Source organism: Ruditapes philippinarum, unplaced genomic scaffold, assembly GCF_026571515.1.
Source record: "Ruditapes philippinarum isolate M1 unplaced genomic scaffold, ASM2657151v2 ctg494_1_1_1_1, whole genome shotgun sequence".
NCBI lineage: Eukaryota > Metazoa > Mollusca > Bivalvia > Venerida > Veneridae > Ruditapes > Ruditapes philippinarum.
This window is the reverse complement of record NW_026858021.1, coordinates 18,949-307,306: the sequence shown is the minus strand read 5'-3', so window position 1 is coordinate 307,306 and position 288,358 is coordinate 18,949. Positions and strand designations below refer to the sequence as shown.

General features: G+C 30.9%; 6 protein-coding genes across 9 annotated transcripts; 4 read left to right on the top strand and 2 right to left on the bottom strand.

Annotated features, from left to right (window-relative positions):
- Nucleotides 1-82,343: 82,343 nt before the first annotated feature.
- On the bottom strand, nucleotides 82,344-216,813 carry LOC132751842 (large ribosomal subunit protein eL27-like). 2 transcript variants are annotated; one of them, XM_060742052.1, is made up of 5 exons: nucleotides 216,808-216,813; nucleotides 93,563-93,648; nucleotides 84,413-84,582; nucleotides 83,249-83,359; nucleotides 82,344-82,431 (listed from the first exon to the last, which is right to left on the bottom strand). In XM_060742052.1, the coding sequence occupies exons 2-5, from the start codon at nucleotides 93,641-93,643 to the stop codon at nucleotides 82,383-82,385; spliced, it is 411 nt and encodes a 136-aa protein (XP_060598035.1). In that variant the 5' UTR covers nucleotides 93,644-93,648; nucleotides 216,808-216,813; the 3' UTR covers nucleotides 82,344-82,382. The 2 variants fall into 2 exon arrangements, with proteins under 2 accessions (XP_060598035.1, XP_060598036.1); XM_060742053.1 differs by lacking the exon at nucleotides 216,808-216,813 and adding an exon at nucleotides 93,909-93,980 and having other exon boundaries at nucleotides 93,563-93,645.
- Nucleotides 100,378-131,698, top strand: LOC132751841 (ceramide synthase 5-like). 2 transcript variants are annotated; one of them, XM_060742050.1, is made up of 10 exons: nucleotides 100,378-100,650; nucleotides 103,760-103,886; nucleotides 108,990-109,096; nucleotides 111,654-111,711; nucleotides 115,202-115,252; nucleotides 116,709-116,801; nucleotides 118,041-118,169; nucleotides 118,566-118,672; nucleotides 121,352-121,511; nucleotides 130,434-131,698. In XM_060742050.1, exons 1-10 carry the CDS (start codon nucleotides 100,463-100,465, stop codon nucleotides 130,539-130,541), a joined length of 1,128 nt encoding a protein of 375 aa, XP_060598033.1. In that variant the 5' UTR covers nucleotides 100,378-100,462; the 3' UTR covers nucleotides 130,542-131,698. The 2 variants fall into 2 exon arrangements, with proteins under 2 accessions (XP_060598033.1, XP_060598034.1); XM_060742051.1 differs by having other exon boundaries at nucleotides 100,379-100,650; nucleotides 130,437-131,698.
- On the bottom strand, nucleotides 146,458-162,970 carry LOC132751840 (2-amino-3-carboxymuconate-6-semialdehyde decarboxylase-like). Of its 2 annotated transcripts, none has more exons than XM_060742049.1 (9): nucleotides 162,807-162,970; nucleotides 158,945-159,139; nucleotides 158,208-158,367; nucleotides 155,854-155,930; nucleotides 155,295-155,388; nucleotides 154,715-154,810; nucleotides 153,561-153,733; nucleotides 152,855-152,950; nucleotides 146,458-146,954 (listed from the first exon to the last, which is right to left on the bottom strand). In XM_060742049.1, exons 1-9 carry the CDS (start codon nucleotides 162,861-162,863, stop codon nucleotides 146,883-146,885), a joined length of 1,020 nt encoding a protein of 339 aa, XP_060598032.1. In that variant the 5' UTR covers nucleotides 162,864-162,970; the 3' UTR covers nucleotides 146,458-146,882. The 2 variants fall into 2 exon arrangements, with proteins under 2 accessions (XP_060598032.1, XP_060598031.1); XM_060742048.1 differs by lacking the exon at nucleotides 146,458-146,954 and adding an exon at nucleotides 152,018-152,101 and having other exon boundaries at nucleotides 162,807-162,969.
- On the top strand, nucleotides 165,624-174,696 carry LOC132751849 (aristaless homeobox protein-like). Its single transcript, XM_060742060.1, has 5 exons — nucleotides 165,624-165,828; nucleotides 171,870-172,100; nucleotides 173,051-173,217; nucleotides 173,950-174,025; nucleotides 174,467-174,696. Exons 1-5 carry the CDS (start codon nucleotides 165,624-165,626, stop codon nucleotides 174,673-174,675), a joined length of 888 nt encoding a protein of 295 aa, XP_060598043.1. The 3' UTR covers nucleotides 174,676-174,696.
- Nucleotides 181,007-185,892, top strand: LOC132751839 (beta-hexosaminidase-like). The gene has a single exon (XM_060742047.1). The coding sequence runs from the start codon at nucleotides 181,217-181,219 to the stop codon at nucleotides 183,914-183,916; it is 2,700 nt and encodes an 899-aa protein (XP_060598030.1). The 5' UTR covers nucleotides 181,007-181,216; the 3' UTR covers nucleotides 183,917-185,892.
- Nucleotides 216,814-226,148: 9,335 nt separating the features above from the next.
- LOC132751850 (heavy metal-binding protein HIP-like) lies at nucleotides 226,149-229,979 on the top strand. The gene is made up of 2 exons (XM_060742062.1): nucleotides 226,149-226,410; nucleotides 229,738-229,979. The coding sequence occupies exons 1-2, from the start codon at nucleotides 226,215-226,217 to the stop codon at nucleotides 229,962-229,964; spliced, it is 423 nt and encodes a 140-aa protein (XP_060598045.1). The 5' UTR covers nucleotides 226,149-226,214; the 3' UTR covers nucleotides 229,965-229,979.
- Nucleotides 229,980-288,358: the final 58,379 nt, after the last annotated feature.

The following is a 288,358-nucleotide window of genomic DNA, read 5'->3' as shown; positions in this document are numbered from 1 at the left end:
TTTTGAAAAATGATCAGGATAAAATTGAATAAAACTTAAACGTTACAAGTAAATACATATGGATATTTACAGAAATTTCATTGAATCATGAGAGTTATTTACCGTTTTTTGTGAAGTAAATTTTAAAATTAAAAGATATTCTGGCAAAATAGAAACTTATTTTGATTTTCCCTTGTTCACTTACTTTTGATAGGCATTACACACTCGCTTAAACACACAGAATCATTTCCTTTGTAATGAAATTAGGATCGACTGGATATTATGATCCAATTCCCAACAATACAGCTGAACTGATCGTGGGAGGTACTCCTGCGGATATATCATTTAATTTCTAACATGTATTTGCACATTGAAACAAAAACAAAATAATTATTGGGCGCACATAAATGATTATTTGTAACATGTTTTTTATAAAACGAAAGAAATGATATGTGTTTCAAGAAATTTATTACTTATCGATTGGCATCCTGACGCCTTCAAGAAATCAGGCTGGAGTTTTGCATAACATTCGATACTAAGTGGCATTGCAGTTTCTTATTGAATCCAAAATCAATATACAACATCACCATACATAACAGAATCTTTTCAATAACATGCCAATAGTTTTATTGATTGTATTTTTATCGTGTTTTGAGAACAGTTATCTCAGGAAATATTCCGCTTTTCTGAAACATTTGAAGAGCCTCTTCAAACACGAGTCTGGTTTTAATAATTTCAAAAACATCCGAATAAATAAAAATAATAAGACATATTTAAAAAGTAATCAAATATTTAGATAACATTCTGACACATCTACAAACTTAGAATATTTACAGAAGTTAAATGGTTTTGTTTATTTACAAATTATTCAAATCGCATTAAACCAACATGAAGCTTGTGCGATTTGGAGAGTTGTTTAAAGCTACATGCCTCAAGATGAGCCATAATAAATCAGAGCGGGCGCTGTAGTGCAGTGGTAACACCTACTGTCTAAGAATCAAGGGGTCGCGAGTTCGATCCCCCGCTACTCCATACACAGACTGATTATACTTAATGACTGAACAGTACTAACAAAGACTAAACGGACAATAACGTACAAATGATACATACAGACTGAATGCAAAAGCAGAAAATACTAATCGGAAATACAAATACATGGACATTCTGAACACAGAAATGTACATACATGAACACACAATACACATACATGGACAGACTAAACACAAACATGGACAGGCATACACAAACATGTACACATACATACACAAAACTGGACAGACATAAACAAACATGGACACACATACACAAACATTGACAAACAATACACAAACATGGACAGACTATACACAAACAAATATTGACAAACATGGGCATATTATACACAAACATGGACAGACATACACAAACATGAACAGACTACACACAAACATGGACATACATACACAAACATGGACAGACTATATACAACTAGAAATGTGTCCATAGGACACGGATGCCCCCACACGCCACTGTTCTGTCAATGTCAAATATTTTTTGGACTACATGTGCCACAAGTTGAAAACTAAAAATCAACAAAGGGCCATAATTCTGTTAAATTTGGTCGCGGCAAAAATTCCTTCCTTTACTACCATCTACACATTAAGGTTGTTAATCCCTGGAAGTCTAAGCAAAACCTGCCATCCGGTTTAAGAGGAGTTGCGTTCACAAAATTTCTACATAGTATATAATGAAAAAATCAACAAAGGGCCATAATTCTGTTAAATTTGGTTACAGCAAAAATTCCTTCCTTAACTGCCATCTACACATTAAGGTTGTTCATCCCTGGAAGTTTAAGCAAAATCTGCCGTCCGGTTTAAGAGGAGTTGCGATCACAAAATTTCTACATAGTATATAGTGAAAAAATCAACAAAGGACCATAATTCTGTAAAATTTGGTCGCAGCAAAAATTCCTTCCTTTACTACCATCTACACATTCAGGTTGTTCATCCCTGGAAGTTTAAGCAAAATCTGCCATCCGGTTTAAGAGGAGTTGCGTTCACAAAATTTCTACATAGTATATAGTGAAAAAATCAACAAAGGGCCATAATTCTGTTAAATTTGGTCGCAGCAAAAATTCCTTCCTTTACTACCATATACACATTAAGGTTGTTCATCCCTGTAAGTTTAGGCAAAATCTGCCATCCGGTTTAAGAGGAGTTGCGTTCACAAAATTTCTACATAGTATCTAGTGAAAAAATCAACAAAGGGCCATAATTCTGTTAAATTTGGTCGCAGCAAAAATTCCTTCCTTTACTGCCATCTACACATTAAGGTTGTTCATCCCTGTAAGTTTAAGCAAAATCTGCCATCCGGTTTAAGAGGAGTTGCGTTCACAAGATTTCGGGACGTACGGACGGACTGACGGACGGACTGACGGACGGACGGACGGACAAGTGCAACGCTATATGCTCCCACATTGTGGGGGCATAAAAACTGACAGACTATACACACACATTGACAGACATACACAAACATGGACAGACTATACACAAACATTGACAGACATACACAAACATGGACACACTATACACAAACATGGACATACATACACAAACATGGACAGACTATACACAAACATTGACACACTTTACATAAACATGGACAGACATACACAAACATGGACAGACAATACACAAACATGGACAGACTACACACAAATATTGACAGACTATACACAAACATGGACATACATACAAACACACTGACAGACTTTACACAACATGGACAGATTATACACAATTATGGACAGACTATACACAAATATGGACAGACTATACACAAATATTGACAGACTTACTTTTCACCCATACAGCCCTTATCCCTTTAATTCCCTTATGGGCCCGTTAATTATATTTTTTCACATTACATGTCCCACTCTTTTCGCCCTTGTGTCCAATCCAGGTTTTTGTTTGGTGCCTTCTGGGTGTCCTACTTGGGTGTGTCCGGGGGCAGCGTCCTGTGAACGTTGCCTTTGCCTTGTTGATCTTTATTCTTGTTATTTTACACATATGCGGACAGACAATACACATTCATGGACAGACAGTACACATAAATGAGCAGTTTATACACAGAAATACATATACACGAACACACTGTACAAATACATAGAAAGTTTTACGCAAAATTAAACATACATGGACATACTTTACACAGAAATCACTTGGACAAAATGCACAGACATGGACAGAATATATAAAGAAATATACATTCTTGGACAAACATGAAGAGAAATATATACATCCAGAGCCTACACATAACATACACATACATGTATACATATAAACATATATGGAGAGGCTATACACATACATAGACAGGCAATACATATACTTGGACAGTCTATGCACATACATGAATAAACTATACACAGAATTACACATACATGTCTATACACAGAAATAACTTAACGTCATTCTTAAAGTTGAGTACATGCGTATTTCAATTTACTTATGAGTAATAAAAAAGATAAAATTTGTTATGTCGATCATTTGATGTCAAATAAGTTACAGTTCATGTGTCCGTTCAAGCGTTATTACGACCGGGGGAATGTCAGCAAAGCGTAAGAGATATTTGTCGTAAAGTGTACATACGTGTGTACAAGTTACGAAAAATATCCAGACTTTCTCTTTGAAGAAGCTATGTCGTTCAATACATTTCATACATATAGCTTTGGTAGCAAGTTTTTTTGTGAGAAAACCGGAACACTTTTAGAAATTCAAGTAAATATACACATGATAATCATTTCATCCAAAAATCTGGACACAAATCTTACATGACTTACGCGACTGAATAGATTACTTTTTAAGATAAGTAGTATTTTAGCTCTGGTGGCAATCTTGTCCAACAGACCACTTCAGCGATTTAAGTTAAACACTGCCTTATGACCATTACTGTACAGTTTTATCAAAATCTACCATGTGGATGAGGGGTGTCGTTTTATTGTTGTTCTATCAATAGCTCTGATTGTCATCTTTTTTAGCAAAGCCGAAACAATTTAAACAAGAGCGATCAGTAATCACATGTGTCGCCTCATGATGGCCAATTTCATGTTGGGACAAATTTTGTGACAGACGGACAGACAGACGGACAGTGCACAAGTAGACTTGGTACTGATCATTCCTGTAAAGTTTGGATAAAATTGCACCAGTAGTTTATGAGGAGTAGTCCGGACAAGCTTTTGCGTATCTGGCAACACACAGAAAACAAACACCTTTTTATCAAAGGGTCATAACTCAGCCAAAAATCATTGAACCGGAAAACCCGTGCAATATGCGCAAGGACTTGAGCTACAGATCAATCCTGTAAAGTTGCATTGAAATTGCATTAGTGGTATAAGAGAAGTAGTCCGGACAAACTTTAAAAAAAAAAATTATTAAAGGGCCATAACGCAAACAAAAATCATTGAACCGGAAAATGCTGACAATATGCACAACTAGACTTGGTACTGATCATTCCTGTAAAGTTTGGATGAAATTGCACCTGTAGTTTATGAGGAGTAGTCCGGACAAGCTTTTGTGTATCTGGCAACACACAGAAAAAGAAACCTTTTTATTAAAGGGCCATAACTCGACCAAAAATCATTCCACCGAAAAACCCTTGCAATATGCGTAAGGACTTGAGCTACAGATCAATCCTGTAAAGTTTCATTGAAATTGCATTAGTGGTATAAGAGGAGTAGTCCGGACAAACTTTAAAATTAAAAATTATTAAAGGGCCATAACTCTGACAAAAATCATTGAACCGGAAAATGCTGACAATATGCACAACTAGACTTGGTACTGATCATTTCTGTAAAGTTTGGATGAAATTGCACCAGTAGTTTATGAGGAGTAGTCCGGACAAGTTTTGTGACGGACGGACGGACAGACGGACAGACAGACGACGGAGAAGTGATCCCTATATGTCGCCACTACTCCGTAGAGGCGACACAATAAATGAATTTAGAAATTGCCCACCTTAGAATCTTTCCTCCAGTTCAAGTGATTGAGATAGAAATGTCATTTAGAGTTTTTTATTCTATTTTAAGCTGCTCCGGTGTTTAGATTGTGTTTAAGTAAGGATGTTAACGACCGGACATAGGGTGATCACAATAGCTGGTTTTCAGCACTTTATACTTTGATGACCATAAATCCAATGTGAAAAAACGTACTGTATTGCTGAAAATATAGTCCATTGTAGAATACTTTTTAACCATATTCAGATAGGAATTATATTCAACAAATTAGTAAAGGTTAATAAAAAATGCTATAAATATAATTGCATTGCATGTTTTGTAAACATACAATTAAAATAGAGAAAAAATAGTATTCTTAAAGAAAACTCAACACAGCAAAACTGAAAATGTTGCAGGATCTATTTGATACGCTATTGTCCACGCTCCCTAGAACCGGATTAAGCAGAACTCAACATTAATCATGAACTGGTTACATTTTGATTTTTGAAACATTCGCAAATGTTGCATATGCTCATTTGCACAAGTATTACAGTTTTTACATTTTATTTAGACAATTTGCCTACCAGTAGTATAACTTGACTAGTTTATTCACAGCTGTGTCTCTTCTCATAAATGCCAATCCAATTTGTCGTGCAATTAATTGCCTTTACTTGGTAAGGTTTTATTTAATTGACGCACACAGAATATTATTCGGATTAACACACATCAGAGAGTGTGAGTCAATGCAATAATAAAGAATACAGTTTATTGCGGGGACATGAACAGTAGCTTGCATTTTCCAGTACTGTCTATGAAAAGGCTCAATTAAACCGAGTGTGCAACATTTTCTATTTTTGCCGTTTTTTGGATTATGTGTTTTTCTCTATTTTCTTTGTTTTTTGGGGTTTTTTTTTGTTTTTCGTTTTCTTTTTTTTTTTTGGGGGGGGGGGGGGTGAAATGAACAAATTTCGTTTTTGTTAAGGTATAAAATATTAGTCCTGACCGTCATCGTGTTTTTCGAAATAAGGTAACCTTTATAAATATTAGAATTTATTACTGAATTAAGTTCGGGAAAAAAAACAAGCTAAAACAAATTGTGTTTAATATTTCAGATTTACAATAAACACTAATTCAAAACTGAGATGGGTTGTGAATCTATTCAAAGAGTGGCAGTATCACAAAATGGTGTAACAAATGTTAGGGATATTAGTCCTGAAATGGTATTTCTCGTTGATATTACAAATAAGAACTGAATTTTTTTCCAGTTAAAGATTTATGGTGTGGTGAAGAAACGTAATTGCAGCAACTTCCTTTCGAATACCGTTCATTCTCTAGTTGTCTATATTCAACTTTGTATAGATGTCATTAGCAACTAACACAAATTCGTGTCTGATGGATCATTAATACAGATTAAAATGTCTTCGATAATTTAATGAAATCAATGACACGCAATCATATAAACTACATAAAGCGTCAGACCCACAATATTACATTAGAAAAGGGATTTTATGGTTAATTTGTTGTTTTACCGTGTAAGAACCATAACTAGAGTTGCCACGGAAGTTACGAATAACCCACCTGATTTCTATGGCACGGGATAGTATGTAGTGTATTTAACATTGTTTAAAGACTTTAAAATGTTCAGAGTTTGACCTTTAAGGACTTTACTTTTTATGTCTGAAAAATTGAAACAACATTTCTGCATATCGTCTTGTTGGAGTAAACATTGGAACCAAGTGTAAATAAAATCTTTACGGATAATTGGATTTATTAAGCGGACACGAAGGGTGACCTAGACCTTTGGTCTGCACAACAGTCTATTAAGGTAAATATTTGGGTACAGTTGAAGAAAATCTTTCAAATAGTATATGATTTTTAGAGCAGAGACAACATTGTATGGCTTTTGACTTTTACGAATGACCTTCACCTTTAGGCATAGGTATCATCACGCAACATTGTTTGTGCAAAAATGTGAGCTGGGCTTGAAGAAATGCCTTCAAGGGGTTTGAGATTTTTATAGCTGATGTTGGCTACGGACAAACCGACCGATTGACCAATGCAACAAAATGATTCAAGTATAACCAAATTATGTGGTGAGGTTTAATTACAGACAAAACAGTGGTATACATTAAACTTCTTACATACAGTTAGACACATCGCATTGTGATTATAACTTAACCTGCAGTGCATAGAAATCCGGCTAATAAATTTGATTCTTTGCGCGTCTCTCCCCATAAATACCACTTTCATCTGACGTGCGGCAATTAATCTCATTCATTTGATCATTTGATATGGTTACATATGCAATTTACCGACGCACGTAGTGTATGATTAGGATTTATGTCCGATATAATTCTGTAGTTAAGACTTAAGTTTACGACTTCTGTCGAGCACACTTATTTTGCCCTTTTCCTGAAAGAAGTTTTGTTATTTATTTATGTCGTTGGCTTTAAGTTTAATGTTGAGTCTTATTTTCAATTTATTTTCCGAGAGAGGGGTGTGTTTGTTTGTATGTTTCATTTTACGCCTTTTCCTAACAGTATTTCAGTCATATAGGCGGGTAGTTTCCTAACCATCGTTCCTGGAGAGTTACACCAGTACTAGACTACCTTCCTCCGCGCTAAACTACCAAAGCATCTCCCGGGGATCGAACCCACGCCAGAGATGTAACTGGATTAGAAGTCATCGACTCTAACTCCTCGATAATAGGCCCACAAAGGGGAAGGAGACCGGGGGAAGGGGGGGGGGGGCAATCAAAGAAATAAAAACTAGAGGCAATGGGGAAGACACTTACCGTAGACGAGAAAACAACAAGGGACACAAGCAAAAGTGTCACCAAAACAGTATGAAACAACATAGACATACATCTGAGGAACACAGTGGGGCGCCGCCTTGGAACGGTCAGCAGCATAATAATGACTGCTGGGGAGTTTTAAACCGGTTAATGGTGCACCAAACCTCGCTCTTAGCCCCACCATGTTCCTATAAACGAGACAGTGTAAATAAAATGAATCCCCGCCAAGTGAAATTCTAACAGTTGTCATGGTTACAAAAGGTTAAATAAGTAAAACACTAAAATGATCATGTAGAAACATATAAAAGTAAACCCAATGACCATAACAAAAGTACTCAATGTCCTAAAGGAAGACAGAGCAACAAGAAAATCACCTACAAGGGCCCGACGAAGCAAGGCAGAAGACGAACATTAAGACAATTCAATCCCAAAGGGCTTTACGAACTATCCATCATAGAGTCTCCCACTTGGTCCGTCAGATGCAATCAAAAGAGGAAAGCGTAGTGTCCAACTGTAAAAGGGTTGAACACTAAACATGCAGTATGTCTTAAAATAGTAGGGTCATAACCTCTTTTAATAAAACGTTTAATGATTTTAGTAAAACCAGGCTGGCTAATCCCTTGTCGCAGAAGAGTTTTTAAATCACTATTGAATTTAGAAATTAAATCAAAGTTACGATTGTAAAATTTAGTAAAACACTTTTGAAAATTTAATAAAAAATCAAGAACATGGAATCATATAAACGACATAAAGCGCCAGACCCACAATATTACATAAGAAAGGGGATTTTATGGTTAATTTGTTATTTTTACGTGTAGGAACTATAACTAGAGTTGCCACGGAAGTTACGAATAACCCAACTGATCTCTTTGACACAGGATAATATGTAGTGCATTTTACATTGTTTAAAGATTTTAAAATGTTCCGAGTTTGACCTTTAAGAACCTGACTTTTTATGTCTGCAAAATGAAAACAACATTTCTGCACATCGTCTTGTTGGAGTGAACATTGGAACCAAGTGTAAAGAAAATCTTAACTGATTATTGGATTTATTAAGCGGACACGAAATTGTGAAACATGTGACCTACAAGGGTGACCTAGACCTTTGGTCTGCACAACAGTCTATTAAGGTAAATATTTGGGTACAGTTGAAGAAAATCTTTCAAGTAGTATATGATTTTTAGAGCAGAGACAACATTGTATGGCTTTTGACTTTTACGAATGACCTTCACCTTTAGGCATAGGTATCATCACGCAACATTGTTTGTGCAAAAATGTGAAGTGGGCTTGAAGAAATGCCTTCAAGGGGTTTGAGATTTTTATAGCTGATGTTGGCTACGGACAAACCGACCGATTGACCAATGCAACAAAATGATTCAAGTATAACCAAATTATGTGGTGAGGTTTAATTACAGACAAAACAGTGGTATACATTAAACTTCTTACATACAGTTAGACACATCAAATTGTGATTATAACTTAATCTGCAGTGAATGGAAATCCTTCTTATAAAGTTGATTATTTGCGCGTCTCTCCCAATAAATACCACTTTCATCTGACGTGCGGCAATTAATCTCTTTCATTTGATATGGTTACATATGCAATTTACTGACATGCGAAGTGTATAATTAGGATTTATGTCAGATATCAGTTCTGTAGTTAAGACTTAAGTTTACGACTTCTATCGACCACACTTATGTGCCCTTTTCCTGAAAGAACTTTTGTTGTTTATTTATGTCGTTGGCTTTAAGTTTCATGTTGAGTCTTATTTTCAATTTATTTTCCGAGAAAGGGGTGTGTATATACAGGAATCAGACCATGGTGAATTTTGTAGAAAAGGGATACCTAGCATCTACACAATTATATAGGAAACGGAATCTTTAAGAAAACACCCAGGCTCGGTAAAATTCTAGATTACGGGAGTGAAGCATGTCCGTCTGACCATGATCTTGCTTGATTGGGCTGCTCTTTTTATTAATATTTTCAATTTTTCAAATTAAGTGTAGTGTAATTTCTTTTTTAATCATATCTAAAATTTTACATGATTTCTGTCTCAGTGAGCTTATCTAATTTCCTTTATAAATTTCGTATCATATAAGTTCTAATGATCACACTGAAATTGATTTGCGAAGTGAAGCATCAGGATAACAAGTCTGTAGTGTTATATTGATCGTAAAACGTCTGAAAATATTACAATATTGTGCGGCAAAGATTTTAATTCCTGTATTGTTTAGTATAGGTTGCCAGTTACAATAATCACCAAGATTTAAAACAGTTGAAAGTTTTATCATGTTCTTATTTTTGCAAATATCTTTCTGTTCTTTTGTAATTGTTTTTGATATATTGATATATTTTTTAGTTGTTTTGTTTTTTATTTTATTTATTTATTATTATTTTTTTTTTTTTTTTTTTTTTTTTTTTTTTTTTTTTTGACTTTTTTCTTTTTTTTTTTTTTTTGTTGTTATTGTTGTTTTATATGTTTTTTCATTAGTCTGGTATGTTTCTGTTGTTGTTGTTTTATACAGACATTGTATAGATGAAATTGCATGTATACTAATGCTTCTCTTAGGATATCATTAAAAAAAACAATATGATAAAATACTTGCTCCCCCTACAAATTGTATTATACTATAAACCACAGCTACATCCTTATTACAATGCTTTGAGTGTTATTCAGCATTATATTATAGAGCTTAAAAGTCTTTTAATAATATAATAATTTTGTAAAATTTCAACTCGAGCAGAATTTAGATTGGCATAAAAATTTGAGTCATACCAATTATGAGTTTAAGTTTATAGTCATTTTGAAGGGTATAATAAGGTAGAACGAAAGGGCAAGGAAACACGCGTGCTAGGCGACGTAGTACTGTCAATTTACTAAACTTTAATTATATGAAACCCTTTAAAAAGCGTCAGTATGAATCCTTATACGTTAGATGGTCTTGTTCCATGACAATATATTCAACTTTAACTTCACTTTGTCTCTCACTTTAGCCTATATGTCATTATAAGATATTCGAATTTCTATATGTCATCCGTTATATATCATTTTATATAACGAACAAAAATGTAAATATCGTCTACCGAGGGATTTTCTAGGTAGGAACTTAACGCACAAATGTTATTATTTAAAGGGTATAAATCTATATCTTTTGAAATACTTTATTAGATTTATCAACAGTAAAATTATATTGGTTCCATTATTATATGATTTATTTCCTGAAAAAGTAAGACTTAGAATGTCTCTGTTATTTAACACAAATGAATAATGTACGTAAACAGAATAAAATGTTCCCGAACAAAATATCATTTTGCTATTTTAAGTAGAGTTTTATCCGTTAAGCAATAACTTTGTGCCTGCGCCACTCACTTTAAGGCAATTTACTACCACTTATATTTCATGCAAACATTTTGGAAGATTTCCTTTGTACAATCCAAACAATAATATTTGCATCAGATGTATAGCTTTATACACTTTAACAGGTTTTATTTGTACTTATCATGTTAACATTTTCAGTCTTCTTTGAGCGTTCTTTGACATTTAGATTTGAGCACATATATTAAACGAAAAATGCTTTAAATTTTACAGAATATCAGGATGAAAACGAATTGATTTTGACCAAATAAAAAGCAATTTTTCTGTATATTAATTATTGTATTAATTATATTTTTTTATTTCAGTCTAGTTGACTTCTTGAATTTATATTAGCTTAATACGTAATTTATTTTTATTCTGTGTGTACAGTTCTACACAAAAAATGTGCGCAATGTAATCTTAATTTTCTTTTTTACCGCGTTGGGTTACGTGAACGTTGCCCTCCCTTATTAATCTTACCTTTGTCTTATCATTTGAATTTGATTGTACTCTTACATTGATTATAACGTGATCTTCATCGCCGTTGTTCTAAGAGAACATTATGTCTATTATGTACTTCTGAAATCCGAAACTCTCTTAAATAGATTTATTGTGATAGTACACAATAGTTCCACGTTCAATGCCTAATAGTTTTTGACGTACTTTATGCCAGACCAGCCAATATATCACAGTAGATTCTGTTGTTATTCACTTAGATATAATTTGTTCTAGTCTAGATACTGACACTTCCTTGACATGTTGTTTCACGAGGTATCTGGAATTGTAGAAAATATAAATAAAGATTCGCTATGTATCTGAGAATAAAGAGTAATTATAATAATAAATAAAGTGCGAATGTTAATTAATTGTTGAACAATATATTCATTTAACTATTTCGTTCTATCAGAAGTAATAAAAATAACATTGAAATACGAGGCTATCTGATTTGTTGAGTCTTGTTTGTAACACATGAGGTTAGCTTAACGCATCTTGGTGCTACGGGTGTGGACAGTACCTAGCACTTTCCAGTATCGGCAATGAACAGGCTTGGGGTTGCGTTCATTGAACGCCGCCTTTCCTTGTTGATCTTGTTTATCATATTTAAATCAAACCGAGCCTGCAACATTTTTCGCCGTTGTTCTACTGTCTGATTAACTGTCTAAATAATGTAGTAACGTGAGGATACCAGTACAATCTACATTGTATAATGTTTATTATGAATCAGTTCCTAAATGTAACATACAATTTTGGGGAAATCAAATCGACCTTTCGTGATTAGTATCTTATAGAATATTGATGTTGTTATGCCAGCGTATTTTATTTGCAAACACCAATAAATTATGTAAACGTCATCATTAAGTTTGTTCAAATAATGGAGGGCAACAACATTGACCATTGTGTAAAAATATGTAAAATCATTTAAATATTATTATTATTATTATTATTATTATTATTATTTTTATTATTATTATCATTATTATTATTATTATTATATTGTAATTGGTATTATTATTATCATCATCATCATCATCATTATTAATATATATTGTAATTATTATTATTATTATTATTATTATTATTATTATTATTATTATTATTATTGGAGGTAAAAATTATTTACGTCATGGAAAATAAAACAAAATAGTGCGTGTAAGTCAATTGAATATACTGATTTTCATTAATATAACAATATATCTTAAACGATGTTATGATTTGTTTTGCTCTGTGTCTACGAAACCTCATTTGTTACGAAATGATAGCCTTGGGCGCTTTTACTGTGCAATTGTAGCAATTGTAAGTTGCTGTTGTCTTCATTTCAAAAAACATGTATGTCTAAAAGCTGCACAAATCTTAAGTGTGACGGAAAATGTTATTGAAATTTTAAACAGATATGAAAAACAAGATCAAGGAACGGCAGCATTAAATGAAGGCATCCCCCATCAATAGGACCATCGGTGAGGAGTCTAGCAGTACAGGAGAAATAACATACATTTAGTAAACGTGTAATTATTTTGTATATAGAAATAATAAATCATTAGCGCAAACTTCACTGTTTTGATTCTTGTATTGAAAAATTGCTTAGAAAGAAGGAGTATATGATTTGCTATGTAAATTATATTTTCTTATGCATTATAGACTGAATGATGAATGTACATTTTACAGCCTTTAATATTCTGCATTCAGACAAATTAGTTAAGCAGAACCTCGCCCAGACAATGTGCTAATATCACGGAAAGATTATTACCATAATTCAGATTTGTTGAATAACATGAATATAATTGGCAGAAAACAAGCAGATGTGTGCAAAACAGTAATAAATTGTTAGTGATATATTGTTTTGTTCCGTGTATCAACGTGTGCACATTTTTGCACATGTTATATTGCATGTCTGTCTTCATTTACTTTTAAACTGATTTATCAGTAAACCCTTTACAATTGAGGACTAGTTTGTGTTGTTGATGTTCTTTGTTTTTTCTTTGAATACTCATCTTTCCTGTTTTGGCGCCATATGACTTTGTGTTGGTGCGCCGTTAAACCAAACAAACAAACAAAAACGATACGGATAGGATATTAATCTTAAACTGCTAATGAGGCGACGTTCACAAAACTCCCGACACACACAAGCAGGGCACCCAGGGGGCACCAAACCAAAAACGGGAGAGGACAAATTTGCGGCGAAAGGAAAAGAGGGACATGTTGTTAGTGAAATGCTAAGAACTAAAGGCCCGATAATGTCATTTAAACAATCATCTTAGCATTATTGTCATCTCACGGCTTAAACCGAGCCTGCAACATTTTCATTTTTGTTGTTTTGACCTTTCTTCAGGAATTCTTATTTTCTCTATTTGAAGAAATATCTGACATTAAAACGACATTATAAGACAAGTCATGATATCTCTATTATTGTCCCCCTAGTTAAGTACATGATAAAAAGACTAAATAAGATAGATGGACATTTATAACATAATTTACATTTAAGAACCACTTTGCTATAACCAGAATTTCTTACATTACTTTTGGGTGATTTCCGGTATTGTCTGGTCATTTAAATGCTTACAATACAAGAAAAGATTATTTTTATGTCATTAAGTACTTACTTTGTCATTTAGAGAGAGTTCTTAATAATAAGTACTTGTGTTATAAAATTTATTAATGCTCAACACTTACTTAGTTACTTACTTAGTTAGTAAAACACTAAACGATTTTTTTATGTTATTAAAGCTGCATGCCTCCAGATGAGCCAAACAATTTTAAGAAAATGTTAACATGAGAAAAATATTTTAATATCCTAAGAGGATTGATTTTGTAGTAATTATCATAGTTAGGGCCATTTTTGCTTATTTTGACCTCTTTTTGGATTGCAAGTGCTGTTCGCAATATGTAAATTTTATTTTTGTTCACTTGCCGCTATTTTACTTTTTAACACACTTGTTATTGTTACAGAAGGCGAAAAGAAATGGCCTTGTATACATGTACATGTAAAGGTTTATCACTTCAACAGATGTACACAATATCTTCGAATATAGAACTCGACGAGGCAACATAAAAGACGAAAATTAACAGTTCAGAGAAAAGTATGGAAAGAGGAAATACGGTTGATTTTTAGTGGTAAATTTAAAATCTTAATTCAGTTTAGAAAACAATCGATGTCGGAAAAATAATTTTAAAAAATTAGCTTTCATCTCTGTTTTTTATTTTTATTTTCTTATATAAATTTGATAAAAGCAACTTTTTCATTGTAATATTCAATTTAAAATCGAATCATTCAGAATTTCAGATTGTTATGGAAATACTATATTCTTACTGTTTTGAAAACATTTTATATTATATATTGTTAAACGTTAAATTTCTAACTCTAACATGATGATCAAAAACAAAAGAAAGAGAAGTATAAGTTGATGTATATGTCTGTGTTAATCAAATTGATATTTGTATTCCAGCAATGAGGACAATCCATCCACCAGTTATCTTAATATTACAGTTTTGTCGCTAATTCTATTACCGTTATTGTTATATTCACAGACTGTAGAGGACTTTGTCATCATTTCTGTAACAGTTATGTTTTGATAATGAAGATGTTAACAGACCATTTAAGATAAAATGTCAGAAAGCTTTTAGTTTGCAATATAATTTCAATCACAGTGTTATATAATTCTCTAGTTAGAGCAAGCCGATGTTATTCATTTATTTATTTATTCAGTCCTTATTTTTTTTGCATGTATATGCAGGTACGTATATTAATATACGTACCTGGTATATGATATTTTTTTTAAAACTCATTTTCTATTATTTCCTATTATGTATTATTAATGTAAACAACCCGTCCGTGCTTTGCCTTGTGCCCTGTCCTGCTTTTTGTTTGGTGTCCTGTTTGGCTTTTTGCCGGTGGTGCTTGGTTGCTGGACCTTGTGGGGGTTGCGTTCATTGAACGCCGCCCTTTCGTGTTGCTATAATATATTCCATATGGCTATCAAGTGAAATATTTGTTTTTATTTTAACCATGTTGTTTTAATCATTTTTAATATGCATGTGAATCCCGGAATGGACATTGACAAATTGGGGGAAATATTCTGTCAAGTAAAAGATACATCAGGAACCCGCCCATTCCTGAAATAAGTTGTTAAAAAGTTGATACCTTATTGATATTATGTTGATGATAACCTATCTATTTAGCGAATTTGTTCGTTTATATATCAAGTGATTTCCTCCTTTCTGTTGCCTTTAGCTATGTATATATATTCCGAGCATGTAACAGAATAAATTATAATTCTAGGTTTTTATTCCGAAGCAATTAGAAATCAGTTTAGAAAATAAAAACAACGTTACATCAATATTGCAAACTTAACCAGATATTCCTGTGCAATGCCAATTCTGCATTTATAAAATAAACAGAATTTACCAAGAAACAATTCAAGCAGATTTAGTAATCTCTTGCTTAAATACACAGCTATTCTTTGTACAAATTCGTTTTGCTTAATTTACTAAACGGTATATTAATTATAACATGTAACTTCCATAATATTGCACAAATGCTTAAATCTAGCTTCAGACTCCTGAGGTTACTGTTATTGTAAAATATAAAATGGTTTTGATTATGTGTCTAAGCGAAGACAAAATAAAAGTGTTAATCTGTGTTTGGAATATTAAGATATCCAGGGTCAATGGACCCCCGCGGACACTAAGTTCATATCGATAGATGCTACATTTGTGTTACAATGCTGTGACAGACATGTCTATCAACCAGTAATTTTTTTACAAATGTTTCTGTTGGATACATCAAAATAAACTGTCGTTATCTGACCCCAATATAAAAAAGTAATATGTGGTTTTATCAAAATTATATAACTTAAAGGTATTGTTGTTACTAACAATCATGAAAATATGACGATTAACGACCTGAGAAAAAAAGTCAAGTAATTCTAGCTTCTGAATCGTGAATATCTCTAGGGTAAAAGATATAAATTATTCATGTTCAAAGACAAATTCTATCATCGTACGTTCGTTAAAACAAGAATTGTAATGTAAAACAAAGGACTCTTACAATAAACTAATTACGACAACGATTTTCAGGTCAATTAAAGTAGTTGTAAGAATCTTAACAGTAAATGAAACCATTCCTATATTTACGTAAACAATTTGTATACAATATGAAATATTCGTTATTTTCATTTTTCGGCATTTGAAATAATGAATTGTTGAGAACTTATAAACGAAAGTTCGAAAAGTATGTAATGATGTTATTCCACAAATCTGCCATTTCACTGTATAAATCCTTACAAAAATGAAACATGTAATTGTTTAATAGAATGCTCACAATTTAAGCTCCCAAGAAAGTCAGCATTATATTGCGACAAGTACATCAATTAGATAGTGATTTAACCTAAGTCTGTTTCTTTTATAAACACGTTCCATTCTTCTGTTTCTAATTTAAACATTATTAAGTAACAATGGATTCATTATGTCTCAATTATTGTCCGCTTGTTAAGTACATGATATCGACGCTAAGACAAGATAGATGGACATTTATATCATAATTTACATTTAAGAACCACTTTGCTATAACCAGAATTTCTTTTGGGTGATTTCCGGTATTGTCTGGTCATTTAAATGCTTACAGTACAAGAACAGGTTATTCGTTATGTCATTAAGTGCTTACTTTTTCATTTTGTTAGAGAGATATCTAAATAATAAATACTTGTATTATAAAATTTATTAACGCTCAACGCTTTATATAGTTAGTAAAACACTAAATGAATTTATGTCATTAAAGCTGCATCCCTCCAAATGAACCAAAATATTTCAAGAAAATGTTAACTAGAGAAAAATGTACTAAGATCCTAAGAGGACTGATTTTGCAGTAATTATCTTTTGCTTAATATTTTGACCTCATTTTGCAAGTGCTGTTTGCAATATGTAAAGTTTTTTCTTTGTTTACTTCCCGATATTTTACTTTATAACTAACTTGTCACTGTTACAAAAGGCGGAAAGAAATGATTTTGTATACATGTATATATAAAGGTTAATGACTTTAAAGTATGTACATCATAATATCTTCGAATACAAGACAATTACAAGGACTCGACGAAGCAACATTAAAGACGAAAATTAACAGTTCAGAGAAATGAATAGACAGAAGAAATATCCAGCTGTTTTATACTGGTGAATGAAAAAAGATCGATGTCGGAACAATAGTTTTAGAAAAAAATCAATCCCTGGTTTTAATGTTTTATTTTATTATTTAAAAGTTTTCAAAAGCAACTTTTTTATTGTAATATTTAATTAAAAATCAAGTCATTCAGAATTTCAGATTGTTATGGAAATTCTATATTTTTACTGTTTTGAATACATTTTTATTATATTGTTAAACGTTAATTTTTTTATTTTACCATGATGATCAAAAACAAAAAAAAGATAAGTATTAGATGATAAGATGTCTGTAATACGTGTTAATCACAGAAACACTTAAACATTGATATTGGTATTCCAGCAATGAGGACAACCCGTCAGTTATCTTAATATTACAACTTTGTCCCTCATGCTATTACCGTTATTGTTATATTCACAGAAGCGGACTTTATCATCATTTATGTAGCAGTTATGTTTTGATAATGAAGATGTTTACATACCATTTATGATAGAATGTCAGAAAGCTTTTAGTTTGCAATATAATTTCATTACAATAGTATATTCTTATCTGATTAAAGGTGTCGACTGTTATTAATTTGTGGAGCTGTTACTTGTTTGCAATGTTTGCATATGAGACTTTTTAAAAATCGGTTTCTCTTATTTCCTATTATTTATAATAAAGTAAACACCCAGTCCGTGCTTTGCACTTTTGCCCTGTCCTGCTTTTTGTTTGGTGTCCTGCTTGGCTCCTTGCCGGTGGTCCTGGGTTGCCGGGTCGTGGCGGGGTTGCGTTCATTGAACGCCACCCCTCCTTGTTGCACTTGATTTTTCATATAATATATTTCATATGGCTATTAAGTAAAAAATTAGTTTTCATTTAAACAATGGTAATCATTTTCAATATGCATATGAATCCCGGAATGGACATTGAAACATTTGGGGAAATATTCTGTCAAGTAAAAGATCAGGAACCTGCCGATTCTTGAAATAATTTGTTAAAACGTTTATACCTTATTGATATTATGTTGATGGTAAACATATCTCTTTTGTTGCCTTTAGCTATGTAAATATTTTCCGAGCATGTAACAGAATAAATTATAATTCTAGGTTTTAATTTCGAAGCATATATGTCAGTTCAGAAAATAAAAAACAACGTTACATCAACATTGCAAACTTAACAAGTTATCCCTGTGTAATGCCAATTCGGCATTTGTAAAACAAACAGAATTTACCAAGAAACAATTCAATCAGATTTAGTAACCTCTTGCTTAAATACACAGCTATTCCTTGTACAATTTCGTTTTGCTCATTTATAAACGGTATATAAATTATTACATGTAACTTCCATAATATTGCACAAATGCTTAAATCACAGCCACATAAGGTCCATATTATAATTCGAATTTTAAAAAAGTGCATTAACATGGTAAAAAGTGATTTAAACCGATGAGGACAAATTCTACTTAGTTTCATATTTAGAATTTATTTTGCTATAATAACGATGCTGATGTAATTTCCATAAATCACAACCAAAAGTACATTAGCATTATTATAGTGATTTTACAGAATTTCATTTCTACTTAGTTTCTCATTTAGAATTTATTTTGTTATAATGATGCTAATGGAGCAATATCTTGTTTTGGTTCAGATAAAAATGTACTTGCCATTCAGCCACTCAGTATGAACTTGTCTTTTATTAACATAATTACTCAAAAAGCATGTAAACATGTTTTGAAAAGAAATTAGAGATAGCTTTGTAATTAATGAATGAGAGTAAACGTACGAAATGTGTAGTATAATTATAGTTACATTTGAAATAAACATTAAATTTTGCAGTAGTTTTTACATTCTTGATCAAAGACGAGATCGAGTCATTTGAAAGGGTGTTTATAAGAGATAAAAATGCTTGTATGACAAATATGTAACAGTTAATATGTAAAGCAAGCAATTATTCCTACAAAATATTTTATGAATTTTAGTTAAACACAATTTCAGAACAATCCTTGTTTGCGGGAAATGATTTTTCGGTAAACTTTATATAAGTGTTCATGCAACAGATGTATGCATCCACGAGTTAAGCTGGGCTATGTTTACATGTATGCTCTTCCGGACATTATAATACCCAGAAAATAATGTGAAAGATCAAGGAACATGCGAAATCGCAACAGAAAAGAGGTAGATTGTATCAGGAATAAAATTGAAGGTACAATCTACCTCTTTTCTGCTGCGATTTCGCATGTTCCTTGATCTTTCACATATCATGAATTGACAACACGATTTTCCTATGTTTTGAATTTACAATCCATTAAAATAATTTCCATTTGTCTAAGTGATTATATAAATTTATGTTTTCTGATCTCTGAAACTCTTTACAAATGGTTTTATTCAGATTGTGCTCTATTTATGCACAGACAACATCTGAAAGGCTAAGGAGCTCTTAATGTCGGATGGCATAAAACTTTTGTAATACTCAAATAGCCAAATTTGTCGTAGTCTAGCTTCAGACATTTCTTTGAAATTCTGTTATTTAGATTTGTCTCATGGGGTTACTGTTGTTGTAAAAATATATAATGGTTTTGATTATGTGTCTAAGTGATGACAAAATAAAAGTGTTAATCTGTGTTTAGCATATTAAAGTCACCAGAGTCAATGACACCCGAGGGCACTGGGTTCATAGAGATAGATGCCACATTTGTGTTACAATGCTGTGACAGACATGGTCTGCACCAGTAAATATGTGATTTTTTTACAAATGTTTCTGTCGGTTACATAAAAATAAACTGTTGCTATCTCATCCCAAATAAAAAAGTAATTTATGGTTTTATTAAAATTATCTAACTGAAAAGTATTGCTTTCAAACAATCATGAAAACATGACGATTAACAATCTGAGAAAAAAAGTCAAGTTATTCAAACGTATTCTTGAAATCTTCTGGATTTTGAATATCTCTAGGGTAAACGATATAAATTATTCATGTTCAAAGACAGATTCTATCATCGTACGTTCGTTAAAACAAGAATTGTAATGGAAACCAAGGAGTGTTACAATAAACTAATTACGACAACGATTTTCAGGTCAATTTAAATAGTTTTAAGAATAAAACCATTCTCCTTTAATCACATTAACATTTTGTAAACATGTTTTGACATTTTTCGGCATCTAAAATAATGAAGTATGTAGTTCTTATAAAGGGAAGTATATAATGATGTTATTCCGACAAACCTTTGCAACAAATGCTGCCATTTGACTGTAAAAATCAAATCCTTTCAAAAATTGTTTAACAGAATGCTCACAATTAAAGCTTCGAAGACAGTCAGCATTATAGTGCAACAAGTACATCAGTACGATAGTGATTCGCACTAAGTATGTTTCTTTTATAAACACGTTTCATTATTCTGTTTCTTAAGTAAACATTGTTAAGTAACAATGATCTTAATGTAGAAATTTCTTATTTTAGAAGTGCTACAATTACGCCGTCTATCAAGCCGGTCAGTGTGTATTTGTCATTGAATGCCATTATTTAATCAAGGACTTTCTACAGTAAATAAGGTCTAAAAGAAAAACATCTTTATAGATGTACCATTGATATGTGACATAAATGAAGGTTAACAGTAAGTGTAAGTTAATAGTATTTTACTTTCAGTAACAATTAGGCAAAGATATGCATTGATAAATATGTCTATATTTAGAACAACATTCAAGATTGAGTCGCTTGTGATTCGTACATAACACAAATGTGCAAGAGAGTTGTAACAACTGTATATAAATAAAATGATTCTAAATAAAGGTTCTTGGTACAAAATGTAGATGTTTGCCAAAACATGTATTTAGCATTTTCTAAATTAGAGCAAAAGTTGAGATCTAAGGCCAAGCAACAGAATACCATTAAAAAATCGTGGCACGTGTCATTTTGAGTTCTTTTTATTAGCATGTAGTTCCGATCAAACATATACGATATATATAATTACATTTTAAATCATAATATGATATGATATTACGTACTAGTCAGGGGAAAACCTCATATTTATTGTTTGTAATAAGATAAATTTGTGTGAAAATAAATTGTTTTGCAGCATTATATAATGTTTTCATTGTTATCTTCATTTTGTAACAAGTGTTTACATTTCTGCACCCAATCTCTTTAAACAACAACTTGTTTATTTACAACTTCATCATTTGACAAGTAACATTATGTACTTTTATTTAAGAAATTGTCTGCGCATTGCTATTTAATAGCTGTTAAATAATCTTTTTCTCATTTCAAGACAAGAGGCCTTGAAATTGGATTTGCTTTCTATTTTCTTTGTATTTGATAAGTAGCAATATATTTCTAAAAAAACAATTACACTAATGCATATGCATAATAAAAGTGTACTCCAATTATACTTTAATATATCTGTCAGCTAAGTAACTTAGACTTTACCATGCAATGAAGTCTAATGTAAAATTCAAATGTGATTTGAAAAAAAATCAAGCCTTCCTTGCAAATGGATTATATTTTTTTATATTACATTTAATGATTTTTTTTCCAAAGCCAATTCAACTAATGCGTACGTAATATAAAACTGTATAACAATTATATAAGATCTAATGTCTTACTTACTAAGTTGATCATTTAAATGATTGTAAGATTATTTCTTGTACAAAAGTAAATTGTTTTGCATATTTTCCCCGATATCATAATTATTTACAAGTGTTTACATTTTTGCACCCAATCTCTTGAAATAATAGCCTGTTTATTTAGAGGACAAAATTTTAGATCATGCCACATAAGAATTAAAGTTACTACGTGAAAATAAATTTTTTTGCATCATGCACCGTTGTCATAATTATATAACAAGTGTTTCCATTTCTGCACACAATCTCTTAAAACAACAATCTGTTTACTTACAACTTCATCATTTTACAAGTATCATTATATACTTTAATTAAGAAATTGTTTGCGAATTGTATTGTCATTTAATAGGTATTTCCTGTTTTGTGAAATATAATCATAGTTTCATTTCAAGACAAGAGCCTTGAAACTGGATTTATTTTCTTTTTCTTTGTATTTGATAAGCTGCAATTTATTTGTAAAAACAATTAATCTAATGCATATGCATCGTAAAAGTGTTCTACAATTATATCTTCAATATCTCTGTCCGCTTAGTAACTAAGGTTTTTTATATGTAAAGAAGTCTTATATAAAAATAAAGAGTGATAATAAAGATTGAGCCCTGCAAATAGACTTTTTAATTTACTTTAATGAAATGTTTCTCATGCTGTTTTTTATGGGTTTTATTCGAAATCCAATTAAATTAATACGTATGTTACATAAAGCGGTACTAAAGTTAAATTAGACTTCACTTTATATAACAACTGTATATATTAAGATTTATATAGAAACAACCTTAAAATCTGAAGACTGGTTTATTTTTATCGGCAAAGACATTTTTATTTTCTTATTTAATAAAATTTAATGTAACTTTTAATAGTATAATTACGGTGATTTCAATAATTATGAATAATATTTAATAATAATAGACAGATAAAAAATTTAATACACGCCCAATACGGCAAAACTGAAATTGTTTTTTTTTTCTTAGTATTTTTCGTTTGATTATTGTCAATATTTCTTTCAAACCACAATGAACATGTGTCTTTATTATAACAAAAATATTGTTATATATTGTGTTCAATTTTTATACATCTATATTATAATACAATATAACTAACAAATTCCAACTTGTGCAATTTTAATTGTATAAATTCAAGATCCAGAATTCATCAAGCTGAAATATTTAACTCGTGAAGTTGAATTTGTAAAGTTCATAACGTGAAATCGTTTGGTTAAAATTGAAATCTATGTTTATTGTTTTTATATTTACCAATCTTGTTATTAGATTCCGCTTTATCTGCAATACATAATGCTACGTAATTCTCTACCTATTAATGATAGAATCAACCCATTTTTGTGTTGTCCTTAGTCCAATTGGACTGAAATAGTGAAAAACAGAATCCCTAAAGAAAGCCCAGCACGGCTTTCTGAGTCTTTATTCATTTTGCACAGTCAGAATAGTAATACGTCTACGCCTACATGCAATAGAACATTAATCTCGAAAAAAATATTTCCAGTCCCGTCATGCAAAAAAATCATTGGAGTTCCTTTAATTGCTTTTGTGTCATTATTGTTTTTATTATCGCTTTCGTCTTGCATTGTGATTAATCTATTGTTATTTCACTTGTTATATCTATATTTGCAGAATAAGCTCGGTCATTTACCGAATACATTTTTCTTCAAAAACAAGTAGGTCATATATGATGCTTTATTGATGAAAGTAATTTCCTTTACCAGACATTCATTTCATTAAAATTATGAATATAATATCCCTTTACAAGTTAGATTAGAATTTGTTGAGAAGATACATAAATTACAAATCTTGAGTAAGTTAATTTCCCAGTGGTTCTGCATTACTTTCGCTTACTTATATGACTTGTCCTTAGGCAATACGTCATGCCAAATAACGTGATAGAAGACAATAGCTGGTAAAGTTGTGCCATGTAACAAGCCTATGTCTTATATGACCAAAGCAAATACGATTGTTATGCAATATTTGTGTACTCTCTACAAAGTAAGAAGAATAATTCACAATAATTCTGATATTTTAATTTCTAGTAAATTAAACTGCAAATGAGATATATTAGTTAGGTTCAGGTTCCATGTAAGAGTTATTTATATTACACCTTGCCCGAGTATCGAAACTGCGACCGATCCGACGCTTTTCCTGTTGAGCTAAGTGGGAGGGTTTGTAAAAGTATATCGGTTTTCATGTAGAAATCGAAACTATATCATCTAGTAGTCATTTTAAATTAGAAATGATTCTTAAATTTGGATTTTCAAATTCTAGCATTATTCGATTTTAAATTAATAAAACAGTCAGCCTAAAGGAATGACAGCAGACATTTTCGTTTGAAATAAAATTGTGAATCAAATCAATAAATAAATCATTCCAATTTGATTGTTTTCCGAGAACTGCAAATAGAATATGTTTTACGCCTCAAGAACAAGTTTTAAATGAAGCAATATATTTTAAATTGAAATACAATTTCATTGTGACAACATTATTTGTTTATAATCCCAGACACAATGTAAATTGAAAGGTTCTTCGAGTCTTGGGCGAAATAATCATTTTTATTACAACAATAATTGCTTCCTTGTATCAAAATCAAAATATGCAATGATTACACAATCTTGAATTTGGCATTTCAATTATTTAAGACAGTATAAACTTTTTGAGGAATTTCATTTTCTCTATTTTTGTTACATGCACACATATTGTAAGTGGTATCGAATTATTATGTTTGATAATTTCTGTAAATGACGACTTCGTTTGTTTCTTTATAACATGTACATACAGAGAATTACTAGCATTAAATGTCACAATTGGCCATGTTTTCCTTATGTTCAGTCAATAATGTGACAGGGATTGAAACGTTTTGTAGTGATACGTTACTTACATTTGAATGCATGATTCAATGTTATAACTGTATGTAGATTGGTATTTACATAAAGGTTAAAGTATGGGTATGAAAACCTGGAAATTGAAGTTTGATGCATTATTTAAAACATCTTAAACACATGTTTAAAGTGAGTTTTCTAATTTGTTTTCCAATTATTATGCCAATGGACGCTAACTATTAATCTTTAATAACCTTTGATAAACAATGTAATGTCTGCAACAATAGTTTGTATAAACAAGAAATAATCTGTTCCCTAAGAAAAAAGAAAAAATATTTATCAAATTGTCGCCAAAGTACTGAAACACATTAATATGTTGATTCAATTTCAATGCAAAGTTCAAACATCTTTTATTTTATATATTTACCTAATAATAGATAACGTTTGATTTTTTATTATTACACAATTCATTATTTCTTTCCTTGGCAATAACATACAACTTTGCACCTGCTCTTCGAAAAATGATTAATATAATAGTTTGTGAATGTTAATGCGATAATAACATATGAAACTTTAATACCAATAGTTCATATACATGTAATAACTTCTATAAAAGAGGTCAAGACCTTACAGAATACATGTATATTTCAAAAGAGCCATAAACATTATGAAATATTAAATCTCCATTTTGTCAATAATTCAATATATTGCGTTATTTTACAATTCCTTTTAATTTGACTTGAGTTATGTCGTTATTGTCGGATTTAAATCTAGAAAATATATCAAATATGCAAGCTCGTTTCTCGAATTTTTATGTTAACTTAATTGTTGTTGCTTGCAAAGGTGGCTATCACATTGAAAATGCATCCATACTCCTGGGGGGAGCAACCCCAAATCCAACATAATGTTTGAGAAAAATAACAATAATGAATATGTAACGAATATATGTAAGCTAAAGTGTTGTTTTGTTAAGTATATTTTTGACAAAAGAACATTCACTATCCCTTGGTCAAAACATGTTCATATCTGGAAATGATAAACAAGTCGAGAATATTAGCTTTTGAGCGTTTCTTTGACCTTCCTATATTTTCTATAACCTATGGACAAGTTGCAGATACGATAAATTCTTTCTTGTTTTCATCATTGAGAGGCACTAGTTATTTTTAACCATAATTATGTACGCTTATCAGAACCAATTAATGTCAATTTAGTGTCTAGAACAAAGGTACATACAAAGTGTTTCTTAAGTAATATTGAAAGAGACAATAAATCTAAATGTGTTTGTTTTGCATGTCTAGTTTATAGCATAAAGTATAATTAGTTATGATATAACCAAGCTATTAACATATTATAGGTTTCTGATAATTTAGAAACTCATAAATACAATTTTACGCTTTATTGTCTGCCACAAGACAGGATTATTTCATAATGGTCTGCTGTTCTTGTATATCAAAATAGTTTTTTGTTTTCTTTAGCATTGAATCTAACTTATACGTAAAAATCTTGAATAATGTGGTATAATTTACAATATTGTATTTTTTCAATGCTTCATCAACAAATTTTAATGATGACATATATATAATATAATTGTCGATTTCCAGTAAACATTCGAATTAATTTCACTATGTATTGGAAACTATGAAAATTACTGTTAAACAAAAGCAACAAGACATTAATTTAAGAGAATGTTTATCAAAGTTACAACTTTACAATATATAGTATACCAAATCTCGTTTCAAAGTAATTTAAGCTGTTCATCGTGATAGTTGTAATAAAATGTCATGCAAAAACTCCATTATTTTATTTCAGCACTTAAACTTAAAAATAAATCAGAATATCTGTAATTCTATAAAGCGATTAAATGATAAAACATCTTTGATGTAGTAATTCTATTCAAGAAAAATACAATATGATTATGTAATAAAATATCTTTAATGTAGTAATTCTATTCAAGAAAATGCAATGTGACCAATTTGAAAAGTACAAATTGCTACGAAAACGAGTTTTCTTTTTTTATCGTCATTACTAATAGATAGTAATGATAAAATTACTCAGCGAGACTCAACTACCTATAAGGTAGTTTTATGTTCTGTGCATTAAGTATATCGGACGTATGCACAAAATTATAAAATGTTTTGTCCTTAATTACAGCTTTCATTTGTGAAACTAGTGTTATATGATACCAACAAAACATTTAGCACGTAACTGCTCGACATTGACGTTTATCCCAACTTCTTGTAAATTGGTTGATGGACGATTCCAGTAACACATTAACCTCCGATTATCTTTTAATGTAGTAAGAAAATATAATATCATAAACGTTAAATTTTCACTTACTCGAGCAATGAGTTTGAAAAGCATATCTAGTATTTAAACTATTTTTTTTCTCTAACTCACTTCAGCCTTTAAATTTCTATGATATAACATACTTTTAGTAATAATTCTACTTCACATTAAATGATATCAACATAAAATCGGTTATTTAACAGAATATGAGAACAATGTGAATTGTATTTGAATTTTATAGAATCATCGACATTTTATAAGCTATTGAAATCTCATTCTCGCGTGAAAAGTTTTAAAACAAGTTTCACTCTGATTCTTTTTCTTTTTTTCAAAATAACACCTTTTTTTGCCCTGTTTTGATATAAATGATTTTTGTGGAACATATGCCTTGTACCATATTCTCGTAATTTTGTTCAAATCAACCATATCTCTTTAATGATGAATTAGATGGTATGTTGTGTCGTCGATTGTATATTATTGACCTTAATTTGTGTTTTATGGATGAAATACATCACAAGATGTCGTAATCAAAGTTTATTTCATGCGTAATTAAAGATGTGATGAAAGCTTTTTGTCATACTTATTTTCTCATAAAACATGGTGCGAATTAATTTTGCAATAATTTGATCCTTTGCTAAGTTAATTAAAAAGATATAATTTTTTATCTCTGAATAAAAACATAATTTCACATGACTGTGTATTTCATTAGCTCTAGAATCGTACAAGATCTTTGTTGTGTTTGCTTTTAAAGTTATATAACAGCCAGGATATATCAATATCTCAAACAAACATACATTAAACTCCTGATATCTTGTCAATTATTATTTCATTGCAAGGGGTTTCGTTCCCTCTTAGGGCAAAGAAACAGGTCACCCAAAAATATCTGAAAACCTTAAAATTTTTCCTTTTAATTTTCGAGGGGACTTTTTTAAACCCACTAGGGTCTCACAAGGACATTTTATCTTGTTTAAATTTCTTTACAAAAAAACCCCTAATATCTCAAAAGACTGTCAAAAAGGGTTTCTCCGTAAACAATTTAGGAGGCATTCACAGAATTATAGTAAAACAGTTTCAGTGACTTCTGGACTAATCATGCACCACAATGATGTAAGAGGTTTATGCATAAAAGTCTTGTATCTGAAACATTTACTTCCGACGTTGTTGTGTAAAGTTACACAAATTGTAAAATTATAATGCCCACTATCAGAATGTGGTTTAACTGACAAATTCTCAGAAAATTTTCTAATCAAAAGATATTGGATTTCATCCAATTTGAACTGCATTGCGATTGACACGACGCTGTAGTTTTTATGTACATGAAATGTGTGTGAGAGATGGACTTCATTCAATCGATGTATCATTTAAGATTAAATTAGGCATTCGTTGTAACGACATATTAAATTTAAAAATTTTTTTAAAAATTTTTTTTGAACACCTAAATACAGTTTCAATAATATCAAATTTTATATCATTTTTAAAATAAATTTAAAGCTGGAAAAAGCGTAATAAAATTTGGGCAAAGTTTTCACATAAAAAAATTGGGGTTTTTTTGTTTTTTTGTGAACCCTATTTTTGAAGGGTTATCAAAATGGGAATTTAAACCCGAAATTTGGGGGAAACCCCTTTTCATTGGGGAAAAAAAAAATCTTAATTAAAGATGGTCCGTCTTAATATATAATAACTTCAAAAACATGACTTTTTCGTAGAAAAAAAATTTATGTTGGTTCATACAAATAAAAACATTTAATTTTTTCTTTCAGACCTTAACAAATTTTTTCTTACCCTTCCCGAAACAGGAAAAAAAAAGATGGCCCCAGTTTTATACATAATTTTTAATGTGATATGTCTATATTGTTAATCATGTCGACGAACAGACAACAGGAAATTATATTTTAAAGCTGGGTGATATTCAGACAGAAATTGTTTAACATCTTTTAAAATTAGACCATTTGTCGTGTATTCAAATCAATCTAAGAATTTCCTTTGACTTAAGTATTTCCGCATTTGCAAATGGTATTATATTTTTTACAACGCTTACTCCCGATGGGTTTACTTATATACCGGTAAGTACTATTTTTCTTCCTACGTTAAAATAAATTATGTACGTCCTTAAAGAGATTCACCGGAAGTTAGTCTTATAAATACGTCAGGTCAAGAAAACTATATGCTAAGATGTATTTGACTTACAGGATTCACCTGTAACAATTTAAAAGATTTTAATAGTTGATTGAAAAATACTTTAAGATTTGTTGCAGTAAAATGTTTTTTGATTTATTGTAAATGTATACAAATGCTGACTGTCTTAAATGTTTGTCTTCCATATGTAAATGATTAATAACTGTTAACACTTGTTTATGATGGTAGAATGTAAGCAATGGTCATCGTATATTTGAGAACAGTGTGGTATTCTTGTCTGCAATAAGAACCTTTGATGATAAAAATCTTTTTAATTGCCATATGCTTTTAATGAATTATTCAACTTAAATACATATTAGATAGTAAGTATAATATAGTTATAATGTATTCCCTGGATAAAACAAATTGAATCCAATTTGTAGTCGACAATAAAAGAGACGTTTAAATTCGATATATATTTAATTAATACAAGAGCACTGACTGATAAAACAATGTTGTTTCATTCCTAATGATTAATCCTATACTTACAAGAATCTATACAATTGTCAAACACTATAATAATTGTTTCTAATCCGATGAAAATATTGTAGAATATATTCCAATGTAACAGTTGTGGAATTCGTTTCCAATTCGATGAACAACGAAAGGGAGTAATAAAAATAGCTTTCTTAAAACTTTAGTATTTACTGTTGATTAAAGATGAAATTTTACAGTTCTTTTCATTTTCCTAGTACATTAAAACTTCTATACATGAATAATTTTAAAAGTAAATAAAAATTATACTCGAACTAACTTACCAAGGCAAATTGCTGCTTTATATCTTAAGACCTAACAAGCTGGTGATTCAAAATAACGAGAATAACGCAAAAACAAATTTCAGCATACATTTTCACGTCCGATACACACACTGTATAAACAAAAAATATATCACTTTACAGGCTTAACCTTTTCGTCATCTGTTAAATCTCTGACATTGATAAGCTTCAAGACGAAAAGTTAATGTGTTTAAAGCACACGTGTCTGTTCCAATTCTATTGAAAGAGTCATGTTATTAAAACCGTATCGTTCTGTTATTCAGAGGACTTTTCTTACAATTGGATGTGGGATGCTGTCAAGCAATAGTAGCATAATTATATAAAAAAGGACATTTACAGGGTAAGCAAATATTGTCAACTTGTATCGTGACGTTATAGACGTGGATTTTTTGTGTAGACCAAATAAAAAAGCGAGACAATTTAAAATTCAAGGCCATAAAAATAACATTGGCAATGTTACAAAGATTTTAGTTATCAAATATAAACTTCAATCTATTTATTTACTCAGTTCAAGAAATTATTGCTTTTTTTTTACAAATAACTTTATAAATTTTGGTTTGTTTTACTTTAATCACACGGTGCTTTACACACTGGCAATCTTCTTAGTTTGGAGTGTGTTGATTGTACCTTGTAAAGGAAAGTCATACTGTTTTGTGATAGCAAATGTTATTAGATTATTGCTCAAAATATCAATCCATAAACGTTGTCGTTTCTCTTGACAAAGCAACATATAACTGTCAGGGAAATGTGTTGAATGTTTTTTATGTAAGATTTATCAAGAAATTTAATTCAATATATTTCTTTATATTGATTGTATGATTTATTCGACAGTAAACAACATTTTCATTATTCTAAACCAAAACATTAATAACAACCGAGTATACTAATTTTGTAAAATAATATATTTACATGTGACTGGCCCAATATCATAGGAAAATTTCAATAACCATAAACGTCAATTTACTTTGGTATTTTATAAACAATAAAGAATAATATAAAATCTAGAAATTAAATACGACGCGAGAGAAATAAAAAAGTGAGATAAAATTTTAAAGGAACTCCATTGAGGTACAAAAGACTGAAAACATAAAAATTTGAATAATCTTCATAGCTCAACTCGGGCACTTAACAGAAATATATGCAAAAGATTATTAAAAAATATATTCAGATTAAAATGAAAGTTGAATTGTTTGCAGTATTTCCTGAAATTGGGCGAAATGCATTGCAAAATTAATTGTAATTAATCTCTTCTTAGACAGACACTTTAAAAAAACTGAGGCATTGACTGTCAATGAGACGATGACAAATGTGTGGATTTTAACAATATCTGATTTTATACAACTTGGATATAATTTGATATACAAGTGTTAATTGGAAAAGCCGAAATGTTTTCTAAATATATATTTTTTAAAATTTAATTCTATGGCTTAAGATCTGATTTGCATGTTATATAATGGCCCCCTAATGCTATTTACATTTTCCTATTAAATTAGGTATAAAATTTAATCGACCCCGTCCCGGAGTGTTTTGCATTGCGCCCTGTCCGTTTTGTACACTTTAACAAAAAGGTGCATTAAAGCACGATTGATAGTGAAACATTCTTTTTTTAAGTTTCTGCATTTAGAATTTATTTTGTTATAATTTGGGCCCAAAGTAATTTCCCAAATATTGGCAATAAATTTCTTAAATTCACAATTAAAGAAGGTCAGTAATGAAAAGTGCCCAATTTTACAAAAGTAAATTAAACAATAATTATAGTGATTTTAAAGAATTACATTTTACTTAGTTTCTCATTTAAAAATTATTTTGTTATAATGATGCTAATGGAGCAGTTCAAATAAACATGTACTTGCCATTAAGCCACTCAGTATGTACTTGTCTTTTTTTAACATAATTACTCAAAAAGCATGTAAACATGTTTTGAGATTGCCTTGTAATTAATGAATGACAGTAAACATAAAGAATTTTTAGTATAATTATAGTTTCAATATCATTTTGAAAAAAAACCATTACATTTTGACGTGGTTTTATACATTAATTCTGGATCAAAGAAAAGATCAAGTCAAGTGGACGGATATTAATAATAGAAAGACTTGTATAAGAAGTATGTAATAGTCATATAACTGTGATCCATAAAGCAATCAATTACTCTCACAAAAAATGTTACGATTTTTAGTTACACACAATTTCAGAAAAAAAGCTTGTTTGTGGGAAATAAGAGTATTTTACTTCAGAGTTGTTTACGTTTATTTTTCGGCAAACTTTACAGAAGTGTTCATGCAACATATTTATGCATCCACGAGTTAAGGTTAGCAATGTTTACATGTATGCTATTCTGAACATTACAATACCCAGGAAATAATATAAAGAAGCAGGATTCAATTTTAACGTACAATCTGTATCTTTTCTGCTGCTTGTTCACATGTTCATCTTATGAATTGGCAACACGGTGTTATTATTTTTTGAATTTACAATCCATTAACAAAATTTTATTAGTCTAAGTGAGTATACAAATTTACGTTTGTGTTCTCTGAAACTCTTTACAAATCGTTTTATTCTGATTGTGCTCTATTTATGCATAGGCAACATCTGAAAAGCTAAGGAGCTCTTAATGTCTTTTGTAATTCTAAAATAACCAAATTTGTCGTAGTCTAGCTTCAGACATTTCTTTGAAATTTTGTTATTTAGATTTGTCTCATGAGGTTCCTGTTATTGTAAAAATATAATAATGGTTTTGATTTTGTGTCTCAGTGATGACAAAATAAAGTGTTTATCTCTGTTTCTCATGTTAAGGTCACCAGCGTCAATGGCACCCATGCGCACTGAGTTCATAGAGACAGATTCCACAGTTGTGTTAAAATGCTGTGACAGACATGGTCTGCACCAATACTTTTTTTACAAAGGTTTCTGTCGGTTACATTAAAATAAACTATCGCTATCTGATCCCAAATAAAAAAAGACAATCTGTGTTTTTATCAAAATTATCTAACTGAAAGGTATTGTTTCAAACAAACATGAAAACATGACGATTAACAATCTGAGAAAAATGTCAAGTTATTCTAACGTATTCTGGATACCTTCTGAATCTTGAATATTCTTAGGGTAGGAGTTATAAATTATTCATGTTCAAAAACAGATTTTATCATCGTACGTTCGTTAAAACAAGAATTGTATTGTAAACCAAGAAGTGTTACAATTAACTTATTACGATTTTCAGGTCAATTTAGATAGTTTTAAGAATGGAACCATTCGCCTTAAGTTACATTAAAATTTTGTAAACAAGTTTTGACAATTTCGGCATCTAAAATACAGTATGTAATGTAATGAAGTATGAAGTACTTATAAAAGGAAGTATATAAATATGAAATTCCGTTAAATATTTGCAAAAAATGCTGCCATCTGTCTATAAAAATCAAATCCTTTCAAAAATTGTTTAACAAAATGCTCACAATTTAAGCTCCGAAGAAGGTCAGCATTATAGTGCGACAAGTACATCAGTACGATAGTGATTCGCACTAAGTATGTTTCATTTATAAACACGTTCCATTCTTCTGTTTCTTAAGTAAACATTATTAAGTAACAATGATGTTAATGTAGAAATCTCTTATTTCAGAAGTGATACAATTACGCCGTCTATCAAGCCGGTCAGTGTGTACTTGTCTTTGAATACCATCATTTAATCAAGGACTTTCTACATTTAATAAGGTCTAAAAGGAAAACAACTTAATAGATGTACTATTGATATGTGATATAAATGAAGGTTACAAATAAGTGTAAGTTAATAGTATTTTACTTTCAGTAACAAAGATGTATATTGATAAATATGTCTATATTCAGAACAACATTCATTACTGAGTCGCCTGTGATTCGAACATAAAGCAAATGTGCAAGAGAGGTATAACAAGTGTATATAAATACACTTATTCTAAATAAAGGTTCTCGGCATAAAATGTGCATGTCTGCCAAAACATGTATTTAGCATTTTCTAAATGCAAAAGCTGATATCTAAGGCGAGGAAACACAATACCATTTAAAAATTGTGACACGTTTTGAGTTGTTTTTTATTTGCATGTGGAGCCAATCAAACATATACGATATATATTATTAAGTGAAATCGTTTGTTAAAATTGAAATTTATGTTTATTCTTTTTTATATTTACCAATCTTGTTATTAGATTCCGCTTTATCTGCAATACATAATGCATACGTAATTCTCTTCCTATTAATAATAGAATCAACTCATTTTTGTGTTGTCCTTAGTCCAATTGGACTGAAATAGTGAAAAACAAAATCCCTAAAGAAAGCCCAACACGGCTTTCTGAGTCTTTGTTCATTTTGCACAATCAGAATAGTAATTCTGTAAAATGGAGTGAGCAAGAATGGTGTGAAATTTTGCACGTCTACGCCTTCGTGCAATAGAATATTAATCTCGAAAAAATTATTTCCAGTCCCGTCATGCCAAAAAAAATTTATTGGAGTTCCTTTAATTGCTTTTGTGTTATTATTGTTTTTATTATTACTTTCGTCTTGCACGGTGATTTATTTTTCTGTTATTTCACTTTTTATTCTATATTTGCAGAATAAGCTCGGTCCTTTAGCTAAGACATGCTTTCAAAAACAAGTAGGTCATATATGATGCTTTATTGATGAAATCAATTACAAATCTTGAGTAAGTGAATTTCCCAATGGTTCTGCATTACTTTCGCTTACTTATATTGCTTATCGTTAGGCAATACGTCATGGCAAATAACGTGATACAAGATAATAGCTGGTAAATTTATGCCATGTAATAAGCCTACGTCTTATTTTGCCCAAAGCAAATACGATTTTTATGTAATATTTGTGTACTATCTACAACGTAAGAAGAATAATTCACAATAATTATGATAGTTTTATTTCTAGTAAATTAAACTGCAATTAAGATATATTAGTTACGTTCAGGTTCCATAGGAGTGTTATTTATATTACGCCTTGCCCGATGATCGAAACTGCGACCGATCCGACGCCTTTCCTGTTGGTTTTGTAGAAGTATATCGGTTTTTATGTAGAAATCGAAACGATATCATCAAGTAGTCATTTTAAATTAGAAATGATTCTTAAATTTGGATTTTCAAATTCTAGCATTATTCGATTTTAAATTTATAAAACAGTCAGCCTAAAGGAATGACAGCAGACATTTTCGTTTGAAATCAAATTGTGTATCAAATCAATAAATAAATCATTTAAATTTGATTTTTTTTTTCGAGAACTGCAAATACAGTATGTTTTACGCCTCAAGAACAAGTTTTAAATGAAGCAATATGTTTAAAATTGAAATATAATTTCATTGTCACAACATTATTTGTTTATAATCCTAGACACATTGTAAATTGAAAGGTTTGTTCGAGTCTTGGACGAAATAATCATTTTTATTACAACAATAATTGCTTCCTTGTATTAAGATAAAAATATGCAATGATTACACAATCGTGAATTTGGCATTTCAATGATTTAAGGCAGTATAGAACTTTTTTAGTGATTTCATTTTTCTCTATTTTTATTAAATGCACACATATTGTAAGTGGTACAGAATAAATATGTTTGATAATTTCTGTAAATGACGACTTCGTTTGCAAATTTTAAATATTACTTTATAACATGTGCATACAGAGAATTTCTAGCATTAAATGTCACAATTGGCCATGTTTTCCTAATGTTCAGTCAATAATGTGACATGGATTGAAACGTTTTATAGTGATACGTTACTTACATTTGAATGCATGATTCAATGTAATAACTGTATGTAAATTGGTATTTACATAAAGGTTAAAGTATGGTAATGAAAACCTGGAAATTGAAGTTTGAAGTGACAATATTACAGTGTATTAAAACCCTTCAATTATTATTGTAGTGCATTTAGTGCCCACAATTGATGCATTATTTAAAACACCTTAAACACATGTTTAAAGTGTGTTTTCTAATTTGTTTTCCAATTATTATGCCAATGGACGCTAACTATTAATCTTTAATAACCTTTGATAAACAATGTAATGTCTGCAAATATTTTAAATCAAAAGACAGACAGACAGATATCTGTATTCACTCAAGCAAATTTGTTCGTACAATATGAGGATTTTCTAATATAATGAGTATAATATATTAGTTTTCCAGCAGTAAACATACATAATTTTGCACAATACAATTTTTTTTCATAATGTAAACAATATGGTAAATTGTTACAGTGTGTTTTCTGGGGGGGCGGGGGGGGGAATTCGGATATTCTGAATTTTAAATAATTTAACAGTTCATCTTGATAAGAAAACAAGAAATAAAAAAAAAGAAAAAAAAAAGAAAACACACATATATGAAAGAGTGTACCAAGAAATAAACTGTTCCGTAAGATAAAAATAAAAAAATGATGTTCATCAAATTTACGCCAAGGTACTGAAAACACATTAAAATGTTGATTGAATTTAAATGAAAAGTTCAAACATCTTTTATTTTATATATTTACTTAATCACATTTGATTGCTTATTATTCAACACATTATTTCTTTTTTTAGCAATAACATAAAATTTTGCAGCTGCTCTTAGAAAAGTGATTGATATCATAAGTTTGTAAATATTAATGCCAAAATAACATATTGTAATATATATGATACCAATATTTCATATAATAACTTCTAATAAAGAGGGCAAGACCTTACATAATATATAAGAAAATGGCCACAAACATTATGACATATATAGCCCGTTGAATGGCATTCCATGAGTGCAAATAGTTTGATTGAAAAGAAGAGAAGACGAAGAAATAAATTAGGTTACGTGCATTTGTTAGCAAAGTTAAATCTCCATTTCGTCCATAATTCAATATATTGCATTATTTGACATTTCCTTTGAATGAGTTCAATATACAAATGTAATTGGGATTGAGTTGTGTCGTTATTGTCGGATATAAATCTAGCAAAGATGCAAGCTCGTTTTCTCGAATGTATGCTAACTTAATTGGTTGTTGTTTCATAGGTGGATATCACGTTGAAAATGCATCTCTACTCCTACACTCCAAATCCAACATAATGTTTTAGAAAATATAACAATAATGAATATCTAATGCAAATATTAAGCAAAAGTATTGTTTATAAAGTACATTTTTGACAAAGGAACGTTCATTATCCCTTGGTCGAAACATTTTCATAGCTGGAAATGATATACAAGTCAAGAATATTAGCTTTTGAGCGTTTCTTCTTAGACCTTTATATATTTGCTATAACTTATGGGCAAGTTGCAGTTACGATAAATTCTTTCTTGTTTTCATCATTGAAACTACAATTATTATGTACGTTAATCAGAACTAATTAATGTCACAATAGTTTTTTGAACAAAAGTGCAGACACAGTGTTTCTAAAGTAATTTTTAAAGAGACAATAAATCTTACTGAGTTTGTTTTGCATGTCTAGTTTATAGTATAAAGTATAATTAGTTATGATATAACAAAGCTATAAACATATCACATGTTTCTGATAGTTAGGAAATTCATAAGCACAATCCTAAGCTTTATTATCTCGCACAAGACAAGGTTATTACATAATCGTCTGCTCTGATATATCATTATATTTTCTGCATTTCTTTAACATTAAATGTAAATTATACTAAACAATGTAAATAATATGAAATATTTTACAAAATTGTTGTATTGCTTCAACAACAAATTTTAATGATGACATATGTACAATATAACTGTCGTTTCCAATGAACATTCAAATTAATTTTCACTTGGTATTTGAAACTATGAAAATTGCTATAAAACAAGGGCAACAAGACATTAGTTTAAGAGAATAACAACTTTTAAATTAAAATCTGTTACAATGTATATATAGTATACCAAAATCTCGTACACATTAATTTTCAAAGTAATTTAAGCTGTTCATTGTGATAGTTGTAATAAAACGTAATGCAAAAACTCCATAATTTTATTTCAGCATTTAAACTTAAAAATAAATCAGAATATCTGTAATTCTATCAAGCGATTAAATGATAAAACGTCTTTGATGTAGTAAATCTATTAAAAATGCAATGTTATTATGTAATAAAATATCTTTCATGTAGTAATTCTATTCATGAAAATGCAACGTGACTAATTTGAAAAGGGACAAATTGCTCCAAAAATATTTTCATCCTTTATCGTCATAATTAATAGATAGTAATGATAAAATAACTCAGTCAGACAACTACCTATAAAGGAAATTAGTTTTCGTACATTAAATATAGTGCACGTATGCACAAATTTACCAAATGTTTTGTCCTTAATTACAGCTATCATTTGTGAAACAAGTGTTACATGATACCAACACAAGTATTTTCACGTAGTTGCTCGACTTTGAAGTGTTTTCCCTACTACTTTTAAATATTTTGATGGACAATTCCTGTAAGCCATTACTTTTTATATAGTAAAGAAATATAATATCATTAACGTTACATTTTTACCAACTCGGACAATGAGCTTTAAAGCATGTCTATTACTTTTCTCTGATAAACTTCAGCCTTAAGTAGTTTTTGATATAACAGACTCAAAGCTATAATTCTACTTCATCACAGGTGATATCAGCATATAATTGATTGTTTAACAGAATCTGAGAACAAAGTGAATTGTATTTGAATTTTATAGAATCATCGACATTTTATAGGCTATTGAAATCTCATCCTCGCGTGAAAAAAGTTTTAATACAAGTTTCACTGATTTTTTTTTCAAAATCTTTTTTATTATGTTATACGATATGTACCTTAATATTGATCTTTAATTGCCCAAAGTGTTTTTATATAACAAATTTTTGTGAAACACGTGGTGTCTTGTACCATTTTTCCCTTAATTCTGTTCAAATCAACGATATCTCTTTAATGATGAATCAGATATTGAGTGATATTGTATATTATTGACCTTAATTTGAGTTTTATGGAAGAAATACATCAAAAGATAGCATAATCAAGGTTTATGTAATGCGTAATTAAAGATGAGATGAAAGCTTTTTGTAATACTTATTTTTGTCATAAAACTTGATGCGAATTAATTTTGTAATAATTCGATCCTGTGAATGGAAGTGATAGATATAAAAAAATCATTTTAGAATAAAAGTCATTTTGCTTGACTGAGTATTTGACTATCTTAGCATAAAAATTGTACATGTATATATCTTGGTTGTGTTTGTACTAACATTGAAAGACATGCTGTTCAAGTTATATAACACCCAGGATGAATCAATATCTCAAAGATACATACATTACACTCCTGATATCTTGTTAATGATTATTTCATTGAAAACGGTCGTTGCTCTTTATGCTAGGAAACAGGTCATTCAAATATCTTTGACACGTGGAATTCTTCTCCCTTTATATGTTGAGCGAAGTTTTAAAATGCCAATATGTCACACAATGACAGTAATCTTGATAAATTTCATATAAACAAAACCCTAATTTCTCAAGAGACTGCAAAATAGGGTTTCTCCGTAAACAATTTAGAAGGCCTTCACACAAATACAGTAAAAGAGTTTTAGTGAGTTCTGGACTAATCACGCACAATGTTGTAAGAGGTTTTTGCACTAAAGTCTTGTTTTTGAAACATTTACTTCCGACGTATTTAGTTTTGTAAAGTTACACAAATTGTAAAATTATAGTGCCAATTATCAGACTGTGGTTTACTGACAAAGTATTTTTTTAATCAAAATATATTAGATTTTATCCTATTTGCGCGGTATTGCGATTGACACGACGCTGTTATGTTTGTGTAAATGACATTTATGTGAGAAATTACCTTCAAACCAATTAATGCATCTTATTAAATCAAATTGGGCATTCGTTTGTTAACGACTTATCATTCATACGTTTCTAAGTATTTTCTTAAACACCTAAGATACAACTATATCATTTTTCCAGAAAGCTTGAAATTATTCCGTCATAAATTATATGCTTTTGTGACATGATGTAATATGACTATCTGTGTGATAACCTGAAAGGGGAGTCAAATTTACGTTAAATTAAGATGGTCCGTTTTTATATGAATAACTTTAAAGACATATAGAACTTGTTCGTAAAAACAATCGGTGCCTGTTGACTGCCGAATAAAATCATTACTTTTTGTTTTCAGATCTTTAGACAATTCTCTCTTACATTCTGAAAACAGGAAAATGAAAAATGGCACAAGTGTATCACATGTTGTTATGTGATGTGTCTATACTGTTAATCGTTCGATGACAGACAACAGGAAATTAAATTTTATAGCTGGGTGATATTCAGACAGAAATTGTTTAACATCTTCAGACCATTTGTCTTGTATTCGTATTTATTTAAGTATTTCCTTTGACTAATGTGATTCCACTTTACATTTTTACAGCGCCAACACCCGACGGCTATCATTTTTCTTCTTGCATTGCGTCCTGTCCGTTTTGTTTTGTTTGGTGTCCTGCTAGGTTCCTTGCTGGTAGTCCCTTGGTTGCTGGTCGTGTAGGCGTTGTATTCATTGAACGCCGTCTTTCCTTGTTCCTCTTGTGTTTGTTTTTTCATGTTTCACATTCCGTATGGCTTTTAAGTGAATAATTGGTTTTTATTTTAACCATGTTCTTATACTCAATTTCAAAATGCATATAAATTCAGGAATGGACATTTAAAAATTTGGGGCAATATTCTGTCAAGTAAAAGATACATCAAGAACCCGTCCATTCTTGATATAAATTGTTAAATAATTTATACTTTATTGATGTTATATGATGGTAAGTAAATATCTTTAGTGAATTATTTCGTTAATATATCTTGTGATATCATCCTACCTGCTTGCCGTTTGCTATCTTAAATTTTTCCGGGCACGTAACATAATAGATTACAATTATGGGCATTAAATACAAAACAATTCTGTCAGGTTAGAAAATAAAAACAACCTTACATCAACATTGCAAACTTGGCCAGCAATCCGCGTGTAATGCCAATTATAAGCATTCGTAATATTTCTGTATCTATAAAATAATCAGAATTTACAAAGAAAGAATTCAACCAGATTTAGTTTAGTAACCTCTTGTTTAAGTTCAAACTTATTTGTGTACAATTTTGTTTTGCCTAGATTAATGATGCTAATGTAATTTCCATAATTTTGCATAAATGCTTAAAGCACAACCAAAGAAGGTCAAAATGAAAGTGAGAATTTTACAAAAGTACATTTTACATAATTAGAGTGGTTTTACCGAATGACATTCTACTTAGTTTCTCATTTAGAATTTATTTGTTATAATGATGCTAATGGAGCAATATCATGTTTTGGTTTAAGATAAAAATGTACATGCCATTCAGTCACTCAGTATGAACTTGTCTTTTATTGACATAATTACTCAAAAAGCAAGTAAACATATTTTTAAAAAAGAAATAAGAGATAGATTTGTAATTAATGAATGACTGTAAACGTAAGGAATTTGTAGTATATTAATTATAGTTTCGTTAAGATTGTGATTAAAATAAACTATCGCTATCTGATCCCAAATAAGAAAGTATAGTTTATAAAAAAATATTCAACTGACAGGTATTACTGTTACAAACAATCATGAAAACATGACTATTAACAATCTGAAAAAATAAAAAGCCAAGTAATTCTAGCTTCTGAATCTTGAATATCTCTAGGGTAAAAGATATAGATTATTCATGTTCAATAAAAATATTATAGCATCGTTCGTCCATTGAAACACTTATTGTAATGTAAAGCAAGGAGTGTTACAAGAAACTAATTACGACAACGAGTTTCAGGTCAATTTTAATAGTTTTAAGAATTAAACCATTCTCCTTAAATCACATAAACATTTTGTGTACAAGTATTGTCATTTTTTGGCATAGCACATATAACGAGAAGTATATAATGTTTTTATTCCGACAAACACTTGCAACAAATTCTGCCATTTGTCTGTAAAAATCATAACAAAAATGAATCATATCATTGATTAATAGAATACTCACAAGCTCTCAAGAAAGTTAGAGTTGAAGTGTGACGAGTACATCATTACGATAGTGATTCGGCCAAAGTATGTTTCTTTCATTCTTCTGTTTCTTATTTAAACATTATTAAGTGACAATGATATAAATGGCACAATCTCTAATTTTGGAAGCGATACAATTACGCCGTCTATCAAGCCGGTCTGTTTGTTCTTGTCTCTGAATACCATTATTTAATCCAGGACTTTCTACTTATAAGGTCTAAAAGGAAAACATCTTAATAGATGTACAATTGATATGTATATAAATGAAGGTTAAAAGTAAGTGTAAGTTAATAGTATTTTACTTTCAGTAACAATTAGACAAAGATATGTATTGGTAAATATGTCTATATTTAGAGCAACATTCTAGACGCCTGTGATTCGTACATAAAACAACTGTATATAAATAAATGATTCTAAATAAAGGTTCTTGGTATAAAATGTAGATGTTTGCCTAAACATGTATTTAGCATTTTCTTAATTATGGCAAAAGTTGAGATCAAGGCCAAGCAACAGAATACCATTTAAAAAATTTGAGTTGTTTTTATTAGCATGTAGTTCTAATCATACATTTACGATACATATAATTACATTTTCAATCATAAATATGATACAATATTACGTTTTAAAACGTGTTAGAGAAAGTCTCATATTTATTGTTTGTCTAATAACATAAAATTATGTGAAAATCAATTGTTTGACATCGATATTTAATGTTTTTACCGTTATCTTAATTATGGAACAAGTGTTTCCATGTCTGCACCCAATCTCTTCAAACAACAGCTTGTTCATTTACAACTTTATCATTTTACAAGTATCATTATATATTGTAATAAAGAAAATATTTTCGAATGGCATTACTATTTAATAGTTCTTTCCTGTTTTGTTGAAATATAATCATAGTCTCGTTACAAGACAAGAGCCTTGAAACTGGAGTTGTTTTCTTTTTCTTTGTATTTGATAAGCTGCAATATATTTCTTAAAACAATTAAGCTAATGCATATGCATCGTAAAAGTGTTCTACAATTATACTTTACTTCAATATCTCTGTCAGCTAAGTAACTAAGGTGTTTAATAGGTAAAGAAGTCTAATATAAGAATAAAGTGTGATAATAAAATTTAGCCCTGCAAATAGACTTTTTATTTACTATAATTATGAAATGCTTTTCCTGATGTCTTTTTATGGGTTTCATTAGAAAGCCAATTAAGTTAATGCAATGCGTATGTAACATAAAACTGTACTTAACTTAAATTAGACTTTACTTTATCTTACAACAACATTAATTTTGTATAAAAACAACCTTAAAAATCTGCAGACATGGTTATTTTGAATGGCAACGACATCTCAATTTTTTTATTTGATAAAATCTAAGGAATTTAAATTTTAATTTACATCTTTATTACAAAATAATATAACTTACGCATCCCAATTTAAGTCCAATTGGACTGAAATAGTGAAAAACAGAATCCCTAAAGAAAGCCGATTTTATTGTTATTTCACTTGTTTTGTCTATATTTGCAGGGAAAAAAACCGGTAATTTACAAAGTACTTTTTTTTTCAAAAACAAGTAGGTCATATGTAATGCTTTATTGATGAAAGCAATTTCCATTACCAGACATTCATTTCATTAAAATTATGTATATAATATCCCTTTACAAGTTAGATAAGATTGTGTTGACAAGATACATCAATTACAAATTTGAGTCCGTTAATTTCCTAGTGGTTCTGCATTACTTTCGCTTACTTATATTACTTGTCCGTTGGAATACGTCATGGCAAATAACGTGAATATAAGACAATAGCTCCTAATTTTGTGTTATGTAATAAGCCTACGTCTAAGATGGCCCAAAAGCAAATACGATTTTCACCAATATGTGTGTACTGTCTACAACGTAAGAAGAATAATTCACAATAACTCTGATTATTAATTCTAGTGAATTAATGTGAAAATGGGATATATGAAGTTCAATATTGCTATTTAAGTGTTTTTATATTACTGGTTGTCAGAGGATCGAAACTGCGACCAACCCTGCTCTCCTTGTTAAGCTTAGCGGGTGGTCTTTAATGCATATTGGTTTTTAATGTAGAAATCGAAACATTATTTGCGAGTAGTCAATTCAAATTAAAACTGATTCCAAAATTTCAAATTAATGCTTTTAAAGGTATATCGACTTTTAATTAATGTAAAAGTAACAACAAACTTAAAAACCGAAATGTTATCGTCGACTAGTCAATTAAAATAAGAACCGATTTTTTTAATTTCAATTTAAGTTTGTGGCATTATTTCATTTCAAATTTATAAATTTATAATCCTTTTATAGCCTAAAGGAATAACAGCAGACAGCTCCTTTGGATCAAGAATGTGTGAATCAATAAATAATCATTAAAATTCTAACTACAGTATGTTTTACGCCTCAAGTACAAAAGAAGCAATGTGTTGAAAATTGAAATACAATTTCAATCAAACAATGTTATTTGTTTAAAACCCAAGACATATTATAAATTGCAACATTTCTTCAAATTCTGGACGAAATAAACGCTTTGAGTGAAACATTTATTGCTTCACAGTTTTAAAATTTTAAAATTTAGATATGCAAGGATTACACAATCTTGAATTTTGCATTTCAATAATTTAAGGCAATATAAACTTTGTCGTTTCGAGCGTTCTCTTGGGATTCCGTTATTCTCCATTTTGAAAAAGGAACACATAATGTAAGTGGTACAGAATGAATATGTTTGCTTAATTCTGTAACGACGAATTGGTTTAGAATTTTAAAAATAATATTATAGCATGTACATACAGAGAATGACCAGCATTTAATGGTTAATGTCAACTTCAAAGATGAGCAGTTACGTGCAAAATGTTTTGTTGGTGTCGTATAACACTTGTTTCACAAATGATAGTTTGGATAAGGACAAAACATTTTATAATGTTGTGCATACATGCAATATATATCTTTTTTACGAAATCGCATTTCATTTATATGTAGTTGTCTGGCTGAGTTATTCTTTCTTTACTATCTATTAATTATGACGATAAAAGAAGAACATATTTTTGTAGCAATTTGTCCCATTTCAAATTAGTCACATTACATTTTCTTGAATAGAATTACAACATTAAAGATATTTTATTACATTATCACATTGTATATTTTTTACTTTGAAAAGAATTTCTACATCAAAGATGTTTAATTATTTAATTGCTTTATAGAATTACAGATATTCTGATTTATTTTTCAGTTTAAGTGCTGAAATAAGATAATAGAGTTTTTGCATGACGTTTTATTATCTATGAATAGCTATCACAATGAATAGCTTAAATTACTTTGAAAATGTATGAGCACGAGATTTGGTATAATATATATTGTAAAGTTGTAACTTTGGTAAACATTCTCTTAACCTAATGTTTTGTTGCTTTTGTTTGATAGTAATTTTCAAAATTCAATACATAGTAAAACTAATTTGAATGTTCACTGGAAACCGACAGTTATATTATACATATGTCACCATTAAAATTTGTTGATGAAGCATTGAAAAAATACAATATTGTAAATTATACCATATTATACCGTATTATTTAGAATTTTTATATATAAGTTGGATTCAATGCTAAAGAAACAAAACAAAACAATACTGATATAAAAGCAGATCAATAAGAAATAACCCTGTCATGTACCAGATGATAAAGCTTAAGATGGTGTTTATGACGATCCAAGTTATTAGAAACCTGCGATATGTCTATAGCTTGGTTATATCATAACTAGTTATGCTTTATACTATAAACTAGACATGCAAAACAAATACATTTAGATTTATTGTCTCTTTAAATATTACTTAAGAAACACTATGTCTGCACCTTTTTTCCAGAAACTATTGTGACAATAATTGGTTCTGATTAACGCACATATTAATGGTACAAAACAGAAACGGTGTTACAGGACGAATCTATTGTATCTGCAATGTATATAAATCATAGAAAAGGCAAAGATATTCTATCGTCAAACCTTAATTAGATATTCTTATTTCGTATATGTTTTAAATTACCACTTTTGAAAATGTTTTAACCTTCGATTATCTCTTTATGTAGTAAAGTAATATGATATCATAAAAGTTACAATTTTACCAACTCGGACATTGAGTGAACAACATAGCTATTATTTTAAACTATTAATTTTCTCTGATTCACTTCAGCCTTGAGTAGTCTTTCATATAACAGTCTTTCAGCTATAAGTCCTCTTCCCCATAAATGATGTCAATATATATATATATATATATATATATATATAATATATATATATATATATATATATATATATATATAATATATATATATATATATAATCGGTTGTTTAATAAAGTCTGAGAACAACTTGAATTGTAGTTGGAATTTTATAGAATCATCAACATTGTATAAGCTATTGAAATATCATTATCGCGTGAAAAGTTTTTAAACAAGTTTCACTCTGATTTTTATTTCCAAAATAATCTATAAAGTTATCATGACATAAAATATACCTCAGCAATTGCTAATAATTGCTCTGTTTTGATATAAATGATGTTTGTTGAACACATTTCTTGTACCATATTCTCTTAATTATGTTCAAATCAACCTTATCTCATCTCTTTAATGGTCCATCAGATGGCGATATTGTGTCGTCATTTGTATATTGTTGACCATTATTTGTGTTTTATGGAAGAAATACATTACAAGATATCATGATAAATAATAATTTCATGCATAATTGAAGCTTTTTGCCATATTTATTTTTGTCATAAAACTTGATGCGAATTAATTTTTCAATAATTCGATCCTGTAAGTGGAAGTGATAGGTATAAATAATTATTTAAAAAAAATCATTTTACTTCAGTATTTCATCTATAAGAATTGTACGAGATTCGGCATCGACAATGGACAGAAAATTTTTGTTAAACCTGGGTGTTACAATCTTCAAAGCAACAACAGGGCTTAAAACCACACAATTTGCTAGAGCTGAAGGATGCATAGACTCAACCATTAAAGATAACCCCTTAACTAAGCCACAATGGGTTTTTTAGTGGAAGTGACAGGTACAAATAATAATTATTGAATACGAAAGCACATTGCATGACTGAAGATCTGGGTACCTAAGCTAGATAATGCAAACGTCTTTGTTTTGTTTCACTTACAATATACATTAACCAAAAGTTAAAGTTTTATATGACTACCAGGATGAAATAATATCTCAAACCACTCAAAATATTTTGTCAATAATTATTTCCTTGCAAACCGTCGTTGCTCTTTCTGCTAGGAAAGAGGTCATTCAAATATCTGTGACGTGTGGAATTCTTCTCCCTTTATATGCCAAACGATGTTTTTAGGATGCCTATTTGTCACACAAAAACAGTAATCTTGATAAATTTTATATAAACAAAAGTCTAATTTCTCAAGATACTGTCATAAAGGTTTCTCCGTAAACAATTTAGAAGGCATTCACAGAAATATAGTAAAACAGTTTTAGTGGTTTCTGGACTAATCACATACAATGTTGTAAAAGGATTTTGCACTAAAGTCTTGTATTTGAAACATTTACTTCCGAGGTTTTACATCGTTGTGTAAATTTACACGAATTATAAAATTATAGAGCCCACTAAAGGAATGTGGTTTAACTGACAAATGAAATATTTCTTATCAAAGGATATTGGATTTGATCTGAATTGAACTGCATTGTGTTTGCCACGATGCTGTAATTTTTATGTACATGAAATTTGTGTGAGAGATTGACTTAAGATCAATTGATGTATCGTTTAAGATTAAATTAGGCATTCGTTTGTTAACGACTTATCATTCAAACATTTAAAATTATGTTCTTAAAAACCTGAAATACAAGTATATCATTTTATATCATTTTGTCAACATATCAATTAGAAACTGTACTGTTGTAATATGTCGGTAAAGTTTTGTGACATAAATTTATTGCTTTTGAGACATAACCTGAATATGGGCAAAAAACTTTACATTGAAAAACAATTTTAGATTAAGATGGTCCGTTTTAAAAAGACCTATCAACGATTTGTTTGTAGAAATACAAAATACTGGTAAACTGCAAAATAAAATCATTATTTTTTTATTTCAGATCTTGAGACAATTCACAGGCACTTATGGATCACATGTTGTAATGTGATATGTCTATACTGTTAATCATGTAATAATTTGATATGTCTTTATTGTTAATCGAGTCGAAGAACAGACAACAGGAAATTAAATTTTATAGATAGCTGATATTCAGACATAAATTGTTAAACATCTTTAGACCATTCGTCTTATATATGTATCAAATGAAGTATTCTTTGGCTAATGTATTCCCGCATTTGCAACTTGTTTTATATTTTACAGCTCTAACTACTTTAAAATAAATTATAAATGTCCTTAAAGAGTTTTATCAAATGTTAAGATGCATTAAACAGACATTATTTACCTGTAATAATAAAGAAGATTTTATAAGTTTACTGAAAAAAATGCTTAAAGATGTTTGCATTAAAATGTTTCTTATTGAATGTATACAAATGCACACTGTCTTAAATGAATGACGTTTTATATGTAAGTGATGTCATGTTATTAATGCATAAATCCCTACTTGTCTTTTTCTTATTATCAAATAAGTGGATAAAATAAGAATCACAACATATTTGTTACAAAAGAGCACATGTCAATGTTCGTGGTTAAATCTACATGTATTGTTATTCAAAGAAACGGTAAGAGTAGGGATGTATCAAATACACAATTAATGATTAATTATCTGTAAAGTCCTGACCGATATTATATGTTTATACTGGTAGCATTAGCAAATCATTATCTTATATTTGAGAACCAACCTAATGTAATGTTAGTGGTTTTCTATTCTGCAAATAGATTTTTTGATGGATAAAAAAAGGTTTTATTTGCCCTAGGCTTTATATGATTTTTCAACCTTAAATACATTATAACATTTGTGAAAAAGTCAGTCAAAAATATCAATTCTATAAAATATTCCATGAATAAAACAAATGGAATCCGATTTGTAGTGGACAATAAAACATTCTTTTATATCCGACGTATTTTATTAACACAAAAGTATTAGCAAATGAAACTGCTGTTTCATTCCTGAAGATTAATCCAAACTTATTGGAATCTACACAAATGTCGAACACAATTCAATTAGGATGAGATTTATAATCAATGAAATTGGAGAACACAATTTGATGTTGTGTAATCCGTTTATAATCCGATGAGTAATGAAAGTGAGTCATAATAGATACTTACATTAAACTTTAGTATTTAACTAAAAAGATAACAGATTTAATCGTTCCTTTTTTCTTTTGCATAATTACTTCCATAGACAGTTTTATAGTTTGAAAGTAAAGACTGTTTATCTTAACAGCATGCAAACCATGCAATTCAAATAAAGTACGAGTATTTTTGACAAACTATCTGTGGATTGCTGACGTTTTAAAGACATAACATAAATCAAACAGATTTTTACATATAAAATGAATTTACCTTTTCATTATGTAGTCAATTTAATTTCCTACCATTTACTTTAAAACAATGCTTGGGTTTTTTTGCCTGTATTTCTTTGCTTTAATCAGTTTAATATTATGTTTGTTCTTCAATACTGAAAGCAACTACAATTTAAAGTCCAATTTACTAAAATCGGTAATAAACACACTATATACTTTTCTTATGAAAGATTATTGAAATATTATTTGAAATAACATTTCTTTAGAAATGACCTTATGCCAATCCAAATATAAATTATGAGTCAACAGGTAGAAGTAAAATAACTTTTCATTTTGCTATAAATTGTGTTGTTGTTGTTTTTTTGTTTGCTTTGTTTTTTCTTATTCAAAAATAACTCACACAGTGGCCGTTCATAAATATCGTTTTGAATGTATCTGTTTCATGTAAAAAGAACAAGACTTTTGATAATTGGAGTAATTTTCATTTTTTATTCTGAACATTTTTCATTATCAATTATTGGTCAATCATAATTATTATTATAATTGTCAAACACTCAAAATAAATTACTAATTCAACTTAACCTGACACTGAAAAAAAATGACTTTGACATTAACATTAATCTTGGTTACAGTAAATTTGATTTTCAATGACCAAATCATTTGTTATATTAAAGCGAGTTGATCATTTGTATTGTCTTTATGAGTTATCAGCAAAAAGCAAAATATTGGTTTCGAAATTTCCTTCGAAAACGCGCAAATTGAGATCAACTGCTTCTTTACGTGTATCAAGTATAACAAATTTACTTCTTTTCTAATTTTAAGTTAAACCGTGAGATCGGACCTAAATCAATGTTGCTGTAATTATATTGGGTTTCATTGAAAAAACACGTATAATCAATATAAATTAATTGCGCAGTTACGTCTGAAATATATTTCTTAGACTTGAATTTATTCAAAACTAGATAGTCTGATTGCTGTGAAATAGGGCTTTATTCTTTGTTTTGTCATTTAATTCGGTTTTACTGACAAACATATAACATCAATATTAATTTACTGCGTAGTTATTTTTCAAATATATTTGTCAGATTTGAATTTATTTGAACTTACAGTGTCTGATTGTTGTTAAAGTTTGATTCAACTTGATTATTTTTATATTTGAAAAACCAAGGCCATTTGCTGCTTTATATAAGAAATATTAAGCACCTGATTCAAAATAGCGAGAAGAACGCGACAACAATTTGCTCCTTACATTTTCACGTCTGCTACACTCATTGTACAAACACAGAATGTATTACTTTAACAGGCTTAACCTTTTCGTCCTCAGATAAATCCTTGACATTAATACGTTTCAAGACTAAAATTTAATGTAAGGAATGTATATGTATCTTTTCTATTTCTATTTGGAGAGTCATGCTACTGTTACCATGTCGTTCTGTTATTCACAGGACATTTCCTACAATTGAACGTGGGATGCTGTCAAGCAATATAAGCATAAGTAAAGAACATAATCATATAAAATGGAACATTTACCGGTTTAGCAAATGTTGTCATTTTTGATCATGACGTTCTATATCAGACGTGACTTGTATATGCAGGCCAAATAAGCTTCACAATTTGAAATTCAACGCCATAAAATTAACATTTGCATTGTTACAAAGGCTTTAGTTATTAAATATCAATTTCAATCATTATTATTTATTCATTTCAAAGCTTTATTGTTTTGTTTTTTAAAACATATCTTTATAAATTTGGGTTTGTTTTCATCGCACGGTGCTTTACACTCTGGCAATCTTCTTAGTTTGCAGTGATTTGATTGTTACTTTAGAATCACGAATACATTCATTCACAAAGGATAGTCATACTGTTTTGCGATAGCAAATGTAATTAGATTATTGCTCAAAATATAAAACCATTAACGATGCCGAGCGCCGTTTCTCTTGATAAAGAAACATATAACTGTCAGGAAAATGTGTTGAATGTTGTTAATATGTACGATTTATCCAGATATTCAATTCAATATATTTCTTTATTTGACTGTTTTATTTATTAGGCAGTTAACAAAAAATTTATTACTCTAAATTAAAACATTATAAGTATACGAGTTTATAAATTTAGTTAGATAATATAGTTACATGAGAGAGGCTTAATTTCATGGGAACCATAACCATAAACGTCACTTTATAGTGTTTTTTGACATGACGGAACTGGAAACAATTTTTCTAAAAATTATCTAGTAAAGACGTCATATCTCCACATTCCATATAATATTATCTGAGAAATTCACATAATGACAATGTGTAGGTATCATTTCTAAACCCATATTATTTTCGAACAAAATTATAAAAGTTCTTAGAAATTTTTCTATATCTCCATCAAACATAATGCAATTATGTTTTGTTTGCATTCGGTCATTGCTCTTCATGCACGAAAATTGTCACACAAATATCTGAAATAAGATTAGTTCATGTCTAGCGACGATCATAGAAGACGATATCACAAGAATGTGACAATAATTATATATAAAAGAGATATTGTAAAGAATTACCATCAATTTTTCCCAAATAATATAGTTTAGTATGACATAAATATAGCTCATAAATTTTGAAGTTCTAGATAAATATCACGTAACATTATTACTTATAAATATATTTGGCTCAATTGCAATGGAACAGGCGCAATCAAACCAAGCCTTCAACGTTCTTATTGAGTATCACAGTAGTCTGATCACATTTTAAGGTCTAGATAAGTTATATGTATTTATTAATTATGACAAGAATTACTGCTTTACCATACGATACGCGACAATATGAAATATTATCATAATAAATACGATACGATATTTTAAAATATGACAGGTATGTATTCTATATCATACGATATACTAAGATCGATACGATATATATTACATTAATATACGGTATCATATGATATGATACGACATAATTTAATTTATTATATGATAGGAATTAATACTGTTCCATACTATATGCTTCGATACAATACGATATATATTACTATAATAAACGATACGATATTATTTGAATGTTAAAAGTTACAATCGATTATTTGAATGTTAAAAGCTACAACCGATTATTTTGGTGTTTAAAAGTACAGCCGATTATTTGAATGTTTAAAGCTACAATCGATTATTTGAATGTTAGAAGCTACAATCGACTATTTGAATGTTTAAAGCTACAATCGATTATTTGAATGTTTACAGCTACAATCGATATTTGAATGTTTAAAGCTACAATCGATTATTTGAATGTTAAAAGCTACAATCGATTATTTGAATGTTTAAAGCTACAATCGACTATTTGAATGTTTAAAGCTACAACTGATTATTTGAATGTTTAAAGGTGCAATCGATTATTTGCATGTTAAAAGCTACAATCGATTATTTGAATGTTAAAAGCTACAATCGATTATTTGAATGTTTAAAGCTACAATCGATTATTTGAATATTTACAGCTACAATGGATTATTTGAATGTTAAAAGCTACAATCGATTATAAGAATGTTAAAAGCTACAATCGATTATTTGAATGTTTAAAGCTACAACCGACTATTTGAATGTAAAAAGCTACCACCGACTATTTGAATGTTTAAAGCTACAATCGATTATTTTAATGTTTAAAGCTACAACTGATTATTTGAATGTTTTAAGCTACAATCGATTATTTGAATGTTTAAAGCTATACTCGATTATATGAATGTAAGAAGCTACAATCGATTATTTGATGAATGTTAGAAGTTACAATCGATTATTTGAATGTTAGAAGCTACAATCGATTATAAGAATATTTAAAGCTACCATCAATTATTTGAATGTTAGAAGCTACCATCGATTATTTGAATGTTTTAAGCTACAATCGATTATTTGAATGTTTAAAGTTACAATCGATTTTTTAATGTTTAAAGCTACAATCGATTACTTAAATGTTTAAAGCTATAATCGATTATTTGAATGTTTAAAGCTACAATCGATTATTTGAATGTTTAAAGCTACAACCGACTATTTGAATGTTAAAAGCTTCAATCGATTATTTTAATGTTTAAAGCTACAATCGATTACTTGAAAGAGAAAACGTAATTTATATTTGTCATGTTTTTTTACTAGCTTTAATAATATTTCTGAATAAGTACACAGTGCAATCAGTATTCAAAAAAACATTATTGCAAAAATATATGTTATGAATAATCAACTGTGTCTGTGAATTCAGATTCAAATAATAAGTTCTGACATATTAGAAAAACAGGAAAAGTAAAGGCAGCAACATAGTATCAAATAACATCATGTAAAACGTCTGCTAGCTTTTATCTTGTCAATTACCTAATGCTTTATAGCTTGTTTAACAACTGTCTGGAATTCGTTCGTCAACATGAGTTATGTGTTTGTTTCGTTACGGTATCTGATTCAATACATAGATCTACTCGAAGTTAGTTGTCTTATATTAGTGTCAATAAGGTTACAAAAGTTTCTAATGTAAAGTGCAGCATTCTTGGACTTTTTAGTAAGTTAAAATTAAATAGGAACCATAGTATAAATTAACATTTAAAGCAGCATAACTCCAGATCCATGCTTACTTTCATGAACATTTTTCGAAAATGTATTTTGAAAAAGAAAATATTGTGAAGTGAACACAGAATGTAATTTTAACATTGTAAACGGAACTAACGATCCACATAACCGAAAAGAATAGAGAAAAACAGAATCCCTAAAAATAGTTCATTGCAACTAATTTGAAAAGGTTGCAGGCTCGATTTGATTGAGCCTGTTCATGGAAGTCAAATTATGCACAATAAGCTCTAATGCTGTAGGAATTTGGTGATAAATAAATGCTCAATCAGTCTTTTTTAATTGCACGTAGCATGTAAATTCTTTCTTGACCCTTATATAGTTTTACTTTTCTTAAAACATAAGTTTATTTTGTCATGTTTGATTTTCCTTAAATATTTTTGCTCCTCTGCACCTTTAAGTCGGTTTTATTGTACATAGGTGTAATATGTTTTACATGGTAGATATATAAACAATATTCAGTGGCGTTTAATTTTATTTCTAGTAAAGTGTAATTTTATTTGTATATGATTATGAAATACTGTTGTTTCATATCTAGAATGTACATAATATTTTTTTCTAACGCACTTGGATTGTGGCCCATCATGAAGTGACATGCCAGAAGAGAATGTGTCCTTTGACATCTTATCTATAGTCTAGTTATATCGATCAGTTTATTCAGATCTGTTTCTTAAGTTACTTTAACCTGTGCTTCTGGCGAAAAGTAATTCTCTTCCAAACATAGATAAGAAAAGACTAAACACCAGAAGACAATACAATAACAAGAACAAAGATCAACAAGGCATAGGCAACGTTCACAGGACGCCGCCCCCGGACACACCAAAGCAGGACACCCAGTAGGCACCAAACAAGCACCCGGAGTGGACACAAGGGCGAGACATGTAATGTGAAATAATATAAACAAAAACAGGCCCATAAGGGAATTAAAGGGAAAAGGGCTGTACGGCTGTACAAATCTGGTCATTTCTATATTTACAATAACAGATGTACTTTACAAAATAGTTCACGTCATTTTAATATCGTTATTTCGATAAACATGTAAAACAGAATTTTACATATTGCCTTCAGTCATGGTTTTAGAGATTTGTTCCATATTTACAACTTTTGTAAAACAATATGTAAAAGTTATTTATCTCGTCAGCATGCCACAGATACAATTTAGATAACAAATGTCTTACAAAAATTCTTAAATTGTCAAAGTTTGTTAAAGCCATAAATCAAACAAATAAATACAATATGCTGTCCTAATATGGTTGCCCGTTTATTTTTCAAACATTGACATTTTATATGTGCTGTGAAATATTGAGTATAATTTACACACGCAGATCGAGAATATAAAAGACAGCAAGGTAAATTGTTATAAATGGAAAGTTTTAAAGAATAGGAATATAAACATGTTTGTATCACTTCTACAAAGTATTGTAACGATAACGAAAGCAATTATGTAACAAGTTATCATATCTCATAACTTCCTTATCTAAAATGTAAATTCTATGATTGAAAATGAGATTCCTACCATAAATGACTAAAAGATAATAAGTCGTGGCAACAACATTCTAGGTCGTGGCGACGAGATAAAAATACAGCAAATATCATCTCTGCCACCGTATTAGTATGTTCTCCTGTTATCTTAGTAGGCGAGATATAGCTTTTCGTTGTTCAAGTATGAATGTATAAATACAACATCCAAGGGAATTGAAGAGACTAATTACTGTTATTACTATTCCAGACATTCTAAAAAGGAAGCCCCGTTCTAATGACACACTTTTTCATGATGAAATGTTTGGTCCATTTACTTTTTATACAGAATTTGATTTAGTTCGATTTTGTAGGAAGCAATAAGCTTATAGACACACTTTCGACTCCGTTCCTGGAACCAACCAGTACTGGGCAATTAGCATAAAGTTTCTTGCTCAAGGAAACAACGACTTGCCCCTGATGGCATCATTAGATTACTCGTACGGTGCCTTTACATCTCGGCCATACTGCCACGTGAAGTCCATTTAATTCATAGTGTTTAGAAAATAATACTTTTTACTGCAGATCAATACCCACTGTTTCGCCATTAAAATTAAATATGACAATTATTTTGCTAATATTTTTAATATATTGCAATTAAAAATATAACGTGTAAGTATTTTTTTAGGTTCACATAACATGTTGAAGAAATTTTTTCTGAATAACAATATGTTTCAGATGTTAAAGATGAACTTAAAATATTAAATATAATTATTATGTAAGATCCTATTCCTCACGTGTATTACTTAATAATAATTACTGTTACATAACTGTAATATTACAATATACAATAGTATAATTTATCACATAAACCGCGGCACAGGAGTGTAATAAAACCATTGAATTGTAATAAAACCATTTAATAAAAAACAATATTACACTATTGTAATAACACTTGGACGTGATGTCACTTTCGTTAAATATAAATATAGCGTTAAAGCGCGCTAATGTTAGCGTTACACTGCGTTTCAATGAAAAATGACTCGTTTTAACTGTAAATGGTTCTCTTTTTGAATAAGTGAAAAATAGAATATAATATTCGTGTAGATTCAATACTAAAGGAAATTGAAATTTATCGTTGAATAAAACAATATTATGCTCGACAGAGGCTCGCATAATATGAGTTTATTCAACTCGTTCAATAAATTTAGTATTAAACCTACACTCATGCCATATCTTCACATGTATGACAAGAATCAATGCTATAATCTAACGATGTGCAACGATACACTACGATATATATTACTATAATATGCGATACTACAGGATACGATACGACATGAAATAGTATATTGTATGATTACAAGAATCGATATTTACCCATACGATATGCTTCAATATTATATGATATAAATAACTATAATATAATTACGATACAATATTATTGAATGTTTAGGACTTAAATTGGTTACTTGAAGGTGAAAAACGTAACATTATATTAAACAAGATTTTTAACTAGATGTAATGAGTTATCTGAATAAGAAATAAAGTGTCATAAGTAAGTAAAATAAATTTTATTACAAGCACATGTAATGAATAACCGTCTGTGGCTGTGAATCTAAATGAGATTAATGTGAGAATAAAACAAGAAAAATAAAGGCAGCAATTTAGTATCAAATAATGTAATGTAATACGTCTGTTAGGTTTTATTAAGACAATTACCTTATATCGCATTTTAGTTTTATAGCTTGTTTAACAACAGTCTGGAATACGCAAACATGAGTTATGTGTTTGCCTCGTTACAGTATATGTTTCAGTATTTCCCTTGTTTCTAATATAAATCTCTTAAGTCGGTTGTCTTAGATCAGTGTCAATAGGGGTACAAAAATTTGCCTAATGTACATAGCAGCATTCCGGGATTTTTAAGTAACATTAAACGGAAACTATGATACAATTTTGATTAAGAATTAAATTTGATTTATTTCTACGTTACAAAATTGACAAAACGGCGTGCTCCGGGCAGAATATTGTGACCATTTTGTTTTGTGTAGTCATTATTTTTGCTAATATTTTTTATACTCTGTGTTCCTATTTATTAGTTTTATATAGCAGTGACGGCAACTTCTAATTAATTACAGTCGACGTTAATTTGATCATCCCTATTATATGCAAATTGTTCGAAACAGATGTAGAAACAACATTTAGCAGTGTTTGATTGTTTTAGTTCAGTGACATTGTATTTGCATATGTTTATGAAATAGCATTGTTTTTAATCATCAATGTACGTTATATTTTTTTATTTTAGATACACTTGGATTGTGACCCCTCATGAAGTGACAAGCCAAAAGAGAGAATTTGTCCTGTGGTATCTTATCTCTAATCTAGTAATATCGACCAGATTATTCAGATCTGTTACTTATGTTACTGTAAACTGTGCCACTAACGTTATGATATTCTTTTTCAAACATATGAAAAATGAACAACAGAAGACAATACAAATCAGGCCATAAATATATTTTCAATAACAGATGTATTTTACAAAATTGTTCACGTCGTTTTGATATTGTAATCTTGATAAACAGAATTTTACATATTGCCTTTAGTCATGGTTTTAGACATGTGTTCCATATTTACAACTTTTGTCACACAATCTGTAAAAATGCTTTATCTCGCCAGCACGCAACCGATACAATTTATCTAACAAATGTCTGACAAAAAAACTTAAATTGTCAAAGTTTTATATAATCATAAATCAAACAAATAAATACAATTTTAATATTGTCCTAGTATGCCTATCAGTTTATTTTTCAAACATTGACATTCTATATATGCTGTATGAATTACACACGCAAATCGTGAGCAGAAAAGACAGCAAAGGTAATGGTAATAAATGGAATGTTTAAAAGAATTGTAAGGAATATATACACGTTTGCATTATTTCTAAAAAGTATTGTAACGATCACAAATACATTAATAAATATGACATTTTTTTATATCCCGTTACTTCAGCACCTAAAATGTCAATTCTATGTTTGAAAATGAAATTCCTTCCTAAATTAATATGTCAAGTTTACATTTTTCTTCATTCTTTTATTGTGTAAAATACATTATATCTATAAGTACATGTATGTTTTGATTTTCAAACTGTTGTATATGTAAACTTGTTTGTAAGTATATGAAATACAAACAAATCAAACTAAATAAAATGTTTAATCTACGTAGGCATAGAGTTGACATTTGCAGTATATTTTTATCTTGAGGCCACAACATATTATCTTGCGGCATCAAACTATAAACTTGTGGCCATAACTTATTATTTTGAGTCCATGGCTTATTATCTTGTGGCTACGACTTGTTATCCACAAGATAATAAGTCGTGAACACAACAAAATAGGTTGTGGTGACAAGATAAAAATACAGCAAATGTCACCTCTATGCCACCGTATTGATTTGTTCCCAACAAATATGTCATCTGCTATCCTAGTAGACGAGATATAGCTTTTCGCTGATCAAGTGTGAATGTATAGATACAACATCCAAGGCAATTGACGTGATTAATTACTGTTATTACTACTCCAGACATTCTTAATAAAGCACGTCTCGTTCTAATGACACACTTTCTCATGATGAAGGTTTAAGTCCATTTAGTTTATACAGAATTTAGTTCGATTTTGTAGGAAGCTATTAGCTTATAGACACACTTTCGACTCCTTTTCTGGAACCAACCAGTACTGGGCAATCAGTGAAAAGTTTCTTTCTCAAGGAAACAACGACATGCCCCTGATTGCATAATTAGATAACTAGTACAATGCCTCAACCTCTCGGCCATATCTCCACTTAAAGTCCATTTAATTCGTGTGTTTAAAAAATAATCCTTTTTACTGCAGATCAAAACCCTCTGATTCGCCATTAAAATTCAAAACGACAATTATTGTGCTAACTTTTTTAATATATTACAGTGGAAAAAATAACGTGTAAGTCTTTTCTTTTGGTTCACATGATATATTTGTAGAATGTTTTTTCTAAATAACAATATGGTTGAGATGTTAAAGATGACCTTAAAATGTAAAATACAATTATTATGTAACATCCTAATTCTTAGATGTATTACTTAATAATTAATACTGTTACATAACTGTTAAACAAATTACATAAGTTCCAAATGAGAGTCAAAGTCGGAGATAATTTATATCTTTCTTGAAATTCAAATATCGTCTTTCGTGATATATATTAATATTCCACAAACATTGTCGATCCTACATTTTTGATGATGGTCAAAAGAAATTGTAGGACAGAAAGCAAAGCAGTGATTCATTATGATTGTTACATAAATAAGGGCTAATTAAGTTTAAAATTTCCCTAACAATATCAATTGCTGTTTGCTAAATTCTTAATGCGCAGTTTTATAACAATGAAAACTATGTTTGATCATTTTAGGATATCAGCTGCATTTTAAAACATTTTGATCGAAAAGGATCAATCTAAAAGAAGCGCAATGTGCTCCCTGAGTTTAGCAAAAGAAACCTAATTTGTGATCGACAATAAAAAAAAGGCAATAACCCGAAATATTCTATTAACTCGGGACTGCTGACAAGCAAAGCAATATTGTTTTATTTGTTAAGAGCTTAATTCAAATCAATACCACAAAAATTGTGGAGACCATTGTATTTTTGCTGATTTAATGGAAAGTCTTTTTTTAATTTAAATATGAATTTCCGATAAATTTGCGTCAATTGTAAAAATATTGTAAAAGCTGTGATCCCTCCAAATCAGGAAAAGGGTATTATATGAAAATTGCAGACGCAGTTTGATTGAGTGTGTTCATGGTAGATGTGCAGAGCGAGACAATTTGAAATTCCACATCGTAAAATATATCATTTGCATAACTCTAAACATTTAGTTACTCAATAAAAACTCCAATCTATACACTCATTTCAAAGCTTTATTGTTTGATTTTTAAGCATATCTTTATAAATTTGGGTTTGTTTTACTTTAACCACAGTCTTAGTTTGGAGTAATTTGATTGTTCTTTTGAAACACGAATGCATTCATCCAAAGGATAGTCATAATGTTTTGCGAAAGCAAATGTTATTATATTATTGCTCAAAATAAAAAAAAAACATAGACGTCACCGATCGCCGTTTCTCTTGATAAAGTAACATATATCTGTCAGGGAAATGTGTTGAATGTTGTTTTTATGTAAGATTTATCCAGAAATTCAATTCAATATATTTCTTTATTTGATTGTATGATTTATTCGGACAGTAAACAACATATTCATTATTCTAAACCAAAACATTAATAACATAGCAGTATATTATTTTTTAAAGTAATGTATTTACATAGGAGTGGCTCAATGTCAAGAGAAAATTTCAGTAACCATAAAAGTCAATTTAGTGTGGTATTTTATAAACAACAAAGTATAATATAAAATCTAAGAAATACGAAGTGAGAAAAATAAACAAAGTGAAAAATATACCTTAAAGGAACTCTCCTGTGATCCAAAGTACATATGAAAACAAAAAATAACCTTCATAGCTCAGCTGGAGCACTTAGAACAGATAAATATGCAAAAAATGATTAAGGAATATGTTCAGATTACATTGAAAGTTGAATGGTTTGATAGTATTTCCTTAAATTGGAAAAAAGCGTTGCAAAATTAATTGTAATTTATCTATTCTTAGACAGACACAGTAACCTTATTTGATCATTGATGGCAATATATCTTTGAAATGTAAATGATGTGAAATAGAGAAAATAAGAATCCCTAAAGAAAGCCCAAAATGGAAAAATTGAAAAAAATGACTACATTGTACGAACTGATACAGATAATGTTTCCATACCATTTAATCATTTTTAGCATGATTCTAGATCCCACAATGCCAATGACCTTTGTCATTTTCACGACCTTTTACAAAAGCCTTGCATCAATAGGTCGAAACATTGTACATGAGACGGTGATAAATATATTGGTTTAATCTGTATTTGAGTTCTATCTTGCATACAAGACAAGGGGTAAGTAGACAGCTGAAACACGTTTCAAAATGAATGTTCTAATATCTAAGTTCTGATGCTACAGTTTTAAAACCTCATAGTGGGCCCGAAGTATGCTTCTGAATATCTGAGAATTTCCAGTAAAATTCACACAGAAATGACAATCTGTAAGTATCGTTTCTAAAACCTATATTTTTTTTCTAAGTAAATTATTATAAAACTTCCTATAAACTATTTCTATATCGCGCACAAACATAATGTAATTAGTTTTCCTTGCAATAGGACATTGCTCTTCCTGCACGAAAACTGTCATACAAACATCAGAAATACGATCAGTTCGTGTCTAGCGACGGTCTTAGATGACAATATCACAAGAAAGTGACAATAATCATATATCAAACAGAAAATGTAAAGAATTTCTATCAAGTTTTAACAATAATCTAGTTTAGTCTGACAGGAATATAGCCCATAACTTTTGAAGTTCTAGATAAATAACACGTAACATTACTACTTACAAATACAACTGGCTCAATTGCAATGGCAGAGGCTCTATCAAACCAACAAAATTGTAGTTGAGTATGACAACGTGTAGTCCAGCCGCTTTTGAAGTTCTAGATAAGTTATATGTTTTTATTTACTAAGATAACATACTCAAACGAAATTGAACACATTCAACATTTTCAAATTTGCCGTGTTGGTGTTCTTCACAATATGCTTCGATACATTACGTGATATATTACAATATACGATATTATACTATATCACAAGAATCAATGTTATAACCATTCGAAATGTAACAATAAGATTCGATATGTAACAGTAAGATTCGATATATACATATTACTTTATGACAAGAATCAATACTATGCCATACGATATGCTACGATACAATACGATATATATTACTATAATATTCGATACTATAGGATACGATACGACATGAAATAGTATACTATACGACAAAAATCAATATTTTCCGATACGATATGCAACAATATTATATGATATATATAACTATAATAGAATTACGATACGACATCATTTGAATGATGAGAACTTTAATTGATTATTTTAAATTGAAAAACGTAACATTATATTAAGATTTTTAACTAATTGTAACCATTTATCTAAGTAAGTCAAGTAAAATTTATTACAAAAACATTTAATGAATAATCGACTGTGGGAGTTAATTTAAATAAGCATAATGTGGTTTGACATTTAAAAAATTAGAAGGGAAAAAACAGGAAAAATAAAGGCAGCAATTTGGTATCAAATAACGCCTGTTAGGTTTTATCAAGACAATTACCTAATATCGCATTTTAGTTTTATAGCTTGTTTAACAACAGTCTGGAATTCGTCAACATGAGTAATGTGTTTGTCTCGTTACAGTATCTGTTTCAGTATTTCCTTTTCTCTAACATAAATCTTCTCTTAAGTCGGTTGTCTTATATTAGTGTCAATAGGATTACAAAAGTTTGCTTAAATGTAAAGTGCAGCATCCTGGGATTTTTAAGTAACATTTAACAGAAACAATGATACATTTTCTATTTAGAATTAAATCTGATTTATTTCTACGTTACAAAATTGGCGAAACGGCGTGCTCCGTGTAGAATATTGTGACCATTTTGTTTTGTGTGTAGTCATTATTTTTGCTAAAACCTTTTCTCTATGTTATATAATTTGTTTTATATAGCACTTACAACGAAAGTCTACGTTATTTTGATCATCCCTATTATATATAAATTGCTCTACATAGATGTAGAAACAACATTCAGCGATGTTAAATCATTTTTAGTTAAGTGACACTGTATTTATGTATGTTTTATTAAATAGTGGTGTTTTAATCTAAAATGTATGTAATAATTTTATTTCAAATGCACTTTGATTGTAAATTTGTGACCCCCTAATAGAGTGGCAAGCCAAAAGCGAAAAATTATCACGTGACGTCGACGTCTTATCTATAGTCTAGTAATATCGATTATGTTATTTCAGATCTGTTATTTATGTTACTATAAACTGTGCCACAGGCAATATGAAATTATTTTCCAAATACAGGACAAATACATTTCAGGTCATTGCTATTTTGTTAAAACAGATATACTTTACAAAAAAATTCAAGTCATTTCTTAATATCGTAATTTTGATAAACATGTAATTTAAAAACAAAATTTCACCCACTGCCTTCAGTGGTTTTAGACATTTGTTTCATATTTACAGCTTTTGTCACACAATATGTAAAATTACTTGTTCTGGCCAGCACGCAACCTATATATTTTAAATAACAAATATCTAGAAAAAAATACTTAAAATGTCAAAGTCTTATAAAGACATAAATCAAATACATAAATACATATATACAGTGACTTTATATACTTTATACTTCTATCAGTTTATTTTTCAAACATTGACATTTTATCTGTGCTGTAAAATATTGAGTATGATTTACACACGCAAATCGTGAATATAAAAGACGGCAAGGGAAATTGTATATAAAATGTTTAAAAGAATTGTAAGGAATGTACGAGTACGTGTTTGTATTATTTCTTCAAAGTAGTGTCACGATCACAAATGTTATAATAGATATAACACTGTTATTATATCCCGTAACTTCCGTATAAAAAAAGTAAATTCATATTTGAAAATGAAATTCCTACTGAGAATAAATATGTCAAGTTTTACATTATTCTTTATACTTCCATTGTGTAAAATATCTTATTTTTGTTAGTATGTATCATTTTTTAAACTGTTGTACATATAAACTTGTATATTGGTATATGAAATACAACAAACAAACAAAACAAAATAAAATGTTAAATCTACTATGGCATAGTGGTGACATTTGCAGTATATTTTTATCTTGATGCCACAACTTATTATCTTGCGGCCTCAAAATATTATATTGTGGCCATAACGTATTATCTTGAGTCCAAGACTTATTATCTTGTGGCTACGACTTGTTATCCACAAGATAATAAGTTGTTACCACAACATAATAGGTTGTGGTAACAAGATGAAAATACAGGAAATGTCACCTCTATGCCATCGTATTAATATATTCTCAACAAATCTATCATCTGCTATCATATTAGACGAGATATATCTTTTCGCTTTTCAAGTGTGAATGTATAGATACAACAGACAAGGGAATTGACGTGATTAATCAAATTTATAACTACTCCAGACATTTTGAATAAAGCATGTCATGTTCTAATGACACACTTTCTCATGATAAAGGTTTAAGTCCATTTAGTTTATACAGAATTTATTTTAGTTCGATTCTGTAGAAAGCTATTAACTTACAAAACACACTTTCGAATCCGTTCCTGGAACCAATTAGTACTGAGCAATAAGGGTAAAGTTTCTTGCACAAGGAAAAAACGGCTTGCCCCTGATGGAGTTTGAACCCATGCGGCTAACGATCATTAGATTACTAATACGATGCGTTAACAACTTCTCCATGCCCCTAATAAAAGTCCATTTAATTCTTAGTGTTTAAAGAATAACACTTTTACCGCAGAATATGGATCAAAGCTCATCGTTGGAGCAAAAACTTTGCCAATGCTTTACGTATACGGGAATTTTTTATTAACAAGTAAGATATCGCGACTATATAATTTATACTATCTCTGCTTTAATCCATAATTCAAAGTAAGAAATGTTTCCGAATTAGTAGTCTGCATATATTAAATGATGCAATAAAAACATCATATAACAAATGGTGACAAAGTATTCAAACAAACTGCAAAATGTATTTTATCCTTAAATAAAGTTTCCTTTATACGTAGGTGACATTGATATATTGTATGGAATGATAACTAGACACGCACGCACCATGTTAACATCATATCAAAATGCAATGTTCATCACATCAGATCTGTTTAAACTTAAGGTAGCCCATGTTTTATCTCTTCGTTTAAAACTATGTCTCTTTTCTAACTGTAGACCAATCTAATGCACTTTTGTCATAAATCTGAAACAAACAAATGCTTAAGAAACTCAAACGTGCAATTACATAATGTCTATCATAATGAGACCTGAAATAGGTTGGCTTAAGTTTCAGATTGATGTTTTATATCACACCAATAGATATAGAGCGTAAGCGGTCATATCTGCAATGTAATTCCATATATCATTTTGTCGTATCAATAACAATTACTGCAGTCGGCAATTACAGGAAAACATACCCAAAATTATAAAGATAGTGTGTAAGTAAAACTATATATATCACATTTACATGGTTAGCAAAGATCGTCAAATTTTATCATGGTATTAAAGACGTGAATTTTATATGCAGACCAAATCAAAAAGCGAGGCAATTTGAAATTCGTCACCATAAAACATAAAGCAGTATTCAAAATGGTTTAGTATCTGAATCAAAACTTCAATCTGATAAGTCATTTTGAGGATTTATTGCTTTATTTTTGACAAATAACTTTATAAATTTGGGTTTGTTTTACTTTAAGTATACTATGCTTTACCCACTGGCATTCTTCTTAGTTTGGAGTGATTTGATTGTAACTTGTGAAGGATAGTCATACTGTTTCGTGATAGCAAATGTTTTTAGATAATTGCTCAAAATATCAATCCATAAACGTTGCCGAGCGTCGTTTCTCTTGACAAAGAAACATATACCTGTCTGGTAAATGTGTTGAATGTTGTTTTTATGTAAAATTTATCTAGAAAATCATTTCAATATCTTTCTTTATTTGATTATATGATTTTTTTGAAAATAAACAACATATTTATTATTCTTAACCAAAACATTATTAACAGCTGAGTATAATAATTCAGTAAAATAATATATTTACATGAGAGTGGCTTAATTTCATGGGAAAATTTCAATAACCATAAAAGTCAATTAAGTGTGGTATTTTATAATCAATAAAGTATAATATAAAATCTAGGAAATACGAAGTGAGAAAAATAAATAAAGTGAAAAAAACTTTCTTAAAAGGAACTATGCTGTGGTCCAAAGTCCACATGAAAACATAACAATTTAAATAACCTTCATAGCTCAGCTGGGGTACTTAGAACAGATAAATATGCAAAAGATGATTAAGAAATATATTCAGATTACATTGAAAGTTTAATTATTTGATAGTATTTCCTTAAATTGGAAAAAAGCGTTGCAAAATTAATTGAAATTTGACTATTCTTAGACAGGCACAATAGCCTTATTTGATCATTGGTGGCAATATATCTTTGAAATGTATATGATGTGAAATAGAGAAAATAAGAAACCCTAAAGAAAGCCCAAAACGGCAAAATCGAAAAAATGACTATATCTTACGAACTAATACAGATAATGTTACGATACCATTTAATAATTTTCAGTATGATTCTAGATCTCACAACGTCAATGACCTTTGTCAGTTTCACGACCTTTTACAAAAGCCTGGCATTAATAGGTTTAAACATTGTACATGAGACGATGATAAATATATTGGTTCAATCATTATTTGAGTTCTATCTTGCATACATACAATTTTTGACATACAAGGGCTAAGTAGACAACTAAAACACTTTTCAAAATGAATGTTCTAATATATAAGTTCTGATACATTGTATTACAGTTTTAAAACCTCATAATGGTCCCGAAGTATGCTTCCGAATATCTGAGAATTTCCAGTAAAATTCACACAGAAATGACAATATGTAAGTATCATTAGTAACCCTTCAATTTTTTTATAAGTAAGTAAATTATAAAACTTCCTATACATTATTTCTATATCGCGCACAAACATAATGTAATTAGTTTTCTTTGCAATAGGACATTGCTCTTCCTGCACGAAATATGTCATACATATATCTGAAAACGATTAGTTCGTGTCTAGCGACGGTCTTAGATGACTTATCACAAGAAAGTGACAATAATTATATATCAAACAGAAAATGTAAAGAATTTCTATCAAGTTTTAACACTAATCTAGTTAAGTATGACAGGAATATAGCCCATAACTTTTGAAGTTCTAGCTAAATAACACGTAACATTACTACTTACAAAATATAACTGGCTCAATGGCAATGGCATAGGCTCTATCAAACCAAGTCTTCAAACTTGAAGTTGAGTATGACAACGTGTAGTCCAGCCGCTTTTGAAGTACTAAATAAGTTATATGTTTTTATTTACTAAGAGAACATACTCAAACGAAATTGAACACATTCACAATTTTCGGTGTTCTTCACAATATGCTTCGATACATTACGTGATATATTACAATATACGATAGTATACTATGTATGACAAGAATCAATGCTATAACCATACGATATGCAACGATACAATACGATATATATTACTATATGACAAGAATCAATACTATGCTATACGATATGCTACGATACAATACGATATATATTAGTATAATATACGATACTATAGGATACGATACGACATGAGATAGTATACTATATGACAAGAATCAATATTTTCCCATACGATATGCTACAATATTATATGATATAAATGACTATTATAATATAATTACGATACGATATTATTTGAATGTCTTGGACTTAAATTGGTTACTTGAAGGTGAAAAATGTAACAGGATATTAAACAAGATTTTTAACTAGATGTAATGAATTATCTATATAAGATATAAAGTGTAATCAGTTAGTCAAATAAAATTTATTACAAGCACATGTAATGAATAACCGTCTGTGACTGTGAATTTAAATAAGATTAATGTGGTTTGACATTAAAAAAGAAACAACAGGAAAAATAAAGGCAGCAATTTAGTATCAAATAACGTAATGTAAAACGTCTGTTAAGGTTTTATCATGGTAATTACCTAATATCGCATTTTAGTTTTATAGCTTGTTTAGCAACAGTCTGGAATTCGTCAACATGAGTAATGTGTTGGTCTCGTTACAGTATCTGTTTTAGTATTTCCCTTTCTTTCACAAAAATCTTCTTATATCGGTGTCAAGAAGATTACAAAAGTTTGCCTTATGTGAAGTACAGCATTCTGGAATTTTTAAGTAACAATATACAGAAACTATGATACATTTTTGATTTAGAATTAAATCTGATTTATTTCTACGTTACAAAATTGACAAAACGGCGTGCTCCGGGTGGACTATAGAGACCATTTTGTTATTTGTTATTTTTGCTAATACTTTCTCTCTATGTTCTATAATTTGTTTTATATAGCACTTACAACGAAAGTCTACGTTATTTTGATCATCCCTATCATATATAATTTGTTCGAAATAGATGTAGAAACACTATTCAGCGATGTTAAATCATTTTTAATTAAGTGGCACTGTATTTATATATGTGTTATTAAATAGTGTTGTTTTATTCTAAGATATACGTAATATTTTTTTTATTTCAAATGCGCTTAAATTTGAAATTTGTGATCTTATATAGAGTGGCAGAATTATCACGTGACGTCTTATCTATAGTCTAATTATATCGATTATAAGATAAGATAAGATATAGTTTATTATCGTGATATGTGCATAAATGACATGGATTCATAATATACAGATGAAAGAAAGGCACCCGGCCCTTTGAGCATCTATTTCACCGGGAAATCAATGATGTCATTATTTAAATAATTCAACAAAGTTACTTCTTTTATACATAGAATGATCTGAAGTACATGTACAAAATACTGGTAATATAATTTCTTAAGTTATCAAATATCAACAACTAATTAGTTACTATGTAAAGGTACTATTATATTATTTGAGATATGTTATTAATGTTACTATAAACTGTGCCACAGGCAATATGAAATTATTTTCCAAATATAGGACAAATACAATTCAAGTCATTGCTATTTTGTTAATAACAGATGTATTTTACAAAATAGTTCACGTCATTTTGATATCATAATTTTGCAAAAACATGTTTAACAGAATTTCACGCATTTTCTTTAGTAATGGTTTTAGAAATTTGTTCCATATTTACAACTTTTGTCACACAATATGTAAAAGTTTTATCTCGTCAGCACGCAACCGATACAATTTATCTAACAAATGTCTGACAAAAATACTTAAATTGTCAAAGTTTTATATAGTCATAAATCAAACAAATAAATACAATTTATTGTCCTAATATGCCTGTCAGTTTATTTTTCAAACATTGACATTTTATCTGTGCTATGAAATATTGAGTATGATTTACACACGCAAATCGTGAGCAGAAAAGACTGCAAAGGAAATGGTAATAAATGGAATGTTTAAAAGAATTGTAGGGAATATATTCATGTTTGCATTATTTTTTAAAAGTATTGTAACGGTCACAAACACTGTTATTATATCCCGTAACTTCAGTATAAAAAATGTAAATTTATATTTGAAAATAAAATTCCTACCGTTAATAAATATGTCAATTTTTTTTTCTTTATTCTTCCATTGTGTAAAATATCTTATAATTTTTAGTATGTATTATTTATTAAACTGTTGTTCATATAAACTTGTATATTGGTATATGAAATACAACAAACAAAACGAAATTAAATGTTAAATCTACGATGGCATAGAGATGACTTTTGCAGTATATTTTTTATCTTGAGGCCACAACATATTATTTTGCAGCCTCAAAATATTATCTTGTGGCCATAACTTATTATCTTGAGTCCACGACTTATTATCTTGTGGCTACGACTTGTTATCCACAAGATAATAGGTCGTGACCACAACATAATAGGTTGTGGTAACAATATGAAAATACAGAAAATGCCACCTCTATACCACCGTATTAATATGTTCTCAACAAATCTATCATCTGCTATCATAGTAGACGAGATATAGCTTTTCGCTTTTCAAGTGTTAATCGTATTATAGATACAACATCCAAGGGAATTGACGTGATTAATTAGATTTATTACTACTCCAGACATTTTGAATAAAGCATGTCGTGTTCTAATGACACACATTTCCATGACGTAGGTTAAGGTCCATTTATATTATACAGAATTTAGTGTAGGAAGCTGTAAACTTACAATACACACTTTCGAATCCGTTCCTGGAACCTATTATTACTGGGCAATGAGGGTAAAGTTTCTTGCTCAGGGAAACAACGACTTGCCCCTGAACCCATGCGGCTAGCGCTCATTAGATTCTAGTACGATAGGTTAACAACTTGGCCATGCCGCTAATAAAAGTCCATTTAATTCTTTGTGTTTAAAGAATAACAGTTTTCTACCGCAGAGTATGGATCAAAGCTCATCGTTGGAGCAAAAATTTTGCCAATGCTTTACGTAAACGGGAATTTTCATTAACAAGTAAGACTATATGATTTATACTATCTCTGCTTTAATCCATAACTCAAAGAAAGAAATGTTTCTGAATTAGTAGTCTGCATATATCAAATGGTGCAATAAAAAACATCATATAACAAATGGTGATAAAGTATTCAAACAAACTGTAAAATGTATTTTATCCTTAAATTTCTTGTTTCATTTGTTCACATACGTATATGACATTGAACTGGATAGAATGATAACTATACACACACAAACACGATGTTAACATCATACCAAAATGCAATGTTCATCAAATCAGATCTGTTTAAACTTAAGGTATCGCATGTTTTATCTCTTCGTCTTTAACTATGCTTCTATTCTAACTGTAGACCAATCTAATGCACTTTCGTCATAAATCTGCTACTAAAACAAGAACGTGCAATCATATATTGTCTGTGCATAACAAGACCTGAAATAGGTTGGCTTAAGTTTCAGAATGATGTTGTTATCACACCATTGGATATAGAGCGTAAGCGATCATATTTACAATGTGTTTCCATAAAACATTATGTCGTAACAATATATAAATAACACATTGGTTTGTGGGTGACAGTAAAAATATCATCACGAGGAAAATACTGTTACCCGAGGCGGATACTTTACGAATATTTTACTCACAAACCCATGTGTTATTTATTTTATTACCCCGAACAAAAATACTGAGATGATCTGAAATTGTCAACTAAATCTTGAACTTTAACAAAAATAAACCAAGAGTAACAATAACTTAACTGTCCTTTTACCTTTTAAGTTTTAAGTGATATAAGGCCTACTTGAGAAGTTTTCTTTTTCTTTTATTCTTTATGCAAGTGATGATATCTACAAATCATAAACATACAATAAGCTAGGTTTTATTCAGAAAACAAAACACTAACCCATTTACACGGTTATGATCTATGAAATCTGATCCTTCTGTTTCCAGAATATTCTTAGAATGGTTTTTGACAAAGTAACGATGATATCCTATGTCTATCCACCATATCTGTAACGTTTCACTGATTGAAATTGTTAAATAATCCTTTGTGGCATGCTTAAATCGTCTGCATGTTCCAGTATGATATTATTTCCATTGCAAGTACTTCCGTTGAAAACGGATATTCACTTTTTGACTATTCAACAAAAAGATATTTTATACACTAAAAGCACACCAGGGTGCGAACAACTAAATTTTATGGGTGTCATAGTTACTCCAGAGAAGAAATTGATGTCAAATCGGGGTTTAACGTCGTAAATAAGAATGAATCGAGAAAAAAATGGCGGCCATTTTATTTCATTTTATTTAGAAAATAGACCACGTGACCAGATTTTATACTGTTAAAAATACTGTTACCTGTGTAACAGTATAAAATTCTTAGTCACGTGGTACACTTGCCTTAACAGTAAAAATTACTCCCAGAGGCCTATGGGAAATTAGCATTACGAAAAAAGTGAGGGGTAATAATAACAATTACTGCAAATGGCAATACATTTAAAATGGACTATAAAGACTAGACAAAGTTTCAAAATCAAATTGCTTACAATATAAACATCTTGAAAGGGGCGGGTGCTCTTCAAAAATTAATTTCTTACAGTTTAAACATCTTAAGAGGGTAGATCCCTATAAAATCAATGATATAATTTCTTCAGAGAAATAACAACTAAAATCAGGAGATCAATATTGCCAGCTTGATTTATTTGCACTGTTAATTATAGATTATGAAATCACACCTCCTACCCATCTACCATCAATGGATGAAGCTTTATTCAAAACTTCAAAAAGAAATTGGTTTCAATGATCACGGAGGACTATAAAGATCTAACAACATTAAGATGCAAGTGCAAATGCAACAATAATTTTGTAGTTCCCAAACAGCAAATGGAACCTGCCTTTGTGAGTATGAAATATCAATAAAAGAAGAGCCCTCAAGATGAACGAAACCAAAAATTGCGGATTCGGCTTTATCATTATTATCTACGAACTGAAATGAAAGTGTAACATATGTCACGTCTACAGTTCTGGCTTATACAAAATTCAATAAAATATGAGTAATAGTTTGCTAACTTTTAAGTCTGCATACAGAGAGCGAAACGCAACGTTATCAGAAATCGGAATAATTAGAATGTCACTTAACAGTCATGTGACCTAAAAGCATCAAACTTAAATAATTATCAGTCCATTTTTTTATCACGGGTATTAAATTTTCTGCTTTTGGATGGCTTAGAGCACGAGGTGTACGATTAGAAAATGTCACATTTTTCAAGCGTATATGTCGCCGTCTAGAAACGTCGACAATTAGTGTGTCACATGTTTTCACATTCATTGCAATACTAACATAAAATGAAATAATATAATATGACAAATTAAATTATTGCATAATATATATGTATTGTATAAAAACATATTGTTAATGTCGCAACTAAACTACTTATTTCTCTCATTTTGCAGATCTTTATTTATTTCGATGCTTCCTGGCATTTGGAAAACAGGAAAAAGAATGCGTCACTTTTATATCAAGTAACGTTATGCGATATGTCTACAAGGCCTATAATGCAAATTAGTAAATGGGCGATTTAATTTTATGGCTGTTTTCTATGCAGGCTAATTGGTACATAGACGGAATGTTCAAGCATTAATGACTTCGTCTTGTAATTGCATCTTTTTGTCTTTCTACTATTACGTACCTCCACTTGTGAGGGAGATTTTTATTAGTTTTTACCATGGGGAATAGTTTGCAGCTTTTTTTAACAACTTTCCAGTGCACTGGTGTCATATGGAGTAAACTTTGTTCTGACCACAGCAGTGCTAGATCCCTAGGGAAAGAGACAGGCACCTTAAGCTCTTAGTTTATTATTCCAAGAAATTAATTAGTATATGTAATGACCCTTATGCACAATGCTAAAGTTTTGCTCGTATTGTGTATACGCTATTAATCCATTCTTGATATGTATCCGAAATTCTTAACGTTCTTCCAAAAATGTGATCATGGAATTGTAAGCATAACTAAATTAATGTTGTTATTGTTTTTGCTACTGCTGTTGTTGCTGCTATTGTAGTAGTTGCTGTTGTTTATGATTTAATTTTGTTTTGTTTTTGGTATGTTTTATTTTTTCCATACGTTTGGAAAATGATTATGAATTGTTGTTTTTATAACTCTTAGTTATTATTGCATTGTTTAACTTTAAGAGTTGCACACATATAACAAGTTATAAACAAGAAATATTGAAAGAGCATGTTTCCTTGGCATTCAACACCCTTCTTTGTGACAAATGAGTTTCCTTTGTAGATCTATTCAACATCCTTTTCTTTGTGGAGATTTTACAGCCCAAAACTTTTAAAGTAGCATACAAAAATTTATTACCATTAAAACAAAAACTTTATATTATTCTAAATCGCAGCTTTTCGCAGAAAATTGACCTTTTTCTTTGGTTAGCTATTTAGGAATGCCTGATGGCTGTTGCAATTTATCAATGACACTCCTACTTTTACAGAACTCTTTTTTTATAAGATCAGATTTAAAGAACACTAATGTGCAAATGCAGGCTTCAGAAATGTGTTTAATGTGATTTTAGTAAATATCGTGTACCAGAAAAATAGGTATAGTGTTAACAATTATACATATCAAAAATATTTAGCATTGAGCAAATGAACATTTAAAAAAAAAGAATTAGCATATGTTATAAAATGTACACATAATTATTAATTTCCATTCAAAACACTCCATTATAGAAATATTTGCTATTTCCCCCCACCCGTCTGTCCGTCCGTATTTTCTTATAGAATATTGACATTCATATAATGTTACACAATATGCTTATTAGCCAGGAACAATTTAGAAGGTTTGATAAATTAGATATAGCACATTCTTGACAAGATTTTCTTAATTCTATTTGCATAAAGGTCATGGTAATTTTATTAAATTAGTTTTGATGAAAATTATGAAATCGGAAAAGGCGCATATACATTTCCTGAAAGTTGAAACAAATAAATAGAGATATTCTGTTGTTGTTTGGGTTTGTTGTTGTTGTTTTTTTGTGTTGTTTGTTTAGTTTTTTTGTTGTTTTTTTTTTTTCTAATTTTGTTGTTGTTGTTGTTGTTGTTTGGTTTTTGGTTCTTTTCGTTTCTTATTTTGTTGTTTTCTCTATCAATACAAGCTTGGTTCTATTCGTAATCGGCAAGAAAATATTTTGACCATAAAATTAAGATTTCTAAAGTTTAAAAAAGAGGCAGTAGGCCACTAGGTCACAAAGGTTTATTGTATTACTGAAATCCTATATTATTCATCAGCTTTTAGATCATTCGCTTAAATGCATGATGGTGATTGGAATATTGTTACACTCTCATCGGAATTTCATATCGTGACTGAGACTCAAACATTTATTCCAAAAAGGTTAAATCGTTTGTCAAGCGAATACTTTAACATCGACATTTTATAAGAAAAAATATATTTGATATAATACTGTGTTCAGGTAATGTCAGTTGTTATTTGTGGTATGTATCTAAATTCCTCATTTGTTATCCCGATAAATGCTCAGGTTTATCCCAAAGGAGAAATTTAATAGAACATGTAAATCAGGGATGACTTTGAAATGTAACCTTATCGTGATTGTTAGTGATGGGAGTATAACATGTAAGTACGGAAACGTAAAAGGGCCACTAAAAAGTGAGATAATGATGTGTTAAGCCGACTGATATTTTTACTCGTCTTTTAGTTAGACGTTTCTAACACAAATCAATTTATTTTATTGACAAGGATTTTTTTTAAACACACATTTATTTCACCGAACCGATTCTCGATATGCTTGAAGTTTTTGTCTAGGCGAAAAGATATCGTTTCGTCTTTTGTAAAGCATTTGTGTTTTTCGCCTAGACAAAAACAATCTTCAAGCATTTTGAGAAAAGTGATTAAGAATGACAAAAAATTTGTCTAGTCTTTGTGAACTTTGTGAATACAATGAATTGACTTGTGTTGAAACATCTCATCAAATCAAACAAAAATCAGTCGTAAATAGTCGTTTAACATCTCGTGATCGCAATAAATGGAGGCCTTTTAACGTTTCCGTATGTAAGTGTGTTGGTTCACTTTACTCGTTCTCTTGAGGATTGACATTCTAAATGTCTTTTAGAAGGTATCTAAGATATTATAAAACTTAAAAGCAACTTATGCCTCAAAAACAAATATTTGTTTACTTATTTAGAAAGGTCAAACATGAATTGTATAATGTTCAAATAATGGTATTACAGAATGTTAGAGGCTTGTTAACTGACAAAAGTAGCGATTAATGTGAAATAATTTGTCATAAAAAAGGGAAAATGTACATAATGTAGTATTTTGACTTCCATACACAAAACTAATTCTATAATAGTACTAATTGTCCAAAAATCAACATGAAGTAAAGATGATTTGGGTTATTGGTCAATGAGTAACTGCGATGATACTACATTTGTATAAAAGTACACAAAAATTAAAAAGCCTTTGAGAAATGAAAATAAAAGCAATTCTGTGGCATATAATGGGACTTTAACAATATCAGACTAACCTTATTAGTACAAACCAAAATTCGTCTAATACAATGACAATTCTTAGGATAAAAGAGATCGTTTATAGGGTGGCTAATTTGTGCCATTCGTGTTTTCGCCCCGCGACCCCGCCAAACGTAAAGACGCTAATTAGCGGGGGCGCGGGACGAAAACAGGAATGGCACAAATCAGCCACCATACGTTTAATTGTTACATAAGATATAAATTGAAGATTTTTACGATAAATCAATGCAGTGGAGTCATGTTGAAGTAGGGAATTAATTGGAAAATACATTTTGTATTAAGTTATGTTAAACGTAATTAAGCACATCTGACATTAAGTTACTAAAGCTCCAAGTCTCAGATGTATATCTTGTTTCTACAATTAGTTTTGAATAACAGTTACACATGAAGTGACATTAACGTATTGAACATTTATATAACACATTACAGACATTTTAAGGTTGGGTTTTAAGCCGTACTCACACAGTAAAGGTCATCTGACTATTTTCCAGCTTTTAGTGGTGAAGGAAGACCTCAGGGGCCCTTCCGCGCATTATTTCAGGCACGAACGGGCACCTGAATAGAATCAACATTATTCCGTGAGCTAACTGGATAGCTTCGTCACATGAAAGAAATCCAAAGCCCCTGTTGGGGATTCGAACCCACACCGTTGAGTAACAAATGGCTTGAAGCCACCTGTCCACGGACAACACTAACACATTAAAGGCAACGTATCGGCCTAGTAATAAAAATTTAAACATCAGCTACAAAGCAAACGTTATGGAAAAAATGAACTGTCAATTTAAGCAATAACATGTCAGTTATATTTTTTATAAATGGGTAAAATATTGAAATAAAATAAAACTTTTAAGGTCGACGAACACGGCACAATTTTGCAATTGGATGTTTTGCAAGGTCATATTGATTAGGCTTGTTTGTGAACTGCGGTTTGAAATGCAATATACCCCCAATTTACTGGCATGAAATTATATATTTTGACGAAAGCATTTTTGTCTTAAATATATAACGAACAGTTAAATCGTTCACAATTGCGAAAGTGTAGCAGGTATGGCTGACTTTATTCATGACCTAGCATGCATGAATCTAGATCTGGAGGTATGCTGCATTAAATATACTGACATGCCATGCAAATCTTTATTTTTTTATTTAAACCAATACATCTATGTTTTCCGACAAATATTTAACAATGAGTTCACAATGTAGTAAAGTCACGGTATCAATTTATTATGTCCTTAAAGGCCATTATGCCCAAGAAATGTTTTTATTTTCATTTCTCATGGTTTTTTTTGTATATCCTGTTATAGTTTCCAAAAATTAACTTATTGGCCAAATACCTGAACCATCTTTTGCATCTGTTATGTTTTGGCAATAAGTAAATAAAGTGATTTAGTGTTTTAAATGGAAGTTTTTTTTACATTTTGCTACTTTTATGACAGATAATTTTACATTCAGCGGTATTTTCTTCAGGAAATAAACTTCTAATATGCTCTTTTTCAAAGTTTTTAAATGTTGTAAAGCTCATGTTTGCCTTTCCTGAAAACTGAGGCATAATGTACCTTTAAGTTTTATTGAACACCAACTATGTTGACATTTTAAAAGTCGGCAACCTAAATAAGGTTATAACAGTTTTGAGAAGATCATTTATCATCGCCATATTCTAAAGTGTTGTTGTCTGTTGGGAAATTCCCCCAGCTCTCTTTTATTCTCACAAAGAAAATATTGCCCTTATATATGAACACTGTAAATCAAAGAACTTTTAATTCAACAAAGAAAATATTGCTCTTATATGTACTTATTTATACACTGTAGATCAAGGAACTTTTAATTCAAGCACATTTAATTAAAACACCTTAACGTCCTATTAGATTTGAAAAACGTGTTTATGTGTTTGCTATCAGCACCCATGTTTTAAAACAAAACATAAGTTTCCACGCAAGTGACGAACATCTTTTTCTACATTATTTCTGAATCAGAGATAATAATCTTTATTATTAAGTCGGTCGATCAGCTCTTAATAATAGCATAAGATTTAACATCATGTTAATTAATGCTTTCATACCCTGCGGTCTGGAGACCGCAGGGTATTGGTACGCGTTTAACTTTTGAGGCATGGAGGAGCACGTGACCTGTTTCGGTACATGGAGGAGCATGTGATCTGTAAACCGTACATGATTGGTTAATTGACCTTTCCGAAAACCTAGCTAAATACCGTTTGCCGGTACGTTACGGATTTACCTGTAGGGAATTAGTCCGAATTACATCAATTAAGAACAAAAAACTATTACGTGATATTTCTAATTTTCTATAATTATTTTATCGTTTAAGGTGGAAAAACTTGAATGATGTGTTTGAAAATTATCAATGTTTCTTTAATATCTATCTCAAATTTTACAAACAATAAATTGTTTATACTGAAAACCTACAAAATTAAAATATTCGTAGTGGCATCTGCCATAATAAATAGAGATATTTTCTGCGTTAACTTGTGTTACTTTATATATTTTTTGCTCGGAATTGTTCATAAAATGGTAGGCCTATTTAATCGTTTTCTTAAAAAGAAATAATTGTTTTATGTTCGACCTTCTCCGGTCTTCAACGATCACCAGTTTCCAAAGACCTCGTTTATTCAATTGTCAACTATATTCCTGACACAAACGTTTATTTATTCCCCCCATATGATAATGTTGAAAATAGTTAAATGAAATACCTTTATATCATTAAAATGTTCACCGCAGGAAACCATTTTACTTGTTATTTTCTTTGTTTTTCTTTTGTTATTGTTTGTCCGTTGTTGATTTTGTTGTTGTTGCAGTTCTTTTTTTTTGCGTTGTGTTTTTATTTTTAATTTTAGGTTTGTGTGTTGTTGTTGGTTTTTAGTTCTTTTGTTTTGTTGGTTTTTTGTGGTGTTTTTGTTGTTGTTGTTTTATCATTATCATTTTTTGTTATTAGTGGGGTATTTGGTTGTTGTTGCTGCTGCTGCTGCTGCTGCTGTTGTTGTTGATGATGATGTTGTTGTGAAACACTAGTGTGGGTAAAACCGCATGGTGGCAAGGATGAGAGGCATTAATAAGCTTAACAATTGACACACAGGGAATGAAAACCATTATTTTTTCAGAGAAAAGGCTCATAAACGTTGTTGCTTCTTTTAAAAGCCCTCACGATCTCCACTTTATTTGCTTACATAAAGAATTCCTTAACCTTTATCGTAAGCCATCATAAATCAAAACGTAAGTTGGGGAGCTCCCCTAGTTTAAACGGCTTTAAGGTTGGTGACTTTTAACGCTTATCCATATTTTATACCCTTACAAACTCTCTGGCTTTTGTTTCAAGAAAAAAGGCTGTCATGGGGAAAATATAATGTAGTACCTAAGGCCTCAGGGTTTTAAATTCGTTTTTTTATATGTTCATAAATTGCTCGTACATCATTTGTGCTCTATATCTTATCACCATTTTGAAATATAATTCCTGCAGTTTTAATGCATACTTTTAAAGTGCTATAAAACAAGGAAAGTCATTTAAGAGAGGAAAACTTTCAAATGTAAGAATGTGATCTACATTTTAGTTCAACAAGAATACATTCAGGTGTGGTTAAAATACATTTTACTGATTCAAATGACTTGTTTTCGTTATAAATTTTAACCAATTTAATGATTTATACCTTTTTTAATCATCAGGAATCCTGACATAAATGTTGTCTGAAACATTACTTTCAGTAGCCCTACAAGGCTGTATAATTATGAATATTTGGTGGCTAGGTAATTTTCAACAGTACACGATGTATTTATGTTGTTTTTGGACATTAGTGAAAAAAAAAATATCTGAAAATTGGGGGAATCCTTGGAAGCAAAGAAAACATCAAAAGTAACATGAAAAAAGCATAATCGGTTTGTTTGAGCCTGTCTACGGGGGATACTGCTAACACTAACCCATTCAAGATAATAACGTTATTTATTTGCATTTAAATCGGCAATGCGCGTAGAAAGGCGAATAATCTGCAACAGTATATAAGGGACGTAACTCCAAAATGATATATCTCAATATGTAATAGCAGTTTCTTCCCTTTGAAGATGTTATATAATTTCTCGGTTTTGTTGTTTATGATGGGGTTGTTGTTATTTGTTGTGTTAATGTTTGGTTGTTTTGTTTTTTTTTTGGGGGGGGGGGTTCTTGTTGTTGTTTTTTTTTTTTATTGGGGGGGGGGGGGGGTTGGGATGGGGCGTTGTTAACTTCCTAAAAGCTTATGCTTGCGATTCCACGTGTTTTGATTGTACGTCTACCAACTGGCAACTTCAAGGGAAAAACGGGTAGGGGTGGGGGTCATAATAAATCTTACTATAATTTCCTTTTAAACCCATGAAGTCTTAAAACCTTCAAAATAATTTTAAAAACCATTTTTCAGTGCGCTTCTACAAATTTCAAGAAGTTACTCATTGACCATACAGTTGAGCCACCTTCTTATATTAGTACAATTATAGTTATTTAGTATGGATACAAAATACCACTTTTTCACAAATCATTTTATATTCAGTGAGGTTTTATTTTCACCATGTCACATGCACAGAACATTTTTTTTCCTTTGGTGCACCAGCTCAGTATATCATAAGGCAACTTTTTAGCTTTTACTGGTGGAGGAAGACTTCATCATGTCTCCCTCTGTGCATTATTTCAGTCACAATAGGCACCCGAGTAGAACCATCCATGTGTCCCGTGCTGCTGCTGTTACTAGAGGTGTTCCTACACGACGTGACATGACCATATTACATTCTGTTCATGGTGAAACAGCTTCTTTTCCGATGGGCATCAAATTTGGGCGGAGTGTCAATTATGATAAAGTAGAACACGTTAGTGCGATTCTTATGCCGAGAAAGTAGCAAGTCCCTGCCGGGATTCGAACCCACAGTGGTAAGGGGCAAGTGGTTTGAAGAACTCGGCCACGGACGCCCAAAAATTATTTCATTTACAGAGCCATTTTCTTCATATGATATGAACTGTGCAGCACATCACCTTCTAAATCTATTATTACATGTACAATATTATAAGGCATGTTTGCCCTATCTACAGACTTAAAATTTGAATCATTTACAAGCTTTCAGATGGGCAAAAATACTACAAGAAAATTGAACTTAAAAATGTATTATTTAGAAAAGCAGAAATATTCAAAAATTCACTTATTCGAGATTGACCTGTTTTGCAGTATTTATCACCATAGATGTATTTCTACTGCATGATTTACAAAGTGCTATTTATGGGGATAAGGCCTACTTAGATCCTTTTTGGTATAAATTTAGTATAATTTACCCCCCCCCCCCCCCGAGTTTATGTGCTGCTTGCAATGTGTAAAATACTTCCTTTATTTCATCTTTAAATACATTTTCAAAATTTTCTTGAAAATTAACATGAATTTGTTGGCATCTTGCTTCAATGTGCCATTTTTTTCTGGAGGGGTGTGGTGGACGAGTAGTTAAGATGCCCGCATCCCCACCCAGAGATCCTGGGTTCAAGCCCTAATCGGGTCACAACCAAGTTTCTCCATGTGACACCAGTACTGGTTAGTTCCAGAAAACAAACTTCAAAGTGATTCATATAAGTTGCAAGAACTTGTTTCACAATCGAGCTTAAATAAATATGTTTTAAACAAATTATATCTGGTCATCTTTGTATAAAACAACTCTTCTTAGAGGCATTTATTTTTATTTTTTTCTTTGTACATTTAAAAGCGTAATTTCTGGAAAAACCATCTGTTTTTGCCACTCTTATACCTGAAAATAGAAAAAGGTGTAAAATTTAGACAAATGCTCAACCTGCTAATCATGTTCCAGAAAGTATACAAGGTTAAATAGTTGTAATCCGAAACTCGACAAATGTGCGTTTTCCAAAGCTAATCCTTGGATACAAACAAACTTTTACTGTTATAGCTTCACACTGCACTACTGTCAACGTTTTGAATTCATTTTCGAAACTGTTACTGTAAAAGATTGTTTGTATCCACTGATTAGCTGTAAAAACCTAAAGTATTCTTATTTTGGAGTAAGTCTATTCCCTAAGAAGATGGCTATAATTAAGGCAAACTCTTTACTATAATTATTTAGTTTATACAAATTTATTTTAGTTTGTGTTGGAAGCTATAAGCTTATTGAAACACTCTCAAATCCGTTCCTGGAACCAACCATTACTAAGCAATGAATGTAAAGTTTCTTGCTCAAGGAAATTATTTGTCATCCATTGACTTCCGATTCAGTGGTAAGAGACCAATGACCATTACATCAATTGTCACAAAGAAATTTCAACTCGCCCAAAGCAAAGACAAGTGGGAACTGATCTTGCAAGAAATGTTCTAATAACACAAAGGGCTATAATTCCAAGATAAATCAATGCTAGAGCTAAAGATCTTGAATAGTGAAAATTGTGAACCCAAACTCACAACATTTGCTTCACAAGAATATAATACTTTTCAATATACATTCCTGTAGTGTATCGCTTTTGATATTGATATATAACCTAACCCAGTCATTAACAATTTCTTCTCTACATTGTTGTTTATAATTTCATTAAATAATCCAAAATCTTGATTCTCACCTTTCTTCAAATTTTGCTTTTACATCACGTTTTGCTTTACGCTTCTTAGCTGGGTCCTTGAAAGCCTCTTTGTTGACTGCTGCCTTGTCAAATCCAACATCAACTGAATATCTGGGAAAAAAAATATTTTTGCTATATATGTATCACAGTTGCTGTTGAAAGTGCAGTGACAGTGTTTTTTTCCACTTTTTGGGGAAGGGGGTCGGTGCCGTTTGGAGGGGGGAAAATGCAAAAGGAGGGGGACTTTTATTTCTTCACAAATGTAGAAACAAAAACGAATTCAATGCATATTTCAATACATCACTTACCACTGTAAGATTTACTTTTGTTTGACATTGTTTTCTTTCCAGTGAGTAGAAAAGGGGAGCAACACAAGTTTAAAATACGTCGCTTTTTCTTAATATACGGATCTAAAAATATTGACAGCAGAATTGAAAGAGTCGCATATTAAACTTGGGACGCCAGGAGTAGCTCCCCTTACATACCCGGGAACAATTTGTAAACAACTTTGCTTAACAGTAAGTCTTACAGGCTTAATATAAAACATTTTTCGGCAGTTATATGCAAAAAAATGGTATCCATTGCAGGCAAATTTTGGCTGCCATATGAGGGGGAAATTTCGGCTTTGAGAGGGGAAAAAAACATACTATTTTGAGGGGGGAATGGGGCCGAATTTCGCCGAATATTTTGGTGAAAAAAAACACTGAGTGATTTAAACCTTATCTAACAAAGGCATTGGCCTTTTTCCATAAAGTTCCCAATAAAAAAAAAATATCAAGCAGTTTCCCCAAAAAACTTACACAATGTTTTTTACTTACCAAATTAGCAATATTACGATAATTTTTCCCAAAATCGATTTTAAAAGTAAGAAAACCAGTACATCATCTTGTGTGTGAGGTAAAAGCCTGCTGTATGTTCAACATGTAAGTTTGCACAGTTTCTCACTGACAACTGAAGAGGCTCATTTTGACCACAGTTTCTTTTATTTTCAATCCTGACTTTAATACATAAAAGTAACATTTTGGTCATATAATCTTGGAGGGGGAACCACTAAACTGACATTTCTCGATAACTAACCATTAACTTCCTATATCTCTGCAAGTGACCAACTAGTAATTAACTTGAATTTCATAATTTTATGTTAAATGTATCTAGAATAGTTACCTTGTTGGCATAAGATGGTTAAAGTTGTAAACTCTGACAAATGGCTTAACCTTTGACCTCTGCTTCATCTTCTTTTTACCCATCCCTCGGATTACTCGTCTTGGGTATCGTTCAATACCAGCGACCAAAGCATGGCCATATGGTTTCTCTGAGGTTCCATCATCGTAATTCTACAAATTTTAAAGTATCATAACAAATATTTACAATGACACAAAATGTCAAGATTATGCTTTATTAAAATTCGAGGAGCTTTCAATAGTGCTACTTTTGAAAATTCTCTAATTGTTGCATTTTTCAACTATTTACAGTAGATCCTTTTAGTTTATTTTGTTAAAAGATATTTTTTTTATTCATTAATAGCTCGAAATTAATGTATTTATATGCTGACTCACTTTTATATCATTCTGCAACATGCTATGGGTTTAGGAGCAATTACGATACGATGTTCCTTTGACAAGAAGTAAAAATATCTCAAAGCAACATCATAGTGTAGGACTAGTCCAACTAATTGTACTCCGCGACGAGATATTGTGCTATTTTTGTGTCTGGGCAATATCTCGCCTCTACGTACAACATAAAAAGTACCTTTTCTGTGGTGAAATTTGCGCCGGGATTTTGAGCGCAAGCTTTGGACCGTGTAAAATCGTATTAGAATTCATATTTGAATAAATTTGTTACGATACCTTTAAAGATTATTCATTTCTACACCAATTTCATGTTTTATTTGTGAAAATCTTCCTAACATAAAGATTTTGATAGAAAAGTATACACATGCACCATCAAAATAAAGACATCGCCGCTAATGTCACGTGACAAATACACTGTTGATAACTACACTGGTGTGTATGCGGTACTGCCTTACTGAGAAACGACGAAACACTCTCAGTAAAATATCAAGTTTAATGTTATATTTAAGACATTTATTTATGCAAAAATTAATAATTATGATAGGATAAAAATATTATTTTATTGGAGCAGATGCACAACTTATTCGTTATTGTCAGAGCGTTCTTAGAAATATCAAAATCATTATTATCGTTTATAGAAAAGCTATACTCTGTAATTATAAGACATGGGACCTATTGGTATCTCAGTGTTCCCATTCACGCACAAATGTACGTGAATCACGTATAATTTACAAAAATCACGCATGAAATTACAACTAGGTGCGTGCATGCACGTATAAAAATTGAAGTTGAACTGCCAAAACATTATCCGCAAATTCGAATCACAAATCAATATTCTACTCATAAATCTCTGAAATTGTTTACAAGACCGTAAAAATCGATACGACCGTAATTTAATCTGAGGTCATAACTCGGGTTTCCCAGCTGTGCTATTTTTAGCTCATGGACTGGTTCATAATTATAAACGACGCTTAGCGACGCTCTATATTAAACGCAGTAACAAGTCTACATCCGGGCAATACAAATAAGCCGTCTGAAATAATAAATAATCGCTGGAAAAGTTATTAAAAAATGCAACGCAATTTAAATGAATGGTTCCATAAAAGCGATTCCAGCGAAAAATCGCCGACCTTTACTCAATCCTCTAGCGCAAATCAAGAACCAGGCCCTAGTGAAAATAGTGTTGAACCCCCCAAAAAGAAACATTGCAAACGATTTCAGAACTCCTGGTTGTCCGAATTTTCATGGCTTAGATTTGACAAAGACTATGGGAAAATGTTTTGTTTAACATGCGAGATATATGAAAAAAAACACTTAAAACTGTCTGCATGTGTTTAACTGACTTGCTTGTCTAAATTATAGTTTGTACCCCCTTAATATTCTGTGTACCCCCAAAATTATGACCTAGGGGGTACATGTACCCTCAAATTTAAATTCTAGTGGGAACACTGGTATCTATAGAATTTTTTTTCCACGATTATGATGGAAATAGGGATATGATAAGAGCAGAAACATGAGGTTTATATGTTTAAAGAGCAACGTACGGATTCCTAGTGCCTTTGCGACTACGAGAAAACACCATTCTAAGGAATTTAACAGTCTGTTATTTATAATCAGGTTGATTAACTATTAAACGATACTTTCAATGTTCAAAATAATTTTTATCAATAATAAAACGAATAAGCGTCAAACGCGGTGCCTCGACATTAAACATGTATGTGCGAAAACAAAATTCCACGTAAATTTCTTTTTTTAAATCTATTCACGCAGGCCAATAATTCTGGATAGTTTTCTCCAAAAAGCTTTCTGAAGATGTTTTTTAGAAAGAAGCAGACACACACAAACGAAGGTATGAAAATTGTTTTAAAATGACCGGGGTAGCAGAGAAAAAATACTCGGAAATTTATTTCATGAAACAGGTGCCCCGCCTTATTTTGCTGTTGTTATTGTTTTTTGTTTTGTTTTGCAAAAGACTTTCATAATGTTGGTATACAGTAAATATTTATCCCATACAATTGACTTTTATGCTAAGAAATTATTTTTTTTTATAAAATACATGCATGGCGAGGTGAGATTTGAAGAATCAACGCGGTTATTTTACAATGTTACATAAACAAAACGCTGCGCCGCTAATTTCTTTCACAGACACTTTGGGTGTGGAGCTTTAAAATCCAAATAAAATGTGTATATTTGTCAATACCAGCACATGTACTGATCATATATGTATAAAAAACTAAATATAAGCCGTTTTGAAAAAAAAAATATATTTCAACGTCTATAATAATACACAAGATAAAAATGTTCGCCGGAAAATATCCGCACACCTGCCGTCAAAAACACCATGTATTTTATTCTGTTTCCAATATTTTCACAAAATCCTTTGACACAAAAGATATAAATCTTCAAGATGATGGTCAATTTTAAACTTCAACGGTAATATAAACAATGCAACTGGCAAAATAAACATCGAGATTATCGCCGTTTTACTCCATTTACAAAATCTTTCGACAAATTCAAACGTGGCTCCATATACATTTTATTTGGATTTTAAAGGCGTTTTGAGCTTCACACCCAAAGCGTCTGTGATTTCTTTGATTCTTGTCCAATCTTATAAGATTTAAGTGTTATTCAACACTATTACTCATTTTAAACAATAATAGATACAGATTGTTACTGCCCAAATATAAAAGGTGTTGCTTTGGAAAACGAACTTATAAAATCGGTAATAAATCACGGCGCCTCCTCAGTTCTTTTTTCTATATTTTTTTGAGTTTTTGATAAAGAACGAAAATTAAGATTTTAACCTTCCAGTAAATTTAGAAAGAAAAACAGAAAAAAAGTTCCTAATAATTAAATGCCACAACTCAAAACTTAAAAAGTTGGCATATCTTGCGTAAATTCAAAGCGTATTGGTAAGCCGGGAAAATGTACTGAGGAAACTCGGGACCGTAACACATTTAAATTCTTAACATCGTTTAAACAACTTTCATAAATGTATTATAGAAAGAAATTTAAGCATAAAACTATCGTCTTTGAAATAAATCATCAAGTATATTTATAATTATAAATTGAAAAATAAATACATGTAATACAGTCTAAAAATAACTTCTCAATTTGGACCGTACATATTGTATTTACTTTACTTAAGTGTAGCTATGTATATTGTAGATATAGTGTTGAATGTATTATTGTAAATATTAGTTATGAGTAGTCTTAATATTTTCTCTTACAATTGTCGAGGTTTACACGATAGTATCAAGAGAAAAGATGTTTTAGATTTATTTCAGTCAAAAAAAGCTGATATTATCTGCCTACAGGAAACACATTTTATAAAAGAAATTGAAAAGAAAATTTATTCTGAATGGAATGGTTTATGTTTTTACAGCCATGGTAGGTCTAATGCCAAAGGTGTGGCTATTTTATGCAGAAAAGGTTTAGATATAAAAATTAATTCTGTTAAAACTGATGATTCAGGAAATTTCATAATTTTACAAATAATGCTTGATTCTATAAATTTCACATTAGTTAATTTTATGCGCCAAACATAGACAGTCCTAGTTTCTTTAAAAACATTTTGATACTTTAGATTCTTTTGATGATAATGACTCTCTAATTATTTGTGGAGATTACAACCTTGTTCGAAATCCTGACTTAGATTATTATAACTATAAATCAAAAAACAATAATGTAAAGGCAAGAAATTTTTTAATAAGTATTATTGAAGAAAAAGACCTCATTGATCCCTTTAGAGAACTGCATGGTAATATGAAAAAATATACATGGAGACGAACCAACCCTATACAACAAGGTAGACTAGATTTTTTTCTTATATCAAATAGTTTATATCAGTATGTACGAAAATGTGATATTGACATTAGTTATAAATCTGACCATTCAATAATTTATTTAGATTTTTGTTTTAGTTCTGTAAGTCATGGAAAAGGTTTATGGAAATTTAATAATGCTCTGTTATATGACATTGAATTCCTTGATATTATAAATAAAAAAATAGATGAAGTAAAATTACAATATTGTTTACCAGTATACAATATAGACTATGTTTTAGATCCAAAAAACAAAGATGTAAATTTTGTTATAAATGATGAACTTTTTTTAGAAACTCTTTTGATGGAAATAAGAGGTAAAACTATATCTTACAGCTCTTATAAGGTCAAAGAAAGAAATACTTATGAAAAAAAGTTAATTGAAGAAATTAATCTTATAGAGCAAAACCTGACAATTTGAAAATAAAGACAAACTTTTACACTTACAGAATGAATTGACTGAATTAAGAAATAGAAAAATAAGAGGTGCTATGATAAGGTCAAGGTCACAATGGATTGAATCTGGAGAAAAGCCTACTAGTTATTTTTTAAACTTAGAAAAAAACACATTGTTCAGATAAAACTATTCCTTTTCTAGAACTGGATGATGGATCCTTTATATATGATCAAAAAAGATATTCTTACAAAGACATGTAGTTATTATGAAAATTTATATATAAAAATGTTGATATAACTGAAGAATCTAAGATTGATATTGGAATTAGAAAATTGTAATGTTACCAGGTTGTCTCAAAATGAAGCATTGAATCTTGAAGGTCTACTTTCATATGATGAAGTTTTCTTTTACATTAAAAAACATGAAAAATGATAAAAGCCCAGGTGTGACGGATTTACAGCAAATTTTTTTAAAATATTTTGGAATAGAATTGGACATTTTGTTGTAAAAGCTATAAACTTTGCTTATACTGTTAATTCTTTTTTCTAGAAATCAAAAGCTAGGAACAATAACATGCATTCCAAAAGAAAAAAAACCAAAACAATTTTTAAAAATTGGAGACCAATAACTTTATTAAATGTAGTTTATAAATTAGCTTCAGGTTCCATAGCAAATAGACTTAAACTTGTTTTAGATATTCTAGTTTCAAAGGATCAGACAGGATTTGTTAAAAATAGATATATTGGTGAGAACACTCGATTATTGTATGATATTATGAAATATACTGAGGATAATGATATACCAGGTCTAGTAATGATGATAGATTTTGAAAAAGCATTTGATACGTTATCATTTACATTTATAGAGAAATGTCTAGAACTTTTTCAATTTGGTCCTATGTTAAAAAATGGATATCTTTATTTTTATATAATACTGAAACTTGTGTTATTTTAAATGGATATTTATCAAAGTTTTTCAAAGTTAAACGAGGTTGTAGACAAGGCGATCCTATTTCACCTTATATCTTCATTTTATGTGCAGAGATTTTAGCAATAAAAATAAGACAATGTAAAGATGTTAAAGGTATAAATATAGATGGGGAAGAATATAAAATTACACAATTTGCTGATGATACTTCACTTTTGCTAGATGGATCAGAAAATTCCCTTAATACTGTTTTAAAGTTATTAAACACGTTTTCAGAAATTTCAGGATTGAAAGTAAATTTTGATAAAACTAAAGTTATTTGGATAGGCTCTCTTAAATACAGTACAAGATCTATTAAGACAAAATGGAAACTGACATGGGGTGATACACAGTTTAAATTGTTAGGTTTGATATTTTGATGTTGATTTAGAAAAAATGATAGAGTTAAATTTTAATGAAAAACTTCAAAAAGTTAAAAATAGTATAGGATACTGGAAAAAAAAATGTTAACACCTATAGGAAAAATTACTGTTGTTAAGTCATTACTCCTTCCTTTATTCACTCATTGCTTTACAAGTTTACCGACATCTAATTCGGCATTTTTGAAAACACTTAATGACTAATTTTATAAAGTAAAGCAAAGATAAAGCAATCAGTAGTTATTAAAACATATCAGGAAGGTGGTCTAAATATGATTGATATTGATAGTTATATACATTCTGTATAGATAAAATGGTTTAAAAGATATGTTAGTAATAGTAACAGTAAATGTTATAAGCTAGTGATGGCTTTATTCAATATTGATAAAGTGTTTAGCACAGGTAAATTGTTTTGTAAATTGACAATTGATCAAATTAAAAATGCTTTTTGGATAGATGTTTTAAAAACTAATATGATTTTTTACAGATAAACTTTGTATAGACAGTTTAGAACAAGTGTTACAAATGCCATTGTTTTACAATCATAACTTGTTAGCAGGAAATAGATACTTTTATATCAAAATTTTTTATGAAAAAGGAATCAGATTTGTAAATGATATTATTAATCCCCAAGGCGATTTTGTAGATTTAACTTACTTAGAGCAGGTGACACAAAAACAAGTAAATTTTTTACAATATCATAGTTTGAAAAAAGCAATATTATTATATACACAAAAGCTTAACATTTCTATTTGTAAAGATTTTATAAATGTTCAATACCCTATTATGAGTTGTTATATAAAACCTATTTTAATTACACAAAATATCAAAAAGAAATATGTTTATGATATTCTAGTTAAAAATCAAGATGTACCAACATGTCAAGAAAAATGGAACTCATTTTTTACAAATTTTGATATAAATTGGAATTTAATATATAGTTATGTATTTAAATGTACCAAAGATTCCTATATTCAGTGGTTTCAGACAAGAATAATTCATAGAACTTTAGCAACAAACTCACTTTTATTCAAAATGAAAATTGTCAATAGTAAAATGTGTACTTTTTGCAATTGCCAAGAGGAAACTCTGTTGCATTTATTTTGGGAATGTCCAAAAATTCAATTGTTATTTCAATATCTGAAAGACAAGATAGATAATTTGGATGATAATTTTAATTGTAAATCATTTATTTTAGGTTCTGAAGTTAATGATTTTAAATATGATATTTTGTTTTTAGAATTGAAAAGATATATTTATTTGTCAAAGAGAAAAAATCGTGTTACCTACAATACCTGGTTTTAGAAATAGTCTTAAATTGGCGTGGAATATTTACAAAAATACAAATTTGACCAAACATGTAAATGAAGGATGGCAAATTGTAAGAACTTTAATAAACTAATAGGCTACACTAAATCAATTTACCCAAACCAATATTCTTTGTTTGTTTTGAAGCTGTTGCATAATACATTATCATACATAATTGTTATACATATTATATGAAAATTGATTGAATGTTTGAATATAATGTATATTATAATTATATAAAAAAATATTATTATAGATGATGATTTAAATATTATGTATATATCATGTAAGGTATCAGAGGGATGACCCCGACCCTCTCATACCTATTACGGGGTAAATAAACGGGGTTACCCAGTTGGGGCCTCAAAAAAAAAAAAAAAAAAAAAAAAAAAAAAAAAAAAAAAAAAAAAAAAAAAAAAAAAAAAAAAAAAATTTGGACCGTGTCAGCATGGAAATTGTTTAACTGATTCCGGAAAGGAATCACGGCTCGAATTTAAAAAATCAAATTTATTTATTTAAAATTTAATCTTATAAATTTATAGTTGACACAAAGAAATTAAGTAAGGAAGAAACAGGACTGCGCATCAATTATTAATAGTGTCAACATTTCCGAAGTGTATATTGGCCAGCGTACCGGTGTCGGCGTTGTGGAATACATGTAGTTGACACATTTTAAAAATAAATATTAGGTTGAATATATTTTCTATACCGGGACAAAACTTTTCTGCAAAACTTTTCTGGAACATCGCTTAAACAACACGAAATATCCAGGCCATTACGGCATGCTATGATAACAGTCTTTTATTACACGGATAAATGGTACATGTACACAGGTTCTTTCAGATACAGACAAACGAAAAATGGGTGCTCGGAGTAACGAGTTTTATTTTTCTGAAAACAGTTGAGGAATGAAAAATTAACGCAAGAATTTACCATTTGAATTCTTTCATAGCGTAATGCATGTTTGAAAAACAAAACTTTCCTATAGGCAAGGAGTTGCTGTTTTTAATACACAGCAAGTTGTGACTAACATAACTATACTAACATAGATTGATGACAATATACATTTTAATGAAATATAGTATTTTGTTTATCCTTAACCTTTAATAAACATATTTGTAAAAAAGAGGACTAAATTAAAAGTTACCCCGCATCATTTTAAAGATTTCTATCATGAATTACAAAAATATTTAAAGATAATTTCCTGGCGATTTATTTTATTGTGGCAATAAATATAATTAATAATAACATCATTTAAGAAAAATTTCCACTTTTTAATAGTTTTACATATTTTTTTAGCCACGCAAAAAAAATGACAACATTCACGCAAGGTACCGAACAATATCGATTTTTAGCGTACATGTTACATTACTGTAGCAACATCACAATATGGCGGCGTTGTTACACAAATGAGACGGTGAAATGAAACTAACGTGGTTTACTTTATTCTAAGTTGATAGTCTGGCACTTTTTGTGCTGTTAATTCCTTAAAATTGTATTGTTGAATAAAGTCTTAGTTTAAATTGTCTGCATTTTCACATTTACATCGAAATCCACGTTTCACCACAGAAAGGTCTCCTTTTGGTTTTGACGTTAAAGCGAGATTCTGCCCCAAAACGAAAATATCTCAGAATCAAGCTTTGGCACGTCAATATATTTTGACTAAGTGTAGGACTAATGATCGCAATGAAAGTAAAAGAAATTTTATCAACTTATTATGACTTTAATTATGAGCAGTAGCTATTAGACATACGGCTTGACTAAAATAAACTATAACAGGCCTATAACGTATTTGCAGCTTATTACTGTCTAAAATATAGATGCTGATAACACAGATTGACATGCGAAAATTAAATGCACAAATTTACCTTTACAATAACAGCCTTTCTGCCAGCAAATCTGCCTCCAAGTACCAGGACAACCTTCCCTGGTTTCATAAATTTGCCCATGGCTGAAGTAAATAAAAATCATACATCAAAAGTTAGTCTCGATACGCAAGAAAACTTGAATCGTAACTACAGGCCTATATATGTTAATGCAGACATTGATTGTAAACAACATGCAATTAATCAGTGAAAACAGTGTGTTACATCAAAACTATATTCTTTCAGCAGAAGAATAACATATGCAGTATGACTTTAAACAATATTATGGACATAACATCATCTATTAACATCGCTGTTTTGAGATTTAAACACACAGCATTGATTATACCTGCGATAGTATTTGGTCGCAAACCGGAAAAGGAAGTATACAGTAGAGTGCTTGATTATGATAAATCGATCAAAATGTTAAGAAGCGGATTCCAATAATACGCTATCATATGAAAATTTGAGTATCACGAAGACTTGTTTAAACAGGGCAATACTTTAAATATGGTAAATCAAACATTTTATTCTACATGATATTGCACATATTACCAATTGAAAAAAGGCAGGCATTTGACAATTGATCATAATAAGAGGCTCTGTTCCTTATGTCCGTATTAAGCTACATGGTGATGAATTTCACTACAAGTTTATTTAAATGTTAAATTCGTACTTTAATTAATGACATATAAGCCGTAAATCTCTTCTTTCCAGGTTTTATATTCATCCCAATATTTTTAAACTTGACAGATTAATGAATAGTTGTGATAAAAAGATTCTACTAAAATTATTTTTATTTTGTAAAAACATTATGTTAAAAATTAGATAATTAATACTTAATTAATTCTCATTCTCCGTTCCCATTTGTTACAATGTAAAATACTTGTTGTATTGAAGTCAGTACTTGAAGGGAACAATATGATCTCCTTTTTTTTGTTTATTTAGCTAGTCATAATTGTATTCTTTTATTGTGATATAAGTGGTTTTTTTCTGTTATTTTTCTGTTTGTTTGTTTGTTATAACCAGTTGCATAGTATATGCCTTGGTTTAATAAAAACTGAAACTAAAGTTGCATGCCTTCTTTGTGTTGTACACTTCTATTACACACTGTATCTTTATATTGAAATTATCATTTTAGATAAAATAATGAAATTTACAAGCCCACCTTTTAATTAAAAACATTATAATATCGACAATATTATAATGGTATTGAAGCAGTAATTGTTTAAAACAATAAACATTACCAACTATTTAATAACATTGGCATATATTTTAATGATTTTATCACTTTTGCCTGCATGCGAACGTTGAAACGATATGTAATGAAGTGTCAAAATAATATAATATGAAAAAGGCAAAGCCTCAAAGCGAACTCGATGTACTTTTTACGTGATTTCCAATAGTATGAAATAATCTCAAATGCAGTGACGAGTGGGTGTGACGTCACACGTACTCAGCCTGTTAAATATGGCCCCGTCCCTGTCGTGAAACGAATAACGAGTTTTGAAAACGTTGATAAAACTTTGTTTATTTTATTTCACTCTATAATTTTTCAAGCGAAATAAAGATTGTTTTAAGTGAAATAAATGTAAAACTTAAAACGTTTGCGACATTAAAATAGCGTACTTGATTTGTTTGTTTTGCACGCGCTGTTTGGCGCTACATTGTGACGTCACGTAAACAATACTTTAAACGTCTGTACAGCGTTAACGACTGAATAAAAGATATTGGTGTTCGGATTCATTTTCTTAGTTAGACCATTTTCTTTCATTCTAGATAGTTTTCACAACAAAATTCGACAAAAAATTGTTTTTATTTATCAGATTTCAAACAAAATGGCGCCTTCGATTTTCATTTTTTATACACAGCTTCCGTTATTCTGGTTCCCTGTCCAATTATGGTTCCCATAGACGTGCGCGGGTGACCAGTCTACACATCCGTTTTCAGTCAGAATTCCTCAGTTTTTACCGTTATCTTTAAATTCGAAAGGTTGCGATGTGTCCAATTTGGTACTTTGGACGAAAGTTTTCGAAACCATCACTTAGCAGGTACTCGCGTTACCGTAAAGCTCGCTTTGCGAGCAGGCCCTTCGGGCCAGCTCGTCGAGCTCGCTATTAATCAATCCTCATTATGTCCTGCTCTTTATGACTAGCATTAATTTATTATGCCCTTACACACTAAGTTAACAAAATGTTCCAAACAATTGACACATGGTAGAATTAGCTACTACTCATCCTGGCGTAAGTTCGCCAATTTATATATAGTTTAGCTTTAATCAAAACTATATAATTTGTAAATTAAGATGTGCTGTAATGTTTTATCTTTCACATTAACCGGGCCAAGATGGCCGTGCAATTGCAAATGCGGGTAAAACTAACATTATATGCAGTATGCAAAGAAAATGCCATTTTTAAGAAAATGCAAAGTCCATAAAACTTTATTCAAAGTACAAAGGCTCGCACAATATAATTTTATTCAAGTCGTGCAATATTAAATTCAGTATTGAACTTACACTCATTCAATATCCTATTTATCACATACCAAAAATAAAGACCGTTAAAGTGAAATAAGAGTCATTTTTCATCGACGCGCCTATAGTATAACGCTAACATTTAGCGCGTCTTTACACTATGTTTGTATAACGCTAATGACGTCACGTCAAAATATATGCACGGCCGTGCAATACCATATTTACGGAGTCGCAAAATCGGCACGGGTGTGTGATAAAACTATTTATTATATAATCTATAAAAAGCTTTGAAAGGCCTTTCCCTGATTGGCTAACAAGCAACTTTTTGTAAAAAATAACAGGTCAATATCAGAGTATATTCACTGTTTTTTTCCTAAAAATAGATTTTCAGAGTATATTCACCGGTTATTCTTCTAAAAATAGATTTTCTGGAAATCCCTAAAAGACACGAGACTTTGACATGACGTAACACCAAGTTTGTTGTTATTATTCTGAAAAAAATGTTGAGTTGGGTGTACATCAGAGTCAAATTAGTCTATTTTAGTTACCGTTTTTCATTTTTAAGAAAAATAGGGATTAGCATGCCAATGGAAAGGACCAAATTATTGAAACAGTAGACAAGCTGAAAAATAATGATTTCCGTCATATGCAATGGCAGATTTGATAAGCCATATAAAAGCTATTTATAAATTATATAATAAAACAGATATGTACTTTTTAGCTGTTGAATATGATGTGATATGTACTGAAAAAATTAATATTGACCGAGGCGATAGCCGAGGTCAATATTAATTTTTTCAGTACATATCACATCATATTCAACAGCTAAAAAGTCCATATTTGTATAATATCTGCTTCAAAAGTAATTTTAATTTTGAAAACGAATTCTTCCAAAATATCTGTATGAAAGAAATAGGTTGGAATATTTCCTTAATTAAGAGAGAATGGCGCAAAATCATTGTTAAACAGTTAAAAGAAATAAACCCTACTAAAACCATGAACAGCAGAGTTATAATATTTTGTTCCGAAACTCTTTACTTTGTTATATCCCATAACATGTGTGATAAAAACAGAGACAACTCTGCGAAGAATCGATAATAAGATTATCGAAACAATATAATTAAAATTTTGACTATTAATCGATCTGACATGTTGATCAGGCCTTTCATTAGTCATTTACTCCTTGATTTTGGCATTGTGACTTCCAGTTTAAAATGCTTTTCCTTCATTACATATATAATGTGACTTCCACTATCACAGGTTTTGCAGATTCTGACTTCCAAAATTTGAAACTTAATAGAGTATCAAAAAATAAAATGGACAGATAGAGTCAAAATTAATATCAGCAAAACTGGCTTTAGATGAAAGTTTATCACTAATTCCGTCTAGCCTGGGCCACTGCTGAGCTCCCTGCGATATAACTCTCTTAAACAAATCATTGTGCGTTGGAGCAATATGCCGACTTGACGTACATAATATATTCGGGGACATGCAGATGCTTTCACTTCTCACTTCCCTCGGAGCGTGCACGTCGCTGAGAAGGCACAGGGCATCCGCAGAAGATTTACAGCTTGACTGGTAGTAAACTCAACTCAACTAAATAGAAGCCCCCCGTAGGCTGTAACAACGGGATCGCTACTTCGCCAACAACTGCGGACCAGCTTCCGGTGTCCTGACTAATGCCGAGGGGAGTGGCCATACGATGTAGGCTGCTTTATTATTATGAATGCATACAATTGTCCCAAAAAAAGGCACAAACCCTTCAGTAATTGAGATAACAGCTTACAAGCAAAACTTTACCATGAATTTCTAAGTTGAAAAAGGGGAGAAAAATCAGCCTAAATGCAAGATAGAATTATGGATCTTTGTCAGTGACCTACAATTATGACCCTAAATGCATATGTGAAGTTTTAAATAAATATCTTTAATAGTTATTGAGATATGTAAAACTTGCATGTAAACATTAACCAAGAGACTAAGTAGAAAAGGAGATATGAATCAGCCTTAATGCAAGATAGAGTTATGGAACTTGGTCAGTGAAATACAATTATGACCCTCCAATTATGACCCTAAGTGCATGTGTAAAGTTTCAAGTAAATATCTTTGAAGACCTTTAACCTTTAACCAAAATTTCTAAGTTTCAAAGGGGCAAATAATTCTTCAAATTTTGCAGGCAGTTATGCAATTTTGCAAACTGATGTACATTGTTACTATAAAAAAGTATTTTAAATTTCAATTGAATATCTCAAGCAATAATTGAGATATTTGACTTCACAAAAAAACTTTAACCAAAATTTCTAAGTTCCAAAGGGGCATAATTTTGTCAATATTGTAGGCAGAGTTATCCAACTTGTCAATCTGATGTACCTTGTTACTATAAATAAGTATTGTAAGTTTCAATTGAATATCTCAAGCAATAATTGAGATATTTGACTTTACAAAAAACTTTAACCAAAATTTCTAAGTTAAAAAGGGGCATAATTTTGTCAATATTGTAGGCAGAGTTATCTGACTTGTCAATCTGATGTACCTTGTTACTATAAATAAGTATTGTAAGTTTCAATTGAATATCTCAAGTAATTATTGAGATATTTGACTTTACAAAAAACTTTAACCAAAATTTCTAAGTTAAAAAGGGGCATAATTCTGTCAATATTGTAGGCAGAGTTATCCAACTTGTCAATCTGATGTACCTTGTTACTATAAATAAGTATTGTAAGTTTCAATTGAATATCTCAAGTAATGATTGAGATATTTGACTTTGCAAAAAACTTTAACCAACGCAGACGCCGACGCGGACGCGGACGCCGGGGCGACTACAATAGCTCTCATATTCTTCGAATAGTCGAGCTAAAAATCAGAATAATTAACTAATATGCTAAAATAAGTTTTCTAATTTAGTTTATATCAATTGAAAATAGTTACCAATTTATTAAACATGTAAATCCTTCATTAAAGTATTTTTCTCTCTAATTTATATCATTCTATAATAAACTTAGCCTACCCATTAATGATTTATTTAACATTTAAACACTTCAATAACTTCAATGCCGAGGGGAGTGGCCATACGATGTAGGCTGAGACGACGAGGATGGTGTGCTACGGTGCGTGAGCCCCTAGTACAGATAGACGGCTTGTAAGGCTGGCCTTTTGCTGGCACCAACACCAACTACCCTTTCATATTGTCACAGGTTACTGTACATTAAGGTTCTCATTGACCGCCGTACAGTGACCTTCTTTTGGCTCAAAATTCATATATTTGGCTAATACTCCGTGGAAATTGCATGGAGGTAAATTATCACTACTTTGTGCTTCAAAATTAACTCTTTAAGAGCATGACTGGTGACATGTCCGGGGTCCGTACTCGACAGCGAAAGCTGCTTTTTGTGCCCTTACGGGCGGATGGACCCTCATTAAGCATTAACTACAGACAGACAGCAGATGCTTTCAGTTGATAATTCTTCGTCAGTGAAGAGGAAGATCTAAGCATCTACCTACGAAAAAACCTAGTACATCTTCTTGTTAATAAAAACAGTCCCTTAAATCTAAATGTTGAGCTAATGTCTTACTTTTGAACTCTTTTATTTGCATAAAATACGTAAGCATGAATGATGTAACAATTTAACTAATAAGCATTAAAATTTAAGTTCGAAATGTCTTCGGACATATAATAATAATCTGGTTTTCAAAATATATGCACCTGAAAGACAAAGAGCTTTATTTGACGGACAGATTTAAAGTTAATGGGTCCATAATGGGAGATTTGCAATACCTTAAATAATTATGTTGATAGTATTTAGTAGCAGACATAATGTCGACAAACCACGAAAGAATTATATATGGATGTTGTTGTTAAGTGTGTTTTAAATGTTAATATAATTGTCAAGAACAAATTATTAATACTCATTACATGATCGTTCATACTAAAATAAAAACACTTATAACATTTTTTCAGGAATTGTTTTATGAGAATATCCTAATAATGTATTGTTTTAATCAATATTTGAAAATACTTGAAATAAATGAAAAATGTGGACATTCTCCATTGAGGTTGGTCACCAAAGATATTTATTTTTTATAGGATAAGGGTTAAAACTTATTCCCTAAATGCACGTTAATTTATAGAGATTAATATAACAGATCTGGCACCATGCCACTACTTAACGTTGTATCCGGTTTGAAAAAAAAAAACCCTGCCCTGTGACCAAATGCCCAGTGCGAAATGACCTGGAGTCGGATCAGTCACAACAATTACTCGATTAAGCGTCAACGGGTTCACATATAATGCAAATAAATAAATCAAGTATATATCATTCAGATATCTTCGGCTTTTATCCTCTACATTATATTGGTACCCGGCGCGATAAATATGTTAATGAAGCTGAAAACCAAGTGAACATTCGATCTCGCGTCGGATTATTTACAGCAAAATGGTTTGGCTATTTCAAAAGCTGTATTCTATATTCTGGAGTGAATGGTTTTGGTTACCTAAAAATACTACATGGGAAATACTCAAAAATAAGCCAGGGAGTGGTAAATACTTCCCGGAGACCAAAGACTTGTTAGTTGCCATCGGGGTAGCTCTAGCACTCTACGTGTTTCGGCTGCTGTATGAAAAGTAGGTCATACGGTCACATCACATGTTTTCATCACCCCACCACATGAACTTCATTCTGATATTTCAGTTGTGTTGAGAATACTCAAAATGTTATTTACCTGCATTGCAGGAAAAGTTACACATATCAGACATTTAGCAATGAAAATACGAGTTTTTCCTGTTTGTCAAAATAGAGTTTATGTTAGTTGTGACTCAACTTACTTGAGAAATTTCATGAATTTATTACTGTGTTGGGAGTGTCAGAAGGTGTTACTCAGTTAGGGTGTGCTTGTTGCAAATAGATAATTTTATTCGGGAAGTCAAAGCCTGGCCCGCTTCCCGGCTATAGATTATACACTATATGTGTATATATTTAAAAGGAAATTAAATTAAAAAAGTAAAATATATAATATGTAATTAGACAAAGCCTATGGAGAAGTCGGTTAAGAAATTGTTCATTTTTCCCTTTTAAAGGTGTAGTTCGGTATTTCATGCACCGCCTCCGGATCGTTTTCACTCGGAATACTCGACAATACACCCATTGACAGTCTCTATATGAACTACGTAAATAACCGAGGTATATCGAGTGAAAAAACACGAGTTGTTTCCCTTAGCTTCGAGTAAAATCGATATCTCTAATGCAAAACAATGCAAATTTAGCTGTATTTAAACCGCTAGTTTGGGGCGATTCAATGTTTGATTTTAAAATTTTTTATACCAATGAAAAGCTTGTGCTCTTAGCTTCGTCTAAGTGTATATTTGAACACATTGTTTGACATTTAAGGTATTTAAATTTACGGTTAAACCTACCACAAGTCAGACCATTTTACATACGTTTTATAGGACATTGTATACTAAGGGTGTAACGGTATACCGATATATTGCAATATGAAAAAATAAATTTCGTACCGCGGTACGATTTTTGGAAAACCGGTATTTTATAAAAATCATAATTTTCAATTAATTGCCTTCTAATTTTGTACAAATTTCACATAAAATCTTTAATTGGCGAATTTTGTGCGCCAACATAAGATAAAAGTATCCGACAACTAGTACACTTAAAAATCAATAAGCGGCCGCATAATTTACATAAGCGGCCCAGATGTGAAAGGTCACACGCGACTAGTTTTGTTTATCAAATAGTGTGACACTTTACTTTCTATTTATTCCTTACATTTTTATTAAGTTTCTACTAAAAATATATACATATAATAATAATATATGAATGTTACTCCATCTTTACATCAAACCATATACACGACAATACGTATTGCAATATATTGCAATACGCTTCAGCAAAATGGCAATATATTGCAATACGGTTTTTGCTGTATTGTTACAGCCCTATTGTATACAGTGAGATACGCAATCGGTTATCTTTACTTGCAATTCTACTGATAAGAAAAGCCTGTCATCTGCTAGTTTGGAAACTGTCACTCCGCGTATTATTATTCTTCAGAATAGTTATAATTTTACATTACCAGAATACCCAGCCTATAATTATTGAGTAGTTCTGGCTTCCAAAACTTTAAAGCCGCTTTTTAACATTTTTGTTTTTCATCACTTTTCATCAATTTGTTCTCATGCATTTTGCGACAAGGAACAATTCATTCACATGTTTGGCTTGGAAATAGTCCTATAAATATGACGTCGCTTTGAGATATTTTTGCATCTGGGCAAAGCAACGTCATATCGAAATTGCTCAAAAACCCATAGCATGTTCCGCCAGAAAATCGGGCGGAACGAAAAACAATGAAGACAGCGTGTATTTACATAATTGTTGACCTATTTATGAACAAAACTAAAAAATAAATACCTTTTGTCAAAATAATTTAACTGTCACATCCGAAAAATCATGATTAAATCCTCTCATGGATTTCAATTCCTTTTACAGCCGATAAACAAATGGCGGCCGTAAAGTGCGCGAAATCTGATTGGCTTATTCAAATGCAAGCGTTTAAATGAGTCAGAACAATCTAACGGAATATTTTTTTAACGAAATAATTGCCCATGCACCGTCAGTGTGTTCGAATATATTTTTCCTTTCAAAAATTTGGAATCAATCTGTAAAGCACCTTGCTTAACCAGTATGGCTGACAGACAAAAATAGATTGATGTTTATATTTTATTTTAAACTGATAAGTACATCGTTTGAAAGTTTTTGTGTATGATTGAGCATGAAATTGAAAGAAAATATGATAAGCTTTTGAATAAAGCTTGAAAGGCAAGACAATAGACATTTTTTGATTTTTTTATGATGCTATGCGTTTTTGAGCAATAACTATTAGACGTCAGGCTTGACCGACAAAAACTATAACAAGCCTGTAACGTCTAATATATTGGACTAGCTTGGAAACTGAAAATTTTTGCAAAATTTTAGGGTTTCTGGCGAATGTGAAATCGCTGATGTTCGGGATCAATTTTCGGATAGAATCTAAATATCAAAGAAAAGCGTATTTGTATTTTGGTTTGTTGTCCTGGCATTTCGGCACAATATCTTAAATTCTAAATACTTTTATAGAACGTTTTTGCAAGAATGAAACTAAAGCAAAATTGTGCCTAGAAAATGCCGAAAATATTTGACAGTCATTCAAAATTACACTCATTTGTAATAAATTTGAGAGAACAGTCTTTAAACTTGCGGCGTAAATTAATAGTCGATAATTTTATCCTTTAGTCGGTAAAATTTGCTAATTTCCAATCAACTGTTGATCAAAGATATAAAATTATCACCTCGTGTTATATCTGGTAATTACATGTACAGCGCGTGTATTCATTAGTCTGATCACTATTGCGTGATAATGATCGGAAGCGTTATCGCTAACTGGCTAATCGCTTCACAAGTCGATGTGCATAGGACCGCCTACATGTACCTATAGACTGACACGCGCTGACGTATTTGTGGTTGTAAACAATCGGTAATGTTTATGCGTCCCAAGGCAAAATTAAGGGTACATGGAATCCTTGCTCTGAAAAATTTGCGTCCAGCTGTAATAAACATCGTACCGGGACGCCGAAATAAGCGTCCCCAAGAACCCTGTACATAGTTTAGACACAAGTGATCACTGATTGCTCTTATTTTGTTAATTTACCGTAAAAATTAGAATTATGAATTTCTTTTTATTTGCAGGTTTGTTGTTACACCTTTTGGATTTTATTGTGGATTAAAAAATGAAAGAACTAGAAAGGCTCCCACGAATAATATACTGGAAGAAGAGTATCGGCATAAAAAGAATCCAAATAAAACACTTATACAGGTATGGTCTTATTTCTTATTTATTCTGTAATGTTCATGGGCTTTCATTCATTTAAGAAAGTCATCTTGCTTACTTATTTAAATCATTCTCTTCCCCATTGAATGTTATGATACATTAATGTGGGGCACTACTATTGGTTCTAATAGTGATATTCGGACCCTGCTCATTTTGTACTTTTTAAATTTAGTGTTTCACACCTAAACATGATTTATGTACAATTGTAATGATTATCAATTTTTTTTTCAACCTCAAGTAGCAAAAATAATCATTAAAGTTAATAATACATGGTTTTAAAGTGTATATTATGCATAATATTCATGTCTCCCTGGATAAAAGAAATTCCCAATGAATATTTTGCATCTTAAGTAAATTTCTCAATTTAATTGAGTCAAACCGATGGATTTTTTCCCAATCTGTCCGGTACTGGCACCATTCCCAAAGCAGGGGAAAAAAACACTGGATCTATTACATGACTTAGATACAATGTATGAGTTACATTTTCACTCTTTGGGTTATTATTTCTTATAATTCATTATTTAGTTTATACAAATTTAGTTTAGTGTGATTGTGTTGGAAACTATCAGCTTAATATTAAAACACTCCAAATTCGTTTCTGGAACCCACCAGTACTGAGCAATGAATGTAAAGTTTCTTACTCAAGGAAACAACAGCTGCCCTCTGACTGGGTTTGAATCCACGCTGTCAGTCATATATAAATTATTAGTCTGATGCGTTAACCACTGAGCCACTCCAGGGAGAGCTTTTAAGATTGTTTAATATCAGTTGTCCGTCATCTGCCCTTTAAACATTCAAGTGGCCATATTTTTGCCTCAATTGTCACCAAACCTTGTAAAAGTTTTTGTCCCATTGATTGATCAGATGTGTTTGAACATAGGCCATCTCGGATGAAAAACTAGGTCACAGGAACTAAAAAAAGGAAAAATCTTGTAGACATGCTAGAGGCTACTGTTTCTGTCCAGATATCTGGGAAATCTGTCAGGAAAGTTGGTTTTAATGATGGCTAGCTCCAAGTTTAAATATAGGTCATCTGGGCTCAAAAACTAGGCCACAGACCATATGTGGAAAAACCCTGTTAGCACTCTAGAGTTAATATTTACAGCCAAAATATCCTGAATATTGGTCAGAAAGGTTGTTCATATGATTTCTAAGTCAATTTCAAGTGAAAGTTTTAGTCATCTAGGGTCTTGGGAAAGGCCACAAAGATGATTCCGCGTTTGAGTTTGAATATAGGTCATCTGGGGTCAAAAACTAGGTCACACAGCCCAGATATTTAAAAAAAACTTTGTTTACACTACAGGTAATATTTTCAGCCCAAATATTCTGGAAATATCCTGGAAATAAGTCAGAAAGGTTGTTTAGATGATTTCTAGCTCAAGTTTGCATATGGGTCACTTTGTGTATTCATATGTACATTGAATATAGACATTTAGAAAGGGAATTCCTAGAAAATTTGTAATGTGCACATTTATAAACAATGTAAAAAACAACAATGTAAAACTTGAAAAGTTTGTTATTTTCCAAGATAGGTTTTGATTAGTGACCCATTTTGTTAAATTACATAATACATGTTATGTATAAAGTTGTAATATAATAATGTATAACATAATTTGACATTTGCTTTTTAGTCAGTGTCTAAGTTAGCTATTCTCCTATTCTTTTTGTTATACAAAGATCCGAACTAATTTTTTATTCCTTTTAAAGTTATAAGAAGTTATTAAAGAGAGGAAAGTGGCACTTAGAAAAAATTACCAATGTCCATTCCCCTTAAACTTTGTATTGCACACAATAATAATGGGACTTTGTATTTTGTATATCGAGTAAACAATGGAAATTAAACTAATAATGTAAAATAAATATAATACACATATATAATTATATAGCAAATCTGATATTCTTAGTTTTTCAATACATGACCCCGGGAATTTCAATAATATTGTTTTAATGGATAGTTCCGCAGTACATTTAGAGGCAATAAGTTTTTTTCTCTCATACAACATAGCAAAAAAAACATCATGATATTTGTCAATGAAATATTTGAAAATTATTTCACTTTGGTCATAATGTACAAAAAATTAACCAATAAATAGTCTTGACTTATAACGTTATAATGCTTATTCATTAAACACACATTTCTATTTATATCATTGAATGTAAATTTTTACTACCAATGGCTACATTTCTATCAGTGTGAGAATTGATTCATTATTGCCCTATCCATATATAACAATGAAAGATAAAAAAAATTATTACATCTGATATGTTTATCTAATAGATATATATGTGGACCACTTCAATAATGATAGCATCAAAGGGTTAAAAACATTTTTTTTAACCCTCGCCTTGCTTGAATTGAAACTCATAGTCATATGACATATGCTTTGCACGCCACTGAAAGAGAAAGGCCATCCTGCACTTCCTGGTGGTGTGGTGTTGTTGGTAGTTTTCACTCGGGATCACGGTAGTAAGCCAGATTTAATTTACCAAAGCAAAGTCCAGCCACCACATCATTCCTGCGAAGGCTACCAAGCAGTTAACCAGTACTCAGTTGCCATCACTTTTGCAAGGAACTGAAAACGTCTGTATATGCCAAAGGGGAGGTACTGTGTGAATGAACATAGAAAGGATTTCATGATTAATCACAACGAAAGTGACCCTGCCTACACTTGAGGTCTGACCGATGTCCATACATTTTCATCTGGATTATCCCTAAAATTGATGATACGGTTTTCATTGAGGCAAAAGATATATGTCAACAAAAAAAACGGTTTGGCAAAGGGTTAAGATGGATATTTTAATCTACAAGCTGAAAAAACAAAATCAATTTTAACAGCATTTCAACAAATGATATTAATTGCCAATCTGTTAATATAAATTACACCCTAGATGATGGACAAAGTTCTGAAATTAAAGGCTTGATAAAGTGATTGTCCATTAATTAATCAGTTTTGAAGGCTAAGGCTTAAGTGTGTGTTAAGAGTTAAGTTTTATGTGATTTTTGTATTGATAATAATGATATGATAACATTTGATAAAAATTTTGTGCACAATGTAGATAAACATGTATACTATGCATAGCAGGTGAAAGTTTATGTAGATAAAAGATTGCTGATCATTTGAGGGTATCTATAGCTTGAGATTAAATATATATACCGTAAAATTCCTAATAAACGCCCCCGGGGGCTTAACATTTTCCAAAAGGGGGGCTCTTATTACAACACAGTTTTTCCTAAATAAAAAAAATCACTGTAAATACATTTAGTGTTAGCAAGTGTTGGTATTAACACTAAAAAGTGATAAGGTTTTAAAGTTCATATTATACATATTTGTGTTTACTATTAAAAACTATGGATTCTGAATGATTTGAATAAAATTATGGCTTTAATTATGAGTTCAGCACTGATGAGTAGATTGTTTTCCTTATCAAAAGGCCTGGGGGGCCTTTATTAGGGGAGGGGCGTTTATTAGGAATTTTACGGTATTCATTGTTATAAAGGTTGTTTTTTTTATAACCCTTTGACCTGATGAATTTAAGATAATGGACAATCCGGTTTTTATTTTCTTAAATTCAACATAAATTCAAAGAAATACTTGTACAATCATGTACATGTAAATCGGATATTTTGTCTTTGTTTAAAAAAAAAAGAGTAGATTTTAATAGTTTGAATTCTTGTTAAAAAATTGTCCATCCTTATTATACCAGTTAAATATTGACTAATGGTAGTGATAAAGCTGCATGCACCCAGATGAGCTAAAAATATTTCAAGAAAATTAAACTCGAGAAAAATGTAATAAGATTTTAAGAAAAGTAAAAAGATTCAAGATTCAAGTAGAAATAAAAAAAATGCTGCAAAAAAATATAAAACACACACAAGTTCTTTAACATTATTCTAGTTTCTATTATTTTAAGTGGACAAATTATGTGTAATTATTTACATTTCCCTCCCAATTTCACAAGTGTATGTAGTAATGATAAAAAGAACAGATCATTTAAGCTCACTGGTGCAAGACCTAAACTAACTCGGGTTATTTACTAACTAGAATGTATAATCAGACGTGAAGTAGATTTTCTTTCATTAAATACTGTCGAATTATTCATATCATATGTATATATCTTGTATATATTTGACATCATTATATATCAGGTCACGTTTCAATTCATAAAAAAATTGGACTGACCGAATTTTTAAAGGTTTGATAAATAATGTGATATGTATGTATTACGTGGTACTGGGATCATCCGTGGTCGAGTGGTTAAGGTCGTTGACTTCAAACCACTTATCCCTCACTGCTTTGGGTTCGGATCCTGACAGGGACTTTTGATTCTTTGAATGTGAGGAATCTATCCAGCTAGCTTACGGAACATTGGTTCTACTCAGGTTGCCCATTCGTGCAGGAAATAAAACATGGAAGAGCATCTGAGGTCTTCCTCCACCAGTAAAGCTGGAAAGTTGCCATTTGACCTATACTGTGTTGGTGCAAAACAGAAAATTATTTCAGTTACCTTCAAGTTATGCATACATTAGTTTAATTCTCTGCCTCAAAGGCAGTATGGAGATATGGCAGTTTTTTTTCTCAACACTTTGGGAACATGACCAAATTGGGAAAAACTGACAATATATTGAATACTTTAAAAAAAGAGACAAAAGAAATCAAATATATATAGTTAAATTAAAGCCCATAAGCACTTATTACAATTTGGTATTCAAGATTTCAATTTTCTATGGCACAGTGTAGTGAAATGTAAGAAAATGAGAATAAGTTCACTGAAAATTTTTATTTTTTGTTCCTGGAATTGGGAATATTCTCCTTGGAATTGGGGGAAAAAAAGACTACTTTTTGAAATTGGGAACAATGGTCCCAATATTGCTCATCAAAATGGGCCAGGAAAAACCTTGTACGGTAGTAATAGTCTTTGTCTGTTCATCTCACAATATTTGTCCACATTATAACTAAAAAAAGTGTTTTAGGGAATTTGACTACAGTTGAGATTCTTTAATCATGCTTATTTTTCCAAGATAATTAACTTTATTTTCAGCATGTTCTATGGATTTTACAGAAAACCTTTTTATATGTCTATTTTTAGAAATATGCAAAGCGTACAGACATGCAAGAAAGGCAGGTGGAGAGATGGTTTAGATTAAGAAGAAATCAAGATAGACCTACTGTTATGAAAAAGTTTACAGAAACAGGGTGAGTTTTAATTTAATAAAGGGAAATTCTCTGGTTTTAGTACAATGTAGCTATTATAATTATGTTTTAATTGTTTACTTACACCTGATATCACCAACTTGGTAATGAGGAGATTGTTAAATTATGTAGTAGGGTTATGAGATAGAAGGGTATTGAGATATCAGGATGATGAGATAGCAGGGTTATGAGATAGCAGGGTGTTGAGATAGTAGGGTCATGAGATAGCAGTGTGTTGAGGTATCAGGGAGATGAGATAGCAGGGTGTTGAGATATCAATGTGATAAGATAGCAGGGTGATGAGATATCAGGATGATGAGATAGCAGGGTGATGAGATAGCAGGGTGATGAGATAGCAGGGTGATGAGATAGCAGGGTGTTGAGATATCAGGGAGGTAAGATAGCAGGGTGTTGAGATATTAATGTGATAAGATAGCAGGGTGATGAGATAGCAGGATGATGAGATAGCAGGGTGATGAGATAGCAGGGTTGTTGAGATATCAGGGTTGTTGAGATATCAGGGTGATGAGATAGGACAATGAGATTACATACAAATCAAAAGTTCCTTATGTGTTTTTAACATTGAATCATTTAATAATAAACTGCGACTTTGTTCAAAGTTATTTTTGCACAGATATTTATAGGAAATATATCTATGGGAAAAAAGCACTGAACAATAAGGGCAATAAAAATCATTGAATTGCAGCTTTTGGCATTACTGTAGGGGCTCATATCCACCAACTCTAGGATAACAGACCTTAGGCCACTGCTTCCCTGATACATGTAATACATAATTTTTTAAAGGAAATTATATATAATTATTAATCATATTAAAATGAGTCTTCAATTTATTGTTATGTGGTTAAACTGTGGTGGCTTCCTGAGTTTGTAATAATTATGTGAAAATTACTCAGAAATGTATGATTTGACTAAAATAATGTGACTGGGAAACAGGCTTGCTTTAAAGGGACTCCACTGAGGTCTAATAGCTTAAAATTATAAAATTTGAAGTTCTTTCATAAATCAAATGGCGACCTTAAATGGAAAACTATGTTATAGATAATTATATATAAATATACTCACTATGAAATTGATAATCGACTTTTTATGCCATATTTGGGTCGATTTGAGTGAAAAGCATGCAAAGTTTTTCAATTTGGGCGATAAGATTGTTCATTCCTAGTAAACAGAGTGAGCAAATAATCTAAAATTTTGTATACAAGTTAGTGGTCCAAGACCTTCTTGCAGTTATACAAAAGAGTTGAAAAAATATTTTCGGTCCCTTTATGTCAAAAAAGCCTTAACTGGTGGAGTCCCTTTAATTGGTCATTACTGATATAAATGATACCTGTAAAAGATCTTCTGATTCAGTTCATTGCCATAAAAGGTTGTTTAATGGTAAAAAATCTTCTAATAAGAGCAGGTCTAATGAAGACCGCACTATGATAGGTTGTTAAACATGACACATGTGATATTTCCGAGCTTTGATCGAGGTTGATCAAGTATGTATAGATCAATTGATTCTTCCGGGGAAAATTTCATGTTTCTTTGATCATCTGAAAGTTTTGTAACATAAACTGAAATATCTTTCAAAGTTTTATTGATTTTGCTTATGAAGACACCTGTTTTTTTTTGTCAAAGAAACTGATAGATGAAATATCAAAGTGAGATATTAATTTAAATTAGTATCAAAATTTCTCAATTATTGAAAATACTGTTAAAGTATTTATGAGAATTGCTGGAAAACATATTTTTATTGAATTGATTTCTATGGATTTTTTGTTTTCATTCCTTTAAAGGCACTTTGAGTCTCAGAAATCTATAATTTTGAAATACTTTAGAAAATGCTAAACGTGTGTTTGATAATGTTTTGGTAATGTTTTTAAGAGCATGAAAGAAAGTCAGCAACTGAAAAAAGTAGGGTTGATATGTAAAGGTAGCAAAGTGTAAACAGTGTAGTATTGACTGTTATACAAAATACTAAATTCCCAATCTTTCAGTACCATTCCCAAAGCAGGGGAAAAAACCCACTGAAACAGCTTGGAACAATTTTCTATCAAGTTTCACATTAATAAATGATGAAATAGTCATTGCAAAAGTTATTGTCCAAAGTTGACCAGAGCATAACTGACCGATCACTGACCATTATGTCAAAACTGATACTTGTTATTGCACTTGTTGCAACATAACGTTATTGCCCAGATTGCAAAATTACGTCATTGCACAGATTGCAAAATTAAGTTAAATTACATGATTACTTTAAGGTATAGTCTTCCGCCAAAAAATTACTAAAATCGGCCAATATCGTTATAAATCGGACATTTCCAGAATGTTACTTTTCACAATCTCCAATATTCAATAATTTTCAACCATTTATAACCGAAATTAAATACATAGCAATGAAGGATGTGTAATTGTGAATAATCTCATGCTAAAGATTTAAAAAAATAAAATAACATTCCGAAATAACCAATTTGGTCGATGTTAGGATTGTTTTTAACATTAAAGTAGACTAAATCAAATAAATATGTAATAAACTTCTTGTTTTGTTTTTTTACAGCTGGAGATTCACATACTATTTTGGAATATTTATATATGGCCTTTCAGTTCTTTGGGATGTAAGTATATTTTCTTTTATTTTAAGACAATTGTTACAAACAATTGGCCTCAAGAACAAAATGGCAAATATAATAATTGTCAAATTTAATAGAATTTTGGGTCATTAATACTTATATAATGCTAAAAACTGTATCTGATTAAAGGGATGTTCGTGGCCAAGTGGTTAAGGATATTGACTTCAGACTACTTGTCCCTCACAGCTGTAGGTTCAAATCTGACCAGGGACTTTGGATTCTTTTATGGAAGGATAAGCTATCCAGCTAGATTAGGGAATGTTGGCGTTTCTACTCTGACAAGTACCAGCTTGTGCCTGAAATAATGCATATGGAGGGGCACTTGAACAAGTTTCAAAACCCACTGACTTTTCTCCAAAGGGTTAGGTTCGACAGTTTTGCTGGAAAAAAAGATTTTCAGATGGCAGGTTTCAAGAGTGCTTTATTAGTAATAGAAATCCTGAGGAAGACAGTTGCCATATTTATTCACAATTTTGTCTTGTTCAAGATGAGCCCCTTACTGTGTTAGTAATGCAGTAGAAATGTGTTGAAAAATAATGCAAAATCAGTGACTTATCACACATAACATGGAAATTATTACTTTATCTTGAATCTATTAACATTATTTAAAATGTCAGGACAATTATTTTCTCAAGATTGATTGTCTTAAAATACTTTGGGCTCATCTGTAGGCCTGCAGCTTTAAACTTTTAGGAGTGCTTTCAAGGGTTTAATGTTTTGTAAAATACAGATAATATTGAAAAATCGTGAAGTTAATCTTAATCTTTATCTATTTATGTGGTTGAGTAATTGTAAAAGGTGTATTATTTGATTTTCGGGTTATTTGTATTGTTATAGTGCTGAAGTGCACTTAATGGTTTACCTGCAAGATAAACGTGCATAGATCACTTTACTTCCTTGATAAAGTTTTTGTGTTTCTTAAAGCAGCACGCCTCCAGATTCATGCTAATTTTAACGAAAATTTTGAGAATATATTTAAAAGAAAATATTGTTAAGTGAACATAGAAAGTAATTTACACATTGCAAACGGCGCTTACAATCCACGTGATTTACCAAAAAGAGGTCAAAATATACATAAAATACCTGTTACTGCGTTAGAAACACAATAGAATTATAGTGATTGATACTGCAAAATCAGTCATTAATCGCACATAACATGTAAATAATTATTTAAATATTGACAAGTTTTACTTTTTAGCTCACCTGTCACAAAGTGACAGGGTGAGCTTTTGTGATCGCTTTTCGTCCGGCGTCCGTCCGTCGTCCGTAAACTTTTACTTTAAATGACATCTCCTCGTAAACCACAAGGCCAATTTCATCCAAACTTCACAGGAATGTTCCTTTGGTGGTCACCTTTAAAAATTGTTCAAAGAATTTAATTCCATGCAGAACTCTGGTTGCCATGGCAACCGAAAGAAAAAACTTTAAATATCTTCTTTTAAAAAACCATAAGAGCTAGAGCTTAGATATTTGGCATGAAACATCTTCTAGTGAGTGTCTACCAAGTTTGTTCAAATAAAAGCCCTGGGGTCAAAATTGGCCCCGTCCCGGGGGGTCATTGATTTTCCCTTTATGCATATAGTGAAAACTTAAAAAATCTTCTTTTAAAGAACTCAAAGAGCTATGGCTAAGATATTGAGCATCAAACATGTTCTAATAGGTGTCTATCAAGTTTGTTCAAATAAAAGCCCTGGGGTCAAAATTGGCCCCGCCCCAGGGGGTCATTGATTTTCCCTATATGCATATAGTAAAAACTTAAAAAATCTTCTTTTAAAGAACCAAAAGAGTTAGAGCTAAGATATTTAGCATGAAACATGTTCTAATAAGTGTCTACCAAGTTTGTTCAAATAAAAGCCCTGGGGTCAAAATTGACCCGCCCGGGGGGGTCATTGATTTTTCCCTATATATGCATATAGTAAAAACTTAAAAATCTTCTTTTAAAGAACTCAAAGAGCTATGGTTAAGATATTTAGCATCAAACATGTTCTAATAGGTGTCTACCAAGTTTGTTCAAATAAAAGCCCTGGGGTCAAAATTGGCCCCGCCCCGGGGGTCATTGATTTTCCTTATATGTGTATAGCAAAAACTTAAAAAATCTTTTTTGAAAAAACCCAAATAGCTAGAGTTAGATATTAAGCATGAAACATCTTTTAGTGAGTGTCTACAAAGTTTGTTCAAATAAAAGACCTGGGGTCAAAATTGGCCCTGCCCCGGGGTCATTGATTTTCCTTATATGTGTATAGCAAAAACTTAAAATCTTCTTTGAAAAAACCCAAATAGCTAGAGTTTAGATATTAAGCATGAAACATATTCTAGTAAGTGTCTACAAAGTTTGTTCAAATAAAAACCCTGGGGTCATAACTGGCCCGGCCCCAGGCGTGTCATTGTTTTTAACTATATGTGTATAGTAAAAACTTTAAAAAAATCTTCTTTTAAATAGCCCAATGAGCTAGAGCTTAGATGTTTAGCATGAAACATTTTCTTATGGGTGTCTACCAAGTTTGTGCAAATAAAAGCCCTTTGGTTAAATTGGCCCTGCAATGTTTTGGGGGAAGGGGGGGACAGCCTATATACAGGTGAGCGACCTCAGGGCCATCATGGCCCTCTTGTCTTAAGATTTTAATACATTTTTCTAAAGATTCAATTTCTTGAAATATTTTCATCTGGAGGCGTGCAGCTTTAAGCTTATAAGATCCATTTTAAGAAGGGTTACTAATTTATTAGATAGGTCTCTTTAATCACTGAAGAAGTCTCAACAAATATTATTCCTTCTTTAGTATTTGTTTTGTGATTGTCTTCAAGTGTCGTGCTTAGAAACCTACATGTATGACCTCATTTAGCATATTAAATTGTATTTTGATTGGTTATTTGTGTACATAGGTAAAATACAAGAAAAATGACAGTGATTTTTGCACTGAGTATAAATTGAATGCTGTGTGGTTGCTTTTAGAGGGCATAATTGTGTAGCAGTTACTATCATAAGTTTTAGAGAAAGAAATAAAAGCAATAATAAATATTATTAAAAAGAAAAAAAAACAATAAATATAAATATTTACCTTTACTTCAAATGAAAATACTGTGGCATGTCTTCATTATGCCCCTTGTGGTTGCGGGGTTGCCTTTAAACGGTTGAGGCATAAGAATTGCAGCCACCTGGGTGATCATAAGAGGCGACTAAATGGGTTCGAATTACTGGAGTCTATGCAACTCTTAAAGCTGCAGAAGGTGAGGTGGTTTTGTTCACCCCTGGTGTTGCTTTGAAGTTTGTATCACGAAAAGTGAGCCAAAATCATCTTCCCTGTTTCAATGCGATATGACGTAAATTGTGTTTGTGTGCAGTAAAACAAAACAAAAAGAACAAACAAAAATCATCTTTCCTGTTTCGGTGCAATGATGAACTGTACTGTGTTTGTGTGTCTTAAAAACCATGTGTACATTATAACAATTTAATTAATAAATATATTATATTTTTCAGAAACCGTGGTTATGGGATTCAAGACATTGTTGGTATGGTTTTCCAGAACATGTAAGTGATTTATGTACGCTAATTTTCTGTAATTAGTAATTAACACGTGGCTTGTAAATTTCAAAAGAAGTTTTTTTTATGTTTTAACAACAAAGCTTGCTATCTGTTGGAAGACTTGCCTTACCCTCATAGAATACGTGTGAAAAATTGAGCACTAGGTTTTGCTATATACCAATATTATTTATATATTTCAAGAAATTAAGGCTTTAATCAGGGAATTGTGGTTTTGTTTGTTTGTTGTTGTTTTTTTTTAATTTGAAGAAATACTTATAGTTGCAATCTGGACCTCGGCAAAATTTAGTGTGGGTTTTTCCAGGGTAATCTCCCAGTAAAGACTTTGACTGCTACAGCTTCGCGGTTGCACCACCGTTCACAATAAATAAGTCAACCTGTTTTGCTAATTTCGAAGCTGTAACTGTAAGAGTTTGTTTGGTTCCCCATATTACCTGTTTAATCCAAAAATATTCTTAATTCCGGAATAATTCTATATGCTCTGATTTCACATTTAATTAATTTCATTCACATTTGTTTGTAGCCCTAGAGGCAAATATGGAAGGTACCTGCTTCCACCATTATAGCCTTTCTAGTCGACACATTTGCTCTGTAGATTGATAATATAAACTTTCATTGCTTAATTATAATATATACTAATCTCGAAAGCTTTCAAATATAAAATTAGAATTCTTCCACCATTCAAAATCAAGACACATTAGTTACACAGATTCAGAGCAGTGTGGTTAACATATAATTATCTCTGAAAAATTATAAAGTGTTAACGAGTTAAGTCTCGAATTAATACTGTTTTGATGTTTAATACTTGTTGAGCAGTAATTTAATTAAAACAGTTTTAAGTTAAAATAGATCAACCTCAGCCAGTGCTTAGTTCAGTAGAGAGAGCATATTATTTGTAAACTACAAAGTTTGATCCATGGACTAGTCAAAATGTCTTCATGACAATAAATGATCCTAAAGATGTTATATTTCACTGCAATTTGATATTATATATTTTCACTGTTATTTGATGTTATATATTTTCACTGATTTGATCTTATATTTTCACCGCGATTTGATGCTTTGTTTTCACTTTGATTTGAAGTTTTCTGTTATATAGTCTCACTGTGATTGAATGTAATCTTTTCAATGTTACATATTTTCACTGTGATGTGATACATAGTATGTTACATAATATTACTATGATTTGATATTACATATTTTCACTGTGATTAAATGTTACATATTTTCACTATGATTTGATGTTACATATTTTCACTCCAATTTGATGTTACACATTTTCACTGTGATTTGATATTATATATTTTCACTGTTTTTTTTGATGTTATATATTTTCACTTTGATTTGGTGTAACATATTTTCACTGTGATTTGATATTATATATATTTTCACTGTGATTTGATATTATTTATATTTTCACTGTGATTTGATGTTATATTTTCAGAATATAGATACAGCAATATACTGGTATTACATCATAGAACTAGGATTTTACCTCTCTCTAATGTTTTCACAATTTCTGGATGTTAAAAGAAAGGTAAGACATTTCACATATTATTTTGAATTAATTAAGAAATCGAAACCCATTCCCTTTAAAGGTAACACATGCAATGTACATTGTGTTCTGTACATTGTACTCTGTTCAAAACATGGTGGTGTATTTAAACACGAAAAGATTTCAATTGTATTGAATATCAACTAAGCGTTGTGGAATTAATTTTAGGAATAATATAATATTGAGTATTTTTATAAAAGTCATTTTAAAGTCATAATTGAGGAGTTATCTTCCCTTTTATACAATTAGTGTTGGGTTAGTGTTTGTGTGATGTCAAACCTGTGAATAAAGGTCATTCAAGGAGAGACCAAACATGACCTTTACAGACAAGTGGTCTTTATCCAGAGTTTTCTCTGATGAATTTTTGTGGCTGAAGGTTTGTCAAAGAGTGGTCTTTATTTAAAGAGTGGTCTTTAAAACGGGTTTGGCAGTATTTTGTTGTTATAATTATGTCAGTTTGTGCAAGATCGCACTGTCCTTTCTTGTTAAAAAGTAAGGTAGCAACAATGCTTTTTCTTTATGTAAACACTTTTCCCTTGTTTAAGTTGTTATCATGAAAAAAAAGATCTGGTCGATTGCACTAGATATACTATAGTCTACAATCATGTTTTAATGGGGAAATGGTGCTGCTATACTTCTTTCTCCATTAGACAGTTACCAAATCAATGTGTAGTATCATACTGGGGAATTAGTTTAAAAGCTCATATTCACCTTAAGCATTGATTAAAGCTACTAAATTACATGATAACCATAATGCCCTAATCCCTAATGTCTCATATTTTTTTAAAGCCTTAGGCCTCGAGATAAGTAAAAAAAATTGAATTCACATTATGTCTCAGAAACGAATAAATAATTTCTTCTTTGGAAAGGGCAAATATGAGTTTTATAATGTTTAAACAAGGAGTTAAACATTGTGAGACCTATACTGTGTTGGTGCAACATAGAAAGAAAAAAAGTCTTGAAAGGCTAAAAAATACATCCAGGTGTCTACATGTAAGACAGAAATATCTCAACAGAAAATTGTCTCGGATTAGCTGTTAAGCTGACACTTTTAGCCCAAAATTATTATCCTATACCACATTTACAAAATTATTCTATATTTTCTTTTCTAATGAAATGTGTTAGTATTTGATAAAAAGTCAGAACTTGTCCTCCATTGTACTATGTATTGATTTTGTAATCTTTTATTTTATCAGTGTTTTATTTTGTTGTATTTTTCAGGATTTTGTAGAAATGTTTGTTCATCACATTGCCACAGTATCATTGTTAAGTTTTTCATACCTAGGCAACTTTTTACGTGTAGGGACTCTAGTATTGTGCATACATGACTGCGCAGATTTCTGGATAGAGGTGAGTCAAACTTTATACCGTAAAACCTGTGGATAAAGGTTATCCAAAGGAGAGACCATACATGGCCATAAAATACAAGTGGCCTTTATTCTAAGTATACTCGACTTGTATTTTAGCAATGGAAGTTTTCAAATAGTGGTCTTTTATTACAGGGTGGTCTTTATTTGGAGGGGGTTTTTAACAACGGTTTTACTATTTATCGCTATACTGGCTTTGATAAGGCCATGCAAACAGGGTTTTTTTTTCTCTGAAAATAAAATAAATTAAAATGTCACCCAGTTAACATACAGAAGATTGGTGGCTTTTATTAAAGTGCTATTTTCTTTATTGAATTATGATCTGTTTTTGTTGTAAAGAAAGTACCTAAGTCACAAAAATGTGTTTATTTTGTTTCAGGGTGCAAAGTTGGCGAAGTATGCAAAAGCCCACCGCCTCTGTGATATTCTGTTTGCTATTTTTGCTGTAGTTTGGTTTGTTACCAGGCTTGTATGTTACCCACTCAAGTAAGTTGTGTTGTTATTTATTGAAAATGGCTGAGTCTAAAAAATTTATAAGTCGATATCTTTGATGTGTCTAATTTTTATTTGTGATCTGTAAAAAAACGTTTGAGATATTTTACCATAAATATGTTGAAGTCCATAGATTAATTTGACATCTTCTTTCGCAAGATGTTTTTCATCACCTTGTCCCATTGTGAAAATGATTTCCGATCAACTTATTTTTGTTGAAGTTTTTTTTTTGTGGTCCGTAAATAAAAATTTGACAGATTTTACCATAAATAAGTTGGGAGTCCATCAATTAATTTGACATCTTCGATCTTGTTTTTCACCACCTTGTCCCACAATGAAATGATTGCCGATTAACTTGTTTGAAAGGTGTTAATTACACAGTTGTATGTACTTATGAGTCTTTGTACGAGTTTTTGTATGAGAATATGCTTGAATAGTTATCATTTTAATTGTCATAGTTGTATTTGAAAATAAGCAGTAAAAATTTATTTTCGTTTGAGAACTTCCTTCACCTGATGTTGCTCGATAATCACATGGGATATATTTGATATAGACTGATTAAGTTATAGCTCTTCCCATTTGTTACACCTTCTTGAAAAATGTTGTCATTATATTGAGATTGATTCATGAGTCAAAGTCCCGATGTGTCCAGTGTTTTTAGCTCACCTTTCACAAAGTGACAGGGTGAGCTTTTGTGATCGCTTTTCGTCCGGCGTCCGTCCGTCCGTCCGGCGTCCGTAAACTTTTGCTTTAAATGACATCTCCTCATAAACCGCTAAGCCAATTTCATCCAAACTTCACAGGAATGTTCCTTTGGTGGTCACCTTTAAAAATTGTTCAAAGAATTTAATTCCATGCAGAACTCTGGTTGCCATGGCAACCAAAAGAAAAAACTTTAAACATCTTCTTCTAAAAAACCCAAAGAGCTAGAGCTTAGATATTTGGCATGAAACATCTTCTAGTAAGTGTCTACCAAGTTTGTTCAAAGAAAAGCCCTAGGGTCAAAATTGGCCCCGCCCCAGGGGGTCATTGATTTTCCCTATATGCATATAGTAAAAACTTAAAAAATCTTCTTCTAAAAAACCCAAAGAGCTAGAGCTTAGATATTTGGCATGAAACATGTTCTAATGGATGTCTACCAAGTTTGTTCAAATAAAAGCCCTGGGGTCAAAATTGGCCCCGCCCCAGGGGGTCATTGATTTTCCCTATATGCATATAGTAAAAACTTAAAAAATCTTCTTTTAAAAAACCCAAAGAGCTAGAGCTTAGATATTTGGCATGAAACATGTTCTAATGGATGTCTACCAAGTTTGTTCAAATAAAAGCCCTGGGGTCAAAATTGGCCCCGCCCCAGGGGGTCATTGATTTTCCCTATATGCATATAGTAAAAACTTAAAAAATCTTCTTTTAAAGAACCCAAAGAGCTAGAGCTAAGATATTTAGCATGAAACATGTTCTAATGGATGTCTACCAAGTTTGTTCAAATAAAAGCCCTGGGGTCAAAATTGGCCCAGCCCCAGGGGGTCATTGATTTTCCCTATATGCATATAGTAAAAACTTAAAAAAATTTCTTTAAAAAAACCCAAAGAGCTAGAGCTTAGATATTTGGCATGAAACATGTTCTAATGGATGTCTACCAAGTTTGTTCAAATAAAAGCCCTGGGGTCAAAATTGGCCCCGCCCCAGGGGGTCTTTGATTTTACCTATAGGCATATAGTAAAAATTTTAAAAAAATTCTTTTAATAACCCAAAGAGCTAAAGCTAAGATATTTACCATGAAACATCTTCTTATGGGTGTCTACCAAGTTTGTTCAAATAAAAGCCCTGGGGTCAAAATTGGCCCCACCACAGGGGGTCATTGATTTTCCCTATATGCATATAGTAAAAACTTAAAAAATCTTCTTTTAAAGAACCCAAAGTGCTAGAGCTAAGATATTTAGCATGAAACATGTTCTAATGGATGTCTACCAAGTTTGTTCAAATAAGAGCCCTGGGATCAAAATTGGCCCCGCCCCGGGGGTCATTGATTTTCCTTATATGTGTATAGAAAAAACTTAAAAAATCTTCTTTGAAAAAAACCAAATAGCTAGAGTTTAGATACTAAGCATGAAACATCTTCTAGTGATTGTCTACCAAGTTTGTTCAAATAAAAGCCCTGGGGTCAAAATTGGCCCCGCCCCGGCTGACATTGATTTTCCTTATATGTGTATAGCAAAAAATTAGAAGTCTTCTTTGAAAAAACCCGAATAGCTGGAGTTTAGATATTAAGCATGAAACATTTTCTAGTAAGTGTCTACAAAGATTGTTCAAATAAAAGCCCTTGGATCAAAACTGGCCCTGCCCCAGGTGTGTCATTGTTTTTAACTATATGTGTAAAGAAAAAAACTCGTCCAGCTAGACCTTGGATGTTAAGCATGAAATATCTTCTAATGGGTGTCTACCAAGTTTGTTCAAATAAAAGCCCTGGGGTTTAAACTGGCCCCCTCTAGGGGCCTATATACAGGTGAGCGACTTCAGGGCCATCATGGCCCTCTTGTTATGCAAGTCCCTTCATATCTGACTTACTGAAGTTCTACTGTAATAGTAAACTTGTCTTAAAATTTTTTCATTCATCTTTCAGCATGACACTTTGATTAATAAGTAGATATTTACAAATTTTTTATTATATTTCAGAGTTTTAAATGCTACATGGAACCAAAGTAATGAGATCATGGGTTTCTGGCCATCTCTAGTTTTCTTCAACGGCTGGTTGTGCCTATTACTGGTTCTACACACGTACTGGTTCTCACTTATTGTACGGGTGGCGTACTCCGCCCTCACGAAGAAGTCAGAGGTAGTGTCACACCACTTGTTAGCATGCGTGACGTAGATAGTAGTTGTTTTTCTAATCATGTTTCTTATTTTTCGTTCTATTATTTGGTGACCGGGGCTTAAACACACAGACTCAGAGATCGAAAATTCCGTTGTCTGCTCGTAATTTCAAGTACGAGTAGAATTTGAGAGAAATTGATGCAGGACAAGTAGAAAAATGTTGCCTGCACATTGGATTTAGACGTGACTTGTCCTATGGGACGAGTGACTCTGAAAATGTTTTTCGATGCCTGACAGGGAAAGCATTGATGTTTCTTTTTGTTTTTATGCCACCGCAGCATCTGCGATGCGGTGGCATATAGCGATTTACCTGTGTGTGTGTGTGTGTTTGTTTGTGTGCGTGTGTGTTCTATAGATTATATAGTGAACTTCAAAAATCTTCTTGTGAAAAACCACTAGTCCAATTTCAACCAAACTTTGCAGGATTGTTCCTTGGGTGAAGGGCTTCCAAAGTTGTTCAAAGAATTTCATTCCATGCAGAAATCTGGTTGCCATGGCAACCAAAAGGAATTATAAGAATAAATTAAAAAAATCTTCTTTTAAAGACTCAAAAGGCCTAGAGCTTAGATATTTTGCATAAGGCATTGTCTGGTAGACCTCTACCAAGATTGTTCAAATTATAGCCCTGGGGTCAAAATCGGCCCCACCCTGGGGGTCATTGATTTTCACTAAATGTACATATAGTAAAAACTTAAAATACCTTCTTGTAAAGACCCGAAAGGCCTAGAGCTTAGATATTTTGCATAAGGCATTGTCTGGTAGACCTCTACCAAGATAGTTCAAATTATAACCCTAGGGTCGAAATAGGCCCCGCCCCGGGGGTCATTGGTTTTCCTTATATGTATATAGTAAAAATTTATAGTAAAAACTTTAAAAAAATTTCTTCTAGCAATTGACAAATGCTAGAGGCTAGATATTTTGCATGAAACATTTTGTGGTGAACCTCTAGCATGATTGTTCAAATTATAGCCCGGGGGTCAAAATTGGTTCAGCCCCGGGGGTCATGGCTTTTCAATATATACATAAAGTAAAAAAATCAAAAAATCATATTGTCTGAAGGTACAAGGCTTAGAGCTTTAATATTTGTTAAATAATATCATCTATAGGTTATCTACAAAAGTTGTTCAAATTTTGTCTTTAGTGTCAAAATTATCCCCGCCCCAGGGGCCATAGGTTTTCCTTATATGTACATAGTAAAAACTTAAAAAATCATCTTCTCTAAATTTAAAAAGGCTAGAGTTAAGATATTTTGCATGAAACATTGTGTAGTGAATCTCTAGCAAGATTGTACAAATTACAACCCTGGGGTCATTAAAATTGGCCCAAACCCAAGGGGTCATTGATTTTCACTATGTACATATAGTAAAACATTAAAAAATCTTCTTGTCTGCAGGTACAAGGCTTAGAGCTTTGATATTTGGTATATAATATCACCTATGGGTCCTCTACAAAATTTGTTTTAATTATACCCCTAGTGTTAAAATTGCCCTGCCCCAGAGGAGATAGTTTTCCTTATACATGTATGTATAAAGTAAAATCTTGAAAATCTTCTTCTCTGAAATGACAAAGGCTAGAGGTAAAATATATGGCATGAGACTTTGCGAAGTGAACCTCTACCAAGATTGTTCAAATTAAAGCCCTGGGGTCAAAATTGGTTCAGCCCCGGGGGTCATTGATTTTCATTATGTACATATAGTAAAAAAATAAAAAATATTTTTGTCCGAAGGTACAAGGCATAGAGCTTTGATGTTTGCTATATAATGTCATCTATAGGTCCTCTACCACAATTGTTCAAATTTTTCCTCTGGTATCAAAATTTGGCCCTGCCCGGGGGCGGTGATTCTCATTATATACACATAGTAAAAACAGAAAATAAAACAAATGTTTTCTGAATGGGAGAAAACAACCGCTTAGATATTTGACTTGAAATGTTGTTCGGTGGACCTGTATGGAGATTGTTTTGAATTAAACCCTTGGGTTAAATTTTGTCTTGCCCAAGGGGACAGTGACCTACTTTCTTGTCCTTTGATGTACAGCAATGAAATTTTGACCATGTGCACAGTTTTAGTTGTAAAATTGAACTTTGATATCAGTTGACCTAGATTTTGATGATGTGACCTACTTTCTTGTCCTTTGATGTACAGCTATGAAATTTGAACCATGTGTACAGATTAAGATGTAAAGTGAACTTTGATATCAGCTGACCTAGATTTTGACAAAATGTCTTACTGTGTAGTCCTTTGATGTAGTCATGAAATTTAGGCTGTGTGAAATATGACCTTCACCACGAAATTCACTAGACTCAAGTGTATTGATATATTCCTACTCTGATCTTTTATTGGATTTACAATAGATTTAACCACTAATCTGATAATAAGAATTAGATAGGTCAGGGATCTATGCATTATGACAATCTTCAGTTATATAGAAACAAAAAAAATCTGTTCTTACACTACTATTTAGTGTTGTATTAATGCGGTGGCATAGCATTTTTCTCAAATGCAATCTTGTTTATATTGCTTTCAGTTAACTTAACACTGTCACTACTTAGTATAGCTTTATTCACTGGGAAAGTTTACTAGTATAATAATAATAACTCTATTCGTTTGGGAGTCAGATAAAAGATCAACCAAGTTTCTTCTTTTCTGCACTGTAACTTTATCTGTATATATACTATATTAACTGAGGCTTCTGTAGCTGCATGGTTATGGTCGTTTACTTCAAACTATAACTTGCCCCTCACTGCTGTGGGTTCAAATCTCAACAAGGACTTTGATTTCTTTCATGTGAGGAAGCTATCCAGCTAGCTTACAGAAGATTGGTGGTTGTACTCAGGTGCCCGTTCAGGAGGGGCATCTTCCTCTACGTGTAAAGGTGAAATGTCGCTATGTGACCTATACTGTGTTGAAGCAGCGTAAAATGTTTGTTGTTTGGGAGAGCTTGTAGATTTCCAAGTAGTAAAAGAATAAGTTGATCTAGAAGTAAATAACTGTAGAGCAGGGGTGTGGAAATATGAAATTTTGCCACTTGCCCACGGACAAGTTTTCCAGAAATTTTTACTTGTCCGCAGCTTAATGTACTTGCCCATATAAAACTACAAAACATTGGCCATGTGTTAAAACAAAAGTTAATTGGAGGTAACAGTGTCCTTTCATATAGTAAGGTGTGAACGGATTTGCTGAGAATAGACCAGACATCATTTCTGTAGTTTGAGGAAACAATCTACAACTTTTATAAATGATGTCCAAACAATTATCCTTTTGAAATTTTTTTAACCAAAACAACTTTACAATTTTTACCAAATGTGCATTTTAAAATTTACTTTACATAGTGGTTGCCTCCATATGGCCTGCATGTATCAAGGAGCCTGCTTTCCTTCAAGAGTTCTTCCATGGGTTGGAATGATTGATATAAAAAAGTGTATTTCCTCATAGTTAACCAAGAATCATTACTTTACTTACTACAATAAATGTTCCCCATTGATAAGCGACAAAAGTACAGTATTTTGTTTTTCCTACTGGCTCCGATTTTCACTTGTCCACGGACAAGTTCTACTGAAAAATCTACTTGTCCGCAGGCATAAAGTCCCGAGTCGGACAAGTCGGGCATGGGAATTCCACACCCCTGTAGAGTATACTCAAATGAACTGTATATAGAACTTAATTATAACTGTAAGGATACATGACTAATTTTCTGTAAATATTTCAAAATAGGCAGGGGTATGTTTTCTTCAATTTTCTTACCCATTATTTATCATGTAACTGCTAGGTTAATATATATTTGTAGTGATGAAATTATGTTTTTTCCTTCCCATAAGATAAAGTGTAACACGATGACATTGACCATATAAAATATGTGTATGTAAATGATAAATGTATTATAATTTATATAATATATGTCTAAAAATGACATTCAGGTTCTTTCTTTAGTAACTTATGAATACTTGTAAAAGTATAAGCTTATTGTTTGTTTCACTAACCTCATGTCAGGTGTTCTCTAATGTGGGAGTTTGAATCCTGGATATGGATTTGGAGATTAAATGCTGTATATGGATTTTGAAATTAAATCTTGGATATGGATTTTGAAATTAAATGCTGTATATGGATTTTGAGATTAAATCTTGGATATGGATTTTGAAATTAAATGCTGTATATGGATTTTGAAATTAAATGCTGTATATGGATTTTGAGATTAAATGCTGTATATGGATTTTGAAATTAAATGCTGTATATAGATTTTGAGATTAAATGCTGTATATGGATTTTGAGATTAAATGCTGTATATGGATTTTGAGATTAAATGCTGTATATGGATTTTGAGATTAAATGCTGTATATGGATTTTGAGATTAAGATGCTATATATGGATTTTGAGATTTTACATTTGAATGAACATGACATGAGAAAGGTCGGTGGTTTTTACCAAGATTCTCAACTGGGCTTGGAATACTGTATAATGTAGAACCTTGTTTTTTGTCTGGACTATAAATGTTAGAAAATTGTTTGGGATCTAAGTTATTTATGTATTTAATGTGTATACTGTGTCTGTACTGCACAAATTATCTTCACACAAATATTTATATACCCTTATATAATATATAATATTAACCAAAGCTTAGTCCTGTCCTTTGAAACATATTTATAAAAGTATAAATTTATCCTTTTTAGTTCCATTTTAGTTTTTATACACCCAAAGATAACTTTGGTAATACTAAGATATATTGGCTCTTGTCTGTATGTCTGTCTCTCTGTCCGTTAGCAACATTGGTGTCCACTCAATAACTTGATATAGGTCAGAGTTTTAAAGGGATTACTTTGAGGGTGTTTTTTTTACCACATGAATGTATGTCAAATATTTTTTGAGATTTCTTTACAGTTTGATATAGGTCTGTACCAATAATTTGTTTGCAAAATTTCAGATAATTCGCTTACTCTATTTTTCCAGAATTGATATTTTAATAGTGCAAAAATAATCCAAATATAAGTGTTTTTCACTGAAATATTGACGAGAACTGCACAAACATAGGTTTTTCATTTCAATTCTGAAGAAAGTTTCTTTAATTATTATCTTTTTTTTTTGCATATTTTTTTTTCCGTTTTAAGTGCACCAGCTGATAAATGTAAGAATTTCTAATCTTTTCTATATATTGCCCCTCAGTAGAGTTCCTTTAAAATCGAAACAAAAAAGTTAAGTTTAATGTATTACGTGTAACATTACTGTGTAGTTATGATTTAACTCAATATGACCCCTTGTCAGGTTTTGTATCGATCTCTTTATATTTCAATTTATTTTACTTAACATTTTAATCCATGGTTTAATTCCCCACCGATGCTCTGTGCATTAAGGTAGATTAAAATGTGAAGGACCTCTTGTGCACGTTTTGTTTACTTTTTATGAAGTTATCTTTACATTCTATCATAATAAGAATAAGGAACTGTCTAATTTCAGATTGTCAAATTGCAGATTCATTTATCAGAGATAAATTTTAGCCCTTTTCATTAAGATATCCATATAAACAGCTGTTTGTAATTTTGTTGACTCATTTAAAGGCACAGTATGCCTCAGAAACATTTTTTTTTTACTTCTTCAGAAAGGGCAAAAATGAATTTTTGTATTGTTTAAATAATCGTTTTAGAGAATGTTTGATACTTGTTACCCAAAGAAAGTAGAGATAAATGTGAAAAAATAGTTATAAAAGTCAAAAAATTTAAACAAAGTAGTTAAATATTAAATCTTTATAACTGAACTTATGGCCAAAAAAAGCAATAGAAGAAAAAGATGGTTCAGGTAATTGGCCAATGAGTAACTTTTTGGATATTATAAAAATATACCAATATATTAATTTCTTTTTTTTTGAATAATAAAAATAATAAAGAATTTCTGAGGCATAATGGGCCTTTAAAGTTTATGAGTAATTAGTTTCGAGTAAGAGTTGTCCCCCCTTTTTCCATTGTAGGTCACTGTAAGGGTTTGTAGATTATAGATCCACCTGTTAGTCACCGTTATTCATTTTTACAGTATCCCTTGTTCACCCATTATTTTTATTAACGATGCAGAGTTTGTAAGATTGTAAGATTCTTATTATTTAAATTTAAGTGAATTAATTACTGTTATGTAGAGAAAGTATGAAAAAATGTTTTAATATCAAATGTTATTGCTAGTCGATTTGGGTGTGGGTAAAGATGCATGCAGTATAACTACAGGCTTTAAAATTGACCATCTGACAGTGGTCTGGCTGCAATATATGTAGACAATGTTAGAAAACTTATATATCTTTGTGAAGAGAAAACTTCTATATCTTTGTTATCCACAAGGGGCTGAGGGGTTGCCTTTACTGGTTAAGGCATCTGAATTGCATCCCCCATTTAGCCCTGCGTGATCGTAAGAGGCGACTAAATGGGTTCGAATTACTGGAGTCTATGCATCTCTTAGCTCCAGCTGGTGAGGTGGTTTTGACGCTGGGTGTTGCTTAAAGTTTGTAACACCGAGGTTAGCTAAAATCAATTTTTTAGCTCGACTATACGAAGTATATGGAGAGCTGTCCTACTCGCCCCGGCGTCGGCGTCCGCGTCCGCGTCCAGATTTTAGATTAAAGTTTTGGTGCAGTAAAATATTTTTCACTATAACTTTGTCATTTCTTAAGGTATCAACTTCAAACTTCAAATATATGTTCCTTATCATCAACCACATCATATGTGACAAGGTTCATAACTCTAGCACCAATATTTTCAGATTTATCTCCCCTTGAACTTTGAATTTTCCTTAAAAAATACTATTTTTTACTGTTACTTCTTTATTTCTTAAGGGATCAACCTCATACTTCAAATATATGTACCTTATCATCATCCCCATCTTATGTGACAAGGTTCATAACTCTAGCACCAATATTTTCAGATTTATCTCCCCTTGAACTTAGAATTTTCCTCAAAAAGTACTATTTTTTTACTGTTACTTATTTATTTCTAAAGGGATCAACTTCATACTTCAAATATATTTACGTTATCATCATCCACATCTTATGTGACAAGACTCATAACTCTAGCAACAATATTGCAAGAATTATCTCCCCATAAACTTAGATTATTTTACTAGAAAAATGTTATTTTTTATTATAACTTATTTATTTTTAAAGATATATACCTCAAACTTCAAATACTTATTCCTTATCATCAATTACATTTTATGTGACAATGTTCATAACTCTTGAAGCAATATTTACAGATTTATCTCTCTTTGAACTTAGGATTTTCTTTAAGAAATATAAAAACTTCTTTACTTTTTAAGGTATCTACTTCAAACTTCAAATATATATTTCTTATCATTACACAAATGTTGTTTGACAAGGTCCATAACTATAGCATGACTATTTCTAGAATTATTCCCCTTGATTTTGGAATTTATGTTAACAAATATTATTTTTTTTACTATAACTTAATACATAATTATACATTTTTGATTTTTCTTTCATAGTTTTGTCCTCCTTACTGCGTCCAGTATTTTATTAGTCGAGCTTCGCTGTCTCCTGTGACAGCTCTTGTTCTGTTTTGGTGCCAAATGGCCTAAATTGTGTTGCTGCGCCATAAAACTAAATAAAACAATATTTTTGTTACACATTATTCTCTGAAATGAAAAATATTATTGTTGCCTTGGAAATGTAATAAGAGCATAGTACAAATTCACTTTATTTATTTTCCACTTCATTTGTGCACATTTAATAGCACATTTTGTAGAAGAAATAAAATTAATTCTAGTTCTTTATCAATATTTTATCATCTGTTTGAAAAATACATTAAGTTCTATTGACCCAGTTTCTAATTTTGCCTTTTAGGAATGTGTTTGTGGTGTATTTTTATACCTGCCTTCTTTTCTGACTGACGTTTTATGTGTTATGTGTCAGTGTTATAACATCTTCATTTGTTTAATCGTTTCTGAAAATTCATGTATTTTAATGGGCACTTTTTTGTTTGTGATCAACACTTAAGCTGCACATGTTTTATCTTGTGAACACATCATGATTGTGCAATGTGCTTCTGAATAAATTGATTAGATTTTTTGCCAAGGGCCAGGCAGTTGTTGTATTTCCCTACGACATTAGTAATAGGAAAATATTTTTTTTTTGCCTCCAAGCCTATAGTAATAGTAGTTGATAGGTTAATCTAAACCCTACACTGGCAAATTTGATTTATCTTACTTGTAGCTGTATAATTTACATATTTACAAGTCAAAACAAAGTATATGATCTTATATGAATTGTAAATTTGTAAAGATTCAAAGGGTAGAGGTGGGGTGAAATCACAAAAAAATAAGTTTTCTGGAAGAAAATATTGAATTTTCATTATTTTTTATTGTCTTATATCATCACATTATTTTATCATCATATTCTATTATTCCTAAACGTAAGGTATTTATAATCACGTTCTTTTATTCCTAAACGTAAGGTATTTATCATCATATTCTATTATTCCTAAACGTAAGGTATTTATAATCACGTTCTTTTATTCCTAAACGTAAGGTATTTGTCATCTTATTCTATTATTCCTAAACGTAAGGTATTTGTCATCACATTCTATTATTCCTAAACGTAAGGTATTTGTCATCACATTCTATTATTCCTAAACGTAAGGTATTTATCATCTTATTCTATTATTCCTAAACGTAAGGTATTTGTCATCATTTCTATTATTCCTTAACGTAAGGCATCATCACATTTTATTATTCCTAAATGTAAGGTAGTTATCATTTCTATTATTCCTTAACGTAAGGCATCATCACATTTTATTATTCCTAAACATAAGGCATCATCATGTTCTATTATTCCTAAACGTAAGGTAGTTATCATCATGTATTATTCCTAAACGTAAGGTACTTTTTTATATTTCCTTGAGCAGGTTGATGATGTCAGAAGCTCGACGGAGGAACCCGTGTCAGACGAGCCGGAACATAATCACGTCGGAAACAACGTCGGTAATCACAATAATACAAAAGCAGGTTGAACAAAGGGGAGATAAACACTACTGTGATTTCATCCATCTTCAGTATCAAAAGGTCAAAGTTCAGCGACTTGTAAGATGACCTTTATATAGGATAAAAACAAAAGGTCACAAGTTCAGGAAGGAATGGTCCATAATCAACATAAAAACTTTTTTATATAAAAAAATAAATATATATATAAATATATATACATGTATATACTTCATCTTATGGGAGATAATTGTATCTGCAAACATGTGAAATTAAACCAGGTGCAATTATCTTTTACAAAGGTGTAACATTGAGTTTTAAATGGTTATTTGAATGTAATAGTGCAAAAAACATGACATTAGTTATATATTCATTATATGGAAAAAAATGTTTTAAAGTTTAACAAAAGAAGAATTGATATTTTGAAGAAAAAATTATTTATATTTTGACATATTTTAGTACAATTTTGTCTGAATATATAAAAGTAGGTCATTGATTTTGTATGCCCTAGTAACAGTTGATTTATATTAGATGGGGCAAATAACTTTTGTCCTATACGTGAGCTGATAAATTTGTAACAACTTCATTCCTTCAAAATCTGACACAAAATACCTCTTGGCATTAATTAGCTTGATTTTGAAATATGACCTTGACCCATAAATGAATTTGAGGTCAAGGTCAATTTTCAAAATTTAGGTTATTTACCTTAGGTAATTAACAGTTATTGAACTGGGGCATTTTGTGTTTTGCAATTTTTTTCAGAACCATTCTTATTTTTGTATTGATAAATGATAGAGAAAAATGGATAGATTGATTTTTTTTCTACAGCTATGTTAGTTTTTTAAATGTGGTCACTTGTTAGAAAATGCAGCTTTTGTAAAAATATAAAAATGATTTATCTCATAAATTTTTTAAAGGTGGTTAGCCTAATAAATTAATCATTCATGTGTGCTGGCATGAGTTATACTGTATATCAGGTTTTTTCCACGAGTATTTAATTTTCGCTATATTCACGTGCAATATAATTGCTTAAAATAGATTTGCTAAATTTGCCTTCAATTTAATACAGGGATTTCGCAAGTTTCTGTAAAAAAAAACCAATAAATCTTTGTCAAAAAGAGTTGTCTCTCTTTGTCAGCAGAAATATGAGAGAGAAAAAAAAATGTCATTTTTTTGGGGGTGGGGGAGGGGGTGGAAATAAAACAGAAAAAATACAAAATATCTATAGTGAAATTAGGTTAACCACCTTTAAGGATTTTTTGAAAGGGATGATGATGATGTAATTATTGTTACTAATAATAGAACTGGTGCCTATAAGAATGTGTTGTCTGTAAGAACTGCCATTATATTGCCTAAGTTTATATAGTAGAAATCTACTGATATTTTAACTTGTTGTTCAGTTTACAGGTCAATGTTAACCAGCAACAAAACATAATATTGGTTTATGCAGAATTTATTTTAGTTTGATTGTGTAGGAAGCTTAAAGCTTATAGATACACTTTGGAAACCGTTCCTGGAACCAACCAGTTTGGGTCAGCTTTACTTTCAAATTTTAGGTTTTATGTTATAGTAGTAGGAGTGAGTTGTGGATAAGTGGTTAAAAGGTCCGCCACTCATTTACTCAACCTAAAGGTCATAGGTTTGAGCTCTTCTTTGGTCATGACCATGTTTCCTCATTTGATGTGACACCAGTACTGGCAAGGTCCAGGTCCAGCTGACTTAACAGGGTCACCTGCGCTTCAGAGAATTGATAATGTCAGGGGTTGGGAAAGGGGAATTTGTGGTTAATTATATCAATTAACATGACTTCTTGTCTGATTTTATATAAAGCAGTAAATTGTGCAGCTTAATTGCTGACACTACAAAATTTAAATTTCTGCAGTTAGTGAACATAAAGCAAGCATTTAATATTGAAAAGAAAAAGACAAGTAAATTGGACAACAAGTTAAAATAAAAATATCATTTATATTTTTCATTGAAATTCATCTCCACTGTGTTAGATATATATGTATATAGAGTTATCTTTGATAGAATGAATATTATGGTACTGAATACACAATACTAGAATGGTGAAAATACACAGTTGCTGCCCTTGATTTCTGTTCTAGTAGAATGGAGAAATACAGAGTTGCTGCCCTTGATTTCTGTTCTAGTAGAATGGAGAAATACAGAGTTGCTGCCCTTGATTTCTGTTCTAGTAGAATGGAGAAATACACAGTTGCTGCCCTTGATTTGCCCTTGATTTCTGTTGTAGTAGAATTGAGAAATTTAGAGTTGCTGCTCTTGATTTATGTTCTACCAGAATGGAGAAATACAGAGTAACTGCCCTTTATTTCTGTTATAGAAATAAAGGCTTTGTATAGAATATAAAATGAGACACCTGTGTGTACTGTTTAGGATTATTTTATGTTGTTTACAATGACAATTAAAACAGCACCTTTTGCTAGTTGAATATCAAATCAAGCGTGAAATTGTTTTTTTCCTGCAGTGTTATGTTGTTTAGTGCAATAAAAAGACTGAGCATGCATCTTATTCAGAAAATAACCATTATATATGTGAAATATTTTCTGGAATCATTATGTATAATTGTGTGTTGTAATAATTTGAGCTTTAATTATTTTTTTCTACTTTTTTGTTAGATTTCTGTGAATATATGATATGATATCTTAATGCTAGAATGAGTAAATAGATTTTCCATAATCACTTATGCCACTTTTCTACAGAAATTTAATAATCCCAACCCCCATCAGTTATGTGGAATGTTAAATAGTGATGTTGGGCTAATAAAATAATTTTTTTTATTATTTCAAAAAATCCATGACTCGGTCTTTATGTATGACTCGGTCATATTGAAAATAAACAGTATTTTATTCTTATCTAGAGTATTTATGTGTAAAAACCTTCTTTCTGAATTTGAACATTAAAATATTGCAAAGTGATATATTATCTGAATGCTGGGTACCAGTCTGAAAGTGAGCTAGCACATGATTGGTTGATTCTCTAGACCTGATTTGAAATTGACCAATCATAAAGCTTCATTTGTTGGACTGGTTCCTTGTTTCTGTTATATATTATTGTGTCACAGTCTATGTTTGGATTCCTCTACTATATTTATATATATAAGTCAATCTACATGTGTATATATATACATTGATACAGTTACATTTATTTATCCGGGTATTGTTTGTACAATGTGATAATTTTGATTTGTATACAATGTCTGTGTGTATATACAAACACATTGTATACAATTCAAACATATTTATAAACACATACATAGGTCACATATAAAAAAGAATTTTTGTTTTATTTACGTCTCATTTCTCACCTAATCCTTTATCACAAGACCTCGGCTTTGAATTCAGCTGGATCTCTTATTATATGATTTAAAGAAGCATGCCTCCCGATTCATGCTAATTTTCATGTAAAATTTCAAAAAAGTATTAAAAAGTAAAATATTGTGAAGTGAGCAAAAATAATTTCACATTCAATCCCACTTACAAACCAATGTAAAAGACCAAAAAGGTCCAAAATACAACCTTAATGCAAAAGTAGGTCAAAGTAAAGAAATATGGTGAAATTAACTGCAAATTCGGCTATAAATCGCACATACATGGAAATTATTACTTATATTTTGATTTTTTTCTCACTTTTCTTGAAAGCTTAATACTTTTTTAACATCCTGATGAAGGTACGTTTGAACTGAAACCGGACCGGTAGGTTACTAAATTACTCAACCTGCTCTGGTGTTGATGTGTTGTATTTCTTCATTTCTATCTTATTTTGACTTTTTTTTACAAGTTTGATTGGGCTCATCTGGAGGCATTCAGCTCTAAATAATATGTAATAAATACGATTTCCATTGACTATATATAATATTATAAAGATTTATTGGTTGTCATCCCGGTTGTCACGGTGATGATCGGCAAAAACTAAACCGATATTTTTAGCCTAATTATGTGCCTGATGATCAACCTCTAGTTGTTCTAGTCACTTCATTAATATTTTTAATTACATTAACCCTCTCACCCACTGATTTTGTATAATGAATTTGCCCTGCTTTGAATTTGATACAGTCCGTTCCAAGGTTTAGGTGATTTTTATATCGAAATTCAAAAATTCCATAAATAAAGTTTGCCTTACTGACACTGAAACAGGTAACAATGAAAAATTTAAAAATTGAACAGAATATTCATAAATGCTTTAGCTTAAATTATATAAGGACCTTTGTCATTTTATTAGAATATTTTAGATACAGTAAAACCTGTGCTGGGCAACACCCTTTTTGGAGACAAAAAGTGTTTTGGTTGTTGCGTAGATGTGGTTGCTATACAGAAGTAAAATAGAGTGGAAAATCTACTTTGCTAAGAAAATTAATAATATGGTTGGTTAAAAGAGGTCATTGCTCCAAAAGGGTTGCTCAGCTGAGATTATACCATATCAGTAAGCAGAATAATTTCGAGGGTTGACGGCTAAACTGCAGTAACTAATATGATACGAAGAAAAACTTACAACAGTTTTGCAGTCAACCCTCGACTGATCTCTAATAAACTCCCTGCTCAAGAGTTGGAAAAAAATGTATTAATTTTTTTGGGGTGTATTAGGTTTTTGTTTGTTATACGTAATACTCATTCAGTACAATATATAAATTAAACATATACATGTATAATTATATTAGATTGTTGATAATTGTTTTGAGTGAATAATCCAGTTTTATTTTCAGCTAATCTAGTTCTATTGTAAGCTAATATATTAACTATCGATTCCTTGCAGTGAGATATTTTCTATATCATTCACTGTGAATACCTTGTAGTGAAATATTTGTTTATTGTTTATGCAATATATCTAGTTGGAGGTGAATATTTTCTGTATATCATTCCTGGTTAATCTTGTGATGATATATGAAAAATATCACTCTTCAATGAGATATTTTTCATATTTACTCTAAGTAATCAATTAATTTCAGTATGAAAATTCTATTGCTTTATATTGCAATGATTGTCCTCTTTTAAAGTAAGGGAAGCATGTAAGTGTGCAATGACTGTGTAAAAAAAATATGATATTGATAAAAAAATGTTCATAATTTCTAGCAAAGCTGAAATATATTTAGCTAAGAGAAAATTTTATACTGTTTATATATTTTAGAACAATTGTTATAAAATTTGTACTGCTTTGTCATTACTGTTAACGTCTTATTTGGTTTCATTAAATTGATAAAACTTGAATGGTAGACCAGTCTATAAATGCAGCCTTTTCATTGGTCAGTTTGAAATTCAAATTTGAATGCAGCCAATCAGAAGACTCGGTTTTAGACTGGTCTACAAAGTAATGTTACTACTAGTCTTGTGGTACTTAATGATTATCATCATTAACTTGTGAGATTTTGAAGTGTACAGTCTATTTTGTTTTATATTTTTGTAGTTTTTCTATCAAACCAATTGTTTTTAAAAACAAGCTTAAGCCCTTGCTGACTTTTCTTCAATTTAACAAAGTGCCTAAAATATCAAGGAAAAACTTATTGTACAGAAATTTGAAAAAAATAAATAAAAAATAAAAGCATTTAATCAGTATTGTGTATTCATTTAGATTAGTAAAAAGGTGTATAAAATATTTGAAAAAAAAAGTATTGTGATGTCCGTTTAACCTTTTATTTTATTTGTTATTGCTTAATTAAATTGGTTTGTTATATACATTGTATTATTTTTTGGAGCATCATGTACGCTTCTGATATCTTTGGGGGAGAATATTTAATCATGAAAATAGAAGTTAATTTAAATAACGTATTTACATGATAAATTATATAGTGGAATGTAGATATAGTCTAATAAGCCCTGTAGGCTTTATAGTGTTGTTTATGAGAGTATTGAGCCCTGAACCTGCTGGAACCGATGGTGGTGAGCCTTAGCCACCAGTACCAAGCCAGGTCGGCCCGCACATATTGCGCAGTCTGACCAGGCTCTTTATTGGTGGTTTTATTTCCATATTGAAATCCGTTAAAGCAGCTTTCAGCAATTCTAAAGGTTAAATATGTTATTTTAGATAAATTATTTCATGTAATAGATTGTCAAATAAAAATAAATCCCTTAAAGCTGCCTTCAGATTTTATTAAGGTTAAATATGTTATTTTTAGATAAATCGTTTCGTGTTATTGTCAAATCAAAAGAATTAAGGTGGAACATAAACTTTGCTAACCATTAAATACTTAAAACAATCAGGATACTTCTCTATACCTGTAATCTTCAGGTCCGCTCCCTATATTTAAATAAGTAAAGCAGACAAATTTTGTTCCCAGATATTCTATTTTTAGAAACGAATGTAACAAACGCATTATAAATAGCTCTCGGGATGCTGTTTTGAAGTAGGCTGAACAGTGATATTATACACTTTTCTAAGATAAAATTACTGAAACACTTAGTTTGAAACAACTCAGAAATTGTTTTTTCCAACAGAAAGTAAAAACTGAAGGCGACTTTAAACTTTGGATATGTAGTTCTTTAGTCACTTTAAGTCACGTTCAGCAGGTGAAAGGTAACTTATATAGTATAGCTGAAAACTTACATGTTGATTGAAAGTGAGAGACATGGTATTCTTTGCATGCGTACAATCAAATCACTCCACCTTTGAATTTAAAACAAAATCACAGAAATTCTTTTTCTTTCTTAAAGCCACCAATTTATTTTTTTCCGGTGTTGTACATGAGATTTTAAAACCAAATGATCTCTCATTCATAGATGGCTTATGGAACGATGTCTTAACTTTGTTTCCATGGTAATTTTATAATAAATAATCTGCTGTACACAAACTAGAAAAATAACAAACAACAAAAGCATGTTGAATTTTTTTAGTAAAATAATTTTAATTGTTTTTCTCTGGCTATTATGGTTATGAATTTTAGAAAATAATGCCCATTGAAAAATCGTCTTTCCTTGTAAGTTCAACTTTTTTTCCTTCACATGAAAGATTTTTAGAGATAGATAAAATCACAATTGATGGAGGATGTGGGAATTTGCTATAATTTAAAAAAATTTGAAGACTGTTTTTGAAAAGGAAAAAAAATGTGTTTTCCTGTGGGGGCCGATGATATGCAGAATGAAATGTGTGAAAGTCTTAGTGGTGTATTTGTAATAATTGAGCCGCGCCATGACAAAACCAACATAATGGGTTTGCGACCAGCATGGATCCAAACCAGCCTGCGCATCCGTGCAGTCTGATCAGGATCCATGCTGTTCGCTTACAGACCCTATAACAAGTAAAGAAACTGATAGCAAACAGCATGGATCCTGATCAGACTGCACGGATGCGCAGGCTGGTCTGGATCCATGCTGGTCGTAGACCCATTATGTTTGTTTTGTCGTGACGCGGCTCATATATAGCTGATGTATGAACAAAGCATTTTAGAAAACGCGGCATGTAGTTTGTGACCTTATCATTTATTTATAATATTAAAGAGATTTGAATCAAAACAAGTATTTGTGACTTATTTTATTTGGGATCGTTTTGTTTTGAATTTATTTTTAGTCGGTTTTCCTATTCATTTCATATTTATATATTAGCAGGTGAAACAATTTTTTTTTTCCTACTTAGTATATTTCTTGAAATACTTTTATTACATAAGACAGCATATTTTGTGTGGAAAGTTAATTGGCACAACATTATTTGCTGATTAAATAAACTGAACTTCTGCCCTAATGATTATACTAAGAAAGTTTTGTATTAAAGCAGCATGCCTCCAGATTCATGCTAATTTTCATGAACATTTTGAGACTGTATTTAAAAGAAAATTTTGTAAAGGGAACAAAAAAAAGGAATTTACACATTGTGAACGGCACTTACAGTCCTCATAAGTTACCAAAAAGAGGTAAAAATAAGCAAAAATAGCCCTTACTGTGTTAGTTAAGCAGTAGAAAAATGGGTGGGTAAATACTACAAAATCAGTCAATAATAGCACATTACATCTAAATTATTGCTTGAATTTTGAATCTTTAAACTATTCTTCAAGTGTCCCTGTCAAGTTTGATTTTCTTGAAATATTTTGACTCATCTGGAGGCATGTAGCTTTAAATACTAACTTCACTACCTAAAAGAAATTACACACCTTGTCAGATGTTTTGGATACACTGTACCCGTTTGTGTCTTCTTATTAAGGATTATGTAGATTTACTTCTTTATTTAATAGCAACAGTTAATGGTTTTATTTATTAATGGATAAAGCTTGATTATGGACATGTGTTTCATACAATAAATATGTGTGCAATATATGGCAAAAAATGGATGATTTTTCTCTTATTTCTGTTTAAATCCGGTGTTAAGTGCGAGACTGTATTCTATTTTTAGAAATAAAAATCTATGGCTGTGAGTTTTGGGGTCTATGATTGGTCAGTGGCTAAGTTAACTCGCTCAAAACTGGTGTTGACTAACTTCCTGCCAGGGGCTTTTATTATTCAAGTGAGAAACCTTTCTAAATAGCTTACAAAATGTTGATGGGTGTACTCAGGTGCCCACACTTGCTTGAAATATTCCACAGGAGCACCTAGATCCTCTACCTATAATTGTTGGGAAGTTGTCCATATATGACATAGATTGGGTGTAACTTAATACCAACCAACTGCCCTTAAAAATAACTATGTTAGATAAACATGAGCCACGCCATGACAAAAGCAACATAGTACATTTGCGACCAGCATGGATCCAGACCAGCCTGCGCATCCGCGCAGTCTGATCAGGATCCATGCTGTTCGCTATCAGTTTCTCTACTTCTAGTAGGATTTGTAGGCAAACTGCTTGGATCCTAATCAGACTGCGCGGATGCGCAAGCTGGTCTGGATCCATGCTGGTCTCAAATGCACTATGTTGGTTTTGTCATGGCGCGGCTCATTAATGTAGAGTTAAGTGCCAGGCTGAGTTTATTTTGGGGTTCATGCAGTGTAGCATTTAACAATGAAATATAAGGTACCAATATAAAGCAAACTAGTCTACACAATGTGTTATCAGTTTAAAGTGGATTGGTCTACAATGGGCACATTTTCCATAAGTATTTTGGATATTGATAGAAACAATCCTATAGGTATTCTTATGAAATATTTGTATCTAACAAAATGGTTTATAGAGTTTAAAAGTGATTTAGTATGAACTATTTTATTATATGTGTTCAATATGCATGTATTATTTTGTTCTAGAACACTATTATCTGCTATATATTTTCTAGAACACTATTATCTGCTATATATTGATATGTCATATCGGATCATATATATTGATATGTCATATCGGATCATATATATTGAAATGTCATATCAGATCATATATATTGATATGTCATATTGGATCATATATATTGATATGTCATATCGGATCATATATATTGATATGTCATATCGGATCATATATATTGATATGTCATATCAGATCATATATATTGATATGTCATATTGGATCATATATATTGATATGTCATATCGGATCATATATATTGATATGTCATACCGGATCATATATATTGATATGTCATATTGTATCATATATATTGATATGTCATATTGGATCAAATATATTGATATGTCACATTGGATCATATATATTGATATGTCATATTGGATCATATATCTAAAACTTGCTTACAATATCCATATATAATTCTTTCGTGGCTTGTTGTTGAGTAAGATTCTAAATATGACCGACATATTGATTTTTTATGATTTAACAAAATCTCCCATTATAGGCCAATTCACTTTAAAAAGATACAATTTATTTGATTTTTTTTTTGTTAAATCATTTTTTACTGTTTTGTTTGCTAATTGTATGTTAATATTTTGTTGTACAGTTATTGTCTAAAGTTTGACCCTTTAAAATTATGTTGCTTAAATGTAGGAATGAGCTTTGGTTGTGAAGTAAAATGCTGTATAAATGAACTGATGAAAAAAAGATTGAATTTCATTTTCTTGTTCTCAACAAAACAGCAATCGTTGGTTACCCACGGTATATATAGAACACACATTTACTTCATTATCTACTGTAGTATGTAAGGAATAAATATCCTGGTTAACCAACGATTCAAACCAAATATTCCTGAATAACCGGTTCATAACTCCCTGTGCCTATCCATTAATATAGGTTAATCAATTAATCCACTGAAATCTGTTAAACCATACAAACTGCAATGCAGTAAGAGGGGAGGGAGGGGTGTTGGATACTAGAAGATTGTTGATATTTTAACTCATAGGGTGAAGTCAGTGTTAACATTTCACCATCATTTCTTCCCCTGATATCAAAAGTTATCATTGGTACTTTACAAGATTTTTCAGTCTTTGGCCTAGTTTTATATCTTTTTGGTACTTTACATTATTTTCGCAGAGTAATCTCCGTTTTCTTTAAAATTTTAAGCAGTTTTTTTTCTAAAATGAGAAACATATTGTTTTGTTTATTTTTAGCTCGACTTTTCTATGAAAAGGGGAGCTATCCTACTCGCCCCGGCGTCGGCGTTGGCGTCGGCGTTGGCGTCACACCTTGGTTAAGTTTTTCGTACCACCCCACTTTATTTCAGAAGTATTACAAGTATGGCTTTGAAACTTACCATACTTGTTCACCATCATAACCTCCATCTACAGACAAGAGTACATAACTCTGTCAAGGTTTTTGACAGAATTATGGCCCTTTTTTGACTTAGAAAGTGTATTGAGCTTGGTTAAGTTTTTTGTACCACCTCACTTTATTTCAAAACCATTGGAGGTATTGCTTTGAAACTGACCATACTTGTTTACCATCACGACCTTCATCAACAGACAAGAGGACATAACTCTGTCAAGGTTTTTGACAGAATTATGCCCCTTTTTGATTTAGAAAATACATTGAATATGGGTAAAATCCACTTATTGCCTTAACCCTTTGAGATATTGCTTTGAAACTTTTAATGCTATTTCACATCATTACCCCCATCTGTACGCAAGAGAAGGTAACTCTGTCAAGGATTTGTTTTAAAAATTAAGGCCTTTTATCGACTTAGAATCTTGGTTAAGTTTTTAGTACCAGTCCACTTTTTGACTGAACTGTTTGAGATATTAATTTGAAAGTTGGAATACTTGTTTACAATCATGATTCCCAAACATGTCCAGGAGAAGGTAATTCTGTCAAAGATTTTATTTGAATTATGGCCCTTAACTGTCAATGTTTTGTATTATAGGCAAGCACTAAAAAACTTAAAAAATCTAAAAAAATTCATTCCTATCCACTTGTTCACTTTACCATAAATTATGTCATATAAACATTGCTGTAATATTCAAGGGTATCAAACAACTAGTCACCCACAGCCTGTGTGAAAGAGATCCACTTGTGACCAACTGACAACATCTAAAAAAGCTTGATAAAATTTATCTATTACTTGTATTATAAGGTAACTATAATACTTTCACATACAAAGTCAAATCTATATATTATGCTGATTGTACAAAAATATACTGCTTCCTTGGCATAGATTTCTTGAAAAATTATGTTATTATGTCATTTACCAAGGTGTTCTGAGTGACGTAAAAATACCTTATTCTCTCAAAGTGGGTTTAATACTATTAAATTTATTTAAGGCTCAACTCAGTTTTTTTTTCTTTCTTACCAGCCCTCTTTTGACTTAAACATTTCAAACTTTGCTGCAGTGTTCAAGGGTATCACACAATTCAGTAAAATAATTCTTCACTAAATATCTTAATGCTCATGGCCATTGTTCACTTTAAAAATACAGAGATTCTTGTATTGCCTTTTACTGCAAAAACTTTTTTTATTGACAAGCAATAAAAAAGTCGAGCGCGCTGTCTTACGGACAGCTCTTGTTTATTAAATAATATCAAAAATTGATCACATTATAATTGTAATTAATGTATGGCAATTGGTAATGAATATCATTATACAAGTGTTAAAAATGAATACGGCTTTCCTGTAATGTCATTTTGATTTTAGTTGCAATTTTATTTGTGTGTGCGTTTTATTTGAGCTTTTTAGGTAGACCTATAGAGCTGTTTTGGGCTTTTGTTATTGATAGTGAGTAAATTTTGCAAATTTAGTTAAAAATGAACTACAAAACTATTGAATACACTTGACTTGTACATGTATATAGTTAACCTGTGTATACTTTTGTAAAAAAAAACAACAACAAAACTTTACAGTAAGGTTAAATGCTTACAAAATGATGTGTGACATTTAATTGCTGATTTTGTTTATAATCTGATGAAATTATCGGACATGATTTTATTTATCTTGCTTATAATTGACGATGAATTTATTGGCATTAAAACTTTTAAAACTTTTTGTCACTTTGGGTTAAATTCTATTGTGTTGAATTCTCTTTGAATGTGTGAAGGTTTTGGAAACAACAAGAAAGAAGTTGTGAAAATGAAACATTAAAAGGACCCCAGGCATGACAGGACAGGAAATAATTTTTCGAGATTTATGTTCAATATTTGATGAAGGTCTAGACCAATAATTTGTGTGCAAAATTTCAGATCATCCGCTCAGTCTGTTTTCCCCGAAGAATAATTCTTAATTGTGAAAAATTACTCAAAATTGCAAAATCAGGTCGAGAATAACACAAAAGTAGGATTTTCAGTATCTTTATGGGTATATTTCTTAATCATATTTTGCAAATCTTTCTATTTTAAGTGCCCCAGCGGAAAACATAAGAAATTCAAATTTCATGGTTTTATGCTTTTGTACCTCAGTGGAGTTCCTTTAACATTATTATATATCTCTATTGATCTAAATCAAGTTCTTACCAACTGGCATTCATTGTGTATGATGGTGTGATTCTGTTACCTACTTGTGGAGAAAGAACATTCAGACTGGCATGTTCCACCATTATAGAAGTTAAGATGTGTACTGTGACAGACAAGTGTACACTTGATGTAATTTGACCAGGGTCTCTTACTGTTTAAAACTGAATTTCATGTTTTTTTAATGTTAAACAAACCTGCCAATTTTGTGTGTGAAATGTATTTGCCCTACTTTGATTTTGGAACTTTACTTACTTTAGAAAAGTCAAGAAAATAAGATCCTGTGTTAACTGATTCCTCCATTACATTTGATCTCCCAAAGTCTTACAGTCATTTGGCTCTCACTGCTGATTTAGAATAGCCTGGGATTCAGGCATTGATATTTTTGCTTATTCATAACATACACGCTATTTCATACTCGATCGTCATAGATAACACAACATCTCTCAGGTTTTGATAGTATCGATTTGCCGAACAGATGCACATAAAAAATCAACTGACTGGAACTCAGGCTAGATTCAGAAATCATGTTGGATAAAGTAGTCATTCACTTGCAAAGAAATTGATAATTACTTGTAAGTAATCCAGTTACTTGTTAGTTATCCAGGATTGCTTGCTAGTTATCCAGGATTGCTTGTTAGTTATCCAAGATTGCTTGTTAGTTACCCAGGATTACTCATAAGTTATCCAGAAAAGCTGGTTTGGTGTATCGACTACTGAGAAATAACAAAATATGTGTTAAAACCGACATAAAAACAGAAAGAGAAACACATGACAATGCATGATCGCCATCACCATGTTTAATTTGACAAATCCATTAAATGAATCAGTTTTGATTAAAAAGAAAGTTGAATTTGATATAAATTCCTTGTTAAAACCGGTAAAAGTTATTCCCCTTACTGAATCAACTCCATTTGTACCTGCTAAATGATTGCTAAAAGCAGTAGTGCAGTAAAAACATGAAAAGTTGATCCCCTTATAGTTTATATAAATTCTTTACTCCATTTTTTTTTTGGGGGGTGGGGGGGAGAAGTCAATGTATAGGTAAAAGTTAATTACATCAATAATCTGAAATATATCTTTAAAAGTTCTGAACTCGGAATTTATTTGATGAAAGTGAAACTGTATGATTTTTATGGATGCTTGGTTGAAGTTGTTTTTGTTTCATTTTGTTTTCTTGAAGTGCTTGAGGTGTGATTTGAAGAGTATATTAGTTGACTTGCAAATGATTTTCTATGATTTGTAACATTTGTTTTGCATGTTTGTAGATTCTGTGTTGATATTTTTGTAGCAGATTTGATTTTGGAAGTGAAGGTTGTACTCTTAGTTTGCCACCTCCAAAAGCAGAAAATTACGCTTTTCTTTTGCCAAGTACAAGCCATGCCTGTATGAATGTTCGGGCAGTCTGACCCTGTCTAGCCTGATTAAATGTTGGAGGAGTCTGACCTTGCCTAACCTTTTTAAATGTTGAGGCAGTCTTGCCAAATTCTAATTCTTTTAATGAATAACAAAATTTAATGTGTAATCAAAATTTATGAAACTGTTCCCACCTATACTTAGATAGATGATAACACCATTTCTTTTCTTGTAAAGAATTGAAGCTTCACAATTAATTTCTGTTTTAAAATGATAAAAAAGGCCCCCACAAACTTTGATAAGGTTTCCACCTAATATAAAGTCATTGAATAACACTTTTTATGCTTCGAAAATCAATAAGTATGAATTCTAGTTGAAACATAAAGTTCTTCGTCATTTTTTTTCTACCCTTTTCATAAATGGCAGCTATGTCATTTTTGCAGCGTTATAAAGGGAGGGTGTTTAAAGCAAATTTGAAGCATATACTAGACTGAACTGTTATTTTGATAGGGTTATTTTTTTGCTCCATTGTTTGGCTGTATAAGTATTTGCTTGCTACTAAAAGTATGAAGTGTCATTAGTGCAATAACTGGTTAACTCCTATAACAATTTAGAAAGACTTAACTCGTTATTGCGAGTGTCATGAGTAGTATTGTATGACCCTTTTTGTTTGTTTGTTTATATAGCCAAAGATTAAATTCAATTTTAGTGATTATATGTTTTTATTACCTTGTATATTTTCATAATTATTATTATTCATGAAAACGTTCTCATGTTCTAATCATTTTCTTGTATTCAAAATAAATGGACAAACTTTTCTTGTTGATTTGTTTAAAAAAAATTTGTATAATTTCCATGAATTCGTGGCCAATAAAGTGTTTAAGTTTTTTGACCATTTTTCTGCAGTAAAAAATAAGTTAGACTACAGTTGTCCCAATGTCCAATATCCCCTTCGTACCATATCTATAATAAACATTATTAATTTGTTTATTATATATATTCAAGGGGTAGGGTAGGGGGTTGTGTGTGTTAGACATCAGGCACCATTGATTTAGATAATCTGCACTTTGATTATTTAGTTGCTATGTCTATAGATATGGTTAACATGGCAACATTTTAAAAACCAAATTTATAATCTAAGTTTTTTTTGTTTTTTTTTCTTAAATAATATTTTATTTGCCAATAAACCCCATTGCAATCTATAGTCTATGTATGTTTCTCTGGTGGCCAGGGTGCAATGGGTCATTAAACTCAGATTAACTGGGTTAAGCTAAAAAATATTTTAAACAAAAATGAAAAATGATCAAACCAACCATACCCAAATTGGCATGGCTCACAGGTGGGCAACTAAAAATATTTTCAAGCTTGGACTAAATGAAGTTAAATGCAAATACCACTATATTTAAAGCATGAATAATTGATTTAATGGAAATAAATAAAAAGACACAAATTGTTTTCTCCTGTTACATGTACACATACATTTATTAATTTATGTCTATTTTATACATGAAAACCATAACCGTATAGGTTGTAAGGGAGACAACTTCACAGATGATGCATTACCTCCCTTGTTAACACTCGCTAATATGTTTTCGTATCAAAGAATGTTATTGAACAGTACAATCAAGAGCTGCCAGAGGAGACAACTTGCTCATCTTGTGTAAAACTTGACAAAATTTGTGACAAAAATCAATTATAATAAATATGTTTCTTATAGATTTATAGCTTTGAATTTATAGATTTGAATTAAGAAAAAACTAAAACCTTTTTTAAGCAATGTAACAGAAATGTCAATCAGGAGATAAAAAAAGTTATAATTGTAGTAATAAAACAAATTAACAAAATGTTTGAGTGATTGAGCAGACTAGCACCCTTCATATACAGTAAAACCTGTGAAATAAGGCCACCTAGGGAGATAAAAATAATAGTCTTTACAGACAAGTGATATTTATTTGGAGGTTACTTTACTCCATTTTATAAATGAATTAAGGGTTATCAAATATATAAATGAAGGGGTAATCAAATATATAAATGAAGGGTTATCGAAAAGTGGCCTATATTTACAGTTTTTTTTTGCAGGATTATTCTTATTCAGAGGTGGTCTTTAACACAATTTGTCTGTATTTACAAAAAGATAAGCACCATACCAACATAGTATACAACGAACATATTTATATATAAAAACACTGGCAAGATAACTGACTATCACCATAATATATGAAAGACAATTTATTAAAGCACACACAATTTTGGTCAGTGGAATGTTCAACTTTTTCTTTTGAATTTTGATTTATCCAGTCCAAGAAATTCACAAGCATTATCAACAAGAAGCTTGGCCTGAAATAAAAAGAAAGAAGAAAATTTCACAACAACAACATATCAGAATCTCAAAAACAAAGTAAACAACTGAACGAAGTAAAAACTGAAACACACATACGAAATTAATTGAGCACACTTATTAAAGGTTATAATTTCAATATATTTTACATAAGTAACTACTTCAATTGCACCTGCTTATAATTCAAACTCTGTAAAAGGGTACTGTTAATTAAATTAAAATAAGTCACTCAGGGTTAAGGGACCTGTGCCCGTTATATAATCGCAGAAAACAAGCGTGTGATGTTTCAACACATTCCCTTCTGTAGATTTGAATTGTTGATTTATTAACGCATTTGGTGAAGTTGATGTTACATCCTTCCATCTTTCTTCCCCTCTATTAAAAGTTATCATTGGTACTTTACAAGAATTACCTGTCTTTGGCCTAGTTTTATAATTTTTTGGTACTATACATTCTTTTTGCACAGTTAGCTCCCTTTTCTTTATTAATAAGCAGTTTTTTTGTTCAATGAGAAACATATTGTTTTGTTATTTTTTTTACTCAATGGTTTAATATTATTAGAAATCGATCACATTCTTCTTTTAATTTATGTATGGAAATTGATGATGAATATCATCATACTAGTGTTTAAAATGGATGTGATTTAGTTTTTCTGTAAGTATGATTTTAGTTGCAATTTTTTGCGTGTGTGCGTTTTATTTAAGCTTTTTAGGTAGATCTATAGAGGTGTTTAATGGGCTTTTGTTATTGATAGTAAATTTTGCAAATTTAGTTAAAAATAAACTACAAAACTATTAAATACACTTGACTTGTACATGTATATAGTTAACCTGTGTATACTTTTGTAAAAAAAAACAAACAACAAAACTTTATAGTAAGGTTAAATGCTTACAAAACGATGTGTGACATTTAATTGCTGATTTTGTTTATAATCTGATGAAATTATTGGACATGATTTTATTTATCTTGCTTATAATTGATGATGAATTTATTGGCATTAAAACTTTTAAAACTTTTTGTCACTTTGGGTTAAATTCTATTGTGTTGAATTCTCTTTGAATGTGTGAAGGTTTTGGAAACGACAAGAAAGAAGTGAGGGTTTTTTTGACATGACAGGACAGGAAATAATTTTTCGAGATTTATGTTCTATTTGATGAAGGTCTTGACCAAGAACTTGTGTGCAAAATTTCAGATCATCCGCTCAGTCTGTTTTCCCCGAAGAATAATTCTTAATTGTGAAAAATTACGCAAAATTGCAAATCAGGTCGATAATAACACAAAAATAGGATTTTCAGTATCTTTATGGGTATATTTCTTAATCATATTTTGCAAATCTTTCTATTTTAAGTGCCCCAGCGGAAAACATAAGAAATTCAAATTTCATGGTTTTATGCTTTTGTACCTCAGTGGAGTTCCTTTAACATTATTATATATCTCTATTGATCAAAATTTAGTTCTTACCAACTGGTATAATATCATTGCCTATAATGGTGTGATTCTCTTACCGTCTTGTGGAGAAAGAACATTCAGACAGGCATGTTCCACCATTATAGAAGTCAGATGTGTACTGTGACAGACCAGTGAACATTTGAAGTAATTTGACCAGGGTCTCGACTGTTTAAAACTGAATTTCATGTTTTTTTAATGTTAAACAAACCTGCCAATTTTGTGTGTGAAATGTATTTGCCCTACTTTGATTTTGGAACTTTACTTACTTTACTTTAGCAAAGTCAAGAAAATAAGATCCTGTGTTAACTGATTCCTCCATTACATTTGATCTCCCAAAGTCTGACAGTCATTTCCCTCTCACTGCTGATTTAGAAATCATGTTGGATAAAGTAGTCATTCACTTGCGAAGAAATTGATAATTACTTGTTAGTTATCCAGGATTGCTTGTTAGTTATCAAGGATTACTCATTATTCAGGATAGCTTGTTAGTTATCCAGGATTATTAATTAGTTATCCAGGATTGCTTGTTAGTTATCCAAGATTGCTTGTTAGTTATCCAGGATTACTTGCCAGTTATCCAGGATTACTTGTTAGTTATCCAGGATTGCTTGTTAGTTATCCAGGATTACTTGTTAGTTATCCAGGAATACTTGTTAGTTATCCAGGATTACTTGCCAGTTATCCAGGATTACTTGTTAGTTATCCAGGATTGCTTGTTAGTTATCCAGGATTACTTGTTAGTTATCCAGGATTACTTGCCAGTTATCCAGGATTACTTGTTAGTTATCCAGGATTGCTTGTTAGTTATCCAGGATTACTTGTTAGTTATCCAGGATTACTTGTTAGTTATCCAGGATTACTTGTTAGTTATCCAGGATTACTTGATAGTTATCCAGGATTACTTGCCAGTTATCCAGGATTACTTGTTAGTTATCCAGGATTGCTTGTTAGTTATCCAGGATTACTTGTTAGTTATCCAGGATTACTTGCCAGTTATCCAGGATTACTTGTTAGTTATCCAGGATTGCTTGTTAGTTATCCAGGATTACTTGTTAGTTATCCAGGATTACTTGTTAGTTATCCAGGATTACTTGTTAGTTATCCAGGATTACTTGTTAGTTATCCAGGATTACTTGTTAGTTATCCAGGATTACTTGTTAGTTTTCCAGGATTATTTGTTAGTGTCCAGGATTACTTGATAGTTATCCAGGATTACTAGTTAGTTATCCAGGATTACTCATTAGTTATCCAGGGTTACCCATTAGATATTTAGGATTATGCATTAGTTATCCAGGATTACTAGTAAGTTATCCAGGATTACTAGTAAGTTATCCAGGAAAGCTGATTAGGTGAGATGCCTACTGAGAAATAACCAAAAAAGTGTAAAAATCGGCATAAAACTAGAAAAAGGAACACATAATCAACATCACTATTTTTAATTTGACAAGTCCATTAAATGAATCAGTTTTAATTATAAAAAGAAAGTTAAATTGTATATAAATTCCTTGTTAAATCCTATAAAAGTTATTCCCCCTTATTTAATCAACTCCATTTGAACCTGAAACTGAACAGTACAGCAATAAAAAAAAATCATTGTATATTGATAAAAGTAAGCTGGAATATTTAAAAGTTCATGAACTTGGAATTTATTTGATGAAAGTGAAACTGTATGATTTTTATGGATGCTTGGTTGAAGTTGTTGTTTTTGTTTCATTTTGTTTTCTTGAAGTGCTTGAGGTGTGATTTTTGAAGAGTCTTTTAGTTTACTTGAGAATAATTTTCTATGATATGTAACATTTGTTTTGCATGTTTGAAGATTCTGTGTTGATATGTTTGTAGCTTTAGATTTTCAGATTTGATTTTGGAAGTAAAGGTTGTACTCTTAATTTGCCACCTCTAAAAGCAGAAAATTACACCAGCTTTTCTTTAGCCAAGTACGAGCCATGCCTGTATGAATGTTGGGGCAGTTTGACAATGCCTAGCCAGTGTTAATGTCGAGGCAGACTGGCCATGCCAAGCCTGTTTAGATGCTGAGGCAGTTTGGCCAAGTTCTATCCTTTTAATGAATAACAAAATTTAATGTGTAATCAAAATTTATGAAACTGTTCCCACCTACAAGTATACTAATAGAGGAAAATCCAATTTCCTTTTTTGTTAAAAAATTGAAGCTTCACACTTCATTTCTGTTTTAACATTGATTAAAAGATTTAAAAGGCCCCCACAAACATCTGATAAGGTTTCCACTTATTACTTTTTTGCTTCGAAAATGAATAAGTATAAATTCTAGTTGAAACATTAAGTTCTTTATGTCATATTTTTTATCTACCTTCATAAATGGCAGCACTTTTTCTGTCATTTGTGTAGCTCTATAAAGGGAGTTTAAAAAAAATTTGAAGCATATAATAGACTGAACTGTTATTTTGATAGGGTTATTTTTTTTGCTCCATAGTTTTGCTGTATAAGTATTTGCTTGTTTCTAAAAGTATGAAGTGTCATTAGTGCAATAACTGGTTAACTCCTATAAAATTTAGAAGGACTTAACTCGTTACTTTGCAAGTGTCATGAGTAGTATTGTACGACCCTATTTTTGTTTGTTTGTTTATATAGCCAAAGATTAAATTCAATTTTAGTGATTATATGTTTTTATTACCTTGTATATTTTCATAATTATTATTATTCATGGAAATGTTCTCATGTTCTAATCATTTTCTTGTATTCAAAATAAATGGACAAACTTTTCATGTTGATTTGTTGGTTTTTTTTGGTGTGTAATTTCCATGAATTTAATTTGTAGCCATTTAAAATCTTCTTTCTCACCAACTGTCAAGTCAGTAAAGAAAAACAAAATGGATAAAATACATGTATATCTTGGTTTATATAGTAAAACTGTGGTTGCTATGGAAGTTGAATGTCAAATGGTACAAATTTGATTAAATTTGGGTCTGGTGATAACTTGTTGTGATGTACAAAAAAAACAACAACATGATTTACCCAAATTGGCATGGGTCTCTGGAGGGCAAACTAAAAATATTGTTTCAAGATTGGACTATATGAAGTTTTATTCAAATACCACTACAATGTAAAACAAGAATAATTTAATGGAAATAAATAAATGACACAAATCGTTTACTCCTGTTACATGTACACATATATTTATTATTAATTTATAAATGCAAATACAAACATAACCGTATAGCTTGTAAGGGAGACAACTTAACAGGAACAAAATGTCTATAGGCACTGATGCATTACCTCCCTTGTTAACACTCGTGATTCGGTTTATTTTTTTTTATCAAAGAATGTTATTAAACAGTATAAACAAGAGCTGCTAGAGGAAATAACTAGCTCGACTTCTGTAAAATTTGACAAAATTTGTGACAAAAATCAATATTATAATACATATATTTCTTATACATATGTATCCAGAAAAAAACTTACATGTACAACTCCTTTCAAACCATAAAGCAGGCATGTCAATTAGATAAGATAAGCACCATACCAACATAGTATACAATAAACATACTTATATATAAAAAAACTGGCAAGATAACTGACTATCACCGTAATATATGATTGAAAGACAATTTATATTAAAAAAAACACATAACTTTGGTCAATGGAATGTTCAACTTTTTCTTTCGAATTTTGATTTATCCAGTCCAAGAAATTCACAAGCATTGTCCACAAGAAGCTTGGTCTAAAATAAAAAATAGAGAAAATTACATATTAACAGCAACAACTCAGAATTTCAAAAACAAAGCAAAAACCTAACAAAGTAAAACTGAAACATACATAGATCTACATACATAATGAATTTAGTACATTTAGTAAAGGTTACAAATATAAGTTCTTCATATAAGCAACTAGTTTAATTGCACATGCTTGTTATTCAAATATTGTGTATTTTAATTGTTGTCAACCATTAGATTGTAAACAAGAGCTGTCCGGAAGACAGAGCGCTTGACTATGTTCAGTGCTTGACAGTTTAAAAAGGAGAATAACTCTGTAAAAAAGTAACTCAGATTTTCCAGACCTGAGCCGTTAGATAATCACAGAAAACAGATGTGCGAAGTTTAACCCATTCCGTTCAGTAGTTTTGAAGAAACCAACTTGGCATGCAACAATTTTAACCAAAGTGTGACGCGGACATTGGGTTACACGTGCGTACAATAGCCCTCCCTATTCTTCGAAAAGCGATCTAAATTAAGCAACATATTTTTAGGCACGAGCTAGCTTCTGAGTGAAACCACTGATGTCCCGTAAGCTAGCTGAATAACTTCCTTCCATAAAAGAATCTATTATCTCCGTTTTCTGTTGCACTTTTTCTGTTTTAAGTGCCCAAGTTCATCTATGTAAGAAATTGAAATTTTATGTTTTAGGATTTTGGATATCAGTGGAGATCCAGTGCAGTTGAATCCAGTTACAACAAGTCATGTATATTTACACTGACCTTGATTTCCTCCGGAAAGTCAGATTCTTGAATAAGTTTCCCCGGATGATGTTCCCCTAACGGAAATGGATAATCCGACCCACATATCACTCGGTCCTGAAACAAGACAATTTGCATGATTTAATCTACGAAAAAAGGGCAAAAAAAGGGCTTCAGAACTGGGACATAAAATGTTTTTTTATCCCTGGATGGAATAATGTACGTGAATAATGCTATCTTATTAGACTGAAGCACAATGTGTACTTTTCATAAAAACTATGTCCGATGAATTTTTTTTCTACAAGCTACTGTACATAGCGATTTGAACAGAAGTATGTTCAAGGAAATAACGGCCTGAAAACCAATATATTTTTCTTTTAGACACAGTTAATCACGCCCACAAAAATTATATTTAAATTTAATAGATTGACTGATAAATTATAAAAGCCGGCAAAACTATCATGGATAAAAATCTAGACTAAAGAATTAAATAGTTACATAAGCCTCAGGGACGAATATTACCAATTTCCTAATTTTCAGCCTCATACCGATATGGATAATGGTAGAGTTTAATTATTTTATGTTATAATTTACGGAAGATTACAAATAACTGGCTGCATGAAAAATGCTATTTCAATATGAAACATACGCTGGGGAACATCTTACGGATTTTTTAACAATAAATAAATAAAAATAACATCAAATAATTTAGATTTTTTTATCTCACCTGTCCTATAACATCAACCAATAGCTGAAGAGCTTTCGGGTCATGAACTAAGGCGTCGGTGTAAAATTTACCAAGAAACTGTCTCGGGCTTTTCTTGCACTCAGTAGCACATAAATCAGGTCGCACGTTATACCCGTGCTCTACCCGGCCGACCGTAAATGGAAAAGCGCCACCTTGTAAAAAATCAAATTATAATTTATATAGAGGATATTTGTTTAGTTCAGTGTAAGATCGGAATATATTTCACCGAGTGAGCACCAAAAGGTATATTTCACGAGTGGCGCAGCCACGAGTGAAATATGAACTTTTGGTGTTCACAAGGTGAAATATATTTCGATCTTACACTAAACTAAACAAATTTTCTTTTTATTATATGCAAAGAGACGTTTTAAAAAGACATTAAACCTAATACTGAATGAAAAGCGCGCCAAAAAATAATACAACGTGACGTCATTTACGACGTCACGTCATTAAGTTGGTACCCAGTACTGTGCACGCTGGTATTACACTGAAACAACGTAAGGGGCTTAAATTCAAAACAGTGAAATTATCAAAGTGGTAATTTCACTGTTTCAAACAGTGAAATTACCAGTTTTATATCACTGATATATTTCTATTAACCACCGAAAAGCATGTAATAAATAAAAGTTAGATCAGTAAACTATGTAGAATTTTATAGTTTTGTCAAAAAGGTACAAGAGCCGTGGCTATAAAACATATTAAAGGGACTCCAACGATCATTCTTTACAGGACTGGAAGGGGGATACTTTTTCATGATTATTGTAACGTTGGATGCAATTCTGGACCAATGACTCGAGTGCAAAATGTCAGATAATTTGCTCAATCTGTTTTTCAAGACTGATTATTTTTAGTGACTGCTTGGTAAATGAAAATCGCTTCAAATTAAGCATTTGTTTTAAGTGTCATAAGGGATCTTAGTATAGCAAGTAAAGACTATAAGACTGTGTCACGGTTTAGACCTGTTCACTATTTGGAGCAGTGGAAGCGTTTTGCAAGGGTCCCAGGTCCGAGTCCCAGGTCAAGCTGCACATTTTTCTCACCGTGTGACATAAGCCTTGGTATATAATAAATGACATGCATGAACATACAGTGTGCTCCTTGTGAACAACACCCATAAATAATTCATTACCTACCTCCATGTGCAAAACAAACTTTCAGTTTCGGAAACTGCTCAAAAACACCACCCATTGTCATACAACAAATGGCCGCACTCGTCTCCGAGGGCATACCTGAAACAGAAAACACTTCTTATAATGTATAACATAATAAAGTATAAATAATAAGAGGATATATTTTGTTGAATGAAATATGGAATATATTTTTACCAAATGAGATAGTATTCCATACACAAGTGTATTTCAAATACGAACGATATCCAAAATGTGACAGAGGGGTTGCCTTTAAGGGTTGAGGCATCAGAATTGCAGCCACCGTTTATCCCGCCCTGTGTGATCTTCAGAGGTGACTAAATGGGTTCGAATTAGAAACTATGTATCTCTACGCTCCAAAAGGCGAGGCGGTTTTGACCCCTGGTGTTGCTTCAAGTGTATAACAACTGAAGTTAGCCCAAATCATCTTTCCTGTTTCGGCGCCATATGACCTAAATTGTGTTGATGCGTCGTAAAACCAAACAAAAGCAAACAAAGTGGTGGTTATAGAAGAAATATGTGGTGATTTGGTGTAATAAAATGAAAGGAATATTGTTGTACATGCCTACAAGCCATGGTAGCCAGTATTTGGACATTCTTCCGCCCATTTCCATATCCCAGGGGTGTACAAATATAGATACACCGTGCTCCTCTGCTGCCTAGTGGAGAAAAAGAGAAGAGAAAAAATAGGTAAAGTTGCATTATAAGGACATTATTATGTAAACTTATTTTTTGAATGGCTTCTTTTATGTTCAACTTAATAAAAAAGAGAGTTTTATACGCTCATATTGAAACGCAATTAAAACATTTTGCATTGGGCGATTTCAAATGTAAGAAAAAAATGAAAACCGTGACTTATGCATATTTTGAATTGTTTTTATATTGAGTATAAGTTTTCAAGGGTATAAAACAAGCATCAACTTCTGGAAAATGGTCACATGCATTTATTCGAAGCTGAACGTGGCTCGAACATTAGACATCTGAAATACTTACTTTTTGACAGCTCTACTGTTTATGCTTACCGGCCATTTTTGTTCGGTATAAGAAAGTGCAACATATTTAAATAATAAATAATATATATTATATTCATATACTGTTTTTGTAAATTATGATGTTTCAAATACCGCAAAGATTGGTCTCAATTCTTGTGCGTCCAGATTCCAGTCGTTCACATGGGAACCTATCTGTACGCCATTAAAACCTAAAATAAAGCCGGGAACAATATTTTGAAGAACATGCGAAAATCAATAAGAATGAAAAAAAATAAGATGTTTCCAATATTGGCGATATTATAATTATGAACAATACCGAATTATGCACACGGCTGTAAAAATCGGACCAGTGTCTTAAGTAGGTGGGGTGGAGTGTTGATGTATGAAGGTACTTGCCATTAAATAAAAAAATTAAGATTCATAAAATTTGATGTTTAAATTACCGACATACGCAGGCTTTTTTGTGGTGAAATTCTATTAGAATCACTCCCAATTAAGTTAGGAGTCTGGGCTGCGTTTCATGGAGAGTCCTAAGTTAATCCTAAATCCTAGGACTAATGACCAACTTTAGGAGAAAAAGTTTTTGCACTTAAGACCGTTTCAAGTAAATGTCCTATTAATTGTCTTAAACTTAAGACTTATGACCAATTCGCTCTCCTGAAAAAAAGTTACAAAATACAATGGCACGTGCATAATCCCGGATTGGATTTACTATGTAATTGATTATAGCAAGTATAAAAAGTTATGTATTGTTCTCTTATCATGTTGAGTGAAAATAAATACCATATTTCACGAAAAACGATAAAATAACCGTTTTATTTAATTTCATAGTAAAAAAAATGGTTACGAATCCCCTGAGTTGTAAAGCGCGCAGTAATATTATTATTTATAGATGCGTCTTGTTTTGCACGCGATATTTGGCGCTACATAAACAACTCTTTAAACGTCTGTACAGCGTTAATGACTGAATTAAAGATATTGGTGTTCGGATTTATTTTCTTAGTTAGACCATTATCTATCATTCTAGATAGTTTTCAAAACAAAATTCAACAAAAAATTGTTTGATTTTAGAGTGGTTTGACTTAGGACAATCTTAAGATACCTTTAAAACACTAGGACTGTTTTTGGTCATAAATATAGGAGTCATAAGTTAGGACCTTTTTTTTGACTTTCTTTGAAACGCAAAATTGTCACAATTTTTATCTTAAGACAAACTTAAGACTTAGGACTCTCCATGAAACGCATGACTTTTACAGATTGTATGGAACAGAGACTTCGAAATTGCTTAATTTACGAGTGTGCTAAAGATGATTCAACATAGTTATCTCTCCTGAACAGGGACGCAGACGGGACAAAATATTATAGGCCAACTCGCAAATCATTTGTAACACTCCTCGAAAGGTGAAGTACATGATTCCATCAACCCACCTGAAGAGAGCACGTGCTCTGATCATATACAAATTGTATACATTTACATGATATATACATGTATTGGTTTATTTATAGATATAAACACAGGGAAAGGCTGTTGACCGGAGTTGAGAGGTGATCGTTGATGCGAGGTTATCACATACTATTAGATAAAACTACCGGGTTAATTTAAGCTGGTTTTTGTAAAGAGGTGGCTGTTGGTGTGAGGTGGCCGTTAGATGAGATTGCTCTGTACTTTCAATGATGTTTCCCTCAAATAATGTTTGTTAACATTAATATACTTATAGTATTGTACATGGATAAACGATTTAAGTTAAACTAAATCAAGAACAGGTCGTTGAAGAAATTGTGCCAAAACAAACGCCATTTAACGTTTTTCATTCCTAAATGTCATTAAATATCATTCCATTCCAATGACATTTAAACAACAAGAAATACATTAAAGTGACACGTTTTGCTCCTTTGTACACCTAGAAACATTTTCGTTACTGAAAATATCGGCAAAGTATTGAGGGAGATATTTTCTGTCATCCTGCATATAATCTAATAATAAACATACATGTACGAGGGACATATTTGAATTAGTAGCAACATCTCAATTTAACCATGATTTGCACGTGCAAGTACATGTATAATATACCGCTTGGAAAGATTATTGATTTTTTCTAACCAACAGTCTATTTTCGCACGATTTGCACGTGCAACAGAATTTTAGCACGTGGTTTTATTTACTGGCCCCGTGATCACAAAGATTTAGGGATCAATCAAATTTAAAAACTTTAATATTCTTCATTGTTTATCCTCATAGATTAAATATCTAATATTAACTTGATAAAACTAGACTTGCAATAGCAAGTTTATGAAATTTTAGATACGGGCATTTTATCAAAATATTGATCCTGATCTTAAAATTGATCCTTATTTTGATCCGAATATTTTTGTATTTGATTTTTTGTTGATTTTATCCCAAACTAGTTTGGTTTCCTTGGTTTCGTAGTAAATATTTTTTAATTACATGCTATAATATTTCTTAAATTATGCTGAACATTTCTTACCTAGCTCCTTTTTACACCTGATTAGTTCTTTCACTGCAAGTTCCGGTGCCTGCATGGGTAAAGTTCCTAGCCCGACGAATCTGTCCGGATATTTCTTTACCGACTCTGCTAGGTCGTTATTTAATATCTCACATAGGTCCAGGGTGTCTTCCGGCTTCGCCTGTCAGACAAAAGATAATTGTAAGTATTTGAAAAGAACTCCACTATGATCCAAAAGTTTAAAAACATAAAATATTTTTTTATAGATGAACTGGGGCACTTAAACTAAGAAATATATTCAAAATAGTTTTTATGTTATTCTTAGCCCGATTTTAAGTGCTGCAACCCTTTTCAATTTTGGGTATTTTTTTTTCACACAATTTGAATAAAAACGGAGTAAATTTACAACAATTAAAAGATCGGAAATTTTGCACACAATTATTGGTCTATGCATAACATTTCTAGTCCCGTCATGTCCAAAAAAAAAAAAAAAAAAAAAAAAAAAAAAACGTGGAGTCTCTTCAAAATACACGCAATCTACTATTTCAACAATCTTCTAGTTTAACAATCTACTATTTTAACAATCTACTATTTTAACAATCTATTATTTTAACAATCTACTATTTTAACAAATCAATGAGTCAAGTTAAAGTGACATCGACCCCTCAAAGGATACAAGTAAAACTTTTTAACAAAAGCCTTGTGGGAAAATCTATGAATATCATTCAGATTGTATCAAATACGTTCAGTATACTTACAGAGTAACTAAACATAACTGGAACTGTCGACAACACTTGAACATCTACATTTGTGGCGTCCATCTCGGAGATTCGATCTTCTAACGACCAGCAGTTAGGTTCAACCTTCCGGAAGAACTTGTCCCCCTTCATCATGTTGGCACATCGACCTTCACAGCTGTGATCCAGCTGGACCCAATCACCATAACCATATCTCTTAAAAGGAAAATATATCATTGGAAGTTGTTATTTTTTTTAGTTTACTTTGTTTTGTATTTCAGGCACAGTATTTCTTGTTTTAGTTAAAAAAAACTGTAGCTTTCTTATTGCACGAACAATCAGAAAAAGTGGGAAACCTCTGAAATCAAATTCCAACAACTGAGAATGAAATTTACCCCACAGATTTTTGAATTTTCAATTCATTTTAACGTGCATCTGTGTTTCAGTCAATTAAATTTATCAACTAGCTGATTAAAGTCGAGTGTAGGACAAAAGCCCCCCCCCCCGGACGAAAAAGCCCCCCCCCCTCCCATTTAAAAATGACAAGGTGGACAAAAGCCCCCCCCCCCCATTAAATTTACACATAGGACAAAAGCCCCCCATCAAAATACAGGTAGGACAAAAGCTCCCTCCCCCAGTCAATCAAACAAAAGCCCCCTAAGGTTTATAGACCAGACTGATTACTATCTTGTTTCACACGCCCAGTGTTCGGGAACTTGGGTTATACTTCAAAAAAATCTAAACAAGTATGCGCCTTTCACTTTTATTTCCTTGATAAGCGTTGATAAGCGATTCTCTGAAAATATTAATTTACATATATAATAAAGTAAACATAAAAACATTCATATCATCAATGAATTATATATACGAATTACGGGCTTTCGTCCGGGGGGGGGGGGCTTTTGTCCGTATCCCATTAAAGTCAGCTGCTGATAAGTCATGGTTCTGGTAAAGAATGAGCACAGGGCATTTCGGGGGAAAATATAACATATACCTATTTTGAGCTAGGGGAAACAGCCTATATTCGGTTGTAAAATATAGGGGAGCCTTGAAACTGCCTAATTAATAACGTGCAGCGTTAGGCAAGTTTGAGTTGCCATTTTCCACTACCTATGACTACTTTCTGTGGAGTACGCAAATAATATTTCTCTTTTGAAGGATAGACTTAAACATCCACTAAACGCTTGGAAAAATATTGTAAACTTTATAGTCTACACAATTTTCACAAATTGTATGAATTAAATATGTTTTTATCTGACTGATGTTGTAATTGTAAGGATGTACGCTTCGTTTTATATTAATATATTACAACCAGTATAGAAAACCACATGTACATAAATGACCTGCTTAAATTTTATTGCACGTGCAAATCGTGCGAAGATAGACTGTTGGTTAGAAAAATCAATAATCTTCCCAACGGTATATTATACATGTACTTTCACGTGCAAATCATGGTTAAATTTAGCTGTTAAGGGGAGCGGTAGCCTATAGGTTAAGGTTTCTGCCTATCAACCCAGAGATCATGGGTTCGAGCCCTACTCAGGTCACTATATGACACCAGTACTGGTTGGTTCCAGGAAGCGGACTCGAAAATGATTAATATAAGTTGCAAGAACTTATTTCGCAATAGAGCTTAAATAAATATGTTTAAACCCATTGAGTTGTTGCCACTAATTAAAATATGCACCTCGTATGTGAAAGTATTTGGAGATGATGTCCGCGTGGTGGTGTTTTTAAAATAGCACGTTAATCAGACTGATAGTTATAACTCAACTTCTTTTTTTATAATATGACAAAATCTTGTCAGGCATTTTGACAGTCATGTTTCTATATTAGAAATAGGTCACGTGACATTTCATCTTAAAACACATTTACCGTGGCCTAGTGGTTATTGTCGCCGTATTATAATAACATAATAATAATCGCTCTGGGTTCGAATCCGGTTTCTGGATTATTTCATGTGACGAAGCCATACAGTTAGCTTGCGAAATATCGGTGGTTCTACCCATGTGCCTAAAATATTACACGAAGAGAAACCGTACTTTAAAATAAAATATCTGGTTTAAAAGTGCTTTCTTGTCAGAATTTCGATCCATTTAAATCAACCTAGATCGCACCCTTGCAACAAAAAGGGGAGATCCCCAAAAGGCATGAGAATAAAAGAAAAATATGAAAATTTAAAACTCAGTTTAATAACAGAGTTATATGCAATAAAATGTCTCTGGTTTGATTGAGTCTGTTCATGAGAGATACATGTACTTAAAAGTGCAACATCTCTCACCTCGACCTGCCCACCCCGACCTGCCCCCCACCACCAAAGCACCGGCTTTAGCAGTATTCAGTCTTCACCACAATTAAGTATTGGAAATAAATCAATATCCAAAAGGACCATAATTATATCAGAGTATTTTCGCTTCCTCTTATTTGATTTTTCGTTATTTACTAATATTTAATTATCATTCTTTCAAAATCGGATATTATTATGTTAACTCTTTAAAAATTTCGTTTGTCTACAAGCTTATAGCTTCCTATACAATCGCACTATTAAAACAAATTCTAAATAAACCAATTCTTTAAAATCGTATTAATTATTTAATTGTATCAAGACAATAATACCCTGAAGTCTTGTATTTGATTTCAGAAAATTATGTTTGCATGATAATCATCGATCGATCAATTCAATATTGTAAGATTACGTTGTATATCTTTTTTTTCTTCGAATTTTCTGAGTCGGCTTGAAATTTTGCATATATTTAATAATTCTTGAAATTTCATTGAAATAGTTAACTTACAATCTACGTGTACTAATATTACTAAAAAGAGGTAAACATATGCAAAAATAGGTTTTTTCTGCGTTAGTCACGCAGTAGTAATATTGTGATAAAAACTGCAAAATCAGTCGTAACTCGCATATTACATGTAATTCCTCACTTGAATCTTAAATCTTTTAATCCTTTTCTTAAAAATCTTAGTACATTTTTTCTTGAGTTTGATTTTCCTGAAATATTTTGGCTTTTCTGGAGGCACGCTGCTTTAATGTCTACGTGATCGTTTTTCTGGTGTAATAATTGACTTCTGTACGCATATCTGCTAACATATCTGTATTCTTTTGCACAAATCTCAATTATGTTTTAAGGTATTAACCTTTTGTAAAAAAATAGTTAAAACTTTATAAAAATACAAATACATAATCAAAGTCTTTTTTAAACTATAGACAAAACTTTAGTTACTGGAAGAATATGCCTAATTTATTTAACTTCAATGTAATCTTTTTCTTTAAAAATCTACATCTCTTTAAAAATATCAGAGACGTTAAAATACATTTATGTATTTATATGTCTCTGAAAATATACATTAGGCCTAAAGTGTGTTGTTATTTTACCGATACTTAGAGCCTAATTGCTTTTCCATTACGACTATATGTGTCTATACACGGAAATTCAATGTAACTCCCTGCCCCTTATAAGTAAGCTTTTAGAAAGTATTGACTAGGTGGGGTCAGATCAGGTGGGGTCAGGATCTGACCCCGGAAGTCTGGAGCATTAACATCGCGTGACTTCTATTTTTAGTCAGTTTTCTGCATATTTTCATGCAATGCCTTTAAGATTTAACTTCCATACAAAAATCATGTACATTTGTTTTGCATGATAGCTACTATAAAATGTACATGTACATGTAGATTTCTACAAGTACAATTGTTCAGAAGAAATAATATGTTAAAACTTAATCTTATTCTGCAATTATAATATATAATAATTTCCATACAACATCCAGTGTTTTGCATAATATAGATCTACCAGTACTACGTACTATAAAATGTACATGTCCATGAAATAACAAGTTAAAACGTAATCTACATCTGCAAATAACAGTTAATTTTTACCTGTCGCAGATCAGGCCATTCCTTGGGTAAAATATGCGTATGAAGGTCAATTTTCATCGTTATATTTATCCAAATGCAGCGGAAATAATATATTAAGCTGTCACAATTTATATACACATGTATGTTGTTAGTTCAAGGTCACATTGGTATCTTAAAGACCAATCACACTCTTGCATTTTGAAGGTGTGTTTGTAATTTACGTCTATAGTCTGTTTCAAAAAAAATAATTAAAAGGTTAGACTGTAGAAAGATACTTTCGTGATAAGTGTAGATGGCATAAAACCGTTATCTTTCTCGCATATGTCTTTTTAAAACTAGTCGATATTCATTAAAAAAATAAAGATGAACCCTACAAAATAAAAACAACTTATTCCACACTCAATCAATCAGATAAATTCGGCGATAACGTCTCAATTACGGATTCCAGACAGAACCATTTCAAATGTCATAAATATGGTGTCACTAGACCGACCTAGGTCCAGAAAAAAAAACCAGAAAAAAATGTATTTTTGCTGCTGCTGTTGTTGGTTTTTATTTTATTTCTTTTTTTATTTCTTTTTTTATTTCTTTTTTAGATGAAAATCTGTCATAATTCATCTATACTCTTCATGAAAACTGATAAAAATCTTTAACATAATCGTAAAATAGTAAACTTATCCTTTATATGGATAGAAGAATTTGATCAAAATCTGCGGTTTATATTGAACTTCTCCCCCCCCCCCTCCCCCGCCCCATTACTGTGTCACACAATGACTGCCAATTTTTGGCAATGGAGGAAAATATTGTAAAAGCCGGGAACTATCTATATATCTGATGCAAAAATTATTGTTTGAATTTTAAAAAAGAGTACTTCCGAAATGCTTGTGTGAAATATATATGGTAGTAAATTGCCTTAAAATGAATGGTGCATGCATGAAATCATTGCTTAACAGTTAAAATCCTACTTAAAATAGCTGAATGATATTTTGTTCCTGAACAATTTATTCTGTTATTGGACACTATCCATGTGTGTTAAATAACAAAGACATTCTGTGTAATAACTCTTTCGAAAATCGACCACGAAATTATGGAACTGTCAAACTGTCGAACATTTTGATGACTTAAGAGATAACCGAACAACCTTGACCCTGGTTTTTAGAGAAGACAGATATTTTAATGGGTGCTTAATCAAATATAAGACCATATAATTATTAAAAATATTAAATAAAAAAAGAAACTTAAACGTAATGTAAGTTACATGTACTTTAAAAAGGAAAATAATTTTAATTTGCTATAATTTTATTGCTTGAATACATGCTGGTAGTTTCACAAATGTCCAAAAGGCTAATATTATTGCTTTTTAAAGTTTTTTTGTTACTTTTGTATTATTATTATTATTTTTTATGATTATTATCATCATCATCATCATCATCATCATCATCATCATCATCATCATCATCATCATTATTATTATTATTTTTTTTTTTTTATTATTATTATTATTATTATTATTATTATTATTATTATTATTATTATTATTATTATCATCATCATTATCATTATTATTATTTTTATTATTATTCATTCATTCATTTTGCCCATTGTATTCATCACCATTTCTCAGGATGACTTTATATTCTGTATATATGTATTCGTACTTTAAAGGCACATTTTGTCTCAGAAACGAATAATTCTTCACATCCCTAGAAATGACAAACACTATTGTTATAACATTTAAATAATGCATTATAATGGTATTAGAGCATTTTAGATGTTTGTTACCTAAAAGAAAAGTGGCACTAAATGTGAAAGTATGTATCATAAAAGTAATAAAATATAAACAAAGAAGTATTTTGACTTCCATACAAAATACTAAATCACTGTAACTGAACTAATTGCCAAAAGTCAGAAAGCAACAGAAGAAAAAGATGGTCCTGGTAATTGCTAAATGAGTATCTTTGGGAACAATCAATGTTCACCAAAAAAAAATGCTTTTACATATAAAAATAAGAGCATTTCTGGGGCATAATGGGCCTTTAAAAGAAACTGGAAGTATACAAACTTTGCATATATGGTAAGAGATATCACAAATTTGTGTATTGGTCTTTTTAAAAATAATATATAATTCTTACATGTACATTATCATAATGTTTATGTACATACTTTTCTCATTATATGTTTACTGAACTGTCGAAGATGGCGATGGACATTGCGAAATGTTTTAGCCAATGAAGTTTTAAATCTAAAAAAAATTATTGCACTTGTTTTTGTTTTAAAGATTCTCTTTTTTGAAGTCATGAATACACAAAGAGCTTTCAATGATTTAAAGAACTAGACCTGTCGCCCTTCAAAAGTAAATGAGAAAACATGATAAGAATATATTATCTTTTATAATATTTTGATAACGCTCACATACTTTTTACAGCAAGAACTTTTATACGGCTATAATGCACTAAAATCCATTTTGCGGTCCTCAATAAAGTCCGTTGTTTTTGAAACAGAAATTTAGGAAAATATTCACTAACTAGAGAACATCTAATTTTACAGAGCTTCCTTACATTCCCCTATCTTGTAAAAGAACCTCTACTAGTGCAGCCGGGGAATCCTTAAAAAATGCTCATAACTTTCCAAATCTCTCATCATTATCAACATATGATGTCTTCTTTCCCGTGCGGAAGAATCTCCGAAACATTAAACTCCATTTTGCGAAGCCCCTCAAAGCCCCGTTAATTTAACATATTACGCATCGCTCAATTTCACTTCGATCATTCTTTCTCAAGTGTCGGAACAAATTACTATTAATAATAAAAATTACGCAGTTTTCACAGTAAATCAAATATGAATTTGGATAAATCGCAACTAGATCAAGCGGCCTTTTTTGGTCGCCAGTTCGAGCATCCCATCTGCGGTTCGAGTCCGTTAAGGCGGCCGTATACGGACGGGTGTGGTTTTATGGGCACTGGGGCTGATCTTAACCATGCCAGAGTCCACGAAGACCAGTTCAGCGGGGCCGGACCCTCTGCGTTTGGACAAAAAATACAAGGTATTTTAACAAGTTTTTTTCATTTTATTTCTCTGTTGGGTTAAAAAAGATAACGGTGAAGGTCTAAACGTCTAATTTTAAAACCTCAACTTTCTGATATTTATTTGTATATTTCAATTTTAATATGTCAAAAAAATCCAAAGATTGTAACTGAATTGATACGCTGATCTTATTACAAGAGAGGCTAAAATCAGTGCCGATTTTATGTTTTCCGGAATGTCGTTCTGTAGACAGTTTCAATACCGTCTTATAACTAATCAAGTTAGTTGATTGCGAATGACATAAAACAATTGAATTATCCCATGATGGTTTTCCAATCAATGTAGGAGAACTATCACTCTCCGAGATTCGATTTGGAAGGACGCTTATTCGCGCCAAGATCAAGAAAACATTCAGAGTGGACAGTAGTTAATTCAGCGTTAGTTTCGCACGTGATCACTTTTTAAGAAATATTTTTCACATTTAAATCTTACGCGGGTGTGTATTCTTTTTTTTCGAAATACTAACATATAATTTGTACAAAAATTTAAATATATGAAAACTTATAAATTTAAATTTGAAAATGATTTAAATTTTTTATTAATTTTTAAATAAAATAAGTTAGACCTGTATAAAGATACTTATAGTTTTGTTAAGAATCTGATGTGTGATTATATATTAAATATCATAATAAGAAAAATAAATTTGGAGGGAAATCATACGGAGAATTATCGTCTGCCAAAAACATAGGTAAGTTTTTGTGATAATTATTCAAACTGTTTTGGACCGGAAGAAAAATATTTATACATGAAGTCAAATATAAGACAATTAAAAGTAAGACAATTAACGAACGAACGAACAAATTTATTTCACATAAACTTTACAGTTTCTAGTGGCTAGCCACTACATTTTACAAATTAACATATAGGTGTACATAGAACATACAATTGTGACAAATATCAATTATGTATACTAAAAGGATTAGGATATAATAATATAAGAAATTAAATTGATCTAATATTTATGGTGATGGACAATACATGTAACCATGTTTGTTTTATATCATGTCATATATCATCATAAGTAATAAGAAACATCATGGTATCAATTCGTTTCGCTAAAATTTATAATAACATGTTTTGCGTTATAAATTATTTAATTTTAAATCAGCATAATATTAATAATACATTTTTTTCGCTTGCTTTATGCTTTTCATGCCATTTAATATTCTACCAACAATTCGATTGATGTAAAAAGATACCATATGTTTCTATTTGTTTCATATGCAAAATACAATGCCATATAAAAGTATAAGTTATAATTAAAACACTGAGCACTCGTTGGATTACTATCATATAATATGCATTTTTCGTAGTAACATTAACTTTACTTTTTTCTTCAATGAATGTAGCATTTTTGAAAATTCGCTCGATATGAGCGATTGCTTCACTTTCTGTTGATGTTTTTTTTATTTTAAAATACTCATTCTAATCCATCGTTTGCTCACTTTCTTATACACATAGTTTTGATATATACAATCTTCTTTGTTTTAAATTATATATTTCTGAAAAATGCATTTAGGATGTGCTTTATACAATCTATAAATTTTTACATCTTTGTCATTAACAAGCATCATATTTACAAATGATATATTACAAACAATTAAATGTAAATCAGTTGTTGGATCGTAATAATCTACTCGTACGTATTTCTAGTGATTCATGTATAAATTTTGCTAACATGACAATAATTGACTTGTTTTTAGATGACAACAATTGTGTAAATTTAAACATACTTGGCTTTGTTCTAAAATAATTCTTGATATACTTTACTCTAATAGAATGATATGCCGGGCAATTAAAAACAAAATGGAACTCGTCTTCTATTTCATTACCATTACATATTTGACATACTCTAAGATTTCTCTCTAATCTATCTCTCCCATATCTGCCGGTCTGGATTCTTAGACTATGTGCGGATATACGCAACTTTGTCAATCCGATCCGTAGGTTACGAGATGCGATATTGTTTAAATATGGTTCCATTTCTAATGTATCTTTTACATATTTATACAAATTTAAAACCTCCATATTGTTGATACTAGTTCGCCATTCTTGTGTAAATTCGTCTATCAAACGTTGCTTAAACATTAACATAAGACCATAAAACAATAAACATGAAAATATAAGATATACATATATATAGAGAAGATATTAAAGTTTCTCCTATAAATACAGCAAATATTTTCTTCGAGTGACGCGGTAGCCACGGGTAAAATATAATCATTTTTCATACAATCAGATGAAAGTAAATCCTGTATTTCTAGAAAAAAACTTGAATTTTCTGTTTATTATATACATTTTTATCTTTTTTGACATCACTATTGAAATACTCTTTTTTCAATTTTTGTATATTTGCTGAATATAGCAGAAAGAAGTCAAGCAAGACACCAGTGAAAATACAGAAAATATGTTTTACTGCTATGAAAAATATTTTTTTACAGTGAAAATATGGAAAATGAAAATATACGTATTTTAATTTATCAATATTTCTCAAAATTTCACTTATAAGTATATGATAAACAGTACTATTAAGAGACATGTCTTTTTTACGCGCATTTAATGTAAAAATGTAATTTACAAATGTATTATAACTTAAATCTTAAAATATATTTCATTTTTCACCAAATTTCCAAGTTTATTTGATTATATCAGTATGCGTACAAATACAAAATCACGAGAAAAACGTCATAAATAAATATAAAACCATGTCTACCGAGGACAACATACATTCAAAATGATGAATTATGAATAAATATTTGTCTTGTTCGCTACCTAACGCGGTCTTTATTTGAAACGATTGTTTTAGTATTCTGTTTATTTTCTCCCTATTTTCAATTTCATTAAAATCCCGCTCTTAAAGCTATTTCATATAACAAAGAGAACATTTTAGAATAAATAAAAAATCTTTATTTAAACATAATCACTTAATATATTAATTATAATGATAAAATTGAATTTACACCAATTAAATTAAATTAAATTATAATTATCAAGTCAAGTCAAGTCAAAGTCAAATAATTTATTGGCAAAAACATATACATGTTCATCGCCAAGTAACATTTTGGCGGTACAAAGTACAGAAAAGTAAGATACATGCATGATAAATTATACATATACATAGTTATTTATCAGCGTACATTATTTCAAACAAATGTATTAAGTAGATTCATTTCTCAGTTGCATTGCTGACTAAACAAATTTTGCTAAGTTAACAATTACATTTTTGTTCGTACATTTCATTATTGATATGAATTTATTTAAATTAGGCCATGAGCAATAATATCTAGGTAAACATGTTTTCCTTAAGTCGTTATAATATATGGACATACTAATAAGAAGAGATATTCAGTTTCAATTTGTTTCATATTGCATTTTGTACAGAGGCGTTGGTTTCTTTCAATATTTCTATGTCTACCCTCTTCAATAGCTAATATCAAAATTGACCTTTTTGTTCTTTAGCCGTAAAACATGTTTTTTTATTTAGAAGGATTGGCATTTTGTTTAACATATAAACTTTAGATAAACACGTAGAATTATAATTTTAAAATATTAAATTCTGTAAATTCACTTCTCGGGATAATAATATTTCATCATGTAATTACATAGGTAATGATCATTATCATTATATTGGTGATAAAATGAATGCCTGATAATTCTAGCTTTGTCAGCCACCCTCAGCTTTATCAGACATCTTTTACTACATACATGTAGTTTGAAACGATTATACTTTCATTATAATTTTTGAATCGAAAATATTTTTTATGCCACCGCAGCATCTGCGATGCGGTGGCATATAGCGATTCACCTGTGTGTGTGTGCGTGTGTTGGTGTGTGTGTTTGTGTGTGTGTTTGTGTGTGTGTTATATAGATTATATAGTGAACTTAAAAAATCTTCTTGTGAAAAACCACGAGTCCAATTTCAACAAAACTTGGCAGGATTGTTCCTTGGGTGAAGGGCTTCCAAAGTTGTTCAAAGAATTTAATTCCATGCAGAAATCTGGTTGCCATGGCAACCAAAAGGAATTATAAGAATAATTTAAAAAATCTTCTTGTAAAGACCCAAAAGGCCTAGAGCTTAGATATTTTGCATAAGGCATTGTCTGGTAGACCTCAAACAAGATTGTTCAAATAATAGCCCTGGGGTCAAAATTGGCTCCGCCCCGGGGGTCATTGATTTTCACTATGTACATATAGTAAAAACTTAAAATACCTTCTTGTAAAAACCCAAAAGGCCTAGAGCTTAGATATTTTGCATAAGGCATCGTCTTGTAGACCCTTACCAAGATTGTTCAAATTATAGCCCTGGGGTCAAAATCGGCCCGCCCCGGGGGTCATTGGTTTTCCTTATATGTATATGTTTATAGTAAAAACTTATAGTAAAACCTTCAAAAAAAATTCTTCTAGCAATTGACAAATGCTAGAGGTTAGATATTTTGCATGAAACATTGTGTAGTAAACCTCTAGCAAGATTGTTCAAATTATAGTCCTAGGGTCAAAATTGCCCCCGCCCTTGGGGTCATTGATTTCAATATATACATATAGTAAAAAATAAATAAATCTTATTGTCTGAAGGTACAAGGCTTAGAGCTTAAAAATTTGTTAAATAAAATCATCTAAAGGTACTCTACAAAAGTTATTCAAATTTTGCCTCTTGTGTCAAAATTAGCTCCGCCCCCGGTGGCCATAGGTTTTCCTTATATATATAGTAAAAACTTAAAAATCATCTTCTCTAAATTTACAAAGGCTAGAGTTAAGATATTTTGCATGAAACATTGTGTAGTGAACCTCTTGCAAGATTGTTCAAATTATAGCCCTGGGGTCAAAATTGGTTCCGCCCCGGGGGTCATTGATTTTCATTATGTACATATAGTGAAAAAATAAAAAGTATTTTTGTCTGAAGGTACAAGGCATAGAGCTTTGATGTGTGATATATAATATCATTTATAGGTCCTCTACCAAAGTTGTTCAAAATTTTCCCCTGGTGTCAAAATTGGCCCTGCCCGGGGGCAGTGATTCTCATAATGTACACATAGTAAAAACAGAAAATAAAACAAATGTTTTCTGAATGGGAGAAAGCTATAGCTTAGATATTTGACTTGAAATGTTGTTTGGTGGACCTGTATCAAAATTGTTTTGAATTAAACCCTTGGGTCAAAATTATGCCTTGCCCAAGGGGACAGTGACCTACTTTCTTGTCCTTTGATGTACAGCAATGACATTTTGACCATGTGCACAGTTTTAGTTGTAAAATTGAACTTTGATATCAGGTGACCTAGATTTTGATGATGTGACCTACTTTCTTGTCCTTTGATGTACAGCTATGAAATTTGAACCATGCGGTGGCATAGCATTTTTCTCAAATGCAATCTTGTTTTTAATATTAAAGTCTCTCTTACATTTGGAACTATTTCTTATAGACATTACACTTACCATATTACTACGCGCGGCATATACTCAGGAGGTTCTTGACAGGTTTTTGTTTAAATTTAAAAATTGAAATTTAAAGAAAGAAACGCGTATTTAAGTTGAAAACATGATAAATAGAATACCAAGCAAGTGTCTGATAAAAAAAATCAGGTTCGGCACGAAAAAGTGAAGGGCTCGGTAGAGCCTCGCCTTTTTCTTTTTTTTTTTTGTGCCTTGCCTGGTATTTTGTAATATCAGACACAAGCATGCTATTTTCTATATTATTTGGACTATACAGAGAGTAATCTACAAATAAATCATTTATACATTTCTTTAAAGAAGTATTAGAAATATGATTCGATTAGCAAAAAGTAGTACATGTACATAAAACTATACAAGGTATACATTATGTTAAGTTGGACTTCGACAGTTGTTAAAGTGACTTATTCACTATTAAGACCAGTTCACTATTAAGACCACTTTGAGTCAGTCCCGTTAGTGGTCTTAATAGAGAGGATTTACTGTATTCGGAAGTCACGAAAAGAATATTTTAGTGAAAAGAAATGTGAATTTGCGTCTTTTGTTCTGTTTCAGGATATAATGATGACCTTATTCAAAGAAAATTCCAGACGTCACTCGGGTATCCTCATTCCTTTAGCAATGTACATTATAACTCCGAGATCAGGAGTAGGCCACCTCAGGTGTCGTCTGATGTAAATTTTGACGTCACTGGCGGGTCTCGCGACAGACCGGAAGTTCGTCACGACGATGAGCCGAAAAGTGACTCGGAATCATCTGTAAAACTGCAAAATGACAGACATTCAGGCAAGTTCAATTTTATCGAAATAAATAAATGAATAAATAAATAAACCCAATCAACAAAAATGAATATAGTTACTGTACTTTCAAAAACAAACAGAACGCCAAGGCTAGGAATTTTCATTTGTGATTTTTACCCCCCAAATTCTGATGATAATCATATGGTTGGTTCTGTTAAATTGAACTGACGTTTTAAGAAAAAAATAATCCTTGGAAACAAAAGAGAAAGAAGCGGCGTGCAAAAGAAACAAATTCAGTGAAAATTTTGGAATTTAAAACGATTGGTGATGGAAAACTGGACTGTTTCTATAAATTCTTCTTTAAAAAAACAACACAAAAACTTTTATATATTTTAGACCCTACCAAATCAATATTAAAAGGCAAATATTGTACAGATAGCATAGATTTTTGATAAATAATAAGTTTGTACTGTTTGTTCTTGTTGTTTTTTGTTTCTTTGTTGTTGTTTTTTTTTTGTCCAATAATTTATCAAAAAGTCAGTAATTAGATGTTTCACATTTTTCTTATTTTCATACTACATGTACATTTAGTAACATTTTTATTGCAACGACATCCGAAAGCTTTGTAAATATGGTTAAAGCATGGCTTTCTATTGAAAGAATCTGCATTAAAGTATATCATAAAAAGATAACATGAAAATGTCAATTAAACTTATTTTATTTGCAATTTTATCGAATTTTTCGCTTACCATAAGTTTTTTATATTTCACTTTTCGTTTATTTTTATTTATTTTGTTTGCTATCAACAACAATATTCACATTTCGGCGTACGAAGCATGCATCTGTCCGGGAAAGGCCCATTTGAATACCAGTTACCTTTGGTACACTTCTACGTTGCTCATGTTAACTTGATATTAATATGTTAATATTGTGTACATTTAATTATACAATTCATATTATTACAATATATTTGATTGAGCCTCGTTTTGATTTCAGGTACTACGCAGCCAACCGGAAAGAGGAAACAGAGACGCTACCGGACTACTTTCACTAGCTACCAACTTGATGAGCTGGAAAGAGCTTTCCAGAGAACTCATTATCCAGATGTATTTCTACGCGAAGAAATGGCGATAAAAGTAGATCTCACTGAAGCACGAGTCCAAGTAAGATTGTATTTTTTCCAACATGATGTTGTATGTTTTATCTTTAGTAAGTGTATACAAATTTATTTTAGATCGATTGCGTTGGAAGCTTTACGTTTATTGAAACACTTCTTTCGAATCCGTTCCTGGAATAAATGTAAAGTTTCGTGCTCACGGAAACAATGGCTTGCCCCTGACAGGGCAAACAATCTTTAGTTAACTTGTCCGACGCCTTAACCAATAATTTCTTTCATCTTTCAACAAGTATTTTGGTATTTTTTATACTATTGTGGAATTTCTATCTAACTGAAATATCATCATATTACGTGTTATCACATACCCGTGCCGCAACCGTACAGAATGATATGACATGGCCGTGCAAATACTTATTTTGACGTGACGTCATTTGCATTATACAAAAGAAGCGTTGAAGCGCATTCATGTAAGCGTAACCCTATGGATGCGTCACTTGTGATCTTTTAGTTTCTACTGTAAACAGTTCATTTTTTTTAGGTATGTGAAAAAAAGAATGTTATATTCGTGAAGGTTCATTACTAATTTTTTGAACTCGTTGAATAAAATAAAATAATAATGTGCTTGCCAGAGGCTCGTATAGTATAATTTTATTCAACTCGTTCAATTAATTCCGTATTGAACCTACACTCATTCAGTATCAGTTATATTGCATACATACTGATTTTTTTCCCTTAAATACCAAAATACTAAATAAAGTTATCTGACTGTATATTAAAGGTGTGGTTTCAGAACCGTCGGGCAAAATGGAGAAAACAACAGAAAGTCATCGATAAGTCTGTTAGTATGCAACAAGGTAAAATATGTTTGAAGTTGTTTTTTTTTTTAATTTACATTTTTTACAAAAAATACACATTAAATAATTAAATATGTTTGAAGTTTTGTATTCATTAAGTTTTTACAAAAACACATATTTGATATTTATGGGCTAATGATAAAGATTATTATTTGTACATGTATATGCTTTCTAAGGCGGTAACAAATTATGTATTAGACCGCGTCACGCACATATAAATGATTGTATCACTGCGCGCTGTATATTTGCAACTAGAGTTCATTTCTTTTTCTTGAAGGTGAAATTAAATTCCGACGAGAGAAATATATGGAATTTTATCATGTTAAGTGAAAATATATTCCATATTTCACGTAATAAAAATATTCTCTTAATAAAATTATTTTCTTATAATAAAATTACATTTGAAGAGAAAAAACTTTACCCTAACTCTTACATTTACAGCATTACATATCCAAACTAGGACACCTCCATATACTGGAAGTGATCATATGCCACCGATGTCGCAGTTTTCAAACATTGCCCTGCCATACTTTCAAAACAACGCCGGTGTTGATTGGCCGCATACATTTTCAACGTCTATAAGTCCGCCTGTGACGTCATATATACAAAACGACGATAAGTCGCTTAATGGTGGAGGACTAAAGTGCTGAAATGTGTGTGTATATAGTTGAATAAAGGTCTGTCCGTTTTGTTTTATAGCCGAATTCCGTTTTAATGGTGTAGAAAGACCTGAGGTGTCACTCAGTGCGCGAGCTTGTTCCTGAGTAGAACCACTGACGTAAGTCGTTCCATAGCTTCCTCATATGAAAGAAACTAGTCACTCGCGGGATTCGTACCTACGACTGTTGAAACAGCTTACATTTATACTTTGCTGGTTTAAATATATAATCTAATTTTGTACTATATACTATCATATATTCACGAAGTAAATAAATACAATACGTTCGATGGACGCAAATTTCACATTCTGAGATTTGTTACGGTTTAACATTACCGACTTCGAACAACTGTCTTTCCCTACAACATTGCATGTAACGTTTGAGGGACGCAAATTTTATTCATTCATTATGAGCCTTTTAAAACTTATAACAGCTAAAGAATTCTGATATTCAACAGAAATCAATAAAACACATTTTATTTTTAAATCAAAGCGAATGAAATTTTGAAACAGACTATAACCTGCTGGTAATAAGAGTATAAGGGAGACTAATCTGAGATTACCAAAATATGTTTTGTATAATTGTTACCTCCCTTTGTTTTATTTTACAGCGTATTTAGTTTAGAAGACGAAGCTTGAATGATGATGCATTCAAAGAAGAACTTGGCTTTTTTAAACAAGGGAGACACCCGTTTCAAATGGATGCAAATCATGAAAAAGAGGGCATTTTATGCAGCTATGAATACTAATACTGCTAATAAACTATAATGTATATGAATACATCCGCTTGCGTGTACATCATGTTATATATTTAGATAAGGACAGTTTGATGTTTCATTCTAATTTATTCAAACAATGTTTACTATGTTATGAAGCAGACACGAAAGTCTCTTGTTTTATTTACTTTGTTTGATTACTTATGCTTATATGAAAGTTATACGTTTCATGACAAAACACCGTTATACGGTTGTTTTTTTTTATTCCTTCAAAAGACTGTAAAAATGTAATCATGTACATGTATTATTTAATATTTGAAATTTTACTAAAATTCACATTTCTTTCATTTTTTGAAGAGCTTTGAAATTTGTAAATGATTTATTTGGGATTCGTTAGTTGGTTACTAACCACGTTTATCTTCTTATAGAAGTTAGTGGTTAAATATTGTACACACCTTAGCCGATGCTAATGGGCGTAAACAACATTATGTTGCACTTTTTTCATTATCCCTCGGCTCATGTACAGACTCAATTAAACTGAGCCCACAATTTCAATGTTATTTTGTTGTGATTTATGTTTCCGAGGGATCACACTTCATCCCAATTTTTAGAAGTAACAGGTTTTATTTTCTGTGGTTCTATTAAAAGAATATGTTTTGTACATGTGCTTGTTTTTCTAGTTTTCTTATGGATTTAACTTACTACAGTGTTGGAGCAGTACCTCTAGACGCTTGCAGAACTCATTTTAAAAGTTACAAAAAACCGGTGGGAACATTTCATCTTCGTGAATTCCCAATTTCAACCTCACGAATTCAAGATTTTTACTTCACGGATTCTTGAGTTTTAATTTATGAAGTTGAAATCGTGAATTCATGAAGTTGAAATGTCCCCATCGGTCTTTCGTACAGAGTAAAAAAATCACTTTTTTTTACTGATTTTTTTGCATTTTGTATTCATAACCGTATATAAATCGGTTTTAAAAGATGAATTAGATGTCTTAAAGTGAGTTTCGGCGCATAAAAAGGCGAGATTTAATCATTCAAGCGCCTTGTCTGGTGTATACATAAAACGGTTTTTTGTGTGGTGCTCAGCTCCAACAATTTTGTTTAGTCTCACTCCTTTTGATTTTGGGTGAATTGTGGTTTTCATCTTTCTGTATTTTGACCCGTCCTTTGTAGAAGAAATAAATACAAATTTATATAAATGATATGATCTTAGTTGTACATGTATTTAATAAATTGTTTCAGAAAAAGTTTGCATTAGTTGACAAAGATTCATTCAAAGACCCATTATGCCACACAAATGTTTTCCTTAAAATCGTTTTTTACCTTTGGCATTATTTAATAGATTCCCACAAGTTACTCATTGGCCAATTACCTGAACTGTCTTCTTCTTCTGATGCATTTTTGCACTCAGTACATTTAATATATTTATAGTGATTTAGTATTTTGTTTGGGAATCAAAATACACAATATACTTCTTTGTTTACATTTTGATACTTTGATGACATACTATCTGCTAGCAAACACAGCTACATAAATCGTCCCAGGTGGCAGCTTAAGACAGGGTTACCTTTAAACATGTATCGAGTTGAAGACAACAGAATAATAATAATAATGATAATGATAAAACAATTATAATAATAATGATGATGATGATGACGATAATTATAATATTAATAATTATAATAATAATAATAATAATAATAATAATAATAATAATAATAATAATAATGATGATGATGATGATGATGATGATGGTGATGATGATGATGATGATGATGATGATGATGATGATTAAAAGCAAATTCTGCACCACCATAAGATAGCGTTCGATGAACATCTTCATTAAAAATGTTATCAAGAAAAAGACACTTTATACTTCATACATTTAGGCATTCATCGTAATTTTATAAATTGATTCATTAAAACAGTCGTCAGTTATTATAATCATAACAGGCATCATTAAATAAAAAAAAATGAAAGCATACATTGCATTTCATGCACAGTAGCCAAAGCCACTCCAACACCGGGGTTGGGGCGGCACCACTACAAAATAGGTCAACAAATAGAATTTACGAGATTTACTTTATTTCAGGACCTTTTGTGATCACACAAAGCGTTTTAACCAAACAACGTTCATTAAAATTACTTTCCTGTGATTTGCAAGGATGCTGAGCAAATGTCAATTTATAAATTGATGCCGCCATTAAAAGTTTCTCCTTCCGCCACAAGGGACATGGCTAAAGTGTTTTTCGCGAGAGAAATATCAGGCATCGCTGTCATCTAGGCGCTAATATGTGAACTTAACTTAATTACTGGATGATTCGAGATACAGTTTTACAAATTAAAACGTTAAACCACGTAATCATGGACGTCACATGGGATATCAAACCCATATTATATAAAAAGTAGCAATCTGGAAAGTGAATAATTGTTGGAAAACTCGTTATGTTTTATGTGTGACAATCTTGTATTAAGAGACTAAAAAAGCAAGTAATTTTCTGAATTAATGGAACATTTACATATGATAAAAATGTATTGCTATTGCAGATTGTTTGAAAGTTTTGCATTAAAAGAGCTTTATCAAAATTAAAGAAAAAGGAAGGTTTAAATCCCAAACGTTTAATTACTTTAATCTAATATTTTGTTTTTATTTTGCAGTGATTTCGCATAAAGTTGGTGGAAAGTAGAAAAATAAAATTATCGCGCAGTATGATATCCCTTATTTATATTTAATCCGGTTAAAGAACTACGTTATGTACCATCACTTAATAACAGAACAGAACATATTATTTTTATATCGTAATTTATACAACACAGTATCTCGTTACAATACAAATGTCAAATAAAATAAATAGGTAATTATTCGCGACATACAATTTTATATATAGATATTAAAGTTTAGTTACCATTATTAACAATAACTACCGTTGACAGAATTCATTATCTGTTACATAAAGCTTTCGCCCCTCCCATTTGTTGGATGGTGCAGGAACTATATACATGTATACTAGTATAATATTATACAATGTTTATACACGTAGCATGTGGCAATTTAATTTCTGCGTTCTTTCTTATTTTAAAGCAGCACGCCTGCAGATCCATACTAATTTTCATGAAAATTTCAAACATGTATACTTAAGGACAATGAAAACGCACGCCCGCACTATATCATTTTATTACATGAAAACAAAACACTAAAGACTCCATTAGATATATATTATAACTTTAATACAAAACGCAAACTTAACAACTGAAAATAATTCAAAATGTTTAAAATCAAATGTACACCAGTAAATGGAAGAACCTAAGGTGAAATCCCAAAATCACACTTTTTCATCATAGTAATGCAAACTTAACAAAGGCAAAAACCAAAATGAAAATCCAAAACAAAGTCGCTCATTAATGTATATTCGTAATGTCACCGTCGGGATCTTTAGAAACAACAATGTCCTCCAATGTCGTTGCCTCATAGACCTTACGGTGCGGATAGTCGCCTGTAGAATCTGACGCCATTCGGTCTGTAGTGCTGGTGAAGCCGAGAAATTGTAGACCGAAGGACACCAAAACGGTTGGCGCTTTGTTTGTAAGATAGACCAGACTGAATCTGTCCTAAATCTACCCAGCGGTTATTTCTTTGTAGAAACATTGCATACAATTTGCTAGCAAGTCTTCAGTAGTGTTTGAAATTTAGCACCTTCTATAGAGGAAAAGATGTATACACAATTTCTATGTGAGCTTTAACGGTTTCTAACACTGACCATTGGCATAGTTTAATATTCATTTTCATTAAGATTTTAATTGCTCATTTGTGTCTTACATTTCTAGAAAGATGTGAAAAACAAGTTAATAATTAACAGTTTAAAAAAAAAATCATTTAATAAGGTAACCATGAGTTGGTTCAATTTGTTTTTCGTTGTGATCTTATCACAATTAGTCAAAAGTGTTACTTTCGATTTTTCGGGTACTGTCTTTATTATGCAATAACTTCATTAAAATACAATCATTTTTCATAACTTTGGTATCGAAATGACCGGAATGCATTCGGTTTTATGAAACTGTGAACAAATATTTAAAAGAAATATATTTTCCTTGTTAAAATGCAATTATCCCGACCGTGCGTTTTCATTGTCCTTAAGTATATTTGAAAGAAGAATATTGTGAACAAAAATGTTGTTTGCACATTGCAAACTGCACTTATAATCCACGTAAATTACCAAAAAAAGAAGAGAGGTCAAAATATGCAAAAATATCCGTTACTGCGTTATTCACGCAGTAGAAATATGGTGAAAAAAACTGCAAAAACAGTCATTAATCGCACATAATATTTAAATTATTACTTGAATTTTGAAATCGTTTTACTTTAAGTTAAATCTTAGTACATTTTCCTCATGTATGATTTTCTTGAAATATTTTGGCTCTGCTGGAGGTATGTAGCTTTAAATGCATTATATGCTATTTATACCAGGTGGTTTTCTTCTACTTTTAAAGGTGCATGCCTCCAGGTGAGCCGAAATATTTTAAGAAAAACAAACTTGGGAAAAGTGTAATACAATTTTAATAAAAGTAAAAAAATTAAGGTTCAAGTAATGATTTACATGTTATGTGCGATTATTGACTGATTTTGCACTATTCATTACCATATTTCTTTTTGCATATATGGAACTATTTTCTTGTAATTTATGTGGATTGCAAGTGCCGTCTGCAATGTGTAAATTACTTTCTGTGTTCATTTAACAATATTTTACTATTAAACCAATTTTCAAAATTTTCATGAAAATTTGCATAAATCTGGAGGCGTGCTGCTTTAACTAAAATCAAATATTAGGTAGGAGTTACAAATCCTAATCGGTTTATACGGGTAAATGACCACTGCTTTTGTGGATTATATTTCTAAATCGCCTGAACATCGTATTGCAATGTCCAGTCGTGTTTTCTACCGTAGAACATGTTCCATTATTAAGCTTTTAAATATTTCACCTATTCTAAAAAAATTGTTACATTAAAGACGCACGCCTCCAGATTCGTGCTAATTTTCATGTTTTTTAATGAATTAAAAAGTAAAACATTGTCAGGTGAACAAAGGCAGTAATTTAAAATATTGTAAACGGCGCTTAAAAGTTACGAAAACTACCAAATGATTGATCAGAATATGGAAAAATAGCCCTTACTGCGTTAGTCACGCATTATGGTGATACTTGTAAATACTGCAAAGTCAGTCATTAGTTGAATACAACATGTCGATTCATTGCTTAGTACTGGTTGGTTCCAGGAACGGATTCGAGAGTGTTTCAATAAGCTATATATTAGCTTCAACACAATCGAACTAAAATAAATTTGTATAAACTATAGACTAACATGTCAATTACTTCTTGAAAGTTGAATTATTTCACTTTTCTTAAAATCTTCGTACAATTTTCTCCATGTTGGTTTTTTTAAAAAAAATGTTTGTTCACCTGGAGGCATGCAGCGTTAACTCCAGGCTTTTCTTATTGTCATTTATAGTTTACAGCTACGCCGCTGTCTGTTTATATACACATTGAATGACGCTTATTATAGAAATGTAGCATATTGTCGGTCAGTTAAAAAGCTCTTTCCTTACGTGTTTTAATCTATGATATGTTTAAACCTCCATTCAATCATGACCAAGTTTAACCTTAAACAAACAATAATTGGCAACGGTAATATGTAAAGCATGTAAAAAGCAAAACACACGTGGACTTAAACGGTGTACACGATAAATACGGTGTGTTGAAATATAAAGTGCAACATGTATAGCGTTTTATTAAGGTTTTATAATTAATTACGAATAATTATGCCGCAATTTGCACAATACGTGGCGTGCGCTGTAAGGAAACGCTCAAATGTTTTTCTGTTAGTTTGTTTAGTGCTAGTGATTTACGGAAGTTGGAATTACATTAGCAGACTGAGGGTTGACGGGAAATCAGTTTCTGATCAACCAATTATCGATTACCTAGCGAAATATTTGAAAGTAACGGTCACTGCAGGTGATACATTTCCTACGGCGCGTTCAGTTTTAATAACTTTAACAAATGTCGGATACAGTCATATTTCATACGGTCAATGGCGGATATATTTTTATTCATTGGCACCTCAACGCACCAATGAAACTGCAGGGTTTCAGGTTCGGTGGGTCAACGGAGGACTTAATTACTTATCCCCAATTAAAGGGAAGTTTAAAGGACTAGCCCCTACAGAAAGTGTTGAGCTATTTTTTCGGGAATGGAAGTGTTCATCCAAAACCGACCAGTTTCCGAACTGGTACGTAGCTTCGACAGTGTACGGATTATCGTCTCCAAGAATTATGGAAAGCACTCGTGGTGAAAGTTTGTCGTTCGTGAACCAGTTTACGAACGCCTTTCAATGGAAGAGAAACGAGTTTGATGCATATCACCCCTATACACCTACGGAACGGTATAATACAAATAATGCAACGTACGGAACGTCAACGTCAACGTCTGAAGACTTAATCCAGGTCATACCAAAACCTTTCTCTGTTAAGCCAAAAAGTGACAAAAATGTAGTATTTGATAAGACTTGGGTTGTCGTAAAACAATCGTCTGCTGATACAGATCACGTGACTCCTTCAGAATTACTTGCTTTAAAATTTGGACTTAAAACTGTAACGCAGAGAACATCAAGTAAATATGTGGAATTTAAAACAAGCGGAAATTTCAGTGATGAACAATATGAAATACAGGTGAATTCGGACACCGAATCAATTGACATAATTACAAAAAATGGCGCGGGTGCGTTTTATGGAGTACAGACGCTCATTAGTATGTTAGAATCTTCATTTGTAATACCGGAAGTAGTAATAAAAGATCACCCACGGTTCAAATATCGCGGATATATGATAGACGTGTCCAGAAACTTTCACAATAAGACAACTATTATGAAATTAATCGATACAATGTCAATGTATAAGTTGAATAAATTACATATGCATCTCACCGACGACGACGGATGGAGAATAGAAATACCGTCACTGCCTGAATTGACCATGTATGGTTCCCGACGGTGTAACTATTTTGACGAAGAACTATGTTTAAGTCCTAATCTTGGATCCGGACCATATCCGGACTCATCCGGATCCGGTTACTACACTGTGCAAGACTTCCGGGAAATTCTTACATACGCAAAGGAAAGATATGTTCAAGTTATACCGGAAATAGATGTACCCGGACATGCCTTCGCCGCCATTAAAGCAACAGAACTAAGAGATAAGAATTCACATCTGTTTAAAAACTCCGGAAATGGACCATCGTATCTGCTATCAGATGATGTTTCAGGTATTAAGTCTGTGCAAGGGTGGGTTGGTGATTCCCTCAACCCCTGTATGAATTCTACATACAGATTTTTTGAAACAGTATTAACAGACTTGAAAGATATATACAAAGGTGTTCAGACGCTTGATGTCGTGCATGTCGGCGGTGATGAGGTTCCGAAGGGCATATGGGAACATTCACGGACTTGCAAGTCAATGTTTCACGGTTCGAGCCTAGTTCATAACACGATAAAGAAAATGTTTCTGCTAACGATCGCTGATATAGCCCATAAACACGGAATGAAAATATCCGTCTGGGAGGACGGAATTTATTCCTCCAAAGAGGGACCGTACGGTGCTAAAGAGTTTAAACAAAGCGAGGTCTACGTGAACACATGGAACAACATTTGGGAGCAAGGGACCGGAGGGAGAGCTATCGAATTTGCTGATCAGGGCCACAAAGTTATTCTTTCCATGGCTACTCATTTATATTTTGACCACCCGTATGAACCGGATCCCGAAGAACGGGGTTTATACTGGGCCACTAGATATACCGATACGTACAAGGTGTTCGGATTTATACCCATGAATATTTTTGCCAATGCAGAGTTTGATCTATCTGGAAAAAGAATTGACTTGAATGAATTGTGTAAAGGGCCATGCCCGCATACGAAAGCTCCGGAAAATTATGCCGGCATGGAAGCGTGCATCTGGTCGGAAACGGTACGGAACGAGAGCCAACTTTACGACATGACCTTTCCTCGACTTCTTGCTTTTGCTGAAAGAGCATGGCATATGGCTAAATGGGAAGAGATTGTCTCTGTACCCGAAAGAGAAAAGTCTAAAAAGGAAGATTTTCAGAGATTTGTGAAAGTTGTAGGAAAGAAAGAACTACCCCGTTTAGAGGAAGCTGGTATTACATACCGGATTACGCCACCTGGTGTGATATTTTCAGAGAAAGACAGGATAGCAAAAGTTAATACATTTTATCAGGGGCATAAAGTTATGGTAGCGCTTGGCAACAATAGTCGATGGAAGTATTCTCAAAATGAATTTAAAGTTCCAGTTGGGGTCTCAGATATTTACGCACGTGCCATATCACCCGTGCTGAAGAGAGGAAGTAGGACAGTGTATTTACAAATTAATAGTGGTGCTCAGTCTATTTCCTGTAGTATACATGTATATATTACATTTGTTCTTATAATTGTCCAAATTATTGTGAATTGATAGTATGTTGACTAATTTCAGTAATCAATTGTTTTACTATTTTGTTATACATGTATTATTAGTTAAAAATAGTTCTGACAGGTTATATGTTCGGATATAAACGGTTGTGTGTAAATATAACCAGAGCCGCTGGGCGAGGGTTATATTGCAAACAACAGTTTGTATACGGCATATAACCAGTCAGGAATCTTTATCATTAATTAATAATATAGTAGTAGCAAACATTCTTTCTTAGAGGAAAACATATTATAATTTCACAGTAGCCGTGTATAAACATATACGAGTCTAAACGTCAAGTTTATCCATTGAAAAGCGACTTTACAAACGTGCAGTATTATAAAAATAGTTAATTGAAGAATCTAGTCAAATGATTTTTGCAAAATTTGCACAGCGCTTCAATCCATAAATCCATTTTGTTGCTGTACTGCTTTGGAAAAACGTGTTTTTATACGGCGAAGGGAGGTAGATATATTTTTCAATGCCATCATTACGGTCACTGTATGAGTTTTATAAATTTTGGCGGGAATTGTTGTCATACAATTTCGACGGGAAATGTTGTTATACATTTTAGTGGGAAGTTTTGTAATATAATTTTGGCGGGAAATGTAGAAATACTTTTATTTTTTATTTGTTCAACTTGGTTCAACTGATATATTTTCTTTAATTTAAACAATTCTTTAATGTTTATGATTATTTCAAGAATCTGTAAGCGTGCTGCTTTAAAGTCGCTTAAAATTATTTATTTCATGACGTATCTTAGTTTATTTAAGAGATAAAACACACAAATTTATTACACACTAATTTATACGTGGCATCTTTATTGTAAATTTACAATGCTGTCATTATATTCTTGACAGATTTTGTTTTCATCATGTTCACGTTTGATATGACTTCTGTAAACCGTCTTATTATCATCAAATTACTGCCGAACCTTGATAAAACGACCGACAATAGTATTTCAAAATATGGCCCTTAATGACAAGTGGTCAATAAAAAGGGATTAATTGTAGTAAAAATGAGTTTCATCTCGAAAATATTGGGAATTTTTGTGGCAGGTTAATTTCACAAAATGGTTATGTATTCTAATGTATTTTATATTTATTTATAGGGACTCCACTGAGGCTTTTTGACGTCACTGGAAATAATTTTCGAGATAAATATTCCATTTGATGTAGATTGTGTGCAAAAATTCTTTCCGATTTTACAGAATAATTCTAAATGTGAAAAATACATACATTTGAAAGCTTAGCAACGCTTTTCACATAAATCGTACAAAGATTAGCACAAAATTCGTTTTTCTTAAATTATTTGTATATTTCTTAATTGTCTGTTGCTTTGCCATTGTTAATTTTAAGTACCCCAACTGATCTATGTAAGAAATTAAAATTTTTGGACACCAGTGGAGTTCCTTTAAAACGTTTTTATTTTTTTACTTAACTGATTTCTTTAAATCGTTTATTTAAAGGCCCATCAAGACCCGAAATGTATATCATTTTTATTTTTCAAAACCTTTTTATTTTTTATTTCTTATTATATTATCCAACAATTTACTAATTGGGCATTACATAAGTTATTACAATTTCCAAAAAATTACTCGTTGGAAATTATAGATGAACTATTTTTCGCTTCTTTTCCTCTTTGACAACTGGTATTAATACTGCGTATGGGAATCAAAATACTACTTTTTTAGCATTTTGCTACACATAACCGCATACTTTCGCAGCTTTTCAAGCATCCAAGATCCTCTAAAGTCATTATCAAAATATTATTAAACACATATATGACTTTTCTCAAGAATATGAAAATATATTTCTTAGACATAGTGTACCTTCAATAAAACAATAAAATATGTTAATAAAAATTTGTCTCGTGTATATATTGGCGTACAGATTGGAACCATTCTGATATTGTATTTAAAAGTTTTCGGATGTTATTTTTTCTGTTGTTGTTGTTGTTGTTGTTGTTGTGAATAAACAATTATTGTTTTCAAACTATTGTCCTGGTGTTATTTTAAAACTTTGATGAATTACTATAAGGATATTTCAACGGCTGCCGGTACAGATCGTACTATTTAGCTCTTGGGTTACTGTTTACGGCGGTAACGAGGCTCTGTCGAGTATCAATGACTTAAGCTCGAAAGTCGGCACGTCAACTTTTCAGTGTTTCACGTCACCTTTGCTGTGTCGGTGTAACTGATTTAAGTCCTGCAATTACAGTGGCTGATTTGTGCCGTGTCATAATTTTGCTCTGCGTGATGCCACGCTAAAAAGGGGAAAAAAACAACAAAGAAGCCACCACGTCGCAGAGCGCCAGGCCAAAACACGAAGTTACATTATTTTACTGTATTTTCGTGTTATCGTCTGACGCCCTCACGGAGCGAAAATACGATATGGCACAAATGAGTTACCATAAATAATACTAGCAAACTTGTAGAAAATTTTAAGAGATATACTAGTACGCATAAGCGGGTTCAGAGCAAAGCCCTGATGGGGTGTCAGGTAGCTTTGTCGCCCTATCTGTTCAGTAGCGCTCTCAATGTTTTTACGTATCTCCTGATAACGAAACTAATACGTATCTCCTTAAACGAAACTAAATGTTTCATTTGTAAAAAAAATGTTTCACTTCAGTAAAACATATTTTCCATATATTCATTTGTGTCTGGCCGGGCTACTTTCTTCTAAATTCTGCCAGTACACAAAATTTAAGGGAAAGTCCTTTAAAAAGAAAAATGGGTACATAATAAACAGAGAAATTCAAGTTTTTTTCTCTAAAATACATGATTTATTTTCATCTTGTGGTTTGAAAATTTACTACCGCCACTGGAATGAAATAATTATTTTCATATCACCGATGAAAAATTTTATTTAAAAAAAATAAATACCCACCATAATTTTTTCTGTCAGTAAATTGCCCAATCATTTTACCATTTAAAAAACTCCGATTTGTATTTTCTTTTTCAGGGTTTTTCTGATAAAACAATTGAGTAACAGATTGGGGGAACTGAGAAAAACACGTAACAATCAAAAAGTTTGGAAAATCTTTTTTTTAAAGTTACATAAATTTGATTGTGAAAGTTTGAATTTCAAATGTATAGGATACTACGTCATCGCGCACCTGCAAAATGTTTCCAAAATCGGACTGATTTTTCCTTGTAAAGATAAAAATGTTTTTTTTTAAAAAAAGGATTTTTATGGTATTAAAACTTTTCCATAATAAAACATATTTTTTTCGGGGTGTTTACAAAAAATAGCCCGATTGGGGCTTTTGCAGGTGGGATGATGAATTATTGTTTTTAAAGATTAAGATAGATTTCTTTTTATTTCTTTTAAAAATAAAAATCAAATCATAAATATCTTTTTTTACCTTTATTTAAAAAATCATACGTTTTTTAATTTTGAAGGAGATGTAGAACTAATTGAAAGGGGGGGCGGGGGGGGGGGGTTTGTAAAGACGTTAAATAAAGTATCTTTTAGCAGTTAATATAACTGTATATATTTTCTTGATTATATTCTTCTGGTTTGTGATATTACAATCAAAAAAAAAGAAACCCCTTGGTAAAAAATGTGCAACCCTGTGAAATCATTTAAAATAAGTCGACATTTTTTTTTCAAATTTCCTCTGCAAAGGCCCAAAAACCTTTTTAACAATTTGCACTGATATTGAAAGAGACATTTGGATTCTGTTTTGACAATGAAAATGAGCAATGTTTTTTTGAGATATTATATTTGAGGAAAATATTCAAATTTTTTCTATTTTATAAAAAAAGGTGTATAGAAAAAAAGAGTTTGTTCTTTTTGATTTAAAACGACATTGATGTTTATGGGGGTTCTTTATTTACAAAAAAAATAAAACGTTAAAAAAAGATCCCGGTAGCAGACAAAAACAAAAATGACAAGCTGCATGTTTGTAACGTCGTTTTTCATTGGATAAAATTGAAGTTTATATTACTGTTACGCTTATTGACTGGTACTATATGAACGGCAGATTGGAAATATAACCCGAGTCGTTTAAAACTTCCTTACTATTTTTTAAAAGGGAAAATCCATGGACACAGAATTTGGGGGTTTTGGAGCTAAAAAAACTTTTTAAAAAATCCAAAATAAAATGCATTTTGTCAACCCCGCACATGTACTATCATATATATCAAAAAAATTAAAAAAGCCTTTTTAAAAAAAAATCATATTTCAACATTTATAAAAAAAAAAAGATAAAAATGTTCCCGGGGCCCCCCCCTCCTTTCATTCCCATGTATTTTTTCCCCTGAGCCCCAAAAGTGTCGTGAAACTGGGTCGCGGAGGAGTACTTTAAATAGAAAGATGTGTAAAAGATAAGTGAGAAATATATACGCCGATCTGAAATTAGAATGTTTTTGTGCTTTCCTGAACCCGATTTGAGTGAATAGCGGCGTAACGCTTTTTAATTTTGGTACTTTTTCACAATAAGAATATTCATTCTGCAAACACGGAGTGAGCGAATGATCTGAAATTTTGCACACAAGTTATTGGTCTAGACCTCTATCATATGGAACATATTGAAGTGATTGCTACATGTATTATGTAATATTTTTCTTTACAGCAATTTAATTTTTTGTTGTTTTAAAAATTCATAAAACGTTGTTTTTTTCTTATTTTATTTAAAAAATTGTTTCTATTTTTTTGTTTGGGTTTAATTAATTTAATTCCGGAAAAAAAGCTTTTTGATTAATAATATTTTTCCCAACAACGCACATAACGTATTCATACTGTATAAAAAGACCTATCTTAGGCTGTAAATTTTGTTAGGGGGGAGGGAAAAATTTAAAAAAATCATTTTTTTTTTTTATCACATACGGAGTCATATCCCTCCAATCATAAAAGGTCTGTTGTGAAAAAACCCGTTATAAACACTTTTGTCAGCATTTTGTAAAGCCTGTTGTCAAACCAAATCCTGTCTGAGACACCAAAGACGTATCTTACATAAGGGGATAAATTATACTTTGCGATATTAAACCCCGAACTCTTTGGAAAAGAAAATGACCTTGCCCTTTAGCACCAAACTACCTTGATCTTTGGCCCCAAAATGACTTTGAATTTGCCGCCCCTTTATAATTTTCCCCTTTTTAAAAAAATAGTAAAGGGGATGGTTTGTTTTTTTACCATTTTCTTTTGGAATTTTTCCCTTTTTTGAGTCTTATTAAATTTCAAAAAAGTTATCATTTGGGTAAATTAAAAAATTATATAATAAATGATGATAATACGAAAAAACAACAACAACAACAAAATAACGTCTTTGGTGATTTATGTGGTTGATACTTTTATTTACATAATAAAAAATAAATTTTCAAAACTATTTCCTTTTTTTTCTTGGTAAAGGATGTAAGGAAATGTTCATAAACATTTTTTAAGAATAGCAATCGCATATGTTTACTATTACATTAAAAATGCACGATGCATAGAAATCTCGTAGAGACAATGATTATTCTTTAACAGTATGATGTTAAATGTACGTACAAATTGTCACAATTATGTTTCGAAAGGAAAAACGTTTCTGGCAACATAAACTTTTAAAATCCTAAAGTATACCAAAAAAAAAATATTGTATAATGAAAAATTAAAAAATCATAAAATCAAAATCTATTCTATTCGATAATTATTTTTAGTTTAAGTATAAAATTCAGATTTTGAAGTTTATGCTATTTTCACTTTATATTTTCATGCTGCATTTATCTGTACTTAACCAATATGTTATGCATGTTATTTCCACCAATGTTTCATATTTATGCAAAATTGTATATATGTTTATTTGTTATTTCAACTTTATAACATTGTATTATTATTATGTAAATCACTTTTAAATGTGAAAAAAGTACATGTGCTGCTGTGGAATATATGATTGCTGGCATTTTTTGCCAATCAGTAAAGCCGATCAATCTAGGTGCTTGTGATGTCAACTTATTTATTAGCAATGGCTTTTCTGCATTTTGAGAGGACAGTCTGATAGCATTTTTTAGTAAACCAATTTCGCTGCTTCAGTCGTTCTTCAATCCTTCTGTCGAGGCCAGGTTGATATAGGGAACACCTTAACTCTTGTAAAATGACTTCGGCTCGCAATTTATGTCTCTTCTCGCTGGCAAAACCGGCCATTGACTTAATCTGCTTACTGTTAGTTTGGATAGTCAGGGCTCGATCTGATCTCATTGCCTTCCTGAAGTCTGCCGCCCTAGGAAGATCACCATCTGCTGTAATCACACACTTGTCTACGATAGTCTTCATTTTTTGGGGATTAGTCATTTCGACGGACACACCACTTGACACCGTTCTACACTCGTTGTCCCTGTTACTCTTAGTCGCAGAATCGCTACTGCCTGGTCTGCTTGTTCTCGGAACAGATGGCTCAGAAGAGCAGCTACTAAATGGCAATGTCATTGTCGCCTTATCTCTGCGATTTTCACCCTGCCCTCGTGATTCTTGCTCTCCTGCAGTCGCTGCTGGAAGACAGTCTCTATTCATATTCACATCATATCTGGCCTTCTTTCTCAATGCCTCCTCTTTGTCTATTGCCTGCTTAATGTCGCTAATACTAAGGTGACGTACCGGATGGTACGCTTTACAATGCACCCTCTCAAATACAGGCTGTCGTAGACAAACAAGGTAGAAAGCCACCCTTAAGTAATCGTTTGGAAAATAGGTCTTCAGATTATCTATGTCATGTGACGACTCGTCAGACTTTAAATGACGTCGACTTTCAAGCTTCATCACTTTGTCATATTTCGAGCCATAGAGCTGATGCTCGAGTTGCATATGCGTCGGTAACTGCTCAATGGAATCCCGGCAAATTGGGCAAGATTTTGGCACTCTGAAATTATATGATATTTGGTTTCATGATACATGTCAACCACACATGTAAAAAACTCTGATATAATCCAATAAAAAAAATTAATGTATCAGGTACCATTCTTCATTGCTCTTATGTATATGTATACATAAACGATGCAGACATATGATTTGTGCTGCGTCACATATGATGATGATGTGTATACATTTGTTGAAAGTTACATGTTATATACAAAAATACCGATATTGAGTTGTCTTCTATGAGAGCTTTTGTTTTAGTAAGCTTTGTGCTGGTCATATAAATCATAAGTATCATTATGATCATCATCATTACTATCAGCATTACTATCATCATCATTACTATCAGCATTACTATCATCATTATTACTATCATCATCATTACTATCATCATTATTTTCATCATTACTATCATCATCATTACTATCTTCATCATTACTATCATCATTATTACTATCATCATCATCACTATCATCATCATTACTATCATCATTACTACTATCATCATCATTACTACTATCATCATCATTACTACTATCATCATTACTACCATCATCATTACTACTATCATCATTACTATCATCATCATTACTATCATCATCATTACTATCATCATCATTACTATCATCATCATTACTATCATCATCATTACTATCATCATCATTACTATCATCATCATTACTATCATCATCATTACTATCATCATCCAATTACTATCATCATCATTACTATCTTTCATATTACTATCATCATCATTACATCTTATTCATTACTATCATAAATTCATTACTATTCATCATCATTACTATCATCATCTTTACTATTCATCATCATTACTATCATCATCTTTTAACTATCATCTTTCATTACTATCATCTTTCATTACTATAAATCATTCATTATATCATCATCATTAAACTATCATATCATTACTATCATCATCATTACTATCATCATCATTACTATCATCACCCATACTATCATCATCATTACTACATCCATTTAACTATCAATTCAATACTATAATCTTTTACTTAATCATTCATCATCATTACTAGCTTCATTACTATCATCATTACTATCATAAATTGATATCATCATCATTTATCATCATAACTTTTCATCATTACTTTTCATATTACTATAATCATTACTATCATCTTTACTATCATTCATCACTATCATCATTACTATAATCATCACTTTTCATCATCTTTAAACTATCAATCATTACTATCATCATCACTACATCATAACTAATCATCATAACTGATCAATCATAACTAACTATCATTCATTGACTATAATCATTACTATCATCATTACTATCATCATTCACTATCATCATTGCTATTATCATTACTATCATTCATTACTCACATCATACTATCATCATTACTATCATTCATTACTTATCATCATCACGATCATCATTGCTATTCATTATTACTATCCATCATTTACTATCATCATTACTATTTCATCATTACTAATCATCATTGATATCATCATACTATCATTCATTACTATCATCATTACTATCAATCGATTACTATCATCATCACTATCATCATCACTATTCATCATCATTTCTATCCATCATTACTATCATCATTACATATCATCATTACTATCATCATTCACTATCATCATAAACTATTCATCATCACTATCATCATAAACTATCATCATTACTATAATCATTACTATCATCATTCAACTATCATCATTCTATACATCATACTATCATCATTACTATTATCATTACTATCATCATTGATATCATCATTACTATCATCATTACTATCATCATTACTATCATCATTACTATCATCATCACTATCATCATCACTATCATCATCATTTCTATCATCATTACTATCATCATTACTATCATCATTACTATCATCATCACTATCATCATTACTATCATCATCACTATCATCATCATACTATCATCATTACTATCATCATTACTATCATCATTACTATCATCATTACTATCATCATTGCTGTCATCATTACTATCATCATTGATATCATCATTACTATCATCATTACTATCATTACTATCATCATTACTGTCATCATTACTATCATCATTTCTATCATCATTACTATCATCATTACTATCATCATTACTATCATCATTACTATCATCATCATTACTATCATCATCATTACTATAATCATTACTATAATCATTACTATCATCATTACTATCATCATTACTATAATCATTACTATCATCATTACTATCATCATTACTATCATCATTACTATCATCATTACTATCATCATTACTATCATCATTACTATCATCATCACTATCATCATTACTATCATCATTACTATCATCATTACTATCATCATTACTATCATCATTACTATCATCATTACTATCATCATTACTATCATCATTACTATCATCATTACTATCATCATTATAATTACCAACGACGTCATCATTACAAACGCATTTAAATCATGATCAAATAAAGTTTATCGTCATTATCATAATCATCATTAATATCAAAAGTCATCAATATCATTCATCATTTCCAAAAAGAGCAAGATTATAAATAACATCACTATCGTCCTCATTAGAGCTTTCAATATCAAAATCATTATAATCGTCAGATCAATCATGAAAATCTTATTATCATGATGATTTTATATCTTATGTTCTCATTATGAACATCACGGTGATGGTTTTATGATGACGATGATGATAATGATAATAATGTTTATGATATGTTGATAATGATAATGATAATAATGTTGATAATGATAATGATGATAATTATGATAATGGTAATATGAAGATAATGGTAATGATGATAATGAAGATTTGGCGATGATGGTGATAATGATGATGATAATGAAAATGATGATAATGGTAATGATGATAATGGTAATGATGATAATGGTAATGATGATAATGGCAATGATGATAATGGCAATGATGATAATGATAATGATGATAATGGTAATCATGATAATGAAGATTTGGTGATGATGATGCTAATGATGATAATGAAGATTTGGTGATGATGATGCTAATGATGATAATAATAATGAAGATTTGGTGATGATGATGATGATAATGATGATAATGATAATGATGATAATGGTAATAATAATAATGTTAATTATGATAATGATGGTAATGGTAATGATGATAATTGTAATGAAGATTTGGCGATGATGATGATAATAATTATAATGGTTATGATGATAATGGTAATGATAATGGTTATGATGAAAATGATGATGGCGGGGTCCAATTTTGACCCCAAAGTGCGTTAAACAGATACATATGCATTTTCTGAATGTCAGACAAAATCCCCTTCATGTATTTTTGTATATCTGGACATAATCCCCTCAAAGGATGGACAAAATCCCCTCAATAGAATTGCTCTCTAGCACAAAATCCCCCTCGAATGAAATTTCTGTTTATAAAGTGGGTATGAGAGCGACATACTGCATTATACTCATGTGGTGATTGGTTGAACTTAATTCATGATATTGGTATTAAAAATCAGTTCTATATTGCTAAGGCCTGTGCTAGATGGACAGTGTTGCACAATTCATTTCTTCCTCTCCATCTTTTAGAATTTAAAGACCAGTTGTAATATTGTTTTAAATAAATTATAAGAATAGATTTAAATAAATTAAAACTTCAACATGAAAAACACACTTTGTCTTATTATTCGACTTTAATTATATTTGTTAAGCAGATAATAATTTACCACAATTATAATGAACATTGCTTAACTACAGTTGAGTTCACACTAAACTTCCCACCCTTGTGCACTTCTAGTGCACTAGAGCTGAACTAGAAGTGCACACCGTGTGCACTTCTAGTGCACTAGACCATATGACCAGGCTGGCCAGAGAAGGTGACACCTAAATGGTTTATTGGATAATTGCATATCAAGTGACAGGGGGCATCTATGTTAAGCTGCTGTAAGAAAAAAAAACTTAGGGAATATATGGCCTATTCATGAATATAAATAAGTAAATTTTAAAATCAGCAGTTTTAACATTTTAGGTGATATCATGTTAAAGCTTAAAATTATTTTTTTTTTATTGATTGTAATCATATTTTTCTTAACCAGTATTTTACTGTAGGTGTAAAATAAAACCCCTTAAAATCAAATTTATAGAATTAATAAGGTTAAATTTAAATATGCTCCGTAATGGATAATTAAATAAGTGTTTTTAATGGCCATGTATTTCAATTTTTCTAGTGTACAAATGGGAAAATCAATGTGATAATTCTGGCCCAAATAATTTAGTTTGTAACAACATAAACTTTTTTTCCATAAGCTCAAACAAATCAAGGAAAAGTTTATATTTAAGCTAAAATATTATTTTTATAATATATAACTTAGAGACAGTTCCTCGTGTACAATATTGAAAGAGAATATTAATACATTGATGCTAAAACAATCAATATACTGTGGAAATTTAGTATTCAACTGTGTAATGCTTGCATATGTTTTAAAGATATAAATAATTAAAATATTATCCATAAAATAAATAAATTTGATAACTTTATTCATGATTTCAATATTAAAAATAATGTATAAAGGGGATACTTTTATTGAAGAGGGAAATCACAAGTCATGCTGTGTATTGGTATTTTCTGAGAGGAACTAACAGTTTTCCTTATTATAACCACTCTCCTGCTGATAAGAGGGCCTCAGGGTAAATGACAAAGATCAGTCAATTTTGCAGATTATAAGTATGTATTGAAATTCCCTGGTTTTCTCAAAATGCATGTTAGACATAAGCCTGGAATTCATCACGCGTTGGCACTCAGGCTAGTTAGTCATATAGATAAATGACCATAATTTTTGTATAATCAAATATACAAAAAAAATCATAATGGCATAAATGCGTATTAGATATTATTGTCTCTAAAGCAGAATTTTCTATATTTATACACATTTCTTGCCATTCTGCATAATCATATATAACTTAAGAGGCAATTCCTCATGTTCAAGATTGAAAGAAAATATTAATTCATTGATTTTAAAACAATCTATACACTGTGATAGTATGTTTTTCAACCATGAAATGCTTGCATACTTTTCTGTACGAAATCTGCTGTGGTCATAGTATTATTTTTACAATAGTTTCGTCTTACAATTGGTCTGGGATTTATGTGTTGATCATGGTCATGTAAATACATCATTAAATAAAGAGAGAGACGCTTGTTTTTGGTTGAGTCCATTATGTTTTATATAGGGGTGAAATGTAAAACCTTTATTTACAATTTATATAACATTTAATGTTTTCGGTAATTTTAAGATTTGTGTTAATTCTGGAATTGTTCAAACATATTTTTTTCGGGGATTAATATGTGATTAAAACAATTAAAGTCAGAACTGCAATGGAAATAACTTAGTCCCACACCTATGTTGATTTGATCACGTGACAATGTAAGCCAATGAAAAAACATCAAAATAAACAGGCAAGCCATTAAGGAAGAGAGAGGGTTTATTTCAGAGCGATAATTTAAATGTACTAGCAAGTTTAAACTGTAAGTATTGATTTTTTATGCTTTATTTATATTGTAGATTAGTGTTTATTTAATGATCTGCTTGATTTCCCATTGTCAGTTCGTGTTAGCTATGATTTAGAATGTCTAGGTGACCTAATTACAAGGAATGGCAGACTTTTCTCTCCCTTTCCAGTTCCTCCCCCTGACGGTTCTCTCCCTAACCGTTTCCTCCCCTGACGATTCTCTCCCAAAATTGAAATATGCAGACAGTTCTCCCCCAATTTTTATTTTATAAGTTATCTTTTTTGTTTTGACTTAATCTAGTTTATATTTCTTAATGAATATTATTAAAATAATGTGTTTGATATTAAGTGCATTTTATGTTTTGTTTATCTGATTCTGAATTTAGTGCTTGTAAATTTCACACATTGGTTCTTGTTGCTGGGTCATATGGGGGTTGCGTTCATTGAACATTGGTTCTTGTTGCTGGGTCATATGGGGGTTGCGTTCATTGAACGCCGCCTTTCCTTGTTGATCTTGTTTTTCATATTTTTTATCAGGTATTTTAATCCTATCAACACATCTTCATTGTGAGAGATTTAAGATTATTGGACAGTGATTGATATACAAATGTACACCTGTAATTATGTTAATTAATGTCTATTGATATTCATTAATTTGTTTAAATAGCACATAGGGTGGTAACAAATTTTAGAAAATAAATAAGCAACAACTGGTATGCAATCACATTTACTTTTATACAAAATTTCTAAAAGAACATGTAGTCATTAACATGAAACAATATATAATACCAAATAAAGAGTTAAAATCAGCTCTTTTGGATATTTTCTTCTGAGATCTTAAATATTTTCAATCACAAAAATATGACTTGGAGTAAAGAATTAATGAAGTTTTAATAAATTTTAATGAAATTAATTAAAAGGAAATTAAAATATACTTCAAATATAATGTACAAATAAAAATAAAAATGGGGGGGAACTGTCTGCATATTTGCAATTATGCAGACGGTTCTCCCCCAAAATAGGGAGAGAACCGTCAGGGAGGAAACGTCAGGGGAGGAAACGGTAAGGGAGAGAATAGTCTGACTACCATTACAAGCTGGCTTGGAGAACAAAGGACTTTTTGGCGGGAAGAAATGGTTGGTTTGTTATTGTTTGTATATATCTGTCTTTGTTCTATTTGCTTATGTTTTATATTGTTGTCTGCTGTGAAGGTTGTATATTTTTCATAAAGTGATTAAAAGTAGTAAATAGTTTGTGCATTTAGCCTACGTAGCGCCACGGGCAAATAATATAAATCCGTGGTATCGCCTTCTATCGGTCATATGGTTGGCAAACAGGACGTTTCGGCCCCAAACCAAATCGGCCCCAGTCGAAAAATCGGCCCCTGGACGTTTCGGCCCTTTTCCGCGAGACGTTTCGGCCCCACTACAGTATATTGCTTGATTGATTAACAACAATTAATTGCTAATTATTATTATCTTTTGATCTCTCAATTGAACCATTTAGATATACGTTAATGTTTTTAAAGATGTAACAAACAATAATTTGAATAAAGGCAGGTTACTTAATTTATAAAACAAACCACTAAAACTTCTGGATTAAGAAAGTTACTTACCATAATTCCTTAGAAAACATCTTTTGATCTTAATTAAACTATACGTAATTTTTTCAAAGTGTAACTAATTAACTGTTTATAGCTCTATGCTCATTGGCGGTAAGTAATATCGGAGAAAACTTCAAAAGATTTGAAAAATTGTAAAATTGTAAAAATGTTATTTATAAAAAGTAACTGTTCACATTTGTTTTGTTTCAAGTAAAATTGTTTAACTGTCCTGTACGTACTTGTTTTTTCGTATCCATCAAACTCGTCACTGTTAAATAGTTGTTGATGATAATTTAATGTCTGTCTCGTGAACGTTGGTTTTTAGTCGATTTTGTAATTTTTTCTTTTCTTCTGGAATGTTTGACGGTCATGTGGCTGGTGAAAATGCCTATCAGGCTTATGGCATAGGAAATCACAATTCCAGGGAAAATAGTAGAAGATATTTCTTTTGAACTTTGACTCCTTGTTATATGACATAAACAGAAAGGAAAATAATTGGTTACTGTCACTTGATAAAAAGATTGTTGTTGTTTATTATGTAAAAAAAAACCATAGTAGATTCTCTTTAATACTATGCCTGTATCAATTGTTTATAATAGAGTGTAAAAAAAAACATAGTAGATTCTCTTTAATACTATGCCTGTATTAGTTCTGGCTTCCAAAACTTTATAAGCCCTCTTTAACATTTTTGTTTTTCATCTGATGCGGCATGTCATAGTATATAAACTGGTACGCTGAAGACCTTTAAGCTATGCCTGTATCAATTGTTTATATAGAGTCATATATTTTTCAGTTTGTACTGGGGATTTATCGGTCATGGATTGGGAATTACTTGTACTATTTTTTTATTGGGAGCGTTGCCTTTTTTACCAGTATCAGTGTATAGGGGAAAACCACTGCAACAGAATTGTGCACACTATGAACTGTCATAGACAAATTCCAATGGAAGCCCAAATACTTCCCTTTTATGCTAATAGAGTTGCATTTCCTTATTAGTGTTTTTGGGTATATTTTTGTTCCTATTAATGAAAAAGAAACAAAACTATTTGTTAAAGCATTGACATTTTGGTTAGAAATTTATTTAAGAACTAACTGCTAGAGGGAACAGATTTTGGGGGAAAAATAAATAATTATCTTCAGTCGGTAGCAGTATAGTCAGTGACATCGGCGCATGGAGTGCCTGTGGACTTTGTAGGGGAAAAAGATAGGCAATAAATTAGAAAAGGGGGAACCGTTGAAAGATCAGATTTAAACATGTGAAAATGTTATATATACCTTCATATTGTGTGGAAGAAGAAATAATGTTCAATTTTGATTTAGCCATGCATACTATGATGTTGGGGGAAATGCCTTTTTTTTCCTTGATTAAAGGAATAATTGCTTACTAAAGTTGGGGGCTTGAAAATGACGACACATGGTTATTTTATATAAAGGTGGACACCATGTTTTGTTTTAGCACTATTTGGACGTTTGAGTGGTTATAGATTTAATAGATGTTTATCCTTTTTAGGCATTATGTGCTTGTGAAGTTTTAAAAAGTTAAGTGTGAATGTGGTATGGAGTTCAAGTATTGGTATGGCAACAACTGAGGCGTTGGGAGCACAGCATATAGCGAAGCTGTTCATGTAAGTAGATGTGTGGTGTTGCTCTCTGTGGAAATCATGGATTTGTTGGAGCTGCTATCAACATTTGTAGTGCTTGTGCATGTGTGGTGTTTTGTTGTTGATGAATACTTTTTCTTATGTAAAAAAAAGAAATTATGCATTTGCCTGTAATATTTGGCAAGAAATTGTTACTGAATTTTTATAATGTGCATGTTTGTTTCTAAAATATTACAAAGTTGAAAGAAAAGAAGATTTGGTGTGGCATAAAAAAACATCCAACGGATCTGTTAAAGATGAAGTTGATGGTGCTCGAAACATAAATGTAAAATCTTAAGTTTCTACTTTTTTACAAATTTTGGGCAGCAAAGTTTATTGTAAATAAGCATGTCTGGAAACACAAAAGCCCTTTAAAGCAACGGTATATGCTTATCTTTTTAGGTTGAAAAGTAATTGCATCAAAAACTGGTAGTAGGCATGTGTAGTGTTGTGTTCCTGTGACAAGTCCCCTTTAGTTTATCATTTGTTTGCCTTCATTATTGTTCTTTTCCCCCCTTTTTAGGTTTGGCTTTGTGGAGTTGAAGAGTCGATATTGGCAAAATTTTGGAACATTGGTAGATTGGGATATAGAAAAGTGTGCCGTGTATTGGCAAATGTAGAACATAGAAGATAAGGTTATAGTGCATTGTGCAGGTATGTTGATTCCCCCTTTCTAGCCCTTGACTAACATAATTGGTAGGTTTTTATTATAGAAACTTGCCATAAATGGGTAACATGGAAGTGTTTCAATTATGGAAAACTGAAAAATAATGAAGACTTTGTGATAAATAGTTTTTCGAAGATAATGAGAGATATTAGAGAACTAACTAGTGACCCAAAATCAGTAGGGGTTCTCTAATAGGTATCACCAATCAGTATTTGAAAAATGAAGACTTTGTGATAAATAGTTTTCGAAATTAATAATAGGGGTCATCTAACTGCTTATGAACATTCATTAATAAATAAATAAACATGGAATTTCAAAATGCTGGACAATATATGGTTTGATAAATCTGGTAACAATTAATTAATTGATAACTGAAATTCTAATTTAATAAGACCTACACATTTTGTATCTTCTATTAACCTTTAAAAGAACGAAAACAAAGCGCATGGCATAAATTTTCTGATTCAAAACCAGACCATGAAAGTATTTTTTGAGTAGGGGTAAATTTTGTGAGTCGGTCGCGTTACTGGCAAACAAACATTTTTTTTAAAGGATGTCCTAACTATGTAAATTTGAAGCATTTTTCATAGACACAGCAGTTTGAGCTTGTTACACAGAGGACTTTTCAATAAAAACGGCAAATTTTTGCAATATGCTAATGGGGTAAAAGGTTAAGATAACCTACACTAACATAATATTCTATAAATCACATATCCTGCATTCAGGACTATTCAGGCAGAAAAGAATAATTTTTTTCATTGACACATCTATAGTGTTACACTGTGTATTTGCACTTTGTTTGTATAAACATATGATGCCACGTCAAAATATCGAAATGTTTGTTGACACTTAGAACCACATTCATGAATTTTATAAAGCCTGAATTTTTAGCTAATATTTTAATAAAAAAAGTCATAGAGACCTATGACAAGCTTTCTAGAAAGGACATACAGTTCAACTTCGTTCACTCGAGCTTGGATGGCTCGGATACCTCCCTCCGCTCGAACTCATCGCCAAGTCCCGGCAAATTCCTATATAATATATATTGTTCTACCTCGGATCGCTCGAACACCCATGGCTCGAACCTGATCTCCGGTCCTTTCAGAAGAAATATAGTGTAAGTCACACCTTTTTTGGTCGAACACAAACAGGCAACAAAAGTTGCATGTCGACAGGTTCTAAATAATTGACAGGCCGCGACACATGTTTTTAAACACCTGATGTGATGGTGACAAGGGCAATTAAGGTTAACTGATACAAATTAAAAGGTGTTGATACAGATTTGTTTGTTATGATAAAATTGTTTATTTGCCGTCTTTAGTAATAATAAAAAGAAAATAACCCCTGAAATGCCAAAAGTCAATAAATGAATGACGTTTCCCTGGATGGCTTTTAATTACAACCGTGCTTCATGCAATGTGAATTGTAACAGTGTAATCTATTATATATGGTACTTGTACGTGTGTTTATTTTAGTAAATGACTACAAATAGATGCTGCTGTAAGATGTTCTTTTTGTTTATATTTAATTAATGCATTGTTTTAAAATAAAATTCATCCATAATAAACATATAAAATATTTGAAAACATTGTTCACAGTTTGGATAATGATTGCCCAATCGAACCAACCAATTACAATATGCATGAATATAGATTAACAACAGTGACCGTTAAATATGTTTTCAAATAGGATAATAATTCTAACTAGGACAATCAACAAATGAATGTACTGTAAACAATTTTTATTGACGTATTTATGCATTTGACCGATGTAGGTTTGAAAACCTAGAGGCCTTTGTTCTATGTAATAATAGTTCGACCTCGGTTGGCTCGAACTACCGATCTTTTGAACAAATTTGCACATGCCCTCGGACTTTTGAGCGAACGAAGTTCGACTGTATATTAAAGGAATTACATTGGCAGCAAAAACTTTGGGGGACTTTAGCAAAAATCTGTTATATAAATTGTAAAAGCTGTATATCAGTAATACATAATTTATAAATTTACTACTGTACATTTCAGGCACTCCACCATGCACTCTTGATGTAGAGTACTCCTACCCTTTGGATTATGGACCCAGCAAGTGCACTATCCCAATTCCCCCTATTCTCAATATGTTGGTTCAATATGTATTAGGACACCAAGAAAGTTCCGTGAGATTTTGTGTGTGCAGAGGGATCAGGTTGTTTGCCATAATATTTTTTTGACATATTTTTATCATGAGCGTGTTGTAAAAAATATTTAAGAATATTATAAATATAAATGGTATTTTTTTGTAAATTTTCTGATATCAAATGTGTTCCTTTGCCATACATTTTAGCTCACCTGTCACAAAATGACAGGTTGAGCTTTTGTGATCGCTTTTCGTCCAGCGTCCGGCTGTCCGTCTGTGAACTTTTACTTTAAATGACATCTCCTCATAAACCATTAAGCCAATTTTCATCAAACTTTCTCAGGAATGTTCCTTTGGTGGTCACCTTTAAAAATTGTTCAAAGAATTTAATTCCATGCAGAACTCTGGTTGCCATGGCAACCGAAACAGAAGAAACTTTTAATTATCTTCTTTTAAAAAAACCCAAAGAGGTAGAGCTTAGATATTTGGCATGAAAACATCTTCTAGTGAGTGTCTACCAAAGTTTGTTCAAAAACAAAACGCCTGGAGTCAAAATTGGCCCTGCCCCAGGGGTCATTGATTTTCCCAAATATTGCATATAGTAAAACTTAAAAAATCTTCTTTTAAAGAACCAAAAGAGCTAGAGCTAAGATATGTAGCATGAAACATCTAAAGAGTGTCTACCAAGTTTGTTCAAATAAAGCCCTGGGGGTCAAAAATTGGTCCTGTCCCCAGGGTCATTGATTTTCCCTATATGTATATTAGTAAAAAACTTAAAAAATCTTCTTTTAAATAACTCAAAGAGCTAGAGCTGAGATAATTTAGCATGAAACATGTTCCAATGGGTGTCTACCAAGTTTGTGTTAAATAAAAAAGCCCTGGATTCAAAAATTGGCCCCGCCCCAGGGGGTCATTTATTTCCCCATATGTATTATAGTAAAAACTAAAAAATCTTCTTTTAATTAAAGAACTCAAAGACCTAGAGCTAATATATTTAGCACGAAACATCTTTCTAGTGAGTGTCTACAAAGTTTGTTCGAATAAAAGCCCTTTGTTAAAATTGGCCCTGCCGGGGGTAGGGGACGGCAGATCATTGTTTTCAATTATAAGTGTGTATATCATGAATCATCTTCTTATAGGTGTCTTCCAAGTTTGTTCAAATAAAAGCCCTGGGATTCAACTGGCCCAGCTCCGAGGGCCTACATACAGGTGAGCGACCTTAGGGCCAATCATGGCCCTCTTGTATAAATATTCTTTTATGCCATGGTATTTTTCAGTTGTGAAAAGAATATTCAGGTTAAAAATAATCTTAATTATGCCCCTACGAAGAAAAGGGGTATATTGTTTTGCAAATGTTGATCTGTCCGTCAGTAGACCACATGGTTCCGCGATTATCTTGAAACTATTTATCACAACAACTCTTAATTTTTTACATAGTGATTGGCCATAACTAGTAGATGGTTGGCCATAACTAGTAGATGGTCTCTATTGATTTTTGGGTCACTATGTTAAAGGTCCAGGGTCACAGAGGCTTCAATGTTCAAGATGGTTTCCGCTGATTATCTTGAAAAGTATTAAGCACACAACGAAGTCATATTTCACATATTGATTGGTCATCAGCTAGTAGATGGCTCACTATTGATTTTTGGGTCACTATGTTAAAGGTCAAGCTCACAGGGGTCTTAAATGGTGCAGAACGGTTTTTAGCTGATCTGTCTTGAAAAGTATTCAACACAAAGTTGTCATATTTTCACATATTGATTACTTCATAATTAGTGGATGAACCAAAGTAATTTTTGGGTCAAAGGTCAAGGGTCAAGGGTCATCATATTTCTTCTGATTTTGATTGGTGGCACTCTAATTGATTTGGTCTGTACGTTTTTCTAATATCTGATTATCATTGAAAAGCTATTTATCACAAAGTCTCGCATTATTTTTCTTTTTCCATAATTGAGAACTTCCATGTACCCATTTATAAAGGCAAGTTTCTGTAACAAAATCTACCAATACCGCGCTCCAGTGGTCGAGGGGATTAGAGTCGAATGCTTCTCTAATCCAGGATACCTCTCTGGCGTGGGTTCGATCCCCGGGAGATGCTTTGGTAAGTCTTTAGCGCGGACTGAAGGTTGCTCTTAGGTACTTGGTAACTCTCCAGGAATCGATGGTTAGGAAACTACCCGCCTATGATCTGAAATACTGTTAGAAAACGGCGTAGAAATGAGACAAACAAGACAAACAATGTGTGCAAGGGCTAGAAAGGGGCCAGTATGTGGTCGTTCGGAATTCTTGTTTTAAGTTTCATTTTAAGTGCTATTTATATCCTATACAATTTGTTTAAACTTCTATATTTATATGTATTTTAGGGACATAATGGAAGTGTCAGTCCTCACAATGCTCTGGAATGGGGAAAACAAATCGCTAACAGGTTGCCAAGTATTGTCTGCACATCCAAGATGGGTCACAATATCCCACTGCTTAAGTCATGATCTAAAGAGCCATTGAGAGTCATGGTTTAATAGTAAAAACCCCTAGAAGGCTAGCTATAGAGGACTATGCTATATTGCTAGTGAGTGGATCATATTAATTATGGTTGGCCCTAGCTCAGCTTACCAGAACTTTACCTCCAAATGTTAAAGACTTTTCTGTGATCTGTGTTTGTGTAATACAACATTGTCATGTCAACTTTAAGTATAGAATTGCATTGAACAGTAATGCATATTCATGAATTGATCAACTGTAATCCTGTCTTTATAAGTTTTTTAAAAGTCTTGATTTCAAGATAAATAAACAGTTTTAGTTGTTTGGTGTGACTATATATCTCATTGAAAATGACTGCATTAAATGTGAAGTGATAATACCTTCAGTACTTGCTGTCAAGTTTTAAATATTTTATACTTTTAGGATATGAAAACTATTTTATCTATGACAATTTGATAAGATGAGTGAAATTTTCATGTTGATATTAGTGTAGAATGACTTGGTAAAATTTGCATTAATCCTGAACAGAAGCATCAAAATCAAAGAAATTTGCTATGGTAGCTAGGGCAACTAAAATTTCCTTCAGTTAAAAAGGATTTTTAACAGGAAGAACATATTAATATTAAAAAGACTCTGTATGTTTGATATCATTTGTAACTCTTTCAGAACTTAATCTCCTGCATGCCTGAAAATTTGGAAATTTAGAAATTTATAACAATAATAATATATGATAACTCAAAGTGCAGTGCAGTGCAAAAGAATTGGTACTCTGAACTTCTTATTTTTTGAGTAATTGCTGTTTGTTAATTTTCATACTTCAAATTTTGTCTGGGCCATTTCTCTTCAACTATAAAACCTATGGACTTAAACTTCATAGAATGATAGATCTCATTTAGAAAAAGTGCATTGCACAAGGACTGGTACTTTGAACTTCATAATTTTTGAGTTATGGTCCTTTGTTAATTTTCATATTTTACTTTTGTCCAGGTCATTACTCCTAAAGTACAAAAAGCTATGGACATGAAACTTCATAGGATGATAGATCTCAATAAAAAATGTGCATTGTACACAGAACCAATAATCTGCATTTCTTATTTTTGAGTTATTGCCCTTTATTAATTTTTCATAAATTATAAGAGCTATGGACTTGAAACTTCATAGGATGATATATCTTATTGATAAGAAGTATAGTGCAAAGAAAATGCTGCTCTGCACTTCTTATTTTTTGAGTTATTGCCCTTTTGTTAATTTTCTTGTTCTGGCCATTTCTCCTTAACTACATTGTTCACAAGGCGACATATCCGACTCGTGAAGTTCTGGTTCATTCAAATAGGCCAGTTGTGCACTTAAAATTGTGTTAAATTTAAAACAAAATTTGGAATATATTGTGGCTGCTTGGCAACACTGATTGACATTTTAGCTTGACTGTTCGATTAAAAAAGTAAGCTTTTTGTAGTCACCCAAACGTCAGTGTATACGTAACAACTTTATGTCGAAGTTTTTTAACGATATACCTCAAATATTTTCAAAGTCCATTGCCATATGGCTTTGAAAATTTCCACAATTGTTCGCCATCATGATTCCAACCTGTAGACAAGGAGGAGGTGAAACTGTATCAAGGCATTTTAGGATAATTTTTTATGCCCCCTATTTCGAAGAAAAGGGGGTATATTGCTTTGCACCTTGTCGGTCTGTAGACAAATGGTTTCCGAGTGATAACTCGAAAGAACCCTTAGGCCTAGGAACTTCAAACTGGTATGGTGATTGGTCATGACTAATAGATGACCCCTATTGATTTTGGGATCAAGGGGTCAAAGGTCAAGGTCACATTGACCTTGTAAGCAAAAACAGTTTCCGATCAATAACTAAAGAACCTTAAGGCCTAGGAACTTCAAACTTGATATGGTGATTGGTCATGATCAGTAGATGATCCCTATTGATTTTGGGGTCAAGGGGTCAAAGGTCAAGGTCACATTGACCTTGTAAGCAAAAACGGTTTCCGATCAATAACTAAAGAACTTTAAGGCCTAGGAACTTCAAACTTGGTATGGTGATTGGTCATGATCAGTAGATGACCCCTATTGATTTTGGGGTCAAGGGGTCAAAGGTCAAGGTCACATTGACCTTGTAAGCAAAAACAGTTTCAGATCAATAACTAAAGAACTTTAAGGCCTAGGAACTTCAACATTGGTATGGTGATTGGTCATGATCAGTAGATTACTCCTATTGAGTTTGGGCTCAAGGGGTCAAAGGTCAAGGTCACATTGACCTCTTGGGTAAAAACGGTTTCTGATCAATAACAAAAGAACCTTTAGGCCTAGGAACTTCAAACTTGGTATGGTGATTGGTCATGACCAGCAGATGACCCCTATTGATTTGGGGGTTAAGGGGTCAAAGGTCAAGGTCACATTGACCTTGTAGGTAAAAACGATTTCCGATCAATAACAAAAGAACCATTAGGCCTAGGGACTTCAAACTTGATATGGTGATTGGTCATGATCAGTAGATGACCCCTATTGATTTTGGGGTCAAAGGTCAAGGTCACATTGACCTCTTAGGTAAAAAGGGTTTCCGATCAATATCTAAAGAACCCTTAGGCCTAGGACCTTCAAACTTGGTATGATGATTGGTCATGACCAGTAGATGACCCCTATTGATATTGGGGTTAAGGGGTCAAAGGGCAAGGTCACATTGATCTTGTAGGTAAAAATGCTTTCAAATCAATAACTTAAGAACCCTTTGGCCTAGGAACTTCAAACATGGTATGGTGATTGGTCATGACCAGCAGATGACCTATTGATTTTGGGGTCAAGGGGTCAAAGGTCAAGGTCACATTGACCTTGTATGTTAAAACGGTTTCCGATTAATAACTAAAGAACCCTTAGGCCTAGGAACTTCAAACTTTGTATGATGATTGGTCGTGACCAGCAGATGACCCCTATTGAGTTTTGGGTCAAGGGGTCAAAGGTTAAGGTCATGACCAGTAGATACTTGATAACCCTTATTAATTGTTTGATCACTGGGTCAGAAGTCATGCATAATAACCTTATCACATGACTAATTGGCTGCTGATAGGGGGCATACATGTTTTACAAACATATCTTGTTTACTTAGTATTTACGTTATAAAGTTTTTGTAATACCTCAAATATTTTCAAAGTCCATTCACATATGGCTTTGAAACTTTGTGCACTTATTCACCAGCATGACCCTTACCTGTAGACAGGAGCAGGTAACTGTACTAAGCATTTTGACAGAATTATGCCCCTTTTTTCGACTTAGAATTTACATTTAACTTTGCATATTACCTCGGATATTTTCAAATTCTATTGACATCTAGCTTTGAAACAAGTTGAAATTTTATACTCAGAGCATAATAGGACTCTATTCAAGGCGTACTGTAACATGGTTTTAAAGGAAAATTATTCCCTTGTTAACTAAGAAAATTTTACATTATCGAGGCCTTTTTACTGTCAAGCACTAATAATAGTCCAGCATTGCTTCCCTACCTACAGTTCTTGTTTCTAATTGTTTAGGTATTAAGTAAACCAGTTATACAGCAGATAGATATATATATATATTATATTATATGGAAATTAACACTTGATCAAACAATAACATACAGGCAAAAATACTGAGTTTCTGCTAAAATTAACATGGTTTTCTATCACTAGTCAAGTGTACAGAACCTGTATGTAATATCTTAAATGAAAGATTTTTTAAAAGCAAATAATAGACATTGTAATTTTATTGAAGATTAATTTATCTCTGCTGCTTTGTTAGCTGTATTTTGCAAAGTAATATGTGAAAACTTTAAAATAAATTTTTAAAAAATATTCAACGGTTGCTAGCTGCCTTTATGTTGTATTTGTGTCATGATATCCTTTATTTGGTACAACTACCTTTTATGTTGTTACACTTTAGTCATATTTAATTTACTGTTGTATTAAACTGTTATCTGTTGTCACAGTAAGTGTTTGTCAGAATAAGATTAAATAATAAATGAATAATAAATGGACACTGTGTTTAGTTCTTCTAGGTGTTTGGACTTTACATCTCCTGGATGTTTCACCCCTGTACGTTTCACCCTCAAAACCCTGGTCTTTCATCTCCACTTTTTATTATATTATGGTATCTCTAAACAGTATTATAACCTGTTAGCACTATAGAAATGCAATAGAACCATTTGGTATTGATTGTTGCAAGTGTTATAAAATACACATTACACAAAAAAACAGGAATAGGTCCGTTGCTATATCTCATGACATGTTCATTTTACATTATACCTTTCATGCAGCAAACTTTAAGTCTTCACAAAAGTAGTATGCAATCGTACCTATATTACATACGAATGTATGTTATATTTTTCTTGTTAAAGATATAAATAATTAAAAAATTTCCATGTAATAAATAAAATTTACAACTTTATTCAAGATTTCTATATATTAAAAATTTAATGTATAAAGGGAATGCTTTTATACAAGAAAAAAGTCTCAAGTCATGCTGTGTATTGGTATTTTTCTGAGAGCGACTGCTTTCATTACACTGGTCTCCTGCTGATAAGAGGGCCTCAGGGTAAATAACAAAAATGCAGATGTATGCAATATTTATTTAAAATTTCCTGTGTTTTTTTTCCCAAAATACATGTAAGACATAGATAAATGACTATATTTTTTGTTATAATAATCAAATGTAAAAAATAATCATAATGGCATAAACGCATGTTAGATATTATTGTCATTATTGTCTTTGAAGTGGAATTTTCTAATCTTATCGTAAAAAAACTGGTTTAAAATCAATATCAGTGTTAACCATTCTAGAAAGACCTCATATTAATATTTATCCACATTTCTTGCAATTTTGCATTAAATCTGCAGCATCTTTTAGTTTCTGAACTGGAAAATGTTAATTTTTTCTATTATAGATTTGACAAATTTGCCTACTGTCAGTTTTAACACATTTATAGAAGATAATATATTTTAAAGAAAATATTTAAATACATGATTATAAAACTTCCTTTTCACATTAATGCAGATCTGTTTTTTTTTTTTTGTTTTGTTTTATTTTAATAAAATATCATACATGAGCAGAAAACAGTTACAGAAGATTAAAGTGTCAAAAGTCATGCTGTGTATTGGGCGTTTTAATATAGTACCCTGCTGGTAAGAGAGCCCCTCAGGGTAAATAACAAAAGGCAGATGATAAATATAATGCTGTCATAGACAGACAGACAGACATTTTATTTCAATCAAAAAGGCTTATAAGCCCATGATGACATAATACAGCATATATACAAGATAACGAACAGTGCATATGTTAAAATAAAAACATTATCACAATATAATTATGACTTTACAGGAGAAGGTCATAATAACAACTTATTCGTTAGAACGTAGAACAATTGCAAATATTAATTTATGTTTGTCTTACACTCACGTACTTCTTATCTGTTAAAATGATTGCATGAATTAAATGTTCTGTTCTAGAAATGTTTAGCTACCCTAAATTAATATAATTTACCATAATGTTTATCTATGAAGTAGTGTCACAACAAACATAATTAATATTCACTACATTACATAAATCCTTAAACTAAATTAGTTTATCTACATATCTTACCTCACTATTGAGCCAAGATACATAGATTATATTATATATGCTAATAATCCCATATTTAATCAGTCTTACCGAAACGAAACTGTAAGACCGATAGTATGGCATGCAAATATACATAATTATATAACATATGTTAGACATGTGTTTGAGATATATATTTATGCGAATATCAATACATTTCTTATTAAGATGCTTAATTATTACAATACAATATATATTACATATCTATTTTACTTATGACTATACATCTAAAATATCAATATCTATTTAATAATTTATTTGAGAACTTTTAATTGGTATATAGAACCGAATTTCGAATATTAAAGGCATTATATATATATATATCCAAGGTTTCGAAGAGTGTTCTTATTTTCTGAATTTACAAGTTCAACCAATTTTCGCATACTAGGTCTTATCCAAAGCATCTATCAATATACCTTTTTCTTATATCAATAAATAACAAACATTCTAATATAAAATGATATTCGTCTTCGATTTTCCCACATCTTACACATATTCTTTCATTTAAAGGGGTCCTATGTGGCCTAGACCATCTACCAGCTTCTATCTGTAATCTATGAGAAGAGACACGTAAACGGGAAAACGCTTGACAAAATTTTTGAACATTAAAACATTCCAAATAAGGCTGAAATCTAAAAGATGATATTGTATTATAAAATAAAGCCCTACTGGATTGATTTAGTCTTGCATTCCAGTTTTGAATAAAATGATCATTTAACCTTTGTTTTGTCACAGACAAAAACATCTCAACATTTCCTACTCCTTGGTAAATCCAAGCATCAACAAATCCAAGTGAACATAATAGATTTTTCAATAATGAACACCAATTTACTTTACTAGGATACATGTCTAGATCTGATTTAAGTAAGTCGTAAACAATAACAATATATTTATTTTGTTTCGTTTGTAATATTCTTAGCCAAAATTTTATTGCTTTGTACATTTGTATAGTTTAAAAGAAGTTCGACCTAATTCACCATAAATGAAGTCAATCTGTGTATTTTTCTTTACACCTAATAGTTTTTTTACAGAATTGTAGATGTACTCTCTCAATCGATAAATCATTAGCGAAACAGCACACCTCGGAACAATAATTTAATATTGGAGCTACAAGCTTATCAAACAATTCTAATTTATGCTTTGGGGGGTATATAAGTAAACTTAAACAAATACTTCTCTAATTTAAAAATAGCCTTCTGGGCTTGAGCAGATAATGTTTTTGTGCTGTACTTAATGATCCTCCTGTTGTAAACACAATACCTATTAAATAATAAAATGTTTTGCTCATGATTAAAATAAAATACAGTTTTACGAGAATTATAACCACCTTTCTTAAATATCATTACTTTAGTTTTCGAAACATTTACTTTGAGTTTCCATTGCATACAATAATCATACAATAAATTAATACTAGGTTGCAAGGATTCAGCTGAGTTTGCAAAAATAATAATGTCATCAGCATAAAATAACATGAATATTTTAAAAATATTAACATCTATTCCATCCGCTTTATTATGAATAAATAAATCCTCGAAATCGTTGATAAACATAGAAAATAAAAATGGTGATAAACACTCACCCTGTCTTAAGCCTAGTGCGCATGCGTAGTCATCACTTAAGTTATTGCAAAACTTAACTCTAGATTTAACTGAATCGTAAATAGACTTTATTATGTTTAATATATTTCCTCTTAATCCTAAATGAATTAATTTATACCAAAGACTTTCTCTTACAACATAATCAAATGCTTTTGTGTAGTCAACAAATAAAGTAAAAAGTTGCTTCCCTCGATTAAGTAAATGAGTAATTAAACCATTTAAAACAAAAATATTGTCAACTGTACTCATATTAGCCCGAAATCCCGCTTGCGCTTCAATATAAACATTATACTTTTCTGCCCATGATTTTAACCTATTATTAACTATTCGAGTGAAAAGTTTTCCTAAACAGCTTAATAACGTTATGCCCCGATAATTTTCCACATTATTAATGCTTCCTTTTTTGTGCAATGGAATAACATAACCTTCTGACCATCTTTCCGGAAAATAACCTATTTCAAAAATCTTATTAAATAATGCATAGAAAATATTATTCAAGGTGTGTTTACCTGTAATAAAAAATTCGTTTAGTAAACAGTCCGGACCGCCTGATCTATTATTCTTCAGTTGTCCTATAGCGAGATTTATTTCATGAAAAGATATTCGTTCATTTAATTCCCTGAACATAATTTTGAATTCATCATTTTCATACTTATCTATAAAATGTAAAACATCTTCATCGGGTGCAAAAAATCGATCATTTGGATTATTGACAGCTTTAAAATATTTTTCAAATGTTGACATAGATATGTTAGGTTGTTTTATGCCAGACGTTTCTTTAAGCATATTCCAATATAATCTAGCGTTTTCATGCCTACTACCTATTAATTTTTCAGTCTTTTCTTTATCATAATTATATCTACACTTACGCAGTAAAGACTTATATTCCGACCTTGCTTTTACCATATTGACCCTATTTTCTTCATTCTGGCATTTTCGATAAACATCAAGATATTTTAAAAATATACATTTCTTTTCATAACAATATTCATTAAACCAGGGCTGTGAAGTTTCGCACTTTTTATCATTATTACTTTCAAAATTAGATCTCTTTACACAAGGCGATGCAATTTTACCGAACACATTTTCTAAGTCACATATACATTCATCTATACCTTGGCTCGAAAGACTGGCCGCAATTTTACGTTCTAGCTCATCTAAACATAATAAATTATCTTCGTCTAGTAAATTTTCAACATACTGAGATTTCAACTCCGGTTTCCAAACATATTTAAATTTTTCACTATCAGATTTATTTACGGAAGAGTGACCATGTGTACTTTCAAGTAAGTTACATGTATCAAATACAAAAGAGACTGACATCAGACAATGATCAGAAACAATATTAGGATCGTCAATTTCAAACATATCAATATTAAAAAACATAGAACTTTTACATAATAAATAATCAACAACACTACAACCTTGCCTATTTACAAAAGTGTGCTTCCCTACATTTTCATCTTTACCCTTTCTTCCATTCACTATCCGAAAACCAGTTTGTTTACAAAAATCAAGCAAATAGCGCCCATTGTTATTTACATGTCCTTTATCTTTAGAAAATCTCGACCATGCAATATCGGACTGATAATCGTCAGGCAACAAATCTATATTACAAAAATGTACAGTATCATTTTCAACAAAATCTGGCAACGTTGAAGTTCTAGAATTAAAATCGCCGAAAATTGCATGGTAATTACTATTATCTGACATACTTTCAATATATATACAAGAATCTATCAATCTATCAAATATATTATTATCGGTCAATGATTGGCGGCTGCTATCATCTGGAAGTACGTAACACAATCCTACATAAAAATCTTTATCAATCGATAATTTACTTGCCGCTATTTTCACCCAAATAATATCATCTTGAGACGTAAAAATTAAACTGTCTTCTGACACAAAACAATTTTTAATATAAATGATTATGCCTCCTGAATTACGTTTTGCCGTGCTTTTCACGTTTGTACGGTTTAAAATAAAATGCTCAAAACCATCAACATTTAAGTTTGAGAAAGAATCTGTCCAAGTTTCAGTCATTAATATTATATCATTATTCCTAAAAACATTTGTAAGGTAATCGGATTTAAGTTTGTCAGTTCGTTTACTGCATAATCCATTTATATTGATGTAAGCGCACTGAATTCTGACCTTCCCCGAAGCGTCCTATCTTTTAACCTCTTGTTCAATATAAGTAGGCAATGTAAATTCTGTATTCTCTGGATGTTGGTGCAAATAAATTTCATATCAAGTAGTACAAAAAGAAAACTGAAATATTTTTGCATTTTATAAACAACTATTTTCAGAATAATATATTTATTTATATTAATCTTAGGTAAATCTCAGTTTGAGAAGGTAAGAGAGATTATAAATGAGATAAAATTGACAAAATCTAGGCCAATTATAAACATATTAATTCTTTAATGTATTAAAGGCTATACATGCTTGAAATCATTATCTTTAACTAAAAAAAACATAAGTTAAAATCAAAAATAACTAATTGGTATAATTTGCCAAAAAAAAAACAACAAAAAAACAAAAACAAAAAATGACTGAATTTTGTTTAATTAGCATTTCAATGTTTCATATTTCATCACCAGATTATAATAAAATAGAATCATATTAAATATCAATTAATTTTGTTTATTTACGCACTTATCAACATGAAAGTAATAATTATTTATATTTACTTATTCTAACAATTAAGTACAAAATCAGTAAAATTCATGACTTTGAAAAATAATTGTTCTAATATTTTACGCCATATTTTACAAAATCCAATATTCAAAACTTCAAATTTATTATGAAAAACAATTATACAGATATCTATATTTATCTATCTTTTTGTAAAAGTCAAATTGCTATTCATTGAAATAAAAGGTAACTGTACAATACATATAATAGGTCTGGTGCACTACAAAGTGCACTTATGAAGTGCACTAGTAGTGCACTTTGAAGTGCACTAGTAGTGCACCTCTAGTGCACTCCTAGTGCACTTTGTGTAACCTTTAGTGTGAACTCAACTGTAATTTAACTGTTTTTAATGATAATTTGGTTGATCTGAACAAATAAAAATATGTCTTATCAAGCTTATTTAAAGCAGCACGCCTCCAGATTTATGCTAATTTTCATGAAAATTTGATAATGTATGTTACGATTTAATATTATGAAAAAACCAAAAGAATGCAATTTACACATTGTAATTGGCACTACCATATAAAGAGGTCAAAATATGCAAAAATAGCCCTTACTGCGTTAGTAACGCAGTAAAATTTTAGTTATGAATACTGAAAAATTGGTCATTAATCGTACAAAACATGTAAATTATTACTAGAATGTGGAGTCTTTATACTTTTCTAAAATCTTATTACATTTTCCTCAGGTTTGATTTTATCAAAATATTTTTGCTCATCTGGAGACGTGCAGCTTTAATTATAAAGGTTAACTTGATACATAATTATAAATAAAAAATAAGTTCATTATCAATTTTTATGGAGCATAGTTATACATTAGAAACCTATGAACCAAGGGGAGTTTGTCCGGGTAGGTAAGGGGATTTTGTCCAGCCTTGCAAAAACATGAAGGGGATTACGTCCACCCATGGAGGGGGTTTTGTCCGAAGGGGATTATGTCCGTAGTACGGTACACCGCATTTTGTTATATCTGACAAACCACACTAAAAGTTCAATAAAAAAAATGTATTTTCATGATGCTTTAAATGATTGTGCCCTGAATCATAGTAGAATCAATGGGGATTTTAAATAATCTTCATTAGTTAGTGAAGAAAATTCAATTTATAAGCTCATAATATTTCATTAACTCCATTGTTTTAAGCTAATGGCAGCAGTTTCCCGTTTTTTTTAAATTTACATTTTATAGAAATACGATAGTCTTAGCACAGACAAAGGAAATCTTAGTAAGACATTTAAGTAATAAAATGTGCCTGACTATAAGTTGTAATGGCCATTAATTTAGCTTATCTAAATGTGACACTTTAGAAACTTGACCTGGTGTAGATGCGGCCTTAAGCAATTCTCCGAACAGGCTGTACGAAAAAATATCATAAAGTATTTAAGTAGTCACATATAGTAGCGGAACTTCATAAGTTTTCACTGGGGGTCTAAAGGGGTGGTGGGGTGTCGTTATACAGTTATAGTGAATTAGTATTCTATATGCAAGTCAAATACTACAATGTTAACTTTTTGCTGCTTTATTTATTTCACGTTTATCGCTACTATATTCAGGTAACAGGAAACCATTATTTAAACATTATAAAATACATGTAAGATTTCCCATTAAAAATATTTCCCAATAAAAAAAAAAAAGTTTGTTGACAAGCTTAATAATGCATTTGTAAAAACCAATATTTATATAGTCCGATCGAGAAACTTGATATTTCAATAGAACATTGCAATATAGTATATTTATAGTTCTTTGGAACTGCATTTCATTTCATCCCCATCATATCTAAAGTGGGGCTCAATAGGTCAACTCGGCCCTATACCAACTCGGCACGGGTCAACGCGGCACAGGTCTTCTCGGCCCTCTATTACACATATTAGGATATAGTTATTCAGAAGTGTGATCACTTACAAGCAAGAAATTGAAAAAGTTAGCAGTGTGCCTGTACGTATTGTTTGAAATTATCTTTGTTTAGAAGAGATATCAAGACAATATGTTAAATATTGATCAATATATAAATGGAGTTTTTAGATTGAATTTTGTGACAATAAATGTAATTGCATTTCATACTGTTTGTTCTTTAATACGACCAATTCTGTTTTGACGATATTTTTTTACAAAAAAAGCTGGAGTAGCATATTCTTGCAAATTCTTTCTTTCTCTACAAATTCACATACAAATTGGTACTTTCATCAATAAAACTTTTCAATATCCTTGAGAAGAGGTCTGTTACTGATGAAAACATATTAAAAGTTATAAAAGTAATCAATATATAATTATGGGCCGAGTTGACCCGTGCCGAGTTGGAATCGTGCCGAGCTGACTCGAGGGCCGAGTACGTTTACCCTGATTCGGCTCAATATGGCACCAAAAGTTATCAAGTAAAAGACTGACAGAACAGATTTTTTTCGCAGCATTTTTTAAACCTTCAGAACTCTGGAACCCAAAATGCGTTGATATGTAGCACTTTATGGCCAATTTCTCGATTTTGACCCCAACGTGCGTTGGACCCCAAAGTGCGGTGTTACAACGCTATATTGTCTGCATTTTACTATATGTACTGGTTATAAACTACAAGTTGGCAAAGACAAATAGTGATATGAAACGAATAATACGTTGTTTCTTATAGAAAACGTTACATTGTTTTTATAAATACTTATAATTTTGTATAAGGTAAATAATTAGCGCATTTAAAATTTCAGGTATTTCACTCACAAAATTAATAGAAGTATAGGGCATTATTAGCCCTAACAAAATTGCAGGACTATAGCTATCTATTTATAGTACTGAAATAATAATAATAATAATAATAATAATAATAATAATAATAATAATAATAATAATAATAATAATAATAATCAAATTATAATGATAATCAAATGATAAAAAACTTTTTTTAATTGATAATTGAAATATTTATACACGTGAAATAACTCTAATATAATACTGTGATATAAAAGATATTATTATTATTATTATTATTATTATTATGCATTTCTTATTGGATAATTATAAATAATACACAATTAAATGTATTAACACACATTCAGACTACTTTGATGCATACCGGGCTAGGCTGCTAGTTTTTTTTTATTGAAATGGACTAAAACATTACTTGATTCAACAACAAAATGACTTTCAAAGACAATTTGCACTTACCGACTCATGGTGGTTGATCTCCTGCACAATTAATACACTAAACGACACAATCACTATTCACTCCTCCAACACTTGTTAAAAATAATTTTTTAACACAATAAAGTAAATTTAAACTTAATTTAAATGCAAAATAAGGAACACAAATTAGACAAATTAAGTTAAATCCAGATACACACAAAGCACTTTTCAAAAGTCATACATTTGCTATACCATAGACAGTTTGAAAATTGCAAAAGCGCAGTGATATGAAATAAAATTTGGTCAGTATATATGCAAAGTAATTATGACATTTTCACGGGTATTGCAGGTGAGAATTGTCAAGGTACTATAGAAATTTGCAAGGGGGTGACTTTCAAGGGGCCAATTTCAAGACACGCAGGTGTCACTCCCGGGGTATTTACCTGTGATTTCTCTATTGTCTCCTTAATTGACATTATATTGACAATACACAGGTGAAAATATATTTGAAACAATGAATAATTGTCTTTTTTAACCATCAAGGGATTAATAGAATTGTGGATTATTAACAACAGTCCTGAAAACTATAAATGATATTAATATCATTAACTACAACATGCAATTGCCTTTAAACCGAAACCTTAATAAATCAAAATCAAAGTAAATATGCGTTTTTCGCCGAATCTGCCTTATTTTTTTCTTAAAAACTTATGTTCGTTTACATTAAACCATAATTATAGAATCATAAACAGTTCTGTATATATATGTATCATGTGCACTAATATATGCGTATTTTACAAGCATTAAATTTTATTTGAAGAAGTGAGAAAAAATGTCGTCATTTAATAATCTGAAAATCAGAAATGCTCATTTTATGGAAGGGGTGAAAACAATTTTATGCTATCATATTCATTGCATCTCAAATACATACACATTTATGTTAAAGTCCTATTCGCATTTTAAAGACAAAATGCTTAAAATCGAGTGATATTTGACGAAAGTGCGACTAAAAAACCTGTGCGATATCATCTTATCAAATGTCTGAATTAAGACATTATTTCCAGAATATGTGACGTACAAATTACTGTGTAATAGATTCTCTTTCGAATAAAGAAATATATTTTGCGTTGTAGTATAAGAATTAGTACTAATACTTCATACTTCAAATACTTTCATGATTAAATCTTAAAATTAATATGCTAGCATTTATGAGGCATAATAGGCCTTTAAGATAATATAAATAAAACATGATATTGTGTATTGTGTGAGCATTTAGCTTCCAAAATGGACGACGTCTGATAATAACAGTGTATGGTCTACAACAACAACAACAACAACAAAAAAGTAAAAACAGCAACAAAACAGTGCATGCACGTGCGTCCTCGCGAACTAAGAATATATCAGAAAAAAAATCATTCTTAAAAATTGATTTCTTTAACATAATTTCATATGGTTCTTATAAATGTTCTTTTCTACGTTATATAAAATCTTAGTTAAGTGATTTAGTGATAATTTGTCTTAACATAAAAAACCAACACATACGCACGCACAAACACAAACACACACACAAACACGCGCGCGCGCGCCATGAAAAATCCCATTGCAAAATAACAATGACAACCTTATTAAGAAAAAGTCTAAATGAAACCCCCAAAAAACCCACAAAGGTTTATTAGTCGCACTAAAGAAATCACAGGTAAAATCCCATCGCAAAATAACGATGACAACATTATTAAGAAAAAGTCTAAATAAAACCCCAAAAAGCACGCACGCACACATAATCACGCACACACGCACGCGCGCACGCACCAACGCACGCATAACCCGTTCTCTCCGCAAAATAAGCAATTTTGAGATAAGAAACATTCACAGTTGTACTTATCATATCAGAGGTATAAAGTGAGATAAAACAGATCAACATTATTTATAATCAACGAAGAAATTGTTGATACTTTTCTTCTGTTACCTTTGTAAACAAGATAGGAATTATAACCAGACAGTTTTACGAAAGACCGTTGGGGACATTTCAACTTCATGAATTCCCGATTTCAAATTCACGAATCTACGATTTCAATTTCATGAATTCAGGATTTCAACTTTATGAATTCAGGATTTCAACTTCACGAATTCACGATTTCGACTTCATGAAACTGAAATCGTGAATTCGTGAAGTTGAAATCGTGGATTCCGTATGTTGAAAACAGGAATTCACGAAGTTAAAATTGTGAATTCCATAATTCATGAAGTTATAATGGCCCTACCGGTCTTACGTTTAATTTCCGGGAAATTTTCTTATTACTCAGTAGGAAATCCGACTTATCGATAATTGCTTTGACAAAATATTTTTCATTACAATATAATATGCTCCCTTTTCTGAGACAGCATATAGTCGCTGCTTTGTCCGTCCGTCCGCTTCGTGTCCGGGACATAACTCTAAAACTATCAGAGATATCAACATAAAACTTTGTATGTAGATACATATCATTGAGTAAGAGTGCAATGCACAAAACAGTTAGTCTGCGTTGCCTAATTTTGGAGTTATTGCCCTTTTTCAGGTTTACACTGGGAACTTTGTCTGGGACATAAGTTTTAAACTACAAGAGATATCAACAAGAAACCACTTCTCTGTGTCCAAAACCTATTCGGGGAGCATCACCCGGTTCGACCGACTCTTGTTTTATGAGTAGAGATAAAGGTTTTGTAAAGGTTTTTAAGAAAATTAACATTATTTTCACCCACATTAATATTCTGTTTTTGCAGTAACATGATGACCGCTTGAAATGTTCTGATAAAGGTCCCTTAAGCCCCCTTTAGGTCTTCATGTCTGTTTATCAAAAAAAAATCTTATATCAAATATACTTTGTTACAGTTGCAACGAATTACACATGATAATTGTTTTTCAAAATTTACACGGTGTAATCAGTTGCTAGTTATAAAAAATGCATACGTGAAAAAGTGAATGTATTACGTAGCATGGAATAGATAGCTTCTTGGAGAATTATCGTTCACTTATCTGACGGGATAATTTAGTTTTTAATGTCTGTGCATTCTGGAATAAGTTTTAGTTTATCATAAGACATTCTGGTCGGAGCAACACATTTTATTATAGGAATTCGTACGAATACAAATTTAAAAGATAAAATGTTTTTACAGGAAACATATTTCGTAGTTTGGATTGTCGCGATCATTTTATTTAGTGGTCAATCGAAATGTGATGTTGAAGACCTCGAACCAGGACAGTGCATTTCGAAATTCGATTACGACTATAAAGTTATGCAGAAATTGTTCTACAGAAAAACAGATCGAAGTGTTGAAGAAACAGAAAACAAGTACAGGTATATTGCATAGATTTCTTTATTGTTATATCAAGATTTAATTCAAACGGTTAAAGCTACTGTCTCTCACATTGTAGTTTGGGCGCTCCTGAAATAAAATGTTATCAAAAGATAAAATTTCAACACTGGCTCGTACATATGGAATTTGATGACTGTTACATCATGTATTGTCCGACGTTTATGTCTATAATATTACAAAAAAAAAAAACAAAAAAAAAAACAAAAACACAACAAAAAACAAAAACAACAACAACAAAAAACAAACAAACAAACAAAAATAATAATAATAAGAAGGAAAAAAACAACAACAACAAACAAATAAAAAAAAAACCCCAAAAAAACCCGAACATATCTTGGTATTACGCTTTAAAACTGGAATTTATATACTTAGTTATAAAAGGGGTGTTTCAAGTCACCCATAACAACTGTAAGATCACTGTTACATGATGGACACTGCAACTTTTACTTATATGCATATTTAATAACTGAAAACAAATAATTTATGTTGATGATTTTAGACCCGTTTGAGCTTTGAGGTCGTTGAATTGCGTTTTAATTAGAAAATCTAGAAATTCGTTAGTAATTATGCGAGCCGATCATGTCTTAAATCCGGTTAATTGACATAAATTATAATTGTGGCAAATCACTGTTTATGTTCTTTTTATTATTATTTGTGAGCTTTTACTTTTAGTTAGGTTTAACGTCGCACCAACACAGAATAAGTCACATGGCGACTTTCCAGCTTTACTGGTGGTGGAAATCCTGAGAAGAACCATTCGTAAACACAAACTAACTAACTAACTAACTAACTAACTAACTAACTAACTAACTAACTAACTAACTAACTAACTAACTAACTAACTAACTAACTAACTAACTAACTAACTAACTAACTAACTAACTAACTAACTAACTAACTAACTAACTAACTAACTAACTAACTAACTAACTAACTAACTGACTGACTGACTGACTAACTAACTAAGGTAATTAACTAACTAACTAACTAACTAACTAACTAACTAACTAACTAACTAACTAAGTTAGTTAACTAAACTAACTAACTAAACTAACTAACTAACTAACTAAATAAGTTAGTTAACTAACTAACTTAACTAACTTAACTAACTAACTAACTAACTAAGTTAGTTAATTAACTAACTAACTAAGTTAGTTAGTTAACTTACTAACTAACTAACTTGCTCACATGTAGAATCCGAAGACGCTAGCGCGGCTCGAACCTACAGCGGGAAGAGGCAAGTGGCTTGAAGTCAACGACTTTAACCACCCAGCCTAGGACACTCCACTGCTTATGGTTTTGTTTGAATACCTTATCCACATCGTTCTACTATTTCCATAGTCAAATCTTTATTCCAATTCATTTTTTTGTTAACAGAAATTTCAGTGTGTTAACTCAACGTTGCCATTTTATGGCTGGCCTTTTCAAAAGACATTGTGATCCGCCAGAAGAACTAGAGTAAGTGTTTGACACCGGTGCATACAAATGTGGGAGATGGATACAAAGCAGGACCTGGGGTATTTATTGCCCCGGTAGATGGTGCATATTGTTTTAATGTGGTAGCCACATCAGGAAGCAAACGGAGTTCATCACACGTAAGTATATTTCATATAAATGAGTACATAGAGGATATTGAATTATATGAAAGTTTAATATATCATACAGATACTGAACGAGCTGAATGAAGTTATATTGACAGTTGCTGGCGATTAAAAAAAACATTACATTGAACGTGTTCAATAAATTGAGAAATGAAGCTTTTCGAATATAATATTCGTTGTTTCACATATCTAAAAATAGAACTTTTTTCAGGCAAAACAACCTTTTTTGCCTTTAATGCTCTTACAGTGTTACGCTAACATTTGCAGCGTTTTAATTCTCTTATTGTATAACGCAAGTGAAGTCACGGCAAAATATATGCACGGCCGTACCTTTTTTACGGAGCACGGGTATGTGATAAATAGAGGGTTTTAATTAGTGTAGCTTTTTCTATTTTTAGCCCTAGAGACCCCTAAAAGGGGCCAATAAAATTAATATGAGCAAACTTGATAAAAGACTACCCAAAAATGCTACAGACAAAGTTTGGTGATCATCCATCCATTAGTTCTGTAGAAGAAGATGTTTAAAGGTTTTTCTATTTTTAGCTCTGCTGACCCCTAAAATGAGCCAATTAGAATGATATGAGCAAATTCAAGTGTGACTGTCACAAGGATGCTACAGACCAAATTTAAAGTAAATCGTCTCAGTAGTTTCAGAGAAGAAGACTATTGTTGACGCATGACGACGGACGATGGACGCCGGAGCATCCCCCTTTGATACTAATAGCTCACCCTGAGCCTCGGCTCGGCTCTCCATATGACGTCAGGAAAAATTATTTCTATGTTCAATGTAGATTAACATTTTTTTATCAATTCTCTTTTTTATTGGCATGTTACAATGGAAAAAGATATTTATTTTTCTTGCATTAAAATATAATAATGCACGGTTTATCCTTCAAGTGTTTTGTAATTAATCACTCAGGCTATCGGCCTTCGTGATTATATTCCCACGCATTTGAACTCTCTATCTATTTTCTATGTTTAAAACTAAAAATAAAAAGTTTTTATTTCTTTAAGCTACCTGTATACATCTTTCACAACCGCACAAAAGTTGGCTACATCTTTCTGGATGGAAACACAGACAAATGGTTACAAAGATCAATTCAGTGTGTTTGAAAATCTGTCGGCCGGGATTGTATGTCATCATTTGGAAAATGGAACTCTAGTGTTGTTTCCATACGCACATGAGTGGCTTTCTTATTAATTAAAGTAAAATCATATTATTCTCTAATTCAGTGATGATTTAACTTGTAGTTAGTTCTTTAAACGTTTTGCAATAAATAAGTTCATTGTTGATACTTTTGTTTGTGAGGGGTTAACACTATTTTATATCTATTCAATATAAAAGAAGGGGTTAAACATATTTCACTTGAAATAAGGGGTTAAAACTATTTGTACATAAAAGAAGTACTAAAACTACATAAAAGAATGAGTTTAAGCTTATCTACATAAAGAAGTGGTTAAAACTACTCTACATAAAAGACAGAGTATTCTAACAGAAGGTTACTTGATGTTCAAAAGGTGCTGCAAAATCCTGAGTATACGATATTTAAATGAAGGAGTTTATATCGCCGAACCTTTTCGCCTAGACAAAATAAACTTCAAGCATTTAAAAAAAAGTCACGTAAATGACAAAATGGTCTTATCTTTATAAATAAAATGAATTGATTTTTGTTAAAAGCCTGATCAAATCGAACAAAAACCAGTCGTCGCACACCTCATGGTCGTATAAAAAACAGGCCCCTTAACGTTCCCGTACTCTTATGTATAAATCAATTCCCCCTGAGAAGTCCGAAAAGTTAAAAGGGTTACATTCGAAGTTTGATATTTTGAACTGAAAATAAAAACAAAAAATTGAAGAAATAATCAGATAAAACAAACGTTCCAAAAATACGAAACATAAACAATAAAACACCACTGATAACAACATTAGCAAAGTATCACACAAAATAAAAACCTAGAACGAAAAGAAGAAATGTATGTTTTAACGCAAACGAAGTTATCTCTTTTTATCCCATTCTTCGACAGCTGATGCTTTCAATTACCAATATTAGTCACTTCTCTCTGGATAACATTTCTATATTGCAATGTATTTTATTACTTGCCGTCATGAAAAGAAAATTTAAAACTACAATGTGTACTATTCATATAATAGAAAGTATTAGCTGACTTAAAATAAAATAAAAATAAATTGCAGATATGTTATACTCATCGTCGAGATGATTTTCAAACTTTTCTTAGTAGAGATCCGTTAGAATGCAATTTAATATTACAAAAACATTATATCTGTTATTCTGTGAAATCATCTGTTTTGGGGGAGTTATATGTGTAAAAATGCTGTACACTAGTTTTTTTTGTTGTTGTTAGAATAATGAAACTGTGCCTATATCTGTAACGTTATCGACTTACCGACTTTATTATTTGAGAAGATAATTATAAGAGAGAGTATAAAAACTAAAAATCAAAACAAAACGAAACAAATGATATTATTTCGATTGAAGAAAAAAAGAACAAAAAAAAACCCTACAAAAATAACAAAACCCCCTCAAAATAATCCAAAGTAACACAGCTACATGAAGTACATGTATGATTTATGAATGATCACTGTTTACGATAATTATATAGATAATAAAACAAGACAAGAACACCCCAAAGATAAAAAAAAAGCAACCCGCCAAAATGAACAACAAAAAATAATAAATAAATGAAAGCCCTCTCTCCCTTCCCTGAAAAAGAAACCAAAGAAAGAAAAAAAGAAGAAAAACACCAACAAAAAACAACACCAAAGAAAACAAAACAAACTACAACAATAACAACCACCAAAAAACAAAGTCAATAATAAATTCATCATTTTTTTTGGCAAAATATATTTAAAATACTCTTGACAATGTCAAAACGTTATTAAATGAGAATATTTCTAGTAAAACATATTTTTCATCATCCTCTGTTTCGAAAATGAGAGTAAAAACTGTCTTTTATTTCTGATGAAATACTTTACAAGGAATTTTCTAATTTTCTCTGCTTCAACAAAATCATATTCAATTTCCAATATTTCTGTTGTTTTTTTTTATTCAGAAATGTTCTGATAAAGGTCCCTTAAGGCCCCCGAAGGTCTTCATGTCTGTTTATCAAAAAGAAATCTTATATCAAATGTACTTTGATACAGTTGCAACGAATTACACATGATATTTTTTTCCAAATTTACTCGGTGTAAATCAGTTGCTAGTACGTGATAAAGTGAATGTATTACGTAGCATTGAATAGATAGTTTCTTGCAGTATTATCGTTCATTTATCTGACAGGATAATTTAGTTTTTAATGTCTGTGCATTCAGGAATAAGTTTTAGTTTATCATAGACATTCTGGTCGGAGCAACACATTTTATTATAGGAATTAGTACGAATACAATTCGTATGAATACCAATTTAAAAGTTATTCTAAAATGTTTTTACAGAAAAAATATTTCATAGTTTGGATTGTCGCGATCGTTATATTTAGTGGTCAGTCAAAATGTGATGTTGAAGACCTCGAGCCAGGACAGTGCCTCTCGAAATTCGATTACGACTATAAAGTTATGCAGAAATTATTCTACTTAGAAAAACAGATCGACGAGTTGAAGAAACAGAAAACAAGTACAGGTATATTGCATAGATTTCTTTAATGTTATATCAAGATTTAATTCAAACGGTTAAAGCTACTGTCTCTCACATTGTAGTTTGGGCGCTGTAGGAGCACATTTGTCTCGGAGCACATTTGTCTTACGTAAGACCGATGTGGTCGCATTTGTCCCACATGAGACAAATGGGACCTCAAATGTCTACCCAAAAAACTCATTTGTGTGACAAATGTGCTACGATCAATTTTTTTAAGGGACAAGAAAGCCCATTTGTCTCATGTGTTTTTAAGGGACAAGAAAGCACATTTGTCTCATGTCATTTTTTACGAAATTTATTTGTCAACAAATTTTTTGCCCCACGGCAGAATTTTTTTTTTTAAATCGAGGTTCGCCGTTTTACCTCAAGTGTAAAATCATCAATAGGTTTGCTTATGCTTTCTTTATGAAAACCTACAGTGAACTAATAATTATAATATCTCTTATGCAAGAAATTGATTGACTTAACCTGAAGACGGACAATGAAACATACTAAATCCCGTTCACGATGGTACAATGGTGACAGCGCGATGGCACGATGGTACGTTGATGAACGTTGGTGCAATGGTAAAAACACAATGGTACGAACGTGAAACAACGATTGTAGGATGGTGAAACAACGATTGTACAATGGTGAAACAACAAAGGCTCGATGATAAAAACGTGATGGTACTATGATGAAAGACGATGTTACGATGGTGAAAATACGATGGTACGATATGATGAAACTGCGATGGCGTGATGATGAAAACGCAATATTAGTTTCTCTATCGTGTCATCGCATAATCGTGATTTCACCATCGTGTCATCGTGTTTTTAATCATCGTACCATCTCAATTTCACCATTGTGCCATTGTGCATAGCTATTCAGGGAGACAAAAAATGTAACTTACGAAAACACCATAAAGCGGTTTGATATTGAAATGATTACCAATATCGTGACTCGTTTCGCATCTCGCCGAAATCTCGCGTCTCGTGAAATCCCTCGCGTCTCGCTTCGCGTCCGTTCATCGACGCGAAGACAAGAAATTGATTCCAGGTCATATACCGCTAAGTAGTATTCCCTTTATAGTCTACATAAAATCAGCTTTAAGGCCCATTATGCCTGAGAAAAATGCTTTTATTTGTATTCCTCAAAAGCCTTTTATTTTTGGTATACTTTTTAGCTCTAAAAAGTTACTCATCGGCTAATTACCTGAAGCATTTTTCATCTGCTGCTTTGTTGCAGTTTTGTACAGTTGAAGTGATTTAGAATTTTGTATTGAAGTTCAAAGTACTACATTGTTTACATTTTTGCTACTTTTATGACGCATTATTTCACATTTTTCGCGAATTTCTTTGGGGTTAAACAAGCATTCTAACTTCCTCAGAAATCATTATTTTGAATATAAATAAAGTCATACTTGCCCTAAAGAAGTAAAAATTTATTAATTTCTGAAATATCTTTGGCACGGGAATACTTCGACATTGCGAGATTCTCCTTGTTACAATATCGTGCCTCACTTCGTGTCTCATCGGAATGTCGCGTGTCGCCCGATTCTGAGTGGCCCGATATTTCATAATCATGGCATTATAGGAACTCATGCATGTTGTAAGTGCCTTTTTAATGGCGAATCTAAAAGCCGCAATTCTTGGAAAATGACGACTTTTTATACATAATTATGTTTCTGATGAAAACGAAATACGTGTGTAATGGTCTTGTTATTGTCTCCATGGATCATTTAAGGGCCTCCGTGTGATTTCGAAACACCACTTGCCCCTAACCGCTGTAGGTTCGACAAATACACGGGGCTTCGAACCATTCATGCGAGTATCCCGGTCAGGGTCCAAATGCGCAATACATATGCGCGTGCGCACGTAATAGCTATCGCGTGCGCACGTAATAGTATCGCATGGCCACGAAAAAGCTATCGTGTGCGCACGAAATAAATAAGAAATTTCTATGTCCCCTTTATGCCACCGTAGTACTACCTTGTTTTTGCTAAGAATATTCCTAGTGCCATAAATCATTTATAAAACCATTGAAAATAAACGTATCACAATTGATAACGATAAGAATAGATATGCTGCATATGTGTTTAGGTTCTGGATGCTGCACTTGTAGAAATTTTCATTGTGACATGCAGAACAGGGATATTCTTATATTTAATATATGACTCCTATGTAGAGGCAGGGAGTTTTTGACTGACCGGAAGTGACATAAAAACGGTATTATAAATACAGAAAACACAGAACAATGGCTGGTAGCCGGTATACAGATGGACATAATTATTACCTTTTAAGAATTTTATGGAAAAATGTGAGAGAAATGTGCTTCGAGTGTCCTTTCTATTGTGTGTCGAACACATCTGTCTCATTTCCAATTTGTCGCAAATGTGAATGTTTACGAACATATCGGTCACACTTCGTGAGACAAATGTGCTCCGAGACAAATGTGCTCCTACAGGGCGCTCCTGAAATAAAATGTTATCAAAAGATAAAATTTCAACACTGGCTCGTACATTTATATGGAACTTGATGACTGTTACATGTATTGTCCTACGTTATGTCTATAATATTACCAAAAAAAAAAAAAAAATAATAATAAGAAGGAAAAAAAAAAAACAACAAAAAACAAAAAAAAAAAAAAAAAACAAAAAAAAAACCCCGAACATATCTTGGTATTACGCTTTAAAACTTGAATTTATATAGTAAGTTATAAAAGGGGTGTTTCAAGCCACCCATAACAACTGTAAGGTCACAGTTACCTGATGGACACTGCAACTTTTACTGATATGCATATTTAATAACTGTAATTAAATATGTTGATGGCTTAGACCCGTTTGAGCTTTGAGGTCGTTGAATTGCGTTTTAATTAGACAATTTAGAATTTTGGTAGTAATTATGCGAGCCGATCACGTCTTTAATCCGGTTGATTGACATAAATTGTAATTGTGGCAAATCACTGTTTATGTTCTTTATTATTATTATTATTTGTGTGTTTTTACTTTTGGCTAGGTTTAACGTCCCACCAACACAAAATAAGTCAAATTGCGACTTTCCAGCTTTATTGATGGTGGAAAAATCTGAGTAGAACCAACGACGTTTCGTAAACTAACTTGATAGCTTTCTCACATCTAGAATCCGAAGACGCGTTAGCGCGGCTCGAACCTACAGCGGGAAGAGGCAAGTGGCTTGAAGTCAACGACTTTAACCACCCAGCCTAGGACACTCCACTGCTTATGGTTTTGTTTGAATACCTTATCCACATCGTTCTACTATTTCCATAGTCAAATCTTTATTTCCATATTCATTTTTTTGTACAAAATTTCAGGTGTAACTCACGTTGCATTTATGGCTGAGCTTTCAAAAGACATTGTTGATCCGCCAGCTGATTCTAGAGTAGTGTTTGACACGGTACATACAAATGTGGGAGATGGATACCTAGCAGGACCTGGGGTATTTATTGCCCCGGTAGATGGCGCATATTGTTTTAATGTGGTAGCCTCATCAGGAAATAAATCGCGTTCAGCACATGTAAGTATATTTCATATAAAATGAATACATAGAGGATATTTTAATTATTTTTTAGTTTAATACTAATTACACTGAACAAGTCGAATGAAATTTTATTGAGCACTCCATTACATTCAACGTGTTCAATTAATTTAGTGATGAACCTATACGAAAATTATATTTATTTCATCACATAACCCCCCCCCCCCCAAAAAAAAGGAGAACATTTTATTCAGTTTAAACAATAATTTTATTCATTGACGCGCCTATAGTGTTATGCGCTTTTACTCTCTGTATAACGCAAGTGACGTCACGTCAAAATACGTATATGCACGGCGGTACTATTCTGTTTTACTGAGTCGCAATTTCGGTACGGGTATGTGATATATAGAGGATATTGAATGAGTGTAAGTTCATTACTGAATTTACTGAACGAGTTGAAAAATATCATATAATGCCAGCCTCTGGCGAGCATAATAATTATTATTGTATTTATCGAGTTCCATAAAGAAAGCCACACACGACAAAATTGAAAATGTTGCAGGCTCGGTATATTGAGCATGCTCATGGACGGTAGTGGATGATATATGCATAGCATAAAAAGGAATGCTTACACGTCATATATATATGCCAATACAATTAAACCAATAAACCAAATGACGTCAGGAAAATTATCATTATTACATATAGTTATATAATTATTATAGTTTAACATATCTATTATCAATTCTCTTTTTTATTTGCATGTTACAATGCAAAAAGATATTTATTTTTCTTGCATTACTACATAATAATGCACGGTTTATCCTTCAAGTGTTATGTAATAAATTACTCAGGCCTATCGGCCTTCGAGATTAAATTCCTACGCCGTGCATAATTCTACAACAATGCACTCAGAATTGATATCTATTTTCTATGTATAAAACTGAAGTCTCGATTTCTTTTAGCTACATTTATACATCATGCAGAACAGCACAAAAGTTGGATATCTTCCTGGATGGAAACAATGACAGATGGTTACAAAGATCAATTACAGTTGTGTTGCAAATGTTGGCCGGGGATACCTTGTATGTCATCATTGGGCAAACGATTGAAAAAGGAACTCTAGAAGGCTGTTGTTTCCATACGCACATGAGTGGCTTTCTTATTAATTAAAGTAAAATCATATTATTCTCTAATAAAGTGATAACTGAACTTGTAGTTAGCTCTATAAACGTTTTGTAATAAAGAAGTTCATTGTTGATACTTTTGTTTGTGAGGGATTAACACTATTCTATACCTATTCTATATAAAAGAAGGAGTTAAACATATTCCACATGAAATAAGGGTTTAAAACTATTTTTACATAAAGGAATATTTAAAACTATTCTATATAAAAGAAGTGGTTAAAACTACTCTACATAAAAGAAGGTGTTAAAACTACTCTACATAAAAGAACTCGTTAGAACTATTCTACATAAAAGAAGTATTAAAAACTATTCTACATAAAAGAAGGAGTTGGAACTTATTTATATAAAGAGGTGGTCAAAACAAGTTTACATTAAAGAAAGAGTAACCTAAAAGAAGGTGTAAAAGATGCTGCAAAATCCCGAGTATACGACATTAAAACGAATTTATTTCGCCGAACCTTTTCGCCTGGACAGAATAAACTTCAAGCATTTTAAAAAAAAGTGACTCATAATGACAAAATGGTCTTATCTTTGTAAATAAAATGAAATGATTTTTGTTAAAAGCCTGATAAAATCGAACAAAATCCAGTCCTCGCACACCTCATGGTCGTATAAAAAACAGGCCCCTTAACGTTTCCGTACTCTCATGTTTAAACCAATCCCCCCTCCCCCCTTAGAAGTTCAGCGAAAAGTGAAAAGGGCTTTACTCGTAGTTTAATATTAAGAACTGAAAACAACAACAAAAATGTGAAGGAAGCAATCAGATAAAGTAAAAATTATCTAATTAGCTAATTATCACTTAAAATAACAACCTAGAACGAAAGAGGTAATAATGAATAATGTGTTTTAACGCAAACAAAGTTATCATTTTTATCCCAGTCTTCGACAGCTGATGCTTTCAATTACCAATATTATTCACTTCGTACTGGAAAACATTTCTATATTGCAATGTACGAGTATTTTATTACTTGCTGTCATGAAAAGAACATTTTAAATTAAAAACTACGATGCATACTATTCATATCATAAAAAAGTATTAGCTGACTAAAAATAAAATTAAAATAAATTGCACATATCCTATACGCATCGTCGAGATAATTTTCAAACTTTTGTCAGTAGTGATTCGTTAGAATGCAATTTATCATTACCAAAAACATATATCTGTAACTAAGTGAAATCATCCGTTTCTTGGGAAGTTATATGTGTAAAAATGCTGTAAACTAGTTTTTTATGTTGTTGCCAGACAAATGAAACTGTGCCAGGTTTATCGTGGCAGGTTTATCGTTATCGACAGTAATGCTAACTTATCGACTTAAATATATGAGAAGTTTGTCCTAATTAAATCTAAAACAATCAAAACAAAAACGAAAGAAAACATGTTATTTCGAATGAAAAAGAACAACAACAACAACAAAAACAATAAAAGAAACCCCAAATCAACCCCCGAAATGAACAATGAAAAAAAATAAAATCATCAAAGCTCCCCCCTGAAAACAACAACAATAACAACAAATAAGCAAAAAACAACAACAACAACAACAACAAAAAACAACAAACGAACAAAACAATAAACAAACTTAAAAACAAAAAACCCAAAGAAAAACAGCTACCCGTAGTACATGTATGACGTATATGTAACTGTTTAATAACTATATAGATAATTTATGTATAAATGTTACTGTGTGTAAATATGTAAAATCATTATTGCTAGAGAAATGTTCCGTCAGAATCCATCAATTAAAATCAAGTTAAATACAAATAGTATAAGTAACGTATACGTAACGTATAGGTAACGTATAAGTAACGTATAAGTAACGTTATAGATTATAATTATCATATATTGATAAAATAATAATATTTTTTATGAGTAGATAATATGTAGTTCAAACATATAAAAGCATATATGGATAATAATTCACTAAAAAAATTCACCAATATTTTTGCAAAACATGTCTGTTATAAGCTTGACATTGACAAAACGTTATTAAATGATAATATTCTAGTAAAAACGTATCTTACATCAACCTCCTTTTTCGAAAATGAGAATAAAAGCTGTCAAACATGCTCTGATGAAATACTTTACAAATGACTTTCTAATTTTCTCTGCTTCAACAAAATCATATTCAATTTCCAATATTTCTGTTGTTTTTTATTCATTTCTCTCATGACACATCTATTTTGCAACGAGAACTTGATGAATACCACTTAATGAACTCAAAATGGTAAAATGATGTCAGACAAAGTTTTAAATTTTCTTTAAAGAAATAACTCTACGTTAGAAATGTAAACTATAAAATTCTTACATAAAATGTCTAATTTGAATAACAGACAAGCAGAAACAATGTTTGGGATGTTGCATTCCCTATAACTGGTAAAGTTCTTTAACAACAACATCATGATCATCAACAACAACAAACAAACCACTACCCTACAAAAAGTGCCAGATTTCTTAATGACACTATGTATAATTATGTATTATTATTTGAGCATAATAAGTTTCAGTAACAAAACCGTTAAACATATACCATGATAATCCTTGAGTAAAATATATTACTCACAGAAATTGATTAGAATCTTTAAAATTCTTGCTAAATATGTCTAATTTAAATAAAAGAATGAATAAACTATGTATGGGAAGTTGTGTTTCCTTTTATGGGAAAAATATAGATGGTCACTTCTTAAAAAATGACACGATATAATCATATTGTGACCACATATTGTGTGTAGAATTTTAAATATAACATACAAGTATCTACTTCGTGTGACGTCAAAACATGTTGTTTTTATATTTACAAAGAGACTGTGGAGCAATTATCAATATTTTCTAATATCAAATTTGAGCATAGAATATCTTAAACGACTATTTACTTTACTATGAAAATCAAGTAATTACATTTCTGATTTTATAAAAGATTAATTACTTTTCTACTTTTTGAGCAATATTGACCGTTTTGCAATCATAAGTTGCCATCCGGTAAACAAAAATATCAGTTGAAATATTGCAGCAATTACTCTGTAAAATAAGTTGAAAGCAATTATTCTGCGGCGTATCAACGGCATTGTTTCTAAGCCAACAGTTGATTTTTTTCTGACAGTGAAGATTCATACAAATTGTATTTATAATTAAACATTGTTGCTGTCTGGACAAAACACACGTTGAACTCATATCAAGTAGTATATGTTTAGATAAAGACAAATGAGAAATCCTTAAAAAACGACATGTCATGTGAGCCTCTTGTTGTCATTTCCTTTGTACAATACTTAGATCCTTGTGCCTTATATCACTGTAAAAGAGTCTCTAGACTAATGCTAGTACTATTTCTAAATGTTATCAAATAAATCATGTGTTTACTGTTTGCTCAAGACAACAGTGTTTCTTTTTTACTAATTTCTACGAAAATACTTTTTTATAATTCAATAGTCATGTTTTTATAGAAAATGTACCAAGGGAAGACAAAGCACTTTAAATAGAAAGGTACACTTCATTTTTTTCTCTAATGCAATAACATGGCATTTTTACAAATAGTATTCCCTCACCATATCTTCCAAAAATTGTTTCAATATTTACGTTATTAAGCTGACAGAACTGCTATTCAGAACAAAAAATAAATCATAAATCTTTGAAACACGGCGGCTAATTTGAATTTAATAGCAGCCAGACAATTTGTTTTCTACAAGATATATCAGACTTTTGAAACGATCAAATTGTTAAAGTAACAAGGCTCTGGGATTAACTGAGAACACATCTGGCTGATTTGTGCAAAGTGTCAAAACGTAAAAAACAACAATTTTTTAAAGTATTTTTAGCTCATTTACTGTCAATGTTATTTTTGTAGGATTTTAGGAGGCTCTCTTACAATTTGCTGTATTTTGATACATACGGCATTACAAATGTCACAAGCTTGGATTGATTAAGCCTGTTTATGGACAGTAATGGAAAATGTAAATTCCCGTCAGCGCCCCCTTGTACCGACTTAAAGAGCGTATTATAGTATCTTCCGTGATGTATTTTAATTATTTCCATGATTTCCCAGATACTGGTTGCCATTGATATTATTTTTATTTTCTATATGTCAAATTACGCATATTTCATCAGCCTTGTTTTCTCTTTTTCCTTGTAAGCATTCTTTATCAGAGTTTTTTTATGTAACTAAGTAAACTGTTCTTTTATTGAATTTACTCCATAAGATATATGACGAATATATGCAAGATAATGACATTCGAGAGGGAAATGTTGGTTGACAGTGAAACATACAAAATGGAGTATCATCCACTGTTAAAATATTAGAATGTGCAACTTTAGTGTATCAAATTCGACATCTAAGAGGAAAATACTCGATCATGACAGTTTAGACGAATATAATTTGAGATTTTCATAAAAAGCGTGAAGGTTTCAAAATATGGATCTGTCCCCAATTAATTACCATTCATGTGATATATGTTATACGATATGATATAAGTTCACGCATTCTTTTGATCCATGTTTCATTTTAATTTGCACATTACATAACCTATAGATGTTTGATATATCTATTTAATTTGTAGATTTTTGATATATCTATTTCATTTTTGTGAACAAGATACTGAAAGGAGCAATCTTTTGTTCCGATAATAAGTTTACTAATGGACAATTTATAGTTAGTTTGTTGTAGGATATTTATTAAATGATTATTTAAACCAGAAGGGAGACAAGGGCGGCAAAAGAAGGAAAGGGTCGAGCAAAAAGTGAAATGATGGGAACTGAAAGGTCACTTTTTTGAATAGTTGTTATGATTTAAGAATCTGACACTGTGGTTACATTCATCATAATTTATTTTTTTAAAGAGATTATCAGTCTCTTTTCTAGTATATTTAAGTCTACACTAATGTTATACATCTTAAAATGTCTTCAGCATGTAAGTATGTTAGCAACATTTGTTTTCAGAAATGGAGACATATGAATGATTTGCAAAGGTGAAAAAATTAAAATGCTATTCATTAGTATTTTTTTAGTGGCATTGATAAAGTAAGAGTAAATGATTACTAGTTATATCATAAATTTATCAACTTTATCAGCACATAATGCATGAACAATTATTCATTTTGAGCAAATTTATTTGGACGATTGACAGTGATACAGCTTTGAAACAACATGATAAAACTCTTGTTTAAATATATCATAAATTGTCTTTCTGACACGAACATGAGATTTAGAACTGTCAAACACAGCTTCTTATTTCTGATCAAATAGTTTTTCTTATGATTATCTGTCTTCACATTCTCAAGTTATTTCATATTAAATTTCTAGTATTTTTGGTTTTTATTTGTTTCTGACATAATCTGTCTTTCTTTGCAAAAGCATTCCATAATGAATTAGAAAAAATAAAACAGTCGTTCCCAAGAAATCTCATAACAAAAGAATTGAAAATTTTGCAGACACGTTTTCTCGATTAGAAATTTAAAAGAAATTCATCAGGTCAAAAAGTTATACCTATAGTATTGTTCTTCTTTATTTGTTTGGAATTATTGATAAAATAATTATTTGCAATGAAGCGGCTTTTCTAAAATTAAAATAATTATGTATTTTATTTTTAGAAAGATCGTTTTATATACCTGTCAAATCACAGAATTAAGGTGGAAAATGAATATTGCCAACAATAAAATAAATAACATATTCAACTTTTAGAAAAGCTTATTGTCGCTTTACTATCTACCGATAAATTTCGTAGAATAACAAAAATGCAATGAATTACTCATAGTTACTCTTAATTTACATTTACAACATTAGCTCGTCGTCACCTAAACGAAAATTTCATTCTCTACCGTTCTCTACTGCAATGCACGTTTTTGTGTTACGAATTTCATTCTAACTTTCTTAATCACAGTATCTGTTTCTGACACTTTCATATTTTTTTTTCTGATTAGATGATTTTTTTTTATTTCAATTTTCATTCATTTTCAAAGTCTTCAAAGTTTTTAAAGTCACAAATATTCTTGGGGACTATGTAGCGTTTTCATGATTGGAATGAATTCACAGTTCCATACTAAAGGTCCAATGATCACTGCCCACTGTCCTATGAATATAGTTCTGCGCCAATATTTCTAATTATATAATTATTAACTTTAATACCATGTTCATGTTCACATTATGCGCTCTGTGTAAACTTGGTGGAGAGAACGGTAGAAAAGATTCACCTCTGTCGCCCATAATCAGGCTGTATAAAACCGAAGGAGCGGCATTTTCAATTTTGCTGCTTTGAACATTATTTAAGGTTTGCTTTTACCAGGTGGTCTTGTGTGTCTAGACGTAATCGTGGACTACATTCCCCTGTTGATCTTTATAATGTTTATATTTATATATTTTATATAATTCAGATACCCTGATACAAGAATATAATAATTGTTATAAAACATATTAAGTTTAGGAATGAAACTTTGAAAGCGGCATTTTGTAATAATTCATTCGTCGTAAAAGACAGAACTTACGTATGTGTCTGTGCATGCTGAATGTCGTTTGTCCTTGTTAATCTTTGTAATCATAGTTTGTATAAGTTTCAACATCATATTCATTTAGATCATTTGCACATTAAAAAAACGTGTAGCATATTACACGAACTGGCCGGTACATATATTGTAGACAGAGATGGAGATCTTAACGACCAGGCTATCGCCACCCTTAAAACGGGTAAATTAATCTGAAAACTCATTTGGACGCAACATATTTCACGGGAATAATGATAAACTCATAGACGTAAATTCAATTTATTTCCCACATGCATTTGCATGTTGTTGTATGGTTTCTTCTATGAAACGGCTTTAAAGTCAATTTGAAAAAAGAAACCATAAATATTTTGAACCCGACAGATAATTTAAATATAGAACCAGCCAAATTATCTTTTTTAAGCTACAAGATATATAAAACTTTCAAATAGATTAAGTTTTACAAATTCATTTAAAGTGGCAAAGCTCTAGGTTTAACTATGAACACTTCTGTCTGATTTGCGTAATGTGTTATAATGTAAGAAACAATATCTTTTCAAGATTTATTGTGTGGTTGTGTATTTTTAACGTAAGTTCTTTTAGGATTTCAGAGGTTTCGAATTTAGTCGTCTTAGATGACACAATGTATTTGTGCTGAACTTTAAGCACAACTGTATTATTTGTACTTCTTTGAGAGAAACTTGCTTAAAGTTAAAGTTTTAAAACATGTATTATGTCTTAAAAATATCTTGACAAAGCTTTTTATTATATTAAACTTATTTGTTTAATACCGATTAATGTTGAATACACTTTAGCATTAAAACAAAATACGAAACGCTATAAACAGTTTCCGTTTCATTTCAAGATATTTTGCAATACAAATAACGTTATGTCACTACAGTTGATACAATGTAGTTTTTAATTTTTTTTGTACCGATTAAGCTTTTATTTCACATCATAAGTTATCATTATTATTTCTTTTATTAAAACATATGGTTACTTTACCTAAGGTATTGTATTCAATTAAAGATTCTCAAGAAAATCTAATGATTTTTGATACACTGTTTTCTTATAATCAGAATTATTGTTCTTTCTGTCACTTTCATTTCATGCACACCTTTAATTACCATGTATTATTTGTTTTTTCGATTTAAGGAACACAAAAGACAATCATGAATAGATATATCGAGGAAGTTACATGTTATATGAAAACTGTTTGAGGATGAACTACTGTTTGAGGATGGGCTGATGCAAGAATAACACTTCTTGTTTCTTGAAAAGAATTTCAATAATCAAGTTTCAATTTCAGTCATTCATAAATCAAGTAGATAAACATAAAACTAACACGTAGTTAGAATATATATCTGAATTTTACATTGGGATGTCAAACTTACATGCTGTAACTTGACATATGTTAGATGTATAGTCTTAAAATCAGAACACGAATTAACTATGTACTTCATTGATAATATACTACTAAGAAGCATGCTACAAAAGAAAAACAACAACAACAAAGTACATGAAGTCCGTTGATCTATACTGTAATAAAAATCAGACTTGAAAAACAAATTCTTAATTGGAAAACATACTGGTACTTGCAAGCAGCCCGAGTCTTACGCAAATGACAGTATATAAAACTGTTCAATATTAAAACATTAAATTAAACAAGCTATAGAAATTATATAGGAAAATCTGTAATTTACTTATTTTTCTTCCTTTTGTCAGAAATTGATTAATCTATCTCACAAAGCGTATCTGCTTTAAAGATATACTATGCTGAAATCAAATTTGATATTAGCAAATATTGATAATTGCTACCAAGTCTCATTGTAAATATAAAATAAACATGTTTTGGCATCACTCAAAGTAGGTATGTTATGTGTTTAAAATTCTACAATCCATAGGTGGTCACAATATGTCCAACTTAAATTGACCTGTTAGAGGGTACACAGCTTTCAAGACATAGTTATAACAGTTTTTTATTCGAATAAGACATATTCAGTAAGAATTATATATATTTCAATACTTTTTATGTGATTGAAATATTTTTCTCAAGGATGAGCATAGTGTATCTTTGAGAGGTCAAGCAAAACAATTATGAATTTACTAGGTAAAAAACAAATATTTTGTGTATATATAAAATAATTAGCACCAGGAAAATGTTACCTTGAAATAGAGATAAATAAGAATCCCTAAAGAAAGCCCAACAAGGCAAAATTGAAAATGTTGCAGGCTCGGTTTGATTAAGCCTGTTCATGGACGGTACTGTCAAGTGCAAACTACCGTCCACGCCCCCTATCACCGTCTTAAGCAGAATTCAACATTTAACTCCGCGTTTACATTGAAGTACGCGTAAAATTGTCGCTTTCTAGACCGGCGATTTATTCTTTAAGTATATAAAGTATAAGAAATTTCGTAAAAGAAACTTAATTTTCTCGGAGTAACCATTCAAACATAATTTTATTTATGGTTCCAATCAAATGAATTATTTTAAGGTAGACCATGGGTAATGCATTACCCCCACTTTGAAGAGTATTCAAATAGGCTAAAATCACTTGTCAACTACATTGAAATTGAGGGGCGTGGGTTCAAACCCCAGAAGGGGCAACTTTTTTTTCTTTCTTTTTTTCTAATTCACATTATTTATGTATCTGTCAGATCCCTTATGGAATAAAAAAGTGTTTGATTTAAATTATATAATTATTGTAGGTATTTATTCGCTAAAATAATGTCAAATTTAATAGCAAATAATTTTTATGATACCAGATATTTTCAAAGTTTAATGAAATAAAAACTACACGGTAAAAGTATTTTATATTTCGCATGATCAACCAATAAACTTTTAAGGAAATTTAGGTAAACTTTGAAAACAGTCCCTCATTTTAGTAAATTTTAGTGATATTTTGAATAAGGCTTTTATATAGGGAAATGGTCAAATAAGTGTTTAAAGTGGATGGGGTAGGGTAACATTTTTATACATATAAAAACATTTTGTTTAGAAACAATCATTTTGCTTGTGTAATTTGTTACCTGAATGATATTGTTTGTTTCTTAACAAAGAGCAATAGGAAAACATTTTCATAATGATGATATTTTAGATTATTTAAAGTTTCCTCATTTCTGAAAAAAAAGCCCTTCTAATAGTAAAAGTTTTAGTTCAAAAATATATCCATAACTCATAAACCACACGGTAAATTTCATTCTAATTTTGCATACATGTGACATTTAAGGTATATAACTGTCCTATGTTGTCAATTTTATTGTTCCTTATAGTGCCCATTACCCATGGTCTACCTTAAATGCCTTGGACAAAATTTATGTTTCTGTTTATTTATCGTAGTACTACACAATGATTATACATGTCACTTTAAAAGGTGATTATAAAGTGAAAGCTCTGTTCTATTAAGTCTCGGGAGAGTATGAAACATGTAACATCTCTCACGTATTTCATCTTCAACACACAACAATAAAGAAATCAATGATACATATGTACCGGGAAAATATACAACAACACTTAGATGACCATTGGAATGAGTACTGGGGACAATTATACAGTTGCCACATATCAACCGACACCTGCTGTTGTAAAAAGGTATTTGAGTATTTGGTATATTAGTTAAGTATGTATGAATTGCTTTATTACATTTACTCCATATCGTTGTATTAGCAATACATTACAATGACAATAATGTTGAGAAAAATTGGTAAAAAAAAGAAAACAGAAAAACCCTCGAAAAAGAATAATAGTTGTACTAAAATAACTTTAATAATAAATTCAAAAAATCAAAAAGTAATTAAAGCAGCATGCCTCCAGATTCATGCATTTACTCTATAATATATAAGAAAGAAACTACACTGACAATAATGTTGAGTACATTTTAAGACAAAAAAGAAAAAGAGAAAATGAAATAACAGTTGTATTAAAGTAACAACTTAAATGATAAATTACAAAAAAAAAAAAAAAAAAAAAAAAATCAAAAGTTAATTGAAGTCAATTTTATTATTTATGTGGGTCTTTTTAACTTTTTAAAACTACATTTGATTTGAATTTGTGACTTGAGCAATATTGATGTTTTAATTTTTGTTTCTTTTAAATATTGTATCATTTATTTGGCTATATTGTACAGTACTTTTGAACGTGTCAATGTGCAGGAGAAAAGTGCTTAAGAAATTTAATATATAATAATATAAAAGCTTAAATATACAATAACAACAATAAACGACCAAGGCGTAGCTGAGTATACTTGGAAAAGTAAAGGTGGCCTTAGCGACGTGAAAGAAGCTTTGCCACTGAATAGTTAGCATTCATAAATTTATATTCGACATATAATATTTCATTCTTATCTGCAATTTGAAATTTTGGATATATGTCTTCAGTAAATAATAAGACGAACTAGAATGTTATTTTTTATTTCATTCAGACACAGTTATAGAAAATTGAAACAATAGTATTGGACGACATTTTCAAGGTAACAATATACCGTATTTGCCAAATTCCTTCAACATATCTTTTTTTGATAAACAACATTTATAATTTATTCTAGTTGCTAATTGAATTCGACAAAAACTTCATATCTTTTCAGAAAACCAATAGAATTGTGAATTTTAACTACCATTGATAAATTTTCTAGATAGAGGCGTTACAAATAATATCATTCTATTTTAAATTGTTCCTTTATTGCATTTGTGGTGTTAGAAATGTCTGTGTTCTAGTCAAGTGTGTACTAGTGAAAATTTGATATTTTATAGTGAAGCGTTATTGAAATGTTTCTCGGGAGAGAACTACAATGAGCGCCATGATAACGTGTACCAGACTTATTGTTATAATGAAGATATATTATAAATATTTAAGCTGTAACTGAAATGATATTAACCAAATGAAGCAATGCAAAAAAATAAAAAAAAGGAGTTAAAATATGACAAACAAGATCAACAAGGAAAGGCGGCGTTTAACGAACGCTACCACCACAAGAACCAGCGGCAAGGAGCCCAGGAGGACCCCATAAAAAACAGGATATAGCACAAGGCAGAGCACGGACAGGATATTAACTTCAATAATAATTAAAAAGAAATAATAGTAATAATAAAATAAAAATCCCTACAGAAAGCCCCACACGGCAAAACTGAAAATGTTGTAGGCTCGGTTTGATTGAGCCTGTTCATGAACAGTAATGAAAAGTGCAAGTTACCGTCCACGACCCCTAGCACCGGCTTAAGCAGAATTTAACATTTAAACATGAAATGATAAACTTTTGAATTGAGAAATGTCCGCAGATGTGTTCATACGGCGGTTATCATAAAACCTTCAATGTGACACTTCCGTGCCATTTCATGACCAGCGGCGTATGGTCCCCAAGTAAAAGGAAGCGTGTGCCCTAAATGAAAAAACAATGGGCGGAACTTAAAAAATTGAATTTCGGAAGGGAATCAGAGGTTATGAGGCCTGCATATTACAGATACGACGTCAAAAGACATAGTTAAAAATCAGGCAACATATCCTAAGGGTGATACAACATTATCAAAAAAGGAATAATTGGAACCATCCAACTAAAAAAAGTTAAAACTAAAAATACCACAAACACAACAATAATGTCGTGCTGAACGATCTTTAAAGATCGGAAATATTACATCTCTGACATTGATTTTTATAAAACAAATGAACGTCCATATCTGGCCGATTCGCGTGTCGTTTCAAAAAGTTAGAAATATTTGTTTCTTTTTATTTGCTTATTTATCTTAAGATATATTTTTCAGGATTTAAGAATCTTTAAATGTTGTTGTTTTGAACAGCATACTGCATTTTTGTTTAAATTTTACAAGTTTTTTCCCAAGAAATTCGAATTATACGGGTATGTCATGTCAACAAATAAAAGTTTAAGCATGTGCAATATTTAAATACAGCTTAGTTTATAACCATCTTAACTTATTGCAGATATATAAATCAAATCAAACCATAAGATTGTTGATATGTAAAACACAAACTCGACTAGACGTTAGAGGGAGTTGACACTTTCCTTTATTTCGTATGAACAGATGCAATAGAACAAAGTCTTCAAATTAAACTGCTTACCTTTGATATTTTATTGCTCCTCCCCTGGCTAGATGTTTGTAATAAAATTTGATAACAATATTAAGTTTCTATCTCCTTTTTATATGGCAAATTGTACCCTAACTCGTTTGTTCCCAAAGCGTTGCATGGCCATCATCATGTCCCAAAACCATTGTTGACTTTCAACTGCAGTCGAAAGGCCTGATTGATCAGCAGCAAATACATACATATTGTCATTTGACATACGACTGTGAACATGTCGTAATTCGAGAAAAATGCTTTGAATATTTAGAGAAATAAAAACTCGTCTTGCCCTAAATATATTTTTTTCGTGTATGTTCATTTATTTTTCCACTGTATTTATAACGATGTATAGCAATACTAAATCGGCGTAACATGCAATAAGGAAAAGTTATCGAATTTCCGGTTCACGCGACAGTCAGTCAAAGAGATAGAATTAAGGCATGTAATGGAATGTAAATTTGCAGTACAAAATTGATATGTCAGTCATCTATCTTGTAACATGGCATGTTCTTGTTGTTTGGTAGGTTACCAATTTTCCAGAATGTTATTTGACATTCGATATTTCAGATAAAAATAGCAGCTGATAAGTCACGAACGAGTCAAAGACATTGTAGTCTCTATCAAAGACATATTTTGCCCATACCAATGGATAGGGTTCAAGTATTGGATATTAAAATTATTGATATTAAAGTTTAAAAAACATTTTTTGGGTTAGTAATAATATGTCATATAATTGATGCATTGTGTTTCTGATATTGTTTTGTTTTATTCCGGTATATTTTTCAAGTTCATATTCTCGTGTCATAGAAATAGTTCCCGATATTCCAAAACGAGGTCAGTACATTAACAAATCTTTCAAAGCGTAAGACACTTTAATAATGTTTCTATATACGTTCTTAAAAGTAATTACACATCGAAATTAGAAAAGAAAAACAAGAAAGAATAATATTGCAAAACAATTACAAAATAATGACATGAAACTAACTAACCCCATGTGGTATGACACAATTATTTAAAACCCTTACAGTATATGTGTTTCAGCTGGAATTGCTTAATTATTGTTTACTAGTATACTTAGGTTAAATTGTATTCAATTTTATGTTTCTTAATGTGTTTAAGACGATGATAATAATGTTTAAAATGTCATAGTGAAAAAAAAAAAAATAAAACACCAAACACGAATAGCCATTACAAACAATTGACTTGTAAGCCAAATACTATATTTTCATTTTAATTTTGCTTTTCATAAATATGCAATATCATTGTTGTTTGCACTAGGTTTTGATTTTTTTTTCGCTAAAATTTGACTCTTTTTCAATGTTAGTTTTTTTATCATAAAATAACAGTTACAAAATATCAACTTGTAAGCCTAATGATGCAATACATTTAATTAATAAAAAAATATTACTGTTGTCATTTGCATGTATTTGGCAATTGACAAGAAGCAATTGCTTTTGTCATAAAAACTGATTTGCAAAATTGTAAAAGAATTTCAAAATGCATATGATTCATTCTACCCATTCTCCAATGAACGTTTTAACCTTTCAATTAAAAGACAAGCGATGTACAGTTATTTCGTTCGAACATTGAAAACACGTTGCTCAAAATGTTTTGTTTCAGCTCTTATTTTTTCTCACTGTTACGAATGATTTTTATTACATGCTTTTCGGTGGTTTATAGAAATATATCAGTGATATAAAAGTGGTTATTTCACTGTTTGAAACAGTGAAATTACCACTTTTATAATTTCACTGTTTTGAATTTAAGCCCCTTATACGTTGTTTCAGTGAAATACCAGCGTGCAAAGTACTGGGTACCAACTTAATGACGTGACGTCGTAAATGACGTCACGTTGTATTATTATTTGGCGCGCTTTTCAATCAGTATTAGGTTTAATGTCTTTTTATTAACGTTTCTTTGCATGTAATAAAAAGAAAATTTGTTTAGTTTAGTGTAAGATCGAAATATATTTCACCTTGTGAAAACCAAAAGTTCATCTTTCACTCGTGGCTGCGCCACTCGTGAAATATACCTTTTGGTGCTCATTCGGTGAAATATATTCCGATCTTACACTGAACTAAAAAATATCCTTTATATATTTTTACATTTTTTTTCTTCAAAATATCCATTGCCCCTCATAATGTATAATTTATATCTTTGTCTCATGAAACATGTATTCTTTGCCAGAAGTATTATTTTTGATAAAATATCTTGAGAATAATTTATTTGGACTAAAGAAATGTAAACGATTTCGCTAACAATGTTCTTAATGTCAGAATTTAATATTTCCCAACAGCAAAGCCAATCAAATTATTGTGAGGAGTTTGCTAAAAGTACATATATTATATAAATGATCTCGAAAGAGTACATGATGTTGACAATCCAAACTACTTCTTTTCGTGAAAACTAGGGAACATTGTTTACGTCTTTAAAACGTTCTTAAATCATTGCCATGCAAAATATGATTTCTGTGCTTGTTATGCTTTGTATTTTGAACTGCTTAATTCTTAAGTAAAGAAAAAAAAGCAATATAGAAAATTTGCAAACATATCTTGTCATATTAAATTATGAATCATGCTCTTAATTGATTTTAAATCACTTAACACTTGTTCGAAAGAAAATAAAAAAAAATCATTAAAAACACATTTTGCTTTAGAAACAAGTATTTATTTTTAACTTATCATTAAGAGCAAACACGAATTTATATTTGTTAAAAATGGTTTTGGAGCATGTTTGATGCTTGTTACCTAAAGAGAAAGCAGCAGTGCTAAATGTGAAATAATATGTCATAATTGTAGCAAATGTAAACAAAGTAGTATTTTAACTTCCATACAAAATACTCAACTGCTATAACTATATTAATGGCCAAAAAGCGACAATGGAAAAATATGGTTAAAATAGTATGCCAATGAGTAACTAACTGTTTTGGAAACTATAAAGCTACGCCAAAAATAAAAAGGTTTTTAAAAATAGTAATAAAAGCATTTCTTTGGTCATAATAGGCATATAATTACTTTCTGTCTGGATTAGCTTTCATGAAACATATCGTGTTGCCATCGAGGAAATTGTCTATTCTTATGTCATAAAGTTTTAATAAATGTCTTGAAATAAGAACCGTGTGCTGTGTATCAATTATCACATAAATTGTTAAAGTGGCAGACTTGTTAGACAGACTAGTTATTCAATACCAGAGGATAAGTTAATAAGATGAAAATTTAAGAATTCTTTTTCAATCTTTCTAGCATTTGAATATATTGAATTTATGTTTTGCAATGAATTTCATACACAATCTTTTTCAATTATTTATTTTCATAATATTACAAAATAATACCATGATAGTCAATCAAAGTAAAAAAGACATATACTAGTAAGCAATACAGAGTCTGCGGACGTTTCAAAATTTTATCTTTTCATTATAAAATGTTGAATTCAGCTGGCCCAAATACACTGTCATCTTTGCACGCTATTTATTTCACTTTTTCTGCTTAAAGCACCTTGACCTCGTTGAAGCGCCGCCATTTTTCTAATAAATTATTCAGGAGAACTAAGTTACGATTCCGAAATAGTCCAAACCCAACATTGTATAAGCTGGTATATTTCCGACTTAATCGCGGGACGTTCAAATGGATTATTTTGTGGCCACAATAAAATAAAATATTGCTTTATAGATCGAATTGAGTCATTGTAACCAGACCACATCTATCAATGAAATTTTGGATATTATGATCAACAGTACTCTCCGTTGTATTGGTATATTCTATTTCAAGGAATAAAACATGATTTCGAGTAGTAAGGGTTCTTTAAAAAGAGCATGAACGGTAGCTTTCAATTCCCAGTTACTTTTTGGTTAATCAAACCAAGCCTGCAGCATTTCAACTTTAGACGTGTTTAAGGTTTTCTTTACTCTTTTGTGATTTGAAAATTATCATACCGCCACTCCCGTGAAATATTTCTTTTCATACCACTCGATGCAAATAAATCCTGTATTTATAGAACAATGCATGACTAACATCTATATTTTATTTATTTATGCTCCCCCATTAATCCTAAAATATCTACATTTATTTTGTTTCTGTTTAAAGATGTATTATGCTCAAATTTTATATATGAAAAATATTAATGATTGCAACACCGTCCTTTTGTAAACGTAAAATAAACATGTTTTGAGTCTAGTAATTGGGAATACAGCTTTCCATACACAGTTTGTGCATTCTATAATTCAAGTTAGACATATTCATTCAGACTTTGATAGAAGTTAATAAATTTCTACAATAAAAGTATTCTACTAAAAACGTGCCTTGTACATCTTAAAAATAGAGACAAACAGATTCCGTAAAGAACGTCCAAAACAACAAAAATTGAAAGATATTATCATATAGACAAAAGCCAAAACGTCATTATTTCTTTGGTGCAGAAAAATTATACAAGATTAACAAGGGCGGGCAGCGTTCATTGAACGCAAACCCCACACGACCCAGCTACACAGGACTATTGACAGGGACCCCAGCAGGACACCAAACAGAAACAGGACTGTGTACAGTACAAAGCAAGACTTATACAAGAAATAAAATATTACTTTTAAATGGTTTGTACAAAAAAGAAAAACAAGTGTGAATTTATCCGAACACTTCAAACTCCCTGGTGAATAATTGTCTGGGTGTTAGACATTATAATGAATGAGAAATAAAACAAATTATATATTTGAATATAATATTTGGCAGAATATGCCTACATTGTGCTGTTAAGATGCTAAAATTACATGCGAGAGATTGTGAAAATATGTGTTCATGAAAAATGTCATGCTACGCGAGGTATTTTAGATATTTAAAATATTACAGTATTTAAAACAAAACTAAAAATGAATTTCAAAATACCTCTCTTCAGTTTTCACGTTATAGAAAGATAGTAACGAAGAATGTCGATTTTTTGGTCATGATATCTTTTAAAATATTTGTTGTTTTATGATTATAATTGCTTATAAAAGTTGTTGTTGTTGAAATTCTGAGACCACTGATAAAACGTTCTAGTTAGTGACAATACGGTTTTGTATCAAGAGAAATGTTGATGAAAACAAAAATGTCAGCATTGCATGTCATTTAAACATCTCAGCCGGTGCAGGGGACTTAAGTGCTGTTGCTTCTTTAATTATCTCTCATGAACAGATTCAATAAAAACTGAGTGTGCTATTTTAATTTTCTTTTACTTTTGTCATTCCTCTGGCCAGATTTCCCTTTTACCAGGTTATTATACTCACAACAGCGAGCGTCAAGTCGTGTGTACAGTCTCAGTGATGTGATAATATTCCTGTCCCCCGGAATCATTGAATCTTATATTTTCAGTGTTGAAGTTTGAAAACGCTTAAGCCGGTGTTAGTGAGTCTGAGCGATCTTGCATCTTTCACGAACAGACTTAATCGAACCGTTTCTGCAATTTGTACTTGCTTTCGAGAAATCTTCCTTTTTCACCAGATTTCTTAATTAGAATGCTATAAAATTATTCTCATTAAAAACATGATTGTTATCAGAAAAAGCACATCAGTCTACACAACATCTGGTGGAGAGTTGAACTATTATATGCAAATGCATTGTTTGTATTATTTGCATGGGTATTGCAACATTTCTTGAACGTTTAAATAACTACAATGATATCAATTTTATTAGTACTGACACTAATATAGCACATAGCATTGTCTGTTGTATGTGTAAAATAGAGGAAAACGAAGTCCTAAAGAAGGCCTAAAACGGCAAAATTGAAAATGCTGCAGGTAAGGTTTGATTGTTCCTGTTCAGGGATTCAAGTACAGGCTTTAACATATTAAACATACCAAAATAACATGAAAACTGTGCCGTTTCTGTATGACTGAATCTGAACATGGGGGATAATGAAAAAGTGCAACATCCCTCACTTACCCTCTAGCTCTGGTTTCAACTGTACTCAATTTTTAAAACTTTTGATTCAAAGTCTTTGTGTATAATTTCAAATAAAACATAACTGCTATAAATTATGGTAACCTTGTAATTAGTAACTGCAATAACTATAAAAGGATTTGATTAGTAATAATATAATCATGATATTTCCATGCTACCTTCTGGCAATATTGTCTGGGAGTAAGCTCTAAGAAATGACACGCTAATGGTGCTTTTGTCAGAACAATCAATTAAATGTATTTCTAATATGTCTGAAGAATTCGTATAATTGCATCCAAACTGGACTCCCAGACGCTCTATGCTATTTCTTTTCATTTTTGGAAAGACGATACCATTAGTGAGGTGGATCCACTTAAGCAAATGGTGGAACTACCAGAGGACATTAAGTACGAGCAAATTTGAAATTAGCTTTTGAACACAGCGTTAAAATGTCCTTTTTAAAATATTAATTAAAATTCAACCAAACATTTCTATAATTTGGTTAATGTTACGTAATTTTTTTCTGTAATAAACGGCAATAACTCAAAAGTTGTCAAGTGAAAAGTAACAGTTTCAATGCATTACATCGCTCCTTAATGATATGTAAGCACCATTTAGGTTTTCCCCTGATGTCTAAAATATTCAAAGAGAGATATGGTCTTAACAAAACCTAAACGGCAAAATGCACAGGGAAATATCTCATAAATAATAAAGTGACAAGTTACGTTTCCCATGAACTTAAATAGATGTAATTACACTTTATAACTAAAATAGTTTAAGTGTAACGTTCAAGCCAAAGTGTCACAGACAGACAAAAACAGACAGACCGGAGGACAAAACGGCCGCACGATGTCAAATCGTGTTCACTCTACGTCCGGCGGGAAAAAATTCTAAAAGTAGCACAATTATATTACAATTGAATCAAAGGACATACAGGAACAACTAAAAGACATTAAACGGATTCTTAGTATGAGTTATACATCCTTAGAAGAAAAAAAGATGTTTTCAGATGTCGCCTGTAAATGCAAAGTTAGCATTATGTGATTGTCTTTCTCTGACGCGTATTCTTGCAATTCATCATAAAAGATAGAAACATTATCTATAATCACTGTATAAGATTTACAATCAAAGTTGGGATTTGCTTTAGTGGTGATTTTCATAAGGATTGGGAAAAAAAAAAAGAATTCCGAAAAACACCTAAAATGGCAAAATTGGGGATGTTGCAGGATCTGTTTGAACACACATGTTGGAAAAGTTTGGAACTGTTACCTCTCTAAGATGGTCATGACAGCTTTTATATACCCATCATATAATGTATGAATAAAATGTGCATACAATCTTCACGCAGATTTGGTGCAAAAATTGAAACAAATTTATGCAAATCTTTATATTCCTTACCAAATGTTTGCTATACTAGTTGACCGTAGCTTAAACATTTTCATCGGTGGATACACCGCATTTAAAAAAATCATTTTACTCACAATGTGTTAGTTTCCTTCGAAAACGTTTTTTTAACAAATGATCTCAAGATGCCCTTTGATAAAATTTCAGTCTCTTAAAAGATGTATCATATTTCATTAGAAATAGATGCTATTACTTTGCAATGAATTAAAGAAAAGTAATATATCAAGGCTTTGTATAAGTTTAATAAATATTTTCTGAAGATTTTTATCAATTTGTTAGGATGTTTCACTAAACAGAATACTTTTTAATATGAATCTCAAGGGAATTCAGAAAGAATAGATATATTCACGAGACATAAAGTCGGCAATAAAAACTTTTGCACATTAATGATTCTAGGTGATATTTCTTCTTACAAGTTGTCATGCACTTATAAATCCTAAATTGAATGATTGGATTAAGAAAGTTTATCTTGTCAATCAATAGTTGTTTGATGTTTGTGTTAAGATTTCATTTCTTTACATGTACATATTAAGAAAATATAGAAGTACAAAAACGACATTTTGTATGGGGATGCGTTCATTGAATGCCGCCCGTCCTTGTTGATCTTGTTTTTGATATTTGAAATATTTACAGAACGCCCTATACGACAAAATTGAAAATGAGTTTTGCTACGTTTGATTGAGCAAATCTGTCTGGCATACTTGACTAATGCCGCGTTATGTTGATATAACAAATGAAACGTCATCGGTGTACAAAATATTCCTTTGAATTAACAATTTACGGCGGTAACAAGGCTGTGTCAAGTTTCTGCGCAAAAGTCTACCGAGAGCTTGATATTCCCGTGTATGATGATAGCAAGTGTTTGATTCTTTTTTTTTTAGCATATACATGTAATTCAACCCTTTCGAGAAAAAGTATGATTACTAAAACTTTGGTATATTAGTGTTTGAATTACAATTTCATTAATGGTCATTTTAAAATTGATTGTTGTCGTGAAATTGACAAAACTTAATTGAAGTACTGACGACTTTAAGAGCAAACAAACTAAAACATTTACTTTTATTCTTAGAAAATGCAGTTGAATCTAATGGAACAGGATTGTATGAAAATAAAATATTAATGCTATAAAACCTCTCCATTACTTGACAACAAAAGTAATAAGTAAAATTAGCTTACTTAATAGACACTTGCAGTAAAAATTATAGTAAAAGAAATTGACCCACTTTCTTATCTAGAGCACTGCCGACTTACTTGAATAATGTGACTGCTCATGGACATTTGCACTGCGTCGTCTTGATTTTATATATGCCTTTTTAAGTCTGAAACGTTGTAGGAAACAATTTTTTTCTAAAAGAAGTTGTGTTTACTTATTTGTTATCATAGTGCCGCAGGTGTCTTATCCAGTCACATGGTAAATAAGGTTACATTTTTTCCAAGCTGAAAATCCGTACTTTTACTCGCACAGTAAGGCAACAAATATATAACAGATGTGTTCTAATGTCTTATTTCTGTGTTTTTATCGTATTTTATTAAAAGTTGTTTTATGATGAATATAAATTTTGTTTTGTTTTTAAAAGAATTATAGATATAATTTGAAATGCTAAATAAAACCAGCTCATCCTAGTTTTCTAAATCGGAAAACAATTAGGGTACATTTTAAATTCTTTTGTTATTTTGTTAAAGGTTAAAATACTTTTTTAATCGTAAATAATGAGAAATCTTTATTCTCTTTAAAATGCAGACAGACAATATCAGTCCTTAGTTGTGTTTTCAAAATATCTTAATTATTGGACCCAAGTCCTCTATACAAATAGGCATAACGCAGCTATTTTAAAGATCTTATCATCGGCAGAGATAAATAATTATAGTAAATAACTTACATTTATAAAGTTTTTAATCATCATTTCATACTTAAATGATGTTTAAAATTACAATGTACTAATTTCTCTATGCAAAGTCTCCTTTTAATTGTTTAGTAAACATCTTTTGAATATACAGTTAGAAGATACTGTGCATTTTTAAACTCTATACACTATGAGCAGACACAGTATGAATACTTAGTGTCATTCAGGATATCTGGAAAGGTATTTTAAAAAAAGAACCAAATAAAGTTTACCAGTAATAGGGCATGCAGCTTCCCGAACATATTTTGTTCATTTTCTTATTTTGATAAGACATTTTCAGAAAACAGTTTCTATCTAAAGAATTGTACTTTTAGATATACATATAATACCTTTCTTTAAAAATATCTTTAAGCGTTGATCACTTTACATGCATTACAATAAATTATGATTTTCAATTGGGTCTTTTTTTGAAGAAATTTTCAAATGATTTCTTCCAAGAAAGTGTGCATTTTTGTATTATCAAAATACTATGATTGTTTACAAGAACACTATTTGCATGTAAAGATTTTGTTGAACTAAAATCATCTTGTAGTTAAGGACAGAGATGGATATAATATTTTGTTATCATGAATTTAAGAGTTTTCCATTCAAATTTTCACCATTGACGTGAACTTGTTTGGTTAATTGTTCATTTGTACATTCGTGTCAAAAATAATAAGTTCAAAGATATTTGTAATATCAAATGAGCTGTATGCAAATTTAGATGTTTTATTTCTTTTTCTTGTGCACTAACTTGGATTAACATGTCATAGTGTGAAATCCTATAAAGATACATTTTTGTAACCCGATAAAGACAAAGTTATTTGCAGAGGAATTTATACTGATTGATGCAAAATAGATGTTTATTTTGTCATGACAGAGTTACATTTATCGTGTTTCTAATTTCGGCTTCTATCAGTCCAGTAGACGGATTAAGGCCAAATCAAATATATATTTTTCAGAATTTATTTTTGTTTCAGGTTTTACTCTAAAAATAAGACAGACATGTATAATGGATAGAAAATGAATTAATTAAATACAAGTGTTACAAACTCCCAGATTTATAGAGTGTCGTGATGTAATAAAACTATTGTTTGAAATAGTATAATATAGAGTAAAGTTCAAGTGAACGATTTGAGTTACGGTATAATTTACACAAACTCGAAAATCGTTTTAAGAGCAATTGAATATCTTATAGTTATTGTTGATTTCTAAAGTGCATTTTATATAAAAAATGGAGTATGTATTGACAACAAAAAGATAAGATAAGATAAAATAAACAAACTATTAACGCAGCCAACCAATTATATAATTCGTTTATTTTGTTACTAAAAAGACTGTTTAGTGCCATACCTGTCATTATGTACAATATATGTATAATATATACCAGATCTCTGCACTTATGTAGCAAGACCGACGTGAAAACCTCTTTCGTATGCAGACAATTTGATAAAACACTTTAAAATATGAAAAACAAGATCAACAAAAAAGAGCGTTGTTCTATGAACACAACCTCTACACGACCCAACAACATACATAGGACCTCCGGCAAGGAGCCCAGCTGGACACCAAACAAACAAATGACAGGGCATAAGGCATAGCTTCACATTGTACAACTGAACGTATGAGCAATAAACTAAATCATATTTTGTTATTTAAGCAATTTTGAAAATACAAAGCAAAATTATAATTTAGGAACGATTACCAAATAACATCATGAGTACATGTTAATGGCTTCAGTAACAACTAACTGTTATTACATTTTCTAAAAGTATGCTCAAAAGAATTAATTCGTAGTGATATTTCACACGAGGTTATTATCTTTTTGTCTCACATTAATGCTGGTATTAACAAATGTCTTGAAATAATCAAAGTTATTAAGAATACGGGTTAAAAAAATTCCACGCTCGTTGTGAGAAAGAAATGTGTACTTTTATGCACTCATATGGTAAACATAATCATAATTTTTATAATTCGCGAAGAAAAACTCACAGCTTTAGTGATATCAGTAAAAAGTATATACTTTGTTCCAATATAACACTTGTTATGCCTAGGTAATCTACCTATCCATAGTAAAAAGAAAGAGAAAAAAATAAATTGTTTATTGCAAGTTTCCATTTCTCATAATTAATTATTTCTTGATATCTTTTCTTGAAACATATGATACTTTTAACATTTTTTCTATATTTATTTCCATATAAATTGCTTCATGTGACAGATTAACCTATACTATCGAGGTTGTGTGTAAGATGAAATTTAAGTCATATTTCTGCTTTGTAAATAAATAGATAATATTTCATTTTTCTATAAAAACTGGATTTACTTTAACCGAGGGGCATGAAAATAAATATTTTATGAGTGGCGGTAGCCACGAGTGAATAATGATAATTTTCATAACACAAAATAACATATTGACATTAACATGTACTATAACAGATAGTCACGTGATATGTGGTGAACACGTTGTTTTATTTGCTCAGCATTTTTTGGATATTTTTCCCAGTTTTGTGGACTTTTTGTGAACATTTTGTAGCGCTAAGCATATTGGAATAATATTTTGGTAGTGTATTCTGTGAAAATGGGAAAAAAACCAGTGAAATCTGCTGCTTTCAAGCAAAATAGCAACGGTCAAAGTGGTCAGCTACGTCCTTCAAATAGTAATGGCGGCGACAGTATTGCGAGTGGTGACCAATGGGATATTCAAGGAAAAATTCTCGCATCGCCCCCCCCCCCCCACTCCCCTCATCAATGTACTTATTATAATAGCTGAATATTTAAATTTACTGAAAATATCGCTTTATAATACTGTTTGCATACACCACATGTCATGTTTTTTTGAAATTTGCATTTACTCTGTAATCTCATATGTCTTTTGATTTGAGATAATAAAGTATTGTTCTGTTCTGTTCTGTTCTATAAAATTCAAACAACAATGTATTATATGGATGTACTCCTATAAGGTCCGAAAGCCCATTCCTTCATAAACTTTTAATTTCTTACATAGATCAGCAAAACGATTTGTAAAAGATAGTAAAGAAATATACTCAAGCAATTTAAAAAATGTATTTTTTCAATTCTTAGCCCGATCGGAGTTTACAGCGCGTCTGCTCTATTTCTGTATCCTCTGACGTGCTTGCTACCTGATATCAATTGTATAATAAATACTAATCTAATGGTATAACATTAATATTTATTCTTATGAATAAAATAGCTCTTTTGATATCTCGAGTCCACTTTGCACATATATGGTAGTAATAAAAAAAATCTTCCTAATAGCACATTTTTGGAGTCCTGTGAAGCAAAACTTAAATATTTCCTATTGTCTTTGAATTGTTTACCACGCAACCGTTATTGTAACCACTATGCTATCATTATTTTCAGCATTATGACAACCATGTCATGTTGACCTAAAAGACCTAAAAAATTGTATTTAATGGACTCTATTTTGCAAAATAATTATGATTGTAAAATTTATAAATTTATGTACGTCGCTTAAATAATCTGATAATCAAGCGATCTCTTGTGTTAAGTGGTAACAATCAATTAAAGAAGTGTTACATCTGCTTATATTGACAGAAAAGATTTTTTCTAATGATAGATTTCTTGTAAAAAAATGCTTTAAGCAGAAAACCACTCTTTGATAAAGTGTTACCTTTGTCTATATAAAAGGTTCTATCTAATATCTTAGGTGTCAAACGCTAATATAAAGGAAGAAAACTTTATGACAAATTGTCTCAGGGCGACTAGATGCTTTTGTGATTGTACGAAACCTTTTGTCATCTAAGAAGCAGGCTGTCAAAGAGCACATTAATTTGTCAAATTTAAAAGCTTTTCTGCCATACGTTTACACCCGAAGAATCGGTAGGTAGGAAGTTTTTTATACATGTATCCAATGGCTAGATTTGACCTGATTTTATTCTTGTAAACAGTTTTTTTTTATCAATATAATAAATGTCCAATCAGTCTAATTTGCATTTTTTGCTGGTTAGATACTGGAGTTTCATTATTCTAACATTATCAATGAAAATTGTAAGCTCAAGGCAATATCTTCTTTCATAGGCAACAGAACTGACAGGGGAAAAAACGCTAAATGGAATACTTCCAACAAACCTGAGATGAACGTATGACAATAATAGAGTTTAAGACTTTTTGTATAAAATGTGATAAGATATCAAAATACAGTACACCTGTTTCTTTTTTAAATCTACTTCTAATGTCTAATTTTCAACCTTATGAAAATGATAGAATTTATTTGAAAGTCTTTCCTTTCATGGAGACTATCTTTATTAGAAAATGATAAGATATCGATATACAGTGTAACTGTACTTTTCAACAAATATAAGATAATGAAAATGTGAATCCCCAACGAAAACCCAACACGGCAAAATTGAAAATGTTGCAGGCTCTGTTTAATTGAGACTGTTCATGAACGGTACTGCCAAGTGCAAACTACCGTCCACGCCCCCTAAGCCTCGTGTAATATCTGTGTTTCTCAACCTTATACGTTACAGATACGATGATGACACCGATATAAGTAAAGCCATATCTTATATAATTTAAAATGATTATTCCTTAAAGTAAATGACTCTTTTCCATAACTTTAAGTAAATCCGAAACAATGGAATTCGTTATGAGTAGGATACTTTATAAGAAAGTCGCTTAAATTGTATCTTCTTTGTAAGACCAGCAATGTTAAAGGTATTCATCGTTTTCAAATTACCATTGTACTTTCATGATCGCAATTTTTTTCTAAAGTAAATAAAATGATATAACTGTGACTATGTTAAATATTCTAAAATTAGTTAAACAATGAACGCTTTGCTAATAACAATGCTTGTTAGAAATAGGCTTTATTTGGTACCTTGATTTAACTTAAAATGTGCTATCAATATATTAAATTTAAATCAATGATTTTGTGACGTATAGGAGTCCCTTATGTTTTTGTGTTTGTCCTATTATTCAAAATGCAGTCAGTTTAAATGACCGTGTGAGAATTTACATCTTGTGAATTTAAAAAAGAACAAGTTCAAAAGGTATTTATGAATAGAAAGGCATATTAATGTTCCTTGAGCTCAACAAGTCAAAAGTATAATTATATTACGAAAATCATTACAAAAAGCTAATTATTTCAATTGCACACGAAATACTTGTTTAACATTTTTTTGTTTTAAGTTGCACTCATATTTTTTGAATTTATCACACGATGTAACTGCTGGACCACTGTTTCCTGTGTAAGATGATATGGGTGCAACATATGTAAAAACTGTAAACCTTTTGTCTTACATAAAAGCTCTGTCATAACGCAGCACTTTTTAGTACATGCATTTAAAATTATTTTTTGACAAAAAATAATAAGAACGTAAGTTAAACCTTTGCAAACGTCTAACAACCTTGTTCAATATACGTTTCGCCGAATTAACATAAATACGACATAAGGCCATGATTGTTTTAAACATATAAAAAAGAAATCTTAAATATTATTCATGTTCTTTAAATCTAAGTTAGTTTTTTACTTAAATTTTAGAACAAAATGTTCAAAATTCACTGCTGTAAAATTCCTCAAATTAATTTGTTATTTTGTTTATAAAGTGTATTTTAATATCATTGTCTGAAAATAACTATACGGTGAGTTTCAGTCATATATCATGTAAAACACGAAGACCTTAAGGAAGCGTTTTTTTAATTTAAATTTTAAAAAAAGTATTTTTAAACTATTCTTTAAAAAGATTATGCAAATGGAGGCTACCTTGTTCGTAACTAGTGATATTGCTTTAAAAGGATCTGATCAATGTCAATACATAATATTAAAGTGTCACCTTCTGGCAGTAATGTGTAAGAGTAAGCTTTTAGAAATGGCAAGCTAATAATGCTTTTGACAAAGCAATCAATTAAATGCACTTCTAAGTTGTCTGAGGAGTTTTATAATTGCATTAAAGCTAGACTCTTAGACGCTCTGTCATATTTTCTTTCCTTTTACATTTAACAAAATAACGTAACATTACATTGGTCGTTCGGATACAGGAAGTGATGGCAGTGTTTAGATCTATAATATCATAATTTCAATGAAGCTACTACATGTGAAATTTGAAACTCAGACCGTGCTTTCTGTGATAATTGGTAGACTTGAAAGTGTCCTTTTTAAATAAACATTTATGCATTAACATAATGCTTTAAATGGTAGTTTGATTAACAGAACAATTTGTCTATTTAACAAACTGTAAATTATTTAGGCAATCATTCAAAGGTTCTCAAGTTCTTACGTATTTCATTACTCCTTAAAGGAAAATATGCAGCGTCTAGTGCTAAATATAGATAATATGCTTACCCTTGAGGAAATATTTCAGTCACAAAATTTCTTTTGAAATCTATGGAATTTTTCCTGAATATGTCAAATTTGAATTAAAACGAACTGATGATTCACCGCAATGGCACATACTTTTTTCCTATTTTCACTGGTGTTGTTGCACTGCTTACTTTTAAACTCGGCCATTACACAAAATGAAGCAAAAATCTTTCGAATCGTAAAAAAACGAGAAAAAGATTATCAGAAAATTCATTTTGTTTACAAATACGGGATTAATTCTAATCTCGTAGTATAAAAATCATCATGTTTTACTCGTGGTCTTAGGCACTCGGAATTTTCTTTCATACCACGCGATGAAAATAAATCTCTCATTTACAAAAAAATCTTGAATATCCTCTATAAAGCATACATATTACAAAGCAACATATTCCTTTAAATCTGCATTGAAAGAAGAATATCAATTCTATGGTGTAAGCAATATCTTATTATTGACAACCATACCTAAACCTCAGGTGGGACAAATCTATAATTCATTTCACAGTAAGAAGAAAGATATGATAAATAAACTTCAATCCGTATTTCTTTTCAATATCTGCCGGTAGTAAAATAAGCAGCGAAAAAAATTGTACGTGATAGCATTGTATCAGAAACTGATTTACATGATAACTATGAAAGAAATAACACATCTCAAAATGATACAGGGTGCACATTTATATTGGTATATATAATTCAGTTAAAAAAAACAGCTGGTTTCTTGTTTAGCGCCATAAACATGTTACATTCAAAACATGAAATTTTCATTGTAAGGATCGTCTAAAAGGTCTAAATCAATACCTCATGAAATATGTTTTATAATATATATCGGTATTAGAATAGTAAATTTTTATATTTTTTCCAATTTTAAGGTCAAATCTCAAAAGAACAAAGAAAATCAAAAAAATTGCACGTTATATTTTATTTTATGTGAAAAGAATAAAATGTTCCACAACAAAATATTTTTCTGCTATATTAAGTATGACTTTTGTGCGTTTATGAGTTATTTAAGGCGTACGCAACTCGTTTTTAAGGCAATTTAAACATAATTCTTTCCCGCAAGCATTTTGGAAGTATTGTTTTTAATTCAACCAGTAATTTATCCACAGATTTTAAGCTTTATGATTAAATCTGCAAATAATTCTACCTTATGCGGGATTAGAAATATTTCTAAAACTTTACGTACACAATACACAAAAATGATAATAGCTCAGTTTGATATTTAACAATAAATAGATAACGTCATGGTTACGCAATATCGCATCTCTAGTTATAAACGCAATAAAATTGAAAGAGCATGATATAACTTTGACAGTTATACAGCAGCATATTGACAAGTCAATATAAAACTGGAATGTTTTTTTGTATTTTCATTGATATCTTAAACCAAAATAAACTACATTATTTCTTTGCTTTTTAAATTTCGATTTTACTTTGCTCATAATTATTCAATATCAATCATAGGGTATCATTTTCTGTTTATTAAGAGTACGTAGCAATTTTATAAAGAATATTCTATCTTATAAAATAAATAAAAAAAAAAAAATGCAATCACATTTGATGTTGTTAATTTTTTTACCAGCGATTTGATCAAACTGAGCCTGCAACCTTTCCAAATTTGACGAATTAGACTTATTTTGGGGGGTATTCTTTTCTTCGCTATTTTATGCTTATACTTGATATTAAATGATGATTATAATTACTTTTTATATAGAATAAAACTTCGTAATAAAAAACTTTGAACGTTAGTCAGAAGCGAGACTTGTGTTGTTACATTTTTGCTTCTTCGGGATCAAAGATTTCAGTACTTCTGTGTTGAAGATAGAAAACTGAATGATACTGTTGTAAAGCATTTTCAACCCTCTTTTTACAAGATTGTTCCAATATTTGTTGAGTTGCTTCAGATCAATAGTTTTATCCATAAAACACCAAATGACACACACGTACAGACACACGCAAACACATAATAATAATTGAATAATCATTCTTTTAAACACACAATCCTTGTTAATTAATAACTTTTTATATGAGTAAGACAATATTGTAAAAGCGTTATTATTGTGCAAGAACGTTTTACAGGAGAATTGAGACAAAACATTTTGTTTGTTAAATAAGGTTAAACTGTTTTAAAAGAGAAAAGTTGAAACGGTTTATAATCTAAAATAAATGTATGATACATTTAAAATATATGTCAGAGGATATTTTATTTTATTAAAAGAGGTTATACAAGTGAACGAACAGACTTGATAAGAAAAGGAAAACTTAGCTAATATATCACACATTTCAAGATGTTAATGTTTATCTAAGATTCCATAAAACAAACATAAAGTTTGCATCAGTCTCACTATCAAAATTTTGTTTTTAGATTGTAAAAATTATATTTAACATCAAATTTACCCTTTCAGTTATGTATGGTGGCTGATTTGTGCCATTAGTGTTTTCGCCCCGGGCCCCCGCCATTTTAACTTGTTAACTCTCGACTTTTCGCTTGGCGGGGCCGCGAGACGAAAACACGCTAATGAGCAGGGGGCACGGGACGAGGTTCTATTTTATTAAACTTCGCCGCGCGCCCCCGCTAATTAGCGTGTTTTCGCTCAGCATCCCAGCCATTGAAACTTGTTAATTCTCGACTTTTCGCTTTGCGGGGTCGCGGAAGGAGAACACGCTAACAAGCGGGACGCGAGGCGAAGTTTAATTTTATCAAACTTCACCCCGCGCCCCCGCAGTTTTATTTCTTAATTCTCGTTCCGCGCCCTCTTGGGGCGAAGTTTTATATGTTAAACTTTGCCGCACGCCACCGCTAAAAAGAGTGTTTTCGCCCCGCTACCCAGCCATTTTAACTTGTAAATTTTCGATTTTTCGCTTGGCGGGGTCGCGGGACGAAAACTCGAATGGCACAAATCAGCCACCATAGATATGGGAACATGGCACACTATTAAATCACAACTAAGTTACAAAAATGAAACAGAAATTAAAAAAGGAGGAATAACTAAAATTTTAAATAAACAAAATATACAAGAAAACAAATGAAACACAAAAAGACAAAAAAAGGAAAGAAAATGAGATGAAAAAAAATTAACTAAAAATATATAACATTAAGTTGTTTTGTCCTGACTACCGAAGTACTAAATCACGTGTAACTGTACATATAACACTTATTACATAACTGATATTAAAAGATAAGCATGTATAGATGTATAGCATCATATGCATGGAAACCATTATGAACCGGAATATAACCAAATACATTTTATTTTTACCCAATATTTGCCCACTTGAATTCAAATTAAGATAAGCATTAAGATGGTCATAAAAACATGTCAAGAAACAACCCAGCCCATCATTAAACAATACAGAACATAGTGCTATAGATATTGACTCAAATAATTTGAAAGCTGATCTCGTTTATTTCTTTACTTAAAATGATGTTATATAAGCTAAAAAAAACAATTATAAATTAATAAACTATCTGCAAAACACTTCTTTGTACAAGAAATCTTGAAGTTATTTGTATTGTTTGCAATCCTTAACTAAAAATGGTCCTTAACTAAAAATGGTTCGTCTTCACTATCATAAAGCAGCTATATGCATTTCCTTCAACATAAAGAATGATATTTAACGTAATGTTGTATGGAAATTTAAACGCATACATTTATGAAAATATGACATTAAAATTGGTATCCATTTAGACAATCTCCCGATTGTAGCAAGAAAATTAAATAGAAAAAAAAAACGTCTATGAGCACACAAGAAAGCCACTACTGCTAAATATGGATCTAATTTTGTGTAGCTAAAAACAGAATTTACCCACTGGCTTCCTGCGAAATTATTTGCGAATAGTTTGAAAATTGTTAAATTTACTTTAAAATGAAAATTGAGTTTCTCTTAGAAATTTCATAAATTATGCAGTCAAAAAGAAAAATGCTTTGTTTGTTAACATTATATCGAATTGTCATGACAACGCAATATCACACCTCAGGATATAAACGCAATTTATGACAATGCTAAAGTATTATATTCTATAATATTGATATTAATACATCTTATTGCAGCAGTTTAATAATTGTTTACAGGTTTCTTCATAACAGGGAACTAAGTTGTAACAATCAGGATATAACGAAGATAGTTTTGTGGAATGATAACTTTACCATTGATATTTGATACCTTTGAACATAACAAAATGTTATTACATTGTTAATCAATGATTTTATTTTGAAAATGCAATAATTTGTTCCAGTTAAAGAGAAAACAGAACAAAACAAGAAAATAGAAAACAAACTCTTAATAATATCAGATGATACAAGTATATATAGAATGTTACAAATTTCAAAGCAACACTAGGGGTCAAAACCACCTCACCTGCTCAGAGCTTAGAGTTACAAAGACTCCAGTTATTCAAACCCATTTTGAAACCACTTTCGATAAGGGTTTAAATCAAAATGCATTTCTGAAGCATCATCTCACAAAGGCAACACCTCTGATTAAAACAATATGAGAATATAACACTATTCAAACCATTGATTTTTTTTAATTCAGAGTTTAATATATTAATATTTGTCAAGATCTTTGTCTAATGGAACATTAATCTCAAAATTTTAATTTCAAGTCCATTCCCGAGGAAAGCCCTCATTTTAATAGTTTCTTATCAGAAGCTGATTCATGTGCATTCGTTCGACTGAAGCGATTCTATATTTAAGAACGATATTGATGACTTTACTTTACGTTTCCATGAAAACAGCGATTTTCTGCATTATCACGCTTTGCAATCACCATCCTTTCAAATTTTCTTTGAAATTCATTTTCTTGCAAACTTCTATTTTGCTTCTATTGAAATAATAATTGAACACCTTCTGGCATATAAATGAATACTTCACAGTAAAAACTGGTAAAAAGCTGTATCTTATAAGATATTTTTCTGAAACTACAATTTATTAACAGTTAAGTTATGTTGTCTCCATAATCGTATAGTCGATTCTCGAAATAGCTATAACATAGAATGTCTCTGTTATGTGCACAGAATATATTATCATAGTCAAAGAAGTACTTTTACCATTTCAATTTACATATTTAACGCATTGTTTATTCTATGCATATGTGTCAGAATAAGCGTCTATGACATTTTGTATTTCATAAATGGAGCTTTTATTGAATTTCAATGAAAATTTAAAAACATGATAATTGAAAACAATAAGGCAAATCATGCTGTTTTATTGAATAATTCTATTAAAACCTGTAAATAAAGCACAATATCTTATTCTATTTGGTTTTACGGTGCATCATTCCAAGGTAGGTCACATAGCGCCTAAAAAGGTAAATATGATTTCTGCTACCTTGGGTGTTCAAACATACAGTTAGAAAATAATATTCATGTATGTTTATGCACTTTCATTAACATTTCGCCAATTGAGATATGTCATCGTGTTAAAATACAAAAAAACATGTTAAAATAAGGCCGTGATACTCGTGTTGCTATCCCAATTTACAATTTGACTGATAGAGGCACCTGCGGCATACAATGTTACAACAATAGCATTAGCTGTAGCGAGAATAAACAAGCTAGATGGCCTGATTCTGTTTGCTTTCTATACCGTCTCAGATGTTCCAAATTTACTATAGAATTATATGGCGCAATACAGATATCCTCTGGCAGTAACATATCCAAGTAACCTTCTATTTTTGAGAAAGATAAATCAGAAATATGTTTTATGTGGCTTACTATCTGTTGATGCAACACCATATGTGATCTTTCCAAGCATTATATTTTTTGCGTAGGTATTCCCAAAGCACTACTTATTTTTTATGTTGTAGATGCAGAAATTCTTTCCGAAGGATGAAAGGAGAGAAATAACTGTGCAACATGTTGGATTGAAATCATTTTATACTGTCATATAAAAAGCTAAAATAAAAACAAAACTATGACAAAAAAAGATAGAAATTTATTCATTGTAACGAAAGCTTTTATAATGTAATAATATTTTATAATATTTTTTTTAAATAACTCTGAAGTTACCATCATTTTCCCGATAAAATTTGAAAAACAAGATTATCAAGGAAAGGCTACCCCTACATCAAAAATATAAATAACCAGTTTTATTGATGTGATATTTTATTCGAAAAACTGCATTTTAGGCCGTTGAAATTAACTTTATGAGATGAATAAGGCATTTTCGTCAGGCAGCCCAATTGTAGATTAAATATCTTGATACCGTTTAATTATTTTTATTGTTGTTTTTAATCTCTATTTATTTACCTGTGAAACATGTCTGTTTGCTCTTAATCTCAACTTTATTACATCGATTTATCTAAGGTTAAGTTATTTTTGTGCCGTATCTTAATAGCCAAGATGTTATGCTTGAAAACACCTGTGAAAAATTTATAACATAATAAAAACGATTGTAAAAACGTGCCTCGCTAAGTCCATAAATAAGTATCTTGAATTTCATTTGTGTTTGAATGAAAGGTTAATTATCTGTGAAGGAATATAATATAATTCGATAACCCCAGAACACTTGAAGAGTTGAATGTATAGATAGATATATTGAATGAGATTTTTGTTTGAAAGAGTGTTTGATTTATCATTAGAGGTGAAAATTTGAAAAAACAATGAGGCTCCTGTAAGGGTGCAATAATAAAGGAAAAAAGACGTTAGAAATGTCATTACAAAATAAAGCATTTATTAAAGGACTGTTATAATCAAATATAAAAAACAAAATCAACAAGAAATGACAGCATTCAAATAACATATGTCCCAACCACCTGCAAGGAGTCTAGCAGGACACCAAAATGAAGGCAGCAAGGGATCGTCAAAAACAGAAGGGAGGTCATTATAAACTTTCAAATAAAAAATCATAGAAACCTGCAAGCTAATTAAAGATGAAGAAAATTAAAAGGCCTATACAAGGATAAAGGTGTAGTGGAAGGGGCCAGAAGGATTTGGAAAAGGAATAACAGTTAACTTGCACCATTCAATGAGTCCAACTCTGCAGTCACCTGTTTTATCTGGCATTTGGCATAACATTTTACTAAATGTTTACTTCCTTCAGTTGGCACTTCAAGTTTATAATCTGTATTATAACGATAACAGAAGGTAATGATAGTAAATAAATATGTTAAATATATCATTAAAACGTCGTTTTTGTTTGACATTAATTACACTTCTTACATTTACTTTTTGGGGAAGTGAAAGTCATTCAGTTAAAGAATAACAGGTCAATTAATTTTTAAGAATGTTCAAACGGCTTTGATGTAGGAAAATTATCACTTCTGCGTTGTGAAACACGTAATTTAAACAAAAATATATAAGTATTTAGAAACAAAATCTGGAACCAAAATGATTCCTCGGAAGCACAAATCACAAGAAAATTACATAAGAACTGCAGACTCGGTTTGATTGAGTCTGTAAAAGGGGGTAATGTTAAGTGCAACGTCCCTCACGCCACTAGCACCGGCTTGAGCGGTACTCAATTCTCAACACTTAAAAGTGCGTGTATCAATGATCCTGCAGGTTCAGCTTAAAATATTCTTTCTAAAATTCCAAGATAAGAAGTATGATAATGATAAAATATAATGTCATGTTACTTGAACAATAGAGACGTTTTTATTCCTGTAATAAGGACATACAGGCATATGGAATCAACACTAAAAGCCTTTGTTCAATGTAGCATTGCATCTTCGGCATTTAAAATTAATCTCAATTAAAAGAACCCTTTCTTTGGATTTACCCAACACATCAAAGAAAATTGTTCTATGATGTTTACATAAAATCAACAAAATATTAAAGGGGGTTCAGTTTTTAAAACATCTTTTTTAAAAAAAACCCGGCGTTTTACTTCATAGCCCTTTTTTTAAAAAAAAAGGGTTCAAAAGGCTAAAACAACTCAACGTTGATTTTTCTGTTTTACCCCAAAAAGCAGATATTTCGGGTTCCCCCTGAACTTTAAATTAAGAGATATAACTATTGGCCAAATTTTTGATATATATCCCCTTCTAGGGTAGTATTTTCAATTTTAAAAAGAGAAAGACTATTAAAATAGATTTGATCAAATTAAACAAATCTTCACAAAACTTGAAGAGTCAAAAAGTAACTTTACTTGAGATTTTTAAGCATCAAAGTTGTGTCATTTCCTACGTAATATCATGTAAAACATTGGTAATATTGTAATGATCGTTCCAAAATAATTATTATAATTGTAAAAAATGGCTGAAAATGTTGCATGGTGCTAGGGGGCGTGAGGGATGTCGCACTTATTCCTTATCCCTCATGTACAGACTCAATCAAACCGAGTCTGCAATTCTTATGTAATTTTGTTGTGATTAATGCTTCCGAGAGATCACTTTGTGTCCAGATTTTTATACTTCACAACAGCAGGTGTCAAGTGCTGTGTGGCAGCTGTAAAAACCTGCACCGTACTTCACTTTAGTGTTGTTATATTTTTCTGGTCCTTAGGGATCATTGATGCCAGCACTATTAACTGTTGAGAATTGAGTACCGCTCAAGCCGGTGCTAGGGGGCGTGAGGGATCTTGCACTTATTCATTATCCCTCATGTACAGACTCAATCAAACCGAGTCTGCAATTCTTATATTATTTTGTTGTGATTAATGCTCCAGAGGGATCACTTTGTTTCCAGATTTTTTTTCACTCAAATTTTGCTTTGAATGGCACAAAAGCACTGTTTTCAGTACATTTGCGAGGATATTTCATATTTTGAAAATCGTTATGTTTTAAGTGCCCATGGTGATCTATGTAAGAAAATAAAATGTAAAATATTTATTAACTTTTATACCTCAGAGAGTTCATCTAAATATAATTTATATTTTCTTTTTCCAATTGCAAACCGGAATGCATTAAAAATTCATAACAAGTGTACTAAATAAGTATTGCTTTATTTCTGTCTATATACTAAGTAAAAAGGAAAACGAAAAAAGGTTGACGAAAATGTACTCGTAAAATTTTGCTTTGTCATTTTGTTATACGTTAATTAATAAACTTTCTGTGTAGTATGTAATCAAGTATTCACTAAACCAAATATGAGGTTTGGTTTTCACATATATTTAATTAGCACTGTTTATTATTTGCGGTTTGATTGATATATATCAAGTTGTTATAGCGCCTGATTTATATCAACTTTTTGCAGTTGTCTTTTGGCAATAATTGTCGCCCGCCAATACGCACAAAATAACGTCATACAAATGGCGGCTAAAATAGCACATTTTTAACGCCTAGTTCGATAAGACCAAACACTCTAATATACATAATGCAGCTCGATATTCTGCTACCTGAAGACAAAATGACGACATGACATCGGTACATGTATAACTAACACATTTTAGTTCAAACATCAGCGTGAAACAAACAATCAATAAGGCATTAAGTACTCAATAAAATCGGCTCGCATATCCATTTAATATCAAGTAACCCTTAAATACATGCTTAAGTTTTATAAGGCCCCATGGAGGCCCACAATCAAACCGTGTTTGTAATTAATGCTTCTGAGGAATCTTTTTATTAAATTATGCATCCAAAACATCAAAAACGACAGTGTCATGTTTCTTTGCATAAAACTCCTAAAATGAAATATTATAATAAACGAAATTTTCATTGACATATCATGATCATTTTCATGTTGTGGTTTTTTGTTGTTATTGTTTTTTTTTTGTTCAAAAGGATTGTAAAGTTATATAATAATTTCACAGACAACGTGCTTTTTCATCTTTTCAACGTGACATCTGGAATTAAATTTTGTTATATTAATATTAACTTCATTCTCACTGGGGAGAAAGGCCATCAATACGTTTGAAGCATTACATAAAGGAATTGTTTGATGAACAATCATGTAATGTCTGTTGTATAAAATGGATAAAATATGAAATATCTATAAATCACATCCTTATTGCTAGATTGAGTCTATACATTCCAAAATACCACAGTGATAATAAATACCATAGCAACTTCAGATGTTTGTCTCGATGTAAGAGGTTTGGATTTAACGTCTTGCAAGAGATTCGACAAATAGGTGTCATTGAATGTGCATTTTGTCAATTAAACCGTGAAATAAAATAAGAAAATAATTCATTTCAGCTGAGGGAAATGTTGAAAATATAAACAAAATATATGACTTAGAAAAAATCAATACATTCAGACCTTTAGTTTAGTTTATACAAATTTATTTAAGATCGATTGTGTTGGAAGCAATAAGCATATTTAAACACTCTCGAATCCGTTCCTGGAACTAACCAGTACTAAGCAATGACCTTTAGTTTGACATTAAGCAACACATAATGTAGCAATATAATGAATAATTAAACAACTAACTGAAATTGAAGACGTTTAAACAAAAATAAAAAGGATTGTGATTCATCACAATGAATCTAATGATATTGAAAACGATACAACATATCTTGAAACGCTACATGAATACTATTGTGTTTATTCTTTTTAATCATATTAAAGTTTTATTGCTGTTTTATTGTAACCTAACTTACATACAACTTATTATTATAACATACCAGTAAGAGCAAAACATTTGTTTTTGTTAAACAGATTAACTCAATAAAAATAGAGAAAACAGAATCCCAAATTAAAGCCTAATACGGCAAAATTGAAAATATTGCTGTTTCGGTTTGTAACTTTTGTCTTGAAAATTAGCAATCTCGATAGTTGTATGGCTATATAAAAAATTAGAATTTCCCATGTTACTGAAATATAAAATAAACAAACAAAAACCAAACTAAAGAGTTATTCTGAAAAAAGAAAGTGTTACATGATTTTACAATAAATGCAGCTGCATTTCTGAGATGCATTCTAGAAACAAGGATTTTAACAACAAAAATATCAAAGTTCTATAGAATACTTACACATCTATCCACATTAATATACGTCCAAAATGAACCCACCAGGGCATACCAACATTACAAAAATAATAATCAATTTAATCCACTCCCAATACTAATTTAAACTTGTTTGTGAAAAAGTTCGCTAAAATTTTACATTCAAAATTTAATATCGTTTAACAAAATCTATTTTTTTTTATTTATTTTTTGATCAATAAACAGGGTAAATATTTAAAATGACATATTGATTGACCTCAGAACATTTTAAAAGTATTTCTGGCTAATGATATTAAATTATTATCGCATACAGATTACATTTACCATTTTTTACAAAATATCTTAAAGCTGTGATTTTCACTAAGGGCGCTCCAGCTTTGATAAAAACGTACTTCTGTTGATCAATACCTAGACAACAATCACGGAACATGATCAATTATTCACATTAATTGTTTTTCTAATGTGAAAAAGCTACATCTTTCTAATCAGACAGTAAACATACATTTACAGGTGGCATTATGTTGAACAAGTATAGGGAAATTGAATGGTAATTACGTTCAGTCAGACAATTTAAAAGCCATATAAATCTATTTGCTGTCAAGACAAGGACAATCTGTATGTGATACTTCCGTAAAGTCTGATATAAGGAACAGATAAAAGATCCATGGTATGCTGAAAAAATTGTCTGCATTATTTGTCAATTTTATCCATTTTAATCCTCTGGCCAGCTTTCAAAATTCCATTTTCTTAGTTCCGCCCATTGTTTTCTCGTTTAGGACACCCTCTTTTTATTACATGGGGAAAATACGCCGGTTTTCACAGAATGGCACGAAAGTGTCGGATTAATGGTTCCATGATAAGCGTCGTATGAATACATTTGCGGAAGTTTCTAAATTCAAAATCTCACAATTTTCAATTATTTTTAGCTTTGAGGCGTGGACGGTAGTGTACACCTGACAGTAGCGTCTATGAACAGGCTAAATTAAACTGAATCTTTTGTTGTTTTGAACTTTGGTTAGGGATTTATTATTTCCTTTATATATGATAAATTTAACTAAGGTGCTCGACATCTTGCTTGGTACCAAACTTTTTGCTTTAGCCAAACAAAATCTTTCTACTTTTTTGCACGTTTTAAACTTCGCTTTTAATTGAAAATCGCATGTTTTTGAAATCTATATTCAGGAATTTTATAAATGCAATTTTCGTTTTTTCTCGATAGAAGGTCGTCTAAAATCAGTTTTCTCCCTATAAAATTTACAGGAAAGAAATGTATTATACAACATGTACAAATGTAATTAAAATTTTAATCGGTCATTTTAAAATTACAAACAATACATTTTCATTTACTTTTCAACGTTTTAAAGTAGCTATCGCAGTTAAAATATAAAAACATAATTAACTTTCAAGAAAGGGTGGCGTTCAATAAACGCAACCCCCACACGACCCACATTCGGACATATCATTGTTTTTAAAATTTGTGCTATAAAATTGTACCTAAAATTCAATTTTGATAAAAAAAAAATAACTAAAATTCATTATTTTATGGATATGTTAACTTTATTAAAACTTTAAATTTTCAATCAAATAATTTAATAAAAAATGAAATGCAGAATATGCTGTGAACTTCTATAAAACGGTTTATTCCTATTTCAAAGTCTATATCTCTCAGAAATGAACAATTTGATTTAGAGCTGATAGTAGCTTAAACAAATTAAGTAGAATTGATAGTCAATTTTGAGCAGCCACAGACAATTAAAAGCCACATATATCTATCTCCGTTTCGAGGAAGTACAATCTGTTATTCTTCAATAACGTCTGGAACATGGAGAAAATTAAGGCACATTTCGTAGAATTAATAGGTAACATTTTAAGATTCAAATAAGATCTAAATAAAGAGTTATGATAGTTTCTGGTTAAACTTCATGCACACCACATTCAATATCTTCCTTTTAATTGAAAGACCATGTTCTGATGTATAGATTGCAATATTACAATGTTTCAGTTTTTGATTTCATAACTTCGATATTAAATGTTGTAACAGTTAGAAATGTACATTGCTTTAGGGAAGTTCAATATTGTGTGTTACAAGTGGCAATGGTAACACAATATCCTTCACTGTTCATGTCAGCGTTAGGTGGCGTGAGGGTTGTTGCACCTGTTCATTAGTAATCAAACCGAGTCTGCAATTTTTATGTAATTTTGTTGTGATTTATGTTCTGAAGATATCACACTTTTCCGGGCTTTTTAACTTATAAGTTTAAGCAATGTGAAAATGTTCAAATAAATCCTTACTACACATTATACCTTGATGTCCTAAGTACAAAATTCCACCATTTTCATGTTTAAATGATGAATTCTGATTAAGCCGGTGCTAGGGGGCGTGGAGGTAACTTGCACTTTCCAATACCGTCCATGAACAGGCTGAATTAAACCGAACCTACAACATTTACAATTTTGTTGTTTTGGGCGTTCTTTAGGGATTCCGTTTTTCTCTATTCCATTATACCTTGTAGTAGTAGCTATTTGTTTAGTAAGGTTTTATAGTGCATCCAATTAAACTTTATTTGCATTTGTAGGTTTATGATATTGTGCACTTGATTTTCATTTAAACAATATGAACGTTAAAACGAAAATAATTGTAATTCAAGAATTCTTTGCAAAATTACCTGAAAGGTATCACCAAATTGCTACATTTTGAATCAGTTAATATTCTATTTTATGGGAACTAAAATGAGAAAACTGACATTAATCTTTGATATTGTTTGATATTGGATTCAGAATTTAATATATTTATAAACGCACGTTATATTGTCGATAAAAGCGAAACCTTTGCTACTAGGTGATTTGTATTAGATCAGAAATAGTATGTTTCAGAACATTATTACATCAAAGTTAGAATTCCATAACGAGTAATTGCTTTGGAATTTGAAATGAAATCTTCAGATTCAAATCCTAAAGATCTTAAAGTATTTATCGATTTATAAACGCTAAATGTCTCTCAAATCACTCAAAGGCTAAAAATTGCACATACTTTTTAAAAACAAATATTAATATATGGCTTAATGAGGCACCGGAGAAATTCGAAAGACATATCATTCTTTTTAATTAAAACTTCAAGGGGAATAATTAAATAAATGATATGGGCTGTTCATATGCTATTTGTTTTCTATATATTGATGTTAACATTAACACCATAATTAAACACTTGGTTTAGGCCAAACTAAAGCAAAACGTGTAAGAAATCTTTGTTTTTATAATTCAGGTGATTCTACATCAGATGCTTAACATAAACATATCAAAATTGCAGCCGCCGTTTATCCCTGCATGATCGTAAGTGGCGACTTATTACAGGTTTTATACATCCCTTAGCTCCAGCAGGTGAGTTGGTTTTGACCCCTGGTGTTGCTTTAAGGTTGAGATCACCCGAGGTAATACACATTTGCTTATTCATATTCTCTTAAGATTTGTATAACTGACCGTAAGGATATATATGTTCCAATCTGACAGGCAATGAGAATCGTTTAAGATTTTCTAGCATTCATATGAAATCACATGTGATGTTTATCGTTATTTATTCAATAAATTTTAAGTTAAAAATGTCAGGTATAGTATTTGAATCAATGTTATTTTAAACATTTTTACAGTTCGCAAAATTAGAATGGAAACTGTTATTAAGTTAGTTTGGACAATAATTAGGTTGTGTATCAATTCATTGATTTAAATAATTTGTGTTAAGTCACATTTTCTAGTCTCTACCAATACATTATTTATTCATTTTGATGTGTATTTATTTCCCAATTATTTCTGCAGCACAATCAATTAAAGTCCTTACGGCAAAGAACTTAACGCACTTATAAGCAACGACGTTTTAAATAGAAGGTTGGTGCAGTTTTTCCTTATTTATCATCAATGGTAAATGCGTTCCCGTGCTTCTGCAGAAAATAGGTGCATTCTTGCTTCGTTTGCAAAAAATAGTTCGCCTGAATCGGTATTTCCGTATTTCGTTATCTGTAGTTCGTATAAAGAAATTAATTTTGTCATGCCAGTGCGATGTCAATTGAAAGTAATGTTTTGATAATGAAGTTACCGGGACTTTCATTGCAGACAGCTATTTTATACGGCGCCCTGTGCCACGCATTTTAAAAAAACGTGTAGCAACGGCGAATGCTCGGATGATTTTATCCGTTTATGATTTTTCTTCTATATTTTTCTCAATTTATGAACACATGCGTTTATGCAATAATATTGTATCATGACCTCATACATTCATTATTACATGAAATCAATGTTACAAGTCAATCAAAAATTTATCTGACGTCTGTGACATTAATGAAGTTGAGTCGACAAATATTGAATATAAATTAATGACAACATTTGCATCTGATCGGTCATAATCAAGCTTTGTATTCAATGATGTTTGTGAGCAAGCAAATATTTATCTTTTGCGAACGAAATGTATTTTAAAAAATCATTTTAAAATCATCAAAAGAAAAGCAAACACATACAGATATTTGAGGCAAATACTTGACATAAGAATTTTCCCAAGGCAGACAATCACAAAACCTGAATAAACATAAGAATTTCCCATTTCCAGCAAATAAATCAAGGTAAAATTGAAACATTCTATACTACATTATAATCTAAACACAGAAAATCGTGTTACAATTCACAAGCAAGATTTTATATATTAATTATATTTGGTAGAATTGGTGGCTCTTTATATAATATATATTTTTAGTTCGGGTTTAAAGTCGCACTAACACAGTAAAGGTTATATGACAACTTTCCAGGTTTACACGGTGCTAGGGGGCGTGGACAGTAACTTGCACTTTCCAGTACCGTCCATGAACAGGCTCAATCAAACCGAGCCTGCAACATTTTCAATTTTGTTGTGTTGGACTTTCTTTAGGGATTCTTATTTTCTCTATTTTACTAGTGGAGGACTACTTCAGATGCCCTTCCGTGCATTGTTCGGGCATGGACGGGAACCTGAGTAGACCGCCGACAGTCTGTAAGCTAGCTAGATAGCTTTCTCACATGAAAGAACAAAAGTCCCTGGCGGGATTTGAACACACAACAAGTGGTTTGAAGTCATCGACCTTAACCACTTTGCCACAGACGTCCCATTAAAAGATTTTTACTTTTTTCTTAAAGCAAATGGGATACCATTGTCAGGTTATTCAGTTCTCAATTTTGCACAATGATCTGGGGGACACTTATTAAAATTGTTAGGCAAGTAGTTTATAAAACAGTAACTGTTATGTATCCAACGCTTATGACTGTATCATTAAATACAAGCTTTAATGTTGAACGTGATTTGTAAATTATCCGAAGACCATTCCAATATATATATATAGATATTATATTTCTTATCATAAGAATAAGTAATAACATATGAAACATTTTATACCTATGTGATAAGGTATTAATATCTCTCACCAGACATAACAAGTTTTAAGGTAGTATTATTAAACAAATTAAACGAAATTGATAAGTTATCATATTGCTGTAGACAATTTAAAAGCCACATAAATATTTCTATGTCCTTTAACGGGAAGAACAATTAGCTATAATATGCTATAATCGTGTAGGTATGTATTATTTTATATCATATCGTATCCTATCATATTAAATTATAAAAAATATATCAAATGTCAAAAAAGCACAAAAAATAAATAATAAAAAAAAACAGAAACAAACAAATATAAATAAATAATAGTATCTTTCTAATATCAAAGTGTTTTTTATATTTTTGTGTATGCTTCTTTTTAGCCATTTGTTTTGGAAAAGTTGTTCCGGTTAAGTGGCTTCCTCCTTACATTTGTTAGTGCATGATTGAACGGGAAACCAGTCCATGTTTCCGCTGCAATCGTGCCAATCGCAACTTTTCGGCCCTTTCCGTCACTCTTCGGATTAATGATAATAGCCCAGGTAGTTCCGATTGCAATCGTGACAATTCGGGCGATTCCGTCATACTGTGGAATCAGACGAAGTAATATTACAGAAATCTAAGCTGTTTTAGTTACTTCGGTAATCCCAGTTTGTTTATATAAATAGGATTTCTATTTTTATTTGATTTATCGGTAGAAGGAAGACGAAATTGTTCCGTTTCAATTCTTTTTCAAGACGCAAAAGTTAGTTTCTTTTATAATTGATTTTGGCTTTATTAGTTTTATACAATAGAGAATGGTTACTGTAGTAGTATTCCGTCTCTAAAGGGCGGTCCTGCTTACCAAAAGATCGTGACGGAATCACGCAGAATATTAGTGCATGATCGAGTTATATGACAGAGTTTAAACGTCTTGGTGAGGTAATCTAAAAATAGCCCATGCATATCATTAACCGTACCACGTGCTGATCTCCTGTGTTGTCGGTATATCTGTGATCATAGATACTTTAGGTGTCATGCTTATTAATTGGTACCACGTAACGAAGTCTTTTAGTACATTTACTTGTCTATAAAGCGGCTATATAAATGAAATAAGCAACTGCCAAAACGAATGACTCTCTCTGCGAAAAAAAGTGGAAATGAAATGTCAAATGTGCACACTTGTTTCCCTTCAGTATGATAGATAGATCTGCACGTGAGAGCCAATGTTAGTATTTTTACGATTGATTATTTTTTTTATTAGTTTTATACAATAGAGAATAGATTTCGAATCGTTTTTGACAAAAAAAATATTCGTTTTTACTAAAAAAAGTTGCTACTGTTATCGTCAGCATGTTCCCGTTCAGTTATAATCAGTGGACTTCTGGTCCCTCTTTGGTCCAAATTTGCACGCATAACACTGGTGCTCAAACAAATGGGCACAGGTGCTCGTCCAGTCTTGGGCTTACCCTACCTATCCCTTTAAAAGTGAAACTTTTTTTTTCGAGAAAAAAACTAAATAAACCCTTTATGATATACAAATACCGTAATTCAAAATAATTGTGATAATAAATTGAAACAAAAAAAAAACAATTTTAAAGAGATGGGATGATGGCACAACTGAGCAAGCCTTTCCTTTTAAAAGGAAACTTTATTAAGTCTGAAACGTGATAGAAGACAAAGAAGTTCGTGTTGTTTGTGTTATATTTAACTACTGTTATCATCGTGCCGCAGGTGCCTTATCCAGTCACATGGTAGATTAGGTTACATTTTTTCTAAGCTGAAAATCCGTACTTTTACTAGCACAGAAAAGGCAACAAATATATAACAGATGTGTTCTAATATCTTATGTTCGGTGTCTGTGTACTTATCGTATTTTATTAAAAGTTGTTTTACGATGAATATAAATTTTGTTTTGTTTTTAAAAGAATTATAGATATAATTTGAAATGCTAAATAAAACCAGCTCTTCCCAGTTTTCTTAATCTAGAAACAATTAAAGTAAATTTTAAATTCTTTTGTAGTTTTGTTAAAGGTTAAACTACTTGTACCTTTTTGTGTCGTATGCTAATTTCTTGTTTAAATTATACTTGAATCGTAAATAATGAGAAAATTTTACACTCATTAAAATGCAGCCAGACAATATCAGTCCTAATCAATAGCTTAGTAGTGTTTTCAAAATATCTTATTTATTGGACCCAAGTCCTCTATACAAATAGGCATAACACAGCTATTTTAAAGATCTTATCATCGGGAGAGATATATAATTATAGTAGATCATAAATTATTTACATTTTTAATCATCATATCATACTAAATATGATGTTTAAAATTACAATATACTAATAATTTCCATAGACACAGTCTACTTTTAATTGTTTAATAAACATCTTTTGAGTATACAGTTAGAAGATTCATTTTAAAACTCTACACACTATGAATACTTAGTGTCATTCAATATATCTGGAAAGGTATTTTATTAAGAAAAGAAAGGACGAAATAAAGATTACCAGTAATAGGGAATGCAGCTTTCCGAACATATTTTGTTCATTTTCTTATTTAAATAAAGACATATTCTGAAAACAGTTTCTATCTAAAGAATTTTACCTAAAGATAAACATAGAATACCTTTTCTTTAAAAATATCTATTACATAGTTGATCACTTTACATGAAAACAAATTATAATTTTCAACTGGGTCTCTTTTGAAGAAATTTTCAAATAATTTCTTCCAAGAAAGTGTGCGTTTTTGAATTATCATCTTGTAGAAAAGGACAGAGATGGGTAAACTATTTTGTTATCATGAATTTAAGAGTCTCCACTCAAATTTTCACCATTGACGACATCTTGTTTGGTTAATTGTTCATTTGTATATTCGTGTCAAAAATAATAAGTTCAAAGATATTTGTAATATCAAATGAGCTGTATGCAAATCTAGATGTTTTATTTCTTTTTCTTGTGCACTCACTTGGATTTAAATGTCATAGTGTGAAATCCTATAGAGATACATTTATGTAATTTGATAATGACGTAGTAATTTGCAGAGGGATTTATACTGATTGATGCAAAATAGATGCTTATTTTGTCATGACAGAGTTACAATTATCGTGTTTCTAATTTCGGCTTCTATCAGTCAAATAGACAGATTAGGGGCAAGTAAAAATATATATTTTCAGAATGATGCGTTTCATTTTTTTCTCTAAAAATAAGCCTGAAATGTTATAATGGATAGAAAATAAACTGATTAAATACAAGTGTTACAAAGTCCAATATTTATAGAGTGTCATAATGTAATAAAACTATTGTTTGAAATAGTATAATATAGAGTAAAGTTCAAGTGAACGATATGAGTTACGGTATAATTTACACAAACTCGAAAAACGTTTAAAAAGCAATGAAATATCGTATAGTTATTATTGATTTTTAAAATGCATTTAATAAAAATGAAGTATGTATAAACATCAAATGTATTAGTGAACTATCAACGCAGCCAACCAATTATATTTCGTTTGTTATTTCCTTACCAAATGTTCGGTGCCATTTCTAAATATATAAAATACACTTGAGTTTTGCACTCATGTTAAAGACCAACGTTGAAACCTCTGTCATATGTAGAAATTTCGGTAAAACACTTTCAGCTTTACATTTCGTACGAGCAATAAACTAAATCATAAGTTGTTACTTAAGCAATTTTGAAAATGCAAAGCAAAATTACAATTTAGGAACGATTACCAAATAGCATCATGAGCGCATCTTTATAGCTTCAGTAACAACTAACTGTCTTCAAAAAATTATGCTCAAAAGAATTAATTCGGAGAGATATTTCACACAAGGTTATTACTTTTTTGTCTCACATTAATGCTGGTATTAACAAATGACTTGAAATAATCAAAGTTATTAAAAATACGGGTTAAACAAATTTCCACGCTTGTTGTAAGAAAGAAATGTGTACTTTTATGTAATCATATGATAAAAATAAACATTAATTCGCGAATGAAAATTCGTATCGTTAGTGATATCAATAGTAATTGTATACTTAATTCCAGTATGACACTTGTTTTGCTTCTATCTATCCATTGTATAAAAGAGAGAAAAAAATAAATTGTTTATTTCAAGTTCTCATAATTAATTATTTCTTGATATCTTTTCTTGAAACATATGGTACTTTTAACATTTTTTTATATTCATTTCCACATAAATTGCTTCGGGTGACAGGTTAACCTATACTATCGAGGTTGTGTGTAAGAGGAAATTTAAGTCATATTTCTGCTTTCTAAAAAATAGAGGATATTTCATTTTTTTCTATGAAAATCGAGGGGTATGAAAATAAATATTGAATGAGTGGCGATAGCCACGAGTGAAGTATGATAAGTTTCATATCACAAGATGAAAATTAATCCTTTATTTGTAGAACAGACTTAAATTTTCTGTTTATCATGTACATTTGTGACATTACAACTTAAATGTTGTGTATTGGCTGAATACAGAAGACAAAATCCGGCAGGGCACCAGTAACAAAAAAAACCCGAAAAATTATGTTTCATTGCTGTGAAAAATAATATTTTACAGTAAAAATATGATTTTTTTTATTTCATCAATATTTCATTTATAAGTATATAATAAATACGATTAGTGTCTGAAATAACATATAAACATTTACATGTATTATATAAAATTCAGACAATAATTTTATATATTATATGAATGTACTCCACTGAGGTCCGAAAGTCTTAAAAAAATAAAATTTAAATTTCTAAATAGATCAGCTTGGGCAAGAAACAAACGTTTGCAAAATATAGTAAAATATACTAAATAAAAAATTGTATTTTTCTGCCATTCTTAGCTTAATTGGAGTTTAAAGATTTGAAACATATTTAAAGGAAGATATAAATTGAAAAGTAATTTCCAGTCCCGTCCTGTCCAAAAACTTCAGTGGAATCCCTTTTAAAATCAACGGGTCAGGATATGACAAATAGTAATTCACAAACCAGATAGATCCATTCAAAAATAGACTAAGTGATCTTCTGTCTATAAATGAAAGACATTGTTAGATATCTTGTTGAATCAGCGGTTCCCTGGCAGTGAATTTAGTTTAGCTTTGTATATATTATTATACAATACGTTCCTTTAAATGTATAGCAGGTAGCAAGCACAGAAGTGTGACAACCATGTCATTTTAACCTAGTAACATTTATTCAATCATCTCCATATCGCAAAATATTTATGATTATAAAATTTATATATCTATTCATGTCACTTAAATAATTTGATAATCAAGCAATCTCCTGCTTTAAGTGCTAACAAGTGAAGAAGAGTAATATCTGCTTATACTGACAGAAAAGATGCTTTTCTAATGATAGATTTCTTGTAAAGAAAGCTTTAAGCAGAAAACCTTAAGTGTTACCTTTGTCTATATAACAGATTCTATCTAATATCTTAGGTGTCAAACGCTGATATTAAGGAAGAAAACTTTATGAAAAAATTGTCTCAGGGCGACTAGATGTTAATGTGATTGTACGAAACCTTTTGTCATCTAAGAAGCATGCTGTCAAAGAGCACATTAATTTGTCAAATTTAAAAGCTTTTCTGCCATTCGTTTACACCCGAAGATCGGTAGGTAGGAAGTTTTAATACATGTACCCAATGGCTAGAGTTGACCTGAGTTTATTCCTGTAAACAGTCTTTCTAATATCAATATAATAAATGTCCAATCAGTCTAATTTGTATGTATTGCTGATTAGATATTGGAGTTGCATTATTCTAACATTATCAATGAAAATTTGTAAGCTGAAGGCAATATTTTCTTTAATAGGCAGCAGAACTGACAGGATGAAAAAAACGCCAAATGGAATACTTCCAACAAACCTGAGATGAACGTATGAACATAATAGAGTTTGAATGTCTTTCCTTTCATTAAGACTATTTGGATAAAAATGTGATAAGATTTCAAAACACAGTACACCTGTTTTTTTAATCTACTTCTAATGTCTAATTTTCAACCTTATGAAAATGATAGAATTTGAAAGTATTTCCTTTAATGGAGACTATCTTTATTATAATATGATAAGATATCGATATATAGTGCAACTGTACTTTTCAACAAATATAAAATAGAGAAAATAAGAATCCCTAAAGAAAGCCCAACACGGCAAAATTGAACATGTTGCAGGCTCTGTTTGATTGAGCCTGTTTATGAACGGTACTGCCAAGTGCAAACTATCGTCCACGCCCCCTAAGCCTCGTGTAATATCTGTGTTTCTCAACATTATACGTTACAGATACGATGATGGCACCGATTAATGTAAAGCCAAATCTTATATCATTTAAAATGATTATTCATTATATAGTAAATGACTCTTTTCCATAAACTTGAAATAAATCCGAAACAATGGAATTCGTTATGAGTAGGATAACGGATACTTTATAATACAGTCGCTTAATTTTTTCTCTCTGTAAGACCAGCAATGTATAGTTATTCATCGTTTTCAATTTACGTTTGTACTTTCATGATCGCAAATTATTTCTAACCGCTAAGTAAGATGATATAACTGTGACTATGTTAAATGTCTTTAAATTGGTTAAACAATGAACGCTGTTTGTTAGAATTAGGCTTTATTTGGTACCCTTGACTTAACGTAAAATGTGCTATCAATATATCAAATATAAATCAATGATTTTGTGACGAAAAGGAGTCCCTTATGTTTTTTGTGTATGTCCTAATTATTCAAAATGCAGTCAGTTTAAATGACCGTGTGAGCATTAACGTCTTGTTAAATGAAAAAGAACAAGTTCTTAAGGTATTTATGAATAGAAAGGCATATTAATATTCCTTGAGCTCAACAAGTCAAAAGTATAATAATTATTATATTACGAAAATCATTACAAAAAGCTACTAATTTCAATTTCACACGAAATACTTGTTAACACTTTTAGTTTTAAGTTGCACTCATAACCTGTGACATTATCATACGGTTTAACTACTGGACCACTGTTTCCTGTGTAAGATGATATGGGTATTTTCAAGATGCAACATATGTTAAAACTGTATACCTTTTGTCTTACATAAAATCTCTGTCATAACGCAGCACTTTTCAGTACATGCATTTAAAAATATTTTTTTTACAAAAAAAAAGAACATAAGTTACACCTTTGCAAACGCCTAACAACCTTGTCCAATATACTTTTCGCCGAATAAACATGAATACGAAATAAGGCCATGATAGTATTAAACATATAAAAAAGAAAACTTAAATATTCTTCGTGTTCTTTAAATCTAAGTTAGTTTTAAACTTAAATTTTAGAACAAAATATTTAAAATTTACTGCTGTAAAATTTCTCAAATCAATTTGTTTATTCCAAGTGTAATTTTTTGTAACATTGTCTGAAAATAACTATACGGTGAGAGTCAGTCATATGTCATGTAAAACACCAAGACCTAAAGGAAGCGTCTTTTTAAATTTAAATTTTACAAAGCATTTTTAAATTTTGTTTTTTTTTCAAAAATTGCAAAAGATGTTCGTAACTAGTGATATTTAAAATGATCTGATCAATGTCAATACATAATATTGAAGTGTCACCTTCTGGCAGTAATGTGTAATAGTAGGCTTTTAGAAATGACACGCTAATAGTGCTTTTGACAAAGCAATCAATTAAATGCACTTCTAAGTTGTCTGAGGAATTTTATAATTGCATTAAAGCTAGACTCTTAGACGCTCTGTCATATTTTCTTTTCTTTTACATTTTACGTTTTACCAAATACCGTAACATTACATTGGTTGTTTGAATACAGGAAGCAATGGCAATGTGCAGATCTATAATATCATAATTCCAATGAAGCTACTACATGTGAAATTTGAAAATAAGACCGTGCTCTTTGTGATAATTGGTAGACTTAAAAGTGTCCTTCTTAAATACACATTTATGCATTTACATAAAATATGGCTTAAAATGGTAGTTTACTTAACAGAACGATTTGTTTATTTAACAAACTGCAATTATTCAGACAATTATTCAGAAGTTCTCAAGTTCTTACGTAATTCATTACTCCTTAAAGGCAAATATGCAGCGTCTAGGGTTAAATATAGATAATATGCTCACCCTTAAGGAAATATTTCAATCACAAAAAATTATTGAAATCTATGGAATTCTTACTGAATATCTCAAATTTGAATTAAAAAAATTGATGATTCACCGCAATAAAACATATTTTTTCCTATCTTCACTGGTATCTTATTGTACTGCTTAGTTTTAAACTCGGCCATTACACAAAATTAAGCAAACGTATTTCGAATTGTAAAAGAAATAAGAAAAAAGTTTATCAGATAATTCTTTTTGTTTATAAATACGGGATTTATTTTCATCTCGTGGTATGAACCTTATCATATTTTACTCGTAGCTTTAAACACTCGTGATTTTCTTCCATGCCACTCGTTGAAAGTAAATCTCATATTTATAAAAAAAATCTTGAATATCCTGTATAAAGCATACATATTACGAAGCAAAATCGTCATATACATCTGTATTGAAAGAAGAATATCAATTCTATGATGAAAGCAATATCTTATTATTGACAACCATACCTAACCCTCAGGTGGAACAAATCTATAATTCATTTCACAGTGATAAGAAAGAAATACTAAATGAACTTCAATCCGTATTTCTTTTCAATATCTGCCAGAAGTAAAATTTATGTCTAATAGCATTGAGTCAGAAACAGATTTACATGATGAGTGTGAAAAAACACATCGTAAATTGATACAGATACGTAAATTTATATGGGTATAAATATATGTATCAGATAATGAAACAGATGGTTTCTTGTTTACACCTTTAAAACATTTAACATTCAAAGTATTAAATGTTCATTGTAAGAATCGTCTAAAGGGTCTAAATCTTTACCTCATGAAATATGTTTTATAAGATATATCGGTATTAAAACATTTTTATAACAAGTTTTATATTTTTTCCATCTTATGGTCAAATTTCGAAATAGGTAGAACATAGAACGTCTGTTATTTTACACAAATGAATATTGCACGTTATATATTATTGTATTATAACAGAATAAAATGTTCCACAACAAATGATCATAATTCTTCTATCTTAAGTATGACTTTTGTGCGTTTAGCATGCGCCACTCGTTTTAAAGGCAATTTACCAACATAATTCTTTCCCGCAAGCATTTTGGATTATTATTTTAAATTCAACTAATAATCTTTGCAGCAGGTATATAGCTTTATGATCATATATGCAAAAAAATTCTACCTTATGCAGGAATCGAAATATTTCATAACAATTTACATACACAATGCCCAAAAAATAATAAATTAATAAACGCTCATTGTCATGGTAACGCAATATCGCACCTCTAGGTATAAACGCAATTATTGAAAGAGAATGATATAACTTTGACAATAATATAACAATATATTGACATGTCAATATTAAATTAAATGTTCTTTGCATTTGCATTGATATTGTAAACCAATATAAAGCTGTAAGATGTCATTGCTTTTTAACATTTCGATTTTACCTTGCACATAATTATTAAATATAAAAACGCATGTTGTATCATTTGTACATTTGTAGTTGTTTATCATTTTAACCAGCGATTTGATCAAACCGAGCCTGCAACATTTCTAAACTTGACGTTTTGGACTATTTTTAGGTATTCTTTTCTTCTCTATTTTATGCTAATAACAGATATTAAATGATGATTATAATTAATTTCGTTCTAGAATATATCTTTGTAATAAACTTTGAACGTTAGCCAGAAGCGAGACTTGTGTTGTTACATTTTTCTGCTGCTTCGGGATCAAGGATTTCAGGACTTTTGTGTTGAAGATTGAATACTGATTGATGCTGTTTTAAAACATTGTCAACCATTGATTTTACAAGATGGTTCCAATATCTTATATTTTGTTCAATTGCTTCAGATCAACAGTCTTATACGTTAAATACCAAATTACTCTTTGATATTTGTTAAATCTTCAGTTTCAGTTTCACACAGTACACGCACGCACAGACACACGCAAATACATAAGCATACAGTGAACTTATTTTTATAACTGTTTGCTTTGTTAAGTGATATTTCAAAGCTAAATGGTTGCCTGGATTTTGATAAAAATATTTTTTTCCAATTAAACATGTATATTTATTATCATCTCAAAATGATAAAGTAGGCTAATTGTGCTATATCAATTATTTTCTTCATAATAATTATGTAGTAATCTTTCTTTCAAACACACAATCCTTATTACATTAATTACTTTTTATATCAGTAAGACAAGATTGTACAAACGTTGTTATTTTGCAAGAACGTTTTACAGGAGTATTGATGCATCATTTTGGTTGTAAAATACGGTATAACGGTTTTAAATGAGATAAGTTGAAACGGTTAATAATCTACGATAAATCTATGATAGATTCTCGATATATGTCAGAGCATATTTTATTTTATTAAAAGAGGTTAAACAAGTTAACCGACAGACTTGATAAGAAAAGGAAAACCTGGCTAACATATCGCACATATTCAAGATGTTAAATATTTATCTGAGATTCCTGAAGAAAAAATACAAAAACTAAAGTTTTCATCAGTCTCTATACTTTTGTTTCGTGGTTGCAAAAATGATTTTTTAAATCAAATTTACCCTTTTAATATGAGACCATGGCACACTATTAAAATAACAACTAAGTTAAAAAAATAAAACAGAAAATACAAAAAGGAAGAATAAATTTTAAATAAAGAAATATTACAAAGAAAAAAAAGAAACACAAAAAACACCCAATCCCCCCTAAATAAATAATAAGATTTAAGTTATAATAAAAATAAAACATAAAAATAGAAAAAGGTACAGACAAACAAAAGCAAAAAAACAACAACTAAAAGAAAAAAAAACCCAAAAAAAAACAAACAACAAAAAACACCAACAAAAAGACAAAATGAAAAACGAAAAAAAAAACCCACTAAAAATATAAAACTAAGTTGTTTTTTCCTGACTAAAGAAATACTAAATCACGTGTAACTGTACATACAACACTTATTAGATAACTTAAATTAAAAGATGAGCATGTATAGATGTATAGCATCATATGCATGGAAACCCTTATGAACCTGAATATAACCAAATACATTTTATATTTACCCAATATTTGCCCACTTGAATTCAAATTAAGATAAGCATTAAGATGGTCATAAAAAAACATGTCAAGAAACAACCCAGCCAATCATTGAACAATACAGAACACAGTGATATAGATAATGACTCAAATAATTTAAAAGCTGTTCTCGTTTATTTCTTTACTTAAAATGATGTTATATAAGCTAAAATAAAGCAGTTATCAGTTAATAAAATATCTGCAAAACACTTCTTTATACAAGAAATCTTTAAGTAATTTGTATTGTTTGCAATCATTATCTTAATATGGTTCGTCTTCATTATCATAAAGCAGCTATATGCATTTTCCTTCAACATAAAGAATGATATTTAATGTAAATTTAAACGCATACATTTATGAAAACATGACATTAAAATTGGTATCCATTTAGACAATCACCCGATTGTAGCAAGAAAATGGAATAAAAAAAACAACAACGTCTAAATGGGCACACAAGAAAGCCACTACTGCTAAATATGGATCTAATATTGTATAGGTAATTACTGAATTTACCCACTGGCTTCCTGCGAAATAAGTTGCGTATAGTTTGAAAATTGTTAACTTTACTTTAAAATTAAAATTGAGTTTCTCTTAGAAATTTCATAAAGAATGCAGTAAAAAAGATAAATGCTTAGTTTGGTAACATTATATTTAATTGTCATGACAACGCAATATCACACCTCTGGATATAAACGCAATTTATGACAATGCTAAAGTATGATATAATATTGATATTCTTACAACTTATTGCAGCAATTTTAATAAATGTTAATAGGTTTCTTCATAACTAGGAAGTAAGTTGCATCAATCAGAATATAGAGAAGATAGTTTTGTGGAATAATAACCTTACTATTAATGTTTTGATATCTTTTAATAACAAAATGCTATTTCATTGTTTAACAATGATTTTATTGTGAAAATATTATAGCTTGTTCCAGTTAAAGAGCAAACAGAATTAAACGAGAAAATAGAAGAAAAGAAGAAACTTAATAATCTCAGATTATACAAGTATATATCCCGTGTTACAAATTTCAAAGCAACATTAGGGGTCAAAACCACCTCACCTGCTAAAGCTAAGAGATGCAAATACTCTAGTTATTCTAACCCATTTTGAAACCCCTTTTAAATTTGGGTGCATTTCTGAAGCATCATCTCTTAACGACAACACCTCAGTCACAAATCTGATTTAAATAATACGATTATATAAACATATTTAAACCATTGATTTATATTTCAGAGTTTAATACCGATATTTAACATGCTATTACGTAAGAAATGACACAATTTTGATGCTTAAAATCTCAAGTAAAGTTTTTGACTTTTCAATATTTCTGAAGATTTGTTTAATTTGATAAAATCTATTTTGAAAGTGTATTCTCTTTTTTAAAGTGATACACTAGATAGAAGCACGATACAAAAATGTATATCAAGAAGTGTTATTGATGTCAAACAAAAACGTTTTAATGATATATTTAACATATTTATCTACAATCATTACCTTCTGTTATCGTCATAATACTGATTATAGACTTGAAGTGCCAACTGAAGGAAGTAAACATTTAGTGAAATGTAATGCCAAATGCCAGATAAAACAGGTGTGTGCAGAGTTGGACTCAATAAATTGCGCAAGTAAACTGTTATTCCTTTTCCAAGTCCTTCTGGCTCCTTCCCCTACATCCTTATCCTTGTGTAGGTCTTTTAATTGTCTTCATCTTTAATTAGCTTGTAGGTTTCTGTGATTTTCTTATTTAAAAGTTTATAAAAACTAGTTTTTTGACACCTTGCTCTCTTCTTTTTAGTGTCCTGCTAGTCTCCTTGCAGGTGGTTGGGAGATGCGTTCATTGAATGCTGTCATT

Bases quoted from the DNA above. Each gene is read 5' to 3' on its own strand.
- LOC132751850 (XM_060742062.1), top strand. From the start codon at position 226,215: ATGTTTTTACAGAAAAAATATTTCATAGTTTGGATTGTCGCGATCGTT. The intron at 226,411-229,737 runs GTATATTGCATA...ACAAAATTTCAG, and splicing joins GAAACAGAAAACAAGTACAG to GTGTAACTCACGTTGCATTT.
- LOC132751842 (XM_060742052.1), bottom strand. From the start codon at position 93,643: ATGGGCAAATTTATGAAACCAGGGAAGGTTGTCCTGGTACTTGGAGGC. The intron at 84,583-93,562 runs GTAAATTTGTGC...TAAAATTTGTAG, and splicing joins GAAAGGCTGTTATTGTAAAG to AATTACGATGATGGAACCTC. The intron at 82,432-83,248 runs GTGAGAATCAAG...TTCTATTTTCAG, and splicing joins AAAGCAAAATTTGAAGAAAG to GTATAAGAGTGGCAAAAACA.
- LOC132751849 (XM_060742060.1), top strand. From the start codon at position 165,624: ATGAATTTGGATAAATCGCAACTAGATCAAGCGGCCTTTTTTGGTCGC. The intron at 172,101-173,050 runs GCAAGTTCAATT...TTTTGATTTCAG, and splicing joins GCAAAATGACAGACATTCAG to GTACTACGCAGCCAACCGGA. The intron at 173,218-173,949 runs GTAAGATTGTAT...TGTATATTAAAG, and splicing joins TCACTGAAGCACGAGTCCAA to GTGTGGTTTCAGAACCGTCG.
- LOC132751839 (XM_060742047.1), top strand. From the start codon at position 181,217: ATGCCGCAATTTGCACAATACGTGGCGTGCGCTGTAAGGAAACGCTCA.
- LOC132751841 (XM_060742050.1), top strand. From the start codon at position 100,463: ATGGTTTGGCTATTTCAAAAGCTGTATTCTATATTCTGGAGTGAATGG. The intron at 103,887-108,989 runs GTATGGTCTTAT...GTCTATTTTTAG, and splicing joins CAAATAAAACACTTATACAG to AAATATGCAAAGCGTACAGA. The intron at 121,512-130,433 runs GTAGTGTCACAC...TATTTCCTTGAG, and splicing joins CCCTCACGAAGAAGTCAGAG to CAGGTTGATGATGTCAGAAG.
- LOC132751840 (XM_060742049.1), bottom strand. From the start codon at position 162,863: ATGAAAATTGACCTTCATACGCATATTTTACCCAAGGAATGGCCTGAT. The intron at 155,931-158,207 runs GTAAGAAATGTT...GCTTTATTTTAG, and splicing joins CAGGTGTAAAAAGGAGCTAG to GTTTTAATGGCGTACAGATA. The intron at 146,955-152,854 runs GTCAGTGTAAAT...TTTTTATTTCAG, and splicing joins ACTTTCCGGAGGAAATCAAG to GCCAAGCTTCTTGTTGATAA.